This window comes from Dama dama, chromosome 30 (assembly GCF_033118175.1).
Source record: "Dama dama isolate Ldn47 chromosome 30, ASM3311817v1, whole genome shotgun sequence".
NCBI lineage: Eukaryota > Metazoa > Chordata > Mammalia > Artiodactyla > Cervidae > Dama > Dama dama.
Genome location: NC_083710.1, coordinates 77,645,753 through 77,934,110, shown reverse-complemented (window position 1 = coordinate 77,934,110; position 288,358 = coordinate 77,645,753). Strand labels below are relative to the sequence as shown.

Genomic DNA, 288,358 nt, shown 5'->3' with positions numbered 1-288,358 from the left:
GGGGGCTCAGGAACCAAACCTTCAGCCAGCAACCTGAAGACTGTGGGAACCAGTTCTTCTCCGTCCTGCTGCAAAGTGCCCCCAGGAACATCATGGAGCTTTCTACAGCCCTCACCAATTCCACCTCCACCCTCGTTCGGCACATCACCTGAGGCTCTTGGATGGGAGAGTAGGTCATTGAGCATCTTCCCACCCTCTGATAGAAGGCAGATCAGATTCTATTTCAGCTGATGCCCATGGCTTCTCTCATTGCTCAAGGCGGGTGAGACAGTGGTTAGGTGTTGCCCATAAGTCCCTGTCTCTGCACCATGCTCCTAGGAGTGGTTTGGTGAGCGAATGGATCTAATTGGCTGAATCAATTAAATTTTTGAGAAGATCATTTCTTGTGATTTTCAGTGCATTCAGAGTATGCTTCAAACTCGCGCCCTCTCCCCAGGCCCTGCTTTCTTGTGGAGCTTGGCGCCACTGGGTCGACCTTGGCAAGCATGCAGGAATATTTTCATATGTGGCCCCCTCAGCACCCAGATCAGAATACTGAAGCCCTGAGTCCTTCTGTCTGTTTGGAAGATGCCTAAGGAATGAAAGGAGTGTGAAAAGGTTCATAAGGGTTTCTGGACCCAATGAGAAGATATCTACATCAGTGTGCGTACATGCATGCTCAGTTGCTTCACTAGTGTCTGACTCTTTGCAACCCTATAGACTGTAGCCCGCCAGGCTCCTCTGTCCCTGGGATTTCCCAGGCAAGAATACTGGAGTGGGTTGCTGTGCCCTCCTCCAGGGAATCTTCCCGACCCAGGGATCGAACCCAAATCTCTTTTGTCTTCTGGATTGGCAGGCGGGTTCTTTAGCACTAGCACCACCTGGGAAACACCTACATCAGTGTGGCCAGTCTCCAACAGCCAGTATCAGTCATCTTTTGCATTCTGCTTCCTGATTTTCTGGTTAAACCAAGGTATTGCTTTCACTTCGCCCAGTCTGTTTTATCAAAGGTGCACATCACGAAGTTCAAGGTCAGGATAAACTGCCACTGTAACAGCGCTAACAATTTCAAACCCAAGCAAAGCTGAGTTTTCAGTAAATGACTTTTCCCCCTTTCACCCTGAAATGAGGATTCGCTGCTGCTGCTGCTAAGTCACTTCAGCCTGTGCGACCCCATAGACGGCAGCCCACCAGGCTCCCCCATTCCTGGGATTCTCCAGGCAAGAACACTGGAGTGGGTTGCCATTTCCTTCTCCAATGCATGAAAGTGAAAAGTGAAAGTGACGTCGCTCAGTCGTGTCTGACTCTTAGTGACACCATGGACCACAGCCTACCAGGCTCCTCCGTCCATGGGACTTTCCAGGCAAGAGTGCTGGAGTGGGGTGCCATTGCCTTCTCCGGAGGATCCGCTAGCCAGCTACTTTCCTAGTACAGTGGTGTTTCTTCTTATAGTGGTGACGTTAAGAAAGGAAAGAGCTGGGACTTCCCTGGTGGTCCAGTGGTTAAGAATCTGCCTTGAAACGCAGGGGACATGGGTTTGATCCCTAGTTGGGGAAGGAAGATCCTGCATGCCATGGAGCAACTAAACCCACAGCCGCAACTAAAGAGGCATGTGCCGCAACAAACGATCCCGCATGACACAACGTGGATAGCTTGTGCCTGCTGCAACCAAGACCCGAGGCAGCCAAGTAAAAAAGAAAAAAGAAAGGAGAGAACTCACTTACTCACCGCTACTGGCATCGGGTGGACCGATTTCAGATTATCAATAGAGATTTCAGACACACCCGAAGTAGTCTACGTGACATTTCCCCCACCCACAGCCCAGCACTCTCTACCATCTCTCCTTGCTTTACTCTGCTCCCTAAAACTTATCACCGTCTGACATCCTATATGTTTTATTGCTGCAAACAAACGTTTTTGCTTCTCTCCATCTCTCTTTCACACATGAGTGAATGAATGACTCAGAAGACAGTGTTTCCTCGGAAATGAAGCTTTTGACCTTCTTTCCCAACCTATATACTTGGAAGCTAGATCGACTGACTTGCAGTGACATCTCATCTTTCTTACGGCAAGATCCGAGAAAGACCCGGCAAATAGCCCAGGGGCACAGTCTAGCCTGAAGGTTCGAAGCGTTCAGAGACCGTTGGTCAGCTCTGGGGTCAGCCTTCATATTACTGAGTCAACATTCCAGATGTAGAACTCACCCAGAGAACAGAGACTGGATGAGAAATGAATTCACTCTACACAATTGCCCGCTGCCCCTTTTCAACTCTTCCTCCAACAGTTCCAATCAGACTTTTTACATGAAGTGAGGGAGATACAGACTTGGCTCTGCGTGATGTGACCTTCAGCCACATGGCTTAAGCTTTATGGGTCTCTGTTTCCTCATCTCTAATGTAGGGGCTGCTGGGAGAACTGCGTTGGCTAATATTTGTAAAATGTTTAGAACAGTGCCTGGTACACGTGATGTATGATGTGTGTGTGTGTGTGTGTGCACTCAGTCACGTCTGACTCTTTGCGACTCCATGGACTATAACCCACCAGGCTCCTCTGTCCATGAGATATCCTGGGCAGGAACTCTGGAGGGGGTTGTCATTTCCTTCTCCAGAGGATCTTCCCGACCCACGGATCGAACACACAACTCCTGCGTTGCAGGCAGATTCCTTACTGCTGAACCAGGGCAGAAGCCCTCATGAAATATGACAGGCATTAGCTATTATGGTTATTGGACTTCCCCGGTGGCTCAGATGGTAAAGTGTCTGCATTGGAGGAAACACTCTCCTTACTATCTTTCTTTTTGAATTCTGCTTGGTTATGTTTGTGAGACCCCTTTGCCCCAGATGCACTTTAAAAAAAAAAAAAGAAAAAAGGGACCATTACAAGGCACAATGACCTTGTATGCTTTGCGGAGATTTTTTTATATCAGGCCATAATATCTTTAGTTTAATTCAACTCCCAGTCAGTAGAATATGCCCTCTTCACTGTATGTCTTGCATCACAATAGCTATGAGAGACCAGCAGCCCTGAACAAGAAAAAACCCAGTCTCACCTTCAGGAAAGTGCTCCAGAAATCTGTAGCTCAGGCTGGGAGGCAGATGTCCTCAGAACTACATTTAATTTAAAATCAAGCCACTTGAGAAAATTCAGCTGTAAGCTTGGCCTTCTCTCAGCTCCCCAAGCACAGGACAGCAAGCTGCAGTCAAGCTGAGAGTTTCTCAGACTTTTCCATCAAGACCTTTAAGTTCTTGCAGTAGATTCCCTTGACACAAGAGTAAATAGAATATCACAGGTCCTCAGTGTCTCCACGCCGGAAGAGCCTTCTGGCCGCACGGATGGATTTTCAATGTAAAGTGTTTGAAATCAGGAGAAAAGGGCTTCTGACTACTTTTTCTGCACTGAACATATACTGTTTTTGTAAAGAGAAATGAAGATGTTTTAATTTTTAAAGAGTTTACAGTTGCAATAGAGAGTACCCTTGTGAAGCACATCATAAATTAGATACAAGTTAACACTCATATACCTTTGAATGATCTAAAACAAGTAAGGACATTCTCAAGTGTTAATACTTCTCTTGCAACTTTTAAGTTGAGAAATGGGAAGGCCAGGATGAAGGGGTAGACTGTAGAAGGCCATGTAGGCAGGTGCACAGAAGAAGTAAGATTGTCTCTAAGAAAGTTAAAGGATGTCAGTAAAAACACTTCAGCTTATAAATCAAGTCATAAGACCTGCAGAAAATATGGCTAAAATTGCATGACAATATTTCTCACTTGCTTGGTTTGGGAACACCTTGTAGAAAGTTGAAGTCAACACTTGTAATCTGACTAAACTTGATCCATTTCCCTTCCGGCCTCGTTTACTAGCAGAAGTGAAATGTCCTGCTATTCACCAAAGGGACTGATGGTGAGTCATGCTTGGCTTACCTGGAACTCTGAGACTACTCTTTTCCCTCCTGTCCAAGGTCTAGAGGCCAGAGATGGTATTCTACTCAGTCTTTATATCAAAAGAGCCTAACAAGTATGTATGTGTTCAGTTGCCTAGTCAAGTCCTACTCTTTGCTACTTTATGGACTGTGGTTTGTTAGGCTCCTCTGTCCGTGGGATTTCCCAGGCAAGAATACTGGAGTGGGTTGCCATTTCCTACTCCAGGGGATCTTCCCCACCCAGGGATTGAACTTATATCTCTTGTGTCTCCCTCATTGACAAGCAGATTCTTTACCACTCTGCCACCTGGGAAGTGCCATATCTCTACAGATGTGCTCTGTTGCTCAGGCGTGTTTGACTCTTTGTGACCCTATGGACTGTAGCCCAGCAGGCTCCTCTGTCCAGGGGGTTTTTCAAGTAAGAATACGGAGAGTGTTGAGATTTCCTCCTCCGGGAATCTTCCATCGTCAATGCCAAATAAGCATTTGAAAGATAAATAGGTGGATAGATGGATAAATGGATGAATGGATGTAGAGGATGAGATGGTTTAGATAGCATCACCAACTCAATGGATGTGAATTTGAGCAAACTCCAGAAGATAGTGGAGGAGAGAGGAGCCTGGAGTGCTACAGTCCATGAGGTCAAAAAGAGTCAGACATGACTTAGCAACTGAACAATAACAACAACAGAAAGAGCTAAGTTTACTTGAAGAATGCTTCCACTATTATTTGAAATAGAGACTATAGGAAAAGGAAGAAGTTTGCTATACCATTTTTGGCTCTTTGAAACATCTATGCACCTTGGGCTGTTGTAAAAGTTCTAGGCTTTGATATCCTCATGGATAAAACGAAGGGTTCAGAGGAGTTGTTCTCTAGGATACCTTCAAGTCCTATGATACTAAGCATAATGATTAAGGATAAAGAAAAGTAGGATTTCCCATGGTTTTACAATGGCTTAAAAGTGTGAGAGGCACTTCCCTAGTAGTTGGGTGGCTAAGACTCTGTGCTCCCAATGCAGGGGGCCTGGGCTTGATCCTTGGTCAGGGAACTAGATCCTACATGCCATAACTAAGGATCCTGCATGGCCACAACTAAGACACAACACAGCCAAATAAATAAATAATTTTTTAAAAAACGTGTGCATGCTCTATTATCAGCAAGAAGGCAACTGGTGTTGGGCTTTTAAAAAATGTTTGGTTTCTGATACATTCTGTGCTCTTCAAAGTGATATATACCACTTCTGTTTGAAGTACATTCACATTGATTTATCTTTCACAGATAATTCTTGTGATACTTGCTTAGCATGTTGCAAAAAAATTAGGCTGGAAGTAAATCTTTTAATGTTTGGAGCTGAATTCTAAGAGAGATTGGCTTCTGAGAAATCATTCAGCTAGGGCGGGAGAAAACAGGGAGTCGATTAGTAACATCTCCCACTTTTTACTGAATTGAACTGGGGTCTACTTACCTGTGCTCAGCAAAGCCAGTCTACTGACAACCGGTTATGATGAAGAAAGCCTACAATTTGTTGCAGGGTGCCAAGCAAGAAAAAGTGTGGGCTTCCCTAGTAGCTCAGCTGGTAAAGAATCCACCTGCAATGCAGAAGGCCCTGGTTCAATTCCTGGGTCAGGAAGATCTGCTGGAGAAGAGATAGGCTACCCACTCCAATATTCTTGGGCTTCCCTGGTGGCTCAGATGGTAAAGAATCTGCCTGCAATGAGGGAGACCTGGGTTCAGTTCCTGGGTTGGGAAGATCCCCTGGAGAAGGGAAAGGCTACCCACTCCAGTATTCTGGCCTGGAGAATTCCATGGCCTGTATAGTCTGTGGGGTCACAAAGAGTCGGACACGACTGAGCGACTTCCATACACAAGCAAGGAGAAGGGCAACTCATGCTCAACAGACTCGAGCTTCCTGCTGGCTTTCAGGGAAGAGGTTTTAAAGGCAAGATCAGAGGTGTGTGTTGCAGGGCACGTGATCAGCTCGTGCACAATCCTCTGACTGATTGATGGCGAGGTGACAGGATAACGTTCTGGAATGTTCTGGAATCTCAATCACCCACATTCTGGTTCCAACCTCTCTGGGGTCTACATGCTGAGAATCTCCCACCTGGTGTAGGCTTTAGTATTTACAAAATAACTCAAGGAGATGGCTTAGGATATTATATAAAGTCCTTGAGGAGGAATTAAATGTCTTTGGCGTCGTTTGACCACTAAACTATTATTTTGTCTTGCTTGACTGCTTTTCTTTGTTTCTACATTTTCTGAGTTCCCTGAGTATCTGCTCTTTGGAACTCGGGGAAGGCCCAGGAGGCTGCAGTTTATCTCCATAGCCTCTTTCCACTTCAATGATAAGCAGGGGACACTGAGGCCTCTGTCATTGGGAGAGACCCTGCTTGGCTTCACTCTCATGAGTAAACAAGGTCTCTCAAATCCCATTCAACCCTTGGATTTTTTGGCTTTCTGGTTTCCACCTTCTACCACTGAACAGCATTTTCACTGTCCAGGTCCACTATTTTGCAAACTCTACAGCTCTTTCTGCCAAAACCAAATGCTCTCTCGTCTCTTATCCCAATATGATTAACTCACACAACCTTGGACCAAAATATACATCCACACGCCAGCAGCCAATGTTTTAGCTCCTCTTCTGTCAACATTATCTCTCAGCCTGGGGCCAAAAAAGTCAGAAGGACCAGTGCCAAATAGTATTGTGCTTTTCATATTGATTCTCCTGCTTAAAATTAATTTGTTTATAGACTTTTGAATATTTTATTTGTACTAAGTATTTTTGTTTTCCTCTTGAGCTATCTCTCTAGCTGCTTTTTATTTTTCCAAATGCTTTAAAGACAATGGGGTTGGATTTAAAATATGTTCTACTATGTTCTATTTATTTGTCTGGGTCATGGAAATTTCTGACTTTCAAAAGGTCAATGTGTGCATTTAACCATACAAATAGCCAAAATAAAAATACCACAGTATTTAAATTTTTATCTGCTTTTCAAGCCAGCTCTCCAAACCTAGTCATTTTTAATATCTAAGTCCTCTATGTACAGCCACATAAAATCTTCTCCAATTTGTCTAATGCAGGAGATTCCCAGTGTATTGTGATTTATCTTTTTTCCATAGCTATAACACTTGTCACAAACTCCAGTTCAAAAAGTAACTGAAAAGCAGACAGAAAGCCATAGAGTGAAAATAATCAGGCTTTTATTTGCTGTGTATATAAATGATGTTTAAATGGACAGCCTGTAAGATCTTGCGCTAATGTTTGCATCTACAGAGATTCAGATACAATCTGTGATTCAGTCTATGATTATGCTCAGGGCAGTTTCAGGCGAAGTACTTTTTATGAAAAAAGTGTAGCTATCTGGGAATGTGTAAACTGTCTTACAGTAATTACCGTAGTATCAGTGAATCAGAATATTCGGCTTACTAGAAAATTCATTTTCTAACTCTCCTTTATATGAAGGAGAAAAGGGGAGGAGCCTGGTGGGGCCCGGTAGGACCCGCTCCCTGCCCTAGAAGCCAAACTAGCGAATCTGACTTCAAACACGCCCTGCGCTCTGTTATTCCAGGTTAGCCATTTGTTCTTCTTTACTCCGTCCTCAACTTGGTTTTCTTCTGTGCTGCTGTCAGAGTACACTCTTATCTTCTAAACACAGCACCTCTTAAAATTGCACTCTGTTTTCTGTTTTTCTATGTAAAATTTTGTCCCTTCACTTTAGTTCTCTGGGCCAGAGCCTATATTTTTAATCCTAGCCACAGGTGTGTCAGGAATCATCTCAAAAGAACTCGTAAAACTGTCCCTTAGTGTTTGGTTGCGATCACTGAAGTTGGTAGAGGTGAAATAATTTGGACAAAGTCAAGACATACAGTTAGCAAGGGAGTGAATTAGAATTTTCACCAAGATTTGACACCTCCCCAAGGCTGTGTTCATTTCCTCAGTAGAACAGAATAGAGGCGCTCTGTAATTTTCAGTATATAGAGAATCTCCGTCAACCAGAATCCAAATAACTGTGATCCTCATTTTTTAGGTTGAAATTATTTTTTAAGAGAAAGAGGAAAATTATAAGAATGGTAACTCTATTAATATTAATTAAAATATAAGCAGGTATATATACAATTCCAGGAGTATTCTGTCCTTCCCTTAAAACATATGTCGTCTAAAATTCTACTGTTTAATATTATAAGTATTATAGAATGATTAGTATTTTCAAAAAAAACTCCAAGGCTTTTAAATAAATCAATGCCAAAATATAAATGGTGAATGAATACTAATACAGGGAAGTAGACTTACATATTTTATTTCATTTAAAGAAAGTTTAAATCTTATACTTTATTGATTTACAGTAGCCTAACTGTTCTCATAGATATGCTTTTTTGGGGATTGACGTATTCACACTGCTAGAACTCTGCTCGATATTCTTTAATGACCTAAATGGGAAAAGAACTTGAAAAAGAACAGATACGTGTATATGTATGACTGAATCACTTGCTGTGTACCTGAAACTAACACAACACTGTTAATCAACTATACTCCAAAATAAAATTGTTTTAAAGTGACCTTCATTTCTAATTGCTTATTGTAGGGAAAAAAAATCATAAAGATAGTCAAAATATTATTTATTCTGCTGTGAACATTTTACCATGTCACTTATAATTCTTTACTTGCATAAATTATACATAAGTTAAAATATTCTCATGTGCATCTAGCGTATATTACTTTATATTTTCTCAGTTGAACTGTTATTCATGATGAGATAATGAATACATTTGACTTAGATTCCTAGAAGTAGAATCACTGGGTCAAAGAGTAGAAACCTGTTCAAAGTTCTTGAGAAGTATTGTTAGATTACTTTCCAGTAATTTCATACCATTTTTCACTCCAGGAGGAACCTTATCAGACAATTACCAGCAGTGAGTATTATTATAGCCATAAAGATTTATAATATGGCTTCATTCTAAATTATGTGCTTTGTCAGTTTTGAGAAATGACCCTCTTTTGGTTCATGGAACACGTTTCCCTAAAGGTTTCGTTGTCTATATAAACGAGTAAAAATGTAGCAGGTATTGTGCTAAGAGATAAAATGATCTCTTAATTATAATCACACTTCATATAATAATATATATTTATAAACAAATAACATACTGCCTGCATGCCAAGTTGCTTCAGTCATGTCCGGCTCTTTTGTGACCCTGTGGACGGAAGCCCGCCAGAGCCCACAGTCCATGGAATTCTCCAGGCAAGAATACTGGAGTGGGTTGCCATTTCCTTCTCCAGAGGATCTTCCCGACTCTGGGATCGTACCCGCGTCTCTTACATCCCCTGCATTGGCAGCCAGGTTCTTTACCACTAGCGCCATGTGGGAAGCCCAAAATAATACACTAATATGTTAAAAATATATATTTAGATAAAAATAGATTAGATATATAATGATTTTCTAGATGAAGAAATTTTCTGTCTTAGAAAAGTTTAGCCCCTTGGCTAAGATAATCCAGCTAGTAGTAATTGGTATAGCCTCAACCAGGTCTGACTCTGAAGCATCTACAAAGTTTTATTTATTTATTTTTCATCAGGAACTTTAAGCTCAGGCACTCAAGATCCACCCCACTGACATTTTTCTACATTATTATAATCTTCTGATTTCCTCCTTCCCATTTATTTTTCAGATGAACTGTTTACAATGATTTTGTCAGTTCCCTCAAAATTGGCAGTTTGACTGATGTTGCATCAAATTCAAGAAAAATAGCATCTGAATGGTTTTAGATCTTCAGCTGCATCATGTCCTTAAGGGCCTTATTTAATTCTGTGGTTCCCTCTGCTGTAGCTCCTTCACCTCTCTTGTTAAGGCATCTTTACTTGTTTGTTTGTCCCATAATAACCAGGAGCATTTCTTTACTATATTTTAATTGACTGTAGTTAGCATTGATTTGCCCTGGAGGAGGGCATGGCAACCCACTCCAGTATCCTTGCCTGGAGACTCCCCATGGACAGAGGAGCCCGGTGGGCTGCAGTGCATGGGGTCGCAAAGAGATGGACACGACTGAGTGGCTAAGAACAGCCCAGCGCTGATTTGTGTACGTTTATTTGTATTCGTTTTTAGTTATAATTTTAGTTTTCCAATTGATTTTCTAAGGTTTTCCAATAAGACAACTGTGTCTGCAATATTTTCTTCCCTTAATTCCTACTATTTCTTATCTCTATCTTTTCCATCTTTCACTGAATTAGGGAAACTCCTAGAACAGTGTTAAATTTTGATGATATGGTAATTATAAAGAATATTGCTTTTTTTCCTTTACTGTACTGAAATTATTTCTAGTATTTTGCCCTTAGGTTAGTATAGATGCATGTGTGAGGGTGTGTGTGTGAGTTTTAAAGTGTAATAAAACTCATAAAAATAATGCAGTTAGTAGAAATCCTACCTTGACTTTCCCATTTTGTCAATTTTTCCTTTTTAGTATTTTCATGAACAATGTAGTGGGGACTTGGAAACAGTACATGGGCTCCAAAACTTGCCGCTACTTTGACTCTGAAATTGAACACATAATTTTTAGGAAGATTTTCAACAAATGATGCAATACATTATTGCCTAATTAACTTTAAAATTTAATTCATTTCCCTAAGCAACTCAGTCTCCTGAGGTGAGATTGTAATCAGCTTTTCCTAATTAGATTTATCCCACACTCCATTATTTTCCATTACCCATATTCTTTCCACCTCCCACTAGAATGTATAGTGTTCCAGACCAGGACTAAAGGAAGTCAAATGTGGAATTAATAAGGAAGAAGCCTCTTGAACCCACTGATTTCTGTTGAGGACGAGAAGTGCTTGGTTCTAGCTGTTCTCATAGCCTGAGCTCTTGATAATGTCACACTCAAGTCTAGCCAAATGACTATAAAGAACTGGGGCTTCCTGAGGATAAAAATAGATGGACTTTTCCATCATGGATGAGTGCATAAAGAATATGTGATTTTATGTATATGTATGTATATATACACCCATATGTGTCTATACATAGCTTTCCTGGTAGCTCAGCTGGTAAAGAATCTGCCTGCAGTGCAGGAGACCCTGGTTGGATTCCTGGGCCGGGAAGATCTGCCGGAGAAGGGATCGGCTATATAGATAAACACAAATGAGTGCTAACTATAGTCAATTAGAATATAATTAAGAAAAGCTTTCATTCATTATGCTGTTGCAAATTTGTTATTACATGTTTGTCCAAACTCGCAGGATGTACCATACCAAGAGTGAACCCTAATGTAAATTATGAACTTCAGACAATAATGGTGGGGGATGTTGATAGTGGGGAGGTTGTGTATAGGAGGGGGCAGGGTGTGTACAGGAGGGGGCCGGGTGTGTACAGGAGGGGCAGGGTGTGTACAGGAGGGGGCAGGGTGTGTATAGGAGGGGCAGGGTGTGTACAGGAGGGGGCAGGGTGTGTACAGGAGGGGGCCGGGTGTGTACAGGAGGGGCAGGGTGTGTACAGGAGGGGGCCGGGTGTGTATAGGAGGGGCAGGGTGTGTACAGGAGGGGCAGGGTGTGTATAGGAGGGGCAGGGTGTGTACAGGAGGGGGCAGGGTGTGTACAGGAGGGGGCCGGGTGTGTACAGGAGGGGGCAGGGTGTGTACAGGAGGGGGCCGGGTGTGTACAGGAGGGGCAGGGTGTGTACAGGAGGGGGCAGGGTGTGTACAGGAGGGGCCGGGTGTGTACAGGAGGGGGCCGGGTGTGTACAGGAGGGGCAGGGTGTGTACAGGAGGGGGCAGGGTGTGTACAGGAGGGGCAGGGTGTGTACAGGAGGGGGCAGGGTGTGTACAGGGGGAGCAGGATGTGTACAGGAGGGGGCAGGGTGTGTACAGGGGGAGCAGGATGTGTACAGGAGGGGGCAGGGTGTGTACAGGAGGGGCAGGGTGTGTACAGGAGGGGGCAGGGTGTGTACAGGAGGGGGCAGGGTGTGTACAGGAGGGGGCAGGGTGTGTACAGGAGGGGCAGGGTGTGTACAGGAGGGGGCAGGGTGTGTACAGGAGGTGGCAGGGTGTGTACAGGAGGGGCAGGGTGTGTACAGGAGGGGCAGGGTGTGTACAGGAGGGGGCCGGGTGTGTATAGGAGGGGCAGGGTGTGTACAGGAGGGGGCAGGGTGTGTACAGGAGGGGCAGGGTGTGTACAGGAGGGGGCCGGGTGTGTATAGGAGGGGCAGGGTGTGTACAGGAGGGGGCAGGGTGTGTACAGGAGGGGGCCGGGTGTGTATAGGAGGGGCAGGGTGTGTACAGGAGGGGGCCGGGTGTGTACAGGAGGGGGCAGGGTGTGTACAGGAGGGGCAGGGTGTGTACAGGAGGGGGCAGGGTGTGTACAGGAGGGGGCAGGGTGTGTACAGGAGGGGCAGGGTGTGTACAGGAGGTGGCAGGGTGTGTACAGGAGGGGCAGGGTGTGTACAGGAGGGGCAGGGTGTGTACAGGAGGGGCAGGGTGTGTACAGGAGGGGGCCGGGTGTGTATAGGAGGGGCAGGGTGTGTACAGGAGGGGGCAGGGTGTGTACAGGAGGGGCAGGGTGTGTACAGGAGGGGGCAGGGTGTGTACAGGAGGTGGCAGGGTGTGTACAGGAGGTGGCAGGGTGTGTACAGGAGGGGCAGGGTGTGTATAGGAGGGGCAGGGTGTGTACAGGAGGGGGCAGGGTGTGTATAGGAGGGGCAGGGTGTGTACAGGAGGGGGCAGGGTGTGTACAGGGGGAGCAGGATGTGTACAGGAGGGGCAGGGTGTGTACAGGAGGGGCAGGGTGTGTACAGGAGGGGGCCGGGTGTGTATAGGAGGGGCAGGGTGTGTACAGGAGGGGCAGGGTGTGTATAGGAGGGGCAGGGTGTGTACAGGAGGGGGCAGGGTGTGTACAGGAGGGGCAGGGTGTGTATAGGAGGGGCAGGGTGTGTACAGGAGGGGCAGGGTGTGTACAGGAGGGGGCAGGGTGTGTACAGGAGGTGGCAGGGTGTGTACAGGAGGGGCAGGGTGTGTACAGGAGGGGGCGGGGTGTGTACAGGAGGGGCAGGGTGTGTACAGGAGGGGCAGGGTGTGTACAGGAGGGGGTAGGGTGTGTACAGGAGGGGGCAGGGTGTGTACAGGAGGGGGCAGGGTGTGTACAGGAGGTGGCAGGGTGTGTATAGGAGGGGGCAGGGTGTGTACAGGAGGGGCAGGGTGTGTACAGGAGGGGCAGGGTGTGTACAGGAGGGGCCGGCTGTGTACAGGAGGGGCAGGGTGTGTACAGGAGGGGGCAGGGTGTGTACAGGAGGGGGCAGGGTGTGTACAGGAGGGGCAGGGTGTGTACAGGAGGGGCAGGGTGTGTACAGGAGGGGCCGGCTGTGTACAGGAGGGGCAGGGTGTGTACAGGAGGGGGCAGGGTGTGTACAGGAGGGGGCAGGGTGTGTACAGGAGGGGCAGGGTGTGTACAGGAGGGGGTAGGGTGTGTATAGGAGGGGGCAGGGTGTGTACAGGAGGGGGCAGGGTGTGTATAGGAGGGGCAGGGTGTGTACAGGAGGGGCAGGGTGTGTACAGGAGGGGGCAGGGTGTGTACAGGAGGGGCAGGGTGTGTACAGGAGGGGGTAGGGTGTGTATCGGAGGGGCAGGGTGTGTATAGGAGGGGCAGGGTGTGTATAGGAGGGGGCAGGGTGTGTACAGGAGGGGGCAGGGTGTGTACAGGAGGCGGTAGGGTGTGTACAGGAGGGGCAGGGTGTGTACAGGAGGGGGCGGGGTGTGTACAGGAGGGGCAGGGTGTGTACAGGAGGGGGCGGGGTGTGTACAGGAGGGGGCGGGGCGTGTACAGGAGGGGCAGGGTGTGTATAAGAACTCTGTATACTTTCATTCCTTTTTTCTGTGGACCCAAATGTGCTCTAAAAGTTAAGTTTATTAAAAACATACCTAACTAATATAATTTTATATGTCAATTGTATATAGATAATAAGAAAGAAAGTAAACACACACACAAATATTACACACAGGCTTAATAATACTTCGATGTCATTCCCAGAGTGTCCATGCACTCCATCTTTGCTCCTACTGAATGTCTAGCATCTTTCCACCCAACGTGCCTACAAGTGTCACTGTGTAGGATGCTAAATCCAACAGGGCTAATGTCTCAGGACTGCTCTCTGCTCCCTAATCTGTCTTCTCGCCCTCTTTTCCTCCTCTTTCTTTTTTTAATTCCTGAGCTTTCACCCCACACCATTCTCCCTATCATGAAACATCTGAAGAGGGTCCTTCTGTAAAAATAATCTTGACCCCTAAACTCTGAGACACCTCATGAGTCCTTTCGTCATTCATCTTATTTAAATAGGCTCATGGTATTTTCACTGTGCCTGAAATATGAAGTAAGCAGAAACGCTTCATCTTTCTGTAATGGTCTGAGTGGAATATTTAAAACCTGCCCCTTTGCTGAAAATCCAGAAAATTATTCTATAAACAGCAATCCTTTAAGTGAATAAAGGAGTGACAGGGAATAAGACTGACCACAGAAGAGTCCCTATTATGGAGCCAATGGTGTCATTTGCTTCATCTTACAGGGAGCCCTTTATAGGGCTTCACAAGAACCCCTGGAACCTCTGCAGAGTGGGTTATCTTCATCTCAAGTACACAGTGAATTGTACAGTTTTGCTTTCCTCTTTGGCTTTTACTTTGGCTTCCAGGGAGCTCAGAATGGAACAGGAAGAGCTCAGCTTGCAGGAGTACATGCCCATCTGGCACACATGGTGAATAATAATGTCACCTCTATTTTTTTCTGATTTTTCTACTTTATATTTTGTTTTCCCTTATTTCCTCGTCAATTTTCGTGGCATGATTTTCTGCAAGTCCACAAGATATAGAAAGGAGAGAAGAGTACATTTGAAACTGACAGTCCAATTCTCAGCATGAGTGTCTCTCACTTTCCAAATTTTGGGGGGCCATTTCAATCATCTAACTGTCTTCTCTCTGCCATTTGATCTACTCTTGAATCACATAAGCTCACCGAGTGCAACATCAATGTGGATGTGAGCTTAAATCAACATAATAAGCAATCAAAATGGTCAGAAAAGCACCTCATGTAATGAATTTCCAAAGCAAGTGAAAATGACTTTAGTATTTCCTGTATTGTTATTATTAACACTGCTATTTTCTGAACTATTTTTTTCCTTTTTTTTTTTTGGCAGGTACATTGTACTTATTTTGAAAAAGAAATCTAACCAAAATTTGGTTTGAAAGAAACCCTTCCCCTTCATAACACAATATAGAAATCAGTCAGAATTGCAGCCACATTCATTCTAGCTTTATTCTTCTTGTTTTAATGTGACCATGGAAACATGGATAGTAGCTAATAAGCCCCTGATGGTACTCAGGCCTTGTATTTGATTTTAACTGTCCTCCTGTATCTATCGTTAATGCTGGGTTAATTGCAGCACATAATTTACCAGATGGCAACAGTAGGTTTGTGTAATATAATTTTTTTATTCAGATCTACAACAGTGTCTTGTGCATAATAGATGCTTTGTCTCTGCTGACTGAATGACAGTGAGAATAAAAGATTGAATGAATGGTGAATAAAACCAATCAGGCTAAAGCTTAAACATGAACTCTGGCAAGGCTGTTTAATGGAAAAGAATTCCACTGTGGGCAACTCAGAATCCTCATTATAAAACACCTGTTCAAAAGAGAACTCAATTTTCCCTTAATGTTCCAGGTGCCAGGACATAGCTGCAGGCTTTTGGCATTCTTTGGAACAGACATTATTTAAACTGAATCCCTGATGAGGGTCTCTGATGAGATGGTCTAAAGTCCTACAGGCCCTTAAATTTTATCCCATGTGCCAATTGTTTTTCCTTACTCTCTGAAGATTGTAGGAAAGGAGGTTGGAAAAGAACTGTATGCTTTCAAGTTGTGATGCTGCAGAAGAATCTTGAGAGTCCCTTGGACGGCAAGGAGATCAAACCAATCAGTCCTAAAGGAAATTAATCCTGAATATTCATCGGAAGGACTGATGCTGAAGCTGAAGCTCCAATACTTTGGTCACTTGATGCGAAGAGCCGACTCGCTGGAAAAAGACCCTGATGCTGGGAAAGACTGAGGGCAGGAGGAGAAGGGGACGACAAGAGGATGAGATGGTTGGATGGCGTCACCGACTCAATGGACATAAGTTTGAGCAAACTTCAGGAGATGGTGAAGGACAGAGAAGCCTGGCGTGCTGCAGTCCACGGGGTTTCAAAGAATCAGACACAAAAGAGCACCTTAACAACAACAAGGGAAGGAAACAAAGAACTCAGCATCCAAGCTCCATGTAATATGCTCAGGGCTGGCTACGTAATTTGAGAGAAATCTAGTACCTAAATGTGAAGTCTTTTGTTCAGAATTATTAAGAATTTCAAGATCGTGAGAACAGAGCATTAAGCCAAGCATAGGGTCCTTCTTTGGAGAAGGTAACGGCAACCCACTCCAGTACTCTTGCCTGGAGAATTCCATGGACAGAGGAGCCTGGTGGGCTGCCATCTATGGGGTCGCACAGAGTTGGACACGACTGAAGTGACTTAGCAGCAGCAGCAGCAGGGTCCTTCTTAAGTGCAAGGCCATTTATGACAACACAGGGTGCGCACCCATATAACCAGCCTCAGATATATGTTCTTAAGTCTCTTGCTGTTTCTGAGCAAAGAAAATTGAATAGGTCTGATGCAAGCAATTTTTATTCTAATGTAGTGCCATTCAATAGAACTTTCCGTGATGACTGAAATGGTCTATATCTATGCTAATATATAGCCACTAACTACCTAAGGCCATTGAGCACTTAAAATGTGGGTAGTGGGACTTGAAATTCTAGTAATGCCACTGAAGAATTATGTATGGTAGTCGCTCAGTCATGTCCAACTCTTTGCAACCCATGGACTGTAGCCCATCAGGCTCCTCCATCCATGGAGTTCTTCAGGCAAGAAGATTGGAGTGGGTTGCCATTTCCTTCTCCAGGGGATCTTCCCGACCCAGGGATTGAACCCAGGTCTCCTGCACTGCAGGTAGACGCTTTACCATCTGAACCACCTGGAAAGCCCAAAGAATTCTATTCCAATTTAACTTTACTTGACATAAATTTAAACAGCTACATGCAAACATGGCCAGTGGCTGCCATATTGGACACTTAGAAGTTTAATGAATCAACTGATCTACAGACAGCAAAGAAAACAGTTCCATAAATAATTTGTAGCAATTTTTGTAGCAGTGAAATTTGTAACAGTGAAAAGCAAACAATGCCTTTTATGTTAACTGCTTTGGCTGTTAGCCTGCTTACCTAATGGAAAGTTGCAGAATATCTTCTAAACTCATAAATAGAACAAAAAGTTTCTTTAAGATACAGAACTGTGAAATTTGGAGGAGATCCCTGCCTCCAAAATTTCCTAAGGATAGAGAGTTTCCATGGCAACAAAGAATCCATCCAAATGTAATTAAACGTGAATGACGAGGTTATCTGTATCATTCAGTTCTAGTACATTTTACCTTTAATTGTATTTTTCCAAGCTACCGATGTGCTAATACGTCAGACAATATTTGTTCAGGACGGAGGCTGACAAAATTCTGTAGGAAGAAGAAACAAGGACACAGTCATCTTGAAGGGAGCTCTGCAGATGGAGTAAAACAAGAAGAAAAGATGTGTTCGTTTGCTCCTCTTTGGAATTCCTTCAAGTCAGGATGAGAAGGCCAGCCATTATTTTAGGGTTTTTTTTTTTTCACTTCTTACTATCACATTTCTCCATTTCGGACTCTTGCCAGGATTTACTTCTGAAACGCCTCTTCCTTGAGTCCAAGAAGCATCTGTTCTGGTTCCCCAGTTGGTTCCAGTGTCCCAGCCAGTCCTGTGAATCCTTTCCGGTCCTTCCCACCTGGCCCCAGGCCATGGCCATGGGGGGCTTTGGGAGGCCCTAGAGGTCACCATCACTGTTGTCCTGCTTTAAGGTAAATGCCGAGAAATTGGTTTTGTTATACATAAAAAGTTTGCAGTTAAAAAAAAAAGCACAATAAATACTAGCGGCATGAGTGAATGAGAAGACTTTCTTGCATCTTTGCTTTGTTTCCGTTGCAAATCACAGACTGACACCACCGGAAATGGCTGAAGTGAGCTAATTTATTGCTAGAAAAAAACAACCAGAGCAACCACCAGACCAGCATCATCCTCCAAAGGAAGTAATGTGAATGCTTTAAATAGCAACTGTCTGTGTTTGGGATGTGGAGAAAACCCAGCCACACGGGGCCACGGAAGATACAGTGGCAAAAGAGACAAAAAGGAAGGGATGAAGGGAGGGAAGGTGGAGGGAGGCGTGTGATGAAACTCTGAACTGGTTCAAGGGGACCGCTGATGCCTATCCTAAACCTCCCACTCAGTCTCACAGGATGAACTCCAAAATTCCTTATTTGCTCTGGCGTTGGCCTCAGGCAACAGTATCCTGGATTTTCTTTAGTTTGTATTGTTCAACCATAAAGGTGGCTACAAACAAACAAACAGGTGGGTCTCTGGACAGCAAGTATTATGAGTATCACTTACATGAAGGGAAAAACTTTAACCCAACTCACTGATTATCAGGAGCAAGGGAGTCCAAGCCCAGCCGAGGAGGTTCTTGAATATCAAGATCAGGGGGAAGGCTGGCTTTTTCTCCCGAGATTCACACACAGATTTGGATGCATTCCGTTAGGAGTGGGATCCCATTTCCCTTCTTTGGAGATGTTTCATGTGCAATGCAACTTTGCCTGTGGGCTCACTTTGCACAATGAAAGACCAGGAGGCAGGAAAAATGCATCCTCTCTTCTTTAAAAATGTCTGTTTCTTTTCCTTAAATCTAGAACAGTGTCGTCCCCCTTCCCCCAATTTTTGTCTTTTGAGATAAACCTTTTTGCTGCATTCAAACCTATTTTTGTGGAATACCTGTGATGTGGACTTGTCTGATTGCCACTCCATAATATAATGCAGGGCTTCACAGGTGGTGCTAGCAGTAAAAAAAAAAAAAGAAAAAACAAAACCGCCTGCCAATGCAAGAAAAGTAAGAGACACAGGTTCAATCCCCGGGTCAGGAAGATTGCCTGGAGGAGGGCGATCACTCCAGTATTATTGCCTGAAGAATCCCATGGACAGAAGAGCCTGGCGGGCTGCAGTTCATGGAATCACAAAGAGCATGCAAAATCCAAATCAACTTTTACATGGGGATGCAAGAGGATGATTTTCTAATTCTGTCTTTCTACTTTCATTAACTAGTATCCTATAAAAAGTGGCTACTCCCCTTCCTCCCTTATTTTTAGAGATATTTTAAAATATCTCTATGGACTCAGATTCAGACTTTTCAACCCCTTTTTTTGTTGGACATTATATCCTTTGCCTTGAGATATATTTACTAAATTAGTCACCTGTGAAACAACACTTGGGTGAAATGCTCTGGGGGAAAAGCATTCTGTGGTCAAGTAATTTGGAGCTGGAAAGTACCTGCCATCTCTCTTGAAGTTGCCTAGTGTACATCAGAATATTGAAGACTCCAAGGAATTCTACAGGAAAGAACCTGCGTAATTTTGTTTAACCAGGTATTTCCCAAACTTACTTGACCATGGAATTCTTTTTCTTTTTTTTCACCACAGACATAGTGCTTGGTGAAATATGTTTAGGGAAACACTGGCCAAGAACCAAACTTGTTAATTAAGTGTTTCACTAATAATATGAAACAGACTTCCCTGGTGGCATAGTGGTTAAGACTGCATGCTCCCAATGCAGGGGGCCCAGGTTTGATCCCTGATCAGGGAACTAGATTCCACATGTCTCAACTAAGACCTGGTGCAGCCAAAATAAATAAAATAATGAATACTAGTAACAGTAGCTGTAGTTCCCTTTGGTCAACAATTTCTGTATGAGTAATTATTCTATAATCATTCCACGTTAAGTTCAGCCCAGCATACTATTGAGGGCCTGAAAGTCAAGAACAACCCTGAGTAAGGGAGGATTCCTTTACAAGAATACAGAAAACAACTAACTATAAAAGAAAAGATTGATACATTAACTTCATTAAAATTAAGAACTTCTGAGGAGGCTTTGGGGGAGAATGAATATATGTGTATGTATGGCTGAGCCCCTTTGCTGTTCCCCTTTAACTACCACAACATTGTTAATTGACTATTAGTTCAGTTCAGTTGGGCTTCCCTGGTAGCTCAGATGGTAAAGTGTCTGCCTACAATGTGGGAGACAGGGGTTCGATCCCTGGGTCAGGAAGATCCTCTGGAGAAAGAAATGGCAACCCACTCCAGTATTCATGCCTGGAAAATCCCATGGACTGAGGAGGCTGGTGGGCTACAGTCCATGGGGTCGCAAAGAGTCAGACATGACTGAGCGCCCTCACGTCACGTCACATTGTCAGTTCAGTTGCTCAGTTGTGTCTGACTCTTTGTAACCCCATGGACTGCAACACACCAGGCCTCCCTGTCCATCAACAACTCCCGGAGTTTACTCAAACTCATGTCCATTGAGTCGGTGATGCCATCCAACCATCTCATTTTCTGTCATCCCCTTCTCCTTCCACCCTCAATCTTTCCCAGCATCAGGGTCTTTTCCAATGAGTCAGTTCTCCACATCAGGTGGCCGAAGTATTGGAGTTTCAGCTTCAGCATCAGTCCTTCCAATGAATATTCAGGATTGATTTCCTTCAGGATGGACTGGTTGGATCTCCTTGCAGTCCAAAGGACTCTCAAGACTCTTCTACAGCACCACAGTTCAAATGCATCAATTCTTTGGCGCTCAGCTTTCTTTATAGTCCAACTTTCACATCCATACATGACTACTGGAAAAACCATAGCTTTGACTAGATGGACCTTTGTTGGCAAAGTAATGTCTCTGCTTTTTAATATGCTGTCTAGGTTGGTCATGACTTCTCTTCCAAGGAGCAAGCATTTTTAAATTTCATGGCTGCAGTCACCATCTGCAGTGATTTTGGAGCTCCCCCAAAATAAAGTCTGTCACTGTTTCCACTGTTACCCCATCTATTTGCCATGAAGTGATGGGACCAGATGCCATGATCTTAGTTTTCTGAATGTTGAGCTTTAAGCCAACTTTTTCACTCTCCTCTTTCACTTTCATCAAGAGGCTCTTTAGTTCTTCTTCGCTTTCTGCCATAAGAGTGGTGTCATCTTCTTATCTGAGGTTATTGATAATTTCTCCCAGCAATCTTGATTCCAGCTTATGCTTCATCCAGGCCAGCATTTCTCATGAGGTACTCTGCATTAAGTTAAATAAGCAGGATGACAATATACAATGTTGATGTACTCCTTTCCTGATTTGGATCCAGTCTGTTTTTCCATGTCCAGTTCTAACTGCTGCTTCTTGACCTGCATACAGATTTCTCCGGAGGCAGGTCAGGTGATCTGATATTCCCATCTCTTTCAGAATTTTCCACAGTTTGTGGTGATCCACACAGTCAAAGGTTTTGGCATAGTCAATAAAGCAAAAGTAGATGTTTTTCTGGAACTCTCTTGCTTTTTTGATGATCCAACAGATATTGGCAATTTGATCTCTGGTTCCTCTGCCTTTTCTAAATCCAGTTTGAACATCTGGAAGTTCATGGTTCACGTATTGTTGAAGCCTGACTTGGAGAATTTTGAGCATTACTTTACTAGTGTGTGAGGTGAGTGCAACTGTGCAGTAGTTTGAGCATTCTTTGGCATTGCCTTTCTTTGGGACTGGAATGAAAACTGACCTTTTCCAGTCCTGTGGCCACTGCTGAGTTTTCCAAATTTGCTGGCATATTGAGTGAAGCACTTTCACAGCATTATCTTTTAGGATTTGAAATAGCTCAACTGGAATTCCATCATTTCCACTAGCTTTGTTCATAGTGATGCTTCCTAAGGCCCACTTGACTTCACATTCTAGGATGTCTGGCTCTAGGTAAGTGATCACCCATCATGATTATCTGGGTCGTGAAGATCTTTTTTGTATAGTTCTTCTGTGTATTCTTGCCACCCCTTCTTAATATCTTCTGCTTCTGTTAGGTCCGTACCATTTCTGTCCTTTATTGAGCCCATCTTTGCATGAAATGCTCCCTTGGTATCTCTAATTTTCTTGAAGAGATGTCTAGTCTTTTCCATTCTATTGTTTCCCTCTATTTCTTTGCACTGATCACTGAGGAAGGCTTTCTTATTTCTCCTTGCTATTCTTTGGAACTCTGCATTCAAATGGGAGTATCTTTCCTTTTCACTTCTCTTCTTTTCACAGCTCTTTGTAAGGCCTCCTCAGACAAGCATTTTGCCTTTTGCATTTCTTTTTCTTGGGGATGGTCTTGATCCCTGTCTCCTGTACAATGTCATGAACCTCCATCCATAGTTCTTCAGGCTCTCTGTCTATCAGATCTAATCCCTTGAATCTATTTGTCATTTCCACTGTATAATCATAAGGGATTTGATTTAGGTCATACCTGAATGGTCTAGTGGTTTTCCCTATTTTCTTCAATTTAAGTCTGAATTTGGCAATAAGGAGTTCATAATCTGAGCCACAGTCAGCTCCTGGTCTTGTTTTTGCTGACTGTATAGAGCTTCTCCATCTTTGGCTGCAAAGAATATAATCAATCTGATTTTGGTATTGACCATCTGGTGATGTCCATGTGTAGAGTCTTCTCTTGTGTTGTTGGGAGAGGGTGTTTGCTACGACCAGTGCATTCTCTTGGCAAAACTATGTTAACCTTTGCCCTGCTTCATTCTGTACTCCAAGGCCAAATTTGCCTGTTACTCCAGGCAAAAGCAGGAAGTCAAGAAGTACCTGTGAAGTGAAGTGAAATCGCTCAGTCGTGTCTGACTCTTTGCGACCCCATGGACTGTAGCCTACCAGGCTCCTCCGTCCATGGGATTTTCCAGGCAAGAGTAGTGGAGTGGGTTGCCATTTCCTTCTCCAGAGGATCTTCCTGACCCAGGGATCGAACCCATGTCTCCTGCCTTGTAGGCAGACGCTTTACCATCTGAGCCACCAAGAAGTACCTGTGGTAACAGGCAAATTTGGCCTTGGAGTTAATCGTCTATATCCCAATACAAAATAAAAAGTTTAAAGTTTGGAGAAAAAATTAAGGACTTTTGTTTATCAAAAGACACCAACAAGAGTATGAAGAGGCAAACTTTGCACTGGGATAGTATGTTTACATATATATAGTAAAGTAATTACTAGTAAAGTAATGCTCAAAATTCTCCAAGTCAGGCTTCAACAATACGTGAACCATATATCTCCATAAAATACAAAGACCTAATATGAATATATAAGAGAAAAACAATCTGTTTAAACAATGGAGAAAAGACATGAACATCACAAAAAGGTGATGAACATCCCCAAAAGGTACATCACAAAAGAGGAAAACCAATGGCCAATAAGCATATGATTATTATTGACCTTAGAGAAATGCAAAGTAAAATCCACAGTGGCATTCCACTGCACACCCACCAGCATGACTGAAATGAAACGCCGACAGCACTAGGTATGCACGTGGGTGTGTGGAGTAGGTAGACACTGCGAGGCACTGCCTGGATCTCCTTTCAATGGAGTGATTGTTGCCCGGATGCTTGGAACACGGTCAGCCTCCATCCCTAATCCTCTGTGACTGTCTCAGCTGCATCTCATCCAAGGTCACAGTGACTGAAGGACGGAAGGCACAAAGGACCTGACATGAGTGATGTGAGTCACTTGGCCCGACTCGGGATAACTCTGCGGGGCCGTTCTAACTCTCCCAAACCCAGGTGGTTGTTGGCCCTGCATTGCAGCTCAATTTCCCTCTCCCTGTCTCCAATCTTCGTTCCTACTGCTCCCGTCTGCAGGATCCGATCCCAAGCGCATGTGTGTGTGTGTGTGTGTGTGTGTGCTAAGTCACTTCAGGCGTGTCCTACTCTTTGCGACCTTATGGACTGTAGCTCACTAGGCCTCACTGTCCATGGGATACTCCAGGCAAGAATACTGGAGTGGGTTACCATTTCCTCCTCTAGGGGATCTTCCTGACCCACAGATTGAAACATCTCTTAAGTCTCCTGCCTTGGCAGGAGGGTTCTTTACCCCTAGTGCTGCCTGGGGAGCCACCTTGGACCCCAAGGACACGCCGTAATAAACATCCTGCATACCACACTCTGTTGTAGCATCTGCTTCCCAGGGAGCCTGTCCTGTGACCTCTGAAACTTGAGTTCTCACTCACTGCTGGTTTTGGTGTGAGCTGGTACAACCTGAGAAAATTGTCAACTGTGACTTTATATTTACCTGGGAGAGGTGAGCCTTGTGTCTGTCTCCCACCAAAAGTCATCTACGGGAATGTTCATAGCAGCATTTTTTTCCATAATAGATCCAAAGTGGGAACAGTGCAAATGTCCATCAACTGTAGATTGTATAAGTAAGTTCATACATGGGAATACTGTACAGTGACAAGAAAGAAGAAGCTACTGTTACACATAGCAGCATGGCTGAATCTCACAAATACCATGCTGAGCAAAAGTGTCTAGATACAAAAGAGCATATACTGTGTGATTTAATTTATATGAAGCGCGCGAACTGGCAAAACTAACCCATGGCGATAGACGTCAGAATGATGTTGACCTGCGGGGTGTGGGTATTGACCGAGAAGGAGCATGAAGCAGCCCTTTGGAGGGACAGAAATAGTCTATATTATGATGTGGTTGGTGGTTTCATATGTAGAAGTTCCCTGAATTGTACACTTAGTTTTGGGCATTTTACTATATGCGTGTTATTGTTGTTGTTGTTCAGTCGCTAAGTTGTGTCTGACTCTTTGCAACCCCATGGACTGTAGCATGCCTGGCTCCCCCCTGTCCTTCATTGAATCCTGGAGTTTGCTCAGATTCATGTGCATTGAGTAGGTGATGCCATCCAACCATCTCATCCTCTGCTGCCCTCTTCTCCTTTTGCCTTCAATCCTTCCAGCATCAGGGTCTTTTCCAATGAGTTGGCTCTTTGCATCAGGTGGCCAAAGTATCAGAGCTTTATTTTCAGCATCAGTTCTTTCAATGAATATTTAGGGTTGATTTCCTTTGGGATTGACCGGTTTGATCTCCTTGCTGTCCAAAGAACTCTCAGCAGTCTTCTCCAGCACCACAATTTGAAAGGATCAGTTCTTTGGCACTCAGTCTTCTTTATGGTCTAACTCTCACATCCGTACATGACTACTGGAAAAACCATAGCTTTGACTATATGGACCTTTGTCAACAAAGTGATGTCTCTGCTTTTTAATACATGTCTAGGTTTGGCATAGCTTTCCTTCCAAGGAGCAAGTGTTTTGTGTGTGCTATATATATATATATGCATACATACATACATACACACACACACACACATATATATACGTGTGTTATAGGTCAGTTAAAAAAAAGCAGACAAACTAAATTCCGTATTAACCCATTGTAGATTAACTGGTTTGTGAACTAAATCTGGTTAAGGTGCTATAGTCACCTCTGATATTGTCACTTTCTAGGGAAAGTTGGTTGGAATGGGCTTAGTAAAAAGGTCATCCTGATTAATACACTGACTTGCTCCTCTGCAGCAGAAAGAACCAAGCTCTGGGGCTTGGTGATCTGATGGAGGAGGAGAGGAATGCTCTAGGGTTCATACTTCTGATTTAATCAAGACAGTTCTTCCGGCTCATATATCTACCACCAGATCTTATCAGCCAAGATTCTCTGGGAGGAAACCTCTGTGGGGAGGAGAACAATCTCTTTTCATGGGCAGTTAGAATAGTCTACAAACCAAACCAGTTTATCTGCAGTCAGGTAAATTCAGTAATTGACAGGAAATCAACCATCATTAGACATTTAAACTGCTTCATTATCAATAATTATGAACCAATTATACAAAGAAGAAAAAAGGAATCAGAGTTACTATTTTTTTAAATGAATTTCATAAATACGTTTTCATTAACCTTGACCAAGAGGGATCAAAGCTGTAACTTAAAGGCTCAACCTTTCCAACTTCCCTGGTGGTCTAGTGGTTGACTCCGCACTCCCAATGCAGGCTAGAACTTTCTCATTTTCTTACCACACAGACATGACTACGGACCAGATAAATGAGGCCCCTGGCTGCTTTGGCTCACCCTTTTTTGGTTTCCTAACTTAGAGTTTGTGACTTTCTTCACAGAAATTCTGTTGTCTCTTTACAGTATATCATTTCTTGGTGTTAGTAGTTTCCACTCAACAGTGATTTATTTCAGTTGCTGTAAGTATATATGAATCACTCATTTTGTAGAAGGGTCTTAAGAAGAACTTCCCAGTCCTGATGTTTTTAACCATAAATCTCACTAAAACCAAAAAATGTCTAATACCCAACTGCAGGCACAGACCTGGCATTTACTCCTCTGGGTACGGATACATACATGCCTCTGCCCCCCTCAGTTTTGCTGTGTCCCTAAATTGCTTCGGAGCCCCCCACGGCCCGCCCCCCAGGAGCAGGGAGGGCCCTTGCAGACCCTGCTGTCAGCCTGAAGGCTTCCTTAGGAAAGCGACACTTGCTCCAGCAGCAGAGCTCCAGAACCCTGCTGTGTGGCCATCCATCCAGACTCAAGTCCCAGGAGGAAACAGCTCAGGTTGGTTGCATTGGCTTTGGAAGGAATGGAGCCAGCTGTAGTGTCTGTGGGCTATGCCCAGGACCCTGGGTCCTCCTGGGTTGCTAGAGCCCTGGCATGTAAAAATAGGTGATGTAAAGTGAAAGTGTCAGTCATGTGCGACTCTTGGTGACCCCATGGACCATAGCCCGCCAGGCTCCTTTGTCCATGGAATTCTCCAGGCAAGAATACTGGAGTGGGCAGCCATTCCTTTTCCCAGGGGATCTTCTCGACCCAGGGTCTGAACCTGGGTCTCCTGCATTGCAGGCAGATTCTTTACCATCTGAGCTGCCACGGGAGCCCCGAAGTAGGCAAGGTAGAAGTTAATTCATCCTTGCCAGTAGGCTAGTTCTTATATGATGAGCTAAAGGGAAAGGCAAGGAGAAGACCAGTAATAGAGGCAGAATGTTTGTTCCCTCCACATTTGTGTGTTGAAACTTAATCCCCAGTGTAATGAGGAGGCTTTTGGGAGGTGACTCGGTCATGAGGGTGGACTGCTCATGAATGGGATTAGTGCCCTGATGAAGGAGACCTCAGAGGGCTGTCTTCCCCCTTCTGTCCTCTGTGTGAGGACACGGGGAAAAGTCAGCCATCCGCAACCTGGAAGAGGACCCTCTCTGGACACTGAGTCTGCCTGAGCCTTCATCCTGGACTCTGCGATCTCTGAAACTGAGAAATAGATGTTTGTTGTATAAGCTACCCAGCTGATGGTGATTTGGGCTTCCCAGGTGGCCCAGTGGTAAAGAATCCACCCGCCAATCCAGGAGACACAGAGCATGTGGTTTGACCGCTAGGTCAGGAAGATCACCTGGAGGAGGAAATAGCAACCTACTTTAGTATTCTTGCCTGGGAAATCCCATGGACACAGGAGCCGGGTGGGCTACAGTCCATGAGGTCGCAAATATTTGGACACAACTAGCATGCATGCATGATGGTATTTTGTCAGAGCAGATTGAAGGGACCAGGACAATTAAATTGTCTTTGATATCAGGGATTATGTGTACGTGCCTATCTGCATGCTTGTGCCATACTAGGTGTAGGAGTAATCCTCAGTGAAGAACAGAAGAATGAGCCTGGAATGGTGGATACCATTTAAAAAAAGAAGTAACAGTAGGGAAAAGGTGATTTAAAGTTACAAGAGTCTGGATCTCAACCCTGGCACTTTTATTAGTTCCGTGACCATGTGTGATCCATTTTTATTACTTTAGAGCCAGTTTTCTTATAAGCAACATATAATTATTTATCCTTCTTACACATGTGTGTGTATCTGTATATGCAGAGAAAGATGTCTAGAATGGTTTACATCAAATATTAACAGGGTTGTTTTGGGAATTTGGAAATTGAGTGGCTTTTCCCTTTCTGTACATTTCACTGATATTCGATCTTTTTAAAGATAAAATTGTAAAAGCATACCCCAAACACAGTCAATATAAAATTGTAATCATATGATAAAACAATGAACTCTTTCATATTTTTGAGTTTTTGAAATGGGAGGATCCTTAATAAAAATCCCCATAAACTGAATCACATTATTGCCCCTTCAGTAGTCTTCCTCTCTCATTTGTGTGTATAAATAGGTCTTCATATTGAGTATTTCCAGCAGATAGTCTTCTACTTTTTCCTCCATTAATCGTGCAGGAATCTTTAGAAAGGTAACATTAAGACTATTGTTTGAAGAAAATATGTTAAGAAATAACATATCACGTTACCCGGAAGAGCCGCAGAGAAGGCTGCGCATCAAAGAATTGATGCCTTTGAACTGTGGTGTTGGAGAAGACTCTTGAGAGTCCCTTGGACAGCAAGGTGGTCAAACCAGTCCATCCTAAAGGAAATCAACCTGGAATATTCACTGGAGTCAGGACTAATGTTGAAGCTGAAGCTCCAATACTTTGGCCACCTGATGAGAAGAGCCAGCTCACTGGAAAAGACCCTGATGCTGGGAAAGATTGAAGGCGGGAGGAGAAGGGGACAACAGAGGATGAGATGGTTGGATGGCATCACCGACTCAATGGACATGAGTTTGAGCAAACTCTGGGAGACGGAAAGACAGGGAAGTCTGGTGTGCTGCAGTCCATGGGGTTGCAAAGAGTTGGATGGGACTTAGTGACTGAACAACAACTTCAAAGGAAAAAAAAAGCAAAAAGCAGGGGAAAAAGTTAATATTGAAAATGTAAAACCAGTTAAAATTTTCCATTTAACAAATGAAGTGTCACTATGTTTTATTCCTAGTTACTTGGAAACATAGATATTCATGTTGAGATTTGACAGAAAACAAAATTCTGTAAAGCAATTATCCTTCAATTAAAAAATAAATAAATTAAAAAAAAGAAAATAAAGAACATAAAAAAACTGTGCTACACTAGAACAAATGGGTATTGCTCATGAAAGAGGACGTTTGGTTTTTTCTTCAGGGATTACATTTTCACCCTTTAAAGTAATATATTTTTCACGTAATAACATAATAAAGTTTATTTGTAGAGAAACAAATTAAGAGGTTAGCAGCTTTTTAAAGGGAGTTTGTGACAATTTTCTCTGCTTTACACGTCTCAAGAGGTCAGACCAATCGGTAGCACTTTTCTCTTCAGCTTTTTATATTTTTATTCATGGACCTCTAACAATCAATAAACAGTACAGTGTGTAAGAATTTCAAAATTTTATTTCACAGTCACAAAGAAATTCTCCCAGTTGAAAGCAGAATGTGACAGGCTTGAATACTTTACAAATGCTTCAAATGAGATTATGAAGCCAACCAGTAGGTATTTGTTTATTATACTAAAATATAGACACATTTTCCTTTAAATATTTGAGATTCTGCCTACAGTGCCTCTGTTATATTCATTCAAATTATTCTTCTATTCCAAAACAATGAGGCTTCTAAACTGGTGGAATGTTGCCAGGAAATTTCAACACAGTTTGAAGGCAACATGACCAAAAGGCACAGTTTAAATTGGCTTAGGGAATGAATGGGCTCCTTATCAGAGCAGCTGAAGGCTGTATATAATTAACAGCATCTGTCAACATTCACAGGGCCCTATATAGAACAAGCAGGCCCTATAGCCCTACTAAAGAGCAACCTCCAGCCTCTGATACCTTAAAAATGCACAAGACCTAAACAAAGAGACACCCCCCCAAGCCATCACTGGAAGGACACTGATAGGTTTTTGTGATACCAGCAGGGCCTCAAAGCAACTGCTAATTAATGTTAATTATCTAGAACAATTCTGTGAACATGAATGCCGTTGAGATTTCAAATTAGTCAGCTATCATCAAAAATATAAAATACCATTTATATCTAAAATTACTAATTTAAAAATCTTCTCATGTTTTAATTTTTAAAAGCTATGAAAATGATCTACTAATCTTCCTTTTTAATATGATGAATTCTCAATTAGCTTGACCATTTCTGTAAATAGAATTCTACAGCAGTTTTTTCGTTTTTAAATAAATACATTTCACCCATGAATATGTACAAAGCAACAACAACAAAGAATCCAGAGGCAATTTCATTAAATAAATTTATTTGTTAAAATAATTTAACTCCAAATACAACTGTTGAATTTGCATTGAGTTATAACTACAATTCATGTTTTAACTGAAAGGTCAAGGTTTAACAACTGACATTGTTACAAAACAATAAACTGTTGTTCAATTTTAAATGGTCAGTTGTATTAGAGCTCAACAATTAACTGTGAACTATATTTATCTCTGGGAAACCCCAAATCAATAAGGATAAGTCTGTTTCCAAAACCCACTGCAGTCATTCTTGAAACCCTGATCAAGATTTAAGAGATGCACAATGACACGTTAATTAAAAAAAAAAAAAAAGACCCCCATAGTCTTTAACATTTGATTGGCTAAGGAGACAATTAAAGCTTACCCAAGTGCTAACACAGGATTACTGAGAACAAAAAACTACAAAACAGACAAACAAAAACCCAATGGCAACAAGCGAAATAAGCACTTTCATATTCATACATATAGGCAATATTCCCACTGGACAATTCCTGAAAACAAACAGTAGACATCCTTAGGCAACATTTCTTTATACAGAAAAGCAAATATCAGTAGTTTGACCACAGAAAAGTGATGGCAACTGTAGCGATTAGAGTAAAAATTTCAGTCCTAATTCTACAAACCAAAGAAGAAAAATCATCAAAGCACCTTTCAATAGTTTAAGGAAGATTTTATGTAATACTTTTGATCAGATGCTGGCTTGTTTTGTATGAGTGGAACAAAAAGAAAGGCATCAGTCACCATCACTATCACAGCTTAAGAGAACCAAAAAAAAAAAAAAAAAGTTGCAACATAGAACAACAACAACAAAATGCTGCCTTTGTATAAAAGTAAAACAAGACGAAACAAAGAAAAAAAAAAAAAAAGGAAGAAAACCTTATCGTAGTAGCTAAAGAAAAAGTGGGTCTTTGGATCAAACCATAACATTTTTAAGGCATGTTAGAAAAACTTTCACTTATCTAGTTGCTATTCTGATCAGGGCATAAAATAAACAGTGACACAAGGTCACCAACTATTAATTCATGTGCCAACAAATTTCATCTTCCTGTTCTTAAGCTCTGTATTAACATCTCAACAAACACATTCATTCACACGGAGTTATTTTCATACCAGATGAAACACCGACAGTAAGAGCACACGAGGGTTTCCAAGTTTCTGGATATTATTTGATGCTTTGTCACTAAATACGCAAGGCTGGGTGGAAACACTGATCAGGCAGCCGTATCAGCTATTAACATCTTTACAGTAAAAAAAAAAAAAGCCACCTTATTGTCTCACATAAACACATCTAACTAAAACCCAAATTTTCAGATAATCTTTTCCACCTTATATCCTGCCATACCTTTCACATTATTTAACTTATTTTTCTTGTCTGCATAGCAATCCACAAGGTAAAACTGTAAAATCTTTATAGATATTTTTATATGTAATCTTACTTGCCATAAATTTCTACTAAATATGGAATTCTAAAAACCAGAATCATTCTGAGAAGTTAAGAGGCTTCAAAACTCAAACAGTGCACTAACAAATATTTCTCTTTCAGTTGATAAAAATCATACTTCTTGAATCACTGACTTGTCTACATGATTGAGTCAAATCACCTTTTACATGACCAAATTTGATGCAGTAAAATTGGTTATAACTTTCTGGCCTATAAAAGGTGCTTCATAATTGGGAATTATTCAAAAAATTATGTTGAAGAATGCAAATATTCACAATTCAAAGACTTTTGACAACCATGCCTGGTTTTACCCACACATCTGTCTTCTCATTTATGAAAAGTACTATCCACCTTTTTTCTCTCCTCCAACCTTAACATCAGTTTACTAAACACTTAGGGGGCGGGCTAGCAATGATTTCAAGAATGTATATAAAAAAAAACAAACTTAAAAAAAATGTTTTTGATACATGGTATTCTGCAGGACAGATTCTCAGTATAGGCAATTATCTCTGACTTGTGCCAAATTCTTCATAACATTAAACACACATGCACACGCAAACACACATTCTTCACTCAGTAACACACGTTAAGACCCGAGGTTACTTGCACAAGAGTGTGAAACCAACAAGAAATATGGGGCGGTATGCAGATCACAGGCTCAGTGATATTGCAGTTCTGAAGGCCAAATTCATCTCCAGAGGATCAGCTCAAAATACTCTCTTCAGCATTTTATAACTCTGAAGGTGGGTGAAAACCCTTCTGCGCTTGATTGTAAAACTTATGAATACATTTTTTCCTGTGCCATTATTCATGCAAATGATAAATACTTGGCGGCTATAAAAACCAAAAATGTCAGGACTTGAGCACCTTTTCAAGACAAAATATTCACTCTAGCTTTATTTGCCACTTCAGTAATCAGGGCAAAATTGTTGTAAGAAAATCTTTATAGAATTCTCCAGGAAAATTAAAGGGTTTTTTTTCCGTCTCTTACCTTCCACTCTAATTTCTGTTCTACTTTTAAGCCCCAATTATTTCACATGGTTATTCAATTTTTTTTTTGTAATGCCTGCAATAAAGCTCTGCTATAGAAAACTTGATTTCGAAAGCAGGTTAGCCAAGAATCACACCACAACCATAGCCCTTAAAGGCAAGAAGGAATTTGCTGCTTTAACGAACGTAAAAATGCAAGATATTTGTACTGTCCTGCGAGGTTTCTGCAAACGGGAACATGTGGATGCAACATGGCTTCATTTTCCTTACACGATGGTACTAGTTCATCTACTGGAACGCTTCTCATTAGTAAGGCTAGGCAATCTCTTTCCATCACAGTTGCTTCCTTCTTGTTCAGTAAAGTAACAAAGACCATCCCTGCTTGGTGAACAGAGGGGTGGGTCTGGGGTTTTAATTTGACTCAGACCCTTATGAGAGTCTCCACTTTCTGGGCAAAGCAGGTGATAACACATTGTAACACCAGGCTGTATTTTTACCCAACCTGTGCTGACTCTGGCTCTATCAGAGACTGGTGCGTGAGTTAGTTCCGAGTCACAAATTAGGATAACATCTACAGTTAAGCATCGACTTTGAAAAACAGGAGTGAGTCAGCTGAGCAAAGAATCTCTCCCTGGAATGCTGCCGGCAGGTCAGCTGCTATTATCTTCCTTGATGTGATATATTGGTTAGAAGCACTATCTCAGTTCCTGAAATTCAGTACTCTGGTAGGAAAATATTTCTCCTTGACTCATCTATTTTTTTTTTAAAGAAGACAAAATATTTTAATGGTTAAGCGGTCACAGGAATTCTTCCGGTTTCTCTCCCGTGATTACTTTTAACGACGACCATAGTTGCTTCTGTCAACCCAAGTGACAATACTATCATAGCTTTCGAAGGAGGTCGCCCTGCAGATTGACTGGGCCACGACGCCTGAAGTTGCAGGTGTCTGGAGGAGACTGAGGATGACGGTGAGACTGGAGTTACTGGACCCAAAGGTGACTCAGAGCTCTCAGCTGACAATCGCCGCTGGGCTCTGAAGGACGATCTGCCGCTTCACTGGAGGTTCACACCGCACACCCTGCAGGCTCCACGGTCGGGGAGGCGAGGCTGGTGTCGCCTCCGGTGGGTGGGAGGGGGGCGGGCAGCCACGTGTCAATGCTATTGTATGTTACACGCGGAACAGCACGGGTCGTCCTTGTCGGGCTGGGCGGCATAGTTCATCTGCCTGACGATCTCGGCGAAGAGTTCGTCCACCATGGTTTTACTCTTGGCTGACGTCTCCATGAAGGGGCAGCCCCACTCCTCGGCGAGCGCCCGGCCTTCGTTGGAGGACACCTCTCTCTCACTTTCCAGGTCGACTTTGTTCCCCACCAAGATGACCGGCACTTTCTCGTACCTGCGAGAGAACAGACGTGGACACACAGGGGTTGCAGACGTTAGCACAGAGGTGACAGGTAAAGTGGATTTTCTCTTTTTTCACCATATGGTACTACAGAGTCCCTTGGACAGCAAGGAGATCCAACCGGTCCATCCTAGAGGAAATCAGTCCTGAATATTCACGGGAAGGGCTGATGCTAAAGCTGAAGGAAGCTCCAATACTTTGGCCACCTGATGCAGAGAGCTGACTCACTGGAAAAGACCCTGATGCTGGGAAAGATTGAGGGCAGGAGGAGAGGGGGATGACAGAGGATGAGATGGTTGGATGGCATCACTGACTCGATGGATGTGAGTTTGGGTAAACTCTGGGAGTTGGTGATGGACAGGGAGGCCTGGCATGCTGCAGTCCATGGGGTGGCAAAGAGTCGGACACGACTGAGCCACCAAACTGAACTGGTACTACAGATATTCTCCTTAGCTGCATGAAAAATTATTGGCTCCAGTTGGTTTGACATTGACCAGAAGGCAGCTCTCATAGTAGATCACAAATGGGTTGTTCAAAATGATGTTTTAATCAATTACATATCTTTTAAAATCAATTTATTTTCCCAGATATACTTGGAAAATTATTCTCAGAATCTCAGAATATTCCCCTTAGATGGATTAATGTAAACTTTGTTCATTATAAGGGATGCTTATGCAGAATTTCAGATGATGAGGTAATACCTCTAGTGACTAAACACATAATTTGTAATTTTATAAATTTTACTATGTTCTAAAAGTATACAAGGGCTTCCCAGGTGGCTCAGTGGTAAAGAACCTGCCTGCCAATGCAGGAGACACGGGTTCAATCCCTGGGTCAGGAAGAACCCCTGGAGAAGGACATGACAACTCATTTGAGTATTCTTGCCTGAAAAGTCCCATGGACAGAGGAGCCTGGTGGGCTACAGTTCGTGGGGCGCAAAAGAGCCAGACACGACTGAGCAACTAAAAACAATGAAAGTATACAAAACTGACCACGTTCTAATCATTCCTAAATAAGAAACAAGCTAGCAGAACTCACTAGGGTGGAGCTCACCAAATACAACTATGCTCCATCCCTTTATACAAACTGTCATAGATTAGCCTGTTGAAAGATAATTACTATTCTTTTTGGCCTGACAAGGACTTAAACATTCCAATCATTAGCTCTGTTTGATGTTATCTCTTCTTTTCCTTCCTGACTAGAATCACCGTGCTATAGACTAAATGTGTATTCCCTGAAATTTGGATGTTGAAACCTAATCCCCCATGGGATGGTATTTAGGAGGTCGGGACTTTGGGAAAGGACTGGGTCATGGACAGGATTTGTGTCCTTATACAAGAGACCCCAGAGATCACCATTGCCTTTATAGCCACGTACAGACAGAGTGAAAAGATGATCCTAGGGAAGTGGGCCCTCACCAGACACTGAATCTTTCAGAGCCTTGACCTTGGACTCCCCAGCCTCAAGAAATATGAGGAATAAATTTGTTGTTTAAGCCATGCAGTTTGTGGTATTCTTGTTATAGGAGCCAGATAGACTAAGATAAGGTGTCTATAAGTCACGATGTTTGGAAAATGCTAACAGACAACAGAACTATGAAAAGAACAAAGACAAGAGGTCATAAATCATTTTGTACCTAAAGATGATTCTCTCTACAATGGTTATTCATGGTGTAAAAAATGGTGCCACTGTGCAAATTTATTTACTACTTGTGTTTATGTTTGTCCTAAGCAATGTTGCTAATACATTTTTACTTTATACATCGTTTTAAAGGCTTTTTGTGATTTCAGTATAAATCAGTATGTGTGTCTGTACTTTCTCCTCCAAGCAGAATGTATCTCTAATTTATCAAGGAAGCAAACTGCAAAACTGCACACGAGTGATAACAAATGTGACTAGACACAGCTAATCCGTTAGAGAACTACACATAGTCAGGATTTACTAAGGCAGGATTTGGGCAGCGTTTTTATCATTCAGGAAACAGAGCAACAGGCAGGCAGTTAATGCTAGCAACAATACTTTCACAGCTTCATCTTCCTGGCAAGATGGTTCTCTCTGCTCACTCTAATTTATAAAGCAAACTGTATTCCCAACAGAGTCTCATTTTTTCCACTTTGACGCAAGATCACACTGACAATGGTCTCAACAAGAGGGCACGCTCTAGGCAGTGTGTTCCTTAGCAATCTGAAACACACAACTTCAAAATAAGTGCAGCCATGAAATTAAAAGACTCTTATTCCTTGGAAGAAAAGCTATGACAAACCTAGACAGCGTATTAAAAAGCAGAGATAACACTTTGCTGACAAAGGTCCGTACAGTCAAAGCTATGGTTTTTCCAGTAGTCATGTATAGATGTGAGAGTTGGACCATAAATAAGGCTGAGCGCCAAAGAACTGATGCTTTTGAACTGTGATGCTGGAGAAGACTCTTGAAAGTCCCTTGGACAGCAAGGAGGTCAAACCAGTCCATCCTAAAGGAAATCAACCCTGAATATTCACTGGGAGGACTGATGCTGAAGCTGAAGCTCTAATACTTTCGTCACCTGATGTGAAGAACTGACTCATTGGAAAAGACCCTGATGCTGGGAAAGATTGAAGCTGGGAGAAGGGGATGACAGAGGATGAGATGGTTGGAGGGCATCACCAACTCGATGGACGTGAGTTTGAGCAAACTTTGGAAGAGGGTGATGGACAGGGAAGCCTGGTGTGCTGCAGTCCATGAGGGCACAAATAGTGGGACATGACTTTGCGACTGAACAGCAGCATTATCAAGGATAAATCTAAGATTTGGATATTACCATTTCTCAGGAAATGGATCTGGACAACTCTAATTTTTATCAAAGGACTTTACAGGCATTTACTGTATATCAGCGGTGATTTTGCTCTCTGATCATACTGAGAGTTCTGATCATAGGACCCAAGAGTTTTGCACATCTTCTAGGAGCCTCACATATAATTAAGTGTTCCTCTTGTGGCTCAGCTGGTAAAGAATCTGCCTGCAGTGCAGGAGATGCTGGGTTCGATCCCTGGGTCAGGAAGATCCCCTGGAGAAGGGAATGGCTACTCACTTCAGTATTCTTGCCTGGAGAATCCCATGGACAGAGCAACCTAGGGGGATACAGTCCATGGGGTTGCAAAGAATTGGACACAACTGAGCGACTAACACTTTCACTTTCAATGTATTATATATTTATTCATCCATTTAACAAGTGTTTATTTGATAGAGGCCTATTTTTGTGCTAGATGCTATTCAAGGCACTTAAGATACATCAGTGAACAAAGCTCTGCCATAGAATCTAGCAGATAAGATAGTGGTTGATAATAAACCCAAGTAAATAAGTAAATTATTGGTTTACTAAATGGTGTTAAGTGCGATGGAAAAAAAAAAAAATTGCAGAACAGGGAGTGGGCTGGGAGCACAGGTGCGATTTTAAACCAGATGAGCAGGGAAGGCCTTACTGGGACGGTGGCAGGTGAGCAAGACATGAAGGGAGTGAGGGAGTTTGCCAAGCAGGTGTCTGGGGGAGAGCACTCCAGGCAGGATGTGGACCAGGCAGCATAAAAGCTGGTGGGAAGAAGAGCAAAGGGCCCTCTGTATCACCTCCCCAACTCCAGCAGTCAGAAAGCCTGGTGTAGGAAACCTGTTCACTCGGAACAAATGAACTTTGGAACCTGTTGGCAAAAGTGGCCTCAGAAGACAAACGTGACCTCTATGATGAGATCGACTAGATCATTTAGGAAGACTGGGTGCTTGGTTAGCAGGTGATAATTAGTATTTTCATCTCATGCTCTTTATTTACCATAGTTTGGTGAGCTGTCTTGATTTCTGCGCCCCCTTTCTATTAATAAACATATCACTTGGGAACAAAATTGAAGATGCAAAATCCCCCAAACACTTCATTTACGTGTTACTGTTGATGCGATCGTGAGCAGGGTACCACTGTATCCACATCTCAGGCATCAGCTGGTTTCTCATCAACTTCAGCGTATCTTCCTTGGTATTTCCTTTGAGAGCGCGACCAGGGTCATACAGTGGCTTCTGCAGCTCAAATCGCTTTACTTTTGTTTATAGTCTGAGAACTAACACTGGTTTTATTAACATGAATGTCCCTGTTGCTACAGTATTCATAAGCATGGTTACATAATGTATTAATAAACAGAGCTAGTTCTTTTGAGCAGCTCTACTTAATGCATTGAATGAAACATCAGAAGCACTGGCTTGAGTATCCCTTAGCTGTAGAACACTGATGGGCTTCTCCACACGAGGCGGCTTTGTACACCTGAATGGTTCAGGAGCATCTGATGTTTATCAGTGGTCTTTATGTAACTGTCCTGATAGGGGTATACGTGTACGTGTATTTCATTCTGGTTGTGTCTAAACTCGGCTGATCACCAAGATTCCCAGGCCCAAATCCAGGGTTCCTGAATCTGAATTTGTGGGGTTGGGCCTAAGAAGCCTACTTAAAGCTGGGTCTAAGTTCTGAAGAATGATTGTGAGGTTCGGCAGGGTTTAGGAATCACTGACCTGATCTGTTACTTTGTGACCCCAAATAGCACTGGATGTGTATAGCTCATGGTTTTATACTGCGGCAAGTCCAGGATCAGTTCCTTTTCCCTTCGTTGATTCACCAACGATAAGTTGTGGACAGATGCCACCACACTCAGTTCCTTTGACGTCTTTTGGAGGGCGAAGAGGCTAGGCTCTTGCATGAATTTCAACATGCTGCTATTTCCTTAGTCACTTTTCCATTAAGCAGGCTGAAATACAATTCTCTTTGAACTCAGAAATGAGAATCAGAGAGAGTTTTACTTACAAGGTTCCCTTGTTCAACCTTCTACCCATTGTGAAAAATCTCACCTACCAAGAGAGTCTCAAGGTAAAATGTCAGAACACCTGATGCTTTAGTCATTTCCATGACAACCTCACCAAATGGGTTATATCTGAACATCTTCAGTGATGCGGAACTCACATCTCAGGCAACCCATTTTGTCCTGTCAGCCCTGTTAAATGTGAGTGTTAAAAAGTTGGTGCTAAAAAGTTTATCCCTATCTAATGACTGTAACACTTCGTCCTTCCTGTGACCGCTGAGAACACAGAAATCTTTTCTCACAGGTTTCCTTCCCCACCTCCCTGCTCAAATTAAGTAACACAAAATGATTTTTTAAAGTCCATGGCAATATTTAAATAGGTAAAGAAGAAAACAAAAAAAATTCTTCATCTCACTTCCATGAGAATGATTGCTATAACTACTTTGGTGTGTATCGTTTCAGGCTATTTTCTTATACATATCTATGTAAATATAGATTTTTCGGAAAGGCGATCATGCCCGTTATATTTAGTCGCTTCTATTTTCACTTATTACCTTGGACTCTGTATACCAATAAGTGGTATACATCATGTTAATGGTTAAAGAGTACTCCATTTTATAGCCTCTGTGTGATAATAAAAGTACCGTAACTAGTTGCCCCTTCCCCATCTGTGCGTGAAGCGTTCCCCTCCACTCATGTTTTCATTAACCCACAGCAAACTGATGAACCACACCTAGACGTGGAGCTTCTTTCTCAAAAGTGTGTATAGTCTGTGTTGTGTGCATGTGTGCACGGCATACACTTTGAACCAGGAAAAACAAAAAAAAACCACACACACATTTCTAGATTAGTTCAGACTACTGTGCTCACACACATGCAATCTTGACTGACATCCAGAAATTTATACCACAGCCAGTAGAGCTCAGGTCAAGGGTGCCTGTTTCCCCACCCTTGAGATGGGTATTTTTAATCTTTCAGGGAAGTATTATGGCAGTTCTGGACAAAGAGAATGGTTTTATGGCTGGGAGATGAAGGCCCCAACCACAGCCCAGTAGCATAAAAACATCAATACTTCTTATTAAGGTGGAAAACGTTTAAGCTAAGTAAGGCTTCCTTCTTCCTCTAAAATGACTTGTTTTGAGGTGACTAAATATTTCATCTTAAAAGGGAATTTCTGGTAACTTAGATTGAATAATAAAAGGAAACCCAAATTTCTTGCTGTGACTGTCTGTCTCTTGGTTTCAGACTGCATGCATACTGAAGAAGAACAAAGAGAAATTTGTAAATGTAATCTAAAAATTAAGTAAGGGCTGTAATGACACCAGAAAGATATACAAGGCATTCAGGGCTACTCCATGATGATACAAATGAAAATAATCTGTTTTTATAGAAATTAAGAGCTGATGCTGTATCAGAAGAACAGTGTGATGGTGAGGCATCAATTGGTCATGACAATGCAACTCAGGAACTTTGAATGTTGTGTTAAAAAGCCATTTGGGAGAGAAAATACTTGGCAAAAGGCATCTGATAAAGGGCTGTTATCCAGCATATACAAGGGAGTCTTAAAACTCAACAGGCAACAAACAACCCGATTAAAAACTGGGCCAAGGACCTTAAGATACACCTCAACAAGGAAGGTATACAGATGGGCAAATAAGCATGTAAAGAGATGCTGCACATCATATTCTGTGAGAGAAATTAAAATAGAGACACTACACACCTACTGGAATGGCCACAATCTAGAACACTGACAACACCAAATGCTAGTGAGGACATGGAGCAACAGGAACTTTCATTCATTCCTGGTGGGAATGCAAAATGGTACAGCCACCTGGAAGACAATTTAGTGATTTCTTAGAAAACAAGACATATCCTTAGCATACAAACCAGCAATCCCTGGTATTTAGCTCCCCAAACCAAGTACTTACAAATATATAAAACCTGCATATGGATGTATACAGCAGCTTTATTCATAACTGCCCAAACTTGGAAGCAACCAACATATCCTTCAGCAGGTGAATGGATAAATAAATTGTGGTATATCCAGACAGTGAAGTATCATTGGTGGTAACAAGAAATAACCTAATGACTCATGAAAAAAATAGGAAATTTAAATGCACATTATTAAGTGAAAGAAACCAATCTGCAATGGTGACATACTGCATGGTGTCAACTGCATGATATTTTGGAAAATGCAGAATTCTGGAGACAAGTTGAAAGATCAGTGGTTGCCAGGGGTTGATAGGGTGGGGAGAAAGGGCAGAATGGATGGAATACAAAGGATTTTTAAGACAGTGAAAATACTCTTCATGATACCATCATGATGAAAAATACTCTTCATGATACCATCATGATGAATACATGCTATTAGACATTTGCCCAAATTCACACAATGTACAGGGCTTCTCTGATGGCTCAGCAGGTAACGAATAGGCCTGCAATGTGGGAGACACAAGAGATGCAGGTTCAGTCCCTGGGTCAGAAAGATCCCCTGGAAGGACGAAAATGGCAACCCACTCTAGTAATCTTGCCTAGAGAATCCCATGGACAGAGGAGCCTGGCAGGCTACAGTCCATCAAGTTGCAAAGAGTTGGACACGACCGAGCAACTGACGCATGCACACAATATACAACACCAGGAGTGTACGAAGGTAAACCGCTGGGTGATTACAAGTCAGTGTAGATTCATCAATTTAACCAACGTCATAGCTCAGCTGGTAAAGAAATCTGCCTGCAATGCAGGAGATCCTGGTTCGATTCCTGGGTCAGGAAGATCCTCTGGAGAAGGGATAGGCTACCCACGCCAGCATTCTTGGGCTTCCCTTGTGGCTCTGCTGGTAAAGAATCTGCCTGCAATGTGAGACACCTGGGTTCGATCCCTGGGTTGGGAAGATCCTCTGAAGAAGGGAAAGGCTACCCACTCCAGTATTCTGGCCTGGAGAATTCCATGGACTGTATAGTCCATAGGGGTCGCAAAGAGTCAGACACGACTGAGTGACTTTCACCTTCTCTTCCCTTTCCCCAGTCCCATGGGGGATGGTGCTAATGGGAGAGGCTATACATGTGTGGGGTCAAGGACTATATAGCAAATCTTTGCATCATCTCAATTGTGCTGTGAACCTTAAACTACTCTAAAGAAATAAAGTCTTTAAAAAAGAAAGCTATACTGGAGGACTAGGGCAACCAAGGGGGCTTAAGTTCACTAAAGTCTTTATATCCCACTGATCACAAGTGAAAACTCATGACAGGATACAAAAAGTAACTACCAAACAACTCTGAAATGTAAAGAGAAAAACAGGGAGATTCGGGTGGGGGGCCAATTCCTGGAGAGAAGACCCATGAGGTTGAGTTTCCTGTTTTTTTCTCTTTGCGTGGAGTGGGTACTCAGTGGTATGCACACAGTCAGAACTCTGGGAGAAATTCATTCTACCCAGAAGGTCAAGTGAAGGGATGCCTGTGAGCTGGAAGGTGTGCGTGGGTGGGAAAGCCTCCCTTTTTCCTTGCTTGTCCTTTCAAAGCTCACCTACAACGGGTCCCCTAGCAGAGCTGGGGTGGTGGGCAATGCCAACAGCTAAGACTTCATGAGAAATTTCTGGTTAGAGGAATTGAAAACAGGGCTCTTTAAGGTCCAAAGAGGATGACAGAAAGCTCTAGTTTTTTCCCTTCTCTTTTCTCTGCCCACTTTGCTAGGAAGATGACCCAAACTGGGAGAACTACTAGTTTAGTGCAGCAGTGCAGAAGGATAGCAACCAACTTTACCTAATTAACATTTATAGAATACTCTACTTCATAAAAGTAGAATACATATTCTTGTCAAGTGCACCTGGAATGTTCACTCAAGACCATATTTTTGGCTATAAAAACTGTAACAAATGTAAAAGAGCTGAAATGATACAAAATATGTTCTCAGATCATAATGAAACTAAACTAGAAATCAGTAACGAAAGATACCTAGAAAAATCTCCAGATACTGAGAAACTGAATCATATACTTCTAAATAATCCATGGGCCAAAGAAGACATCATTAAAAAATTAGAAAAAATTTAAGTGAATGAAAATAAAACATAACAAAATCTGTGGGATGCAGTTAAAGCAATGCAGAGAGGGAAATTATAGCACTAAATGTTTATATGCCTCAAATCAGTGATCTATGCTACTACCTTAAGAAACTAAGAGAAAAAGCACAAAATAAATCCAAATTAAGCAGAAGGAAGAAATACTAAAGGACAAAAATAAAAGATGTGAGAGTTGGGCCATAAAGAAGGCTGAGTGCTGAAGAACTGATGCTCTTTAATTGTGGTGCTGGAGAAGATTCTTGAGAGTCCCTTTGACAGCAAGGAGGTCAAACCAGTCAATCCTAAAGGAAATTAGTTCTGAATATTCATTGGAAGGACTGATGCTGAAGCTGAAGCTCCAATACTTTGGCCACCTGAGGCGAAAAGCAGACTCATTGGAAAAAGACCCTGATGCTGGGAAAGACTGAGGGCAGGAGGAGAAGGGGACGACAAAGGATGAGATGGTTGGATGGCATCAGTGACTCAATGGACATAAGTTTGAGCAAACTTCAGGAGATGGTGAAGGACAGAGAAGCCTTGTGTGCTGAGGCTTGTGTCCATGAGGCTGCAAAGAGCCTGACACAACTTAAGTGACTGGACAACAACAACAAAAATACAATAGAAGAAAATAGAAAAACAGTATAGGAAAAAATCAGCAACACTAAAACTCCAGTTCTCTGAAAAAGACAATAAAATCAGTAAACTTTTATCCAGACTGATCAAGTAAAAAAGATGACACAAGTTAACAATACCAGAAAGAGGAAACTTACTACACACACTACAGACATGGAAAAGAATATGCTCCTGAAAGAGAAACTTGGATGAAATGCACCAATACCTTGGAACAATTTACTTATGTGATGTCACTCATGCCCCTCTTTTCAGAGGGCAAAGCACTGATGATATCATCTCTAAACCTCTCTGTTTCACTTCTTCAGATATCTAAACTCTAGTTCTTCATTATCTAATTCAACTTTATCTCCTACAGCTTGATAAAGAGAATCTTCCATTCTGAATTCTGTCTGCCTGTTCATGATAGTTCTCTAAAGATAATGGTCCCTACCAATCAAATTCTAAGAACCATTCAAAGCTTAGGTCAGATTTCATCTTTCAAAATCCTCCCTTACTTTTATAAATAGCTCATTAGTCTGAACTCTTATATTTACATATGCAGATGACACCACCCTTATGGCAGAAAATGAAGGAACTAAAGAGCTTCTTGATGAAAGTGAAAGAGGAGAGTGAAAAAGTTGGCTTAAAGCTCAACATTCAGAAAACTAAGATCATGGCATCTGGTCCCATCTCTTCATGGCAGATAGATGGGGAAACAGTGGGAAAAGTGGCTGACTTTATTTTTCTGGGCTCCAAAATCACTGCAGGTGGTGATTGCAGCCATGAAATTAAAAGATGCTTACTCCTTGGAAGGAAAGTTATGACGAACCTAGACAGCATATTAAAAAGCAGAGACATCACTTTGCCAACAAAGGTCCGTCTAGTCAAGGCTATAGTTTTTCCAGTGGTCATGTATGGATGTGAGAGTTGGACAATAAAGAAAGCTGAGTACCGAAGAATTGATGCTTTTGAACTGTGGTGTTGGAGAAGACTCTTCAGATTCCCTTGGACTGCAAGGAGATCCAACCAGTCCATCCTAAAGGAGATCATTCCTGGGTATTCATTGGAAGGACTGATGTGGAAGCTGAAACTCTAATACTTTGGCCACCTGATGCAAAGAGCTGACTCACTGCAAAGACCCTGATGCTGGGAAGGATTGAAGGCAGGAGGAGAAGGGGACAACAGAGGATGAGATGGTTGGATGGCATCATCAACTCGATGGACATGGGTTTGGGTTGACTCTGGGAGTTGGTGATGGACAGGGAGGCCTGGTGTGCTGTGGTTCATGGGGTCGCAAAGAATTGGACACAGCTGAGCCACTGAACTGAACTGAACTGATGTCATTAAGAATTTGGGCTTCATAGGTTTTCATTAATTTATTTCTCTGAGTATCTACTAGGCATTGCGTGAGGGACTGTGGATATAAGACAAATGAAATCCTTAGAGTTTATGCTCAAGTTGACAGAAACACTATAAACAAGCAACCAATATCACTAAAGACTGTGATTTCTGTTTCAAAGAAAGTCAATATTGATTAACATACAGTAACTTGGGTGGGCCAATATTACATGAGGGGATCAAAGAAGGCATCTCTAAGGAGATGAATTCTAAGCTGAAACCTGAAGATTCCGAGTTGAGTCAGCTGCAGGAAAAAAAACAACAACCAGGAATCAAACATTTTAACCAGAAGAAAATATAAAGGAAAGGCAGTAGAAAAGTGCCAACTTTATTCAGGGAACAAAGAGGAGACTGGCACAGTTAAAGCATAAAGAGCAAGGGGAAGAAAAGCATGAGGGATGACTGAAGAAGGACCTATGACTGCTCTTCTAAGAACATGAGAAAGTGACTGAAGGTCTTTAAGCAGGGAAGTGGGGAGGTTTATGTGTTAAGAGATCAGTGTGGCTAATACACAGAAAATGTTCTTTAGGGGCACAGAAGTAGAAGGAAGACAGGAGATGACTGCTGTGTTCAAGGCATCAGTGATGGCTTGAATTGGAATGATGGCGATGACAGTGGAAAGAAATAAAATTTAAAATATATTTTGGAGGCAGCATCAACAAAGACATGATAATAGACTGGCTGAAGAAGACAGCAGGTAATGGTTGGACGACAGAGAAATCAGTAAATGATTCATAGGTAAATTACTGCTTTTACAAGTGTAGCTTTATCTCATGATTTATGACAAAGGTCCATGTACAACTATTTGGGGAAATGGTCTTTTAAATAAATAGCATTAGGTCAACTGGATAGCCATACATGGGGGGACAAAAAGAAAAACCTTGACTCCCTGTGTCTCACACCTTTCATACAAATTAGAGATGAATCACAGAATAAAAGTCAATATACCTTCTAGAAATAAACATGGAAGAAGAATCTTCATAACCGTGGAGTGGAGAAAGATACATTAACTAGGACACAGAAAAGAACTAAGCATAAAAATGCAAGATTAATAAACTAAAATTAAGAATTTATGTTCTTTAAAAGAAACTATTAGGCAGGTGAACAGGTAAGGCAAAGGTGAGGAAAAGCTACCTGCAATACATGTATCTGAAAAAGAACTTCAATCCAAAATGTATAAAGAATTTCTACAAAATTTAAGAAAAAGACAATACAAGTTTTAAGTGGACCAAACATGTGAATAAGTTGTTTTAAAAAGAGGATATGCCAACAGTCATTAAGCATATAGAAGGGTGTTTATCATTATATACCAGAGAAATAAAAACTAAAATCAAAATGAGGTACCACTCAACTCTTATCAGATAAGCTAAAATTTTAAAAGGCTGATAATATCAAATGTTGGCCAGCAAGTGGAACAACTCTTACTGGGAGAAGAGGTAATCAGCACAGCTGTTTGGGAGAATCATTGGTTAGTACAGTTGACCCTTCAGCAACTTGGGGATAATCTACACATAGCTTACAGCTGGCCCTCTGTATCCGTGGTCACAGCTCGGGCTTCAGCAAACCATGGACTGCGCGGCAATGCAGGAGTTACCACTGAAAAATGTCTGCATGTAAGTGGACCTGCACAGTTCGCCCCACATTGTCCAAGGGTCAGCTGTATCTCCTATGCATTTATGACCCAATAATTCTGCTCTGAGCTGTTCACCAAGGGACAGTGTACATATATGCACCCAACGATACATACTAGAACGTTTGTTCACAGTAGTGTTACTCATGATAGCCCTGATCTCAAAACTGCCCAAGTGCCCGTCAGCAGAATAAACAATGAAATCATGGGATATCCACACAAGGGACTACTGTACCTCAATGAAGAATTAGCTACTGCTATAAGTGACATGGATGAATCTCACAACGAGGATGCTGAATGATGAGACCCCGGTTTGATCCCTGGGTCAGGAAGATCCCCTGGAGAAGGAAACGGCAATCCACTCCAGTATTCTTGCCTTGAGAATCCCATAGACAGAGGAGCCTGGTGGGCTACAGTCCATGTGGTCGCAGAGAGTCAGACACAACTGAGCGACTAACACTTTCACTTTCAGAAGCCTAAAAATAAACAAAACTAATCTGTGTTGGTCTTCGAGCATGGAAGTAACAGGCATGAAACATGAGGGAAAGTGCTGTGTTGTTTGAAAGGTTTGTCCCACATCTTTATGCAGGATTTGGCTACCTGGAGTATACATCTAGCTGTCTGATCTTATTTCTATGTTTTACCACATAAAACTTATACCTCAATTAAAGAAAGAAATTGAAACAAAAAACATCAACAAATAATTATCTAAATGATTTCCTCACTGAAATAGGAATAGTAAAATAACCTTCAAGGCCAACTGAGCGAGCATGCATGTTGGTAATGGGTGTAAGTTGCACAAGTGAAGTAGTGAAGTAAAGTCGCTCAGTTGTGTCTGACTCTTTGTGACCCCATGGACTGTAGCCCACCAGGCTTCTCCCATGGGATTTTCCAGGCAAGAGTACTGGAGTGGGTTGCCATTTCCTTCTCCAGAGGATCTTCCCACCCAGGGATAGAACCCGGGTCTCCCGCATTGTAGGCACAGCCACCAGGGAAGTCCAGTACATGATTAAGTGGATCAGTTAGTTTACTGCTCAGCTAAATACTGCTAATCTATTCTAAAATTCTGTCCACGCCCCATGCTATTTATCTTATATTCAAAGCTGGCTGAAGACTGAAAGCATAAGGAATACTATACCAAAGTAAATGCTTTTAGAAATAAAAACGATGAAAACTCTGAACATTTTCTTCACTATTGGATCTATAAATTGCATCCATCTGACTACAGTTCTTCTCAGGCATAGCAAGATGTCACAGTAAGCCAGAGAACTCCAAATATTCATGTTAGAAACAAAATATAACTATGACTACATTCAACCTGGCTTTTTATCTATTAGATATGAAAATACTCCACCCCAGATATATGTCTTATGTGGGGAAGTGTTTGCAACTGGAAGCCTTAAACCTTGTTACTTAGAAACTACATGTGCAAATATCTGAATAAACCATTATTATTATTTTTTTTAAAGCACAATATCCAAGATATCCAAAATAAGGCAGAGAAGAGCAGCTACTGGTTCACATTTGGTACTTTAATGTGTAACTAAATTTCAACCTGCATTTTAATGTATATTCAGTCATCAACTAATCTGTCAACAAAGTAAGCATCTTCTTAGATAATTTAAACAGCAGGGACAATTCAAGCATAGGCACATATTCGAAGAACACAGAAGTCTCATCTCAGAAACAAAGGTCTTCAGACATAAAACTTGCATTTTATCTTTAATGACAGTTGAAATCTAAAACCTCTGCATTAAAAAACAGGTCCAACTACTGTAGTCGAAAAGACTAAATTGAGTCAACTACTCAGAAATACGCAAGTTATTTGAACTGTTTTCTATATTTATGTCAAATTATAGGATATTTCTTTTCAGCATCCCCTCATTTCAGCATTCTTGGCAAAAATGTTGGTGAATGGAAATTCGTATGTTTCTGGTACACAGTTAAAGTTCAGTTACAAGTATTTTTTAAAAAGTTACCTCTGACTGAAGAACATTTAAAGATGCACCAAAGCTAGGTAGAGCTGAGACTTTTTAAGAAACTTTTAAATTATGAACAGAAGAGTGTTTTTCCCTGGGGTACTTTCCTACTGTTGTAGTAAGATCTTCAAATATTTATTTCCACATCACTAAATATAAACAGCACCAAATAAAACTAAAAAACAGAAACACACTGAATCTCTAGAAAGTTCAGGTTATCAGACCAGCAGAATGAGCTTTTCTTCTCAGCAATAAACAGCTCAGGGAATGAGTGCATCAATTATGCACGGCAGGTTGCAACTGGTTGGTTCAACTGGGCATAAGTTTTACTGGTGATGTCTATTAAAAAGGGTTTTTCATTTGAACTGGGAGAAGTAACAGGTGGCAGATGGCAGAGGCAAAACAAAACAAACGCACAGTGAAGAAAGGAACTGGAAACCCTCATTATTGGCAGAGATTATGGTGCCCAAGAGCAGTCAATGGAGGATGATGAGCTACGGGTATGCTGGCAGGGTTCAACCCAACAGCGAAGTAAAAGAAGTTAGAAATGGTTATAAGAGGTCACTGTGGGAACGAGGGAGAAAGGATGGTCAGCAAAAGTCTTCAAGAGTCTCTAAAGTAATCAAGTTTGAGATGAGAGGCTGTAACAACAGGTCTGGAACAGTACTGATTACAGGGGACAGGCAGGGTGAGAATTATTGGATGTGAGAAAACTGGTCCCTTCATTTTCATTCCTGCTACAAAACTCCTTTAATTTCCAAAACAACTCAAGCCTGAGCTATGCAAGTCTCCTAACTGATCCTACCTCCAATTTCTTGCCCTGCTATTCTATCCTCTATGCCAGGTCCACAACAGTTATCCTACAACCCTGTACATGGTCCTCTCCCCATCCCCGCAAATCACTACATTAGAAAAATAAATGGCAGCTCTACAACCACTGGGGCTTCCCCGGTGGCTCAGTGGTAAAGAACCTGCCTGCCAATGCAGGAGATGTGGGTTCAATCCCTCCATCGGGACGATCCCTTGTAGAAGGAAATGGCACCCCACTCCAGTTTGCTTGCCTGGGGAATCCCATGGACAGAGGAGCCTGGCGGGCTACAGTCCATGGGGTTGCAAAGAGTTGGATATGACTTAGCAACTAAAGAACAACAATTACAACCACTAGATAAAGGCTAACACTCAAGGTCAACCACAGCTTGGTCACTGGCTAAAATTGTGATGGAGTCCACAATGGGAAGAGAACTGGATACATATTTAGGGTACCTACAAAAAGTCCCCGCTGTGCTCCCTAAGACATGTCATGTGATCTCTCTCAGCCTTAGTTTCCCCCCCCTTTTTTCCCCTTAAAATTTGGCTGCACCATGCAGCATGTGGGATCTTAGTTCCCTGACCAGGGATTGAACCCACACCCTCCGCACGGGAAGCTCGGAGTCCAACCACTGGATTGCCAAGCGAATTCCCCTCCTGTTCCTTACTTGTGAAACAAACATTACTGATCTTTAGGTATTACAGTATGGAAGAAGACGGTGATGACTTTACTAATAACAGCTTAGCATCCGTAGAGGGCTTAGTAGGTGCCAGACACCGTGCTAAGCAGTTTACATGAATTATCCATTGAAGTATTATGGATACTGTAAAATACTACAAAATGCTAATTATTCTTTTCTAAGTTCTCTCCAACCATCTGTTAGTAAGTCAGTTTTAGAATTTTAATTGTGGTGACATAGCTGTAAAAAAGTACAAAAATTGTTCCATAGTATCTTATTTCTTATCTCCAGCTCCCATTCCCTGGCAGGATGGTCTTCTACAATAAAGGCCATTAGCTCTTGTGGGTACAATGTGAGAACAACAGGATAGATACTAATATCAAATTAGTCTACTACTACTATCAAACTGCCTCTAATATCAAAAGCTGACCGTTTACCGTCTTCTCCAAGCAGAAGTATCTTTCCTTACTCTATTCATCTTGCTTCAAACACTGCTGAGTCAAGTCACTAGATATGAACCACGGCTCTGACGAGATCGGGCGTGTTCAGGGTGGTATGGCCGTAGGCTGAACCGTGGCTCTGAAGCCTTGCAGAACAATGTGGGATAATAAAAAGAAAATGGAACAGAACTGAAGAGAAGGAAGAGAACCGAGGTCTCGTTTCTGCCTTAAACCAGCGGTGCCACCTTTGAAGTTAGATCAGGGACCTTAGGAAAGCAAGGGCCAGGAATGTTTTTATGTAGCTGTTTCTCCAGTACTGGAATCAATTCTTGACACTTACAGTCTTACAAAACAGAATGACTTAATGAAGTGATGATCTGCAAATATGACAGCTTTCACATGGAGCCCCTAGTGAAAATGTCACAGAAACCATGCAAACACATCCATGGCTGCTATTGTTTTAGTCGCTCAGTCGTGTCCGACTCCCTTGCGACCCCACGGACTGTAGCCCACCAGTCTCCTCTGTCCGTGGAATTCTCCAGGCAAGAACACTGGAGTGGGTTGCCATTTCCTTCTCCAGGGGATCTTCCTGACCAGGGATCAAACCTGCGTCTCCTGCACTGGCAGGCAGATTCTTCACCACTGAGCCACCAGGAAAGCCATATCCATGGTCCCCAGGCTGAGAGAGCATTTTGGATGTACTTTATCTAGAATGCTTTATTTTTCTTTATCCTTTATCGTGCTTTCCATTAGATGCCAAAATGCTTAAAACTGATTTGCAGCATAAAGGCTCTCCAGATATTTGGAAGAAAAATGGTCAAAATCCATAATGTAATGAACTAAAGGAACATTTACTTATAATTCAACAAATATTTACTAGATGCTTTCTTTGTACCAAGTGCTAGATATCAAAATTGAATCAGACTACCACCAAATAAATACATGGAAGAAGCTTTTATTCTTAACACAGGTTAGATGGCGTATGTCAACTACGTTTATAAACAATATACACTGCGGGCAGAGTTCAGGGGGAGGGGCCAGTAAGACTATTATTATTACAAGCAGGTGCAAAGCATATACAATAGACTTAGATTTTTCTGCTGAAACTAAACTTTAATATGTTATAATCTAATAAAATTAAGTATGATCTTCAAAGTGTAGTCAGTCACGTGTGGGTAAGAACAGTAAAATGACACAGGGCAGATAAAATGTGAAGGCAAAGGGTGAGTGCCTGCATCACTTTGCCACCTTTTAATAGCTAAAATACATTCATCCATTCACTTATCACTCATCCTAAATATTCTTTAAAGATTGTCACAGAGAAATCCAAAGGATCAATAGTGCTCTTTTATCAAAATAATTTCTAAAATATCAACATGTTCACCTAAAAATGTTTTACTGTTTCAGATAACTATTGCTGTATAAAAAACTACCCCAAAACTAATGGCTTAACATAACCATTTTACTGGATTTTCTGGTGGTGTGAGTCAGGAATTTGGGCCGAGCTCAGCTGGGTGATTCTTCTGCTCCATGAGGTACTGACTGGGCTCACTCAGTGATGCTCAGCTAGGGCTGGGCTGGGCGGACAGTCAATGCTGGCTGCACCTTAGGCTTGGCACATCAGTGGACACAGTTGGACAGGCAGCTCCTTCTCTCTCTCCACACAGTCTCAGGGCCTTTTCAGGGCAGCTGGACTTCTCACATGGCAGCTCAAGGCTCCAAAAGACCATGGTGGAAGGTGCACAGTCCTTGTAGAGACTAGGCCCCAAACTTGCTTAGCATCACTTCCGCCATCTTTCTTGGTCAAAGTAGTTACAGGCCAGCCCAGGGGGAGGGGAAATAGATCCCACCTCTTTCTGGGAGTCGGGTCCAACAATCCACAGCCATCTTTAGTCTAGCATGTTTTGTAAAGAAGATGTCATTCTTTAAACTGAATTTCCAGGTCATGAGGATCTGCTGCCCCAAGTTAAGAAATATAATACAGAAGGACAGTGGCCAAGTCAAAGAAAGAGACTGTTTATACAGACTGGGTATTTCAAAAATACATGTAAAAAACCAGGCTGCAATTGTCACGATTCTAAAAACAGGGAACTTAAGGTAAGAGTCTAGAGGGACTATATAATTTACTACCAAGAGACGCTTTTGAGATGGAAAGGGACACCGTAAACAAATGTGCCAAGGCAACAGGCATAAACCTGAACTGTCCCAGGTAAAAAGACATCAGGTCACCTTTGGAGAAAAGGGAACAGATGAAAGCGGTGGTACTCATTCAAAGGAAAATATTTATGGGATTGTTAGAAGCCAATCAGCATGGCCTACAAAAGCTTTCAGTTCAGTTCGGTTCAGTCGCTCAGTCGTGTCCGACTCTTTGCGACTCCATGGACCACGCCATGCCAGGCCTCCCTGTCCATCACCAACTCCCAGAGCCTACTCAAACTCATGTCCATTGAGTCATCCAACCATCTCATCCTCTGCTGTCCCCTTCCCCTCCAAAAACTTGAGGATTTGTGATTTCGACAGCGTGTGCTGATGGGAGCAACAGAACCACTCGCCTTCCCCAAATAGTCCTTCCTCCATAAATGTCCAACTGTTTCATTTAGTAAAACCAGATGATGTGCTCAGGATAGCCTGAGGAATAAATACCAGGAGTGGTCTTTTCAAATGGATGTAGCTCTGGGAGGCATCCTACCTACCACCCGACAGTGTTTACGTCCTTCCCCTCTGAAGACAGCAAGTATGCCAAACTGGTTAATGGCCATTTGAAAGCAAGAACAGGTAGAGTTTATGCAAGCATTACGGCTCTTTAATGTAAGGCCACTGAAAAAAGTTCTGTGTCATTAGTATTATGCGTAAACTGATATATCATCGAGATGTTATTTTCTCATCTCTAGCTCCTCTAAAATAAAACTTAAAAAATCACCTTAACTTTCTAGTTAGTGTCCATGTAGCATGCAGTTGTCTTACAGTGAGCACCGAGCCCCTCATTATGCCAACAGGACTGATGGGCAAAGTTTGTTTGGCTCACAAAGCAGAAGAGAAAGCATTCTGAGTATACGTGGGTCGTCTGGGTGAGGAGGAGATTATATCTCAGTATGGTTTTGGAGGAGGAAACGGCAACCCACTCCAGTATTCTTGCCTGGTGCCCGGGAGATCCCATGGACAGAGGATCCTGGCAGGCCACAGTTTATGGGGTCTCACCGAGTCGGACATGACTTAATTAGACACTGAACGAAAATAGTTTTATATATAGCATATTTGGAAACTTCAGTTTTACTAAATGCAAAGACCAAAAAACAAAAACCTGATATGGCGATAAAGCTTATCCTTTGTTTCTCAATCTATATTAAACTATCCCTGATAACAAACTTTTATTTTTAAATGAACTTTTATCTTTAGCTTATCTCCCAGCGATCTTCCCTGGGTACTAGCTAACCGACTCTATTTTCTCTCAATTATCCATAAATCAGTTTGCTTTCTTAATGCTTTCTAAGATAACAATTCTGCTCAAACCATTCAACAACCAAATACAGACAGAAAGTTTTAAGATTTCATTTCCAGGGAGGATTAAGATGTACTAAATAAAGCAAATACACAATTGTTGACATTAGTCTTAGAGAGAAATTTTTGAGTCAGAATGCATCTTTAGAAAAGGTGAGAGAAATAGGTGAGGGGGATTAAGATGCACAGACTTCTAGTTACAAAATGAATGATTCAGAAGTATGAAATATATAGTATACATCTGTACAGGGGAATAGCATCAATAATAATGTAAAATCTTTGTATGATGACAGATGGTAACAGGACTTATCATGGTGATCATTTTGCAATGTGTAGAAATATCAAATCACTATGTTGTGCACCAGGAACCCGCATAGCGTTGTAGGCCAATTATTTGTTGTAGGCTTCAAAAACAAAAAAACAAACTCACAGAAAAAGAGAACAGATTTGTGGTTACCAGAGGCAGGGGTGTATGGGGGTTGGGGGAGGAACTGGATGAAGGAGTCAAAATGCGCAAATTTCTAGTTCCAAGTAAATAAGTTCTAAGGATATAATGTACAACATGATTAAATATAATTAACACTGTTGTATGTTACCAATGAAAGTTGTTAAGAGAGTAAATTCTAAGAGTCTCATCACAAGGAAAAAAAATCTTTTTTTCCTATTTCTTTAATGTTGCATCTGCATGAGATTATGAATGTTCACTAAACCTCCTGTGATAATCATTTCATGATGTACATGAGTCAAATCATTATGCTGTACACTTTAAACTTATATAGTGCTGTGGGTGAGTTACAGCTCAATAAAATAGGAAGGGGGAAAAATGTTGTACCCCCCAAAAGCTTCCTTAGAAAAAGTGGTCTAGTAAAAGCAATGTCTTTGGTGGAATAATACTTTAAAACTTAGAAATAAAATTGTTCCAAAAAAAAAATGTATTCTGTCTCTCTCTCCATATATAATAAACTCAACACTGTCAAACATATATTCATTTGTAGTACATGTTGACACACCAGATGGACGAAGATAGAATCTTGTACTTATTCTGCATAACGCCCAGGGCAATGCTATGCAAATAAAATGCTTTAAACCATAGTATTTGATGTTGACAGTGATGACTTTTATGCAAAGACAAGACTTCTAGAATCAATTTATTAAAAAGCTCTGTCAACATATTTCCCTCCATTGCCCCCCTCCTTCTTTCTCTCTCTCTCTATATATACATATATACAGATGTAGTTATATATATAACTAGTCATAAACACTATTAAAATTATTTCTACCCCATGTGCAATTTTGGCTTTCACACAAAGTCTATTATCACTGTCAACTTTTTAAAAAAGAAATGTTATTTAACAAATACTTTTTATATATCTGATCATTTCCTGTGAAATATTTTTATATTTTACATATATGTACTAAAAAAAATGGAAAAGGAAATGGCAACCCACTCCAGTATTCTTGCCTGGAGAATTCCATGGACAGAGGAGCCTGGCAGGCTACAGTCCATGGGGTCGCAAAGAGTTGGACATGACTGAGTGACAAACACACATTTAAAAAAAAAAAAAAAAGAATCACAATTCTTTGTGAGCCCAAAATCATACTGTCACCATCTATAGGCAACAGAGTCTTGTGGAAGGCGAACACACAAAGCACTCAGGCCTATAAGGTCTGTAACACACACTGGATGAGCACTTCAGACATGGAGGAGAAAGCAGTGGAAAAATGGAAATGCAATACTAGATTGTGCTCTGTGCTAAGCCGCTTCAGTCATGTCCGACTTTGCGACCCCATGGACTGTAGCCCACCAGGCTCCCCTGTCCATGGGATTCTACAGGTAAGAATACTGGAGTGGGTTGCCATGCCCTTCTCCAGGCGATCTTCCTGACCCAGGGACTGAACCTGTGTCTCCTATAGTTCCTGCACTGCAGGCAGATTCTTTACCTCTGAGCCACCAGGGAAGCCCACGGAGGAGAAAGCAATGGAAAAATGGAAATGCAATACTAGATAAGCTATATAATTTATCTACATATAGGAAGGCAACTGAGTCAAAGGCCTAAGAAATCACGTGGCAGTACACTGATTTTATAAAGTCGGAAAATATTTGGCTCGCATTTCTATTTCTGTGATCTTTGGTGAAATGTTACTATTGATATTTTAGGGTTACTATGCAAAGATTTCTATAGGAAATCAGTCCTGAATATTCAATGGAAGGACTGATGCTGAAGCTGAAGCTCCAATACTTTGGCCACCTGATGCGAAGAACTGACTCAATGGAAAAGACCCTGATGCTGGGAAAGATTGAAGGCGGGAGGAGAAGGGGACGACAGAGGATGAGATGGTTAGATGGCATCACTGACTCGATGGACATGAGTCTGAGCAAGCTCTGGGAGTTGGTGATGGACAGGGAAGCCTGAAGTGCTGCAGTCCATGGGGTCGCAAAGAGTCAGACACAACTGAGCAACTGAACCAAGGCAAAGAAAATTTACATTCATTACCTCATCAATTATTATATTATACCTATATTCCAGATGAGGAAGCTGAGATGCAGAGAATGCTAACTTGCTCCTCATAACTAGTAAGTACGGAAGCTCAGCTTTAACCAGATTAACCGTTATGGGTCTTCATAGGTTAAAATCAGATCATTATGTATGATAAAATTAAAAACTGAATTAGAACAACTACAATAAATACAGTATATTTGTTACGTTCATTGGAAACCTAAGGATGCATGTATTTAGAATTAAGAAGAAAATAAAAATTTCCACCCAAAATTCGAGAAAAACACTCTAAGGCTTCATTTGCAGAAAGATGTAAAGACATCTGGTAAGAAGAAAATATTAAGATGTACTGAATTATTAACAGGATGTAGGATTTCCACATTTGAATTATTAATTTTTAAGGGCTGCTCCAAGAAAAACATGAAAAACAACACTCCTAAGTGTTTTAAGTAAAGGTCTATAATGTTTCTCTGGGGTAATTTTACAAAGTAATTTTAAGATAGCTATAATTATGGTCATCTTCATCTCTTTTTACTGTCGTAAAGGCAGAGCTGAATCAATATCATCTTGGAGAGATGCGGCAGGCCTCTTATAAAGATCAGTCTCTCCAGCAACCTGTTGTGCTAATGAACACGCACTCCGGTTGCAGTCCTACTGTAGCGTCCGTTCTCTGTTCTACACCGCACAGGGCCGGAGCTATCCCGCCTTATCAGGACGAACAAACCTACTTAAGAAACAAGTCCTCGTAATTGTAATCTGCCCAACAAACAGTAATAAATGCTTCCTCAAAAGATACACTTTCTGGATCTTTTTGATCCTTGACTAAATGGTTTCTTTTTCCGTAACAGAGGCTGCATTTACTAACTCAAGTTGGGAAATTTATTTCACTTTTAGAGCATTTATACAGCATTGTTGGAAAATGGAAAAGTGGGAAGAGAAGATAAAAGTTGTTTCAAACTATGAAAGAGATAGTTCCATTTATTTTTCTTAGAGAAAAATGTTCCACAATAGCAGTTTTCAAATTGTGTGTGATGAGATCAATTTAGTGGATCAAGAGGAACACTTATAAACAATGAAGTAAGAAAAGAATCATACAGAAACTATAATAATAGCAACACAGCAAGAGTAACTATTGTTTCATGAAATTTTGGTTTCAGTTACATGTATTTATGTCTGTATGTGCACTATAAAATGTATTTCTGACTGCCATGATTTAATAAAATGTAAAAGCCCCTCATTGCTGACTAAATACAAAGAAGTAGATAGCTTTTTAAAAAATATTCTTTTTGACAGATAATAACAATAAAAAAAAAAAAGACATTGATGAGAGAAAATGAAGGAAAATCTAAGATTGTTCTGTACTTAAGGCCTAGACGATTATTGTTAGAATGTCCATACTACCCAAAGCAGTCTACAGATTCAATTCAATCTCTATCAAAACTCCAAAGGCCTTTTCCACATAAATATAATAAACAATTCTAAAATTGTATGGAATTACAAAAGACCTCAAATAGCCAAAGGAATCTTGAGAAAGAAGAACCAAGCAGGGGCCATCACACTTCCTGATTCCAAACTATATTACAAAGCCACAGAAATAAAAACAGTATGGTACCAACATAAAAACAGATATATATTAATATATCAATGGGACAGACTAAAGAATGCCCACACATATACGATCAACTACTTCACAGCAAAGTAGCCAAGCATATACAATGGGGAACGAGTAGTTTCTTCCAGGACTGGTGCTGGGAAAATTGGACAGCTGCATGCAGAAAAATGGAACTGGAGTATTATCTCGCACCAGAAATAAAAACCAACTCAAAACGGATTTAAAGATTTAAACACGAAACCTAAAACCATAAAATTCCTAGAAGAAAACACAGGGTGGTAGGCTGTTTGACACTGGTCTTGGTAATAAGTTTTTGGATTTGACATAAAAAGCGAAGGCAACAAAACAAATAAAAAAAGAGCTAAAAAGCTTCTGCACAGCAAATGAAACCATCAACCAAATGAAAAGGCAACCTATAGAGTGGGAGAAAACATTTACAAATCACACACCTTACAAGGGGTTAATACCCAAAATATAAAGGGGACTCATACGACTCAATAGAAAAAAAATCCAATTAAAAAATGGGAAGAGGATCTGAACAGACATTTTTCTGAAGGAGACATACAGATGACCAATAAGTACACGTAAAGGTGCTCAACACTGCTAATCAGGGAAGGACATATCAAAGTCACAATGAGATCATCACCTGTTAGAGTGACTATCACTCAAAACACAAAAAACAACAAGTGTTGTTGAGACTGTGGAGAAGACAAAACCCCCGTGCACAGTGGGCAGGGATGTAAATTGGCACAGCCACCATGGAGAACAGTATGGAAGATCCTCAAAAAATTAAAAATAGAACTATCATATGATCTAGAGATGCCACATTTGGATATTTACATCTGAAGAAAACAAAATCACTATTTCAAAGAGATACATGTGCCCTCAAATTCACTGCCACATTATTTACAAGAGTCAAGACATGGAAGCAACCTAAGTATCCACCGAAGGACAGTTGATAAAGAAAATGTGGTATATACACAAAACAGAATATTACTAAACCATAAGAAAATAAAAAAACAAAAGGAAATCCTGCCATTTGAGACAATATGGGATAGAACTTAAGGGTAGCCTGTGAAGTGGAATAAGTCAGACAGAAAAACACAGATGCTGTATAATTTCACTTATATAGAGAATCTTAAGAGAAACAAATAAACCACAAAACTGAACTCAAAGATACAGAGAACAGACGGAGGGTGGTAAATGGGTGATGGTGGTTAAAAAAAAAAAAAAGGTATACGCTACCAGTTATAAAATAACTAATAAGTAAGTCCTGGGGAGGTAAGGTACAGCATAGTAACAATACTGTATTGGATATTTGAAAGTTGTTAAGAGAGTAAACCATGAAAGCTGTCAGCACACACACACAAGTTCTAACTAGGTGTGGTGACAGATGTTAACTAAACATACTGTGGTGATCATTTTGCAGTATATATGTATATCAAATCATTACATTTTATGAGAAATAACTTCTAAATATTTTAAGTTAAAGCTTTACAATGTTTTGCCCTGGGTAATTTTACTGAGTGAAAAAACCCTACAACTATCACAACGTATACATCAGTTATCTCAATAAGAATAAACTGTAAAAACCCACAAAATAATTAATCAGCATACTTCCCCATAAAATACCAATCTGACTTGTTTTCAAAACAAAAATAAATCCAACAATCTATCTAATGCGGCCAGTGAATACATTTCAGCATTTTGATTTAAAGAATGTGTAATTTACAAGTATACTTTATTCACATGCTGCAATCTGTTTTAAATAGCTTATTCAGATAGAGTTCAGCAATGTGTGATAAGTTCATTTCCAACATTAAGTAATGAAATACATCAAACTGCAAAGAATCCCAATGCTGTTCTGTTACTGGACCTTCCAAACCATGTCTTCAATATAATACGCTGCTGACATTTGATTCAGATAACCAATAACCTTATTCTGACTCACATGCTGGAAAAAAAGAATCTTATTTCATAGCGGTGACCTTTAATTTAAACTGAAATTTATTAAAAATCAGGCTAATATAGGTGTCTGTTTTTTATTAGAGTTTTCCTACAAGAATAAAAGGTGAAGTAGTTGAAATATTAGGTCAGATGTTTCCAAAGAGGTTTCAATCTTTTCTAAGTATAATTTAAACAGTATTTAGTACTGTGTGTGTGTGTGTGTGTGTGAGCTGCTCGGTCATATCTGACTCTTTGCACCCCATGGACTACAGCCCACCAGGCTCCTCTGTCCATGGAATTCTCTAGACAAGAATACTGGAGTGGGTAGCCTTTCCCTTCTCCAGGGGATCTTCCCAACCCAGGGATGGAACCCAGGTGTCCCACACTGCAGGTGGATTCTTGACCATCTGAGCCACCAGGGAAGCCCATTCAGTAGTATACACCATGTCAAAATCTTAGAAGGTTTAATCTTTAAGGTTATCAAAATATATGTTTTAATTTATTTTGATAACCTTAAATCTTATCAATATATTTTACTTATATACTTTACTGAAACGCAGATGTCTAAAATCACAGCATTGTCACTATTGATATCATTGAAAAAAGTGTTTAAGAAATTTTTCTGTCAGACTGAGAATGATTTTTAATTTAATGAATCACAGTGGTCAAAGGGCTTCCCTAATAGCTCAGTTGGTAAAGAATCACCCTGCAATGCAGGAGACCCTGGTTCAATTCCTGGGTCGGGAATATCCGCTGGAGAAGGGATAGGCTAAAGAAATGGGCTAAAGCCCAGTCTTCTTGGGCTTCCCTTGTGGCTCAGCTGGTAAAAAATCCGCCTGCAGTGCACAAGACCTGGGTTTGGTCTGTGGGTTGGGAAGATCCCCTGGAGAAGGGAAAGGCTACCCACTCTAATATTCTGGCCTGGAGAATTCCATGGACTGTATAGGCCATGGGGTCGCAAAGAGTCAGACGCAACTGAGTGAGTTTCACTTTCACAACTGTCCAAGTTACAAATAAAAAGGCAAATATATACATGGTATATTTCTGCACACCATTAATATTTCATAATACATTTCCTACAGAAATACACTCTCTTCATTTTTACTTCTGCAATTACTCCGTCTCCAACAGTTTTATCTTGGGTTAAAGTCTACTCATATTCAAACTCAAATATTTCTCCCTGCAAATGTGGGGTACATAGCATTCCTTTTATACTATAGGCCAGAAAAACATAAGTACATGAGGAAACAGTAGGAAAGAACAGATGGAGAGAAGGGGGGAAGTCCAAACAGAGCCAGAGGAAACTCTAGAATGGGAACCTCACTTCTTTCCCCAGGGGTTCAGGTTCTAAAGACGATGGCTAAGAGAGAAACCATATAAAGTAAAAATTATCCTTGGGAAAAACCTCCTTAAGTGTGGTATACCTAGTATTATATAAAGATCACTGCTTAGAAATATGTATAAATATCTAATGTATGTATCTTAATATGCCATATATAATTTCTGAAAAGATGGCATACAATTAGACCACTCAAGTGTAGTGTTATTGGAAAACTTAAAAAGATTCCAACTGTGTTGGCTTTTCTTGTTGGTTTTATCATCCAGACATATTTTATTAGTTCCTACTCCTTAACGTTTATCAATTATTGACTTTTCCCCAAAGGAGAGTTAGGTGGTCAGTGTCCTCTACCTGCCTGAATACTTCTCATTTCAGTGGCCGGTCAAATTGCCTTTTGAATCATCCATTTGTTCCATTTGCCAGAGGATTTATCCATTTGGGGAGGGTTTATATCTTTTGTTTGTATACAGTGGCATGGCTAGCTGGCTAAATTCTTTTTGCCTTATCTACCTTTAAAAAGAAACTGTAATGATTCCCTTGATTAGAGATTTTATTGATACAATGATTACAAAACCTTAACTAGATTAAGATTTGTAGGTCACAAGCTGCTGATTCTTTAAGATTCATAGCAAACTACTTTTTCCCTTATCGTGCTAACTACACAGAGGTATTCCCAGAAAGCTGAGCTGTAGGGACATCATCTACAAAGTGAACTCAAAAAATTCTAATCCTGGGATGGTAAAAAGAACCCGACTCTACTGTAATTTACTCTAATTTTACATTGCAGCGAAACCAAGTTCCCCTTTCAGGGGGAAAAAAAAAACTCTGGGCTGTAAAAAGATGACTCATAGCTATCAGGCTCTGTACCTTGGAGGAGCTCTCAATTACAATTTTGGTTTTCGGGGGGATCAAAGAGGGCAAGGTAGTGTTTGGGGAAGAAGGAGTTGGTGGCAGATTCCAGAAATCATTTATTGGGACAAACAGCACTGGATGTATTTCCTGGTTTTAGCTCTGTGCGCCAAATTACTGTGGGTCAAGATCTATACTTTAGCAATTGGCAATCCATCTCTACCTTAGAGCAGGCTTTTTGGCAACTTGTTATGAGAAGAAAAAGTGCAAACAACCAGCTGGTCACTTAAAAGTGATCGCTCAAATGATACAGAAATATAAATAAGGTTAAAAAAACATAAAAAAGTCACTCACTCACTTGGGTAGTAAACATTAACCACCCCTTTCCCCAGTCTTCTTCCCAGTCTTAAAACACGCCATTTCTTCTAACCTAACAAAGTCTCCTCTAGGTATCTTGAAATTCTCAAGTTCTATCCTTGGCCATATACATTTCTATTTTCTATTAAGGGCCATCCACTTCTGTCTCTCTATACTCTATCCAGAAGGTTTCATCTGCTCTCCAGATCTGAATTATGAAGATGATCTCGAGTCTCTGTATTCATACATAAACTGACTTTTCAGGCTTTATTCCAATATCCTAATTGCTTATTAGATGCATTTATCTGGATGATCACCATCTCCAAAGATGAAAACATCTCCCCCAGCTATTCCTCCCTAAGCCTATTGGCTCATGTTCAGAACGTCAAGGTTACTTTTGACCTTTCCCTCGTCTCTCCCACTAAGTTTGATTAATTCGTTCTTCACATCGTTTGCATCCATTCTTTCCTTTCTGTTCTGACAGACACCATGCTCACTCAGAATCTTTATATGAGATTCTGACAGTATCTCACAACTCTTCCTTCTGATTCTGGTCTATTATCACTAAGCCATCTATCATATCATCACTATATTACCATTTCAGCAACAATCCTGATCGTGCTCCTTGACTACAAGATCAAGTCCGAAAGTCTTTAACCTTCTGTAATTCAGTTTTGCATATTAATATTTAGTCTTACCTCCTCTCACACTTTATATAAATTCCTGATTTAGCTAATCTGGTCTATTTAACAGTCAACAAAGAGGAACTAAAAAACCTCTTGATTAAGGTGAAATAGGAGAGTGAAAAAGCTGTCATAAAACTCAACATTCAAAAAACTAAGATCATGGCATCTGGTCCCAGCACTACATGGCAAACAGATGGGGAAAAATGGAAACAGAGACAGACTTTATTTTCTTGGGCTCCAAAATCACTGTGGACTGTGACTATAGCCATGAAATTAAAACATGCTTGTTCCTTGGAAGGAAAGTTATGACAAACCTAGACAGCGTATTAAAAAGCAGAGATATTACTTTATCAACAAAGGTCCATCTTTATCAACAAAGGTCCATCTAGTCAAAGCTATGGTTTTTCCAGTAGACATGGATGAGTGTGAGAGCTGGACTATAAAGAAGGCTGAGCACCTAAAAATTGATGCTTTTGAACTGTGGTGCTGGAGAACTCTTGAGAGTCCCTTGAACTGCAAGGACACCAAACCAGCCAATCCTAAAGGAGATCAGTCCTGAATACTCATTGGAAGGACTGATGCTGAAGCTGAAGCTCCAACACTTTGGCCACCTGATGCAAAGAGTTGACTCACTGGAAAAAAACCCCGATGCTGGGGAAGACTGAAGGCAGGAGAAGGGGATGACAGACGATGGGATGGTTGTATGGCATTGCCGATTCAATGGACATGAGTTTGAGCAAACTATGGGGAGATATCGAAGGACAGGGAAGCCTGGCGTGCTGCAGTCCATGGAGTTGCAAAAAGTCGGACACGACTGAGCACCTGAACAAAACATCTGTTGAGCATTTCCCATGCCAAGTTCTCCATCTGGATGACGTCATGTTCCTAATTCTTTAAGGTTCTTATTAAACTACCTCTTCTCTGGTTGCCCTATGTAGATAGGAGTATTCTCCTAGAATGTTAAGAGTTGAAGGGAGACTGTCTACTCCAGCTACAAAATGGGCTTTAAAGAATCACCTCCTCTATCTGTAAAATTAAAATGCTTGGGGAAACTGAGGCCACTAAAGTAAATCTTTCTTTGAACACTGAATTTTTTCAACATATTTTTCTTGATTGTTTCCTAAGTGCCAGGGGCTGTGCTAGCCACATGGGATTAGAGTTTAATAAGAAAGACTGATTGTACTTAAGTATCACCCAAATATTTAAACTTTGATGAGCACTACCAAAAGAGGGGAAGTACAGGGTGCCACTGATGTCTGAAATACGCGTGGTTGAGGGAAGGGGCAAGGCATGAAGTCAGTATAGTGTGGGAAGATGGGAAGGGGTAAATTCAATTTGGGAAGATGAGGAAGGCTTCCCTGAGGAGGAAATCTTTTATGTGTGTGTTAGTCATTCAATCATGTCCGACTCTTTGCTACCCCATGGTCTGTAGCCTGCCAGGTTCCTCTGTCTTTGGAATCCTCCAGGCAAGAATTTTGGAGTGGGTAGCCATTTCCTCCTTCAGGGTATCTTCCTGACCCACGGATCGAACCCAGGTCTCCTGCACTGCAGGCAGACTCTTGTACTGTCTGAGCCACCAGGAGATGAAGGTTTGATCCCTAGGTCAGGAAGATCCCCTGGAGGAGGAAATGGCAACCCACTCCAGTATTTTTGCCTGGGAAATCCCATGGACAGCGGGGCCTGGAGGGCTACAGTCCATAGGGTTGCAAAGAGTCGGATATGACTCAGTGACTAAAAAACTACAGCAACCAAGAGGAGGATTTAACCCTGCAAAAGGCAGGTGATTTCTACATGTAGAAGGAATGCCCAGAAGATAGGCAATTTCACAGAACTAAAAGGAACTAAAAGGAGGTCTGGGTGCTCGAATGCAAGGGGCGAGGAAGGTTGCCAGAGGGGAAGCTGGAAAGGCCGGGAGGGACAACAGCATGCTGAGCCTGGTCATGGTGAGGATTTCTGGGCTTTATCCTACGACAGGCCTTCCACAGCATGTTCCAAGATACTTCAAGTCAGGACCACAGCTTACCCTGGGGGGAATGGGACAAGCAACCAGGACACTAGAAAGAATTCGAGTCTTATTTCAACTGAAATACATTCTCTATCCCTGTCACTCTTCCCTATGCGTTTGATCTCATTCAAAGTCAATTTCAATGAAAGCAAGCATGGGAATTTATAAAAACCACCATTTAGTTGGCCTGCTAGGCTTGGATAGAAACTTGCGCATCTACTTTCCAAATACCCTGTGCTTTTCCAAAGTTGCTTTATACCACTTTGCTTTTACAAAAGACCTCTGTTAGTATCTGTTTTTGATAACCAAAAGAAATCAGGTGATTTTTGCTTTTAAAAGTGAAAAATGAAAATGGCATTCAGCATTTGGTTTGCTGTGAGCAGCTGAGAAGTAGCACTACCCCATGGGGAGAGAGGCACCCCCAAGCTCCCTCCCCAGGAACCACGCTCAGCATCTCAGCATCAAGCTGCCACCGCTTTGAACTGTGTCTATGCGCATCTGAGCTTTACCTAGCACATTTTTTGGGTGTGCATCTGTAAGCACGATATGTCCTAAGGTAACCCCTTATTTGCTTTATGCCATTGTGGCTTAGGAAAGGTTTCATAGGAACACTCTCCTTTCAGATGGGGCGTGGGAAACCTGTGTATGGATATCCATGAACCTATGACTACTTTGTTTCCAGTAGTTGTGTATGGATGTGAGAGTTGGGACTATAAAGAAAGCTGAGCACTGAAGAACTGATGCTTTTGAACTGTGGTGTTGGAGAAGACTCTTGAGAGTCCCTTGGACTGCAAGGAGAGCCAACCAGTCCATCCTGAAGGAAATTAGTCCTGAATATTCATTGGAAGGACTGATCCTGAAGCTGAAACTCCAATACTTTGGCTACCTGATGTGAAGAACTGACTCATTGGAAAAGACCCTGATGCTGGGAAAGCTTGAAGGCAGGAGAAGGAGACGACAGAGGATGAGATGGTTGGATGGCATCACCAACGCAATGGATCTAAGTTTGAGTAGGTGGTGATGGATGGGGAAGCCCGGTGTGCTGCAGTCCATGGGGTCGCAAAGAGTTGGACACAACTGAGCGACTGAACTGAACTGACTGATAGACACTTAAGGGAGTGGGGGCCTGTTTTATATTTTCTAGAAGCAACACTCCATGCAAGAACAATCCAGCGACACGCTCCATTTCACTGTTGCCCACGCATGGATGCTACAGTAAAAGTTACATGTTCATTCTGTGGCCTTTCCCGCAAGATCCTTAATAAGCGGAAATATTTTAAAAGAATACCAACAAAATTTTTCCAAGGATTGTTTTCATCATGATTGCTTTTTTTAGTATCATCTTGGGCTTCCCTGGTGGCTCAGATGGTAAAGAATCTGTCTGCAATGGCAGGATACCTGGGTTCAATCCCTGGGTCAGGTTGATTCCCCTGGAGAAAGGAATGGCTCCCCACTCCAGTATTCTTGTCTGGGAGATCCCATGGACAGTGGAACCTGGGGGGCTACAATCTATGGGGACGGAGAGTCAGACATGACTGAGTGACTAACACTTCACTAGTCTACACTAGGTGATGAATTTCAAAATGCAGCCACAAATTTATTTCCTCTAAAATAACATTTAAGCAGACAAGGAGACAAAGTTAAATAACAGCTGCCATTTTTATGTTCAAGGTATTGTGCTGGACACCTTAAAATCTATCACCTCATTTAATATGACAAAGACTCTGAGAGGTGCACGTCCATGTGTGTTAGTCGCTTAGTTGTGTCCAACTCTTTGCGACTCCATGGGCTGTAGCCCACCAGGCTCCTCTGTCCATGGGATTCTCCAGGCAGAAATACTGGAGTGGGTTGCCATATCCTTCTCCAGGGGTTCTTCCTGACCTAGGGATTGAACCTAGGTCTCCAGCACTGCAGGCAGATTCTTTGAGAGGTGCCTGCCATACTCATAATTCACAACATGGAAGCTGGGGCTTAGAGAAGCCAGCGTATCCCCAAAACATTTACACCTTAGACCTGCATTGTCCCACATGTTAGCCTTGGAGCCACGTGTGGCTGCCGAGCAACTGAAATACAGCTATAATACTCTATAAATACTGAGATGTGCAGTAAGTATAAACAGAACCCCAAGTTTTGAAAATTTAGTATGCAAAAGAATATGATGAAAATACCTCAGTTTTTGAATACTGATTACATGTTGACATAACAGTATTTTAGAGTGGGTTAAATAAAATATATTATTAAAATTAATTTTACCTGCTTCACATTAAAAAAAAAAATTCAGCTACTAGATATTTCAAAACTACACATGTGGCCCACAATTATATTTGAATTGAATAGTACTGCCGTAGATCAAAGGCTGCATAATTGAATTTGTCAGTAAATGCCAAGTTCAAAGGCAGCCTGGTGCAGAGGAAGAGAAGAGTACATGGATTCATGCAGATTTGGTTTAAATATCCTCTCCACCAGTGACTAGTTTTTGGCAAAAAATATCAACCCTCTCTACATTTCACTTATGTCATCAGCATTATGGTGATATTAAACATCCTTAAACAACTGTTGTGTGTAATATGTAAAGCAGCTAACTGGCAGAGGGGAAAGAACAACTACAAATACCTCCTACAGCAACTGCTTAAAAACTGATCCTCAAAAAGAATAGAAAATGCACTTATTTGAAAATCACATTTTATTGTTTAAGTGGGAAAAGTTAAAGAATCAATACACTGAATGCCTGCTTTAGCATAATATATACTGTATTATAATGTACATAAAATACACAGATCCTTTCTTTCAATATTGTTTAAAATATGCTATAGGCTGGGAGGCCAGATAAAGAGGTTAGGGTGAGGTAAAAAAAATATCAGGACACAGAGGGGCCCAAGTGGTTCTTACGGACAATTATCTTGAGCTTATGAACTCCATGTCAGCTGATTTTTTTCAATCTTTTACATCAGGAACTGAGACGAGTGAGTACAATGACATCAGGGCAAGTAGAGTTTCATGTTTTTTCTTCCTGGGTCATACTGCAAACAAATAAATTGTTCAGTACACTAAGTTCAGACTAACTCATTATTGGTGATCTCAAATACACCAAAAGAAACTACAAAATAATGTGAACTATACTATCCAATGACATTTTGCCCTATTCTGTCCCCTAGGCTCCTGTCAAGAAGTTTGCACTGGGCATGTGATTTTATCGATGTATGTATTATCTGTATATAGGTAAATACAAAGAGTGGAGCAGTTGGGGCATTTACTTTAATGTGATATATCTAAGATTGACATGTGGCAATGTGTTTGATTGCCCTGTTCTACAGGGATTTTTTGTTGTTGTTGTTGTTGTTAATAGTAAGGGGGAAGTGTTAAAGATTTGAGTCACTTAAATGTAGCCTCTTAATATCACATACTTTAACACCAAAAGTATTTCTATGTTAACTATAGCAATTAACTTTAAAAAAATGATACTGAAAAAAAAAAAAAGCTACCAGATTTAGATCTTAGAACATCATCAGAGACCGTAAAAATATTCACTTTATTCTAGTTTGAAATTTAATGGAAGAAGTAATATACATAATTTTATTTTACCTATTAAAGTGCATACTCAATGAGTTAAGGAGGAGGGGCTTCAGGAGAGGGCTTCCCCTTTGATCTTATATGTGGCATCAAAAATCTACTTCTTGTAATGAATTTTTGAACAACCCCTGAGGGCACATGACTTGGTATTTGCTCTTTCAAAATGAGTTGATTCAACTTGGCTAAAAATGAGATTATGTCTACAGTACACTTACAACTAGCTTTCAGCCAATGTCTATTAATTTAAGGTTATAGGTAGAATCGGGTAAGAAAAACAAAATTACACTAGATCAAAATTATTAGCAATTATTAATAATAAGAATAAAACAGTAACGTACACTTAAACAGTAATTAGAAAAATTTGCTAAAACTAGGAACTGAGACATTGCATTTCTGATTCTTGAAATTATAGGAAAAAATTTAATCAGTTTAAGAGAATACAAATATCATAAGCCATTTAAGCTACCGGCCATATTTTCAAAATGCACACTTTAGAGAAAAAGAGTTCCTATTAGGAAAGTGCTTATTTGCATTAACTTTACATTAGCTAATATTTGAGTCACACGTTTGAAGAAACTTGCTTTATTTCCAGGAATGCCTCCCCCTCCCCCCTTTTCTTTCTGTTTTTGAGAGGAATAAGGCAGCTAGACTAAAAAAAGGGAAAAAAAGTTGTTACATTCTTTAATGTGAATGGTATATTTATGCCTCCATATACTAATATACTTTCTCGATCCTACTGAGCCAAGTCTTCAAATCTGTCTTTCAAGTTTCATCTTAATTGCAGAGTTCATTTTTGTTAAAACGCCCTGGCACCCTTCAGTCTTCTATGAAATGGGAAAGGTCTTTTTCCTTCGGACTTGACATGTTTACCACGTATGTGTCGGCAATTTTTGCTGTCAACTAACTGCAAAGGTCTTTTTGTTGTTGAATCTGAAAATGTCTCCACTATACTTGCACAGCTGCTCTTCCCAGCAGAAACCAACCCGCCCCTCTCCCCTCTGCGAGATTTAAACTTTCTTTGCTTTGGGGGTTCTGCACAAGCGCTACTAGTAACATCCAAGAGACAAAGAGCTGGGCTTGTGGGATGCCAAATTTGAGTTGTGAAACAAAGCACTCAAATTTGAGATTCAAGAGGATGAGGACGATGCTGGTAAAAAAAAAAAAAAAAATTATGATAAAGCGTTATGATTCTAAAACTGTCTCCCAAGACAGCTCCTCCAGCCCACGGCCACCTCAGAGCACGCGGGAGGGAGTTCTGATCCCCGAACAGGGGGCTGCCGGCCCCCCACCGGGGAAGCCCCTGCCCGCGCCCCCGGCCCTCTCACCGCTTTACTCGGATGATCTGGTCCCGCATGGGCTTGATGTCCTGGAAGCTCTGCTGGTTGACCAGGCTGTAGACGAGGATGAAGCCCTGGCCGTTCTTGATGTACAGGTCCCGCATGGACGCGAACTGCTCGGTGCCCGCCGTGTCCAGGATCTCCAGGACCGACGGCGACGAGTCCACCTCGATCTCCTTGCGGTAGAAGTCCTCGATGGTGGGGTCGTATTTCTCGATGAAGGTGCCGGTCACAAACTGCACGGTCAGGGCGGATTTGCCGACCCCGCCCGAGCCCAGCACCACCACTTTGTACTCGCGCATCGTCCCTCCGCGGCCGCCGCCGCCGCCGCCGCCCGCGACATAGACCTACGCCCGCCTTGCTGCGCGCCCGGACCCTGCGCCGGCGGCCGGCCCCGCCGCCTCCCGCGGCCGCCCCCACCTCACGGCCGCCGCGGCCCCCCGGGCGCCGGCGGAGGCAAGTGCAACCCTGGGCATAGGGGCCGAGCCGGGTGGCAAGGCGGCCCCGTGGGCGCCAGCAGGCACTGAAGGCGAGCGGGGAGCGGGAGCTAAGGAGACGCCCGAGCCGCCCGAACCGCGGGCCCGCAGTGCCGCCCGCCCGGCCGCCCCGCCCCGCCCCTCGCGCCTCCACGCCCAGCTCCCCGCCCGCCGCCGCCGCCGCCGCCGCTGCTGCTGCTCTTCCCGGCGGCGGAGCGCGCGCCCGAGCCCGAGCCCGAGCCCGAGCCGCAGCGCTGCCGGGGGGCGGGGCCAGGCGGCCCGGGGGGCGGGGCCCGGCGGCGAAAGCCCCGCCCCTGCGCCCACGTCGCCTAGGCGACCGGCCGCGCGCGCGCTCCCGGCAGGCTTAGATAAACAACCACCTGGGCCACTCGACAAGACCCCACCCCGTCGAACCCAGCGGGTAGGGGGCGTACTGAGCATGCGCAGTTCTCCACCCGGCGATGGGAGGTTTCTACCTGAACAGGCCACGTTCAAGACTTTGGCGGAGACAGGCTGTTGGAGGGGCCAGAGCAGGCTCCGAGATGTAACCTTAGGCGGGAGTGAGAAGAGAGACACCGGCAGGGCCCAAATGGCGACCCTGGCACGAGGGCCTGGCTGGACACCACCCGGTCCGTCAGCATTCCTGAGGGACTTGTTTTTATACAGATAAGGAGAAGGCTCTTTGTTTTTAGGGAGGAGCAGGCACACCACGAAAGGAAGCTTTTATTTTACGCCTTAGGACACTCAGGGAGACGCGAGAGGCCCCAGGGAGCTTACTGCCCGAGGCAGTGAGGCCGCGGTAGCCGGGGCTCACGCCCGGTGACGTCGCCGGGGGTCCCGCCCACCTTCCCCAGCCCCGCCCTTTTCTTGGCCTGAGAGAGAGTCGAGCTCTTCCCACGCCCTGTCACCACGGGCGCTTGGAAAACCGGGAGAGCGGAGCCCTCAGCCACAGCCCCAAAGCCCGGGGACACCTCATAGCAACAGCCAGCCGGGACAACCTAGTAGGAAGCTAGGGGTCCACCTCAGCCAACCAGCCCACCTCTGTGGACCCCGTGGTGCCACTCTCGGCCAATGGAGAGCCGCCTTATACCACGTTGCCATCCATCAGCCAGTGGGGATAAAAGTCCAGTTGCAGGCTCCGCCCTCCCATCGCCAACTGCGTGGCCAGGATGGGCCTTTGCGCCTGAGCGTGCTCTGCCAGCCAATGGTAGGTGAGCTCACGCATGACGGAGACTTGCTCTGAGCCAATCAGAAATCGCGATTCTCTTGCTAACCCAGACTGGTAGTATGGAGACAGGGGCGAGTTGGGGCTTGGGTGGGGTCATTGATTGAGGTGGAGGTTGCAGCACCCTACTCTGGCGAAGGAACGAGATAAACTGTAGGCGAGAGTGATGAATTTCGCTTTAATGTCGTCTCCGTGGCATTCTGCCTAAATGGTGCACACAGAAATAGTGCTGAGGGATGTGGGCTAAATCGTGGGGTGAATCGAGATAACAGGATCTTGTATTTAGGATGAGAAAATTTCTGGTCGTTAGGGAGACATACTGCAGCAGTTGCATGGGTTCTCCAGGCGTGCCTCCTAAAATGTTTTTAGCAACTCACTTTTGCAACTTACTCTTCTATTAATTACACATTTTCTCCCATCCATAAAGTCAAATTTAGGAGAACTTATGTAACTAAATATTCCTGGATTGTATTTTGCAATAACTGCTTATTGGGTTTACCGTTCTTAAACTATGTCCTTCTCTAACCAGTCTACACCCATCCATTTCTAGTACACGTTTCTTGGGAATTACAAATTTGTATTTTTCTAGGGTTTGATCTGGGGCTTCCAGTGGTAAAGAATCCCCTAGCAATACAGGCGACACAATTCACACAGGAGACAGAGTTCAATCCCTGGGTCGGGAAGATCCCCTGGAGAAGGAAATGGCAACCACTCCAGTATTCTTGCTTGAAAAGTCCCATGGACAAAGGAGCCTGGTGAGCTATAGTCCATGGGATTGCAAAAGGAGTCAGACACAATTTAGCGACTAAACAACAACCACAGCATGGTTTGAACATCGCATGCTTCTTCACTCTTTCTGGTCCCCACAATGTCATCTTGTAGAGAGGGTTTTGGTCTGTGTTAATCAATAAAACAGATGTTCTTTTAAAATCTTTTCTTCATCAATTATTGAACTGCTATAAAGATGTACTCAAATTTAGCAGTGTCCTAACAGCTGTATCGCTCCGTCATCTTAAAATGGATAGCCTACCTTTGCATTACCTTGGTATAGTATAACACCTCAAGTTTGTACTTACAAGAATTGCAGGGAAGTGTCCTGTCAAAATATGTAGTAATATATAAATGAGTCATTATTTCTTGATTACATATCAAAATATGAGAGTTACATTGGAGCCACCAGAATCAACAGTGAGGGTAGATTGCAAAAGAACTAATCAAGAAGAATCAAGAGGAAAGTTTTAAGAGAATTGAAACCAAAGAGGATCTATTATCCCACCTTAAACTAGTAATATGACTAGGTGAATTAAAATTAAGAGCTCACATGGGTTTGAAGTAAAGCTTCACATCTAAGCTTTTTTGGCAGGCACGTTTCAAGATGATTTTGTAGGTGCATACAGTGTACAACTAGCTTTTAGACTTTTAATATATTGTGTAAAACTTACATGCTTTTTTTAGTTTGTTTGTAAGATCTATACTTCTTTCACAGAAAAGACATACTGTCTCTTTTAATATCCAACTTGAGTATTGTGTTAATAAGTTCCTAGATATGTTGGGGTTTAAAATAGAGCCAAGAAACATCAAACTTTCTCTCTTTGTATAGTTCTTTACTTCCTGTGTAGTACCTTCTATTACAGTGGAACTGAAAAACCATTCACTTTGCAAGGAGTAAAAGTCCAGCAACTTTTTTTGTTGTTGTTGAGAAATTTTCATTGAGGGACTTGTTTGGTGGTCCTGTGGCTAAGACTCTGCACTCACAGTGCAAGAGGCCTGGCTTTAACCCTGGTGGTATGTGCTTCAGTCATGTCCGACTCTCTGCAACCCCATGGACAATGGCCTGCCAGGTTCCTCTGTGCATGGGATTCTCCAGGCAAGAATACAGGAGTAGGTTGCCATTTCCTTCTCCATTAATCCTTGGTCAGGGAACTAGATTTCCCATGCTGCCACTAAGAGTTCACATACCTCAGCTAAGAGTCCACATGTCACAGCTTAAAGATCCTACATGTTGAAATAAAGATCCTTCCTGCTGCAACTAAGACCAGGTGCAGTGAAAATAAATGAATAAATAAGCACATAAATAAGTTTGCATTGGGATTGTGGGTCCAGAATGTACCCTTAAGCTACTGTTTTCATTTCTTAGGTCCCCAGGAGTTGAGAAGCTATGACCTGGAATGCATCTGTTAGAAGTTGTCACACACAAAAAAATAGTGAATGGAGTGCCCATTTACTCCTCTTAGCCTTAGAGAGAGAGGAGAAGTTTTGGGGGACATTTCTTAGGTTATTTTCCCTGCTCTTTCATCAGTGTGGACTTTATTGATGAGAAGTGTAGAGACTGCGGCTCTTGGAGTAATCATACCTCATTTATATTTCTCACAATGACGGGCCTCAGTTTTCATTCTCAGTGTTGTCATCAAGATAGATTTTTAATCACTCAGACAAACATGTTAAGTAGGAGCATATTTTCTTACTTATTCTGTCTTGGTCATGACCTGATTTGAGGCTCAGTGTGAAATGCTGGTTGAAGAATTAGCTGCTGTAAGAAAGGATGTTGAAATGTGGAGAAAATTTTGAAGATTTGGGTGGGAATTGGATGTGTATCTTCTGATCCCTTAATCGTGTTGATTGCTATGCTAGCATGAACTATCTATTCTGAGAGTGATTTTAGAAATAAAATATCTCCATTCATTTGTTCGTGGAAAACAAAGTAAAAATGAGATAAAATGAAATTGAATTTTCCCCGAGAGTGGTAAATCTGTATGCTAGTGAAAACTTAATAGTGTACACTGACACTTTAGGATCTCTTTAGCTTCAGAAGTGCACTACTGGGAGAAAGAGAGAGAGAGAGAGAGAAACTTCATTTCTCCTCTCCTCACTGAATCTGAGAGTTATCTCACCTATGCCCATATACCCTCAACTGTCACACTTGTGTTACCATGGAAACCCAGCTCCTTTCTTTGCTTCTGTGAAAGATGTTGGAAAAGGTGGAATGAAGTGGGGAATACTCTGTGTTCTGGGACTTTCTGGCAATAGCAAGAAAGCAAATATGCAATGAATTTAATGTAAACAAGTGAGAGGGCATTTTTAAATGACCAGAGCTTCTTGGCTATAAGACCCTGATTTCTATTATTTTCTATAAAAGCCAATGTATCTCTGACTAGCCATAAAGGGGAAGGACAAATCAAATACATCTAGAACCTATGAAATGCACCCGGCAGTTATAAAGAGAGCTGAAGACATTTCTTGGCCTTCCAGGCTCCAGTATAGGTTAGAATCAAAAATATTCATTAAGAGTGAAAAGGAAGGGGCAAAATAAATGTGTGTCTCTTTTGAAAATATGTCTCAGTACTTTAGCAAAGAATTAGAATGCAGAAATGCAGAAATTGAGTATGTAAACAAATCAGTGAAAAAACCTTTTTGTTGAGAAATTTTTCAATAGGCAATTTTAAACAGAAAAAAAAAAAAAAAAAAACAGCCCTGAAGGAAAGGCTTAATGATTAAAATATAAGGGAAAGGAAAAAAAGAAAGAAAAACCTTGAAGAATCTTAAGAGCTTGAAGGTCCAGAGGAACATATGTGCCTGTGTGGTCAGTCATGTCTGACTCATTGCAGCCATGGGAACTGTAGTCCATCAGACCCTTCTGTCCATGGGATTATCCAGACAAGAATCCTGGGATGGATTGCCATTTCCTCCTCCAGGGGATCTTCCCAACCCAGGGATGAAACCCTTGTCTCATGAGTCTCCTGCATTGACAAGTGAATTCTTTACCACTGAGCCAGCAGGGAAGCCCCGAGGAACATAACTCTAGTGTAATTTATTGAGCATAGAAGACCAGGCACAATGTTGCTTGCGTACCCTGCAGTTTTCCTTTACTTTTGAAAAAACAAACAAAAAAAAAAGGTGAGGGGGATGAATCAGGATTGATCATTGAAGGTAGCACCTTCACCCCTGTATACAGTTACTAATAGTTCAGAAGTAAGCACCGCTGTTGGTCTGGGGAGAAGGATGCTGGACTGGGGGATTTATGGGATTCTGACAAGACTAGGTCAACATTCCCCATTTTTGACATCACTTGTTTTCTGCTTTGCACGTTGAAATGTGAGTATATGGCCACCATCTTTGGGCTGTGATGCTTTGGATGGCTAAGAAGAAAGATGGGAAGAGCCTAATCCTGATGACAACATCAAAATGTCAAACCTATACTGTAAATGCCCTCTTTTGGACCATAGCTAAGTAAACAGTTCTTTCATTTATGCTTTTTAGTTTGTTAGGTATTCTGTATCTTGCAGTCACATACGTCTCAACTGTAACACAAAGTGTTAGGGATTTGAGACAAAAATATGTTCAAAAAGATTAACAAACACTCATGAGCACTTTCTTTCTACTAATGTCCTGGATGGTATTTCAAAGACATTATAATATTTATTGAGCACTTATTATGCATATTATTCTAGGCTCAGAGGATATAACAATAGACAGCTGAAAGAGCTTGCATTCTAGAAGGAGGTATAGATACTATAAACAGAAGAGGCATGCATTAGGCAGCTGATTACACATTTAACTTATTACATTAATGGTTATAATTAATGCTAATAAGGAGGGGAAAATCTGAAATTACAATGGGTATAATAAATAATAAGATTAGAAAATACATAACTAAATAATTGAATAAAACTACAAAAACACTTTTTCAAGTACATGGTACTATTATGTATCATTTATACATGAATTGCCAGAGGTCAAGAGAAATGTAATAACCTGGAGGGGATTTAGTCAAGGAAAGCTGTCTGAGAAAATTAATATGAAGCCATATTTTGGAGGAAGTGACAACCTAAAGAACAAAAGAAGGAAGCAGGAATGAGGTGGAGGGAAATGAAGGGTAATACAGGATTACTTGATCCCTTACTTCTCTATAGCAACACCATTCTAGTGACAGCTCTCAAGGAAAAAAATCAGAAGCCTCCAAGCAAGATTATAACACATTCAAAAATACTATATAAAAAAAAAAGAATCCAGAAGAAAAAGTAGAAGAGTACAAAGGTACCTACCCCTTCATGGACCGCAGCCTTGTTGTGACGAAGGAGCTTGCCTTCAGTGAAGCTATGAGCCATGCTGGGCAGGGTCAGCCAACACAGATGGTTCACAGCGAAGAGTTCTGACAAAACATGGTCCACTGGAAAAAGGAATGGCAAACCACGCCAGTATTCTTGCCACGAGAACCCCGTAACAGTATGAAAAAGCAAAAAGATATGACACTGGAAAATGAGCCCCCCAGATCAGAAGGTGTCCCATATGCTACTGGGGAAGAGCAGAGGGCAATTACAATAGCTCCAGAAAGAATGAATTGGCTGGGCCAAAGTGGAAACGATGCTCAGTTGTGGATGTGTCTGGTGGTGAAAGTAAAGTCCAATGCTGTAAAGAACAGTATTTGATAGGAACCTAGAAGATTAGGTCCAGAATCACGGTAAATTGGACATGGTCAAGCAGGAGCTGACAAGAGTGAACATCGACATCTTAGAAATCAGTGAATTATCAATAAAATGGACAGGAATGGGTGAATTAAGGCATTATTCAAAATAATGAATAATTTATAATGTGGGTGCCATGAAGACATTGTCATAGGAGGTAATAATGGACTTGAGGACTTCATGAAGAAGGGATTCACACTTTCACAGTAGAAGCAAGAAAAAATGAAGTGAAGCAAAAGATGAAGATGGAAGATAGGTTGGAAAACAATTTTTACTTAGAGTTATTTTTTCATGGTAGCTGTTATGTAAAAATGAATGGAAGTTGATTGAAAAAAATTTCAACAGACCAGTAATATCTAAAGGTAAGTCTTTTTGGTAAATAATGTGATTTAAAATGTTTTCTGTACAGTACCTTTTTGCCATAGGGAGAAAAAAAAAAACTTCAATAAAAAGCTGTTAGTTCAGTTCAGTTCAGTTGCTCAGTCGTGTCCGACTCTTTGCGACCCCATGAACCGCAGCACACTAGGCCTCCCTGTCCATCATCAACTCCCAGAGTTCACCCAAACCCGTATCCATTGAGTTGGTGATGCCATCCAACCACCTCATCCTCTGTCGTACCCTTCTCTTCCTGCCCTCAATCTTTCCCAGAATTAGGGTCTTTTCAAATGAGTCAACTCTTCGTATCAGGTGGCCAAAGTATTGGAGTTTCAGCTTCAGCATCAGTCCTTCCAATGAATATTCAGGACTGATTTCCTTTAGGATGGCCTGGTTGGATCTGTTAAGGAGTAATAAATTACAGCTTAGTGATCCATTTTGGAAATTAAAAAAAGATTTGCCAAATGTAATAGTATAGTCAAGCAATAAATACCTGTATTAAAAATCAGAAATTTGTCAGCTATTATTTGTTTTTTGGTCAAATACAGTTCTTGTAATTGTTCTCATATCTTCTATACAAATCTAAGAATATTTTTAAAAATTAAGCTATAGTAGACATATGAGTATCTTGATGTTACTCATAATAATGTAACTAATATTTGTTGAGTTTTGCATTTTCAAAGGCCTGTCCCATAAATCCAAGATGTATTTTGTTTTTAATAAAAATTTTAAAACTAATTAGGAGCAACTGTGCTCATATGTAAAATGAAGATGCTAAACCATGTAAAGTGAAGATGCTCTTTCCTCCTAGATCGCTAGAGTATTGTGGAGGGTGAATTAGCATCCAGTGAAAAGACTATGGGAAAAGCCAGTCATGAGGATTTTTGTTTATTTTTCTGATTGTTTGGGACTAGACGAGGGTAGTGGTGGTATAGGCCTGGGGCAGTCAGCAGCCAGCCACCTTGTGGGAGAGTAAAATAGGAAAAGAACTGTTGTAAATCTGCCAGAGCTTCTCTGTCAGCATTGCCTTGGGGAAATCAGCGCCCGCCCTCACCTGTATTGTGACTCTGAGCTCTGGTCCAGAAGGACTCAAGAAGACAAGGCTGTGTAGAAGTCCTGTGCTTATTCTTTATTTATTAATTTTGGCTGCACTGGATCTTCATTGCTGCTCACGGGCTTTCTCTAGTTTCAGAGAGCGGGGGCTTCTCTCCAGTTGTGTGCGGGCTTCTCATTGCAGTGGCTTCTCTGATTGTGGAGCATGGACCCTGGAGTGAACGGGCTTCAGTAGTTGTGGCGCAGACTTAGTTGCTCCGTGGCTGTGTGATCTCCCCAGACCTGGGATGGAAGTCCTGTTCCCTGCAATGGCAGGAGGGTTCTTAACCTCTGGACCACCAGGGAAGTCCTGCCCCGTGCTTCTGAGGAGTTAAGAAACTCCTTAGGTCCTAACCAACTTAGGGCAATTGCCCACTAACACCTCCTTCTCTAACTCCCCTGGGCTGGTGAATTACAACCTAATGACTGCTTCTCCTGAGGTTGTTTCTCTCTGGGAAAGTAGAAGGTGAATTCCTGATCTAAGAAGCGATTGATTGGGGTCTGGGATTCTTCACCGTGGAGCCCATTTACTCTCACCCCCTGAGCAACTTGGCGTGACTCAGACTGGAGTCTAGTGAACTGATCCTTGTTTACCTTTCTGTCCTGGTTTTAATCTAGCATCCCAGAAAACCCCTTCAGGCCAGTGGGTCATCCTAGGCCTGTTTTTGCACACATTTGCAGAGGAAAATGACTGCGTGTGCAAAGAAGATATTTTGATAAGTATGGTTGTTTCAAAAGACAAAGAAAATAGTAGTCATAGTTTCCAGCAAAAGCATAAACATTAGAGTGGACCAAAAATTTAAAGTAAGCCTAAAAAACATAAGGGATAATGTTAGCTGTAGGAAAACAAAGAAACAGACAAAAAGGAACCAGTTTGGACATATTGCAAATGATATATGTAGTAGTTGAAATAAAGAACAAGAGAGATGGGATGAGATAGCAGAACAGATACAAGTATATGAATGCACTGGAAGATCAGATTGAGGTCATCTCCACAAAGAAAGAAGGGAGTATGAAGAAATAGAAAAGGGGAAAGCCAACAGATAATGGGGAGCAGATGTGGAAGTGGCAGCATGCAGATAATCCTCAAAAGAAAGAGAAGGAAAAATAAAGAGATGACTTCTTAGGTAAAGTGTTTAATTTTCAATAAATGAATGAATGGATGGATGAACAAATAAAAGACTTCAGCTAGAAGGATCCATAAAGTATCAAAGGAGAATGTCATAGAAAACCCATACTTACATAGGTTATAGGGAAATTTTAGATATCCAAGACAAAGAGAAAATTCTAAAAATTTACAGTATGAAAAATTAACATCAGATGTTTCAATAGCACAAGAAGCAAGAAGAACAACAGAATAAGATTTTCAACATATTCAAGGGAAAGAATTTAGAAACTGAAGTTTATATTCAGCCAAGGTGCATTCAGGGCTTCCCTGGTGATTCAGTCCCTGGGTTGGGAAGATCCCCTGGAGAAGGGAATGGCTACCCACTCCAGTATTCTTGCCTGGAGAATTCCATGGCCCGATGAGCCTGGAGGGCTACAGTCCATGGAGTGACTAATACTTTCATTTCAAGGTGCCATTCAGATATGAGAATAGGCTACAAATAATCTCAGGTGTAGAAGACCTCAGGAATATTGCAGCACTGAGACCCACATTGGAAACGGTGTAAGAATACTTGAGGAAAAGGTGGTGATACTGCATGAAATGTTGAAGAAAAGATGATCAAATATTTTAGTAAAATCAGTTGTCTTTAAAAATACCTAAGATGAAAGAAATATCCAAGAGAAAATACATCCATAAATTTTCAGAATTAAAAGTCTAGATAATATCAGCATGATGAGCCTATACCAAGAAGTCTGAGAATGTGCCAGAGGTGTTCTTGTTTTATTAAGGGGGATATTATATATAAAGTAATAGCAAGTATTCACAAGAAAAAAAAAAGAATAATGTTGGAAGTATTAAAAATAAAAGACTTTTAAAAAATACTGAAAAAAAGGAGAAAAGGAAAGATATACTGATTTGAATGCAGAGTTCCAAAGAATAGCGAGGAGAGATAAGAAAGCCTTCCTCAGTGATCAGTGCAAAGAAATAGAGGAAAACAATAGAATGGGAAAGACTAGAGATCTCTTCAAGAAAATTAGAGATACCAAGGGAACATTTCATGCAAAGATGGGCTCAATAAAGGACAGAAATGGTGTGGACCTAACAGAAGGAGAAGATATTAAGAAGATGTGCAAGAATACACAGAAGAACTATGCAAAAAAGATCTTCATGACCCAGATAATCACAATGGTGTGATCACTCACCTAGAGCCAGACATCCTGGAATGTGAAGTCAAGTGGGCCTTAGGAAGCATCACTACAAACAAAGATAATGGAGGTGATGGAATTCCAGTTGAGCTATTTCAAATCCTGAAAGATGATACTGTGAAAGTGCTGCACTCAATATGCCAGCAAATTTGGAAAACTCAGCAGTGGCCACAGGACTGGAAAAGGTCAGTTTTCATTCCAGTCCCAAAGAAAGGCAATGCCAAAGAATGTTCAAACTACCGCACAATTGCACTCATCTCACATGCTAGTAAAGTAATGCTCAAAATTCTCCAAGCCAGGCTTCAACAATATGTGAACCATGAACTTCCAGATGTTCAAGCTGGTTTTAGGAAAGGCAGAGGAACCAGAGATCAAATTGCCAGTATCCACTGGATCATTGAAAAAGCAAGAGAGTTCCAGGAAAACATCTATTTCTGCTTTATTGACTATGCAAAAGTCTTTGACTGTGTGGATCACCACAAACTGTGGAAAATTCTGAAAGAGATGGGAATATTGGACCACCGGAGAAATGCCTCTTGAGAAATCTGTATACAGGTCAGGAAGCAACAGTTAGAACTGGACATGGAACAACAGATTGGTTCCAAATAGGAAAAGGAGTATGTCAGGCTGTATATTGTCACCCTGTTTATTTAACTTAATGCAGAGTACCTCATGAGAAATGCTGGCCTGGATGAAGCACAAGCTGGAATCAAGATTGCTGGGAGAGATTATCAATAACCTCAGATATGCAGATAACACCACCGTTATGGTAGATAGTGAAGAAGAACTAAAGTGCCTCTTGATGAAAGTGAAAGAGGAGAGTGAAAAAGTTGGCTTAAAGCTCAACATTCAGAAAACTAAGACCATGGCATCTGGTCCCATCACTTCATGGCAAATAGATGGGGAAACAATGGAAACAGTGTCAGACTTTATTTTTTTGGACTCCAAAATCACTGCAGATGGTGACTGCAGCCATGAAATTTAAAGACGCTTGCTCCTTGGAAGGAAAGTTATGGCCAACCTAGACAGCATAGTAAAAAGCAGAGACATTACTTTGCCAACAAAGGTCCATCTAGTCAAGGCTATAGTTTTTGTAGTAGTCATTTATGGATGTGAGAGTTGTACTATAAAGACAACTGAGTGCCGAAGAATTGGTGCTTTTGAACTATGGTGTTGGGGAAGACTCTTGAGAGTCCCTTGTACTGCAAGGAGATCCAACTAGTCCATCCTGAAGGAGATCAGTCCTGAATATTCATTGGAAGGACTAATGCTGAAACTGAAGCTCTAATACTTTGGCCACCTGATGTGAAGAGCTGACTCATTGGAAAAGACCCTGATGCTGGGAAAGATTGAAGGCAGGAGGAGAAGGGGACAACAGAGGATGAGATGGTAGGATGGTATCACCAACTCAATGGAGATGAATTTGGGTAAACTCTGGGAGTTGGTGATGGACAGGGAGGCCTGGCGTGCTGCAGTCCATGAGGTCACAAAGAATCAAACACTACTGAGTGACTGAAATGAACTGAACTGAACTAAAGATATTCAGAATACAATCTAAGGTATCAGTAATTATTAAAAAAACTAAACTCACCAGTTAAAAGAAAAAAAAAAAGATCCATTTTTATGCAGTTTACAAAAGATGCACCTAAAGGAGAAGAACATATAAAAATTGAAGGAAGAGACTTTCCTTAACCTCAAATTTAAGAGGAACAATACACAAGGCCCTAAAAACGGGCTTTAGAACTGATGTCTTCAGCACCCACACTCAAGTGCCAGGATGAAGTAGTTCCATAAGACAGTATTCATTCAACAGATCTCTATTTAGTGTGAACTAGAATACAGGCACTGTTTTAGATGCTAGAGATACAGCAGTGAATAAAGTTGATTCAGTGTCTTTCTCCCATGGAGTGCAATAGTCTGATGGGGGAAGACAATGAAGCAGACTAGTCAAAAAGAAACAGGTAAAATTAGTATTTATAGCATACTTTATTTAACCAAATCTGTTAAAAATATTATCATTTCAGTGTATAATCAAGATGTGTGTTTGCATGCTCAGCTGCTTCAGTTGTGTCTGACTCTGTGAGGCCCTATGAACTGCAGCCTGCCGGGCTCCTCTGTTCACGAGATTCTCCAAGCTAGAATACTGGAGTGGGTTGCCATGCCCTCCTCCATCCAGGGATCGAACCCAAATCTCTTGTCTCCTGCATAGGCTGGTGGGTTCTTTACCACTAGCGCTACCTACATGGCTCCTGTCCATTGTACATTGCTTTTTTTTTTTTTCTTCTTTTTTAAAAAAAAATTATTTATTTTTAAATTGAAGGATGATTGCTTTACAGAATTTTGTTGTTTTCTGTCAAACCTCAACATGAATCAGCCACAGGTATACATATGGCCCCTCCCTCTTGAACCTCCCTCCCATCTCCCTCCCCATCCCACCCCTCTAGGTTGATACAGAGTCCCTGTTTGAGTTTCCTGAGACAGAATGCAAATTCCCCTTGGTATCTATTTTATGTATGGTAATGGAAGCTTCCATGTTACTCTCTCCATACAGCTCACCCTCTCCCTCCTTCACTCCCCCCGTGTCCATAATTCTGTTCTCTATGTCTGTTTCTCCACTGTTGCCCTGCAAATAAATTCATAAGTATCATCTTTCTACATTCCATATATATGTGCTAGTATACGATATTTATCTTTCTCTTTCTGACTTACTTCACTCTGTATAATAGGCTCTAGGTTCGTCCACCGCATTAGAACTGACTCAAATGAGTTACTTCTTATGGCTAATATTCCATTGTGTATATGTACCACAGCTTCCTTATCCATTCATCTGTCGATGGACATCTAGGTTGCTTCCATGTTCTAACTATTGTAAATAGTGCTGCAATGAACATTGGGATACATGTGTCTTTTTCAATTTTGGTTTCCTCATGGTGTGTGCCTAGGACTGGGATTGCCGGGTCATATGGTGGTTTTATTCCTAGTTTTTTAAGGAATCTCCATACCGTCTTCCACAGTGGCTGGATCAATTTACATTCTCACCAACAATGCAAGAGGGTTTCCTTTTCTCCACACCCTTTCCAGCATTTGTTGTTTGTAGACTTTTTGATGATGGCTGTTCTGATTGGTGTGTGGTGATATCTCATTGTAGTTTTGATGTGCATTTCCCTAGTAATGAGTGATGTTAAGCATCTTTTCATATGTTTGTTAGCCATCTGTATGTCTTCTTTGGAGAAATGTCTGCTTAGGTCTTTTTCCCACTTTTTGATTGGGATTGATTGGGATTTGATTGTTTGTTTTCCCAGTATTGAGTTGTATGAGCTGCTTGTATACTTTGGAAATTAATCCTTTGTTAGTTGTTTCATTTGCTGTTATTTTGTCCCATTCTGAGGGTTGTCCTTTCACCTTGTTTATAGTTTCCTTTGCTGTGCAAAAGCTTTTTAGCTTAATTAGTCCCACTTGTTTACTTTTGTAGAACATACTTTTAGATTACTGTTTTATTTTTTATAACTCATCATCACTACCTGACTGTTATTTTGATTATTTGCTGGTTGTTTGTTTACTCTGCTAGACTCTAAGCTCTTGTTCTCTCTCAGTCATCGTAATCCTGGGTACCTAGATCAGTGCCTAGGACAAAGCAAATGCTTCCCAGGTGGCGCTAGGAGTAAAGAACCTGCCTGTCAATGTAGAAGACATAAGAGATCCAAGTTCAATCCCTGCATTGGGAAGATCCACTGGAGAAGGGCATGGCAACCCACTCCAGTACTCTTGCCTGGAGAGTCCCATGGACAGAGGACCCTGGTGGGCTATAGTCCATAGGGTCTCAAAGTGTCAGACTTGACTGAAGCAACTTAGCATGCACACACGCTTGAATAACTGAAAGGAATTCAGATAAACAAATTACAACTTTTAAAGTTATAACTTTATAAGTTATAAATTAAATTTAGATCAAAATAGAATTTTAAAAATTCCAAAAGTCAAGAGAGTAAAGAAAATATCTGTTACAGAAAAAAACAAATTCTTATGACTTATATGATGCTGTTTGGTCTTTTTAAGATTAGCATTGAATACCATCTACTGTGTGCAACGTGCTATGCTGGGAATAAAAGGGGACTTCTTCTTTATCATATGTGTGTATCAGTTCAGTTCAGGTCAGTTCAGTCGCTCAGTTGTGTCCAACTCTTTGCAACCCCATGGACCTCCCTGTCCATCACCAACTCCCAGAGTTTACCCAAACTCATGTCTATTGAGTCAGTGATGCCATCCAAGCATCTCATCCTCTGTCATCCCCTTCTCTTACTGCCTTCAGTCTTTCCAAGCATCAGGGTCTTTTCCAATGAGTTGGTTCTTTGCATCAGGTGGCCTAAGTATTGGAGTTTCAACTTCAGCATCAGTCCTTCCAATGAATATTCAGGACTGATCTCCTTTAGGATGGACTGGTTGAATCTCCTTACAGTCCAAGGAACTCTCAATAGTCTTCTCCAACACCACAATTCAAAAGCATCAATTCTTCAGTGCTCAGCTTTCTTTATAGTCCAACTTTCACATCCATACATGACTACTGGAAAAATCATAGCCTTGACTAGACCGACCTTTGTTGGCAAAGTAATGTCTCTGCTTTTTACTATGCTGTCTAGGTTGGCCATAACTTTCCTTCCAAGGAGCAAGCGTCTTTAAATTTCGTGGCTGCAGTCACCATCTGCAGTTATTTTGGAGCCCCAAAAAATAAAGTCAGCCACTGTTTCCCCATCTATTTGCCATGAAGTGATGGGACCAGATGCCGTGATCTTAGTTTTCTGAATGTTGAGTTTTAACCCAATTTTTCACTCTCCTCTTTCACTTTCATCAAGAAGTTCTTTAGTTCTTCTTCACTTTCTGCCATAAGGGTGGTGTCATCTGCGTATCTGAGGTTATTGATATTTCTCCTGGCAATCTTGATTCCATCTTGTGCTTCCTCCAGCCCAGCGTTTCTCATGATATACTCTGCATGTAAGTTAAATAAGCAGGGTGACAATATACAGCCTTAACATACTCCTTTCCCAATTTGGAACCAGTCTGTTGTTCCATGTCCAGTTTTAACTGTTGCATCCTGACCTGCATACAGGTTTCTCAAGAGGCAGGTCAGGTGTTCTGGTATTCCCATCTCTTTTCCACAGTTTATTGTGATCCACACAATCAAAGGCTTTGGCCTTCAATAAAGCAGAAGTAGATGTTTTTGTATATAAACTAGCTATAAGGTTAAAGACTAGGCTTTGCTTTGAAAAAGTGGCTCCCAGAAGTGTAGGTATAGGATTATTTAGGATACATTTCCGTGTGTAGTCTATTTTATGACATCTTTTTTTTTTTTTTTTTGGTTTATGTTGAGTTTGTGAGTTTCACAATTCTTGTCACACTTGTGACAAATGTGTGGTTAACCTGATGACTTTTGAGTTAGAACATAATTTCCCAAAATCACTTTTTCCATTTGAAGTTAAGGACAACTGCTAGTTTCTTGCTGGGGGTTACGGTATTCTATCTTTTTATACAGTAGGTGGAATATTTGTTTGTCAGAGGTTAGTCGGTTCATGTAGAAAAGGATGCTGGAGATAGAATTTACCACTCACGGCTTGTGACCCCCAATGTAACCCTGAGCAGACTTGTGTCTTAACATCCATAACATATTACTGCAGTGTTCCCTCTGCTGGGACTGGGACAGTGTTTTTGTTCATTTGAATGTCAGCACACCACGGCTTCCCAGGTGGCCAGTGGTAAAGAATCTGCCTGCCAATGCAGGAGATGCGGGTTTGACTCCTGGGTTGGGAAGATACCCTGGAGGAGGAAATGGCAACCAACTCCAGTAATCTTGCTTGCAAAAATCCCGTGAACAGAATAGACTGGCAGTTTATAGTCCATGGGATTGCAAAGAGTCAGATACGACTGAGTGACTGAATACACACACACATTCAGTACATTGCATGACACTTGCAAATCGTAATGAACAACTGAACTCTAACTATGCTTCTGAAAATCCTGTATTTAACATACAGAGAGGATGAAAACAGAGGAAAGGAATGAAGATTTTCTCAATATCAAGGAGAGGGAAATACAAATATTTCTCTAAAGCTGGTTTTGTCCCACAAAGAAACTTCCAGCTCAAAAAGAGGAAGTCTACAACAAGCAAGGTAGGCATCAGTCTATGAGTGTGAAGGTAGAAATGCCAGGAAAGATTTGAAAAATCACCTCTTATATCAGCTGATTGTGCCCAAAATTCTCCTCTTAGGGTTTTGGTCTTTTGATGTAAAGCCTTTTTTTTTTTTTTTTTCTGTCATAATGTAAGTGGCAGATATGTAGTTAAATTGCAGTATCATCCTATAAACTTTAGGACTTTCAGCTATGCTTACTTGGCAGGAAAAGAAAACAAGGAGAATAAAATAGAAAGAAATAAGTTAAGTCAGTGCATAAATCATGGCGTGTGTGCCCAGAATGATTGTAAGCAGTTCATGGGATTTCACAGTATTTTGCATCATATGTTATTTTTTGTAAATGAGAAGATTAATCTCTTCACGTGGTTTGACATGAACAATGCCAGCTTTAACAATGACTAGATTCTCAAATTTGATTCCAATACTGTCTTATTTTCAAGCGAGTATGAGAATTTTCTGTATAGGAGTTTGCATCCTTCACCTGATTCCATCAATTTTTCTGCTGCTTCTCACTCTGTTGTGTTCAACAGTGATTTGGGGCACCTTGGGGAAAGCGGATGAGAGTCACAGTGGAAGGTCCATCCAATTCTTCTCAGCAGCCAGTCAGTTCTCATGTCAAGGAGAGTTATTCATCCCACTCTTCAGGGCTGTTGCCTCAAAATTTAGCATCGTTTTGCAGACCAGTATAGCCTCTTTTTATTATTATCCTAATTAATGCTTCTCACACAGCTCCTCAAAATATTAGCACTCAGTGAACCACATTCAAATGGCTGCACTAGTTGAAAAAGTAATCTTGTTTACTTAGTGAAAAGCCTACCTCTGTGCAATAGCACCGACTGCAAAATGGATTCCAGTCTACTTTTGAGTGAGAAAGGCTCAGAAAGACACTTCAGAGGGTGTTAAGCCATTTCATTTTCCTTGGCATACTGGGTAGGTGAACGAGGTTAAACCATCCTATAATGCAAGTTGCCCTGATTCCATCCTGTTGGAGACTGGTCTCTGCCATTTATAGTTTTTTTTTCTTTTTTTCTAATAAGATTTTGGCTGTGTCTCATGCAAACTCATGTTTCCAATGAAAAGGTTTATATATGTAAATTATTTGAGAAATATTAATCTGTGGACATTCTTAGGTCGTATGAACAACAATTAGCTCCAGGAATGAAACTGAATAAGTCAGTTCTGCACTACGCCCTGACAAGCTAAAATGAGCAGTTTGTGGTGTTGTCAGGTTCTGATGATGGAATGCGAAAGAAAGAAATCCACTTAAGATTATTGAGAAAGGAAACTGATCAATAGCGTACATTACTAAGATTTTTATACTGAAATTGCAAAATTTCAAAGAGCACAATGCCACCTGGATATTATGGCTGTAGACTGTTTTAAGCCTGGGGATTTTCTGTCTGGATACCTGAGACTGATGGGGTTGGGGTGGGGCTGAAGTTTAGTAAGATATTTAACCATGGTTTGGTGAATCACGTGTGTATGGGAGTCAGTCTTAAGTAGTGAGTACTCCTCAATTACCTTGGCTTTCCAAAAGTGGAAATAGAGAATACTCAGGTCATTCAGGTCATCTTCCTATTTTGTTTTTCCAGTTCACTCAGTTTCAGAAAAGGACTGAAGTACATTTCATAACTATACAGAAAACCTTAAATAAAAATGAACTATAGTGATAAATCTTCTAAATCCAGGAGTCAAATGAGATCTGTCCAAGAAACCTTAACATTATCTGTCCAAAAAAAGTATTTATAGAAGCTGTGTTTCACACTGGAATACGTCTCTATAAAAGCTTTCATCATGGCATTCACACTTTGTCTGCTTCCTGCGTGTGTGTACGTATCTGTGCGAGTGTGTGTTGGGAAGGAGGTGTGCACAGATCCTACTCAAATCTCACCAACTAAGAATCTAGGGGACAGAAGGGTAGGTGTGCGTGTGTCTATTGGAAATACTATATATGTTGAACAAAATTCTGTCGTGCCTTCATGATGAAAATTAATGTAACAATATTAATTTTGCATTTTCTAAAGTAACAGTCAGGACTCCCTTAGTGGTCCAGTGGTTAGGACTCTGAGCTTCCACTGCAGGGGGCCCATGTTTGATGCCTGGTAGGGGAATTAAGATCCTGCATGTCATCTGGCATGGCCAAAAAATAAAAAACAAAAAATAAGAATTTGGTAATGAAATAAAGCCTAACCTCTTTTAAAAAAAAATTAAGTAAAAATCATACTTTACATGGTGATCCTGAAAATTGCTTCTGAGGGTATTGAATAAGTAGATTACATACCCCAAATCCAGAACCTAGTCTAAATTCCTCCTGCCCAGGTGCTCCCCAAATGAGAATTAATTTCTCTTTCTAGATTTGCCAAACACTCCATGCTTTTCTTTTGATATATACTGCCAACTCTCTTGTATTGTATTTGCTTTATCTCCATCTGCCTTCTCAGCTAGTATGTGGACTCATGCATGTTTGGAGCAGGGGAGAGAAAGGCAGAGAAGCTATAATTTTTTTCTCCATCTTTCTGATCCTTATATTGCTTTGGCTGGTCAATAGTATATATTTAATAAATGCTGATTGGATTGGATTAAATATGAAATATTCAGCTCAGTTCAGTCGCTCAGTCGTGTCTGACTCTTTGCAACCCCGTGAATTGCAGCACGCCAGGCCTCTCTGTCCATCACCAACTCCCGGAGTTTACTCAAACTCATGTCCATCGAGTTGGTGATGCCATCCAGCCATCTCATCCTCTGTTGTCCCATTCTCCTCCTGCCCCCAATAATTAAAATATGATCAAGCTCCAAATTATTGAATTTTTATATTATTCTCTCTATGAAAAGATGGTGTTTTAAAATTTTGAACTTAAACCCTAACCAGATAAAATCATAACAGTCAAAATTTTTAAACAATGTAATTCTTCAAAAAGCAGTAACATAGGCTTAATTCACAAGACTCACAACTGAGCCATATCTTTTAGGTAATCGTTTGCTAATTTTCTAACTAAATCTCAGTACTAAAACACATACAATCTCTGGATCTGATAAAATAGTGGAAATTACAGAAAAGCTCCCGTTTTCTGTCTCAGTGTATGTAAATTCATTCTTAAAGGAATCACATCAAATTCTGTTTCAATAAAAAGTAGCCAGTAATGTTACTGCAAGGTAGGGGGCAGGCTGCTCGCCACTCAAAAGCCAATAAACAGGCCAGTTAGGTGGAAAGGAAAGTTTGCTTTACTTCAGATGCTGGTAACTGGGGGGTAGGATGGACAGCTGTCCAAAGGCCGACTTCCCCCCTGACAAGCAGGGGTAGAGGGAGGGGGCTACATGCAGAAACAGCACAGCCAGCTCTGACAGTGATCTTCAGATTGGTCATTGGTGGTCTGACTGGCATCATCTTGACTGTTTTAGATACAGTTAATCTTCAGTTCCAGGGTTGGTTTGTTGCCATTTCTTTGAGGCCAGGTCTCTGAATTGCGGCAGCTTATGTTGTACTGTCTGGTCATCACGTAGTTAACTTCTTCCACCTGGTTTTAGTGTCTGTAAGACACCGCATGGGATATGGCTCAGAATATTGTCTATAGCCCTTGAGAAAGAACTAAAGGTCCTCGACTACTTGTAATGACTACATTATTATTATCATTTGGTCTCCTTTGACTGTTTTCCTTTGTTTTTACATGTTCTCATTTCTCTGTGTTAAACTTATTCTGTGACTAAAGTTTTCCACAGACAAAAGGCAGGCAGAGAACATGATGGGGTGGGGGTGGAGTGGGGCAAGGGCCATAGGGTCCTGTTCCATTTCAATAACACAATTCTAATTAGGTAAGAAGAAAAATAAACAACAATTATAAAACAAATCACCAAGGCAAATGTGTTTTCAAAGATAATCATCAAGTTTAAAAAATATTAGGACCATTTATAAAAACTTAAACAGCCTTTAATATAGTCTTGTCTGCGTTCCTTAAAATTTCAGGATCTTTTCTCGTTGCTTAGAAACCAAGGACGTCTGAATAGTAGGACTTGGACAAGCTGCCTAAGGAAATATTTATTATGATTTTAATCCCCGTATTCAAGACCCCCTCTTTCTTTCCAGACCAAAGTCTGGTGTAAACAGGATAGGAGAGCTCAGAGGTGGTGGTGGGCACAGAAACTCTGTAGAGGCTCAGACTAGAATAGCCAGATGGGGAGTGCCTGGCAGTACAATGGTTAGGATTCTGGCTCTTTCACTGCTGAGGGCACTGGTTCAATCCCTGGTTGGGGAACTAAGGTCCCACAACCTTGAGGTGTATTAAAATAAAAAATTAATAGAATAGCCATATGAGAGCAGACAGGATAGAGAATAATTAACATCAGCCTCCTCATTGTGAGTCCACAGTGAGTGCCTTGGTTTGGGCCCTTGGGATAACGCTCATGAATTACACAACCTGATCCTCTGTACAGAAGTTTTCAGAGGCACTGCTGAGTGTGCTAAAAAGGCATTACTACCTACGCAGAGCATCATGTTTCTGCATGCCCATAAGCCCAACTTATTTCTGAATGTATTTGGGAAAAATCAAAAACAAGTTTCCTTGGTATTAAAGAGAGACAGTAAAAATGCAGATGACCATTTCGTATCCATTCATATGCTCCTTTGGGAATATTCATTCAAGCCAGGTTCCCAAGGACCCATGTTTATAGCACAGGAGTTCTGTGCTCGAAGCTGGTGGGCACACCACGTCTAGCTTAGTGGCAGTCGGATTTGTTTTCTCCTGGGACTTTAGAATTAGAGTCCATAGCTGGGCACTTGAACTAAGAAGGGGTGGAAAACTACACTGAGGAGGCCTTTTCTGGGCTCTATATACAAATAGCAGAGAATGCTAATCTTTGGTGAAAAGCCAAAGAATGAAGCAGATTTATAAAAAGAGAGAAAAAGTAGCAATGGCCCCGTAAGCTCCAGAGGTGACAGCTCATTCGGGTTCCTGCTTACAAGGGGACTAGTCACATTCCCTGCCATTGTCTTGTCAAATACTTTTCCCACTCCAAGCTTCTACTAAATTTCCCTTTCCTTTAAGTCAATACCATGAGTGCGTGCGTGCATACTCAGTCGTGTCTGACTCTTGGCGACCCCATGGACTGTAGCCTGCCAGGTTCCTCTGTTCATGGGATACTCCAGGCAAGAATACTGGAGTGAGTTGACATTTCTTCCTTCAGTGGATCTTTCCCACCCAGGGATCGAACCCGCGTCTCATGCATTGGCAAGGGGTTTCTATTATTTATAACCCGAAGACTGTTGACAAAGACAAGATTATTCCATTAGGATATGTTCCCTTAAGCCTCAATTAGGTTGACATTGGAAATGAACAGCATTCTGCTGTCAATTTGTCAGCATTAATTACACGTTGTGGCCCAAGCACTCCTCAGAGCCTAATTGCATACAGCTTGTGACAACGACTCTTGGAGCTGCGACATGTTGGTTAGTTGGAAGGTCAGAGTATATTCCCTGGAGAAAATAGTGTGTTCCTTCTGTAATGGAAATATTGTCTCTCGTGCATGTTATTTTTGCATTAATAATAAAACTCAGCACAAAGGCTCCAGGCAATAACCAGGTCATGCAAGTTGAAGCCTGGTTGCTGTTTATTTCCCCGACCCAGTCAGAGAGCCGGGTGCCAGCTCTCTACATGTGGATAAACCAGGAGGAGCTGAGTATTTCCTGCAACTATTCATACAGAGGAGGTGTTCTGCTTCGACTTACCATTTGTTTGTGTAGGTAATGTAACTTGTCCTTTGGAAAAACTAAAAAGTGATGTGGAATTATCCAGTTCTGCTGTCACACAGCACCTGGCTCACCCAGAACACAGCTGTAGCATCTCTTGTAGATACAGGGAATTCCTTATTTTCCAGCCAGCAGTGAAGGGCATATATGGCTTCTGGATTATAGCCTAGGTCACATTTGTCAACCTCCATCGTCTCTAAAATAGCTTCATATTTAACTTTTAGATCAGTTTGGACATGCTACTCTTAGACCATACCATTCGTCATCTAAATATAAACCCTTTCGAGGGTAAGATAGTAGTGTTGGTCACTCAGTCGTGTCCAACTCTTTGCGACCCCATGGAGTGTAGCCTGCCAGGCTTCTCTGTCCATGGAATTCTCCAGGCAAGAATACTGGAGTGGGTTGCCATTCCCTTCTTCTTTGGATCTTCCTGACCCAGGGATTGAACCCAGGTCTCCCACATTGCAGGAAGATTCTTTACCATCTTAGACAATTGTAAAAAGGAGTGCTGTTAATAATAAAGCTAGACCACCAAACATAAATTGAGACTGTCATAGGCAAACTGGATGATATAATCACCCTACACTTGGCTTTTGTATTCACAGTTTCTGAGTGACTTAATTTAAACATAGTGATGATGGTAGCAATGATAATCACCTAGCTAACATTATTACATGTTAGTGTCATTACTGAATATATATATATATATATTTAAACATAGTGATGATGGTAGCAATGATAATCACCTAGCTAACATTATTACATGTTAGTGTCATTACTGAATATATATATATATATAGTTAATGTGGACTACTAATGGACCTTTCTATTCTCAATATTGGCATTTACTGTTAGAGGCAGTATTTACAGTAGATAAAAGCACATCTATAATTATATGCATTATCAGAGTCAAACATGCCTGGGCCAAAATATCTTTTCTCACCTTCTCAATATATGACCTTGGGAAGGCTGCTTAGGCTAACACAGTCTCTATATTCTCTATGCAAACAGTGAGTGAGTAATGTATATAAATCACATGGCACAAGGCCTAGTTTATAGTCAATAATATGAACTATTGTTACTATGTTGTAGTTAAGATAATATTGGAGAATAGAAGTCAAGGTCTCCATTTAAAGTGGAGAAGAGAAAGGTTTCCATAAAAGAAATTTAATACAGTGCATGTAGACTACTGAAGTGTTTACAAGGGAAGAATGGTGTTTGAGACAAGCCCGCAGTCCCTTCATCAGCACTGCGTTGTTCCCACTCAGCAGATCTCATTCATGGTCATTGTTGAGCCATCTATCATGGACCGGCCGCAATGCCATGATTCACAGATTTTTGGTAGGGTTGCAGATAAGCTTTCCCACACAGGGCTTCTGGCAGTGAAATCAAAGGCTTGGATCAATAAACCCTGAAACAGTGTTGAATTGCTCTTAATCATTTTATTGATGAGGCAGAACAGTTTGATGAGTAATAAACTAGTTTCGCGTGAACCCTCCCTGCTCCTCTTGTAAACTCTGTTTTCGCAGGAGCCCACTCCTATAATTTATTGATAAGAAATCTAGTGTGGAGTGTTGATGATTCGCATTTAGAGAATTTTAACAGTGATATTAATGAGGACAGACAACATGGATGTTGATGGTAATTCACCTAATATGCATCAGAAACAGAACTTGACAACTTGATTTTACCCTCATTGTCTCAATTAATTCTAGTTAAACAAATACGTGACTTAGACAAGGGTCAAAAGTATCATTGCTTGGTAAAGATTCTGAATTTCCTGGCGCCAAGAAATATTTTCCTCAGATCTTTTTCAGTTGAATCTAAAGCTTGGAATACAATTATTTTGGAAAAAGATCTAGATTTAGATTTTTGGCCAACTTCTAGTTCTTAAGGTAGTTCCTTAAGGTCCTCGGCTTTATCTCAGCTCTCTTCCTGACTGAGATGGAAGCTACGGGAAACACGTGAGTGATAAAACCCCAATCTGCCTTCATTCTCAGGACCTGAACTTCTATCAGGAGCTGATGGCCCTGTGGATAGCCTAAGCCTCATTTCCTACTTTCTATTCTGGGTTTCAATTCCTTTACTGTTTCTGTAGCCAATGATTTCCAATTCCATCTTCCCATTTTGACTTTGGTGTAATTATATCTGATATAATTTATCCAAGATTTATAAGTTTTTGGAATAAGACCAAGGATCCATCAGCTTAGTTTCCAGATTTTGGTATAAAGAGGATCTGACATCTCCTGATTTTCAGATCTCCCAGCATGCCATGTCTAATGTGTAGCATCAGCAGAATTGGCAATGGAAACTAGAGCCAGGATCTAAAATCTCAGAGTCCATCACAATAGGCCAGGCTATTTGGGAAAACAAAGCAAAATGGTCTCCTACTCTTAAATATCTACTATCTGGAATAAAAGGCACAAACCTTAAACTCTGATGCCAGTGAGACTGAAATTTTTAAACTTTGGAGAATAGTTGAAATTATTTGTTTTACCAGGAATAGCACAGTAGGGCAGGTAGGATTTGTGGGAAATTCAAGGTGGTGCCTGTGGAGTGTTCACTTTTGAGTAGGACTGTGGTGGTCACCCCCAAGAAGTCACACCAACGTCAGCACCACCCTCCTGGGCCTGGAGCATAGTCAGGACGGAGATACAGGCTCCCCCTTGCCGAGTCAGGGTTCCTACCAGTGAGTCACACTCTTCTCAGTTTCTTAGGTTGTACAGAATTTAAACAACTTTTCTACTTGGTTACCTTAATTATTGTACTTAGCACCTTAATTGTGTCTTCCCACAAAAAGTAAACTGGTGTAAAAGCATTTTGTTTCCTTAAGCACACACGCTCCGCTTTGTGCAGGGTTTTCCCATCCCCCATTTCCTGCAGGTTCCATTGGCTGGTTCTCTGGGACTGGGTGACAGTGCTGGGCAGTCCAACTAGGACTGTGCTCTGATGGGGACTGATGAGGCCCAGAGCAGTGGGATGTGCAGATTAACAATATTCTTTTCTTTTTTGGAGTTCAAAAAGCATCAGCTTGCATTGTGAATGAATACATATTGGAAGGTTATCAAAGGAAGTGAGCACAGCTTTGCCCACCACGTAAGTTCATAGGCTTCCTAGAGGAAGGCAGGCTGAAGAGTGTTTCGGGATGCTGGGACTTGCATCTTAAGAGTCAGGCCTTTCCCTTTCCTGCTGCCTCTGATAGAACCGAGAGGAGGAATGAGGGCAAACCAAGGTGAGATTTTCACACACTTCCCCTGCCCTCTTCTGCCTTGTCCTCAGCACTACCTTGTCAAAAAAGGCAAGTTAGGAGACAGCCCAAGTGTTGATTGGCAGATAAATGAATAAACAGAACACAGTGGAATATTACTGAACCATGAAAAGGAATAGAATTGTGATACACATTAAAAAATGGATGGACCTTTTTTTTTCAATACCAAAAAAAAAAAAAAAAGGATGAATCTTAAAACATTAAGCTAAGTGAAATAAACCAGACACAAAAGGACAAACATGATATAGTTCCATTTACATGAAATAACCTAGAATAGGCAAATACATAGACATGGAAAGTAGGCTAGAGGTGACCAGAGTTTAGGGGAAGGAGAGAATAAAGAATTATTATTTAATGGATACAGAGGTTCTCTTTGGAGTATGAAAAAATTTTGAAGATGGGTGGTGGTGATGGTTGCACAATTTTGTGAAAGTAATTAATGTCGCTGAACCATGCACGTAAAAATGGTTAACACAGCAAATGTTATGTTATATGTATTTGAACATATATACACACAAAGACAAATTAAGGAGACCGTCATTTCTGGAAAGATGTAGTAGGTATATTTTTCTCTGTTTCTCCAAATATAGCTTATATGTGGTTATATAAGCTATAAGGACAGGATATATAAAACATAAACCTATGAAAGATAGAAAAAGGCAATTCATCAGGAGCCTTGAGGTCCAAGGACTGACACAAGTGTGAATTCCACGGGTTTCCTTTTTGTCTCGTGTGTCCCAGACTGAGTGTGGGAGAAGTCAGCAGCCTGGGAACACCAACAGTTGCGGGCAAAAAAAAAAAAAAAAAATCCCTAAGAAAAGTCAGCTTGTCCTTGAAGATGCTAGTGCCAAATTTCATGTGGAAGGGTGTAGGGCTGGAGCTGACAAAAGGGCGACTCTGTCCCTGGGCCGAGAGAAGAGCCCCTGGTATTATTGTGGCTACAAAACCTGATGAAAGTTTGTCAAAGACAGAATCAACTCCCCTAAACTCCTCCCTCATTGAGACAATACGAAGCCTCTGCTTTAATCTGAATGTATTCAAAATGTTACCTCCTCACTCATTTCTAACTTTCCCAGAAAATTTTCAAAGACTCGTTTGTTATTATATGTAGTGAGGGACTCCTTGATTATGGTAGCTCAATGCAATGCCTGGAGAGACCTGCAACCCAAGTATTATATCCAAAGTAAAAGGGGTTACTGCAGAGAATTTATACCCAGAACTGATAGTATGCCAGTACTTTTAGTTGCTCAATTGTGTCTGACTCTTTGCAACCCTATAAACTGTAGCCCACCAGGCTCCTCTCTCCATGGGATTCTCCAGGCATGAATACTGGAGTGGGTCGCCATCTCCATCTGCAAGGGATCTTCCTGACCCAGGGATCAAGCCCGTGTCTCCTGCATTGCAGGCAGATTCTTTACCACTGAGCCCTAGGGAAACCCTAGTATGCCTGTACTTTTATACAAAGCCTCAGGAATTCCTGAAATTCAAACTATCATCCTTGATGAAGATTTGCCAACTTTGGATCCTATGAGAAGAACAAAGTCAACACAAAAGAAGATTCCAGACTCCGTCTCTTTGCTTCTTAAATAGTAGGGCACAGAGTGAGCTCAAGCTGAGCCTCGTTTGTGTCCCCGCCGCCCCCCCCATCTTTATTGTCCTGGATGAACCACTGAACTCTCCTCTGTGCTTTTCTCCTATCTGTCAAATGGAAATGGTAGTAACAGTAACGATTCTTCTAAAGAGTGAAAGTCAAGTTAGTTGCTTATAACTCCCATTACAAAAAACACTTGGAAAGCAGAATCCTCTTCATCTTTAGAATATTCCAGAAAAACCTGGTCTGCTGTCTGTAGACACTTTGGAAGGACTTCACTGACAAAAGCAGTGTCCAGTATGAGCACCAGCAGTAAGTACTCTCTGAGCTACAGAGTACCCAGACGTGCTTATGTTCTCATCCCTGAAGGCTAGGGATCCACACTGCCTCGGCTCACATGCTATTTTTGACAGTTTACAAATGTAGCCACTCTCTCATCCCAGGCTGGACTATCCCAGTGGCAGAGCCTCTTCACTAAAGGCTCTGAACATCACATCATCCCTTATTTATGTATCTCTCTGGGAGGATATGAGGATTATCTTGGCTTCCTCAAATCGAATTAAGCCATGAAACCACCTTATAGAGTGGACTATTTATCCTTATCTTGCAAGTTAGGAAACCTTAGGGGTTAAGTGATTATGTTCAGCTTACCAATTTAAACATGGGCAAGTATAAACAAAATTCAACGCTCATTTCACATTTTATCTACCAGGTTCTACTCTCTTGGCACCAATGAAGAAGAATTTAGCACTCATATCCTTTTTTATACTTGCTTTTTTTTTCCTTTTGCCCTCCAATCGTTATCTGAGGGACGTAATTACCTAAATCACAAGGTGGTAGAATTCAGAGTGGGCTCAGAGGTAAAGAATCCACCTGCCATGCAGGAGATGCAGGTTTGATCCCTGGGTCAGAAAGATCCCCTGGAGGAGGGAATGGCAACCCACTCCAGTATTTTTGCCTGGGAAATCGCAGGGGCAGAGGAGACTGGTGGGCTATAGTCCATATATATTGTGCATATAGTCCATGCAAAAGAGTCAGACATGACTTAGCAGCTAAACAACAGCAAGAAACGTGTAGGCTAAGAGATTATTTTTGGAGGGGTCTAGACGTTCAATTAAGAAAGCCTCTAAATAAGGACAGATCACAGAATTTCCTTAATCTATACATGGTTTCAAGTAGGTGGTGGTTAGTTAAAATACACTTATAGGAGAACCTAAGTCAAAAGTTAATGAACTTTGTCATTAAATTTGTCATTTATTTCGCCTGCCGTGAAAGGAGGACCATACAACTTCATTCTTGGTTATCCTCTCTTGGTTATTTACATGAATTATTTATCTTATGTCTGGAAATTTAATACATGTCATAGAGCTGCAAATTACACAATCCATCTTGGGTTTTGTAGTTTGCTATCTAAATGGGTAATCAATCTCAGCTATTAGTTTTATTTATTGAACGCAGCTCAGGAAGTAGCAGCTTGACCCCATTTTACACTGTGTTAAAAACACAGATATGGTCAGTCCAAGATGTTGGATGTGGTGAAGGTAAAAAGAAAACCAATTTAAGTGAAAGGTCAATTAATAAATGCTGTGCCAATCCTATATGTCAGGATTGTGGGAGGAGATTAATGTATTGCCCCTAACAAGGCAGAAATCAGAACATGCTGGCCAGTAGGTAAAAACACTGAATTAACATATGGCTTCAAGAGTCATTCTGAATCAGTGAAACAAATTTTGGAAATTTTAAGAAATGAGCTCTTAGATGTACAAAACCAATCAGCTTCCTCTTATCTGATAATTAAAAAAAATAATAATAATGTTGGTTTCTATCCCAGGAGCTTTAAACAAAGTGCAATGGAGTTGTGCAGTTAGCTTAGTTAGTAAGTCCAGTGACTGCCCAGGAAAGGATAATGAAATCCTTTCTGAGTTGGTTTTTGTGGGACTGTCCTTCATTTGAAGGGGAAAATGCAGAATAACGGAAGGGAAAACTTGGACCCTGTGACGGTCATCTGAGCTCAGAGAGGAAGTGGAAGGAGGATGGGTCACAAAAATTAAAAAGAAACAATTCAGAAGTCTCTGGACACACTCAGGTATTCACATCTCCCCCCTCCCCCATATGATGACACGCTTTTCATTCAACTTTTTAAAACAGCCTGCAATTTTAAGCTTCCAAACTGCTACACAGTTAACTTTTATTAAACAGAACCTTTCTGTAGAATCCCATGAACTTGGGCAGTAGGTAGTATGGCAGACAGAAAGAATGATGTGATGTAGTTACCACGTTAGCTTTAGAGCTATTTTTTAAAAAATAATTTTATTTATTTGTTTATTTTTCTAACTTTTGGCGGCGCTGGGTCCTTGCTGCTGCATGCAGGCTTTCTCTAGTTGCGGAGCACAGCGAGGCTTTCTCTAGTTGCGGAGCACAGCGCAGGCTTCCCATTGCAGTGGTTTCTCTTGCAGAGTGCGGGCTTCAGTAGTTGTGGTGTCCGGGCTTAGTGACCTCGTGGCTTGTGAGACCATCTCAGATCAGGGATCGAACCTGTGTCTCCTGCATTGGCAGGCAGATTCTTTACCACTGAGCCACCAGGGAAGCTCCCTTTAAAGTTATTTTTATCTCACAAATGTCTTTTCTCAGGCAACAAGGCCTTTGTATGCCCTGCTTCACTCTGCCAAGAACATTCTCTTTTCTTCTCCTCTCTGCACTCTTCCTATTAAACGCCTATTCAACCTTCAAACTTCAGTGTAAAATCCCTTTCTAGAGAAACTGTAATTCTCCAGAGTAACTCAGATTCCTTTGTCTCATAAACGTATCACAAGGCCTTCTTTCACAGCAGTCATTTCATGGAATTATTTTATTGATATCTCTCTCCCCTAAGGGAAAGTAAGTTCCATGAGGCCATGGGTCATGCTTGCTATTTCTCATCGTTTTGCCACTAGTTTTTAGCACGGTGCTTAGAACATAGCAAGAACTTGATTAATGCTTTGAATAAATGATTGAAAAGTAAGAGCAAATGTGCTTTTGGATTTGGTGAGAAGAGGAACCCAAAGCACAGCTTCTATGCCTTTCAAAACCATTATGGGTTTTGAAGTTCTTGCGGCCAATACAAAGCGGCAAGTTCTCCATAGCCCTCTAGCTCCAGGATGACTGCAAACTTCACAGTTAAAGTGTCTGGCTAATTTGGACGTAACGATGAAAGCTGTTTGGGTGGTTGATTCATTATTGTGTAAGAAATACCTAACTGGCTTTAAAATTAGCAATGACTATATATTTGCCATTTGTTTGGAAGAAGGGAAGACGAGAAATTGATATGGATCTACTGAACATCTCGGCTACTCCTTGTCACATCATTCCTGCTTTTCCCACTATTGTAGCATCTTCAGGTCTTCCATGACATATTTTATTCTCTAGTGAGACAGGAGAGATCAGCAAACCCACCATCTTATGGAGATTAGAAAATAGGACTTCCTTTTGTTCCATGACCCCCAACCCCACCTTGTGGCCTTTAGTTCCGCTTTCCTCTGTCAGGGAATGTACCACCTTTGGGTTTCCTCTTTAACACTGTAAAGGAAATTCAAGATTTAGTTCCTTTTCAGCTTGCCGCTTGGCTTTGTGACAAATCTCAGCTATTGTTTTAAAGATCAATATAAAGTTGAGTAGCAAAAATTGAGACCTGAGTGAGAAGCTCTTTGTGAAAGTTCATTTTCATCTCATCTTCAGTTAATTCAATACATGTTTGCTGCAAAGCTATGATACGGAAGACACTATGATATATGTTAGCTGATTAAGAAAGATTCACAGTCCAATGGGAGAAGCAAAACTGAGCTAGCTGCATAAGGCAGACAGTGATAAGTATTATAATAAAGAGTACAAGGTAAGTTCTATGGGAACATAGGAGAGGGAGAGATTAATTCCAACTTAGGGATTTGGGGAAGGCTTTGTGAAGAAATTTGCACCTTGAAGATGGATTTTTAATAATGAGACAATTTCAGTGAGCTTAAAGAGAGAAGAGAGGGTCTTTTAGGCAGAAGGAAAAAGGGGAACCTAAACAAGAAGGTAGGAGAGCACTGGAAATGTTTTAGAAATCTTTGATAATACTATGGATCTGGAGTTCTCAATGTTTAGAAGTAACATAAGAATTAAGATGATAAATGTAGATTGAATCTGTAGAGTAGGCTTTAAATGTTATGCAAGCCAGTTAGAACTTTATGGATAGTGTCTGTTCAGGAAAGGTTACCTTTATCAGAGTTTCTATAAGTTTTAGTTTAGAATGATTTCAGAGAGCTGGAATTCTATTCTGATGAGACAGTGAGAGATAAGCCAGGGGTGGGGAGATCAGCCCAATTTTTTAGGTCTTACATTTGGTCTCTAGGGGTGTCTGACTCTAATCTAACTGAGATGGGTACATGGGCTTTGTTGGTTGGAAGGGGGTGTGAGTAAACAATACTCAGGTTGCTTCAAAATGTATTATCTACAAAAGAGGCTGGTTGCCTGGTGTCCTGGTTGAGAGTGACTTTGGATCCTCCAGCCTCAAGAGAGCCAATGGAGGAGGAACAATGCCTTTTTCCTCTGCCTTGCAGGTCTGCATGACCTCTTTTTCAGGACTCAAAGCATGACTCAGGGTCACCCATGGATTTTGAAGTTCATTTCAGCTTTGCAGATTTCCTCCAATGTCGTTGGCATTTCCTCCCATAGTCTTGTCAATAGGATATGTGACAGTCTTTGTCCCCTCCTGCCCCGAGTCCTTTATATATTTACTATTACTGTAAAGTTGAGAAAGGCTGACTCTTAGGCTGCAATTCAGTTGTCATCTCAGACCGGAAATGAGCACACAATATTTTGAAGATCTTTTTGGTGATTTCATGGTTCAACAATAATAAGAGAAATAAAAAGAAAATCTTGATATATTTCTTGTCTGGGATCATTTTAAAAATCTGACAGGACCAAAGTAGAGTTGGAAGATCACCTGGACCACTATAGTAGCATCCCAGAGGGAGTGATCAGGAAATGAACTCAGGTCATCATAGTAGAAATGGAGAAGAGAGTATGGACATGAGATTTGTCAAAGGGGTAGAATATGCAGAGGTTATCATTGATTTGGCTTCTTAAGTGGTTCAGTGGGTAAAGAATTTGCCCACAATGCAGGAGACCCAGGAGACAAGGGTTTGATCCCTGGGTCGGGAAGATACTCTGAGAAGGAAATGGCAAACCACTCCAGTATTCTTGCCTGGGAAATTCCGTGGACAGAGGAGCCTGGCAGGCTATGATCCACGGAGGTGCAGAGTCAGACATGACTAAGCGACTAAACATTCCATGTATTGTTGATTGGATTATAAGAGCGGAGAAAACGGGCAGATTTGCAATATTACCCAGGTTTCTGGCTTCAGTGCCTGAACAGAAAGAGGAAAGTGCCACTCAAAAGAATGAGGACTCTGTGACAACCTAGAGGGGCGGGATGGGGTGGGAGGGAGATTCAAGAGGGCAAGGACATATGTATACCTATAGCTGATTCATGTTGATGTATGGCAGAAACCAACACAATATTGTAAAGCAATTATCCTTTGGTTAAAAGTAAATAAATTAAAATGTTAAAAAACAAAAAGAATGGGGAAAGTGAAAGAAAACACAGACATTTATGAGGCCAGTCATGAGCTCATTTGGATAGGCTGAGGTTGAAGTATCTGTGAAAATTTTAGGGGCATATACAAGCACTGGGAGGAAAGCACATGAGATTTGAGCTCAAAAGATGATCTGGCCTAGATGTGATGGTCATTAGTATATTACAGCTTATAACAAGGAACTGAATGGATTTACCAAAGGTCAGCACGTAGAATATGAAAATAAGAAAGCCAAGGGCAGAAGCTTCAAGACCATGGAACAACAGACTGTGGGTGCTCCCACTTAGGAATGTTTAAAATGTTCGAAGGGGATACAAGAAGGAACAGAGTTCTCACCTCAAGAACTGGACATTTTGGGGGGGAGAAAGAGCATCCAGATTTGAAAAAAAAGAGCATGCAGACATTTTAAGCAATGAAAGACAATGTTGTTAAAATAAAAGTCAACAGATTAAACAACTGAGTAGATGCAGATGAAGAGAAAATTAATGAATTGTTAAATATTCCTGATGAAACCACACAGAATGCAGAACAGAGAAATAGATAGGAAACGTGGAAGATGAAATGAAGAGACATGGAAGATGAAATGAGAAGCTTTGATTTAAAGCTAGTAGAAATTCCAGAAGGAGGAATTTAAGAGCATGGTGGAAAAGCAATATTAAAAAGAATTTTTAAAGACATTTTAAAGTTCAAAAAGAACCCAAAGTTTGAAAAGACATGCAGAAGTTCAACTAAGACAAATGCAACAAATCTGCATCTAGAAGCATTATATTAAAAGTACAGGACATCAAAGGTAAAGAGGAAAATATATAAAGCTACAAGAGGTAAGACAGATTATGCGTAAAGAAGCAATTCATATGGACAGTTGTAGGATCTCTGTTATCATACAGAACAGAAGACAATGGGATATTTTCAAAATGTTTGGGGCAATTACACAGTATATTTACTTAAATGTCATTCAGGAAAAGGCAAATAGTTTTATGCATTTCTAAGGAAGATAACCACCTACCAACTCTTCCAACAGAAACTTCCAAGGGATTCACTTTAACTGAAAAGAACTGAGCACAGAAGGAAGAAGTAGGGAACACACACATGTAGAAAATTAATCTAGGTCTGAGTTGGCACTGCACACCAATGGGGAAAGTGTACTTGACTCAATAAACGGGGCTGGGGTCTTCCGTTCTCCTCAAGGGAAAAACATACGAAAATTAGGTCTCTGTGTACAAAAATCAATTCTCACCAGAGGAATTTGAAAGGCAAAATTATTATAGAAGAAAATATGCAAAAATATCTTTATGGCCTCAGGGTAAAGGACAAATGATTAAACCACTAAGAAAAGGCCTTAATAAATTTGGCTGTGTTAAAAATTTAAAAAACCTCCCGCTCAATAAGATAGGTATGTAGAACAATTTTCAGAAAATTAAAGTGGCGAGAAACTTACAAGAAAGAGACTTAACTGTACTAGCAGTACCAATCGGAGAAATGCAAGTTAAGTCACAAAGGATAGCAGACTGGGAGAAAAATGTAAATTGACATTACCAAAAGTTACAGAGGATTTGACACATAGAAATGGAGACAACTAATGTCCATTTGCAGTAGTAAATGAATATAGCCAGTATTCACTAAATCTGGGGGCTTCCCAGGTGGTGCTAGTGGTAAAGAACGTGCCTGCCATTGCAGGAGATGTAAGAGACTCGAGTTTGATCCCTGGGTTGGGAAGAGCTCCTAGAGTAGGAAATGGCAACCCACTCCAGTATTCTTGCCTGGAGAATCCATGGACACAGGAACCTGCCAGGCTACAGTTCCATGAGGCCACAGACTTGACACGACTGAGTGTGCACATACACGCACTAAATCAGGACTTAAACTGTGGTGTATTTATACAGTGGAACATCATATAGCAGTAAAAATGAGTGAACGTAAGCTAAGTATGTGCATAGATAATTCTCACACATAAGGGTGAATGAGTAAAGCCAGATGCATAAGAATACATACTCTATGACACTATTTACACAAAGTTAAAAAACTCAAAAAATACTCCATATGGTTTAAGGATACATACATGATAAAATTGTGGAGATGTGTGGGAATACTATAGTTCAAGTTCAGGAGGGAGACTTATGTGATGGAGCAGTGTTCATCTGTGTTGTCAATAAGGTTATTTATCAGGCTTCAAGGTAGGTATCGGGTTGGCCAAATAGTTTGTTTGGATTTTGCCTTAGCTTCTTGCAGAAAATCCGAATAAACTTTTTGGCCAACCCAATACCTGGCCACTGGTTGTTTTGCTCCAAATCCGAATAAACTTTTTGGCCAACCCAATACCTGGCCATTGGTTGTTTTGCTCCGTGTGCCTTTTTATGGCCTAAATTTTGCATAATGCTTTTCTAAAATGAAAAGAGCAAATCAGAGGTGAGGAACTGGAGATGACAAGTGAAGGCTATTCTTTCCACTTTGTTTTTTAACTGGAAGGGAAGAATGTTTTCTTCTCTTTTTTTGGAATAATTTTAAAATTGTTTATTAAATTTTTGGCTGTGCTGGGTCTTTGTTGCTGTGTGGGCTTTTCTCTAGTTGCAGAGAGCAGGTGCTACTATAGTTGTGGTGTGCAGGCTTGTCATTGCGGTGGCTTCTCTTGTTGTGGAGCTCAGACTCTAGGGGACACAGGCGTTCGGTAGTCACGGCCTGTGAGCTCGGTAGTTGCGGCTTCCAGGCTTCAGGGCCCAGGCTCAGTAGTTGTTGCACTTGGGCTTAGTTGCTCCTCAGCCCATGGAATCTTCCCGAATCAGGGATCAAATCTGTGTCTCCTGCATTAGCAGGCAGATTCTTTATGACTGAGCCACCAGGGAACCCCCCTGTTTTCTACTTATACCAAGTGATTTGGAGGCATTCAAAAATATATGTAGTTTTCTAGATAAACTGACATGGGGAACTGCAGAATTCTGAGCTCAAACTCAAAATATTTAACTCTGTGAAGTACTTTCTAGTATTTGGACAGCACCAGGTACATGGTCTGGATCCTACACAATTTGGAATTGTATTGACTTCAATCATTAAGAAGCAAAAAGCTCAAAATGATTTTTTCTTTATATTCTTCCTTATTCTCTAACTAATACAGCTTTTTGAGAAGAACCGATAGTATACATATAGGAAAATGCTCAAAATTGAACATACTGAATCCCTGAAAATATTTCTAAAGATCATTCTTCCAAAGAAGCTGAAATTTGATATGAAGGCGTCTTAAAACTTGTGTTCCGAGTGTAGCTTGTTTGTGGTCAAATTTCTTTGCTTACTGTTACAATTCCAGACACTAAACTAGGCATCTCTGTATGTTTTATTCATTTATTTATCATAAAATTTTCAAAAATGAAAGAACTCACCAACAGCATTCATATCTCTTTAGTGAGATGGGATAGATATTTTTAAATGTGTAAATGTTTGTAATGAAAAATTATATGCTTTCACGGTCTCCCCTTCAGAACTAAATCAGACATTTTCTGAGTAGGGTACAGCATGTTCTGTACCAAAGGAAAACCCCTGCTTGGAACAAAAGTGTTACTGAATAGCTCTGCCTGCCAGAGACCTTTATTTCACAGGAAATGTGAATATGGAAGTATTTTACCAGTAATTAGCTTTTAAAATAGCAGCGACTTCATTTTCTTCATTTATGCCTGGAAACTAGACATGGAATTTGTGGGGTTTTTTGTGGTTTGCATGAAATTGTTAGAAACATGCTGCATTCTAGCTGAGAAATATGAGGATTTACCAAACTTGGTCTTCACCTGAGACCGCACCTAAAGAACAGTCTTGAGGAGACAGTAAACCCCAAAGATGGATAACCAGTGTTTTCAGCAGGAACTGCCCCAGTCTGGACCACCAGCCCCATTCTCTTACACATTCATCCTTGTATCCAGGGGAACATCTAAAGGAATTAGTAATTACAATAGCATTCACTGACTCCTCAAGCTTATTGTCCCCATTTAGAGATGGTAAAACTGAGGCACAGAGAGGTTAAGGGTCTTAACAAAGGTCACAGTTAATAAGTGGCCAGAATCAAGCTTTAAACCCAGGCAATCTGATTTCAAAGCTACTCATTTAACCGCCATGCGACATCTCATACCATATTTGAAGACATTAAACTTTGACACTAGTGGGATTAATTCATATCTCATACCAGGCAAATTCTGTCAGTTTCTATCATCATCCCTGGTAGCTATTATCACTGGTAAGTTGGGGCTTAGACCTTTATGCTCAGGCCTTTACCAACTACTAGGAATACCAAATCGTTTTCTAAAATGATGACAATACCAGTTGAAATTCTCAACACTGTATGAGAATCTGCCTTGTTCTATTTTAAATTTTTTACGGACATGATAGGTGTGAAATGGCATCTTGTGTTTTTAGATTGCATTTCTCCAAATTATTGATGCAGTGGAAATTTTTTCACATGTATTTGGGCCATTTATATTTCTTCTTCTGTGAAATGTCTGTTCATGTCTTTTGCTCATTTTTGTAGTGAGTTGTTGTCTTTGTTTCATATTGAATTATAGGAATCCTTTACTGCTATTAATATTACTGCTATTAATTTTTTGTCTCTTATAATATGTATATTGGATAACTTACTTGTATCTTTCTTATTGATCCACTTGATAAATAGAAGTTCTTAATTTTAAAGAGTTAAATTTATTGATCTTTTTCCTTTATGATTTTGAGCTTTAAAATATTTAATATATCTGGTAAATATATTCTTATGCATCATCTTCTTAAAAATTTGTAGATTTTCCCTTTACATTAAGTCTTGAATTGGAATTAGTAACCTTTATGTATGGTGGGAGGTAGAGATCCAATTAAACATTTTTTTCATCCATTGGATAACCAGATATTCAAGTACCATCTATTGCATAGTTTCCCTTCTCACACTGATTTTCCAAGTCCTCTGTCATTGTCATGAGTCAAAACTTCTTATATGTGTGGACTTCCTGGCCTTTCTGTTTTATTCCATTGGTCTACCTTGTTTGACATTTCATCAGTTCCTATTTTAGTTGCTGCAGTTTTATAACTAGTTCTGATGTGGATTCTAAAAGTCCTTTCCCTTATTTCCTTATTCTCCTTTGTGAATTTTCTGCCATTTTTAGTCCTTTGTTTTTCAATATAACTTTTAGAATCAGTTTGTCAGTTACCATAAATAATGTTAGTATTTTGATTGGATGGTTTTACAGTTGTAGATTACTATAGGAAGAAGTGACAACTTATTTGTGTACATGAAATATCCCTGTTTATTAAAGTCTTTCAAAAAAAGTTGAAAATTTTTCTCAAAAAGTCTTTATCCATCTTTTGTAACTGGCATCTTGCTTAAAAATGTATTTTTGAATTGCTGTTCTGCCCAGTTATACAATTTTTATTTGTTGTGCAGCAGAGACCACTTTGGTTATCATTAAAGGTGTTTCCCTTTCTCCCTAGACCCACATCTTCTTGGCCTCCCTTCTATGTAGGTACAGCCATGTGACTGATCTCTGAAAGCTGGAATGGGGGTAACCATGCTGTATCCCACATTGAGGTCTGGCCCATAAAAACTTCCTCTGTGGCCCCCTATCCCTTCCTTCTAAGGTGCTGGATGTGGATGCCAGAAAGCCTTGGGAAACCACATGTTGAATAGGGTGGTATCTCTATCAGCCGGGTCTCCAGGTGACTAGGTAGCATGGAGCACCTTCTCTCACCTGCTCCAATTAAATTAGCTTCACATGATGAGACACAGTTTTTATTTTTTTAAGACACTGAGTTGTATCTCAGTTGTATTACAATGAATATGATTATCTTAATGAATGCATGGTAATTCTAAATCTAGCAAGTCGGTAAGCACATTTATTAATCTAAATATTTATCTGTTGATTCTTTAGTGTTTTCCACATAAAAACTGGTGGCTCAGTGGTAAAAAAAAAATCCACCTGCCAATGCAGGAGACACAGGTTCAATCCCTGGGTAGGGAAGATCCTCTGGAGAAGAGAATGGCAACCCAGTCCAGCATTCTTGCCTGGAGAATTCCATGGACAGAGGAGCCTGGTGGGGTTCAGTCCATGGGGTCTCAAAGAGTCAGTCAGACATGACTTAGCAACTGAGAATGCACGCACGCATGCTTGCTAAAATTAACATCATTTGTTAATTAAAATTATATAATGAATAATGAGCTTTGTTTCTTTCCTATTTTTAATAGGTTTTCTTCTTTTTTGTATTACAGTACTAAGACCTGTACAATTCTGAATCAAAGTAGCAAAGGTTTGCAAGCTGCCTTGCTACTGATACTCAAGGGTGTTCTCTTAATATTTTGCCATTAATTGCATGCCTGGCATAATTTTGTATGTATATCCTTTTTCAGGATATGGAAATTCCCTATTATTACTAATGTGTCAAGAGAGTTTTTAAAAATCATAAATGGAAGTTATTTTATTTAATGATATATTTACATCTTTGGGGAAATGTGTTTCTTCATTAACCTGATACTGTGCCAATGCATCTGTTTTGTGAGTGATATTCACCATAATTTTAGCTGAGGCTCAAAATTAATAAATCCACTTTAAGAAGTAGACTGTCAATATTATCTATTTAGTTTCTATTTTGAGGAAAATTTCTCTTACATTTATTATTCTTTTCTTTATACTTTCTTGGGACTTACACTACTTTTTTTAAACTAATTTCTTATTGAAGATGTTAATTTATTAGTTTTGAGCCTTTCTTTCCTAATATAAATATTCAAGTTGTACATTTTCATTCATCATTTTATTTGCATCTTTAAAGTTTGTATATATTTCATTATTGTTCAGTTCAATATTTTAAATTTCCATTGTTCTTTCATTCAGAGCACTGTTTTAAAATTACTAAACAAGTAGAGTTTCCAGTTACTTTATATTAATTTCTAACAATTGCATTTTTTAAACCAGGAAAGTGTGATTGGATATGCATTATTTGTGATTTATTATTGAGGTTTGCATTAATGGCCTGGCACAGAGTGAATTTTAAAAAATGTTTCCTATGTGCAAGAAAGTAATGCATATTCATTTTTTTTGAGTTCTATGCTTATTAGGCCAAGCATGTTGATATGATCTTTAAATATTTCAATTGTCTCCTCATGTACTTGATTTTGCTTGGTCAGTCAATTACTAAGCAGATGTATAAATTTTCTATGATGAGGATCTCAGAGTTCTATTAATTTTTGCTTATATTCAATTTTTGTTTGATGTTTTGCATTTATGTTTTATGTGTATACCCATATAGAATTGATTTTCTTTATGATCTGATCATTTGACATAGCCTTTTAGATTCTCTAGTATTGGCTCTTGGCTTCAAAATTTACTTTGTCTGGTATTAATGTAGTTATACCTGGTTTCTCTTGGTTAGTTTTTTCTAGTTTCTCCTCTTTCATACTCTGACTTTCCAACTTTCTGTGTACTTATATTTTAGAAATGCTTATTGTAAACATCACATACCTATGGTTCTTTAAAAAAAAAATCCAGCCTGGCAAAGATATAGCAGAGAGTTCAGTCTATTTATATTTATTGTCAATAATGATATTTGCATTTATTTTACTGTCTGGTTTTGTGATTTCTATTTATTTTCTTTTTTTTTCAGTTTCTTTTTATTTCCCTTTCCCCACCTTCTTTTGGATTGGTGATTTTTTTTTCTCCCCATTTGATAGTTGTACTCATTGTGGTTACCCTTAGTGGTTAACTTGGAACAGTGTCTTTCAAACTGTGAGTTGTGAAAATAATTTTGTGATTATTGACCACGACTTTAAAAAAAGTATATAGAATAGAATGGTAAATGGAGTAGTAAATGTATAATTAGGGAAAACATTGTTTTCATGACCATGTTTTTACAGATATATGTGTATTTCAGGTATATCTGAAATATACATACATATATATATGTATATATATACACACATACATATATAGCTTGGAACATGGCTTGATATTATTGTTGCCTCCATTAGCCCCACTGGTCCACTGGTTTTATTTTCAATCATTCTAACATAGCCAAATAGCAATACCCTGTAGAGCCATTTTGGAGGCTGAAGCAAAACGGAAAATGTGTACTTTTCAGAATTTGTTCTCATACATAAAATATATGCACTTTTCAAAGTATTTTCTTCTGTTGTGGACCAAGTGAAAAAAGTTAATGAAAGATCAACAGCTGAAACACCAGAATACATAGAAAGCCCCGCATGGCCTAGTCTGACGTCAGGCTGGTGTCTAACCCAGAGGCCACGTGCAAGCCGATGGGAAAAGTCAGCTCCCTCTGCACAGAGTAGCAGGTCAAGCCAACAAGGACACGCAGCCTTGTTCACAATTTTGATATGTTGTTATTGTGGACTTTTCCCCCATTAGTTTTTATTTTTAAAATATTGCACTAACAATATTCTTTATATGGATTACCGGATATTTTTTATCAGTCACCCTAGGTGAGCAAGCAAACCGGAATCAGCCCTGCTGACCATGTAGGTCTTGGGGTCCCTGCTGCAGGCCCATACTTCCTGGGATGGGTCCAGTCTAGCTTTTGATCTCCCGTGCCACTTAGAGCTGGGCATGTGCCACCAGGCAAAAAATGGATTTGGTACTTGCTCACATTAAAATATTACCATTAAAAAAAAAAATCTCTGAGCATTTTTTACTTTCTTGATATCTCCTCAGTGCATATGAAGAGAAGTTTTAAATATTTTATCCAGCTGTCTGTTTTTCCCCAGAGGCTCATTCATTGTATTTATTCTGTTTATTGCCCCCAGAAATGGAAGTCTGGGAGGTTCATTACCACAAGATGTAAAAAATATGACTTATCTGCTGAGTTCAGCCAGTGTCTGATGACTAGCCACTGCTTTACCCAATTCCACTGAGAGGCAACCAGTTCAGTTCAGTTCAGTCGCTCAGTCATGTCTGACTCTTTGCGACCCCATGGACTGCAGCACGCCTGGCTTCCCTGTCCATCACCACCTCCCAGAGCTTGCTCAAACTCATGTACATCAAGTCAGTGATGCCATCCAACTATCTCATCCTCTGTCATCCCCTTCTCCTGCGTTCAATCTTTCCCAGCATCAGGGTCTTTTCCAATGAGTCAGTTCTTCACATCAGGTATTAGAGTTTCAGCTTCAGCATCAGTTCTTCCAATGAATATTCAGGACTGATTTCCTTTAGGATGGACTGGTTGGATCTCCTTGCAGTCCAAGGGACTCTCAAGAGTCTTCTCCAACACCACAGTTCAAAAGCATCAATTCTTCATTTCTCAGCAACCCCAATTAACCTTTCCAGGAGCAGGGCTGACAGATGGTCCTCCTGGAAAAATGATTCATACAGAGTAATTCCTTTTAAATGGCAAACTTTTCAAAATTTGATTTATGTTTTCAAAGATAGTTAATGCTTTTATGTTCTAGGAACAGTTCTAAGAGTTTGGGGTATGTTAACCCAATTCTTACAACTACCTTATGTGGTAAACACTATTATTAATCAGCTCTTTTTCACAGAGAAGGAAGATGGAACTAGAGGTTCACTCACCTGCCTGTGATCACACAGAGAGCGGTAAGTCAGGATTTGAACTGGGCTTCCCAGATGGCGCAGTGGTAAAGAATCCACCTGCCAATGCAGGAGATACAAGAGATGAGGTTTGATCCCTGCATCAGGAAGATCCCCTGGAGTAGGCAAGGTAACCCACTCCAGTATTCTTGCCTGGGAAACTCCATGGACAGAGGAGCCTGGCAGGCTACAGTCCACAGGGTCACAAAGAGGGGGATACTACTGAGCACACATATGCAATGCAATGTCAGCTTGGCTACTAGTGTTGCACTCTTAACTGCCATGCTGTAGGCCCTTCACACATCACAGGGCTTGATGCGGTTAGCCCAGACCAAGGAGCACAGGGCTCCCAGACTGACTCATTTTCCTAGCTCCTGCAGTGGTGCATGTGGGTAGAAAATATGAAAATGAGTCCCAGTGTCCACAGCTAGTCACCAACTCATGCACTAACTATGTCAATTGATTTCTGTAAAGATTTCTATCAGAGCAAAGCCACCAAATATGTGGCTTTTATTCAAAACATATTGATGACTCTTGGAGGAGTTGAGATCATCTCAACATTGATTATGTGTGTGTGTTTCTTAATTACTCCCTGCTGTCTTAATGGGCACCTTGGTCAATAGTGCAGATCAATTGTATTAATTCCTGAGTGTGACCCCCTTCAACTTGTAAATGTCATGATTGATGGAGAGGAATCGCTTTGGTTATCTTGAAATGACTCTGACGGGTGGTGCTGGTCACTTTCTGGAGTTTTATACTCTTGTGTTTTACAGCCAAATCTGGCTCCAGAATCGTATTTACTGAACGCGCACTGAATATGCTTTGTTTCAACCTAATATGAAGGTCTTTGGCTTCCATAAGAACCACTTTGATCTTTTTTTCTTTTTTCCCTGGCTTCTTTTCAAGGAAATACTGACAAAGAGCTCAGGAATACAAAAGAGCAAGAGTGAAAATTTAGTTAGATCAAGTGAAACATGACGTTCTATGGTGCCTTAAAAAATAAAAGCTATGTTTCCTCTGAAAGTGTGTGAAAATTTGCCATTTTGGGAATCCACAATAAAAAATACTTCACTATTGACTTTTTCCTTCTTCTTTTTCTCAGATGATTAACTCAGTACTCTCTCAGGCGAGACACTTTCATAGGCAAATAATGGTCTTCATTTAAAAGGATCAAATTATGACATTGAATATAGTTCTTGCTTAAAAGGAACCCCAATGCTTGAATAATGGACTTAGCATTTGATAGAGGCGCCTTTCTATCAGAGCCTGGATTTTCTGAGAAGCAGACCCGGAGGCAGGGATTCCTATCCACGTGGAAGGGAAGGAGACACAAGTTGGCGAAGGGAGAGGTTGGGCTGTGACAAGGTCTCAACGAGGCCTCAGCCCACACCCCTGGGGGCCTTGGGTCCGCTTGCAGTATTTGCCCTGAGTTGGGCAAAGCTGGGGGCCTTTACACTCCTGTGTCAATCCACTGGTCAAGGGCCCTGCTTGGGGAGGGGGCGAGACTTCAGACAAGGCAGTTCTCTTTAGTCAGTGCAATTCCAGAAGAAGGCTGACAGCCGCGGCCTGAAACTAGGGTCTTTGCCAGTGGCATCAAGTCAAGATGAGGTCACTGGGGTGGTGCCCTAGTCCAAGATGATTGGTGACTTTATAAGAAGATAATGTGAAGATAGACACCCAAGGGAAAGGCCCTGGGATGATGGGGACAGCAACTGGAGTTATACAACTGTGAGCCAAGGAACACCAAGCAGAGGCCACCACCAGAAGCTGGGGGCCTCCCCGCTGGCTCAGCGGTAAAGAATCCACCTGCAATGCAGGAGATGCTGATTCGATCCCTGGGTTGGAAAGATCCCATGGAGGAGGGCATGGCAACCCACTCCAGTATTCTTGCCTGGAGAATCCCATGGACAGAGGAGCCTGACGGGCTACAGTCCATAGGGTCGCAAAGAGTTGGTCGACTGAGCTCTCCTGTATGTTGCGCCGAAAGCTGGGAGAGGCAGGGATCGAATCTCTCCAGAGCCGCCAAGGGATCTCAGCCCTGCCAGCTCCATGATTTCAGACTTCAGCCTGGAGAACTGGAGAGAATTCATCTCTGCTATTGTAAGTCACTCTCTGTGGAGGGCTTTCTTAGAGCAGACTTAGGAAAACTATAGCACTCTCTAGCCTTTCTCCATTGTATACAGGTTGATTTTTCCTCTTTTGTTCCACAGAAAGCTTCTTGAGGGTAGAAACTGGCCTTCCTCCTGTTTGTGTTCCTTGAACAGCTTAGCAGGACTTAGTCAGGGCACAGTGAGCACTCACTGAACTGAAATAATTGTAGGCTTCCCCAGAGACAGTGCGGCTCATTATTAGTTATTATAAAGCCCCTATAATTTGCCTGTCAGCTTTTGACATATTGTCATCGAGGACACAGAAGAGGTGCCTCTTAGTGGCCGAGAGGAGTTCGGATAAAATGAGGACATAAATGCTGATAGGGAAACCCAGGAGCTTACTTTAGTATTGTTCTAAGAATGGTTCCTAACATTCACTGAGAATTTGCTCTGTGTCAAACTCTGTTCTCCATGGTCAGAGCACATCTTTTCATTGAATCGTCATAATGCCTGGTTGAGGGAGATCCTGTCAGACCCAGCTTACTGATGAAAAGCATTAACGCTTAGAAGCTGTTAAAAGCAGAGTTGAGAGTCAAACTCGGGCAGTGACGCCGTCAAGTTTGCTCTCAACCACTAGACTACTGGGAAATGCAGACACGGACCACTCCTTTCTGCAGAACTGAAAAATCTTCAACCTTGTGTTTACAGATGTGAAAGTGTTAGTCGCTCAGTCCTGTCTGACTCTGAGAAACCCATGGACTGTGCCCAAGCTCCTCCGTCCATGGGATTCTCCAGGCAAGAATACTGAAGTGGGTTTTCATTCCTTTCTCCAGAGGATCTTCTTGACCCAGGCATTGAACCCAGGTGTCCTGCCCTGCAAGCAGATTCTTTATTGTCTGAGCCACCAGGAAAGTGTTAATGGATAATAATGTGTTTAGGTTGCTCCCCATAGAAATGTGTTGTGAGACTGGTGAGTATCTATTTCTTCTGTGGTATGTTTGTTACCTCCATATATATATAGCCCATCAATTTACTCAATGTATTTAGCTCAGTAGGTAAAGAATCCGCCTGCAATACAGGAGACCCTGGTTCGATTCCTGGGGCAGGAAGATCTGCTGGAGAAGGGATAGGCAACCCACTCCAGTATTCTTGGGCTTCCCTTGTGGCTCAGCTGGTAAAGAATCTGCCAACAACATGGGAGACCTGGGTTGGATCCCTGGGTTGGGAAGATCCCCTGGAGAAGGGAAATGCTACCTACTCCAGTATTCTGGCCTAGAGAATTCCATGGACCATATAGTCTATGGGGTCACAAAGAGTCTACACGACTGGCCAATTTTCACTACACCACCATTTAGAGAATATGACCCAGGTTCCTGATGCTGCCGTGCTACTTGGAGTATGCTTTTCTTCCTTCCTCTGTAAGCCACAGGTTTTATATTTAAGTGAGTTTCCACCTGTGTCTGCACTGCAGCGCTCCTGGGAGGGAGAGTCCAGCAATGAGGACACTTCGTTGCTGTTTTGTTTTTTCTTTCCTTTGAAAGAAAGTTGCTCCCAGTGGCTCAGATGCTCAAGAATCTGCCTGCAATGTAGGAGACCCAGGTTTGGATCCCTGGTTCGGGAAGATCCCCTGGAGAAAGGGAATAGACAGCCACTTCAGTATTCTTGCTTGAAGAATTCTACGGACTGAGTCCATGGAGTTGCACAGAGTCGGACATGACTGAGCGACTAACATTTTCACTTCTTTCTTTAGTAAAAGAAAAATTAGATTCCCCTAATTCAGATCGTTTATGTTTTCCCATGAGGGTTGATAAGCAAACATCTCCCTTTGTTAATCCAAACTCCTGAAAAAAATCCATCAGAGTAAAGACATCAGAGAAAGGAGCGACTCTGTGGACACAGTTGGATTTTAGGGACATGTGATCCATACGTGGTTTTTATCCAGAGAGTCATGCTACATCTTTTTTGGGGACCACTTCATCAGGAATTAATGGGACATTAATGGGACATACCCTTCTTGGGAAAAATCGGGGAAAATTCAATGGCTTTCAATATTTTTATTTCAATTTCATATTGAAGTTTAATTTAAAAAACTGAATAACACTGGAGAGATGGGACAATGTCACATCCCTTTCAGTGGCTTCTGGTCCTAATAAAGAATTAAGTTCTGTCCTAAACTTAGAATAGCACTGTGCAGCTCAGAGCGACAGAATATTTCATAAATAGTATTCTCATGATAGGGAAGAAAACCTGTTTATAAATCCTATTAAAGGATTCTGATGATGGCTTCACCTTGAACCTGGATGAAAGCTTTACTCAGTTCTTTTCTGAATTTTGGGCCTGAACATTTGCCACAAATAAAGCTAATGTCAACATGACTGTAGAGTTAGGGCAAGCCAGGGATTGAGAATTCTGCTGCTCTGTGTGACCTCAAAAGAGTCACTTAGTTTTTATGTCTTGATTTCTCATGTATGTTACAGATGTAATAGTTCCTTCTTAATGCTAAGGATTATGTCAAGTATATTTGAACACAACAAAGTTACTTTCTGATTATACCTGATTTCATGCGAATAACTACATGGTTTTCACCAAATTTGGAGGGGAGGTCTGAAATGGCTTTATTACAATATGTGCCAAGTAACACCTAAGACATAAGGGCTTCCCAGGTGGCACTAGTGGTAAAGAATCCGCGTGCAATGCAGAAGCCGCAAGAGACACGGGTTTGATCCCTGGTTTGGGAAGATCCCCTGGAGGAGAAAATGGCAACCCACTCCAGTATTCTTGCCTGGGAAATCCCTTGGACAGAGGAGCCTGGTGGGCCACAGTCCATGAGGTCGCAAAGAGTCAGATATGACTGTCCGAGCACACATCATGGGCCAACTAGCGTACACGACACTTACACTGAGCACCTAAACGACCCCTCAGATGGCTGAGCCATCATTTTTTTTTTTTTTTTCCAAAATTGCTGAAGCAGTGGGAGGAAGTGAGGTCACATGACTGTTGGTTATGCAATTGAAATCACCTGGACAGAGGTTTTCAACAAAGCTGTGGATCTAGTCATCCTGAGGGCAGACATGGAAAGGCAGTGTTGTCTAGAATCAGGTTACTTGTCACAGCAGAACCTCTATGGATCTTGATTAAGAATCTCTGCAGTCGTTAGAACTTAGATTAGTAATTCTCAATGATCAGGGTGGGTCTCTATACATTTAATAGAAATCTATGTGGACTATTTTCCATAGCGCTTGACACATAAGCTAGTCCCTGGGGAATATTCTCAGTTCCACCCCCTTCCCCATCCTGCTAACCCATCTCCCACCAAAAGCATGGAGGGAAGTTATTACTTCGTCCATCTAGTATGAATCATTCTGATTCACAATAACTCAGCCATTTCAACGGCGATAACCCAGTCCAACAGCAATGGTAATCTAATATTTCCAAGACTCTATTTGGGTGGGGGGAGAGGGAGCGGAGAGCTCATTCTTTATGCCAGAATTTCCTTCTCATGGATTTCAGAATGTTGAACTGTATCTTGGTTTGCTTGACTGCCCCCAAAAGCTTTAAAGTGTTGCAAAAGATCTGTGACTAATAATAAACAGAATATATTTGTGAGTGTGAAAGTTTTTAGTTGGGGGCTGCCCCAAATTAAGATACCGTCCAGATAATTATAGAATTAGTTTATATTTTAACATTTTCTATGCTGCAGATAGAAATTAGTTTCATCCTCTCAGGTTGAAATTTCTCTTTTGATTTTGATGTAGTACCAGAAAAAGTCAGCCTACTCATGAAAATTATACTTCATCAACCAGGTGTGAACAATTTTGGGTACAGTTCGTCTTAGATTTTTCACTTAAAATAACTTGTTCTTGAAGCTTGGCACCTTGAACTTACTATTAACAGAGAATGTTTTCTTGTCAAGTGATTGATATGATAGCAGCTTTTTAAAGTTTTTTTTTTATGTGGACCATTTTTAAAGTCTTCACTGAATTTGCTACAATATCGCTTCTGTTTTATGTTTTGGTTTTTTGGCCATGAGGCATGTGAAATCTTACCTCCCTGACTGGGGATCGAACCTGCACCCCCTGCATTGGAAGGCGAAGTCTCAGCCACTGGACCAACGGGGAAGTCCCCATCTTTTAAGTCATTGCTCATCCAAACATAGAGCCAGTTTTTTAAACATCTGCAAAAGTATGCAAATATCTTCCCCCTTGGAATTCCTGATGACACTGTTTAAAAATACAAGTGCCTTTATTTGTAATATGCCTGGTCTACTGAATGTTTGTGTTTTCTACTCATGAGGGGTCTCATAAGCACTCAGAAGGCCTGAAGCTTTAAATCTGCCCTGAAGAAAATCTTGTCTCCCCATTCCTGCCTTGGCTCATTGAGGGGTGACTTCTGCCAACCCCTGCATGACAAGGACCTTTCCCACCTTCCTGAAGAAATACCATGGGCCTCAAAGGACAGAGAAAGGAGAAGGCTGAGAAGGTGCCCAGCACCTCTTGGGAGGCGTGGCTTTGCTGAACACCTGTCCACAGGTGTGCTGCTCAGCTCCAGTGCACGCCTTGGTCTACCTGGGGCCAGGATGGCCCCGAGGAACAGGACTCATCATTCGGCCTCTCTGCAGCCTGGGGTCTAAGACATGGCGCTCAACTGGGCTCTCACCTGAAGCCTGTCTCATGGATTAATGGGCACTTTCTTGTCTGTTAATTAACTGATGTTTTGTTCCCTGTTTGGTTACTGATGTTCACATCTCTTCATATTCAGGCAGAATTCTACAGTAGGGGGCAGAGTGGTGGGATTTATTTTTATTTCTAATTTCAAAGAATACTAGAACTACTTCTCAAATGATCCTTGTAAATTGTGTTTCCTACTATTAAAAAGCCAGAAAAAAACAAACAAACAAACAAAAAAACCCCCAAAACCAAATCAAAAGTCTGCTCTTCTTTGAAGTTACCAAACATTATCTGTGTGAATGTGAAAACCATTTTGTTTGGCTAATTATCAATCTGTCTCAACAATAAAAAAAATGGAGGAAGACCAGAAATCCTTTTAAATGCTTCTTTTATTTCATTGGTTGTATATTGGGTGAGTGAACTGAATATTACAACCAAAACATAGAATTGATACAAATTAGACTCCTGTTTACACTGTAAGGTAATGAATGAGGGAATTCTTTAAGTGTTATGGAGAGGTTTAGTAGAAATGTTACCAGTGATATGGCTCAAAGAATATTTAGGTGAAGTGCTGTTACATCCTGAAAACAAAGAGTGAAATGTGGTTCCCATACAAGTGACGAGTTCAGCTCTTAACTACAGTATTTGTTGAGTTGCTATCTTCATGTCTTGGTATTGGTGATTTTGTTTTTGTAATTAAACAAAGCATTTAAGATTTATTCATCATAGTCAGACTTCTGAATATAAACAAACTTTTGGCAAATAATATTTATACAGAAAAATAGTTTTAGATCCTCTCAAATCCCAGAATTATTCTATAAAATTACATTATAAATAAATAAAAAGCAAAATCTGTTGTACATATATTTGTACATCTATGCATTTGCCTTGCCTCCTCCTTATTGTAAATGGCATATTTATGACTCTTTGCATATTATAATCACAATTCTGGAAAAGTGGATATCATAGTAAAAATACAGTCTTCTATATTTGCTTAGGGATATAGGTGATATTTTTGATGTTCCATTGTTAAAGGGTTGGAAATTGTTGTGTGCTAATAATTTTAAAAATCAAAACCATGAAACAAAAGAAAAAAAAAGAAAGACAATGTAACAACAATTAGTCTACTACAAAAATATTTCGGTGATTCCCATAATTTATGTTTAGTAATGTATACTACGTTTTCAATGAGTTTAAGTGAATTACAAAGAAAAAAAGAAAAAAGAAAATAAGTTTGAATGTTTTAGGCAAGTTGTAGCATAACTACATTGTTATAGTTGAGAAAATTACAAATATCAATAATACATAAAGATGAAACTACCAAAGAAATACAAGTTAGATAACAATACTTTTCCACAAATTAAAACAAATGCAACAATACAAGCACTATGTAAGATTACACTTAGAATGTGATTTTTTTTGATAGGGTTATCAAATCTACGATATAAGATAGTCATTAGACTCTGATCAATATTAATTAAAATGGCAGATTTCTTTTTTTTCTCAAACAAAAATGATATGCTTGGTGCATCTAGTTTTCAGAACAGGCAGTGATGCCAAAATTTAAAATATTTTACATTCAATCTCAAAAGTCAAAATACTTCAATCACTAATATGTTCACAAAGAAAATGGATGTTTTAAACAGTTACACATAATAGTCATTTATAACAGCTGTTTTGTTTTTTAAACAATAATTTAAAAACTATGTAGGTACTGTATAGGCTATGTGCAACATATAAAATGTGAAATATGAAATATTTGGTACGATAGTGCTTAAAATAAACTTTAAAACAAACTTTCTGAACAAAAGTTAATTGTATCGCTATTACCTTGAAGATCAACCAAGTATTTAAAAAAGTAAACAACATTAAAATATGTTTCATCCATATATAGTATATATATGTATGTGTATATATAATATGTATGTACTTGTATTAAAGTTTTTTATACTTTTGAGACATAAAATATGCTTTAAGGTGAAAGAATTAAAAGAACTTATTTTTTTTTCCATGCTGTAGTCAGTTACAACCCTTTAATCCAACTTTTGAAATGCAAAACAGTAATGGAGTTTTTAAAAAGTGAAACTATCTACTTGCTGTTTACGTAGTAATTTAGATTAAAGTCACAGTCAAATTTTCAGTGACTAAACTCAAACTTACTTAAATTAGAATATTATACAGATCTCCCCACCTACAGCTTCCTTGTTTGTCTAGGTTTTTAGTTTAGAAGAGTTATTCGGTAACAGGCAACCGGATGGTGAGTTGGAAAGACTGATCCCTTCGGTTAGACTTGGCATGGGCCTCTCATGCTTGTCAAGCTGGATGAAGTCTGGCAAAATCTAGGCACTTCTACAAAGTCTCTCTTATAAAACAACTTTAAAAATATACTTGTAAAATAATACCTTCAAGACTTTGTTTGGTTAGGTATGAAACTCACACCGTACAAAGTTTCTTTTTCAATCTATTAATGTTATTCTAGAATCACATGATTCAATGCGGCGTCTCCAGGCAAACCAAATACCACACTTCGATGTGTCCCCAGTACTTGTGCTTGAATTTCCATTCAAATTTTAGACCTGCAGGACAGGTAACGGTTTTACTTCACTTCTCATCTTTGCTGCAGCATTCGTGTTGTCAAGAAGTGAAACACAGCTCTGATCCAGTGGTCAAAATGAAATGACAGTAATTGAGTAATTGAAGTTAGAATTGAACCTGCCCCTGGAATAGGTTTTTTTTTTTTTTTTTTCTTTCTCTTTTTTTAAACTAATGCTAACTGCTTATTGCTAACTTTGAAATATTCTGAGTCGAAATGAATAAATTGGTTGGACTTTCTGCATCAGCTATAGTTATGGAGATAAGACAATATTCCTAGGACAGAAACTATGTTTAGAAACCCTTTAAAAGTAAACTTTATCCTTTATGTCCTTTAACATCACAGCTGGTCTCAGGTAGTTAACTATCTTAGGTTGGAATATACTAAGCATACCATATTTAATACTCATATATGATATAGCAGCACTAGCTTCTTAGAGTTGTGGTCTGTCCAGAAGAACTAAATCTTTATTTAGCATGCAGTTTGTGGCAATTCTATTGAGGAGGGAACAGGATAGTATGTACAGTAACAATGTTTAGTTATTCTCAATGCAGATTCTTGGCATTCCATTCCGTTTCTGCTGATTATTTCAGAATTATCTGTTAAAGAAAAAGACAAGTGTGATTTAGACCTCCTTCTTGAGAGAAGAGAGCTAGTTTCAGTCTTACTCTTTGAAAACAGACATTTAAAAATAGGAATTTTCTGCCATTTCTCATAATTCTGATGCAATTATAATTTTGCATAATCCCCACCCTTCATGCTGAAAATATTTAGACACTGATGCTATGCAGCCACTGTCAAGAAAGGTGATTCAAATGCACAGCATTTTCTGTAAAACTGTGACTGCGTACACATTGGCATGCAGTGTGTTTAGATCTTAATTTCCTCTTTTAGTTTTGTCTTTGTATCTCCTAATTATATATTCAATTATCATTCAATTAATATTCGTTAATATGATCAGGAAGGCTAATCAATGAATTAGTTTGTACACAAAATGTTATCTGCAAAGATTAAGTATACATATTTAAAAATGTGTAATAAATTAAGTAACATTTATCTATTAACTTGCATTTATCACTCAAACATATATTCCCATTGAAAGTAATTTTGTTCCCAAGATACAATCACAACAAGTTTCAAGTTCAGGAGCTGTTTAAATGTCCCGTATTAAAGAAACAAGAGATAATATTCTAATAAAGCAATTACAACAGTCAATAATCCCTAGAGCACAGATTAAACTAAACTAAATGCAAACCATGGTTCTTGGAGTTTGATCTGAGTTCATTTCCAACTCTAAAACTCCGCAAAGGACAGGAGGGAGCTTGTCCTGTGGGACCCACTCAATTAAGTGTCAAGCTTAAAAGCCAGGCTTCTGACACATTTTAACAAAAATATTTATTTTTTGTGCAATGCTTTGACCCAACTTTGTGCAATTAATAAACAAAAATTTATTAAAAAGCCAAGAGTCTCTGTTTATGAACTAACCAGTAAAAATTCTTCATGGTCAAGGTCAGTCACTGTTCCTACACACTGGGATCCAATTCCCAATAAAAGCCTCATTTCTACAATTTCTTACCCCATTATGTTGGAATTTATAACATGGATTTTTTTCACTTTAAGTGGGTATTTCTTCAGTTAATATAAAACAGTTTTAGTACATACACTTAAATAATTTCTCCCATGAAATAAGTAAGAGATTTATTTTACGAGAATATACTACTGCTGCTGAGAATATAAGATATGTATAAACTGATAAAAATAGAGGAAGAATTTGTGTATGTTAAATACTTATACTAAATGAAAACACAAAACTTCGGATAAGACCATTTTTTTGTTTTTCAGAAAGTTCTAGGAACTTAAAATTAATTGAGAAAAAAATATCTCATGTACTCATATATGAATAAAAATAATGATGTGATTTATATGTAAATATTATCATAGTATCTTTGAATAGTCATTGCCTATAGCCAATATTCAAATTCTTCAGATGGTTATAACTTCATTTTTAGATTTAGATATTTGAGTATTAAATAGGAATTAGTCTATTTTATCCCTTAGCTTCCATCCTGTCTGTAAGGCTTCCAAATAAGAATGTGCCCCAGGACATGAGATCATGTCCTATTTTTTTCTCTTTCATTTTACTTTAGCAAAGTCTCTCTAAAATATTTATGAAAAACAAATATTCAGTTTCTTACATTAAAATAGAATAATATATGCTTTAGAATGTATTCACATTCTTGCTTACTAACTGAAATGAAAATGCCATATAGAATGAAAATTCCTAACCACCTAGAAAGAAAAAGTATCTAACAGAGAGCCCAGGAATGGGCAAATCTATAATTATAGAAGGTAGTTACAATGATGCTTTGGACTTGAACTTGACGGATGTGTCAAACCACCCAGGTCTAACTGAACTAGAAGTCAGCCTTGAAACTGGGCTTACCCAGACTGCTTTCCCCCTCTGCCCCAGCCTACACACAATCCATTATGTGGATAAAGACACATAAATTAAATGTCTTTATCAGGCACTACTGACCTCTAAGCGGTGCCTCCTGGCATCTTCGCCAGAAAACTCTGACGATAGCCTAGTCTAAGTCTTGGGCTAGCTTGAGGACCAGATGTGTGGAATTAAAAAATGAATAATGCCCCTAGCAGTTGTGAGTTTCAAGAAGCTTAAGAGATTTGATCTTAGAAGGAAGGAAAGTTTTGGGTGTTTCATTTTTTTGGTGGTAGCCTTTTTCTAAAAAAAATACCATTGGATTATTAAATTTCTTTTCTGAGAAATAGAGCAATAGAGCTTGGTACAGTCTGAGTGAAGTGTACTCTGGGGTGAAATACATTCAGGAATCCAGATGGGGACCAGTTACCAGCTGAGAGCCTCTTATGGACTCCTGAATGTTTGATTGCTGCTTCTGATATTAGAAGGCACAGACATTACAGGTCTCAGGACCCACAGGGAGGGGAAGACAGTCTCCACCAGAAGAGACCTCTGGCGGGAAGCAGAGGGCCAAGTGGGCGTGTGTCAAGTAGGAAGGGTGTGGAGGAGCTGTTTTGAGGGCAAGAGAGCTCTTCTGTTTAGGTTTTCATACGGCTTTTCCTTAGACTGTACTTTAAATTCACACCAAAAAACCGTAATTTAAAAATAGGATGAATAGGGAATTTTGTGTGTTTTCTGCTGTCTCTCCTTGGAGAGTCTTCACACCAATTCTATACAAACATATAAACTATGTTCTATGCATGAAAACGTCAGCCTCCATTGTAATTTCAATAGCCAAGGGGACCAAAAGCTTCAGGAGGCACCTGAATATTTCAATATGTCTAGGCACAAGGCATATATTCTTAAAAGAGCAGGCTATTATATGTGGTCCTGGGAACATCAAATCCGATACTGACAAGCCCTAATCCTGAGCTGCTCCATTAGAAAAAAAAAAAGTTTAATTAAACCACAGTTCTCGAAAGTGACCTCCACAGACCGGCTCTCAGCGGCATCCTTCCTGCCCTGCACTCGTCAAACCCGAGGCTGACACCCAAAGTCCCTTCCTCAACCTCCAGACACCAAGGCTCAGGTTTTTTTTGGAAAAGGCAGTCGGAAACTCCCCTGGGGTCTACCAGCATTTGTGTAAGTCAGAGAAACAGCTACCATGCTGGGTCTCCTAAAAGTCCCCTCCCTGAAGCATCCTTATTGTCTTGGTTTTCATTTTAACAGATACTCCCCTGATTTTCCAGGAGGTCCTGAGAAATTTCTGTCAGAGTCTGAAGAGTTAAGTCACTATTTGGCAGACATGGGAAAGGCAGCATGAGCAGTGTTAGCTGGCTTGCCTGATGTACCAAGTACTTGCACAAACCCGCATGAGCTTAGAGATGTTAGCTCATCCTGCTCCCTGGCATGGGAGTCCCCTCCAGGGTATAGTGATAGTCTGCAGTGGGACCAGGAGAAGCAGTGATTCCAAGGAGCAGGTCTGCACCCCTGATGGTGCCAGGGGAGATGCTCAGAACCCCCGGGAGTTTGGGAACTAGGGAGAAGTGAGGCCATGGGGTGGGACCTGGAGTGGATGGAGCCTGGAAGGCTGGGTGGGAGGCAGCAGTGACTAGTCTGCAGGAACCAGATGCGTAGAAGTTGCTGATGGACTTGAGAGCTGCTGGACGCCCCCAACCCCACCAGGTCTTCCTTGCCTGGGTGGTCAACCATATCCTACCCTAGGCCTCCTCTGGACAGATGCTACAAACATGTCTGCTTATGTAATTGGAGCCCTTACCCAATCAGAGTTCTACTGCTCCAGCTTCCAAGGAGCCCTGGCAAGCTACATGATAGGAAAAAGGAATCGAATCAGACGTTAAAAGCATCTGCCTACAATGCGGGAGACCTGGGTTCGATCCCTGGGTCAGGAAGATCCCTGGAGAAGGAAATGGCAACCCACTCCAGTACTCTTGCCTGGAAAATCTCATGGACGGAGAAGCCTGGTAGGCTACAGTTCATAGGGTCACAAAGAATCGGACATGATGAGCGACTTCACTTCACTTCATATTGAACAAATCTGATAGACTAGACCCTCAAGTAAGTATTATTTTCTATAACAGAATCATGATGAAGAAGGAGATTATACTATTAAAATAAGATTTTAGCTAATTTTTCATGGTCAAAGTCTTGAACTGAAAGCATTATTTTCAGTTTCTTTTTTCCACTAAAAGGAGGACACACAAAAATGAGAATAGCTGATGTCCACAAAATTGGTGATTCTATTTTTTAAAACAAAGACACATGATCTCAAATCATGACTGCATTCATAAATCTTCAGTGGACCCCCTAGCTGTAACAAGACTGTCTGCAAAGTAAAACTATGAGTTGGCTGCAGCAAAGAGCATCTCCTCCAGGTGGTCAGATTTAAGAACAGAATGATTCGGCTTAATCCACATCCTTAAATATATTCCTACATGAGCCCAGTACACAATTAGTCTGTTTTATTTATTGAAGACAAAATATGAATGGACCCAAAGAACATCAGATGGGTTGTTTTCCCACCAAATGTGTTATGAGGAGCCATTTAATAATAACACTGCATCCCCAGTGAAGCGCCTATCATTGACTTGTAGTGTAATGGCTCCTCCGTCCATGGGATTCTCTAGGCAAGAACACTGGAGTGGGTTGCCCTTCCCTTTTCCAGGAGATTCTCCCAGCCCAGGGATTGAACCCGGGTCTCCTGCACTGCAGGCGGATTCTTTACCATCTGAGCCATCTGGGATGCCCCAGTGTAATGGCAGTCAAGCTCATTGCAAAGAGGACTGGGTTGGACATTGCCTGAAGACTCAGCCTATGCGGGCCGGGCAGGAAGTGTGCATAAGTGGGTAGGTCAGCTGGGAAGTGTGGCAGATGGAAGGGCGCCTGCCTAGAAGGAATGGAGCGGCAGCTACTCAGCTCCAGCCAACTGTGACCTGCAGAAACCTGAACTCTAGATGGCCTGGCCTTTCCGTTTGCCAGAAGCAGCTAGAAATTCAGCCGCCGATCCACCCTGTGGAAACAACTCTGTGTGGGTTAGCTGTATCTTTGGGCTGAATTCAGCTATGAGCTACCAGTTTGTGTTTTACTTGAGCCTTCCTTACTTTCTTTTAATTAATTAAATTTTGGCCCCACTGGGTCTTCGTTGCTGCAATGTGGGCTTTCTTTAGTTTGGGTGAGTGGGGGCTACTTTCTAGTTGCGGTGCTTGGGTTTCTTATCGCAGCGGCTTCTCTTGTTGAGGAGCACAGGCTCTAGGGCAAGAGGGCTTAGTTGCCCTGAGGCATGTGGGATCCTCCCAGACCAGGGATCGAACCTGCGTCCCTTGCATCGGCAGGCAGATTCCCAACCACTGGACCACCAGGGAAGCCTGAGCCTTACTTTTTCAGAGTATATATCTGCTAAGCCTGGATTGCTAGCTTCCTGAGCTGGACAGCAGCCAAGGCCGCAGGCATCATGCAGGGAGGCGGCAGTGGTGATGGTGGGCAGGATTGAGACTGCAGGTCTGACAGGGAGTTAATCTTGCAACTTTCAGACAGTTTTCTTTCACCCAAAGGAGCTGGGGAATTGACCAACTGGCACCCTCCACCTAAGAAGAAATGACTGCCTCTCCCTTGACTGATTCACCAGACATGAAGTACACATGTTGCTTTGTCTTTTCTCAGATGATGATGGATTCAGACTGAGTCACTCATGGGCCCCTAACTTTGGTGTGCGCTTGAAAAAGAGCTGACCAGAGTGAGAAATGCACTCAGTGGAAAGCAAAACAGTCTGTGCAGAGGCTGAAATACTGAATCTGAATGCAGGGCCAGCACGATCTCAACAGCTGAACTAAGTAGCACTTATGCAAGAGGGTTCCAAGAAGACAAACCACCATATAATCTCAGTGCTTCAGAGGCATCAAGTATTAATACATTCTGAGTTTTCTACCTTGTGGTTGATCTCCAGGAAATGTACATATAAATAATTTTGGAAATGTACATATAAATAATTTTGGAAATTGTAGGCTTCCAGAAGACTTCTAGACGTGTTCACACTTCTTATGTAAATGGGTTCATGGCAGACGTTCAGAGATGTCAGATGAGTTATCCTTTAAAATGTTAGCTCAATATTAAGTTCAGTAAGAACTCTTACTGCTTGGCTTAAATGATGGGAATAAACATTTCAATGAAAAGACCAACTGTTTCAAGGGACCCAAACCATGAAAAACATTTAGAAAAGAAGACTAATGAATGTTTTAATTAAACATTCAATACGGTCTTTGTAATGTTGAGTCTGGAGAGGCAGATAACACATACCTTATCAAATATTTGTGTGGCCTTGCTGAAATCTAAAGGAATCCTAATGGATCTGGATACCACTAGCATAAGAGCTCAAGTGGACACTCCTAACCAGGGGTGTTGCATAAACTAGGTCCACAATCAAGTGTCACAAGGTCAGGGTGAGTGTCTCATTCCTCTTCAGATTCCTAGGGGGCTGGCCACATAGCATGTACTTCTTAACTCTCGGTTGCATGGATGGCTGAATAAATAAGAATTTACTGAGGACATAATGCCACAATGTTGGCGCTGACAGAAGACCAACAGACCCCTCACAAGTGAGAGGTAACAATGGATGTAGGAAAAGAACTCCTTGGACAATCTATACCTCTTACTCTTTCAGAGAAGCTAAGAATTTAAGAATATCCAAGAAAAAGAACCATCCATCCCCATCCACTCAACCCGTGTTCTCTCTAGATAAAAGGACAGATATTCCAGGCTGGGGGCAGAATCACTCAGAGGATGGAAACATGGCAGGTTAACAAAAATGCCATCCTGAGGAAAAATTCTAGACCTGGCAGAGTTCTTAGAAGTCTTTTCCCAGGCATGACATTGTTTAGTGGCTAAGTCATGTCTGACTCTTTTGCGACCCCGTGGGCTGTAGCCCACCAGGCTCCTCTGTTCATGCAATTTCCTGGCAAGAATACTGGAGTGGGTTGCCATGTCCTTCTCCAGGGGATCTTCCTGACCCAAGGATTGAACCCACATCTCCGGCATTAGCAGCCAGATTCTTTACCATTGAGCCACCAGGGAAGCCCTTTCCCATGGTTATAAGGCCCTATTTCCTCAGAAAGTAATTAAAGAAAGGCATGTTTCACTGTCTCCTTAAACAAAACTTATTATTAAGCTAAAGACAGAAAACTGAATGGAATTTCCTAAAAATCTTGCCAAGCTAAGGAAGCCTGCTTGTTATTCACCATCCCAGTATCTTTGTCTTTATTCACAGTTTTGCTGTTTGGTCACTCATGTTCCTCCTCGCTGCTCTCCACTGGCCTCCCCCTTCCTCCAGGCCCTGAACTGTTTAATATGCTCTCCATCTTCTCCCTAGCCCTCCACATGTCTTCTCCACGGCATCCTCTACTGCCTGAAATTTCCCTGGTTTTGTCTGAGAGGTGAAACTTTTGTATTTTGGTTGAAGCAAACCATACAAAAGCAGACAGACATCTGCACATTTCTGGCTGCCAAAGAACTCTGTATCTAATTGTAGAGTGGATTACGATGGATGGCCGAACTATGAATTACTGAAGTCAAAAGCAAATGCCTTTGGTCTCTTGGTGGACCTATGTCATCAGAGTAATTCTCATGATACATGTTCATGAATGAACACTTTCAAGAACGCCGACCTATTTCATGACTATCTGTAAACTTTAAGTGTATACAATGTTCAAAGAGAATGAGTGGTAATATGAGAAGACACTTTGAAAACCTGTCAAGTTCATTATTTGAGGGGAATATTGTCCTGGGTTGGTGGATGGACAGTGTTTTCTGCCATATTTGACTTATTTTCCAAATGGATTTTTATTTATACAGAAAAGGCACAGACTGGACTTGTGGGAGAAGACTCTCAAATATGACAACCAGTTTCACTCTTGAGACGAGCAACCTGAGGTTAGTTGGAAGGCCCGCAATATTTAGCAGAACTTAAAGAACAGTTTAGTCAGGATTCTTGCTTTGTCCTCTGTCATTAATATAAAGTTTACACCCCAAACTCTAATTCCTCTCTTTTCAATGACATATTGTTTTGTTGATGACTCATGACTGTCTAGTATTTTCTACTCTATGATATTTGAACAAAAAGCTTTTTCATTTATACTTTCTAAAAAATCATTTAAAATATTACTATTTGAGTTTCTCCATAAAAGGCAGTAACACTGGCCTTATGAAGACGACTGACCAGGGTCCACACTGACAATTGGGCATTGTCAGGATACAGCACAAATATGGAAATTCTTGAATTGAGTAAGATTCTACTCCTTGCAGGAGTCCATGCTGCCTGGAAAAACCCAGGCTCTTGTTGCCTGACATACCCGATCCCCTCCTCCACCCCAGAACCAGCTGAGGGAGTTCTGAGGACCACTTCTGCTTTCATGGGGAGAGGGGAATCTACACCTCAGATCATCTGAAAAGTCCATACGCCACGCAAAGGTGACTTTTCCTCCAGAGTGATATATAGGAGTAAGAAGGGGAAAGCACCTGAGAGGAGGCTTTTGACTCCGTGTGCGTCCCCTGATGCTACAGAAGTGCTGAAAAGAAGATCACATTCAAGAGTGTTCTGTGCTCGCTCACGAAGAGAGGGGCTGTGAGACCGTGTCTGCCAGGGAAGGTCAAAATAAATAAAAATGCTAGACTGGAAGGGCCACATGAACGTCAGGAAAAAAGTAGTCATCAAACCAAATATAGCACCCAAGTCAAATAAAGAGGGTGCTCTGAATGCTTCCGGGCCCAGCCAGGACCAGGTCCCAGCTTGTATCTTCCTCTTGGTCTCCTGGAAATCTTGGCTCCACATGGTATATCCGATTCCTACTCCAGATGCCTTCCCCAGTGAACATTCCAATCACCCAACCGTTGAACCACAGATTACGGTTCTCCTATCCTCAGCTGGTGGAGAAGGTGAAGGACTTTACTATCACACACCGTTTGGAAGTTTTGGCTAAGCATATGCTTTTGGCATCTTTCCTGAATCCTAAAGACGTGGAAACATCCATAATATGGTATTTGGCCTCTTCCATGCTGTTAGCACAGTATTATCCTTGAGAAATGTCATGAGTGAAATAAACTACTGTCACCCAGCCTGGAGACTTAACTATCAAGTCCTTCACTGTCTCTACAGGAAAATTACTCGAGTTCCAAACCAGGTGGCAAAAGAAATTTTGAACAAACATTTTTACAATTAGGGGCTGTCTGCATATTAAGGAAGGCTAAATTCTTCTACTATATCAAGAAATAATATATAGTAGTTATGTCACACTATATAAAAATATTCTAAAATATTATAGAAAAAAATTGTAAGAGATAAATTTACTGTAAAATATTTATGATATAAAATATTTTTCTAAGAATACTATATTTAGAATATGTGCTTTGAGATGTGGAGCAAACAAGGCTATCTGAGACTAGTCAGGCTGCCCACATCTGAGGCTATTTCAGTGAAAGTGACCCCTGGACATGAAGGCAGAATCCAAGAAAACTTTTTTTATATCTTTAAAAACCAGTTTATGCAGCAACTGAAAAGGAATTTCAAAAGCATTCATTTAAACCTGTTCTTTTCAATATGGGGTTTTGCTCCCAGTAATACACCAAAGAACCAGGCCAAGAAAAATCACAGAAACAAGATCCCATTGGATTCAACATCGAATCCCCAGTCCTGCTCAATGCCCTGCTTTTGTATCCACTACCATTATGTTGGACTTAGAATCCTGGGCACATTTTGGCCGAAGTATTCATCTTAACAGTGTAGCAGAATGTATAATTCAGCCTGCTAAGAACTGGCTTTTAAGACATGAAAGGCAGAAAAAGAAACCAAATGCTGGGATTCAGTTAAAAAGAAGGCTAAGATGAATGTTACGTCCAGGACACAAAATCTGTTTTTGTGTGCTTAATCATCTTACACATTTCTTGAACTGGTAGGATGACACCGCCATCCAACAAAATTTCCAGAAAAATCAGTCTCGTTTTGCTTTCCTCCTTTTTAGTTCTTGGCCCGTGTGTTTGAGGATGTGTGTCAGAGAGAGAGAGAAAGATGAACAAAACCACCCAGTGAGTATAAAATAATGATGCAAAGGAAAAGTCAAAGAGGGCCCAGGAGTGGAAATTTAGGAGGCTTGTTTGTGCCATCAGCCAGCTCTGTGACCCTTCTGGGCCTGAGTTTCTCACTCTGCTTGTACCACATTGGCACCTCTGCAGTGTGGTGAGTAGTTAACCAGGTTGCCATCTGTCCTCTCTAATAACTCCTCAGATAGTGTCCCAAATATCCTCGTATAAAAGATGGCAAAATGGAAGCCAAAGAAAGAAAAGGTAGAAAGCAAGCAAGTTGCATTCTCTCTCATTTCTTTATTACTAACCATCTTCCCTCAAAGCTCAGTGGTTAGGCCCATCCTTTCAGCATCTCTACTTTTTGGGATGATTCTTATGATATGATAATTACTTTGATTGTCATTGCGTACATGTTGGTTTATTGCCTGTCTGCTTGACGGTGCTAAAAGCCATGAGAACAGAGACTTGTTTATTGCTATGTTCCCAGAGTTCTGAATTTCACACGACACATAGTAGGCTCTTTATAAACATCTGTTGAGGAAAATCATGAAGATGCATGGCACTGAGTTAACAGTGGGCTCTGTTAGAGCCTCGGAGTAGACCCAGTTTCTAACATGCACGGTTCACTGAGGAAGAACTGAGCGCATTTGCACGCAGTTACCTGTTTCATGGAAACAGAACTCTTATAGGAGAGTGCAGAACAAGAAGGAATTTTTAATATGAAAAGAGTATGGATTTAATAAAACAAAAACCTAAGTATAATTAGGTGTCTCTCTTTCCAATCCTAATTCTTTCTTCTTTGGAGAAATGTCTATTTGGATCCTTTGCCCAATTTAAAATATTACGGTAAAACAGGCAGAGCGTAAAATGTGCCACTTTAACCATTTTTAAGAGTATAGTTCAGTGGCATTAAGTTCACTCACACTATTGTGCATCTCACCACCATCTATCTCCAGAATTTACCATCATTCCAAACCGAAACTCGGTACCCATCAAACACTAACACCCCATTCCCCTTTCTTGCCAATACTTAACCCGCTCTTCCTTCTTTCCCTCCCACCTTTCTTTTTATCCTCCCCATTTTGAGTTTCAAAAATGGAATCTGAATCATCATAAATTCCTTGGTTCACTTTGAAATTTAGCTCTATGACTTTACCTACAACTAAACTAACCTCTGGGCTTCCTTGGTGGCTCAGTGGTAAAGAATCTGCCTGCCAATGCAGGTTCGACCCCTGAGTCAGGAAGATTCCCTGGAGGAAATGACAACCCACCCCAGTATTCCTGCGTGGGAAATTCCATGAACAGAGGAGCCTGGCGGGCTACAGTCCACGGGGTTGGAAAGAGTTGGACATGACTTAGTGACTAAACAAGAAACAACAACAAATTAACCTCAAGTCACTCCTTTCATAGTTGCCCCTCGAGGCTGCCCAAAACATTCATTCTTAGGTAGTGATGTTTGTTTAATCTGAGATCTATGTGAAGGTAAGGCTTCATGGAAACAGTGGAGAAAAGCAGTATCTCTTTTAAAATTATTGTTGTTTTAAAAAAAGACAGAGAGAGAGAAAGTCTTAGATGAAAGGACTCCTCCTGGCTGACTCTTTACAGAAGTTTCTTGCCAGTTCACCACATGGAGAACAGTGAGTTGTCTTCATTCATCTGCTTTCTAAGCTGTGTTTACTGGACTGAAATGTGAATTTCCTTGTTGATCTCATCAACTAACAATATTTTCAAACCATATCTTGAACTGAGATTTAAAAGGCTTGCTTCCACTGGAACTTTCTTCTTAAATGGTTAAAACTTTGTAAACCAGTAGTTAAACTAAGTACAGACAGTGCATGCTCAGTTGTGTCCGGCTGTTGGCGACGTTATGGACTGTAGCCCGCCAGGCTCCTCTGTCCACGGGATTTCCCAGGCAAGGATAGTAGAGTGGGTTGCCATTTCCTTGTCCAGAGGATCTTCCCAGCTCAGGGATTGAACACACGTCTCCTGCATTGGCAGGTGGATTCTTTAGTTAGCAGTTTTTAAGGGAACCATATAAAGAACATCATCCCAGTTCTACATTGACCATAAGCTCCCATCTAATTCAAATATAGTGCAGACACAAGAGAACAGGATTTGGAGGCTGGTGAACCTGAGTTCTCAAATTGTCCAGCCACTGCCAACCTGCTTGAATCTTCAGCAAATTATTCTTCAAAGTTTTCTCCCCTCTGAGAAATGGATAAGACACTTCACAGAGTTCTACTGAATACTAAATTAAATAATGTATATAAAGTGTCTGATATGTAATAGTGATTGTTGATATACCCTGGCTTCCTTCCATTGGTCTACTTAAGATTCATAATCTGAAACAAAATTTGGTCTCAGCTTCTATTTAAATAGGCCTTCAAATAATAATTTTGTGCATTTAAACATTACATGGTCTATATGACACTCCATATGTGTTGATAATAAACTTGATTTTGATGAGATTAGGGTTTTCTAAATGTCAAATACACATCCCTTATTGTGTATGTATATCTTGACTTGTCACTGACAACTAAATATAGGCTGAATTTCTTTATTGTTCATGAAAGTCTCGACTGTCATTCATATTAATCATTTTTCAAACTAAAACCTTTTATTATAAAAGCATCAATATCCAGTGCATACAATGATCAATGTCTACTGCAACAGAAAGTTACATCCCATGACAGGCACTCTTTAAACTCTCTAAATTTAAATCCAGTTCAAACCCAGTTTCTAGACCTGATATGTGTATTACCACGGGTAAGTGATTCCACATCTTTTATTCTTAGCACTCCTCATCTCTGTAATGGGAATCAAATGTTGTCCCTAACAGAAATTGCTGTGAGCCTCATATAATTAACAAGTGCTTGGTGGTAGTAAGCACATAATGCTCTGTTATCATTTGGTAATATTTCACCTATTTTAGTTTCTTAATAATAAATAATGCAGTCACTCAGTCATGTCTGACTCTTTGTGACCCCATGGACTATTATAGCCCACCAGGCTCCTCTGTCCATGGGGATTCTCCAGGCAAGAATACTGGAGTAGGTTGCCATTTTCTTCTCCAGGGGATCTTCCTGACCCAGGGATTGGACCCAGGGATTGAGCCCAGGTTTCCTGCATTGCAGGCAGACTCTTTACCCTCTGAGCCACCAGGTAGTTTCTTAGGCTAAGCCAAAAAACACAGATATGACTCTTTAGACAAGGTATGGCACTTAATAATATTTCTTAGATCACTGTGTTTAGAGCAGACCACTATTTATGGATACTTCTGCACACCCAGTCTTATCTAATAAACATCATTCTTCAATTTTTAAACCTTCACCTGTTCTGATACAGGTCCACATACATGGTAGTAAAAATAAGAGAACTCAGGTTATGAGCTTATGTGAAATAAAAAAAGAAAGCAATTCTTTACACAGTTTTCCAAGGCAAAGGAGTACAATGGAGTATTCTTCTCATTCTTCACAAACTACTTAGATTACCCTATTTTAACTTCTTTCCTTGTTCAAGAACAACCTTAATATTACAGGGGTCAGAGAAGAGCAAATAAAAGAAAAGAAAAAGATGAACAATTGGAACTGACTCAAGCAATTCCTTTTCTCTTGAATCTTCATAACTAAAGTGGTTCTCTGGTCCTTTCCAATATTTTGGGATAACAATGACAAATACTGAAAAGGACGACTAATGGAAAAGTTATGAAATTATTACTGGAGACGACATTTGGAGAAAAAGAAGGAATCGAGTTTAACCTTTTTGATTCATCCAAAACCTTTCTAAATTTTAAGGAGGAAGTAAATCTATTGATTGTTCAAAAAAAGGTCCAGGTGGCACATTCATGCTGGATTGTGGTTTGAGGGACAGAGAGAGGACCAAGTCTGGGCTTCTCAGCTTCTAATCCCTTATGTGACCTTGAATAAGTTGTCTAACCATTCCAGGTCCTTTTCCTCATTTTAAAATGGAAGGTTAGGAGCTTATGGAAGGCTGCATATCTGGTTTTGCCACTTAAGAGATGATCTTGAACATGCTTCTCAGCTTCTCAAAACTGCAGTTTTGTTTTTTTTTATCTATACACTGGGGATAAGAATATTCCCTTCCAGGGCCATGTGGGGGTTTTAATGAGACTACTTCATACAGAAGCTTAGCGCAGTGTCTGGCACTCGGTAGGCACTTACTAACAGATGCCTGGGTCAGCTCTGGGCTGTGTGCATGCTCCAGAGTACTCTGGGGCCCCTCTGTGCGTGCTCCGTCCCTCAGCTGCATCCAATCCTTTGCGACCCCATGGACTGTAGCCTGCTAGGCCCCTCTCTCCGTGGAATTTTTCAGGCGAGAATACTGGAGTGAGTTGCCATTTCCTTCTCCAGGGATCTTCCTGACCCAGGTATCGAACCCTCATCTCCTGTGTCTACTGCACTGCAGGCAGATTCTTTTTACCCACTGAGCCATCAGGGAAACCCATTGGGGCCCCTTTAATGATCATTTAAAGCACTTTCTCAAGAAGACAGTGTGGCAAATGGGAAAAAATACTACCCTAAGCAGGACAGGGACAGTCGAGTCCCAGTCATGCTTCTCTTATTATTTATGGGACTTGGATAAGCCACCTTGCTGATCTGGGGACTTGCTCCGAATTACAGTGTAACTTGCATCATCATTCCCTTTTTCTATTACTGTAGAAGGATGGCCTGGTTGTGGTCAGGTTGCTCATAGGACTTAACGCCTTTCATTGCTTTGATATAGTTGATGTGGGTCTTAGGTCAGACCTGCAATGCCTGAGGTGACAGTGACTTTGGGAAAACGGGTGACATTTTACAACGTTCAGCTTAATGATGCTGCTTCCAGAAATGTACTGCAGTAAACAGTGAAGAGCCTCTGTGCTTGATTACAGGAAGCTCATTGACACAAACTCTGAGCAAGGGGAGGGTGATGATAATATCATTTCACCACCTGGTGTTAAAACAGACCCAAAGTTCCAGCATATTATACATGATGTTGAGGCATGATGGAGTCTAAATGTTAGATGAGCTATAGTTTCTCATAAACCAATGGCAGAAAATACCAGTCAGCACATTTGTGCTGCTTTATAGCACAAATCAACCCTGGAGAAGGGAATGGCAACCCACTCCAGCATTCTTGCTTGCAGAACCCCATGGACAGAGGAGCCTGGCAGGCTACAGTCCATGTGGTCGCAAAGAGTTGGACACAACTGAGCGACCAACACTGCTACACTAGCACAAATAAAAGTGAGCAAGTGTCAACAGGAACCACTCTTTATGTGAATCTTGGGGAGAGATGCCTTTTGGAAGGTTGATGTGGCAGGGGCCAGAAAGTTGATGAATCCAGAGATACTCGGAAGCTGGAAAGAGCCACTGGGAGAAGAAAGGATCAAAATGCCTCCCTGAATGTTCCTGACTTTCTTAGTTACAGTCTGTCCTCCTCCATGGACTTCCCAGGTGGCACAGTGGTAAAGAATCCACCTGTGATGCAGGAGACCTGGGTTCGATCCCTGGGTTGGGAAGATCCCCTGGAGGAGGGCATGGCAACTCACTCCAGTATTCTTGCCTGGAGAATCCCATGGACAGGGGAGCCTGGTGGGCAACAGGCCATGGGGTCACAAAGAGTGGGGCATGACTGGGCAGTGAGCACGTGTACTCCTTCATATCCATGGACTCTGCGCTCACAGAGTCAACCAACCATGGATAGAAAATATTTGAAAAAAAAAAAAAAGAAATCATAAAGTTCCAAAAGGCAAAACTTGAATTTGTTGTGCAGTGGCATCTACTTACATAGCATTTACGTTGCATTAGGTAATGCAGAGATGATTTAAAGTCTAACAGAGGATGATAGGTTATATGCAAATGCACCATTTTATACAAGACTTGGGCATCTGTAGATTTTGGTATCATTTGGGGTCCTGGAACCAATGCCCCACAAATACGAAGGGATGATTGTATTCATCCTTCCCCACACATGAGAAAAGGATCTTTCTCTCCATCCCAGTTCATCACTTCATCAATGGAGTAGCTTTCTCACCAGTTAACCTGGAGTCTACCCCAGCTCACACCTCCCCACTCACGTCCAGTAGATGGGGGTTTGCAAAGCCCCCTTTAGCATTTTGCTGCCCTGCTCTCAGCCTGCCATTCAATGCCCTCAGTGCCCTAACCCCTCCTCATTGCTCCATGGTATTTGCCAGTCCTGCCCGTGTGTGCTACCTCTCCACCCCCTCACTCACTGCACGCAGGGCCTTGGCCACACCATCCCCTGCTTTAGACCTGACACAGTAAGAGCTGCTCTGTCTGCGTCTACTGTGGGGAAAGACTGAGACTGCTTCTGAAACTCCAGGCTTGGGGAAGAAGACAGGATGAGGGAAAGCGCTGACCTCAGAGAGACCAGTGCTCTCTAAGCACTGACCTTAGAGAGTCTTGAGGTCAAAGGGAGGCCCTTCTACTGATTATAGAGCCACAGCAAAATCTGAGCCTTGATGTCTTCCCACGTTAAAGAGGAAGAACAGAACCCATCTGGTAGCGCTAAATATGAAGACACACGTAAAGCATGAAGCTGGTACGTTTATAATGCTAGCCCTCCTTGCCCCTTAGCTCACCCCTAGCTCTACCCCTTACATTTCACTCTGGCAGGGACAGTTCATCTGCTCCTTATCTAATTCCTACACATCCTTTAAGACCCACCTCCCTACTTTAGGAGTAAAGTTCTGCCATGCAGTTTATTTTTTTTTTTCTATTCGAGGACTTGACACTTTCCCTTTATGACACTGTCTGATTGCTTCACATCTGACTAGGCAGTAAATTCCTAGGTACCATTAGCACTTCACCACACTGGTGTCTCCAGCGTGTTCAGCAGACTCAGACAGGTCTGACCCTGGGAAACACTGCCTCCAGCAATGTGGCCCAGAGGGAACGCTAGAAGGGTCTAAGAGGCCGCACCTAATGCCAGTTTGTCCCTGACTCGTGGAGGCGTGACAACCAGGAAGTGGAGTGACACTCAGGCTAGCTCTGTATCGGGAGACTGGAAGGATCTCTCCTCTCCATCCACCCACACAGCAAGGCTGACAACTTCCCCAGACATGCAGGTAGAAGTGTGGGCGGGCAGGCAGGCAGCAGTGGCAGAACTTGGGAAGAGAAATACCTATAAATCAAAAAACGGACTCTGTCCACAGCAACTTGTATTAAGGACGAGACCCCATTCATCTTTCAACCCTTGGCAATGGATCCAAATTCCTGCACTGCACCTCGCCTCTCTTCCCTTACACAGCTACAGCTGGGAGGAAACACACCTCTGGGATGAACTGTATATTTATCTCAAAAGAGAAAACCTACAGTTAGAAAAATGAGCATACTTTTAGGACGGTCAACAAAAGCCGAAGTACTACTGAGAATATGACTTTTCAATCTGAAAAGATTGCCTCCCAAATTCCATCAAAATGCAAAAGAGGATGGGATTTGAGGTAGAATAAAAGTAGGATGATCCACCATGCAGTCAAGTTCCACATAAGAACCCTTGACATTTTTCTCTTCAGCTGCACGAAATTGGAACTGATATGATGTCTTTAGGTGCTATATACAAAAGAATCCTGCCCAAGTTTCTCACCATGAGGTGTAAATTATTCATGAAAAATGAAAATGTACTAGATCACAACACTTATATAACTTAGCCTTTCCTTAGAGAATCTGCAAATACATATATTAATTAAATCTCATGGTAGTTCTGCAAAGCGGCTGCAGGAAAAAAAAGGTCTTTTTTTCCCCTTATTTTCTGATTTCTTAAACAAAATCTGCCTCTCTATGGCTCTCATAGACCCAGCTCCCCCTAAGACACACGGAGCAGCCTTCCCACCTCTCCTTCCCTGAACCTCAAGCATTTCTTTTTTTTTTTTGGACCAGACTAGCAAGTTTGGAGGGCTTTCCAGGTGGTGTTAGTGTAAAGAATCTGCCTGCCAATGCAGGAGATGTGGGTTCGATCCCTGGGTCAGGAAGTTCCCTGGAGAAGGGAATGGCAACCCACTCCAGAATTCTTGCCTGGAGAATCCCACGGAAAGAGGAGCCTGATGGGCTACAGACCATGGGGTTGCAAAGAGTCAGACACAACTGGGCGACTTAGCACGCATACACGGCAAGTCTGGATTCCAGTGCCCCAGGCACACTGTGGCATGGAATTCAGACTCTGTCAAGCAGCTTTAACTAGTGGCGTTAAATGAATGCAAAATGCCGCCATTTTTATTGCTTTGCTCTTTGACTTGAAGAGATACACAGCAATCAGTCTCCCTCTCTCTCCTCCTCTCTCCCCCCCTACCCTGTTGTCTTCACACACACACACACACACACACACACACAATCACTCCCTCTCCCTGCAAATTATCTAATATGGCAATTCTTCTTCATTTGAGGCATCCCAATCCATTACTGAAACTGAGCCGTCCTCCATAGTTAGAACATCAGCAAAAAGTTAGAGAAGGTGCAACACACACCTTTAGCAGCATCGCGATGCTGAGATAGGTCTTTCGGTCCCAGCATTATTTCACAAGGGCTGGGTCTAGACAGTTGCTGTCCAGGCCTTTTGGGGGCACAACATACTTGGGGCCCAGGGGCTTTCTGTCATCTGGTTCTCGGGACCCAGCAAATGGCGAGAGAGGAGTGAGTCACAGTTGGACCATCTGGACAGGGAGGCTGGTGACTCTGTGTGTGGCTCAGGGGAGGGGGCTGATGGGGGTCTACTTCACCCACACTGGGGCCTTGCAGAACCCGGATTTTTCTTGTGAAAAAAACACAGGCTCCAAATGGGTCAAGTGGGGAACAGTGGGGAATGTTTGGTGCCTCCTACATTTGTCTGAATATAGTCCTAACAGATGGCTTTGAATAATAGATGTTTTATAAAACTTTCTGAGACGAGAGATTAACTAAAACATGACCTGACCTTTCTAGATTTCTTAGTTAGGATAGGGTGATTTATTATAACTCTGTATATCAATATTCAAGACTCTGTACTCAAATAGCTTAGAAGTTGTGTTCACATTTATATGTGAGATGTAAGTAAACTCTGATGCTCTTAAACTTTTCTCATCTCTCTTTAGTACTTTGTAGCATGCCTGATAAAGCATAATATAAAACATAATATATGCATGTAATTATTTTGTCTGGTAAGATATGGTTGAAATTGATTATTATATATACTAAACATTATCAGGCATGTTTGCACAATGGGGATTTTCTGACATACAAAATATCCTAACAAATGAAGGGATAGGAATGTATGTATCATTTTATTATTATTATTTTAAAATTGGAGTATAATTTCTTTACAATGTTCTGTTAGTTTCTGCTGTAGGAATGCATAATATGTTATTAACTAATTTTCAACAAACTCTTCCTAAGGCCAGCTTCCAGCTGAATGGATTTAATCTTTGGAGGAGAATTCAGAAGATGCGATGAGACCTCAAGGTCCTAATTTTAAACACCAACCAGCACTTTTTGGAGATTTGATTAGTGTTATTAACATCTTGCCAGAAATATAATTTGATTTCACCAGCTTTAAAAGCAGTGCATGGGGTGCTCCATTAAAATATTCCTATTATCCAATATGTAAGAATTCATCTTCCTAGCATGGACCCATGACTAGAATGAATTAGATGAATCATTTCCCTACATGTCTGTACAACTCTAACTGTGGACACACAGACAATACATATTCACTCCAGATCTGAAGGGACTCTTTCTTTTGAATAAGGCCTGGGAGGTCTCACGCAGGTTAGGGGTGGGGAACCACAGGTTAGGAGCCAGCACCCTAGAGGCATTTGACCAGGGAATCCACCCAACTGGCTGTCCTTGAATTCAGGTCCTACAGAAAAGCCACTTCCTGCAGGTAACCTTTCATGTCAGCCCCAATCTCTTTTTCTGCCGTGTGACATTTATTTGACCAGGTTTTGCCATAGCTTGAGATTGTTCTTACATTTCTCTGTGGCTGACTCTTTGTGACCCCGTGGACTGTAGCCCACCAGGCTCCCCTGTCCATGGGATTCTCCAAGCAAGAGTACTGGAGTGGGTTGCCATTTCCCTTTCCAGGGGATCTTCCCAATCCAAGGATCGAACCCACATCTCCTGCAAGTCTCCTGCATTGCAGGCAGATTCTTTACTACTGAGCCACTGGGTTTCCACGTAACAGGCAGAGGCAGGACAAAGTCGGCCCCTTGCCAGCTGCCACTGTCCCAGTGTAGATCTTGTGGAAGCCTCTCCCTGGCCTCCACAGACTCTCCTGCCTCGAATCCATCTACTTGCTCTTCTTAAGAGTTGCATCCTCTCACTTTCCTGCTTAAAAACTTTCAATGGCCAAGTAAAGGCCGGGCCCTTTACCTCGGAATCGGCATTTAAAGTCTTGCACACTCCACGTCAAACCTATGCTGTTACCGCTCCCAGACACCGGTGCTCTAACCAATTGGATTGTTAGTTTTTCTCCACGAAGCTTTATACTTCCCCACTTTGCACATTTGTGCTGTCATTCCATCTATCTAATGATGATGCTTTAAGGGACATGCCGATCAAGTCCTTGTGGAATTCAGAGGGTAGGAAAAGAAATTCTAGCTGCAGGGGTTCAGGGAAAGACTCAGAATATAATTGGGCCTTCAAGGATGTCATTAGGTAAGCTGAATAATCTCCATATATAAATGAAGAAACTAAGATTTAAAATATATTTACTTGGAAATTATTTTCTCCCCTTTTGAAACAGAATGTATTTTTGAAGTAGAAAAATATTAATAATAAAGCAATGACAGGATGATGTTGTTGTCATTCAGCCACTCAGTCGGGTCTGACTCTTTGCAACCCCGTGGACTGCAGCATGCCAGGCTCCTCTGTCCTCCACTCTCTCCCAGAGTTTGCTCAAACTCACATCCATTGAGCAGGTGATGCTATCTAATCATCTCATCCTCTGCCGCCCCCTTCTTTTGCCTTCAGTCTTTGGTAGCATCAGGGTCTTTTGTAATGACACAATAGAATACCACAATAATTCCAGGGAGGGATATCAATCTCTACTCTCATTTTATTAATAAAATTTCTTATAATATGAAAAAAATGAGATAATCCGTCTACTACACTGTGGACCTTGCCTCTTTTACTGGACACTCTGAGATTAAATTGGCGTTAATATAGGCGTCTATAGATTTATACATTCTGACCTTCTGTTAGTGGACTGAAACTGAATGGCTTATACAGTACCTTCATTTTCATTTTTGATTTCCCTTGTCACCATGCTACTTATGAGATGAGCGGCAGAGGCTGCGGTTAAAGACCAGGGCTGTGATTCACACAAATTCACACAAATGCCCCTGAATCTGCTTCACCAGGACTAATGACTAATTCCTTTCCACTTCTCATCTTAGTTCTCATCTTACTTGCACAGAAATTATTCATAATTTTCAGTCTAGTCACTGGGTATAATATTACATAGTCTATTAATAAATAGTTCTATATCATAATTAATATACATCAACTTGTATATAGTTTCTAAATGTGACCTGGCTATTACATAATTAACTTGAAGCTCTGCTCAGATTCAGCCCGTCTCCCCAACTTGGAATTCACCTCGGTTTGAGCTGCATTAGCAGCACTCCTTCATTTTTCCCTAAAGCAACAGAGCTTGTTGTTATTGAGTTTCACTTTAGAGATAGTTTTATCTGTGGAGTAAGTGACTTTCATTCATTTGTAATTATAGAGAGAGGCAGTATAGCAAGGTGCTTAAGAGCACATTCTAGCAAGACAATCTATTAGATGTTTAACTTTGACTAAGGTAGTTAACCTTGGTTTCAGGTCTACCATCTATAAAATGAGGACAACGATAATCATAACACTATAGTAAGACTGAGCAACTGAACTGAACTGATCTGATAGTAAGGCTGTGTGTATCCTATACATAGGTATTCTTTCTCACATGATATAAAATATATGATATAATATTAAATGTATTATATGAGAAATCATTTAGAATAGTATCTTGGACATCTGCATAATTTGTAAATAATATTATTATTAGGTATAACTTGTATATTAAGGCCCAAAGAACTTAACTGAAACAGGAGATAGCTATTGGTAAATTTGCTTATTGTACTTTTGTTCTTATATCTACTCCCAGAGCTAAATAACCAAAACAGTATTCTTTGTTTCCCCAAAGTATTTGGGTTTTGTTGTCATTTAATTTGAAACTGCAAGTCTAAGTTCAGTTAAAACTTTCACTGCTGGCATCCTGATTAAGCCCTGAGGGTAGAATTTATAAATCTGTTGGTTCTTCTTGACTAGCCATGGGGTGACATATAAAGGAACTCTGGGCTGGAGGAGCCGTCATGGGGTGTTCTGGTCTCTCTTCTTCTATGAATGACTTGTATCTAATTACACATACCTATGAGAGTTAAACTATTTGAACTGACAGTTGGTCCAATGAACTAGAATACTGTGAAAATGCTACCACATCTTTACATTGCTCAGTTGTGTCTGAGTCTTTGCAACCCCATGGACTGTAGCCCACCAGGGTTCTCTGTCCATGGGATTCTCCAGGCAAGAATACTGGAGTGGGTTGCCATTTCCTTTTCTAGGGGATCTTCCCAACCCAAGGACAGAACCTGGGTCTCCTGCATTGCAAGCAGATTCTTTACCATCTGAGCCACCAGGTAAGCCCACATTTTTTGTGTTAAGAACAGATGACTCAGTGAAGAGAAGGAAGAATCCTTCCTGACACAGAGATTCCCCTGGAGAATGGAATGGTTACCTCTATCATCTCATGCTTTGGGCCTAGCATGGCAGCTAAGGAACCACAGATGTGCTGAAGCTCAAGAGCTGGAAGGGACCTCAGCGGCCATCCAGTTCTCATCTTCCTTTCACAAGTGAGGAAACAAGGTTCATTTTGTTTAAATGACACACAATTCACATCCATATGATTCAATGTAAGCCTAAAGGGTGAAATCTTAATAAGATGAAAACTTGCCATTTCATAGTCATTAGAAATCTCTCTGAATTCTGAATTCCTAGGCACTAAAAGAATTTTCAAGTTCTTTTGTAGTGGCTCTGCTCCTTGAAACTTGTTGAAAATACTTTAAGAGTATGATATCTGAGAATTTATGTTTACTACTAGTTCTTTTTCTGTTATGTTCTTATGAAAGAAGAACTTCATCGAGAGCCACTAAAGGATTTCTCTTCGTCATCACCGAAGTGAAGTCCGGCAATGATTATACCTGATAAATTGCAAAGCACAGAATCTAGGATTCTTGAAGCTACTGTAAAGTACTCCTGTAATTTTAGTTTTTTGGACTTAATTGAAGTTAACTTATTAGTTCCTTTACCAGTCATACTGTGCTGAAAGGTGATATATTTTAGTTTCTGAACAGCTTACGCCTCCTCCTTACACAAATACATAAGCTTACACATAGGCACGTGATCTCTCAATACTTTTCTACCAAACGGGGCCAAAAAAATCACTAGGTTGCAAAAATATTTATGATACAGGATCAAGAATTTATCATAATAAAGGGACGTAACCTAAAACTCCAAAGTATTTCTTTATCTTGATTTCTTTTCCATTCCCAAGAAAGAGCTCTCTGTATGAAAAGTGCTTAACTTGCCATAAAAATATAATGTTATATTCCACTATAACCAAAACTATATTCCACTTGAAACTTGTTTTCTTATGAACGGATCTTACAGCAAAACTTCTGTCAAAAATCACAAAAACATAGCTCAAGAAGGCTAGACTTAGACTTAAAAGAAACATCCCCTACTAAGAAGGACCAAGTGAAAAGAGGAGCTTTGAACCTAAAAATGGAAGGACGCACACTGTCTCTCCCTTCTCCTAGCCTATCATTTGAAAAAAAATCCTCCAGCTAAGAAACGGATGTGATGTTCTTTGTTACATCTGTTTGGAAGCCGAGCTGGCTCTCCTGAGAGGGAAGCTGGCCTGTCGAGGTGGTGAGTGAGGAGCTGAAGCGCTGTCACTAGCTGGCATTGCCTGGGTGCCCGCCTGGCCTCTCTCCCCTCCCGCCTTTGTTCTCTTCTGCTCTATCACCGTTCAAAGGACACGGGGGGAGCTCACAGATTTTGCCTTCGTTTCTTCATTCAAGGGCACTCACACCTATCTTTCCAGTGATGAGACCTACAGCTCAGGCAACACTTATTAACTTGAACAAGGAAGGAAGTGTGAATCAGCCCTTCCCGCCTGCAGAATAGAGTTTGGAATCTGCCATTTATACCCAGACATCATTTTTCCCAATTTCTTCCATTCCCTGGGACCTTCCCTCCCCTTCCTCCTATAATTCTTGTCGTCTTTTATCAGTACAGTCGATTTTGTTAAAAACAAAACAAAACAAAAAACCAAAACACTATACTAAGAACAAAATCAAAACAGCTCGTCTGTGAAGGGAGCGCATGCGCAATCAAGTGTGTGTGTGTGTGTGTGTGTGTGTGTGTGTGTTTTCCGGGCAAGCGAGAGTTGACACTCATACTTCTCTCCTGGGACCCTGAGCGCACACGTTTGCAAGTTGGTTGGCTGGGGTTAGGGTTACAGTCAGCCCGTGACGACAGGGAACAGCCAACTGGCCCTCACTGAGAAATAGTCCATCCATGGTCTCACTGGCACATGCATGAGACCAAAAGAATTAAACGCCCCTTTATCGGTTATATCCAGCCTTTGTGAACTCGGTGGGTAGGTACTCTGCTTCCAGTACCGCTTGGCTCTCACTTGGGAACCAAGTGAGTGTGAGGAGCACATAAGACCAAGGTGAAATGTTAACCAGGATCATTCAGACCTCAAATTTGACACTAAGGAAAAAAGGGAGGCTTTCCTGAGAGGAGAATGTTTCTTTTCCTCCACAACAAATAACAGGGTCTGAATGAACTGAATCCAAATACAGCCAGTTTTGAAGCACCCCCAGGCATGCTTTTCTCTCTCTCTTTTTTTTTTTTTTTTCTGCAACAATTCACAAACCACTGGATACATGATGCTGTACTAAAAGGAACGTAAGCCTGTCAGGTTAATTACACAATATTAGGTACGAAAACAAACAGTGCAACACAAAACATAGCTACATCATTATTTGCAGTAAATGTTAACTCTAAATAAGTGCAACCTGTCCATAAATGCTGGCTATAAACTAATCAAAAAAATAAAATTTGATGGATAAACATGAAAAAAAAATTCTCACCGAGAATTTTTTTTTTAAATATCAGCACTCATTTAGAGTTCGGGATTTGTGAAAGAAAGCTTTAAAAGGAGCAAACCTGATTGGCTGTGGCTGTTGCTGCGAAGGGGACACTTGTTGCAGGAGTTGTTGCTGCAGAGACAGTGGCTGACGTAGCGCTGTGCATCATGGGTACTTTCAGGAGGGGAACCATGGGAGCAATGAACAGGAGGGTGTAGCATTATGGTAATAGAAGTGGTATTTTGGCATGGTGAATATCAGAGCAGCAAGCCATCATGGGTTAAACCAGCAGATGGCATGCAATCACAATGCAAAGCAAGGAAGCATGGGAGAGAAATAAAAAAGGGAAAATAGCTTATTACAAGTACAATTAAAGGAAGTTTTAAAACATAATCAGTGATTCCCAGAAAGGCCAAAGCAGATTACTTTGGTTGATGTATTTACAAACATTTTTACTTCTAGCAATAGATCATTCCCAATTCACAGCCTATGGTGCCTATAATGAAGGGTGCTTCTAAAAATGCAAAATGTAATGTCAAAATGAAGTAAGAGTATATGATATTCATTTTTTAATTGTCATTCTAAAACATCAAAACCTCAATATGTAGGCCTAATTTGGCAAGTCAGAATTTTCTTGGAATGAATTGCAGTTAAATTGAAATCTGGGGGTCAATTTGGGGCCGCCTGTTTGAACTGGAAATCCTGGGGATTGTGGTTTATTTGGGTCCATAAACAGTGAAGCAAAAATTATGGCCTTGATGTAAAATCTAACACAGTCACTGTGAAATAGACAGGCAAATTTTACCAATGTTTATTTTTCTTTACTGTAAATGGAACTAATCCATGTGTCCTTAAGACAGATTTCTGAACAAAGGCTTTGGGAAGTGTGGGGATAACTTATGTATGTATTATTAAAAGTTAACATCTACGGGAATAGTAAGGTACAAATACTCATTACAAATAAATCAACACAAAATCAGAAAGTATAGTAAAGCAAGGCAGTTGTGACATTTGTTTTCAAAATACATCCATTTATAATCTTTTAAAATAAGTACTTCTGGGAAACTCTGATAACTCTAACACACAGCAAAGAGGAGATAAAGGCACACCACATGAAACTTTAAAACATTGATGAAATTAGCCTGCCTCTCTGATAAAGTAAGCTTTTTCTCCCCCTTACACTAAAACCATATAAACTCTAAATAGAAACAAAATACAGATCATTAAAAAGCAGACTCGTACTTGTGGTTTCATGTCTTGTAGTGGTTGCTCTAGTCACATTAAAACGGTCATTTTCTTAAGTCTATGAGTACATTTTAAAACCTACACGTTAACTCTAAAGCCAAATAAGCCTTCAGATCTACCAGTTCCTACAGCATCTCTACCATCTCTGAAATCAATCTCGGTCACGTGCAGGTATTGTACAAACTACAAAAGACAAATAAAAAAGGTTGGAACCTACCAATACTGGGAGCGGGAGTCATGCACAAAACTGACCCTGCGTGTCATGCAATGGTAGGTGGGGAAAAAGTGAATAAAGGGAAAGAAACAGGTTAGCGGTTTAGAGTTAACATTCAAAGTGAGATCGAAGCACAACCAGAAATAAGTAGGGTTAGTTAACACAGTCCTGTAGAGTCATTCACATTTTCAGTGCGGACACAGATATATCTGACTTATTTTAAGCCGACAGTCTTCACTGCTTTTCACACTATGGATTCATCTCCATCGACATGATTCTAATAAGAATGACATGTGATCATGCGGCGGTCTCCTTTCTCTAAGACCTCACGGTATCTTAACAGGCATTCTCCAGTTCCTCCTCCGAGGCAGGAAGTGGGTATTTTACAGATGAAAAATCTGAGGCATAGTAACTACTCCAAGGTCATGCATCGTGGGAGTCAAGGGTAAGGCTAGAAATAGAAATCTATTCCTAAAATCCAGGTCAGGTTGGGTATTCACTAGATCACGCTGACCTTATTGCATCAAGAGTTTGCTTGTGTGATTGTAAAATGTTTTGTGTCAATGACAATATGAAAATAAAAACAGTAATTAAGATTCTATACCCTCCAAATCAAAGGGTTGTGGGTCAGGTGAATTTTAGATTGCTGCTTGAAAGCCCTCAATGTAGGAAGAGGTTCCCCTGACAGGCTGACCAGGATATGTGTCACCTATTTTCTGTTATGAGATTCATTATGATAAAGGAGCAGTGGCTTCCAATAAAACTAAGCACTGCTTAGGCAGAGGCAAGTTTTGCCTTCTGCAGAGGCAAAACTGCAGAACTGGGGCTGGGACAGGACTGGGGTTAGGGGGGTTGTTATGGTTGCCACTACATGATCCCTGAGGGGTACCTTTGACGAAACTCCTAGGAAACCTCAAGTTGGTGTCTAGGTGGGTAGAAAGGAGGGAGGAGGGGGTAGATTTCAATCCTTCCCTGGGAATAGCTGTCTTAACCTGTGGATGGTCTTATTAATACACTTGAATCAGAAAACTGACCATGAATATAACGCATGTTGTGGAATACCAATAAAAGAATGGTATTGAAAAGAATCATCTACTTCTGGTTCAGCTCCTTGAAAATCAAGGTAATGTAAGGATTTAGATAACTGAAGATTGGGTGTCATGTGGCCAGAGAAGTAGTTTTTAATCAAAGTAGGTATACCCACTTAGGGTTTTACAACTGCCTTCTGAGACACTAGATGAAGACTCTGAGATGTGTAGGTCTTTATTCTCTCTGCTGAACTGATCACACCTGAGGGAGACTTTTGGCCTGATCTGTATTTTGATCAGGCCAATATTAATAACTAGTCAGAAGAAGAGGCTATTTAACTGGGCTCCTCCTGGATTCTTCAGCAAACATGTGCTAATATATCCAAATGGAAACATACATACAAGCATCTCCAAATCCTGTTCATGACACCCTAGCTTTCTCCAGCCCTACCTTTCTAACCTTCTTCACAATCAAACTTCTGGAAAGTTACCTACACATCCACTTTCACTTCCTTGACCCCATCTATTCTTCAGTCCTCTCCAGTTTGACTTTCATTTTCGCCTCTCCACTCAAACTGCTGAGTCATCAAAGAACTCTGTATTTCTGCAGTCAGTTGGAGCACTTCCATCTTCATCTAACTTCCTGAGTTACAGTAACATTTAGCACTTGGCTGCTCTGTAATAAACCACTCTTTTCTCTTTCTCTTGATTTTCTGAAGACACAGACACACACACAAACACACACACATACAGACACACACACACTCTGTCTTTACACTAGAGTTTTTAGGGTTCAGACTGATTCCTTTTCATCTACTCTACACTTTTCTTCTAGTATATCATTCATTCCATGGTATCATTCAATGTAGGATTTAAATATAATCTACAAGTTCAAGGTTTCCAAATGTATGTATCCCTCCCAGATTGTTCCTCTGAGCTCCAGGTCATTCCACCTAACTGCTTATCCAGCCTTTTTACTTGGGAGATCTCACAAGCATCTCAAATTTAATACACTCAAGCATTTCCAAAACAACCGTTTCTGCACCTCCAGACATGCTAGATGGGACATATCACCGTCCATGTAGCAGCTGTAGCCTAAACTGAAAGCTCTTTTGGATATCACTTTCCCTTGTGAAATTCCCTGGTCCAACTCACCAATCAGACAGTGCAATTCTGCTTCTAAAATGCACCTTCTGTTTGTCTGCTGGTCCATCTCCACTGCCACTTCTCAGCCTGATCACCATGACATCTGGGCTCGGATATGCAGTAACATCCTAGCTGGTCCTCCTGCATCCATTCTCACCCCCATTTAGTCCAGGCTCCATTCTGCTGGTGGAGTAAACCTTCCCCAGTAGAGGTCTGTTCACATCTCTGCTGCACATGATTCACTGCCTTCTCATTGCTTTTAGGATAAAGGTTCCCATGGTCTAGTCTTTGTCTGTCTCCTCAGCTCATCTTATACGCCTCTCCCCCTGGCACCAAGCTCCAGACAGATTAGCCTCTCATTTCTCTGAACCAAATTCATCACATGTTTGGCCTGCCTTTGAGCTTCTCCTAAGCCCTCTGCCTAAAATCATCTTTATCCCATTTTCAAGTCTTAAGGTATATGTTGCCTCTTCCAAAAACTGTTCACTTGTTCTTTTACCTATCTTCACATGCCACTGAAATCAGTTTCCATTTTAAACCTTATTCAACTCTTTACTTTTTCATTCATTATACTCATAAAATTTCTGATTATACGTTTATATGGCTACTCATTGAAATCCACCTCTCCTCTTCCACTGTAAACTCTGGAGGGCAGGGTTTGTGTCTGTCTGCATCTATGGGGTACATAGTAGGTAGTCAGTTAACTGAGTGAATGTTCTCATCTACCGTGAGTGTGTTGGGAGCAACTTGTTCCTAAAATTCAGTTTGTGAATGATTTCAAAGTCAACTAAGTCAACTATGGCTGGATTCAAAGTTACTCTTTTAGAAATTTCAGGTTATTCTTTCGCATTCCAACATGGATGGGCTTCCCTGGAACACACACAAATGTCACAGGGTTGCAAACCATCAAAGGCAGCTCCTGCAGCCACACTGGGCTGGGCTAGGGAGGGGGCGGGGGTGGCGGCTATCTTTTGGCCTCAGTTCAGGATGTGGCTGAAACGCTCAACCAAATTAATGTGATGAGCATCTCTATGGGGCCAAAAGTGATGCAAACATTGTGAAAGTCGCTCAGTCATATCCGACTCTTTGTGACCCCATGGACTATACAGTCCATGGAATTATCCAGGCCAGAATACTTGAGTGGGTAGCCGTTCCCTTCTCCAGGGGATCTTCCCAACCCAGGGATCAAACCCAGGTCTCCCACATTGCAGGCAGATTCTTTACCAGCTGAGCCACCAGGGAAGCCTGATATGAATATCTGAAACACATAATTTTTGCAGTGTGTGGCTATCTTACTCAATGTCAGATTCTTCTCCTGATGTTCTTTCTAAGCCCCATCTCTGCCTTTTCAGCCCACTGTCACCCTCCCCCCACCAACACAGCCTCTTCAGTACGTCACACTAGAAATACAATGGACAATTTGTTATTCCTCAAATGCACTCTTCCCAATCCATGCTCTTCCCCCTGGCTGGGATGCTCTTCCCCTACTAGTAGAATTTTCCTCTCAAAGTCCTAAGGAAAATTTTCCTCCTTCGGAAAGTCTTTCTTTCCAAAGTGAGTCTTTCTTGCTCCACGTCGTTCGTCACCACCACCTACTGCAGATCTGATAGCCAAATATATTGTCTCTTTCTTCTTCACTCTCAAATCCCCTAAGGTGCTTTGCATGATATTTGACTTTTGGCTTGTTTTGAACTCCTCTGTATGCTCCTATTCCTTTGGAACCCAGAACAGACCATGTGTTCAAGAACAGCTTGCTGAATTAAATAGGATAAATACATTCTGCTGTGGTTATATACAGAGCGCTTCCACTAAACACTGACCGATCTTTCATCAAGATGTGTGATAAGCTTATGTAAGAGGATGGTTTCTGATCATTAGAGAATATCTGCGCTAGCACCTCCCTGTTCTACTTACTCTGTATTTCCAACTTAATGAAATAAGTCAATGAGGGAGTCAGTGGGCCACCTCTGTTCCGACTGGTAGAAGCATTTCACTAAGGCATTAATTCTATCAACAAAGACTTCTCAAACATCTTCTGCTTCAGTTGCACAAGTATTTCAAGTCTAGAATCTCTGAGTAGGATTATCGGGACACTTCCATGAATCATATATCCCACTTGGCAGCATACGCACAGCCTCAGTTTTCCCATCTGCAAAATGCAAATAATTAATGCCTGCCACTGGCAGAACTATCCTGAAGAGTCATGTGATAAGAACACTTACAGGAACTCAGAATAAACCTGTCAGAGAAATGCCAAGAATTATCATGCTGCTATTTTTGTAAGTGTGTGTGGTTTTTGTCACTTTCCTAACAGCAAAGAAAAAAGTATAACCACTAGATTAAAATAATTCCTATCAAAAAGGAAAAATCCCACCCACTGCAAATGTGCTAGGGCATCAACCAGGGTGATAATTATATTAGCATGGGTTTGGGGAAGAATCCCATATTTTGCATAATATTTTATATTAGTATCTCCCCAGCCTGAAGGCAGAGTTCCTAAAATTCAAAGTCGTATTGTATTAATGGGAGAATTTTAGCAGTATATTAAAAACTTCATTGCGAATGACCTTTCAATAAAGCCTAACTTCCAGGAGAACATAAACAGTTTTTGTTTCATCTTTATGATAATTGTTAATGTATTTATAGAAAAATCAGTTAGTTAAAAAGTAATGAGCCCTTCATTTACCAAGTTTAAAAAAAATTTTTGAGCATCATCAAAAAAAAGTTTTGAGCATCATCATTTAATTTGCAGGATTTAAAACAACAATGATTAACAAAGACTGATTATCATCATTATCATCTTAAATTAGGCTACAAACATGGCCTATGAGAAAGAAAGCTGAAATAAAAACTAGAGGAAAATAAACACTAATTTTCTGTTATGGAATTAACTGGGGGACGGACTATGCTTGTGTGTGTGTGTGTGTGTGTGTGTGTGTGTGTGTGTGTGTGTGTGTGTGTTTGCACGTGCACTCAGTCGTATCTGACTCTTTGAGACCCCATGGACTATAAACCGCCAGGCTTCTCTGTCCATGAAATTTTCCAGGCAAGAATACTGGAGTGGGTTGCCATTTCCTCCTCCAGAGGATCTTCCCAACCCAGAGCTCTAACCCGAGTTTCCTGCCTCTCTTGCACCGGGAGGCGAATTCTTTACCACTGAGCCACCTGGGAAGCCCAGGACTATGCTAAAATCCTTTTAATAAAATTATTCTTTCATCATTTAAAAGGAACATGTGAAAACTTCACAGAAGTTGAAATACACTTCAGAGCATGAGATCCACATGTCTGTTCACTATATTTATATCATGTTACAGTTGTAAATACTTCTAAAGCACAGAATCAAGTGGGCTAGGACCCACTGTTCGGCTCCCAAAGCTCTCTCAATGGAGGGCTGCTGGACATGCTTGAACAGCTCTTAAAGAGTCCAGCAGAGGGCAGAAGGGCACAACCACACAACCACACAGCCCGCGCAGCCTCTGGGCCCTCTCCGCAAGGCTCTCACCAACTCTAATCAGGCCACGGCAAAAAGGGGATGTTATCTGTTCTTGCTTTGGTGGTCTTTACGTGGTTTCCAGGTGAAATATTTTTAAGTGAGAATTCTCCCAGTGATTTGACAAAAAGAGGAAGAGTTAAGTATGGGTTCGAGGCCTTCAGCCTTTTGCACGGCTTACTCCATGGTTTCAGAGGCATTCCCAGAAAATGGTGGTGGTATCACGAACCAGTCTTCAGAAACAGACTTGCCTTTTTCTGTTTTCCCCCTCAGTATATTCTTCCACATTTTTTTTCTCCCTTAAAACATCTAGTGATGAGGTCTATAAAATAAGACCCTTGGAGAAACCACACAGAACCTCAAGAAAAGTTCACCTTCTCGTAATTATTTTATAAACATGTTACATCCCGTGGATTAAAAGTACTATCACTGCAGTGCTACAACTGTACTGAAACGTCACCAATTAAGGCTGTAATCGGACAAGAGTGAAGCCCTGATAATAACTGATTTAGAGACTCACTCTATAGGTCTGTGAGTCTATTTATGTTAAGAGAACTAAACTAAGAAAACTGTACGCTAAGAACTACTTTACTCACACAGTTGATATTTTTACTACAATCTAAATATTCTTAAAAATAATTCATTTCAAAGTACAGATTTTATATGCAGAAAAGGATAGAAATATTTATTCAACTCCCTCCTATGTTAATTCCAGATATGCTACAGTATTTGAGAAAATGGGTAAGAAACCTGAAAAGTCCACCCAAGTGGATTGGGATCAGTATGCTTCTTTATGATAAAATTGTTATTCATCTATATTGACCTTTACGTCACTATCATGGGATGAAAATTTTGACTTCAAATTAAGAATTCAATGGACAGTCTACTCACTAAAGCTTAAGTGACACCTGGTTCTTTTAAAAAAAATTTTTTTTTTTTGATCCTCTAGCAAAGTTTATTTTGCAAATATTACCCCTGCGTTTAGCTCAGATTAAAAGGTCAAAACCCCAGCCATTTATGGTGACTGTGTTTGTATATGTATATAGGTCTGTGGTCAGGGAGGTGGGTAAAAATATGGAGGAGGGTTGGCATGTATTGTATTTTTGCTTCTTCACTTTTATCTGATGTTTTACTCCAGACTCCAAAAGAGGACTCTGGCCTCCACATATGGAGGCTGGCTGGTGTCATGTCATGTAAATCAAACTGGTCTCAGGGTAACTGGGTTCTAGGTCTTTTTCTTATTAGTCCTGCCACCTTGGGAAGTCACTTCACATTTAGGGGGCCTCAGCTTTCTCATCTGTAAAACAATCAATTGGATGTGGAGATCACTAAGAATCCTTTAACCTTCAAGAGTCTATGATTAATGGAATTCATTTCTTAGTAGAATGACAGTTAAAGCACCTTAGCACCTACTATTATCAGGCATTGGCTTAGAACCTGAGGATAAGAGGTCTCTCTATTTGTGAACTTGGAGGAAGTTGAGAAGGATGGCAAAAGAGATAGAATGGATGTAAAAATATGAGTAGAGGGTTGCTTTAATTTGAATAGCCTCATTTTGTTTTTTGTTTTTTGATTTTTTAGTGCTCTGAATAGGAATAGAAAAAAAAAAAGGTTAGTATTTACTGGAATTGCTATTTTTAGGTCATTCAGGGTTAATGACAAATTTCAATTGTCACACATAAGAGGTCTTCTTTACATAAACAGTTTTACACAGTTTGTGTAAATACGAGAAACCCAAAGCCCTACGTGCTATTTGCTTCTCATGGGTTCAGTCGGTCACTTAACTCTACAGAATATTTGGCTTTAGAATCCTAACCGTCTTTAGCTATCGTCCCAAGCAAGGTAAGTTATCTAGATAGCTAGGACAAGGACAAGTCTCAGGCTGTATTGATCGTACCTCTGAAAAAGCAAACTAGATGCCACCAAACAGCTTAAAGGAATGAGAGAGAAAGCACATGACCGAGGGCACACGGACACAGGACTCGGGCGGTCAGGGCACGTACCTGTGGGGATGAAGGCGGCGTGCGGCTGCAGCTGGGCGCTGCTGAGGGCCTGCTGGTAGTGCAAGACGCTGGGGCTGAACACGCTGCTAGTGCCGCTGCTCTTCTCAAGCGCTTGTCTCTTTGGTAAAGGGTGGAGAGCACCAGGAGGGAAGGCCTGCGAGTGAAGGATCGGACAAGACATGTATAACTCGACGCAAACACACCTTCCGTGTCCACAGAGACCATCAACCGCCACACACGTTTAAAAAAGGACAGCTAAGGAGATGCCTCTGCCATGCACCTTAATGTAAACAGCGGCAATGTCGGATGAGTGAGAACTTGTTATTGAGAGCGAAAGCATGACTTCGGTAACCCCAAAACGGTAGCATCTTAACTAAGGAAAAGAAAAACTATCAAGCAACAACAGCGAAAAATGACTTCAGCTTTTAAAATGAGTTAAACTATTCTAAGGGGGAGGAGGGGGAGGAAGCATTTGTGTTATTAATATTAATACCTATTCTTTTCTTTAACTAAAAATGGCAATTTCTTGAATTTCAAGGTTAATTAGGATTATCGTGAGAATTTTTTTACGAGCCAAGTAATTTAAACTTGCTTCACTCTTTTGGAAAAGGTATTAAAATTTGTTAGGATTAATTTATTCCACATATTACATATGAAAATGAGATGGCTAAACACCTTATTGGATTTTTCTCATTAATTAAACATAATGATTCTTCGCAACCGATATTTTACAAGTAATACAAATCTCGATGGTTCTCTGAAAAGCTACATGCAAAGCGAAAGGTGAAAGGTCAAAGTACCAGGTCTACAGATGCTTCGAGAGGTCGCTTCATTGCTTTGGCAGTCGACTGAGTCTTTTAATAACAGGCAGCGAGCACATGATGGCAGTGGGCCAATGGGATTCAAGCGAATTAACATACAGGTAAACAGCAAGCAGAGGTGCATCATGGGAACGGCATTGCATTGTGGATAGGTGAGAAGGAAAAAAATATTCTGAATGCAATATACAACGTACAAAACACTAGGCATGCACAACAACAAAAATGTTCTCTAAAGAAATGAATATTACACCTTAAATTAGTATTGAAGCAAAAATGCATCTACTATACCTTAGTTAAAAGCATATAAGAGAGTAAAATATAGATGTTTGAAATTCAGGAAAGTTAATTAAAACAGCAGCTTGCATACACACCATAAGCATTTTTATATTGCTTCAGAAAAAAATGCAAAACTTTCAAGGGCCACAGGATTGAAGAACTTCTGATAAGTTAGTTTTCAAATATAAAATAATGAATGTACTATGTATAAGATCCAAGTTGAAAAAAAAATATGTCTTTAACTTTTATAAAAGTAAGTTGTAATGATGATCTAGCCTAACAAAATGAAGTGGCAAACTGAGACAAACAATTCAGGCAAAAAAATATTCAAACACAAGATTATTTAGGCAAAACAGTTTGGGTTTGGATCTTAATTTTTTGTCTGAATTATGCGGATAATTGTCTCAATTTTTCTCTTCACTCTGCTAGTGTGGATCTGGCAATATGCAATAAACTTCCAAACTTAACAAGTTGTGAATTTGAAGAGTAGGTTTCTAAAATTTCCATTTCATTCCACCGTATGGTTTCTAATGACTAACTTATCTTCCATTCTGTTTTCTACCACATTTGAAATTTTTATTCAATTTATAGTAAACAACTTACCGGGATTACACTAAGAAAATACCCTTTGAAGGGTATTTGGTGTCCTCGGATATCAAGATAATTTTATCAAATAATTCTATTCGTACTTTTAACTATAATCAGTGACCAACCCACTTAATGAGAGGTGCAACTCTTGGCTAGAACAGGTACAATAGCTAAAAATAGCAAAAACAGCTAAAAAATAGCAATGAACTGCTTGGAGTATAAGTAAGATAATATCTTTATAACTTATAACCATCCTTTGGGCAGATAGTTTCATTTAAACAGCTGAAATAATAATAAATAGTGACTGATTTAGACCATGATGAGAAAATCTTCCTGCTCCTTGATAATTGTTGTAAGAAATCTAAAAATTTTATGATGGAATTCTATGAAAATAAAGTCAAAGGGATAGCTCCAATGCAAAAAAAAAAAAAATAAAAGAAATGAAATACCCCTTTTCTATGTTTAGCACAATAGGTAAATCCCCAAGGTTTATATAACAAATACAAAATGTTTTATTCTAAAGCTCTGAGTTGCAACTATGGCATTTGGAAGAAAAGGGGATAGTATTTAACCCTTAAAATGGGAACAATGAATGACATTTTTCTTGGCCAATAAAGAGCTGTTCTTCATCATTTTGATGTTTCAGGATTAAAAGTATGAAAGTGACAGGAGATAAAGGGCTAAGGGTGAGTTGGGGGAAAAACTAGAAATAAAGCGGAAAGAACTGTAGGGAGAACAGAGGTTTAGAATGGCCAGTGGAAAAGATGTTTTGGAAGGCAGTCTGGATAGAGGCCATCACAGAGAAAATCACCGTTCTACAGACAGAACTGTGAACATTTGAAAAAACCAACAAGATTCAGAACAAGAAAGCTTTGAGTATTCTTTCCTCCAATGTCAGTTTGCCATGATGTAACTTTCATGACACCACTTGTATTTAAAATTTTTTATTCCAATATATTTTTACATTGCTAGATAATGAAATTTTTTTTTTGCTTACATTAGCCTATATTAACTACATAAGGCTACAGAGCCTGTTCTCATAGAGTGCGCTAACAACATGAACTGGATGAAACAAAGTGAAAGTGTCAATCACTCAGTTGTGTTGGGACTCTGCGGCCCCATGGGCTGAGGCCACCAGGTTCCTCTGTCCATGGGGTTCTCTGGGCAAGAATATTGGAGTGGGTTGCCATTCCCTTCTCCAGGGGGTCTTCCCAATGCAGGGATCGAACCTGGGTCTCCCACAATGCAGGCAGATTCTTTACTGTCTGAGCCACAGGGAAGCCTATTAACTGGATGGTTACACTCAAAATCATTTTGGCCTGGACCTTCTGGATTCCATTCTTGCTTCACTTTTTCAGTCCTTGGGAATGTACCTACTCTTGGGTTGATCTTTTCTGATATGCTAATGGGAGAGTGATTATGTCTCCAAAGGCTGGTGCTTATGAACAAAATTTTGAACAAAAGATCATTTAACGAAGTCTCCAGGTAGAAAAAAGAGATATTAAGTATTTCTCCCTAGGATAATCACCCGAAAGGTTAATATTCTCTTTTTTCCAATCCTCATTTGATGAAATGTAATTTCCACAGAAATTATAATAAACTAGGAATTTAAAGAAGCTGAGAGCTCTGAAGTGAGCTGGACACTGACAGCATCTCTTTCTACCACTCGCTTGAGTTTATCTTCACTAGATGCAAATATCTTTTCAAGGAAGCACGCAGCTCCTGGAGTGGACATATAAATATCTTGCACGTCTCATGCTTTGAGGGATGTGTGTGGAATGTATTTTAAAAACTGTATGGGTGAATAATCATGTTATAATGTGCCTTTGTAGCACACAGATGTTGTGTTTTAGAGCATAATATGTGACTGCAGCCATATGTTTACCTATATTGAAAGATCTTCAGGCTTAGAGCAGACCTTAGAGATCCCCAAGGCCAGTGCACCCTGGGAGCTTCCTTAGACACCTATGCAGAGAACCAGATTCTCTTTAATTGAGCCCCTACTATGGGCCAGTTATTGAACATCCATTCTAGCTGGCTTCACCAACATTTCTGATCCTCTGTCCCCTCTCCAAGCCTTCTCTATAGCGTGTGTGCATGCAGCGAGGTGTTTGATTTTCCGGATCAAGGAGCAAGCCAACTTCAAGGCAAGGCAAGCAAACCAAGCGCCAGGCCCTCAAGGTAAATATCAAACCTGAGGAGTCAAGAAACGTGGACGACAGTAACCAGAGCTGCCACTTCAATGCAGAAGAAAGGGATATGGACAAGTAGGATGGAATGCAAAGTTCCTGAACATGTTTTCCCGACTAGCTGATGGCAGCTGGTCTTGTTTCCTTTTACAAAATAAGTGTCTCCTGGTGCAGCCCCATTTTGAGGTGTGTGTGTGTGTGTGTGTGTGTGTGTGTGTGTGTGTAGAAAGACTGCTGTCTTGAAGACCAGATACCCTTTGTGTTAAAATTACCAAAGAGAAGCTCTGACTTATTTTCACATTTGAAAAATTCTGGTGAGGATGATGCCCATGTTTTAAGAGGTATTGTACAAGTATGAGGCTCTAAAGGAAAGAGATGCCTCTTTTGCTGGACTCAAAGCTTTGAATTCATTTTCAGGGTCCAATTAATCAAAATAAGCAGAAATTCCTGGACAACAATAAAAACTACACTACAGAAATTCTTGGAGCTCAGACATGGAACCCAGGTGAATGGAATACTAATTTCTGGCTGCAATCATCACTCCCATTCATTCTCTTAAAAGAAATAAAATAATTGTTTTTCCTTCATAGTGCTGAGTAATCTTGTTACTAGAGTAAGAAGACTTTGACTTCATCCAACTGCAACTGGTTTCAAATGAGCCTCTGACTTTCAAAAGACACTGCAGATTCAGTAATTTTCACGTCATTGTCAGAAAGAACCTGATGCTTTTGTTCTGAATCTACATTCCTTTGGGTTGTCTTTGACGATGCTGCAAGACCACCTGCAATATCAGAACTCCAAATCTGGCACAGTGTAACAATCGAGGAAACTATGGCAACTAAACATACTGACATCCACTCTAACAACCTTTGTGCATCTTGATGAGAAGGATGGGAAACTGCACCAAAGAAGGGCACACAGCGTCGTAATTTAAAGAAATCGGGCTGTGTGCATAAACGTAACAGCCATTTCTTCTCTCATCTCCACCAACCCAGGTCATCTACCATTGACTTATTCTAGGTACACTGCTCCTTCCATGATTCAAGAACATGCTGATTGTACATGTTAAGACTGCTACTTCCAGGTAGTGTGTGTTGTGTTAGTCACTCACTCTTATCTGACTCTTTGCAACCCCACAGACTGTAGCCCGCCAGGCTCCTCTGTCTATGGAATTCTCCAGGCAAGAATACTGGAATGGGTTACCACTCCCTTCTCCAGGGGATCTTCCCCACCCAGGGATCAACCCAGGCCTCCTGCATTGCAGGCAGATTCTTTACCCTCTGAGCCACCAGGGAAACCCACTTCGAGGTAACAGGTAGATAAATCAAGGCTCAGATAACTCAGATAAATTCAGGGCTCCGCGCTAAAGGTCACTATTAGTACCAAGGAATAAGGACTGATTTTTTCGTAGTTCCAGAAGCAGGACCCCATGATGCATTTCTATCCCGTCATGGAGGACCGTTATCCCTGTCACTAACTGAACGTCAAGCTCCCTGAGGGCAAGGAAAACTGCCTAATTTATTTACTCCATCCAGCAAGTGCCCGATGAACGCCCGGTCTCATGGGTGATCCAGTGTCTATCATACATTAAAACACAGACGTCAAGCCAGAGAGCTCACACCACAACAGATGAATTCTAGAAGTCAGTGTGGTGGCGCTCAAAAGGCCCTTGCCCAGGCCACACCCAAACCAATAAAATAAGAAATCTGGGGGAAGTGATTGCCCTTGGAAACTTTCACGTGCCCTCAGGTAACCCCAGACTACAGAAGCCCGGCTAGTGCAGTCCACGGGGTTGCAAAGAGTCGGACATGACTTAGCTACCGAGCAACAACAACAACGTGTTCTAGGCAGGTGCTTCTCAAACGTTACTATGTATACAATCCACCTGGGGATGTTTGAAAATTCAAATCCTGATCCCAAAGGTCTGGGGCGGGGCCTGAGTCGAGCTGTAACAAGCTCCCAGGGGTGCTGGGGAGGCCTGTGTCTAAGAGACAGGACAGTGACTCAGGAACTTGGGGCTAGCTTCCAGGCCTTTTATTATTCTTATTTTTCAAAGCACCATCCATTCAGCTCCATCTTCATGTTTCATGACTTGATGTTGTGCATAAATTTATAGGGAGAGAGTGAGTTTGCAGCATGGCCTTGGTAATAAGTAACAAGAAGTGGGGAGCAAAAAAATAGGGGCAGGGGCTCCTGGCCCGGGTCCATCCTCCGCCTGGTTCTCCTCTCTCCCCGGCTCGGCTCCGGGCCGCCTCGCTGGTCCTTCCAGCCGGGTCCCGCCCGCGTCCGCGCTCAGAGAGGCGCGCTGGGTTTGGGGAAGGGGCCCTCGCACCCGCCCCCGGCTTCCCTGCGCCCGCCTGAGGGATTTACTTATTGTGCTGCGAAGGGAAGGAGGGAGGAACGGAACAGAACGAAAACGAAACGGGCGGGGCGGGGCACCACGACAGGACGGAGGCAGCGGAGCAGCGGGGGCGCCAGCCGGCCCCGCTCCCGGCGGCGAGGCGCGCGTGCGCGTGCCCGCGCGGAAGGCGCGGCTCCGGGCGCGCGGGCGCGCGGGCTTCGGGGAAGGTGCGCGGCGCGCGCGCCCCACTTACCATGACTGTGGCCGCGGCCGCGGCTGCCTGGGCGGCCACCGCGGCCTGGTTGGCTTGGTGCTGCGCAGCTTTGATTTTGGCCTGCAAGTGTGCAGGAGGGTGAAAATATTTGCATTTCTCCCTCATGCAACGCCCCTTTATGTAATCCATACAAACGGTTACGGTGTTGTCGTTTGTGTCGACCATGGTGCTGTCGGCGGGGTGTGCAAAGCGGCAGTCGGTCTCTCCCCGGGCACAGTTCCCTCGCTGGAACTCCCTGCAGACCTAGGGCACGGGGGAGAGCGCACGATTCGGTAACACAAAAAGACAAGGAGCAGATGCGTTCCCTTTCTTTGAATGCTGGCTTTTGTGCCATTTCCAACCAACATTCGATTATCCGGAACCCAAGTCACTGGAATCCCGGGCAAACTGTGATCACTCGAGTTTTGCTTCGCCCTGTTTTCTGGGGTGAGAATCTGTATTGAGCAAGTAAGTCAAAATCTACACTTTAGCTAAGTTAACAGAGAAAAATCAACAAGGCCCCCATTGTTCTTGGGTTTTATTTATTTATGTTTGTTTATTTTATAGAGAACGGAAGGAAGGAAAGAAAACATGTTATATACTAATTCGGAGATTATATATACACACACATATATATTTACACACACACACATATGTATGTGTAAAATGTGGTCTTCTGTATGTAACTACATCTTCTTCTACCATGACAACTCTGGGAAGTTGTAGGGTTTTTGGCATGGAGGGATTATTTCACCAAAGATCATGCCACAAGGTCATGGCTACACAATTCCAAAAAGAATTAAGGAGATCTGACAAACTTGTTTCTCCTCCCTGAGGATGGGAAGTGGGGGCAGGGTGAATGTGAATACTCCCATTTTCCCCTAAATCTCTCCTGCTCTACAAAGATAAGGTGGGCTTCTAATCATAGATTACAAGATCTACGATACCCAAGACACCCAAACTTTCATTTAAGTCACAATATTATTTCTGACAATAAAGAAAAGATGAAAAGGAGAGAAATATGGGAAGAGATAAAGCGGCGGGGCGGGGCGGGGGGTGGGGGAAGTAAGTAGAATAGATTTTGAAGTGTTGATGTATTGTTTCTTTTTCTTATTCTTCAGTCCTTGATTATCCTGAAATCTCTAGTAACTAAAATGCTCCATCCTTTGAGGATTCCCATGGATCAAGAGTTAACTGTATGAAGAAAATTTTCCTTGGGATTTAAAGAGTATTCTTAATCTTGCCCTAAATATCAATAACATGAAATAACACAAGAAAGAAACATATAACAGTTATATTTATAAATATCTGTACCAGATCAAAATTATTTGTGAAGTGGTAACTTCTTTTCTTCTCAGGCTCTACATCTAGTGTTGATGTGCTTACGTGGTGGTTCTCATCTTGATCACTAGTGACTTATAGGAAGGGTCTACTGACATGACACCGGAAGCCTTGTGAGAGTCAAAGGTACTTGGGAAATATAGTTTCACTGACCAGTGGCCAGGCAAGTTTGAAGGCCAAGCAGATAAATCACAAAATTATTAATTGTTTCCTTCTACTTTGGATATTATCCAACATTCCATCTTTAGCTCATAAAATGTACAAAGGAAAAATTACTAAGCTGTTCCCACAGATTGTGAGTAAGCATCCCCATGTAACTGGAATAATTCGAGGCCGAGACTGCATTGGGTGTCGAGCATTTATTTACCTAGGGCTCTGTGTGCAGCCGACCTCATTCCTGCTTTGAAATGAATTGCAAGCTGCTTTGCTAAAGTCCTCGTGAATCATTTTTACATATGTCTTTGTCTGCCAATCCTGTTGGGAAGGACAACTTGTTCCCAGCTCTACTGATTTAATTTGTTTTCTAAACCACAGAGTCACGTACTGAACAGGAAAGCTTCACAGGTCCACCAGGTGGCGCCCCAAACACTTTTCCAGTCCTGTGAAAGGTCTGTTCAAAATTCACAGGGGTAGGCTGGATCAAAACAGTAGCACGGGAGTTTATAGTCTTTTCATTTAGGGATCCATATACTTCAGATGGAAGCTGATATTAGGTAACATTTTTATCACTTTCAAGATTTATTGAGTAAATATTTAAACAAATGCACATTGAAAGAACATTCTCAAACGATCCCAAGATAAAGCACACTATATATCCTAATTTTACATATGTATCACCTAACTATAATGGGTGATTGAATTAAAGGAGCCCTTTGAAAAATCTATCAGATTCTTTATACTCCATATAAAATGCTCTATTAAATATCAGAGCATACAGTAGTTAAGATAAATGGATGCCCTGATTAAAAAGAAATTTAACCCAGTCAAGTTAAACCCAGGTGAGCTGGTTTGACTCCGGACTTAAGAACTACGTTTTATAAATATGTTTTCTTGACTTTTCTAGAAGACTTGAATATCAGTGAAAGAAAATAACTCAAATCAATAATTAGACTCTCCCAGGCTCTAGTTCCCCTTGCTTACCTACATACAACCGGCTGGAGCATGCTGGAACAGCCATACTAGTTCTTAAAGTACTGAAATATGATCCTACCAGTTGGTCTGTAGTCATTGCCCTACTTCCTCCCACCTCTGTCCTGAGTGTCCCCTTTGTCCTGGCTGCTGGCTTCCTAACCTGCTCATTCCCAGACCTCTCCAGGATCCAGCAACGATTTATGCCTGACACAGTTGGAACCCTTGGGAGCCATTTCCATGACCTACATAGTGATTGATTCAGCCTTCCATTGGTTGTTGCATATTTTGCCTCTGAATATACATTCCACACAATCGATTTTTATTTGTATTGAACTTATTCTTTTCCCACAGACTAATTTCCTTTATACTCGGCCTTCAATTCAAACAGTAGAATTATGAAATGCGTGACTTTTAGGTGAATCTGTGTGTGTGGCTGTTTTGCAAGACTGAATTGGTACCTTACAAGCATTCACGTCCATAGAAGTACACTGCTACCCCCAAAGGCATCTCAAAACACAAATATAATTGAAGTACCTCCAGTTTGTCAGTCCTGAGAAGTTTCTGAGTTGCAGTTGAGCCCGGGACAGTGACGGGTGGACTTCCGGGAACAATAACAGGTGTGGTGGGTAGGATTTCCGTTGGGACTAACCCAACTCCAGGGGTTACAGGTGCTAAGTAAGGAGCAAAGCTAATCGCCGTATTTGTCCCTATTGCGGGACCTACAGGAAAAGTGGGCTGTTAAAGGAAGATAACACAGGACAGAGATGTCTTTAGAATAAAACTTTAAAAAATCACCAGCAACATTTACTCACTGCATATAAGACTCTTTGTGTTAGTTGCAAAAATCAGTGCTGAACTGTGAAAATTCATTAAGCCTCTCTGTTTCGTGCTTAATAAAAATGAAACCATATAGACCCTCTCTTTCCCAAACCATATAAACACAAAGGAGAATGTCATAGAAACCTAACTATAGGAACCGGGTTAAACTTTTATTCCCATGAAAGTGTTCTCAAGAAAAGAAAATGGTTATTCCATTCCAGTGGCTCATCATTCCACACTAGTGAGTGTTACAACATGAGGGCAGTAAAATTTACGGAATGCTAACTCATGATCTTTGATGTGTTATACATGTCTCTCAAAGGGAGAAGAAAAAACAAACACCATGAATATAGACTGATTTTCAGACTGATCAAGTTTGTACACTCTCAAGAACTGGGGATTATTTGGTATTTTATTTTGCTCAGACTTACCAGTATGCCTCCATATTCTATCACTAGCATGTAAAATCCCCAAATTCATAGGCAGTTTTCACATAGACCTGCTATTTCTTGCTCTAGCTCAACTATGTCTAGATCTGGTCTTCTTTTCCCGAGAGGATGCATGGAAAAGCTTGAACTTTTCTGTTGGCCATTAAAAGTTGCTTTGGTTTCCTAGGTCACAAAGTCAACGAGGCAGTGATAAAGGCATAGAGTACCCTATTAAAACCTCTTTATCACTGTCCTCTTTGTCCAGGGATAAGACGAAATATACTAGAGGGTGGATGGGATGATGGTTTTCAAAATCTTCACCTGAAAGTACGCCTTTCAGAAAGGAGATAACGCACGTTTAAGAGAAGAACAAATTTGGCTTCACTTTAAAGGAGCTGATGTTAAAAATTCAAGATGCTAGATAAAGATTTTTCTTTGAATAAATTTTGCACTGATTTGGGACCGTATCGTTCTGTTGGTTTGTTTTTGTTATTGGATGACTTTTAACCTATTCATTTCTGGACCAGTTTTCAGACATTTGCAATTACACGTTAACGCAGTTTTCTAATATTGAACAATGCCGTTGGCCATGTCATGCTCCTTCTCTATTTGTACATTGTGGGTAACATTCTTGTTGTCTATTTATAGCTCTGAGTTGTGGAACATATGGGGAAAATAATAATCTGTGCGTATTAAACAGGTTTTTTGTTGACAGCAGTAACAGAAAAATATCTCTTACAAATGATCATGTCAGAAAACAGTGAATTATTGATAGTTTGTGCGGGGAGCTCTTAGAGAGGCTGAAAGTCTTTACTCAAGTGGCTGGGGGTGGGGAGGGATGGAAGAGGTGATTCTAATGGCCTGTGAGAGCTGCTGCCAGCATTCCCAGGAGGGGCTCTTAGATCTTTATGGCTCCGACATAAAATTCACTTTGGGAGAAAGTTGCAACATGAGGTCTCAACATGGGAAATTGATGGCAGCTAGGATTTTTTTCCTCCTTGACTTTCTACAAAATTTTATATGTGTATGTTTTCCATTTTCAACCCATTTGAGTCATAATTATAGAACGCTGTGGTTTTCAGTAACTGTAGCTTTTATAATTCAGTACCGTTGAAAAGAAGCCAAGTGATTTAAATGGTATAAGGACAAAATAATGTTAAGATTTAAGAGAATCAATTCTGAAAGGTCATAAATCACAAAAAAGACCAGTGATTCAAAGAACCAGCTAGATCAGAAATGCCTGGGGGGAATTTCATAGATAGAGATATCACAAATTCTGACTTAACAGATCTGGGTTGAGGGGGGGGGTCTTGATATTTGCATTAAAAATTTTATTACATGATTTGATGTGCGGCCCAGTTTGAGGACCACTGTCATAAATGAGTGAAAATAAACATTAAGAAAACCTAGTACTAGTTGTGTAATTAACTCAAAGACTAATGATCAAAATAAACATTAAGAAAAAAGCCCTCCCCCACATCTCCATTTTTTACTTTCTATTGAATCAAATTCCCAATATCCCTCCCTTGTAGATCATTTGAAGCCCAGATGAGCATGGTGACAGAAATTCCTGTTGTATCTTGACTGTCCATGGGCTGTCAGAACCTCAAAACTCATTTCCCCAAACTTTTTTGGATATCAACAAATCTCTTGCAATTAGCTAAATTTTGCTTTCTCAAATATGTTACTTTTTCATCTAATTTAATGATCAAAAAGGAATGTTGCAGTTTGTTCTACTGATGCACAGCTGTAATAGAGTTCACGGAGAGTATTATTTAAAAGTAAAAACACAAATATGAGACAAAGGGAGACATTAATTCAAAATCCTGAGGTTGGCCAGTTATTCATTTTTACCCTAGGCAGGAAAGTTTTACCCTGAGCTTTTCTGCAGAAGGGAAGTAAAACTACTTAGCTTAAAGAGTTGGGCTGAGCAAGATGTTATTTCTCTCTTACTTCCCATAGTTGGACTTCAAAAATAGCACCTATCATTAGTAGTGTAAAAATTAGTATTAATAAAGTCCCCCCCCCCAAATTATCCATTGATTCTATAATAGGAATGTAATTAGCATAGCAATATAACAATAGAGGTATAAAATCTTATTAAGTGAAGGCACACATTGTCTCTATTTTGAATATAGACTGGGAAAGTATGTTTTCTTTCATGTGAGAGTTAAAAGTTCATAGACTTTATGAAGATAGAGTCAATGAAATATTTTCTCATCAAGAGTGTTTTTCATTGAAGTTGAAAAGTAAAAAAAAAATAGTTACAGTGCTTTTCAGAGATGGGCACTATATTATTATTGTTGTTGTTATTATTAGTGACAGTAATACCTTACATCTGTTAAGGTTGGGCTGTTCTCAAAAGCGTCTGCACACACCGTGTCTGCTTTAATCTCCTCAACACCTGCGAGAAGCGAGCCTGGCAGGGAGAACCGCACAGTCTTACAGGTGAAAGCAATTTAGACCAGAGGCTGCATGGATTACCCAAGGTCAGTGCTGCCAAGGTGGAGTCAAGGCAAAGCGCCCCGGACTCCTGGCTCCCAGTCTGGGGCTGTTCTGACTCCTCTGCCCTTACTAGATTTTGTTGGTAATTTCATCAAACAGAAGAAGGGGAAAAAAAGAAAAAAACAAACCACCACGAGCTGTCCTTAAGACATAAGCATACAGAGTGAGCCTTGGTGGGGAGCCACGTCCCACGGTCAGCCCAGGGCCTCCTGCAGACAGGAGGTTGGAGCTGCTCTGAACAGCCGCCTGCCTGGGAAAGTGGGTCTCAGATCCTGGACTCGAGCGAAAGTCTCGAGGTAGAGTGGAGGCTGATGTCCGGATTCGGGTCTGAGTTGGTAGCTAGTAAGGCAGCATCTTCAGGGGACTCTTGGGAGCCCACCCTCCAGGGCCGGGAGAGCTGGCTCCGTGGTTCCTGGAGAGGGGCTGTTGCCAGGTGGTCTGAGATCCATTTGGTCCTTGTCACCTCCCAGCACCAACTGCAGCGAGGCCAGAGGACAAGAGATGCAGGAAGTCTTCTAGAAGAAAATCATGTCCGAAATGCAGGTTTTGCCATCTTCCCTCTGGACTTCACCCCGACAGCCTGTGTTTCTCTCCCTGGCTTCTCACTCTCCACTCTTCTTTCTCTGTAACTTACAGTAGTAGATGTGGCCTCAGAGATCTCTCTCTCTCTCTCTCTCTCTCTCACACACACACACACACACACACACACGCACTTGGATATTTTGTAGTGGCTTGAAAGGATCAGGGCTGGGGAGGACTGACTAAGAGGCCTGACATAGCTCATGGCTCTAAAATGTGGTCGATCGCCTTTTTAAAACAAGAACATGAGAGCTCATGCATTTAGAAAGCTCTGACTTCAAAGGATAGGTATTTGGTACTTAAATTGAAAGGCCTAAAACATGGCATCTCTTAAGCTTCTCCCTTTCCTCCCAGAAGCATCTCTGGAGGGCAGGATGCTCAGTGCAGATCTTGCCACTAAGGACTGGATTGCACAGGTTCTTAACCTCTGTCCTACTAAAGGCCACCCACTTGCCACTTTATTGTGAGTGTACATGTGATGTTTGTGTGGGAGTCGAGGGGTGGGGCCGTATGGTTGGAAGGAAAGGAGAGGAAGAACTGCTGTCATACCCCTTTAGAAACTGGAGAAGGAAAAACTGCTTGGAGGAAAGGTGAATGAGACTTTGCAGACATAACGAATTTGAGACAGAAGAGTTATAAGAGGAAAGAACCGTTTGCATTGTCATTCATTCAATAAATATTCATTGCCGGTACAGACAGGGTGCTAGAACACGGTGTCTCCATTTACTGAACTTAAACCCTAATGGAGAGGAACAAAGAGAGAAAATGTTATGGAGAAGCAGAAATGAAGAGGCCTCATTTCTGAGACGGACAGAAGATAGAGGCTAGAGATAGAGAGTGGCGGTGGGTTGCAGCCGATAGAGTTGTAGTCATTATGAATATGATGACGTTAAAATGTGAAGATCAGTAGGAAGCTTCCAGCAAAAGTAAGGGCCTTTAAGCAAACAGGAACTCCGTGTGTTCAGAGAGCTGAAAGTGTGGTTTGGTCTCAGTGGACACAGCAAGAGTGGCCTCTGATGAGGTGAGCTGGGTAGGGACTTGACCGCAGATGACACTGTCCATAAAATCAAGGCTACACGTTTAGACTTTGTCTCCAGTGAAACGGGAAAGCGTTGAAGGGTTTTAAGTAAGGGAGTGACGTTATACCATTTATGTGTTTAAAAGATTCCCCTGGTTGCTGTGCACATTGGAATAAAGCAAGAGTAGTGGCCCAGCAGTAAAGAATCCACCTGCAATGCAGGAGACACGGGTTCGATCCCTGGGTTGGGAAGATCCCCTGGAGAAGGAAATGGCAACCCACTCCAGTATTCTGGCCTGGGAAATTCCATGGACAGAGGAGCCAGGTGGGTTATAGTCTATGGGATCGCAAAGAGCTGGACACGACTGAGCGACTGAACAAACACCACAAGGAGGGTAAAGCCTACAAAGTATTTTGAAAGAAAGGTTGATGGCAGCTAAGATGAGGGTGCTGGCAGAAGGAGAAGTAGGTGGGCTTGAGGGCATATGAAAGGACTTGCTGATGAACCGGATGTGAGAGAACCTGTTTGGTTTCGGTTTGAAACTGCTGGCTACACTTACTGAGGTGAGAAGGTAGTAGAATGAAAAATTGGTCTTAAGCGTGTCAAGTTCCTGTGAAAAATCTGAAGGGGAGTCCGGTAGGAGGTTGGGTAGCTAAACCTGGAGCTCAGAGGAGACGTCTCGATTGGGAACATGCCTTTGGTAGTTCTCAGCCTGGAGATGACCCACAGTCACAGGAATCGATGAGACCATGAAGGAGCAGGTAAGTGATAGAGGCGGCCAGCACTGGGAACATCAGTGTATAGCAGCCTCAACATAGAATAGAGGAAAATGAAAGTCACTCAGTCGTGTCCTACTCTTTAGGACCCCAAGGGGATAGTCCATGGAATTCTCCAGGCCAGAATACTGGAGTGGGTAGCCTTTCCCTTCTCCAGGGGATCTTCCCAACCCAGGGATACAACCCAGGTCTCCCGCATTGCGGGCAGATTCTTTACCAGCTGAGCCACAAGAGAAGCCCAAGAATACTGGAGTGGGTAGCCTATCCCTTCTCCAGCGGATCTTCCTGACCCCGGAAATCAAACCGGGGTCTCCTGCGTTGCAGGCAGATTCTTTACCAACTTAGCTATCAGGGAAGCCCAAATAGAACAGAGGAAAAGAATGGGCAAAGGAGACAGTGTAGGAAGGCGTGATCAGAGAGGAAGGGGTGCGTCCCAGAGAGGAATGGGTGCTCTGCAAAGGAGATGGGTCACATGCTACTAAGGAGAGACTGATTGCCTGTTACCAAGAGGTTGAAAGAACAATGAAAGCATCAGTGACTACCTGTTTAGCAATATGGAGGTCACTGGTGAGAGATTTTAGCAGATGAGAGATTTCAGGGCAGATGGAAGATAAAGGGTGTGAAAAAACCATCCAGAGCTCTTTAGAGAAGCTTACCCTAGAAGGAAACCTAAAATAGGCACTTGTGACTCTGTTTAGCAATTTCTTTGTCTTGAGCAATTTCTGCATGTTTTAGTTTCCCGAGCCTGGTCTAACAGATTCCCACCAACCTGGTGGCTTACACAACACGCAATTCTTACACAATTCTTTCAGAGTTCTGGAGGCCGTAAGTCTGAAACCAGTTGTACTGGGACAAAATCAAGGTTCTGGCAAGACTGTGTTCCCTCTGGAGGCTCCAGGGAAGAGGAATCAGCCCCTTGACTCTTCCGGCTTCTGGTGGCTGCTGGCGTTCCTTGGTTTGTGGCTCCATCACTCCAGTCTTGGCCTCCATGAGCACATTGCTTTTCTCCTCTTCTGTGTGTGAGTTAACTCTCCCTCTGCCTCTCTTATAAGGATGCCTGTGATTGCATTTAATCCTGGAGAATGTCCCCATCTCAAGACACCCAACTCAACCATCAGCAAAGACACTATTTCCTTGGAAGTTTCCAGGACCTATTCTACTGTCACTAATTCATTCCTGTGACTCTGAAATTACTTGTTTGTAGAGTCAATGACTTTTAAGCTTATTACATTTTTGCGTCCTAATTTTTCTTGTGATTTAAAAACCTCTCTTAAAATATTTAAACGCAATACTTCTTTCTCAGAGAGTAATCGTGATTATTGTCCTCTAATTAATATATGAGACTGTATGGAAACATAACTTTCAAAGAAAATTCAATTAACAGTTTAGAACAGGGATGGAATTTCTTATTAACAGGCCATTATTGAGTACCAGGGTCAATCCTTACAGATTCTAAATAAATAAGAAGTGAATGATTAAAATGAGTGAGCTATAATGCACTGTTACTGTTGTTGACCTAGGTGGTTCTCAATTTATTCCCATAGACATTAGTTAATATGTATAACTAAATTATTTTAGCATTTAGGTAATTTAATAAAATAATTTATATGTGTGTATCAACAAAGAAACCATAAAATATACTTGTGAGTGGTTTTAAATAGATCCACTTAAATGCCTATGTGTATGCTCAGTTGCTTAGTCGTGTCTGACTCTTTGCAACCCCCTGGGCTGTAGCCCGCCAGGTTCCTCTGTCCATGGGCTTTCTCCAGGCAAGAATACAGGAGTAGGTTCCCATTTTCTTCTCCACGGGATCTTCCCAACCCAGGGATGGAACCTGCATCTCCCGCATCGGCAGAGAGATTCTTTACTGCTGGGCCACCAGGGAAGCCCTAAGATGTTCTTATTCGGGATTTCCTCCAACCAGCCTTTCCTGACTCATCTGAAATCTAGTTCCTGGGGCCTGAACCTTGCTTTGCCTTTCCCCTGAGTCTGCCTACCCCTCCAGGACTGTAGCTTATTTATCTGAGGGTCCTTCACACCTGCACCTGCACTTTTTTCACTCTGGGCAGAGCTGGTTCCTGGCCACTTGCTGCCACTCACTACTCTTGGGTAGAAGCCTGGAGACAAGCAGGATTGCCAACCACCTACCCAGCTCCTCTCCCCTCTTCCTGGACCGCCCCCACCTTCCTGTCTCATCTCACAGACACACAATAAGAAAATACAACTCCCTGGTAGCTATCCTTTTTGCATTTAGCAGCTTTCAGTAACAATAGAATTTTCATACAATAAAGACTGATTTTTAAACAATTGTCTTTTGTGTATGTACTTTTTTTTTACAAAAAGAGCAAATTTCACTCACTTTACTGGCTTTGGTTTTTTTTTTTAATATTAGCTTGTTTTTGACAAATAATTTACAAATGTGAATGAACTTCACTAAAGGCAAAAAAAATGCACTCCTTTCCCTCAGGGCCTCATTCCTAAAGCAATTTCCAGACCTTTAAGGAAATACTTTCAAACACTGTGAAATCAGGGAGAAAATATTACACAATACATATTTATAGACTGAACTCCCTTGGCATTTAATCTTGCAGTCCTCACCACGGCTGCCACACCCTCTGCAGGCCTCTGAGACAGGAGGTGTGGGTGGCTGAGGCATCCTGGTTCAGGCTTCTTTCAGGCCCGGGATGGAGGGGGAAGCAGACAGCAGAAAGCATCCTGGTCAAGATGTCTGAGGTCTAGGCCCAGCTCCACAACTGATTAACTGCAGGACATTGGGTAAATCCATTAACTTCTCTGGTTTCATTTTTCCCCTTCCTTCAAATGACACCATTGAAACGAAATAATCTGTTGCCTTGCTAAACATGTTTTAGGCATCAAAATCTCCTCTTTGCATAGATCATCGATTCATACTCTCAATGGAGAACTATTTTCCTTCTAAGATAGCTCAAATATGGAGGTGACTGGTGAGAAAGAGCTGGAGTGACACAGATTTTTCCGGGTATCGATTAGAAATTGCCTTGGCCTACGGTTTCCTCATGCATTTTTTTTCCCATTTGGATAATCTAAAAAACCCTCTTTTCAGCATCTATTTAGCTTCAAAGCTATTTGCTTTAATTGTAGCCAAAGAGACAAAGTAGACAGAGGCCATTTTAGGTCAGTGGTTGGTACATTGCCCGTACTGACGCTTGCATCAGCAAGCCCATCCTCGTTAGCCTCAGTGTACTCACCACGGGATGGAGTGGGGTTCCTGGAAACATAAATTGCATCTGTTGGGCAAGCATGGCTGCTGCAGTTTTTTGCTGGATCAAATTGTTCCTCCCATTAATTTCTAGTTGAGTTTTTAAGTGTGTGGGAGGGTGAAGATACTTGCAGTTCTCTCTTGAACAACGGCCCTGGGGGAGAAAAAAAGAGTCTTAGTTTTAGCACGGTTAGAAGTAGCTTTCAACTTGTTGTCAACCATTTCACAATCACTTAATCTATGCGAAGGTGTGTATCTATGTGTGTGCGAGCGCAGATGTGTTGGAACATACATCAGAGTTGGAACACACAGGAGTGGATCGGGCGTTAGCCGATCGTCAACCTTGCTCAAACCTGTTGAACAGAGAAGCTTCCCGAGATGTTACTGTTGTTTTGAATGGATGCTAACTCTGACAAAAGACCCTAAGGAAACGTGACTGGAGAGAGTCAAGTCAGGCCCTTCTAAGCAGTGTGGAGGGTGATCAGAGGAGCACATTTATTGTGACTTATCAAAAGGAAGCTTTGAACTTGCTAAATATGCATGCTGGCATGATGACAATATGTGAATAATTATGGGCCACATTTATGCTGTGGGGATAGTAATCAGCACATCTGATTACTTGAAATGTGTGCTCCAGGTTGGCTGAAGACATCCCTGATTTGAGTGATGGAAGGAGTATTAGTCTAGGAGTGGACATTTCTTAACTGATGCACAGGTGAACTCAGATGATCACCTGCAACAGATCAGCTTGCTACATGAATGCTGCTGCCCATGTCCCTGCCCAGCTCCTGTGACAGTTACATAACATTTAATGTCATGTTTTAACGTAGCGAAGTGTGTACAATGAAAGTAACACTGGGACGTTAAAGTTGGCAAAGTGAAAAATAAAATTAATTAGGTGACAGGTGTGCCTAAAGCCGGTCTTTGAAGAGTGACTGCAAATGGTAATTAATGTTTATACTGAATTCCCACCTTTTCCAAACTACCGATTGAATCATGTTGATGCGTGAATGATGCAATTTCTGGAGAAAGAATAATGAACTGTGTTAACCAGTATGAGAATTGTCATTCCTCGAAGAATTAGTCTATTTGCAACCAAGAAAAGAGAATATGAGTTTGTTTACCAGATATAAAAGTAATTTTAAAAAGCGAGCTGGGTGGATCTGGAGAAACAAATTTGTTTATAGTCATCCTAATTCTAAACATCTGGAGTTCTCCCTCTGCCTCCCGCTTGTTTTAGCTGTGCGTTTGGCAGCGCGGGTTCCTTCCCAAGTGTGAACCTCCCAGCGCTGCCGTGGAGAAGGGCAGACGAGATCCTGGTCTAGTCCTGGTGGTCTGAGCTCATCAGTCCGTGCTGTCCTGAGGCCCTAGTGTTCGCAGCATGAGAACCTGTGCCTCCCTCTGCAGAGAGGACACTGAGGCAGATCCTGGGACACCAGAAGGAATAGGTCACATTTCTGCTAAAGGAATTCTATACCCATGGGCAAGGTTGGCGTGTCTCCTTAGGCTCAAGTTCATATTGTGGATGCTTCAAGGGCTTCCTAATGTATGCAATAGACACACTTTTTTGTTTGTTTGTTTTGGCTGTGCTGGGTTGCAGCTCATAGGCTAGGTTACCCCCGAGGCATGGGGGAATCTTAGTTACCAGACTAGGGATTGAACCCATGTCCCGTGCATTGGAAGGTAGATTCTTATCTACTGGACCAACAGGGAAGTTTCTGAAATAGACAACTTGGGTCCAGTATTGGAAGGTTTAATGTAAAAATACAGGCAAACTGGACCCACAACTTAAAATAATCCAAATCAAAGCAGTCTTGGCATCTCTCCATCTACTTCTCTCCCCAGAATTTTAAGATGAAGATTTAATCATAACTCTGCTCTGCTCATTGTTTTGTGATGTCCTGGGGTCCCTCCAGCCCTGCCAATTTGCCTCAGGCATCTCTTATTTTACTTCTCTTTCTGTCCTCCCTTGACAATGGCCTTAGTCTCAGGGTTTGCTACAATCAAATCTCCAAGAACACATTCAGATTAGGCCAGCTCCGTCAACAGAGGTGTGTGACCAGCCTTTGGATTGGCTGCCTCCTGTCAGGTATCCAAATACATTCACACCATCTATGGTGGGAGGTGGTCATGGGATAGAGGATGTAGCCACTGCCCATTAGTAGAGGTTGGGGAGAACTAGAGTGACGTTTCTTGTATAGAGGGTAAGTTGCCCCCAGACAACCTCAATTCAAACTCTCTTTAAACACAGTCAGTTCACTAGAGAGATGACACCCAGAAAGGTTCAGGTATACAAGATGTACGTATGGGTTTGCACGCACAAACATACAATGGGCTTCATGAGGGGATTTGGGAAAGCAGAGTTCCATAGAACAGAGTTAGAATTTGTGAAACATTCTGACGTCTACCAGTCTGGCTATTTTATTTTCCTAGTTCATATAATGGTCGATTTGATCACTAGTCTTCTAATGTAAGGGGCTTCCCCGATGGTTTAGCGGTAAAGAATCCACCTTCAATGCAGGAGACGTGCAGGAGATGTGGGTTTGACTTCTGGATTGGAAAGATCCCCTGGAGAAGGAAATGGCAACCCACTCCAGTATTCTTGCCTGGGAAATTCCACGGAGAGAGGAGCCTGGAGGACTACAGTCCACGGGGTTGCAAAGAGCTGGCCATGATTTAGCGACTAAACCACCACATCACTTCTAATGTAATGCTTTGCAGTTGCAGGCAAAAATTTTGATTAGCCTGGAAAAGAACTATTTTCTTGTAAATGTTCTTATCTCTTGATACAACTGGGACTCTTAAGGAACTGTATAAACTATTTCCAGGGAATGGAACATGATTTACAACAGTGAATTAGTAATTTATTGATGGAACCTTCTTTTCCATGATAATTAATACAATTTCCTACTGTTCTTACTTATACGCTTGGAGTGAGGAATATTACTGATTACCCATGTGCCAGACAGTTTATACAGGGTTATCTCATTTTCTCCTTATAATAGCTGTAATGATCGCTATGTTACAAAATAGCTAATGGGCTCAGAAAGATCAGGAAACTTTCCAAGGGTAGTATAATTAGTGGGTGGTAGGGCCGGATTCTAAATCGACATTTACCTGACTCAGTTACGTCACAAAGTCAACCCATTTATTAGCAATAGGTAACATCCAGGGAGGGTAAAAATCTAGCATTATCCTTTGCAGAATGAGAGGCTACTTAACACGATTTAAAATATAATAGAATATAGGAAGATTTGGGAGTGGAAAAAGCTGATGTGCTTTGTCCATTGGAAGGGGGCGAGAGGAGTGGCTAAGCCCCCAGGCTCTGAAGGCAGAAGCCTGGGCACATAAGTTGGCTCTGCTTTTTGCTACCTTTGCAGCTTTGAGCAAGTTACTTGAACTTCTTGTGTATCATGTTTTCATCTGTACAATGAAAATAATTACCGTATTTTCCTCTAAGGGCTGTTGTAGGATTAGATGAGTTATTAATAGTACAGCTATAAGGTGCTGAGAAATGCTTGTCAGGTAGTAAGCACTGAGGAAGTGTTGTCAGTATTGCCAAAGAAAGAAAAAACACTTGTCTATCATTTTCTTTCCAGTCCCTGGTGGCTCATATGGTAAAGAATCTGCCTGCAATGCTAGAGACTTGGGTTTGATCCCTGGGTCGGGAAGATCCCCTGGAGAAGGGGATGGCAACCCACTCCAGTATTCTTGTCTGGAGAATTCCATGGATAGAGAAGTCTGGCGGGCTACAGTCCACAGGGTCGCAAAGAGTCAGACACAACTGAGTGACTAAAACTTTTTCACGTCTTTACATTAAGTGTAAAACTACTCTAGTTATATTTTGATTGGCTTTTTGGTTCTTCTATAGACTAACTTTTCATTTGAAAACATGATAAAGGTTACTTAATTGTACTTATTTAAGTATCTTATATTTAAAATATCCAATTCTATAGGATATTTCTGCAAGAACCCGTATTTGAAGAGAGGGCCCTGAATAAGAGTCTGATCTAATATTAATATCAATATTTTGAAGGGTATCATAGCATGGATGTCTGAGGCATACAAATTCAAGATCAGGAAAACTCCAGGCAGCAAAATTTTAGTAAGGGATCCTACAGGATTCTGTAAGTCCTAAAGGAAAAGCTACTGTCAAAATATAACAAGCTATTTGACACAGTAAACAACTTGTAAGGAAGTTTTTGTTAAGGAGTAAGATTTGTCAGGATACGCATCATTGCACAAAAACTGCTGATTATCAAAGCAAGTTGTCATACCCGAGTGCGAGAGGGGGCAGTGAGCAGAAATGTAAAGCATCTTTGTATATCATCGTGAAACAAAACAAAACTGTCAAAAATAGTGTCTCTCAATGTTGGTCCAAGAAATGAAGATGAAAAATGTCTTGAAAAAGTCTTCCTGTGACTGCCAGGATTGTTTCTTGTTTTATTTTAACTCTTCCTCTCCTGGTTAAACACCGTTTGCAGAGAGATAAGAGAGGTAAGACCCAGTCCCTGCAGACGAGGACGAGCGCAGCTTCTGTGGGATGGAGTAGGAGAGTGCCATCCCGGATTCCTTGTGAAGAACCTTCTAGAACTGGAAAACAGGAGCCCTGGAGGAGTCCAGGCCTATGGCCCCACGTCAGGGTCTAATGTGGAGATGGTATCCCCAGAGGACTCCACTCGCTCCAGGTGGGACCCACCAACTATAGAAACACAGGTGGTCTGGAATCACATTCACGTTTGTTCGTGGTATATTTCCAGGCTAGTGTCTCATTCCTTCCTTCATTCCACAAATATTTATTGCTCTGTGTCAGGCACTGAGCGAAGGGCTAGTTAATTAAAAGGTGAGAAAAACATAGGATCTCCTGCCTCCCTTCTGGAAGCCTGCAATCCAGTGGTGGAGACAGATACTAGCTAAACAGTGACACAGACAAATGTTTAATTACAAATTATGGACCAGGTTCTGGAGTAGGCTGAGAGAAGATGGAGGGAGAGCATTAGAATGAAGACAGTGGCAAGCGAGGGCTCTGAAGAAGTGACGTATTTAAACTGAGACCTGAAGGATGAGAAGGAGCTTGGCAAGGGAGTGAATGGGGGCTGGTGTGTGTGTGTGTGTGTGTGTGTGTGTGTGTGTGTGTAGGGGGAGAATACAAAATGAGAGAAAGAGGAAGAGGACGTGCTAGGGGGATGAACCATCTGGGACCTTCATGAAGTTTCTCAAGGCTGTATCACAGAACAGGGTGTGGGCTGCAGTGGAAAGGATGTTAAGAGAGAAAACAGGAAGAATTCCACTAGAACCAGATAACAACGAACTCTGGGAGTCAAGTTAAGGGCTATGAACTTGATTGCCACTGAAATTCTGAAACAGGAGAAGACCCAGATCAGATTTACATTTTATGCTATGTATAAAATCTTGGGCTTCCCTGGTGGTTCAGCAGTAAGGAATTTGCCTGCCAATCAAGGCAGGAGATGCAGGTTTGATCCCTGGGTCGGGAAGATCCCCTAGAGAAGGAAATGGTTACCCATTTCAGTATTCTTGCCTGGTAAATCCCATGGACAGAGGAGCCTGGAGGGATATGGGGTCACAAAAGAGTCAGATACGACTTAGCAACTGAACAACAACAGCAATAAAATCTTATCCTGATTATTAGATTTCTATATCTAATATAATGGTTTACATTGTTTGGAATCCACTTATTTAAAAACAATAACAAAATTTGGACATAGTTTACATAGGATTTTTGTACACTTCATTCTACCTCCAAAAATACTCTCTACTCCAGGAAAATTTAGTTTAGGGAGAATGGCTAGAAGCAAGTAAGAATTTCAAGCTGAATTAAGTTTATTAAAATAAGCGACCATGAAAGATTCTAATACAGAATACCCATGTTGACTCTCAACAGGACGAGGAAAAATGCTAAATAACTATAACATGTACTTGGCAGAACAACAGATCTGAGCTCTCAGAATTACACGGTCATTATATGACACGAGGTGGGAGAGAATAAATGCGGCTTTGGCTGAGAAAAGATTTCAGAGTCAGGTTGGTGTGAGAAAGAAAAAGCATAATTGGAAAAGGAGGTTTTCTAATTGCTTATTTAAAAACAAGTTTCAGAATCTTTTCCTCGTATGCTCTTAATTGAAAAAGTCAGTTAAAATATGGAAGCAAAAAAGAAAACAGATTAATTAGGAGATTGTTACAGGGATTAACAGTAGGAGTTTTGCCCATAGGGATTGCTAACAGAAAACTATATCCCATTAGTTTTCCATGGGAAAAGCAATGGATTTTATATGATCTACAATTCACACTGACAATAGGCCCCTGCTGTATCACTCAGGATAATTTGAAATTGTTTCTTAGTGTAAGCCATGCTGTTGATCAGCAGACTCTAAAAGGGCCCCTTTGGGAGATAATGCCAGTTGAGGGCCAGGGTCACAGCCTGATCCACTGAATTTCACCTTTTCCAGTTGAGTTTTGGCTGCTCACTGCTTTCAGCACGTGATGTTTTCAAGGGACCCGGCCAGGCTGTGGAAGGAAAATCTGACGCTCAGATCGGGGGCTTCCCTGGTGGCTCAGACAGTAAAGCGTCTGCCTGCAGTGCGGGAGACCCAGGTTCGATCCCTGGGTTGGGCAGAAGCCCTAGAGAAGCAAATGGCAACCCACTTCAGTACTCTTGCCTGAAAAACTCCATGGATGGAGGAGCCTGGTAGGCTACAGTCCATGGGGTTACAAAGAGTCAGACACGACTGAGCCACTTCACTTCACGTCACTTCAAGATTGGGGGCAGACGGCGCGCGCTCCCAAAGTGGCCTGCGGGGACATTTGGAGTCCAGGGGCCTGCTTGGGATCCCGTGGAAGCCAGGGAAGAACTTCTCAGATTCCCTCACCTTCCACATGAGGGAAACCAATTTAGCGAAATCCTGAGGCGGCGGCAGATCCTCTTGTCCTGGAGCCACGTTCCTGAAGCCGGCTCTGGCTTGGGCTCGTTCTTGGAGAAGCAGTTTGCACCAGGGGTGAAGGGAACAGTCCCTGGGCCTGAAGTTTTTGTGTGCTCAGTCGCTCAGTTGTGTCCGACTCTTTGCAACCCCTTGGACTGTAGCCTGCCAGGCTCCTCTGTCCATGGGATTTTCCAGGCAAGAATACTGGAGTGGGTTGCCATGCCCTCCTCCAGGGGATCTTCCCAACCCAGGGATTGAACCTGGATCTCCTGCAGTGGCGGGCAAATTCTTTACCATTAAGCCACCTGTGAAATATTGGACCTGGACTATGTGAGCTCAAAATCCAGCTCTGCTGTTCTTTCCATGGAAACCTGGGGTCTCCATTTACATCTGTAAAATGGGGATAACAATAGCTCCCACTTCCTAGACTTGGGTAAAGATTAACATTTAATGCATATACAGTGTCTGAACAGTTCCTAGCACATAGTAAGCCCTCTGTTAAGTTTTTTTTATCATCCTCCACCTCATTATTACTAACACCTTCTCTGCAGAGCAGATGAAATACCTGGTATTAAAAAATAACCTTTCTGATACTAGTTCAGTCTATCATGGTGCTTCCCTCTGGCCTGTCTACCAAGCTATTTAACACTTTTATTATTCTTATTCTCACAATTAGTGCCAATTCTTCTTCTCTCTCTCTTTAGAAGAACCTCAGATCTGATTTTCTTTAATATCTTTCCTGCTGAAACTTGTCAGGGCTGATTAACATGACATGACTAATCTAGTTTAAAGTGGCTATGCATCATAGTGGGAATATCCGCAGTTCTGGTTGTGGCTTCATCCCAAGATGGTTAAACTGAATTTTACGCACAATATATAATAGTCTGTGCCTCAGTTTTCTCATCTGTCAAATGGGGGTGTGATCATGTTCCCACATCTGAACCCGTTCTGACGTTTGTGAGAGCTTGAGAGACAGCCACAGTTGCTCTGCAAAAAACCATAATTTGCTACTTGTTGTCAACTCTGTATCTATTTCCCTGTGGAATGTTCCTAATCTGGTAAAAGGAGAAAGCCACATAAAGAACAGTTACAGTAAAAAGGGATACCAGAGACTTCTGTTGGCAACAGTCCCAATAAGTTCTGAGAATTGTGAGAAGTCTATACGACAGACCAGGCATGAAATGCATCAGCAGAAGTGGTAAACTGAGTCAAAATCAATTGGAGGACTGATTAAGTACCTACAGTGTACACAGCTTGGAAGTGGAAACTTCAATCCAAGAGACCACTGCTTAGGTCCCTGTGATGTAAGCTGCTTCGCTGTGCTCAGTCGTGTCTGACTCTTTGTGACCCCCGTGGGCTGGAGCCCACCAGGCTCCTCTGTTCATGGGATTCCCAGGCAAGAATACTGGAGTGGGTTGCCATTTCCTTCTCCAGGGGATCTTTTCAACCTAGGGATTGAACCCACGTCTCCTGTACTGGCAAGCAGATTTTTTTACTGGTGAATCAAACTGGGAAACCCAAGTTGCTTAGCAGATATTTTCTCAGTGACTAAACTGGCTGGGTGTATCAGATGCTCACAGACTCAGTTTCTCTAGTTTCAAAATCTCTCAAAGTTTTTAAAAGTGAAAAAATACAAAGGCTTTGGTTCGAGAAGATTTCTATAGGTTCATCGTTTTTCTGGGTCTAAGTCAGGAGCAAAGGTTGAGTTTAACATTTGGCCTGAACCTTCTCTTCCTTCTCCAGCACATTTCCAGAAAGATATGGGCAAGACAAAGCATAGAGGAATAAAATGGTTATTTACTACGGGGCTTAATTCCTAACATTAACTATGAGACTGAAATTGCTCTGCTCTAAGGCAAGTGACAGATTATGCTTTCAGGCTTCTTTTGAATTTAAATAAACTAATTGAACTACATGAGCTCCTTGTATCATTAGCTCCAACTACATAATACAGCAAATAAAATACAAGCCACATAAGGTCATCAGAATTAGAGGAAATTATAGATTCAGGGAATGACTACAAGCAAATGATAACCAGAAGTCTCATCAAAATGAACAATTGCCCATCTCATCAATATTATGGGTGAATTTATAATAAGAACTTTCTGCCTATTAGGAATTTAGTCCAATTTATATTATAATTCATCTTTTATAGTCTATGTATGCTATACTCTTTTGGCAAATAGCATAAAATATTATACTGATTGAAAGTGAAAGTCACTCCATTGTGTCTGACTCTTTGCAACCCCACGGACGTAGTCCCTGGAATTCTCCAGGCCAGAATACTGGAGTGGGTAGCTTTTCTCTTCTCCAGGGGATCTTCCCAACCCAGGGATCGAACCCAGGTCTCTCACATTGCAGGCGGATTCTTTACCAGCTGAGCTATCAGGGAGGCCCTATTATTAAAGACAGATATAAAGGGGATGTTTACAAATTTTTCTAGGGTGTGTTCCTTTTTCTCTTTTGCTTCCAAGGGATGGAGAAAACATAGGATGTTATAAAAGAAGACTGGAGAGGCAGTCGGATGCGCAAACTAAGGAAAATCAGGGATGCTGACGGGCAGTTAGCAATGCCTTAGATTTCACCCACCACCAATCGCTACACAACTGTGAGTTTGTGTGCTGTTTTCTTGAATGCTAAGTCACTTCAGTCATGTCCATCTCTTTGTGATCCTATGGACAGGAGCCCACCAGGCTCCTCCGTCCATGGGATTCTCCAGGCAAGAATACTGGAGCGGGTTGGCATTTCCTTCTCCAGGGGATCTTCCTTACCCAGGGATTGAACCTGCATCTCCTGCATTGGCTGGCGGATTCTTTACCACTGAGCCACCAGGGAAGCTGGTGAGTTTAGGAGAGGATAAGGAAAAGCATGAATCAGGTTGTGTAGATGGATGGCACAGCTCACACGGGAACTGTGGTTTCGTTTGCATTTCTCCCCAGAAAACCATATGAGAGGGCACAGCGTATCATTCCCCTGCCTCCCCCGGACTGTGGAGCGGAGGCCGAGGGCTCTTCCCCAAGGCCGGTGCCTTCTCTTCCTTACAGGGAGCTGCAAATGCTCGGAGGCGGCCCTCTCTCCATCTCCATTTAGGGCAGCCAGTACTCCGGGAGCAGACCTGTGATTCCTTATAGTCACGCCAAGGTGACTGCCCTGTTCCTTCAAGCACTGCTGTGTGGTTAAGACCTAATCTGTAGGGACTTCCTGTGGTCCAGGGGCTAAGACTCCACGCTCCGCATGCAGGGGGCTGGGTTCTATGCCTGGTCAGGGAACTAGATCCCACATGCCGCAACTAAGATCCAGCCCAGCCAAATAAATTAAGTAAATAAATGATTAAAAAAAAAAAAGACCTAATTTGTGACCATTTAAAATAGATGAAACATAAAAATTCATTAAGTGGGGAGGAGAGGCAAAGAGGGTGAATTGTTTGTAGTTTTCCATTTCAAAGCATGCTTCAATCTTTTTCTAAAAATGAATCTGGCTGCCTGAGAAATTTAATTAATTAATCAATTAATTTATTAATGTTAAGCCTCAAGATAATTTTTTTATATATGCTTTAAAACGTACTGAGCGTGTCTCCTTCCCTTGATTCTCCAATAATGTAAAGAAGCCTTTTTCACTGTTTTTCTTCTAGATTTCTATCCTTTTCTCTGCCCTTGAGCCTGGGCAGTTTAAATTTTCATACTCTTGTGTCTTAGAATTGGAAAGAGCTGTTTGTCAGTTTGATGCTGGGGCCAAGCTCGGTCTTAACTGGTAAGGATTCTCTGTCTTGTTAACTTTAAATGTTAACTGAAAATGTGCCAGGTAAGAGAAATCAGTGAGATCAAAAACAGTCCCTCCATTTTTCCAGTTATGTAAGGAAACTAATTTCCAGGCATCAGATGCTTCATTCGAAAACTATTTTATTTAGCTAGAAGATCGATGTCTTCTGAGTCACAGAGGAACATTAGTCAGCGTGGATGGTGATGATGTATGAACATAATACAGAACTAGTCTAGTTACTGTTTGACTTCATAGCGTCTAGTTTTCTGACATCACATTCATCCATGCGTGCATGGCCACGGCTGTGGGAGAAACAGAAGCTCTGTGAAATTGTTAATATCACAACATTAGGATGTTTCCTGCGGGAGAGGACAGGCCTTCCTCATCTATGTCTTTTTTATTTTTGTGGACCATTTTTAAAGTCTTCATTGAATTTGTTACAATATTGCTTCTCTTTCATGTTTTGTTTTTTTGGCCACAGGCATATGGAGTCTTAAGCTCCCAAACCAGGGCTTGAACTGCACCCCCTGCATTGGAAGGCCAAGTCTTAACCACTGGCCTCCAGGGACCCTCCAGGGAAGTCCCCTGGTCTATGTGTTATACCTCTCAATACAGGGACCCTCACATGGTAGGCACTCGATGCATCTTATCAGATGACTTGTCTTGTCTTTCAGCCAGCAAATCTTATTCAGCCCCATCACCTGCCGAGCCCTGTAAATATTAAATGGGCAGTCGGAACACAGAGTGAGCAATGCCATGATGGGGGGCGGGGGGCGGGATTCAAGGTGCTGTAAACAGATTGTGGGAAACTCTGCCTACTTCAGGGGCCGGGATGACCCTAGAGGAATAGACAGATCATGTTTAGACTAAGATCTTTATCAGATTATCTAGTTGATATATGTGGAGGGAGGTGGGGGAGAGGAGTAAGGGTTGGCAATTTGGAAAATTAAAACAAGCCAGACTAACTCACAGGGACTTCCCTGTAGCTCAGTTGGTAAAGAATCTGCCTGCAATGCAGGAGACCCAGGTTCGATCCCTGGGTGGGGAAGATCCCCTGGAGAAGGAAATGGCAACCCACTCCAGTAGTTTTGCCTGGAGAATCCCATGGACAGAGGAGCCTGGAAGGCTACAACCATGGGGTCACAAGAGTCAGACATGACTTAGGGACTAAACCACCACCACCAGACTAACTCACAACCGCTCTGCGGAGGTCAAATTCCCGAAGGCTGATAAAGGCTTTCACACAGCACCCAAAGCAAAGAAAATGCTTAGGCAACACAGGCTATGATTTTTATTATTGTCAGTTGAAAAGTATGATCAGAAACTGGTCATTTTCCAAATAAGTGAAATCTAGCCAAAGATGCAAACTTCATTATACCCCTTCTGTTACTGCAGATTCTCTCTGTCTGACTGAAAACCATGTGGGGAATCTCCTGGAATTTGGACACAGGTAGACAAACAGCCTTAAAGGTTGGCATTTGGTGGATATACTTCTGTCTCTCTGCAAAAAGAGCCACGGTCCCAAGCCTGTTGAGTGTTAGGTGTTTTCCCCACTTCTCTGGTCATTCTAGTCCCTTCCTGCAGATCCTACCAGCTCCCCTCCTGAATCTCAGGAATCAAAGAGTTAAATCTGACACAGCAGGGTCACACAGCAGGGAGGGGGCCTCCCTGACCCAGCTCTGGGGCATTCTGATGGGTCACTGTCCTGGGAGGTGTTTATGTTAAAATACTTTGCATATCATGCCTGATCATAAATATATTTGTGACAAGCCAGAGTAATGGACTGTTGGTGTCAAGCTGGGAAGGCTTCCAGGAGGAGGTGGGAGAAGGGAGGGTTAAGGTATGGATGGAGCATTGGGAAGGAGTGGGCAGGAAAGGGAGGACGACGGGGCAAACGACCAGGAAAAGAGGGCCAATCAGCTGAAGAAGCACTGGAAGGAGAGGGAAGGGCAGAGTGTCCTTTTCAGGGTGCATTCATTTTTAGTAACACAGAGAAGCACATTCCTCTTCAGGCTGGTGTGGATTACCTGCTGCCTGGGGACTGACCTGCAAACTGAGAGGCTGCAGGAGGAAACCCAGGATGGGGGTGGGGGGTGGGCCTGGCCACTTGGGGGAGGGTCAGCTGAGACACATGAAAGGGCGGAGGTGAGGGTCTCCTGAAGGCAGGAGCCGAGGGTCTCCGTTCCTTCATTCATTCAGCAAATGCTGCGGCGCCTCTGCTCACGGCCAGAAACGGGGATGGAACCGCACACAGGGTACTGAGATGTGATCCTCCCCTCCATAAAAATAGCTAAGCCTTATATAATAGTACACGTATCATGTACCGGCAGTTTCTGAGTGCTTTTGGTAAATCACACTCGAACCTCCAATACAAGCGCTTAGCAGAGGGACTGTTAATAGGCTCACTTTATGGGAAAAAAGGGAGGCCCAGAGAGGTGGAAACCACATCCCAGAGTCTTGCAAGGAGTCAGCGGCAGAGTGGGCACCTGACCCAGGCCACCCTGCAATCTGTGCTGTGGCCCCTCTGAAGAGCCATTTTTAAGAAACTTGAAATCCGGCACAACATTCCTATTACACCTTAAAAAGCATTCTTCACACACAATGGCTTATTACAGCTTCACAACATTCTCGTAATATATTATTCCAATTTAAAGGGAAGGAAAATGAGGCTCCCAGAGGTTTGAAGACATTTTCCAAGGCCATGTTGTTAAAGTCAACCAGGCTAAATTCTAGGCCCTCATTACTGAAACACGTGCCCTCTCCTGCCCCTTGCTGTCCGTGGGGGAAGCTATGGGGTAACAAGGAAAAGATTCATTCAGAACAGTGTGGGCACCTGGTATGATAAAGGATGTTAGGGAGATGACATTGGATGGCTGTTACAGGTTGAACTGGGTCTTCCTGGAGAGAGAGATTGATGTCTTAAGCTTCAGTGCCTTGGAATGTGACCTTACTTGGAGACAATCTTTACAGAAGTGATTAGACAAAGACGAGGTCATTGAGGTGGGCTTTAATCCAACATGACTGGTGTCCTTATAAAAAGGGGAAATTCAGACACAGGGACAGACAGTGTAAAGAGACACAGGGAAAAGATGGCCATCTCTAACCCAAGGAACTTCAGAGGCTGTCAGAAGCTGGAAGAGCTTCTGCAACAGCTCCTTCCCTTGACCTTTAAAGGAAGCATGGCCCTGCTGACACCTCATTTCAGACTTCCAGCTTCCCGAACTGTGAGAGAATGAATTCCTATTATTCTAAGTCACCTGGCTTGTGGCGATTGTTGCCGCAGCCCTTGAAGCAAATACAGTCACCCATAAGAAATGCCAGATGATGGTTTTTTCCCGATGAGATTGGAGACTATACAAGGGAAAACACTGTGCTATCTTCTGACACAAGGCTTTGGTCTGTGAACAGGCATTCTGATTTTTTTCATGAACTGTGGTAACCAGATCCCTTTGTCTGACCAAAAACAAAGTACAACAACTCCCAAATCCTGAACAAGTACAATGATTTTCTGCAAATGAAACTCGTCGGCTTAAATGCTGTCAGATTTTTCACATGGAAGATTTAAGAGGAGAGATTTATTTTAGTAAAAGACAAAATGTTTCACTGAAGAACTTATTAGTCATGCATAAAGGCCTACTGAGTCTCTGAAGATCCATTTTCAAAGAGAAATGTTGGGATCATTTTTATATCCTGATTACAGAGAAAGACTTGATAAAAATTGTCCTTGATATTAAAATTGCACGAAGGTGGCAGATGGAGGAGGGGAGGATAGCACAGTCAAGCAGGAGGGAAGTCAAAGAAAATGTGTAAATTTGGCCAGCATTTTGAAGTTGCTTTTGAAAAGGTTGATATGTGTTCCTGCGAAGCAGGGCCACCTCCACAGGCACTTTGACGCACCAGGCGATTTTGGAAGAGGACGGGGTGCAGGGACAAGGTCTGCCCAGCTCTGCCCCACTAGGGGACAGCTGCTGCCCACCTACAGACCCACCAAGAGTCAACAACCTGGACTTGTCCTCTCTGTCACCCACCCTCATTGAACAGTCTGCCCATTTTTCTCAGATGTCCTGCTGCTGAATATTTCCCCAGGATGTACCAAGGAGGGCAGACTGCGCCCTGGGGCTCACAGTCAGCATCTCTTTGGTCCAGGGGGCAGAACTAACCCCAGACTCTGGAGGCCCTCTGATCAGATCATCCAGCCAAACACTGAAATATGACATTGCTCCCTCTCCTCCTTAAGACTGTGAGTGTTGTCCCTCAGCAAACCCCAGCGCTCCCTGTTTGTGGGTTCTTGAGCTGGTTGGACACTTTGCTGTTGTTCAGTCGCTCAGTTGTGTCCAGCTCTTTGCCACCCCATGGACTGCAGCACGCCAGGCTTCCTTCTGCTTCACTATCTCCAGAGTTTGCTCAAACTCATGTCCATTGAGTCAGTGATGCCATCCAACCATCTCATCCTCTGTCACCCCCTTCTCCTCCTGCCCTCAATCACTCCCAGCATCGGAGTCTTTTCTAATGAGTCAGCTCTCTGCATCAGGTGGCCAAAGCTTCAGCATCAGCTCTTCGAATGAATATTCAGGGATGATTTCCTTTAGGATTGACTGGTTTGATCCCTTACTGTCCAATGGACTCTTAAGAATCTTCTCCAGCACCACATTCAAAAGCCTCAATTCTTCAGCACTCAGACTTCTTAATGAGTCCAACTCTCACATTCATACACAACTATTGGTTAGACACTTAAGCTCATCACAGTGCAGCAATTGCTGGTCAGGTTTATTTGTAAACTGAATCCATCCATTATTAGAGTCCAGTATTTTTTTTTTTTTAAGACAACTATATATAGGGTAGCAATACTTGGTAACATTTATTGAGTACAAGTAAATACTGATATTATTATTATTGACTACTTATTATTAAATTCACGCTAGTACTGTGCTAAGGGTTACACCAGCACTGTCTCAGGCAAACCTATCAGAAAGGGAGGTACTATTAATATCTCCATCTGATGCATGAGAGAACTGAGACCTGGTAAGGTTAACTGTCTTGTCCCAGGTCATAAAAGGAGCCAGAGGAAGAAACAAGATTTAAACAATATGATTCCTGAGCCACTGTGCTTAATCACTGTGCTTCTTTCACATGTTCACATGTTCGTCTACTTACACAAGTGACATCTACTGAATGTTCACAATGCACCAGGCATGGTGCTAAGTGCTTCACAGGAACATCCTGTTAGTGTTTATTATAAGCCGCTAGGGGTAAATCTTATTTTTAATTCCCATTTTTCAGATGTGGAAACCAAGGCTCAGAGAAGTTAAGCAACCTTTCCAAGGCCACACAGCGAGTAAGGGGACAATCCAAAGTTTGAACCAATCCAAACCTGGCTCTGCCAAAACTCCCTATGCTCTGAGAAGATAAACGATTAATTCCCATGCTATGCACGGTACTGTATTAGGCCCAAGTGGATATAAAAGATGAAAAATAAATTGCTTCTAACTTTAAGAAACTCTAAACACATGAAGAGAAGAAAGGGAAGAAACTGTAGTAATGAATAATATTTGATTGTAATAGTAGCTGAAAGGATCCATGTAGTGTTTCATAAATCATGCATTCTTACAAATCCAATTAAGGTGATTGAATACATTTAAAAAAATATAGTTGAATTTTAATACATTAATAATTGAGGGGAGCAACCCAAGTCAGCTGCTGCCAGCACATCTCCGGGTCTTAGGGTAGAAGGAGGAAGCGCTAACAGCCTCAGGGACCCCCATGTTTGGGGAACGCACAAGCCTGCAAAATCTGCAGGTGAGGCACCTGGATGTCCGGGAGATACATGGGTTACGCATACATCAATCTATGTGCGCGTGGTGCTAAGTCACTTCAGCTGTGTCCGACTCTTTGCAACCCCTTGGACTGTAGCCTGTCAGCCTCCTCTGTCTATGCGACTGTCTAGGCAAGAACACTGGAGTCGTTGCCATGCCCTCTTCCATGGGATCTTTGTGACCCAGGAATCAAACTTGCATCTCTTAGGTCTCCTGCATTGGCAGGCGGGATTCTTTACCACTAGCGCCAGAGAGGAAGCCCATATCAATCTATAGTTTCAGACTAATGTGTGTGTCACGTTCCTAGACAGAATTCACTACCATTTCCAGACATTCATTCACTCACTGTGTATTTCATGAGCATCTCCTCTGTTCTCGGGCTTCCCTTGTGGCTCAGCTGGCAAAGAATCCGCCTGCAGTGTGGGAGACCCGGGTTCAATCCCTGGGTTGGGAAGATCCCCTGGAGAAGGGAATGGCTGCCCACTCCAGTATTCTGGCCTGGAGAATTCCATGGACTGCAGAGTCCATGGGGTCGCAAAGAGTTGGACAGGACTGAGCAACTTTTACTTTCCTCTGTTCTCAGCACTGGACAGAGAATAAGGAAAAAAACAGGCAAAAGTTCCTACCCTCATGGAGCTTACGTTTAACGGGGCGGGGAAGACAGGCACTAAAGAAGACAAAGAAGTAAAACATTGGGCAGGCCAAAAACTTAAACGCAGAAGAACTTTTTGGCCAATACCGTATATAGTGAGTGTGATGGGGTTAAGTGCCATGGAGAAAAGTCAGTCTAAGGGAGACAGGAAGTGCGTGGCTGCGGAACTCGGCAGTTTTTATTAAGAGGGACGGAAGGAGGTCTCAGCGAACAGAGTCCAGCTGAGGCCTGACAGAGGCAGGGGAAGAAGCCTGGTGGACTTTGGGAAGAAGAGACAGGAAGTGCAGCGGCCCACAGGCGGAAGTGCGCCAGAGTATTCTAGAACGGCAACCGAGGCAGTGTGGCTGGAGCAGAGAGCGCCGCCGGAAGAGCCGTCCCTGAGACGGGAGAGGTGGGGAGGGCGGGGTGACCAGAGCCGGGGGACCAGGCGCCTCAGCGGGGCTTTGGCTCTTACTCTGACTGAGGTGCAGAATCAATGGAGGGTTAATGCACTGGACGATATTACCCAGAGGTTTTCCATGTTCTTCACAGATTTTTCAAATGTATTAGCAACTTTAATAAATTATGAGAAAGTGCATTATGTCAGACTTCCAATCGCTAAATACTGCTGATCTCATACAGAGCTCCATTTAGCACTGCCCTTGTGACCAGGGAGCAGGCCAGAGGCTGGGAGAAGGAGGAAGGCGAAAGTACCATAGGGCTGAGGGGGTGTGTGTGTGGGGTTGGGGGTGGAGACCCTCTTTGCAGCATGCCAGCCCCTGAACCTTTCCCACTCTGTTCCTCGAAAGGAGATGGGTGGCAATCTCTGCACCCTCCCTCTCAGTCTTAAAATCCAGACAGCTGGGAGCGGATCAGGCGGTCTCCTGTCTCTTGGAGCTGTGCTGAGGGGATAAAACCATCCACCAGCAACTTCAGATGCACCTCAAAGAACAGCAAAGGGAGAAGGGTCTTCAGGACAGAGCCTGGCAAAGTCCTGGTCAGACTTACACCTGACAATATAAAGGAATCCTTGTCTTATTTCCCCAGTTTCATCCTACTGGTCAATTGTTGTTGTCCAGGCTCTCAGTCATGTCCGACCCTTTGCAACCCCATGGACTGCAGCGTCAGGTTTCCCTGCCCTTCACCATCTCCCGGAGTTTGTTCAAACTCGTATCCATTGAGTTTGATGATGCCATCCAACCATCTCATCCTCTGTCTCCCCCCTCTCCTCCTGCCCTCAATCCTTCCGAGCGTCAGGGTCTTTTCTAATGAGTCGGCTCTTTGCATCAGGTGGCCAAAGTATTGCAGCCACAGCTCAATCAGATTTAAAAAATTTTTACTTTGAGGAGTATCTCACAAAGAGGATGCTGGCCGAGATTCTCCTGCTTTGCTTTCTGTGAGGGCGCCGGACCTAATAACGTGTGGTGAGAGGGCAGGAGTGCACCTAGATGAATGGAAAAGAAGGAAAGCAGGGAAAATCGGTCTCAGAATAATCAAATTGACAGCTAAGTTTCTATTTTGGGGATTTAAAGTGAACACATTGGACCTTCCTTTACCCTAGCAAATGTTAGGATGCTAAGAGTCATTGGAGCTTTAGAACTTCGAGTGCACCACTGGGAGCCCGAGGTATGGGAGAATTTACTTCTTTTTGGCATATATACATGCGATTCCTTCTAAGAATTTTCCGAAATGAACTTTACTCTGAAATTATCTGTGCCTCTCTCTGGAGAGCATGGGTATTCCCCTGGGGAGTGGGAGGAATTTGGGCCAGGGGAACATGGATGCATGTGTTACCAAACACTGCCTGTAGAAAATGTGAACAGTGGCTTGTAAATATGGTATTACAGTCTCCAGGGTCATACAGTGCTGTTGTCAGCAACAAAATACAGATTGAAACATACAATAGTTCATTGAGTTCATAGTAACTTTTGTAAGGTGTGTTCTCCCTCATTAGATAATAGAAACATTATGAGCCCAGAGGCTCAGATAAAATTTTTCAGTGTTAACAAAGGAATTTTAATTCTTCAAAAACCTAGAAGTAGTAAATGATAAGTAATAAATGAATGTAAATTGCGGGCTACTGACATTTTAGTTCTTAACTCAGTGGTGTTAGAGTGAACAAGACCAATGCAAACAAGCTTCCGTGGGCCTTCTGAATCTCTAAGCCTTGTTACTACAGACTCATTTCTTAGAGGTATTTCCTGTTCTTTCTGGCCCAGGTCTTTTACAATGAGAATAACCTTAAAATCATTTAAACTTCAGTGTGAAATGATCTGCTTGAGTAAAAGAAAACAGCAGACAGAAACCAGTGAGAAAAACATAAATTAGGAAAAGAACCTAGAAAAGAGACTTAAAGTGTGGGAGGAGTGTTGCAAGTAGAAGAGAAACTTACTTATCATGAGAGGGTGTTGGACTTTATCAAATGCTTTTTTGCATTAGCTGAAGTGATGCATCTTTTCCCTTTTCATTCTATTAATGCGATTTATTACATTCAATTGCTTTCTTTTTTCGTCTGTGTTTGGAAGTGCTTTAACAAAGGCTGGACTGTCGGGTGACATATACACCTATATTTTCTTCTGTGAATCAATTTTTCAGGTTATTGCCAGCGATGACTTATTTCTAGATTGTTTTCACATGTCGTAGGGTTTTGAAAATTTAAAACTTCTCAGGGTTTCAATTCAACACTAAGAACTAGTTTTTGATCATAATTAGTTGTTTTCATTCGATTCGGTACCAGGTAGAAGCTCCTTTCCTTATTTTGAGGAAATAATAACAAGATCAAGACTAGCACAGAGAAGAATGATTTGTAATGAATAATGGGGCAGGCTATGCAAAATAAGTAATATTGGTGCCTGGGAACTCACTGGAAGGGACTTCACCAAGGTGTGGGGGCCTAGAAGGTGCTATAGGTGGAGGATTGTTAGATTTTAATCCATCACTCGCTCCCTACCAGCATCTCAGCACGTGCTTAATTCCACCATCTTTCCAGTAACCTCAGAAACCAACAAGGAGAGCTTCTGTGTGACCTTTAACATCCACACCTGTTAAAAAAAGAATCATTTCTAAAAAAAAAAAAAAAAGATATTTCAAGAAATCGATTAGCAGCTTTTTGCAAGCAAGACAATTTCAGTTGGCTATTTTTGCATTTCTGAAAACTTTTCCTTTCTTTTGAGCTAAAAAACTAAAATCCCTTACAGAACATCTAGAAAGCAAAGCTTAAGTTAGTGAGTTGGCTTGTTCTTCTAAATTTAGTTGTAAACATTATTAAAAATTTGGGAAATGGTGGGGGGGGGAATAACTATTAAGAGCACCATTCTATCATAATTGTTCCCATTTGAGGACTACTTTTTGATGTTTTCCATATTGTAATACAGTTATAAGCTTGGTGAACAAATAGTTTCATCTCCTGATTGTTCTCACTGAGCCTGTCATCAGCCTGTTTGTTCCTTTCTGCTGCTGGGGAGTCTTGTTTCCGGTGCCTGCATTATAATACCCTGAAAGGAGGTATGATTAAATTAACTATTTCTCTCATTTTGATTCCTTACAGTCTTGCACTTTCATAAATAATTTTGTGACAAGCATTTTCACACAGTCATCCTCTTTGCCCTGTTTTTATTTCTTCAGGTTAAGTGAAATTATTGGATTAAAGAGTATGGATTTTTGCAAGGCTTAATGTATCTTCAATCAGCAGTATTTAAAAGTGTAATCATAGCTGAGCACTCAGCATCATCTAGATCTTTTCCTCAAGAACTAATCACATTACACTGATTTTTATCAGACAATGAGCAGATGTTTTTTCTTGTTGCCTCAACTGCCAGGAAACTCGGAGCTTAAGTCCAAATCCAGTAATGAGTTCATCTCAGGTGACCTGTGATCGTTTCCTTTGAATCGATATTCTATTTTGTTGCCCCTTTTAAAAACAATGACGTTGAATTCTGAAAGATTCCTCCAGTTCCTTGTAGAAACAGGTTGGTTATAAAGCTCACTCACATATACACACAAATGTGTCTTTATTGTATCTGAACATAAAACTTTGTGTAATTAGCATCATAAAATACAAATTCTTGGGATCTGGAATCTGTGAGATGATCTAGTGTGATCCCCTCCTTTTACAGTAGAGAGCCTGGGCTAGAGAGAGAACGTGACTGGTCTGGGGTCACAGAGGTCACTGGTGCTGAAGCCAGGACTAATTGGAACCCAGGCCTTCTCCTGCTCAATGTGAACCCTTGAAAAAAGCGCGAGGAGCCGCCTATTGGCCGTAGCTTACACCTTGACATTCCTGCCAGGGGCTCAGTCAAAAGCATCTCTCTCCATGACATTTTCCATTGCTCTCTCTTCCTTCTGCCACCAGTCCCCATGCCACCAGGCCCTGTGAGGCACATGTATTTCATTCTGAGAGCCCAGATTCTGCCTGCTCCAGCCCATTGCACCCACCATTGCCATGCTAGTTTGCTGAAAGTGAAAGTCGCTCAGTCATGTCTGACTCTTTGCCCATGGAATTCTCCAGGCCAGAATACTGGAGTGGGTAGCCTTTCCCTTCTCCAGGGGATCTTCCCAACCCAGGGATTGAACCCAGGTCTCCCCAGTTGCAGGCAGATTCTTTACCAGCTGAGCCACAGGGAAGCCCAAGAAGATTGGAGTGGGTAACCTTTCCCTTCTCCAGCAGATCTTCCCAACCCAGGAATCGAACTGGGGTCTCCTGCATCACAGGTGGATTCTTTACCAACTGAGCTACGAGGGAAGCCCAGTTTGCTAGGCGCTGCATTAACAAAGTGCTGTTGGGGAAGCTCACACCACAGACATTGATTGTCTCAGTTCCAGAGGCCAGAAGTCCGAAGCCAAGGTATCAGCAGGGCCATGCTTCTCCAAAAGGTTCAAGGGGAGGATCTGTTCCAGGCCTCCCTCCTTGGTTTGTAGATGGCATCTTCTCCCTGTGTCTCTTGCACTGACTTCCCTGTAGGTACATTTCTGTGTCCAAATTTCCCCTTTCAATAAGAACACTAGTTGTATTGGATTAGAGCCCCACCCTAATGACCTAATGAAGAAGAAGAGGGTGACAGAGAATAAGATGGTTTGATGGTTTCACTGATTCAATGGACATGAATGTGGGCAAACTCTGGGAGATGGTAAGGGACAGGGAGGCCTGGCGTGCTGAAGTCCAAAGAATCAGACATGACTTGGCAACTGAACAACAATGACCTTGCTTTCACCAGATCACAGCTATAACGACCCTCTCTCTAAACAAGGCCACATTCAGAGACAAGGGGGGGTTGGACATCAACACAGGACTTGGGCAGGGGTGGGAGGTGGGACGGGGTAGAGGCAGTGAAGCGATGATGCAATTCAACCTGGAACATTCGCAAAGGTCATCTTTCTAAGTTTTTGTCTCTGTACTCAAAATCCTTCATGGTCCTGATGTGCCAAATTAATTCTGAATTCCTCACTGTGGTGTTCCACCTCTCTTTGGACCCCATTTGGACATATCATTGTTATTTCATCTCCTGACATGGCCCATATTCCTCTACGAAGCAGTCCAACTAGCAGGACCCTCAGATTCCAAATACTCCACTCTCTCCTCCCTCTAAACTTGCTCCTGCAGTTATTTCTGCCTCAAAAGCCCTCTTCCCCCCACCTCCCGGGCCCATCTCAGGTGCCCTCTTCTCCACTGAGCCTACTTACTGTTGTTGTTCAGTCGCTAAGTCGTGTCCAACTCTACAGCCTCATGGACTGCAGCATACCAGGCTCCTCTGTCCTCCACTATCTCCCAGAGTTTGCTCAGATTCATGTCCACTGAGTCAGTGATGCTATCTAACCATCTCATCCGCTGCTGCCCCCTTCTCCTTTTGCCTTCAATCCTTCCCAGCGTCAGGATCTTTTCCAATGAGCACCCCCTCAGACATGTCTTCTACTCCTGCAGGGATTCATTTCATGTATCTTTCTGGCAGTTAAGGATTATGACCCTTGTTATTACAGTCACTTGTGTGTTCCCTCCTGCTAACCCGTATCTCTCTTAATGGCAGGACTTATCTATCCTTGCATTCCTCCCAGTGTCTTTTCTTTCCCAACTTTCCCCAAAGTGGTTGCTGGTACACGTGGATGGTAAAAGAGATATGTACTATGCTACAGAGACCAATAGTAACATGTCAAGGTCATCAAAGACAGCTCTTCCGTAGCAGCGTGCAGACTAAAGCATGGTGCATGCTAATAGCGGGATAAGTAAGGGTTGGATGTAAAATCTAAGATTGCTAGTATGTGGGCATGGCCAGTGTTGAATGCGAGATTATTTTTACTAGGAAATTCCCATTCGTCCTCATCATTTTGCCCTCCCAACAGAAAATTCCATGAAGTTCATTTCTAAAGAAAAGTAAATATCCAGATGGCCAGAGCAATGACCTTTCTCTAACGGAGGGGATGGATTTGTTATGTGGCCAAATGTTTGAAATTCTTCTACCAGCATGCATAATTGTAGAGGGATGTGTTAATTACCCTGCGTGACAGCTGGCGGGGCTTCCTAGACAACTCTGGGAGGAGTACTGGTGTGGAGTCGTTGTCAGTGTCAGCACCGCGGTGATCCAAAGGTAAGACCCGAGCAACAGTTTCTGAATGGACAGGTCCATGGGCTAGGTTCTCTGTGAAGTGCGGGCCTGCAGGCTGTTAGGGCAGCTGGTCATGGCCCACCAGGCAACAAAAGCACCAGGCTAGCTCTTCGAATGACATCTGAATGAGTGGCACAGGCAAAAATCCCAGAGACGTGATCCCTATTATTATAATAGCTCTGTGGCTCAAAACGGGCCGTTGTCAAAGAGAAAGACGAATCCAGAAAGCAAAGATGAGACTGTTCTCTTCACCCCCCACAGCTGTGATTCAGCAGTACCCACATCATCGCCTGTTATTTAAGGGAACGGAGCGCACAGCTCTTGACTCAGCACTGTGGACATTTTTGAAGAGGAAGCAGAAAACGTGATCCTTGACCTCAAGGAGTCACTGCCTTGGCACTGTGTGGAAAATAATTTAATTCCCCAAAGTCCTTTACAGATCCAAGATGTGGTGAGTCTGTGATCGAGAAAGAGAGCTGTTTTATCTTTAAACAGCAAAAATCCATGAATATTCTTTTGTCTAAAGGCAATTCATATTCCCTAATATAATTTGCCGTATTTCTTTTGAATCCAATTTTTTCAGTTTCTGCACCACAAATCTGCACAAAAGAGCTTTAGGATTTATTTTCCCCTTTCCTGCTGCCAGCTAAGTTTTTTTTTTTTTTCTTTTACCTGGAGTCATGTGAAATATGGAATTACTTGAGTTCTCCTGAAATCCTATATAACGGCATGTCTGCTTCCAAAGTAACCACTTTGTTGTTCATTCATACGTTCCTGGAAAAACTATCTGATTTTGGTTTAGTCTAGGAAAAACACACTCAAATGTTTTTTTCCTTAAAACGTGTAGAAGAAAAATATACATCTTTTTTGAGCAACTGGAATCAATTTAAGGTTTTGGCACACTCCATGGAAAAATCAATGGAAGTTAAAAGTTGACAGGCAAAGTTCGCCTCTACAAGTGTCATTAACTTGTGTCCACTAAGAAAAATGAAAGAAGGATCTTTGACAACCAACTAGGATGGTAGGTTGAATAATCACCCAATATAGTTTTATAGAAGATAATTCACACTAGATGCTGGAAGGTGAGACCATAGGATTTAGGCTTCCTTTCTATCCCTCAAAAGAGTTTTTCAATTTAACTAGGGAGATAAAAGGAGCATGCATAGCAAAATAAATGAGTAAGATGTTATGTTGAGAACAAGAATCAAGCATATGAAGGACTAGGCATGCTGGAGGACCTCATGAACACTGAGGAGCTAACCAAGGCTGAGCCTCCCTACAAATTCCAGACATCCTGTTGAGAATCCATCCAAATATGTTTCCCACCTTGCCGAGAACTCAAAGTCCTTGATCCTTGTTCTTGTTGCTTGGCAACCGACATCAGACTCCACTGAGCCCCAGGAGACCAATGTCCAAAGGCTCTCTACTTCCCATGTATGTTTTTTTTTTTTTTTTTTTCCCTTTTCAATGTGGAAAATGAGCTACTAAGTAGGACATTTATTTTTCCCCCTTCCTTTCTGGTGCTGGGAATCCCTTCAGGTTTTTCTAGAAGCATTTGCTGTTTTGTTCCTTGTTCAGAGGGAACAAGTTAAATAAGGATCATCAAGGACGTGTTTCCAATTTATGTGCCAAGGTAGTCACACTGGTGGCCTAGGGCCAGCCTCTCAATAGTGTCAGCAAATCATCACAGTGTAATATAATATGTGTCATTGAAGTTACAGAGCTGACAGGAAGAGACCATCATCAGTATGGTCTCAGATGGGAATTAAAGAGTCCACAAATATGGGCCTTCGGGAAATGGAAGAAGGGAGTGGTACTGGGAGAGAAAGTAGAGTGCATGGCAATGTCACGTACTAAGGAGAGGCCAGGTAAAATCAAAAGTTGAAAAGTGGGACTTCCTTGCTGGTCCAGTGGGCTAAGACTCCGAGTTCCCAATGCAGGGGGCCCGGGTTGAATCCCTGGTCAGGGAACTAGATCCCACATTGCCACAACTAAGAGTTTGCATGCCACAAAGAAGCTTGAAGATCCTGTGTGCCACAACTCAGACCCGGCACAGTTAAAATGAATAAATGAATAAAAATATTTAATAAAAAAAATTTTTTAAAAGAGTTGCAAAAGTGATCACTGAATATGGCAATTCTATAGTTATTGGTGATCAATAACCAACTGTGGTGGAGCTTTGGGAACACAAATCAGATTGCAATGCAGTGAACAAGGGTTGGGAAGTGGTAAGAAGTCAAGTTGGACGATTCTTTCATCTGAAACATCCTAGAAGATTAGTAGGTCAGAAGTGCTGGGGAAAGAGGAGATAAACGATGTTTAATGTCATGGAAAAATCTCTCTTTTCCCACCTTCTTCTGTGTACAATGACAAAAGGGACCATGTGCAGACTAGCAGTGGAAGCTGCCCACGTAGGGTACGGGCAATGCCCTCCACGCTCGGGGCAGAGAAAGTCCCACTGGAATCCTGTTTTGGTTTTGGTTTGTTTTCCCTTAACCAGTGTATGTATGTATGTGTGTGTGAATGCATTTGTTCTATTCCTTTTCTGTCCCTTCTCCTCATTCTGGCTTGTTCGGTTCCTCTTAGAAAGGTTAATTACTTTGGAGTAACTTCCTGTCAAATGTCTTGAACTTTTCCTGAGACATCCACCATAAGAATCTGATAAAAATATATAGAAAGCCTGAAAATACATGATTTGGGATTTCTGAGGTACTGATTTAGGCTTCTAAGAGGTTATGATTCATGAGTCACTAACATATCCGACTCTTAGCAAAACCACGGACTGCAGCCCACCAGGCTCCTCTGTCCATGGGGTTCTCCAGACAAGAATACTGGAGTGGGGTGCCATCTTCCTCCTCAGGGTGGTCTCCTGCACTGGCAGAATTCTTTACCGCTGAATTCTCGGGTTAAGCTAAAATTATATCCACCAAATATCAACTGAGCCCTGGGGACTGATCAGTTTTCTGATTTGCTCACGTTGCCTTATACCTGGTTAAGCCTCTGAATTCACTCTTACTTCCAAGTAGTAGACTGTAATTAGTTAAGAAGGAGTTCTCCTATTATAGTAATTTTGTAATTATGCACAGGGACGGTAGAAACAAAATTTGGGAATAATAGTAATTCATCTAAAAACCCGAATTTAACCATTCAACTCAATTCAAGAATTTAAACAAAACTACTGAGAAGAAGTCAAGGAAGAAACCTAACTGGAATTTTACCTTTCAAAAATGTCTGTGAAGGTGATAATAATCAGTTACTTGCTTAAGGGTAGGCTCACAATTAAAGAAGGAAGAATATGGGCAGAAAGCCCAATAGACCACAGAACAGTGACTTTCAACCCCTCCTTTTTAAGCAGCAGATTTCCAATGAAGTCTAGACCCAAATCCCACCTCCTGCACTTTCTAGCTCCAGGATCCTGAATCATTAATATAAGATCTCTTTGGAGAAGGGCGTGGCAACCCACTCCAGTATCCTTGCCTGGAGAATCCCATGGACAGAGGAGCCTGGTGGGCTATGGTCCACAGGGTCACAAAGAGTCAGACATGACTTAGCCACCAAACAACAACAACTCTTTGCTTCAGTTTTCTTATCTGTAAAATTAGAGTTCTGGGATCCAAAACCACATCTTCAGAGCTCTTCTGCTTTGTTGGTTTGTTTTGGCTGTGCTGGGTCTTTGCTGTGGCTCACGGGCTTAGTTGTCCCACAGTATGTAGGATCCTAGTTCCTGGGCCAGGGATTGAACCGACGTGCCCTGCATTGGCAGGTGGATCCTTAACCAATGGACCACCAGGGAAGTCCCAGAGGTCTACTCTGATACACTGTGAAATCCGTCACTTGTCAGCTCATGACACTCCTGCTCCACGTCAGAGTATATTTGAGAATCTGGATAACATAAAGGACAATAGCAAATATTATTAAATTCAAAATTAAACAGCATGGTCCTTTCCTTGTGGTGCAGTGGTTAAGACTCCCTGCTTCCTCTGCAGGGGTCTCAGGTTCGATCCCTGGTCTGGGAAGTTCTGCATGCCACGAGGTGTGGCCAAAAGAAAAAAAAAAAGTTTAAGATCAATCAAAGAGTATTAAACGCAGAAATTGGAAGCCACAGAACAAGAAAAAAAACTTAAAAGTACATCTGTTTTTATATGTTTGTTAGTCGCTCAGTTGTGTCCGACTCTTTGGAAACTCAGGTACTGTAGCCTGATAGCCTCCTCTGTCATGGGATTTTCCAGACAAGAATACTGGAGTAGGTTGCCTTTTCCTTCTCTAGGGGATCTTCCCAATCCAGGGATCGAACCTGGGTTTCCTACATTGCAAGCAGAATCTTTACCATCTGAGCCACCAGGGAAGCCCATATGTTATATATGTTAATATGTTTGGACCTATATAAAATGATATGTACATTTTTTTAATATAAATTTAAAATCACAGTTGGTACAGGCAATGAGTAAATAAACACCTCTCTACTTAGCATTCTAGGTCAACCCCTACATAGATTAGGCAAATAAAATATGTGACAAACCTTTCCTCTCTGAGTAACAGAGCAGCGTTTTCTAAATATGACTTTCCAACAGAACTAATCAGAGAACTTTTTCACTTTATAAAAAAAAAAATATTATTTTATTTTGGCCTCACAGTGCAGCATGTGGGATCTTAGTTCCCCGAGTAGGGATCGAACTTGTGACCCCGGCAGTGGAAGCACAAAGTCTTAACCACTGGACTGCCTAAGAAGTCCCAGAGAACTTTTCAGAAATGCAAACTCCTGCCTCCTCAATTGAAAACATGGGTTTCCCAGGTGGCGCTAGTTGTAAAGAACCAGCCTGCCAACACGAGAGGCGCATTTAATCCCTGAATCAAGAGGATCCCCGGAGGAGGGCATGGCAACCCACTCCAGTATTCTTGCTTGGAGAATCCCATGGACAGAGGAGCCTGACAGGCTACAGTCCATAGGGTTGCACAGAGTCTGAAGCGACAGCACGGCAGTTGAAAATGTAATAGGTCTGAATTGAAGCCATTCTTCAGATGTGGGGCTAGGTTTTTAAAACACAGATAAAGTCACACAGTGGATTCAGCTTCCTCAGCTGATTCCAGAGAGTGGGCTAGAAGTTTTGGGAGAGGGCTTTTCAGGTCACAACAGTATCATTTATTCAATTATAGCATTAAATTCTATCCCAGTGACCTGAAAGAATCGGTGCATATCCAATTATGTCTAATTTATACCCTGGGACGTGCTGGTTCTGGCTAGATGTAAAATCCTGGTAGAATCGCAATTTAACAAGCTTGACAGGACATCGAAATTGCTGTCGTTTCCAAACCTCATAAGTGGGAGCCTAGCCGTTCCTATAATGTTCCGAGGGAGTATACACTATTATTATTTTTCTACCTGTTTATGTAAGGCAAGTGTTCAGCAAATACTTTATCAGAAAACAAGAACCGGTTAGATGGAGCCACTGTACAAACAGGGCGCTTTGCCACCCAAAGCAGTGGTGCCTGAGAGAGTAAATACCTCACCGTCCTTTGCGGTTACGGGATCTAATGGAATTAAATATATTCTTAATAAATCTGACGTGATTCAAAATATCCTGGCAGCAGCCTGGGCAGGTTGGAGTGGGCTGGCTGGCTGTGGTGCCCTTGGACTGGAACTTTCTCTGCACGTCCTCCATGCTGAGTCTCTGACCACAGCACCCTTTTATTTTCCTTCCCCTGTTAACTGTCCCTCTTCCACCTCTTTTGGTGATGCCTAGGGTCTCTCCTGGGCTTCCTTGGTGGTTCAGGCGGTAAAGAATCTGCCTGCGATGCTGGAGACTTGGGTTCGATCCCAGGTTTGGGAACAGCCTCTGGAGAAGGAAATGGCAACCCACTCCAGTATTCTTGCCTGGAGAATCCCATGCACAGGGGAGCCTGGCGGGCTACCGTCCATGGGGTTGGACACAACTGAGGGACTAACACTCACTCTCAGGGTCTCTCCTGGCCCCTCCTCTTCTCACTCTGCTTCCAGCTTGAGGAGCTGGCATCAGCCACGTGACTTCTGCCACCTAATTGGCTTCACCAGCTCCAGTCTCCAGATGCTCAAGACAATGCTAACCCAGCAGACTCCTGCCACCTCGCCCGCAGCAAACCTGGTCACCCTGTGCCCTCTCGCATGTTCTTTTTCCCAACAATTCCCTGTTTCTGGGAGTCGTCTGGCCCTTTTTCCCCAAGCCCAGGCCTCCAGCTTGAAAGCACATTTGAGACAGTGCAATGAGTTGCAGGACTGTGATCCCAAAGGTCCTGGTTCAAATCCCTCCTCTGCCACTCAGGGGGCTGTTATCGCAAACCTCTGAACCCGTCTCCTCAGCCACAAGAGGGATGAAATAAGATCTCCTTCATAGAGTGATTGTGGAGCTGGCTGACATAACCTCCTGCATGTGCTGGGCACTCAGGGTGCTCACTCAGGGTCCCCTCTCCCCAGACCTCATTCCGAGTTTACTCTCAGCCTGCCAGCCTGTTCTGTGATGCCCTCCAGCTTCCTTTCCAGTCTATCCCTCAAGCCAACAGAGTCCCAGCCGTGAGAAATTAAGGACTCATGCCAGCCTCCTGGGGGCACCCTGTCTTCGCTCTGGTGACATTTCTGCACCTGTTGTATTTGGACTAAAGTTCTAAGCATCAGACTCGGCTCTGCCACATACCGGCCACGGGAAAAATGAAACTCTCGAAGCTTCGGTTGCCACACCCACGAAATGGGCAAAAGTCAATTGGGTTGGTAGTGAGGATTAAGTGAAATAGTGGTTTTAAAGAGCTTGGCATGGTGCTGGACGTATAGAAATCCTCTGTACTCATAGGAAGCTCAGCTCGGTGCTCTGTGATGACCTAGGGGGTGGGATGGGGAGGGTGGGAGGGAGGGTGGGAGGGAGGGGATCTATGTCTACTTACAGCTGATTCACTCTGTTCTACAGCAGAAACTGTACACAAGATTGGAAAGCAATTATTGTCCAATTTATAAAAATACAGTCTCTTTTTCACTTGAAATTAGTCTTACATGCTATCACCTGATCACACATCGCAAACTTTAACTTTATCTGATTCTCTCATCTCCAGCTTAAGGAACTCCAAAGCTGTCCCCACCTGATCTCAACCCACAACCAAAATGCTCTGTTTAACATTTAGAAAAAAGTATGCACTGCTCCTAAAACGTTGACGTTCATTCTTGCCATCATTACTTTGCCAACAGAGGTCCGTCTCGTCAAAGCTGTGGTTTTTCCAGTGGTCATGTATGGATTGACAGCTGGACTATAACGAGAGCTGAGCGCTAAAGAATTGATGCTTTTGAACTGTGGTGTTGCAGAAGAGTCTTGAGAGTCCCTTGGACTGCAAGGAGATCCAACCAGTTTATCCTAAAGGAAATCAGTCCTGAATATTCATTGGAAGGACTCATGTTGAAGCTGAAGCTCGAATACTTTGGCCATCTGATGTGAAGAACTGACTCATTTGAAAAGACCCTGATGCTGGGAAAGATTGAAGGCAGGAGGAGAAGGGGATGACAGAGGATGAGATGGCTGGATGGCATCACTGACTCAATAGACATGAGTTTGAGTAAATTCTGGGAGTTGGTGATGGACAGCGAGGCCTGGCGTGCTGCAGTCCATGGGGTTGCAAAGAGTTGGACACGACTGAGCAACTGAACTGACCTGAACTAATGCACTGCTCTGTTGGGCATTCAGACCCTCCAGAGTACAGGACCCCTGGCCTTATCCAATTCATAGAGATTCTTTTCCTCCCATTTGACTGACAAGAATAAAGAGGTATTCCTGGAGGCAAGCTCTTTAAGCAACCTTTAGGAGTTGTCCATGGCTACCCACTCCAGTATTCTGGCCTGGAGAATCCCAGGGACAGGGGGGCCTGGCGGGCTGCAGAGTTGGACACAACTGAGTGACTCACACACACACACACGACTTGGGTGAGAGGATGAAAGATGGGGGAATGGCCCAGAGAGGGGACTTTTGCTTAGGCTTTCCAGCTGAGATGGGTGTCGGGAGGAAGGAGCCAGTGGAGATGGGTGTGGTACCTGGGAGAGACAGGTCGAGGTTGGGCTGAGGAACTGCGGCAGAGATCTGGCGGCATCTCAAGGGCATGGCCTCTGAGAAAACACAGCACTGTAGTCACCTCCTGAAGAGTTGGGGAAGGTCCAACAGAAGAAATCAGAGAGGAGCGGGTGCAGCTTAGCGCCCTTGAGCCCTTGAAGAGGCGGGAAAACCCCGCCCAGCCTCACTTCTAGGGACAAGCGACCTGGAGCAACACAGAGCTCATCACCGTTTGCTGTTGACGAACTCACACAGGCTGGGGGTGTTTTCTGCCAATGGAGCCCCCTTTCTAACCTGGTGAAGTTGTTGAACTGGCCAGTGATGCTGGGTCGACTTTTAGAGCTTCCTTCCCCGGGCTGGGGGAGAACTCGATGCCAAGTGAAGCGAGATCCAGCGCTTCCCACAAGTAACTCGATCCTCCCCCACCGCGCAGAGGGCTCAGACCCAGGGTGACTTCAGCCCCCAGAGCATCTGAGCTGACATCGTGCCCCTCAGCCTGCACCCCTCCAGTACCTCCACAGACCACACTCAGCGCCATTCCAGGCCATCGCCTCTGCTTTTCCTCCTAAGGGCCTCCCTGGTGGATCAGAAGGTAAAGAATCTGCCTGCAAATGCAGGAGACAGGGTTCAATCCCTGGATCAGGGAGATCTCCTGGAGAAGGAAACGGCAACCCACTCCAGTATTCTTGCCTGAGAAATCCCATGGACAGAGGAGCCTGGTGGGCTACAGTCCAAGAGGTGGTGAAGAGTCTGACACATTTGAGTGACTAACACACTGTCCTCCTGAAATGCCTGAAATGCTCACACAGTGAGGTAATTAGAAACCATAGAAAGACCTAGATCTACCCAGAAAACAGAGGTGTCTAGACCCAAATCCCACCTCCTGCACTTACTAGCTCCAGGATCCTGAATCATTAATATAAGATCTCTTTGGAGAAGGGCGTGGCAACCCACTCCAGTATCCTTGCCTGGAGAATCCCATGGACAGAGGAGCCTGGTGGGCTATGGTCCACAGGGTCATAAAGAGTCAGACATGACTTAGCCACCAAACAACAACAACTCTTTGCTTCAGTTTTCTTATCTGTAAAATCAGAGTGTCTACGGACTGCAAGGAGATCCAACCAGTCCATCCTAAAGGAGATGAGTCCTGGGTGTTCACTGGAAGGACTGATGATGAAGCTGAAACTCCAGTACATTGGCCACCTCATGTGAAGAGCTGACTCATTTGGAAAAGACCCTGATGCTGGCAGGGATTGGGGGCAGGAGGAGAAGGGGACGACAGAGGATGAGATGGCTGGATGGCATCACCGACTCGATGGGCATGAGTCTGAGTAAACTCCGGGAGTTGGTGATGGACACGGAGGCCTGGAGTGTTGCGATTCATGGGGTCGCAAAGAGTCAGACACGACTGAGCGACTGAACTGAACTGAACCTTAATGATATAACGTTAAGGTAGGATAAATGCAATAATGAATGCAAAATGCCTGCACTGTACACAGCATGTTGTAGGTGTCAATAAACTTTCACTCTATTCGCCCAATATATGTGAATGGTTTTATGTCTAGACAAACATCACATGTGCCTGGGGCCTGATTCCAGTCTCATCTCATTGAGGAATCGTCACTTAAACTTCCTTTCCCAGTCATCATTCTGAAGTCCTTCTTACTTTAATGGCTGCACCACTAACTCAGGCACATCAACTGCCACTGGTACTCATCTGCCCAGACACTGATGTCTTGTTTAGTCAGCTAGACGGACTTTCCTGAAGGGGAGGGCCAGTGTCAGTGAAAATTCTGTCCCATCACTTCAACTTTCTACTGGATTGTTAAAAATGCTCAATATATCTGTGAGAGTTACAGAGCAAAGGAGAAAATCCCAGTGCAAGGATGAAGGTCAGTGGTGACCTGTCTTTTTAACAAATGATAATCCAGTAGGTGTTGAACATCCATAATTTGGAAGCATTTCAGTGGTGGTTAGCATGGAGGGACAGTGGGGTCAAGTTACCGTAAGATGGAGAGAAAGGCAAGTTGGCCAGAGTTATGAAAGTGGCTGGTGGCGCTAGTGGTAAAGAACCCACCTGCGATGCAGGAGACATGAGACCTGGGTTCCACCCCTGGGTTGGGAAGATCCCCTGGAGAAGAAAATGGCAACCCACTCCAGTATTCTTGCCTGGAAAACCCCAAGGACAGAGGAGCCTGGTGGGCTACACTCCATAGGATCACACAGAGTTGGACAGGACTGAAATGACTTAGCACACGAGAGGTCAGGCAAGAGGTCAAGGGAGCTGCGTGGAGCCATAACCCACTCAGGGTTAGACAGGAAATTAGCCAACGGACCTTGTTCCCAGCTCCCAGGCAGTCATAATCTCTTCTACTCACATTAAACAATTCAAAGAATGTCAACAAAGCAGACATTTCCCTTGAAACGCTGCCCCATGCTCACTTGAGAGCAAAACTCCATATTCCTCTTTGTTTTCTATCTGTATTATGCGCTCTACATGGTGGAGGCGACAGCTAGCTGGCGGCCAAAATCTATTTCCTCCTACTTCCACTGTAATAATCTGTGGTTGTGTGTGGTCTTCTAGCCAGGGCTGCACATCCAACCTCCTTTGCTGTAAGAGGTATTTGTCTGGCCAAGTTTTCACCAGTAGATGGTGAGTGGAAGCAATGGGTGTTACCTCCAAGTTGGGATCCTTGAGACAGTATGTAGGCTTCTTTCATATTTCCTCCCTTCCCTTAAGACTGGTTGAAACTTGGATGTTGTAGTGATCCATTCCTGCTTATGCAGATGCTAAGACTCTAAGGCTTGAAAATGGCAGAGCCATGACGTGGAAGGACCCCTAGCTCTGATGACTGTGGAACACTCATTACATTCTGTATGAGAGAGAAATGTTTCTTGTCCATTGGTCTATGCCATGTGGTTAAAAGCCACATGATTGTTGGGTCTCTTATTATAGCTTAACTGAAGCAACCCAACTGCAGCATGTGTATATATATATATATATATATATATAAAACACTATAACATATTGTGTATAGATATTACATATTATAACATGAATATCACATATAAATATAATGTGATATAATACATAATATTATATATAATAGGTGCCTTATATATGCACTTTTAGAAATATATCTCTTGGAATGCATTTTAAGTACAACTAGATAATAGCATATAAAATATTGCAGTTATAGCCTTTTTTCCTACTAAATAATATGTTTTGGAGATTTTTCCAATTCAGATATGTATGTGTTTGATACTGATGATAGACAAAGTAATTTCACCTTATTTTTGAAATGTCAGATGTAGGAGAAAGAAATGGCAACCCACTCCAGTATTCTTGCCTGGAGAATCCTGTAAATGGAGGAGCCTAGTGGGCTGCTGTCCATAGGGTCGCACAGAGTCAGACACGACTGAGGCGACTTAGCATGCATGCATGCACTGGAGTAGGAAATGGCAACCCACTCCAGTGTTCTTGCCTGGAGAATCCCAGGGACGGAGGAGCCTGGTGGGCTGCCGTCTATGGGGTCGCATAGAGTCAGACACGACTGAAATGACTTAGCAGCAGCAGCAGCAGAGATCCACAGTCTGTTTAACCAGCTTCCTTCCTAGATTACCCTATTGGCTAGTTTTGTGGTTGTTTTTACTTTTCACTATTTTTAATACTACTAACATGAATACTCTTAAACATGCTTCTCTGTTCACATACATAAATATTTCTCTAGTATAAATCTAGAAATGGGATTCTTGAGTTGAATGCTATGAACATTTAAGAATACAATTTATATTTCCAAGTTGTACTCTTAAAAGTCTAAGCTAATTTATACTTCCATAGCATATGAAATTTATACTTCCATATGAAATTCCATAATTCCATATAAATTTATACTTTCATATGAAATTTATACTTCCATAGCATATGAGAGTGCGTAATTCTCTATAACACTGTCAGTACTGGCAATCTTCAATTTTGCCCAGCTAATGGGGAAAAAAATTGGGAGAAAGATTATTACAGAAAGAAGAAAAAGATGTCTAGAACAAACAAAGATGAAAGTAGCTGGAATCTAGTATGATAAGCTATCAAGAAAACCCATCAGTGATCACACTTGGTGAAATTCTGAGCCACTTGTACTGTTCCCACCATCACAGTGGTTGTCAGTCCTAATCCCATAATTTTTAACATCCCATTGCTTTCCTGCTTGTGTGTGCTAAGTCCCTTTCAGTCATGTTGGATTCTTTGCGACCCCACGCACCATAGTCCACCAGGCTCCTCTGTCCATGGGATTTTCCAGGCAAGAATACCGGAGTGGGTTGTCATTTCCTCCTCCAGGGGATCTTCCTGACCTGGGGATCTTCCTGACCCAGGGATCCAACCCGTGTCTGAACATCCCATTGCTTTCCTGCTGCCTTTGTCCCACACCAGTCGGGTTCACCACGACAAGTTACACACACACTTCACTCTGCTCTCATGCTATATGCTAGGTTACCATAATGACCGTAGGGAATTATGAGGATGAACTTCAGTGCATCTGTCTTCGCATTTTAATAACATAAATAAGTGCTGATGAGGACCTTAAGCTGCACGATCGCAATAGCTGAAGGCCAACTGCAAGCTGTTCTCCTCTAGGGCTTTTTCGGCACCAGCAGAAGGAATAAAACTTTATTTCTCTTCCCTCAAAAATTATTTTAAGGAAAATTGATTATTGCCACTATAATAGGCAGTGTGATGCTGTGCTGCACTTAGTCACTCGGTCATGTCCTACTGCTTGTGACCCCATGGACCGTAGCCCACCAGGCTCCTCTGTCCACGGGGCTTCTCCAGGCAAGAATACTGGAGTGGGTTGCCATGTCCTCCTCCAGGGGATCTTCCCAACCAAGGGGTTGAACCCAGGTCTCCCGCATTGCAGGCAGATTCTTTACTGACTGAAGCACCAGGGAAGCCCATAACAGGTATAATGCTAAATATTCACCCATATATGCTATTGTGCTCAGTCCTTTCAACAAGGCCTTCCTGGTGAATTGTAGACAGAAAACTACCTCTGGGATATAAGCAGACTTGAGAGAATTAGAGAATTAACTGTGCAGGAGGAAAGGCCAGATTGGCGTGACATGGAGGGAAGAAAAGCATGGGTTGACTTGCGAGCAAGTCCCAAATCGTCCCATTTTGGTGTGTGGTTTTGCATAAAATACAGAATCGTGCTAAATCTGAGTTTCCTCGTGCTTTAGAGGAGGCATATTTATTGAGTAACTACCAAATGCCAGCCTCCATTCTAGGAGCTTAGGGTAAAGAAGAAGGCAAAAGGAGGTTCCTGCTCTCAAGGAGCTTACCTTCTGGAGGTGGGGGAGGGGAGAGAGACAGACACCAAGCAAAGAGAAATACTGCTCTATTCATTTATTTAATGGTTACTAAGCTCATACTTTGGCAAAAGACTATTCTAGGACTTGCTTTAAGAATCTGCCTTCTAGCAAGGGTGGGATGATTTGAGAGAATAGCACTGAAACGTGCATATTACCATATGTGAAACAGATCACCAGTCCAGGTTGGATGCATGAGACAAGTGCTCGGGGCTGGTGCACTGGGATGACCCCGAGGGATGGGATGGGGAGGGAGGTTGGGAGGGGGATTCAGGATGGGGAACACATGTAAATCCATGGCTGATTCATGTCAGTGTATGGCAAAAACCACTACAATATTGTAAAGTAATTAGCCTCCAATTAAAAGAAATTAATTGAAAAAAAGAATCTGCATTCTAGATTTACATATAGTAAATTTAAGAATTACATATATTGAAAGTGGCTAGTACAGTCAACGATGTATAGCGTACGCTCAGCAAATGACAGCTATGATTGTTACTATTTTCTTTCATGAGTCTGCCTTTTCCCTTTCAAGAAACATTCGGTTTATTTTTCTATCCATTTATTTACTTTGAGTGCCCGTATATATTTATTGCTGCTCTCTCTCTAGTCTAGTATTTTGTCTTTACATCTTGTTTTTTGGCAGTTATCTCTTCTTGGGAATGGCAAGCCCAGCCAGTTATAACTTCATTTGCACCAGACCTTTTGTAGTTGGGAGGCAAGGCATTGAAGGAGAATTCTCAGCCTGCAGCCTTCTCCGTGCAGCAGGGCCTTCGGGTAGTGGTTTTACTCTCTGTTGTTGCATTATGGCTTGATGGATGGTTCTCATAGGGTCTACTCTTTAAGCAGACAAGGATCCAATAGGGAGACGTGGAAGATGGAGACATGAAAACCAGGCAGATGGGGGCAGGAGTGAGGAAACATTGAGTTAGAGAAGGAAGATTCAGAGTTGGTGTGTTCTGCCTTCTCACCCACCACCACCAGCTCCACGCTCCTGGTCAGGTCTGATCTCTCCCAATCTCCAGTCTCAGTTGGCTAGCCCAGTGTGCTTCCAGAGCACACACCCTGTCACGTATTATGAGCATCTTTGCTGCCGGATCCTCCATGCCAAAGAGTAGACTTTCACAAATACATCTGATGAATGCATTAAGGCAGAGACAGAGAGTGTAGAAAAGTCAACAAGGCGAAAGTCAACAAGAGGTAAGGCACAGGTACAAAACAAATCTGCAGAAGAAGTGAAAAGCAACTTTGACCTTCAAATAGCAGCAGTCACTGAACAGTGCTAGATAGACAGGAAGGCCACACAGAAGCTCCAAGAAAGCAGGTCTACAGAAAAAATGATCTCTCCCATCATATTAGATGAAATGGGACTCTTGCCTTCGAGGTCCACTTACTTGTCTCTTCATCTAGTTTATGTTTATTTCAATAGACCTACCGTTTAAACGACAATGAGATAAGTTCATACCACGTCTTATCTAAAAGCCTAATTTGGCTTCACGAAGTCAGGCTTGATGTTTGGGGCAAAAGACCTGGGGAAATCTTCTGTAGGTCTGGTCTTCCTCATTTTTCAGTATGTATATATATATATATATATATATATATATATATGGAAATATTCAAATAGACCATTTCAACTAATAATAGTATTTTTCCACTTTCCAGCACCTTTTGCAACCACCTCCAAATTTAAATGATAAAGGAAAACTGATGGCATCGTTTTTACTATCTTATTAAACCACGCATCTATTAATGATGATTCACTGAAGTGTCACGAATAGATACACTGAAAACTTCTCTAGCATATTCATGTATTTTTAAGCGTCATACCACACTTAGCTCCTGATATAATTTTGAGTTTCCTCTGGGGGAAAAAAACAGTTCTTTTGAATTCTTTTTATAAAAAGCACCTTGAAAAAAAGCTTTCAGATACTCAAAGACATGAATCTTGCTCTTCTCCCTTGTGTATATCTGATTTAAAGGTTAATAAGTAATTAGGAAGCACAGTCATCCAAAAATTGCCAATTAATATGCCATCATTTTCATTAAAAATGCTATTAATTATATTGTTGTAAAAATGTCCTGGACTGGCTAATAAAAAGTTACCTAAAGCAATTCTGAATCTTTCAGGGAGAAAGTGAAATTAATGCATATCAATCACTTTTTAAAATTATGATTTGGGCTTGAGAGATCAAACAAAGGAGGGAAAATGAGCATCTCAGTTATTTAGTACGGATAGAATCTGACAAGCTTCCATGGTTTATTTTGTACTGAGACATTATTGCTCAGAAAACCTAATAAGATATCTTGGCAGATGTTTAATGTGCAAGTTTGACAAATAACAGTTCTTGGGTTCTTATAATGTAAAGCAGCCCTTTATAAACGAGATCAAACTTTTAAACTATCCAGATATATTTTGTTGGTTTCCTAGGAGACTGGATGGATGGAAAGCTATGATTAAATAATTAAATCATGTTATGTATCAATATTTAAAATGTATTCTATACCTTAAACGGTGGCATTAGTCAGTTATGAAAAATCCGCAGAATTCCAACGATGAAGAGTTCATGATTAAACTTCTACCATCACACTAGAGACACTACTAGCTTTGACTTCATGTAACAGTTTCACAGATCCCTAAATTATTCTGTTCTCACCACTCCTGTCAACTCCTACCTGAATGCAACATCTATTTCTATTGTGTACATTATGGTTAAGTTGGGGAGTTGGCTCATGTTTGATAAAAATTAGAACAGAGCAGGTTGCAGTTCTATGCCATTTTGATACATAGCAAATTGTAATGGGAGTACTTATCATCAATGAGATGAACCAAGTGTGGTGTTAGGAACTATACAATCAATTCAGACACACTAACTATTGATTTTCCACTGCATCATAGATATTTACTGGTTGTTAGGCAACCAAATAATCTAACACTGACACTGGGGAAAATTTCTCTTGCTAAGCGTGGCCATTTTAATAATTAGTTCAGCATGGGACTCTCTCAGAGTAACTCGGGCATAGAAAGAACTTTTTAAAGGACACAGTACAAAACCCATGTGCTTCCCTGTGGCTCAGTGGTAAAGAATCCACCTGCCAATGCAGGAGACATGAGTTCGATCCCTGGGTTGGGAAGATCCCCTGCAAAAGGAAACGGCAACCCACTCAAGTATTCTTATCTGGGAAATCCCATGGACAGAGGAGCCTGGTGGGCTACAGTCCTTGTGGTTGCAAAGAGTTGTGTGGACATGGCAGAGTGATTAAATACAAACAACAATACAAATCCCAGGCTTGCGTTATTTGAGAAGTTCTGGAGCTGGGAACTTTTATCCTACCAGGTGTGTTTATTAATTTTTTCCTCATATTGAACAAAGACCTTTTTTCCACAGACCTCACACATTGGTTCTACTCCTTACATCCTCACACATTAGTACCACTCCTTACATACATAGAGCAAGTATACTTCCTCTTCAACATGCTAACTCTGCTATTTGAAGAAGGCTAGCATGTCTCTGCGGAGAAGGCAATGGCACCCCACTCCAGTACTCTTGCCTGGAAAATCCCATGGATGGAGGAGCCTGGTAGGCTGCAGTCCATGGGGTTGCTAAGAGTCGGACGCAACTGAGTGACTTCACTTTCACTTTTCACTTTCATGCATTGGAGAAGGAAATGGCAACCCACTCCAGTGTTCTTGCCTGGAGAATCCCAGGGACGGGGGAGCCTGATGGGCAGCCATCTATGGGGGTCGCACGAATGAAGAGACTTAGCAGCAGCAGCATGTCTTTGAATCTTTCTTCTGCACAGTTAATGTATCCAAATTCATTCCCTTATTCATCCCCATTATTTCTCATCCTGGCTGCTCTCACCTCTCAATAGCACCATAATGTGTTAAACTGGGACTAACTAGGATTGGCTGCAGTTGTTTTATAGTTTACAGTTATGACTAATGATTTACAGGCCATTGTGTTGCTGAACACAGCAATTAAAATTGGCACAAGAATAAGAGTATTCATCAAGGGTATGAAAAAGTGCCTGATTTTTTTTTTTTTTTTAATCCTGACCTGGAAAATGCTACCGCTGAGAAATCATGGCATTTGTACCTTATCGGAACCTTGCAAGACTAATGGGAACTTTAAGACCTTCAGGGATGCTTAACAGATTCAAGCAGCAGCAGAACAAACAGTTTGAGTGTGGGATGAGCTCATTTAAAGTAATATTTTCTAAATTTTGCCATGCATATGAATCACTGGAGAGCTTCCAAAAATAGATTCTTGGGATCCATACCCAGACCTACTGAACAGGTGCCTCTGAAAGTTCCCAGGGGAAAAGCAGTTGGGAGCCATGGTGTGGGGTACACACATGAGGATCAGTCATCCCTTTGAGCTAATTCTGCCTAGACTATAAAGAGCTCTTCCTTATTTCATACCCTGGCTGCTCTACCCTCTCAATGGTACCATCATGTTTTAAACAGGGACTAACTAGGATTGGCTGTTGACACATTTTGGCCACCTGAAATGAAAGTGTTAGTCACTCAGTTGTGTCCAACTCTTTGCGACCCCACAGACTGTAGCATGCCAGGCTCCTCTGTCCATGGAAATCTTCAGAATACTGGAGTGGGTAGCCATTCTCCCCTCCAGGGGATCTTCCTGACCCAGGGATCAAACACAGGTCGATTCTTTTCCATCTGAGCCACCAGGGCAGCCTATTACTGCCAATGACTCTCTCTCTTTTTCAAAGAAGCCTCTTCCTCTAATAATCAGTACTAAATAGTTTGACACTTAATTGTTATTTCTACATGCCTTTTTGTCTCAGGTATTTTATAAAATCTCTCAGGGCAAGAACTCCCAAGGATTATGGCACAATATTAAACAGGGTCATGGATTGATTGATGAGGGGTTTTGGAGGTAACTGAGGCAGATAAAGAGTAGACAGACATTGTACGAGTCTAGGTGGGAAAGTTTAAGATTAGGGAGATTAAAGTCTTCTTCTTTTGAAAGAAGCTTCCTCCATACTGTGCTATGGCTGCTACCAGGTGCAAGTGATAGAGTTCACGGCCCATGCTGGGCTTCTCCACCTTCATCAAACTTGATCCTTGGAGATGTTAAATGGTAATCCACAAGATGACATTACAGAAATACGGCCAGGAGGTCTATCATTTCCTGTGTTTCCAGCCCATCTGAAACACCAGACATAAATGAGTTCTATCTCTCTTGGTACAACTCTATGATCTGACAAAGTCCAAAGTGAGGACACTATAGGTCCTGATAAGGATTTCAGAATAAGAATGAAGGGGTTCCTTAGATAGCTACATAGGCTTTCAAAGTTTTATTTTTAAATGATTTTTAAATACATTTTTTGGCCATATGCCACAGCATGTGGCTTAGTTCCCTGACCTGGGATTGAACCCATGTCCCCTGTAATGGAACTGCAGAGTCTTAACCACTGGATCACCAAGAAAGTTCCTAGGCTTCTTTTTTAATATTAAAGACAGGTACAATTTCAAAATTTATTCAAATTAAAATCAAATTAAAGAAATGATGCTTACATCAGATATGATATAATAAAAATAAGAGTGACAAGTTATACTTGGAAAGTATGAAAGAAAAAAGCAAGATTTGAACACAAAATAAATTTGACAACTGCATATTGATACAAGTAGAAACATAAAAAAGCCACGAGTCACGAAACACTAGGCACAAAATAACACAGTGTCAGTCCATGAAAAGCAAAAGTTCTTAGAAATATAAGGAATCACATGAGTCATATTAAAATTTCAAAACTGCATAACTCCCTGGTAGGTCCCAGGGACAAAAATAAGCAATTAAGGACACAAGGAATTATTTAATGTTTCTATAATTATCTATGACTTTATATAACTTTGCACCTAAGAACAGGAAATGCATCTTATAAAACACTGATCATGATCTGGACAATAAGATATTTCAGCACGTTTTTAAAGTAAAACTTGCACAACTCCATTATTTTAATAATAAAATATTATAAGAAATTCATATTGGAACTTTAAAGGAAAAAAAAAACCCAAACTACTTGGACATTTTGGAAACAGTCACATAAAAAATACCTGAGTTAATAAGCAAACTAGAAAATAACAAATGTGAGAACATTATTGACCAAAAACCTATAAGATTCAGCCAAAGCTATTTTATGTAGTAGATACACAGCTCTAAATGCTTTTTAAAGAAAAGAACTGAGAGACAAGAACAAAACATTCAACATGGGAATTCAGAGAAAAAAAATTAAGGAAAGCTAGTGAGAAGGAAAGGTCTTCCCAGGTGGTGCTAGTGGTAAAGAACCTGCCTGCCAATGCAGGAGAATTAAGAGATGTGGGTTCGATCTCTGGGTTGGGAAGATCCCCTGGAGAAGGGCAAGGCAACCCACTCCACTATTCTTGCCTGGAGAATCCCATGGACAGAAGAGCCTGGTAGGCTACAGTCCATAGGGTCACAAAGAGTCGGACACAACTGAATTGAGTTGGCATGCATGCGTGAGAAGGAAAACAATGAAGCAGAAAGAAAAAAAATAAAGCATATCTTTTGTAGAATTGATAGCTTAAACCAAGAGCATGATACAGATAAATTTCTGGAAAATCTGGCAAATTTAATTAAAGAAAAAACTAGAAGGAAAAAATATAACATTTATAAATAAACTTAAATTATTTAATAATAAAACATTAAGATTTATAACAGTAACATGAATTAATGATTAAGTTGAAAATGAGTAAAATTAATAATTATCTGAGAAAAATATAAATTAAAGTAATTAATGAGAAGAAAACCTATAAGTAAATAAAGATGAAAATGAGCCATTTATCAAAAACTTACATTTACTTCAATTAGAGATTTCAGAAACTTGAGAGACATAAGGCACTCTGAAAAAGGAAATTTGGATCTTGGGAACACTTTCTGCAATGTAGTTAAAGAACTGGGCTTAAACCCCACAGTCCTGAATATTCACTAGAAGGACTGATGCTGAAGCTGAAGCTCCAATACTTTGGCCATCACTTCTTCCACTGATGCAAAGAACTGACCCATTGGAAAAGACCCTGATGCTGGGAAAGACTGAAGGCAGGAGGAGTAGGGGATGACAGAGGATGAGATGCTTGGATGGCATCACCGACTCTATGGATATGAGTTTAAATAAGCTCCAGGAGTTGGTGATGGACAGGGAGGCCTGGTGTGCTGCAGTCCATGGGATCGCAAAGAGTCCGACATGACTGAGCAACTGAACTGAACTGAAAGAAAAATCTAGGTTTTTAAAATTAGGATTGAAATGGGAAATAAAAACTAACGCTGAAAAAAAAAAATGATCCAATAGAACTTTCTGTGTAAAACAGCTAAGGAAAAGTTCATGAGATTCAAGCCAATCGCAAGATTTGACCCTAAGAAAACCAAAAGTAATAGGAACTTCAATTATACAAGACACATTTAGAAGGGTTTTTGAGATAAGCAGTCTGATTCTGCAAAGCAGTGCATTTGCTCAGATAAGAAACCAACTTCTCCCTGGAGGTCTGGATCCCACCCAGCTCCCGACTGACCACACAGAGAGAAAACATTAAGAATGAAACGGCCAACAGGGCGAACAGGACCAGGAGAAATGCACTCTCAAGAGAAAAGGCTAACATCCCACTCCAAACCACTAGGCCCAGGAACCATAAAGGCAGGAACAAATGAAGCAAGGATGCATATTAATTGACCCTTTCAATAAGCTGTCCTGGGGCTTCCCTGGGCTTCCCTGGGCTTCCCTTGTAGCTCAGTCTGTAAAGAATCTGCCTGCAATGCAGGAGACCTGGGTTTGATTCCTGGGTCAGGAAGAGGCCTTGGAGAAAGAAATGGCAACCCACTCCAGCATTCTCCCTGGTGGCTCAGTGGTAAAGAATCTGCCTCCCAGTGTGGGAGACACAGGTTCGATCCCTGGTCTGGGAAGATCCCACATGCCTTGGAGCAACTTAGCTCGTGTGCCACTTCTACTGAACATGTGCCCTGCAACAAGAGAAGCCACTGCTAGGAGAAGCCCGCACACAACTAGAGAGAAGCCCCAGATAGCCACAACTAGAAAAAAGTCCATGCAACCATGAAGACCCAGCACAGCCCCCAATAAATAAACAATTGTTAAAGAATAAACTGTCAAGATGCAACTTTCCCAGTAATACCTACCTCCAAAACACACTTTAAATCTATACACTCTTCTCCGTCTCCACTGCTCCCATCCACCCCGGGCGGCACTGGCGGCGATCTCTGGACAGTATTAAGATGCAAAACTTCGCTCTCGAGCTCCTAGCCCAGCCCCTTCCAGCAACTCCTTCTCCAGGCAGCGGGCCTTCCCATGAGGCAAGACGTCCTCTCGCTCAAGTCTTAGCACCGAGCATCAAATCCAGTCCCACACAGTGGCTCTCCTATTCCTTGTCTCAGTCACCCTGGCCTCTGGTTTCCAGGAGCCGGCCAAGTGCTTTTCTTTCCAGGCTTTAGGACTACTCTTTTTCTCTGCGCTGGGGAAGCTCTTCTCACCTTTCAGGTCTCTGCTCAGAAAGCCCCTCCTGGGGAAAATATCCCAGGCCATCTTTTCTGTTTAAATTCTTCTTCCGACACAGGACTTCCTTGGTGGCTCAGATGGTAAAGCGTCTGCCTACAGTGTGGGAGACCTGGATTTAACCCCTGGATTGGGAAGATCTCCTGGAGAAAGAAATGGCAAACCACTCCAGTGTTCTTGCCCGGAAAAATCCCATGGACGGAGGGAGGAACCTAGTAAGCTACAGTCCATGGGGTCGCAAAGAGTCGGACACAACTGAGCAACTTCACTTTCTTTCAGACACATTGCTTTCTATCCTCATTCCTTGTATTTCCTTTTTAGGACTTTATACAACTTGAAAATAGCTATCTTTTTTTTAGGGGGGGGAGGTGTTTCTACTCCCATCTGGTCACTTGCTTAGACTGAAAACCCCATGGGGTCAAGGCAGCTGTCTGTTTTTATGAAGTGCTGTATGCCAACGCCTGGCCCAATGGCTGCATTCTCTGGGCATTCAGCTTTTCATGAATGAATAACAGTCCTGATAAACTGTGAAGATGTGATGAGTTTGTTTACTTTCCACTGGCTACCGTTTCCTCCACTTGACTGTAAGTTCCACTGGAACAAGGTTCTTGTGTCTTTTTTTGGTACCAAACATAGTGTCTGGTGCTTAGGAGTGGCTCAGTGACTATTCGTAGAAGAAATAAATGAATAAAGATATTGAAGTTCTTTAGGACGTGAAATTTCCTTCGCCTCACCTCTCTATACCACTCAGAATGTCTGGGTCTACTGGAATCCTTCATTAACAATTTGGCTATCCAAAATTTTCCAGTATCACTGTTTCCATTAACAACCCAGCGCCCAATGGGAATGGAAGAGAAGCAATGTGAATTAAATTACTCAAATGAAGCTGCTACTGATTAATTTTAGATCCTGAGCATCTGGGTCAGTGCTTAGTTTCATAGCAGGTGTGGAAATGATATCTTCAGTGTCATTATTAATGATTTCACTAAGGGCTGAGAGCGCTTGAAAATTCTTCCAAATGAGATTTGAGATGTGGACCAGATGGGCATTTTTAAGAAGCCTATATCAACTGCTTTCTACTTTTCAGCAAATAAGTTTTCATATTAAGACTGATTACTGATGGACCTTAGTGTCCATATCACGTTCAATCAAAAATGATAAGCAATGACTTTCAAAAGAATATGAAATGCTCCAGTACGATAATAGCAATCTAAATGAAATACATAAACATGCCTGAAGTAGATTGACTCTAGTCGTTTTGTTTTGCTTTAACCAGGTTAAAGCTCTGAGTCATTTTCTCTTCCTCTTTCTCCTGGCAGTATCTCATCTTCTTACAGGGCTTAATATTCATTATGGGTATATGACCTCAGTCTCAAGAAGACGGTCTCATCAGTCAAATCCCCAGGATGCTGGCTGGTCAGGCAGGATGGCTGGGCAAGGTTGATCACAAATAAACATGTCAGCATCCACTTACTCCCTGAATCCCAAGGGCGGGTGCTCAGCGAGAATCTGTCCTCTATCAGTTTTATCCTCGTTGGTCATAGCAGTGCCACGAAAGAGTAATACATGCTAGACTGTAATCTTTGAGCCAGAGGAAATTGAACCAAACCAAGTGGAAAGAATACGCTATTTAGTATTAGCAGATAAGTTCATGGGGACATTGTAAAACAGGTGAAGTTCATTATTGGTGAAGCTCCCCCGGAGTAACCCTGGTCTCCCCAGCCCCCTGGGGTGAGCCCCCCACCCCCACCCCGCTGTGGATTAGACCTTGACGCTGAATGCTAGCTGTTTTTGACTTCCTGGGGACTTGCTCTTGTACAATGAAGCAAATATGTCTTAGGTCTCAAAGTCTCTGGGTCAGGCTCTTTTCCTCCCCCAGAATGAAAATGAGCTTACTTGATAGATCAAGCTGGCTTCATTTGCTAACAGAAAAGTTCCAGGAAGTTCCAGGGTCCTCTCAGGGAACGTGGACTCAATGGAAACTTTCTAATGACAAAGCCTTTGTGTGTGACTCAAAGGAGTGAGTCTAATGGTGGGAATTTCAGACCAAATAATATAGATTTTTATGAATTTTGTTGGGCAGTAATATGTCATAAGAAGAGAGGGAAACTGACATAGAGCTGCCCAGTTTTTTTTTTTTTTTGCTGAGTAAGGCCATTAAGGAAAAAAGGAAAACAACATGCATCTATTGACAATCATTTTAGAAAAGAAAGGGATACTATGATAATCAGAAAAAAAAAAGAAGCAAACAATCAGAATAAAAAGCAACCTTTAAATTTAAAGAATTTATCTTCATGAAAAAAATGTATTTATACAGTTTCAGTATGTTAGATGAATAAATTCTAGAGATCTGCATTACAACATCGTACCTGTAAACAGCAATACCGCATTATGCATTTTAAAATGTGGTAATGGATTTCCCTGGCGGACCAGTGGTTAAGACACCATGCTTCTAATGCAGGGGTTGAAGGTTCAATCCCTAGTCAGGGAAGTAAAATCCCACAAGTCATATGGCACAGTCCCCCCCAAAATGTGTTAAGAGGGTAGATCTCCTGTCATATTCTCATCACAATAAAAACAAAACAATACATAAGTGTATTTCAATGTCCTGACTTTATAGCAGACTAGGGAAAATGTTGTCTAGTACCAGCATCGTTCTACAGCCAGGCTTTGGGGAACTGATGAGTTAGCTGCTCACAGGGGCCAAACAGGCCACTCCGGGAATTTAAATAGCTCTTAACGGACACTTGTGGGCACGTCTCCATGTGACCTGCCTATCAAGGCAGTCAAAACTATGCACAGGGTCCAGAAACACCTCTTGGGTTGTAAATCAAAGAACTTGTTTGTACAAAACCTTTAACCATGAAGGGTTTTCTGTCTGTAGATTAATGGGAAAAAATGAGCAATAGGTAGCCAAAAGAGTTATCGGAATTTTGTGGGAAAAACAGTGGTATTTCAAAGTGTTTTTTTAAAAACACTTTAAAGAGTTTTTAAGTATTTTTAAGTGGTATTTTAAAGATTTAAGGATGTATTTGTTGTTTAGCCACTAAATCATGTTTGACTCTTTTGTGACCCCATGGACTGTAGACCACCAGGCTCCTGTGTCCATGGGATTTCCCAGGCAAGAATACTGGAGTGGGTTGCCATGTCCTTCTCCAGGGAATCTTTCTGACCCAGGGATCAAACCTACGCCTCCTGCATTGGCAAGTGGGTTCTTTATCACTGAGCCACCAGGGAAGCCCAAAGATATACTTAATTCTTTTGTAAATATGAATGAGCACCCAGACGCTGCCAGGTACAATGATAGAGCAATGAAGACCCCAGTCTTACAGCATTACCTTCCAGCAGTGGAGACGGTTAAGAAGAGATACATAGGCAGATAACATCCCTTAAGGACAAGTTCTGAGGTTGCTTTTGTGGAGGGATGTGTGCTATTTAAGCAAAGTCTAAACCAAAGTGAAGAACTGAGGCTTGTAGTTACCTGGGGGGAGAGCATTCCAGATAGAGGGAACAGCCAGTGGAAAGTGGGGGAAAGTGGGGCCAGGAATGCAGCTGGGGGCCAGACCACATGGGGCTTTAGGGAAAGCCCTTTGGGTTTCATCAATGAAATGGACAGCTACTGAAAAGTTTTAAGCAAGAGAGTGACATGACTGTTGAGTCACGAGAGTAAGGAATGGCAAAAGTGAAGGCTACGGATGACTATTATAACAATCCATTTGAAACATAATGGTAGTTTGGGCCAAGGCCGTCATCACAGAAGTGCTGAAAAGTGCTCAGATCTAGGATGTCTTTTGAGGGCAGAGAGACTAGGACTTGCCGATAGAACAGAGAGAAAGATTGGACATGGTGGTAATGGTAACAGAAGATTCCAGCCGAGTTTTAAGATGTTTACTTTGATCAACTGAATAAATGGTACCATCTACTGAGAACAGGTATCATGGGAACAGTAGACTGAAGGGGGACTCAAGACTTACTAGTGGATATATTAAACTTGAGAAGTCACTTGAATATCCAGGTAGAAATGGCAGGTTGGCAATCGGATGCGTGAGCCTAGACAGAGGAGAAATCAAGGCTAGAGACAGAAATTTTAAAATTTCAGCATATAGGAAATGTTGAAAGCCTTTGGGTAGGATGAGGTCATTGAGGGAAGTCCAGTTTTGGGGTAGATGGGGAGAAAGCCCAAAGTCCCCGAGGCAAGAATGCGTTCGGTAAGTCATCAGAAGATTAAGGTGCCCACCATGGATGTGAGCAAACGTCGAGAAGACGCCTGAGGACGAAGCCTGGAGAGATGCCAGCACTTCAAGGTCCGGAGGAGGAGGGTGATTTAGGAAGAGACAGAGGAGTGGCCAGTGAGGTAAGGGGAAAACCAGAGAGTGAATCACCAAAGCAGTGTGAAAACAGTCTTTCAAGGATGATGGAGAGCAGTTTATAAATTCACTCCACCCTCAATTAGCTCTATCGATGGAAAAATCTGCATATGCTGTTCTACTCCCAGTGTTGAGCGGAGCCTGTCACAGGATCAATACTTGTTTATTTCAGAGGCTAAATGTGGCAGACTTTAGGCTGAATCCATCCGGTAGGTGTGTTCTATTTGAACTTCAGGGTTTAAAGATATTTTCATTGGTTGCCACGATTTAGAAATTGGGAAACTTCACATCAAAACTTGTATCCCTGCTTCTTTTGTTTGTTTTTTTAAATCCCCAGGATTCTCAAAAGGCAGGCAACAGCTGTCTGTGGCTGGGTGGCTGCTGGCATCTTTAGAGGGGTGATGCGCTCTTCGGCTAATTTCCTGCTGTCTCCAGTGAGCCCTAGGTCTCCCCAACAGTGAGGGCTGAATCACTCATTCATATTACTTGCTGATTCCTACAGATCTTGACTTTGTACCTTTTGTTTAGTTAGAGGGAATGAATGAACAAATGAATGAATTAGTGAATGTTCACTGATGAATCACCTGAAACCCAGGGAGGTGAAATGATGTAAGCTTGCATGCAGCAATGTTGTAATTCAGAACCAATACAGGTTCTCAGGCCAGGACTTTTACCTAAGCTCTTTGCTTCCTAGTTTGTCATTGTATTAAAACATCGGAAAATAAAAGCAGGAGCTTGCACGGAAGAAGGGTACTGACAAAATGCTATTTCCATCTTCAGAAAAACAGAATATGAAACAAATTATTTATTATCATAAATGTAGAGAAATGGTTTCCCAAGAACTGCCTGCCACACGGACTAACAGAAGTTACCATCACTGCCCAAGGCAAAGTGAGTAAATAAACAAATGTAATTATTAAGCAATATAATTAAGGTTACAATTGGTATTTTATTTCATTAGTTTTATTTTTAGAGAAGTAAGTTTTGCCATTTTTCTCTGTGAATTATTTTTATCTATTCTTTCATGCTTAAACACAGAACGTTATAATCACAGAATGACAGTTTATCATCAGGCCTCCTCTTACTCAATATCAAAAACTGGAGTTTTTTTTAAGCCTCCTCTCTTGCTAGCTCCGATGCTGGCTAGTGGCCATCCAGGGCAGTGTGTGGAGATGGACTCCGAAATCCAGTTTGGACTCATTGAATTAGACCGCGGTGCTTGATTTCTGATGTTTAGATGTTATTATTATGGATTGCCCCATGTTGTCCCCCTCCACCCCTAGCCAAAAGATATATTGAAATCTTAAATCCCTGTCCCTCAGACTGTGACTCGATTTGAAAACAGTCACTGCAGAAGTAATTAGATAAGATGAGGTCATACTGGAGGAGGGGAGTGGCCCTACCTTAATATAACTCATGCCCTTGTAAGAAGGGGAAATTTGGACACAGACTCAGAGGGAAGATGATACAAAGAGAGACACACAGGAAGACAAACACCTGCAGGCGAGGGCAGAGATCAGAGTTACACAGTCATAAGGCAAGGGAGGCACACACTATAAGAAACCAGAAGAGGCAAGGAAGGCTGCTTTTGTAGGAGTTTCAGAAGGAACGTGGTCCAACAAACACCTTGATCAAACTTCCAGCCCCTAGAACTAGGAGATGATGGATGCATTTCTGTGGTTTTAAGCCACCCAGTTGGTGGTATTTCATAATCACAACCCTAGGAAACTAACACAGAGGTGATCTTATCTGATTCATCACTGTAAACTGTGTTAGGTAGCAGCTGTGTCCCAGGAAAGTGGCATCATCCATAAAATAAATGCCGCAGGTGTGCAGGCCCTAAGTAAGACATTTAGGCAGATGCTGCAGAGCTTGAGAATCCTCATTCCCTTGCTCACTGAAGGCACCAAACCTCATTCCATCTGCTCTTAGACAGGAAGTAATGGTCCTCCTCTTGTCCTGGAAAGCTGAAAGTATATCCATCCTGAGCAGAGAACATCTTGCGCATTAGGAAGAATTTGTTGCTAATCTTGGCTCTAGGAAAATTTGGGAAACAATTAAAAAGTATCTTTAATGGTCCTCTGGTCTTCTTGTGCCCACTTTAATGTGTCAGACTTCTCTGTGAATGAGAGACTTCCTTAACTCACAGTCCACAGAAAGTTTTTAGAGGTAAACATGAAACCTTTGCGATCCCGAGATTGTGTGCCAATAGTCTCAGGGTATGACCACTTTTCTGGGTAAAGATTCCATAGTCTTGATTACTTATGAAAGATGCACACTTCCCACTATCAGGACAAGGAGGGAAAAAAAGCCAACACTAAGGGTGCTTAGCATGATGGTGAGGATCAAACTAAGATTTTGCATCTGGGGAACAAGGCATGGGGATGGAGTGGATGATGGCTCAGGGTGGGGACAGGATGAAGAATGTGGATTTAAATATCCTGAACTGCAGGAGACAATGAACCATTCATGTGAAGTGTTCAGTAGGAATTTGGAGCCTCACAGTTGGCAAGGAAAGAGCACACACCCAGAATTGGGACTGATCAGCACAGAGGTGGGAACTAAATATTTGAGAGCAGGTCCCCTTTCAGAGAGTTTCCCTAGTAGCTCAGAAGATAAAGAATCTGCCTGAATGCAGGAGACCCAGGTTCGATCCCTGGGTGGGGAAGGTCCCCTGGAGGAAGGCATGGCGTCCCATACCAGTATCCTTGCCTGGAGAATTCCATGGACAGAAGAGCCTGGCGGACTACAGTCAATAGGGTCGCAAAGAGTCGGACTCAGTCGGACTGAGCAACTAACACTTTCATTTGCACCTCCCCTTTCAGAACTGATCATTGGACTTGACCTAGGAAGGACCAACACTGGGTCTTGGAGAGCATCTACCTTAGGGAGCAAGAGGAGGACGAGGTGGAATTAAAGGCAAAATAGACAGGCAGGTTAGAGTGGCGAAAGAACGAGGAGTATACCGTGGGGGAAAGAGCAGGAGAGAATTCCAAGGAGAGGCTGATCAGGCTCGCAAAACGAAATATTTAAAGAAAAGGGTGAACGCTCATGCAGAGAGCAGTGCTGGATCCGAAATGCACTGATGATCATCGATAAATCCCTTTTGAAAAGCTGTGAGGACTCTTTGTTGGTTTATGCATTCTTTGAGTGGTCATGATTGGATCTCTGCTGTGACGCCACGTTAGGTGCTGGGGCACAGAGATGAGACACAGTCTTGCCTTTAGGAAGCTTACCGCGTGTACTGGGATACATACTCAGAGGGGTAAACTATGTATGGAGGTCTGAATGGTGTCGAGCGAGGACACAAACGGGAAGTGGTTGATTTACAGGGACAGTGGAAGTCATGGTCGGGAAACCGATCTCTCAAAAGAGAGAAGTTTCATCAGCAGATCCAAGAATTCTTAAAGTGCAAAGCTGTCCCACACCTTCTCACATCATATATCTGAAACCATGTACTTCAGAATCACGGGGGCACACACACACTCCAACACCTTGAATCCAAACCATTTTTGTTACTGAGACCTCGTAAGTGATGATATAATATTTGTGTGCAGATGCAAAAACAAATACAACATGTGCCTTGCATTCTCTCGCAGTTTCTCACTTTTAAAATATATTTAATATTCAAGAACCTAAATAGGTTCATTCCTGGGGGCTTCTATTTTGGAATGTTTTTTTTACACTTCAATATGCTAGACTTGTTAAACATAAATATTACTAAGCTATGGAGCTTTAGAATTAATTACATCGATGATTATTCTTACAGAATAATAATTCTGTCCTTACAGTGGAATTAGGAAGAGGGAAGAGATGACACTAGTTCTGGAGTCACACCTGGAATCAGATCCCTGCTCCAACATTTATAAGGTATAGGAGAGCAACTTATATTTTTGAATCTGTATCCACATTTGTAATGGTTACCTGAGTAATACTTACCTTACAGAGTTGTTGGAAAGAATAGATAATTGCATGAAAAATGCCTGGCTGACAGGCTCTATAGGACTACAGTGATTTCCATTGATAATGAAATAATTACCTGAGATTATATTTCTAAATCAGGCCAAAATGAGGCATATAATTTAGAAAATACTCAAGCAATTTCTTCAAAGAATTAGCCTCTGTTAAGAGCCCAGTTGTAAAGGAAATCGTACTGAATCATAGAGGAAATCAGTCCTGAATAATCATTGGAAGGACTGATGCTGAAGCTGAAGCTCTAATACTGTGGCCACCTGATATGAAAAACTGACTCACTGGAAAAGACCCTGATGCTGGGAAAGATTAAAGGCAGGAGGAGAAGGGGACGACAGAGGATTAGATGGTTGGATGTCCATCCACCTACTCAATGGACATGAGTTTGAGCAAGCTCCGGGTGTTGGTGATGGACAGGGAGGCCTGGCATGCTGTAGTCCGTGCGGTTGCAAAGAGTTGGACATGACTGAGTAACTGAACTGAAGAGCCCAGTGGTAATTCAAAAATGTGAGGTTAAGGTTGAGGCCAGTGACATATTTTGATACCTTTGGGGGGATATTTTTAAAAAATTGTCCAAGATTGTCCCATATCTACCACTTCTAATTTTTTAATTTTTCATCCATAACTCTAGAGACTAAAATTTTACTTGTCATCAGCCAACTTATAGCCAACATCCCATAGAATGGGAGAGTAAAAACAAGTAGTTTTTGTATCACATGCAGTTTCAGAGAAAGTGAAATAACTGTCCTGTCAATTTTCCAGTGTTGTATTGTACTTCCAGAGTCAGTCTGTGTCTTCAATCCTTGCACAGAGCCCGCTGAGTTTGAAATCTATTGGGATGTGAAGAAGAGAGCCATAGCGCATGGCTGCACAGGTTGTGCACTGCACAACTTCCGAGGGTGCCCATCTCACTATGATGAGAAATGGACCCTAACTGTATAGTGTGCCCTATGCAACCACATGCAGCCGCCCTATCTGAGAGGCTTGAGAAGTTTCCTGATGAATGTACTCTACCATTAGTGAGCATTTACAGTGCATGAGGGGGCTTCCCTTGTGGCTCAGCTGGTAAAGAATCCACCTGCAATGTGGGAGACCTGGGTTCGATCCCTGGGTTGGCAAGATCCCCTGGAGAAGGGAAAGGCTACCCGTTCCAGTACTCTGGTCTGGAGAATTCCATGGACTTTGTAGTCCATGGGGTTGCAAAGAGTCGGACATGACTGAGAGACTCTCACTTCACTTTCACAGGGTATGAGACACCGTTCTAGGCTCCAGGGATACAAGGGTCTTCTGGAATGTTCTGGCCTTCTGTAAAAGATTTAAGCAGTTCCATTGTTCACAATAACACTGTAACTTTAAAAAATCACAAATGCTTGCATGTCCAGTGGTTTCACATAAAACACAGCGTGGTAACAGTCGTGAATAAATTACAAATGTCACTGTGAGAACTCTGTACGTTTTACAAAATCTCTGTTATAATAGCATCTATATACGTACACCTCTCTTGACAAAGACCTCAGCAAATCTCTTTTCCAAACACCCAAAAATTTGTCTCATGTGTATTTATGGAAGTTTGGTCACATATACAAATTTAACTCACAACAAAACCAAAAAAGGAGTATCTAAGGCTCACAAATTAACTTGTACCTATATAAGCCAACACAGATTCTTTTTTTTCCTACTTTTATGAATAAAAGTACCCTACAGTGTTTGCAGAAGATATCTTGCAATAAATAACAACAACAAAAATGATGTCTGCCTCAAACTTGATTTCTTTTAACCTCATGACTAATTTGCAACACTGAGGTATTATTACAATAGATTAAGAGTTTGGACACATTAAGAACTGGATGCTTTAAGAGTTGGCCACATTTTGCTTGTAAAGCCAGGCATTAAACTCAAGGTCCATACTATATGATACTTTATTAGGAAGGGAAAGACACTAATATCACTAGTCCTTACCACATCCGGCTTGTGCTGGGCAACAGGTATATTTTAGGCCAGTCGGTCTTTTCAGTAGCCTTATGAAGTAGGAATTATCGTAGCAATTTAAAATAGGATGACACTGAAGTCAAGGAGGTAAAATAACTTGTCTCAAATGATATAGTTAGCCCGTGTCCCTTCCAGGGTTTCTTCAAGTCCTGGCCTGTCCTGACTTCAAAGCTCTGCCCTTCTTTCTACCCTAGGCTGGTTCTACTGCTGCAGAGTTCCCTTTTTTAATACATGAAATAAAATTAAATTAGCTTCATTATGACCATCATCATCTGTCATTTTAGCCTGTATCTTTGAGTGTCTCTTTTATTTACCCGTTCCTGTTGTAAGGACTTGTACTCCTTACAGCCGCCTTTCAAGGTGAACAGGCCAGCGTGGTGTTGGGCACTGTAAATTCTTCAGCCAATGTCCCTGGTGAATTTTCTCATTTTACTGATGAGACAACAAAGCTAAGAAGTGATAAATGACCCACTGAAGGCTGGGAAGTGGTTGAGCAGGTAGACTCGGGTCCGTCTTACTCCTGTGCCTGTGGGGTCTTTCCACATTGTTTACAGTTGGACAATGTCACAAATCTATAACACTGCACTCAAATTAAATAAACTAAAAATTTACAATTCTGAAAGGAAACTAATAACTTGAGGCAATATACAAGCAGAGGAAACTCTGCTTCCACACTTGGAAACGGTTTTACTAGACACTTCTGAAAATGATCTTCAAAGTTTCTTTCTGAATAGTATTCAACATTCTCACAGCTTGGTCTACATTTTTATTCTAAACATAACTGTTCTCGATTCTTTCTCATGGGTGGGAATTCTCAAACAATTGTGATCTTGGGGGATCTCCAGTAAGATATTGATGTATAAGCATCTGGGAGTTGTGCAGTTGATAGTCAAAAAAATACTGAGCCTTAATAGGTCAGGCATACTTCCCTAACTAGTTAAAAGAATTAAAAGTTTTAAGAAATTACTAAAACCTCAGTTTAATAGTAAATATCCAACCAAAAAAGGGTTGGCTTAATAAAACTTGGGGATGACCTGGAAAATGAATTTCTCATTTCTGACCTGATTCCATATCTTAAAGTTCTTACATTCTAGTTTTTACTCTACACTGATTTTTACAGAGAATGCTGTCATTTGTGGTAATCACAGAAGTGAATACATACTTTACTTACTTTTTTGACTACAAGCAAAATACATACTAATATAAAAATGTGCTCGTGCTGTTGCAGTCTATATGAATTGTGATTTATCGCCCATCTATTCAATTCTATGTAGACAAAATGAGTTATAATTTTAACGTCTAAACTAATAAGCTTTGAGAGATAAAAAAGGAAGAAAAGAGGGGTAGTTATTGAGGTAAACTGCATATCTAATTTTTTCAAATTTTAATTTTATTCTATTGATCTATAAATTCTGCTTTTAGTATAGACAAATTTTCCCATTAAAATGTGATTTGAAGTCTTATATTTCAATTTTTATCTGTAAGTCAAACAAGACATAGTTTCTTTTTTTACTTCAAGAAGAAATTTTCGCAAGAAACATACCCAGTCCCTTCAATACCCCAAAATAGGCTAAGGTCACTATTTCGTAAACTCATAGCACTATGATTTCCCAAATTATGTATCAAGAGCGTGAATCAACTTTTTTTTTTTATTGTTTGGAAAGCTTATTTATATGAAGTTCTTCAGAGATGTAAAACTTAAGCTCTATTTTTTTTTAGCTATGTATCTTACCTATATCATTGAAAACAATATCACGATTATGTTAGAACTATCCTAGACAGTCAGGGATTGATAGGATCCATAATTTTAGGGAAAAAATCCACCTCAAAGAATTACGGGTTAAGTCATCCCCATTTTCTTCAGTGAGATCTTTCACTATAATTCTCCCATTTCTTCAAGTCTAATCTCCACCCAACTTGGTATACAACTCAGGTGCCACAGCCTCCAAAAATATTTCTCAGACAATCAGGTGGAAGCCAGCTGTCCCTTCTAGGAATCTGCTTTCTATCACAGAAGTCTGCTTTCTATCCTTCTCTTGGGGCACATGGCCCTTTCTATCTTGGGCTTCCCTAGTGGCTCAAATGTTAAAGAATCCACCTACAATGCAGGAGACCTGAGTTTGATCCCTGGGTTGGGGAGATGCCCTGGAAGAGGGCATGGCAACCCACTCCAGTATTCTTGCCTGGAGAATCCCTTGGACAAAGGAGCCTGGCGGGCTACAGTCCACGGGGTCACAAAGAGTTGGACACGACTGAGAGACTAAGCATATACCCTTTCTGTCTTGCATTATAGCCATTTGTTGTATTTTCCCCACCAGACAGAGGGCTCAAGGATACCAACTTGAAGCACATTCATTTCTTCTCTGATGCACTATGTGTTAACCTACACATGGTAGGTTCTCAAGGAGTACTGACTATGTATTTAATAATTCCTGTTAGCCATGGCAAATTTCCAAAGAGAGTGAAAAACCTCTTAAGAAGTATTTTAGGAAGCCCTTGGTCAAGAAAGAAAGCCACAAGAGTAGAAATTCTTCAAGAGGTGAATCAGAGTAACTGGCACATAAAAGTGACACATTCAATTTCTTCACCTTTATATAACCTCCAGAAGATCAAACGTTAATAAAATATTTATCTTCAGTTGTCACAAGCCAGACTTTGATTTAAAACTCTTGAGTACATGAATGTCATGCCAGACCAAAAATACACCATCATGTATTTTTAATTTAAACATGGACCTGTAAAAAATTTATATATGCCTGACATGAAAAAAATCTGAGTGCAAATCTCCCAATAATCACCACAAATAAGAAAAACAGGATTGAAAATCGATTGTTAGACTTCGGTAGAAGTACAATGAAAAGTGTTCCTTTTGACAGTCCAATGTGGCATTGATGTGGCTACCTAAAACGTATTCTCTTACCTTTAGGGAATCAAAGCAGGCAATTACTCTTCCATTTTCAACCTGGCAGCTTTTGGGGGGGTGGGCGAATTTGCATTCCTCATCAGAGCGGGAGCAGGTTCCTCTCTGGAACTGTCTGCAGACCTCTAACGTCAGCCATTTTGTATCTCTGACGGGGGCAACATTCAAAGCCATGATGAGGAAATAACTGGGATCCTGTTCCTCCCTGTTAAATGACGAAATCAATCCAAGTTCCAATGATTCCAAAACTATTGTTGTGAAAAATTCCACATGTAAGTCTGAAGGTAAGTGATAAATTGCTTAATGAAGTCCAATCCAGGAAACAGAGTGCAGAGAGAATTTATCGGCAGGCAGTCACTCATCAATCAATATGCCCCACTCGAAGACTGCGGGCCGCAATAAAAGCGTGCTCACTGTCATCTCTGACTGCAAACGTCCGAATCTCCTGATCGTTTCGCAGACAAAACTGTTTTTAATAAAGTGACCTCAATATCATGGCACTCCTTGGGAGAATATTTAGTCCTGACACTCACAGCTATTGACGATGCTGGAAAATAAGCCACTGAGATGTTCAGATCTTAGCAGGATTTCTTTTTCCTTCCACCGTTTAAAATTCTGAAATCAAGCAATTGGCAAAGTCAGACAGTTGAGGTATCTTCATCCACTCGTAAGGTCAGGGTAATGTATATTTGACAGAAAAACAAGATTTGAACAAAAAGCTCCCGGACTTGGTTTCCAGCAAAAGTGACTTCACACAGGCACTTTTAAATCTTGAAGCTGCAAAACATAAATAAGTGGTGAATCAACTATCCTATACTATAAAACATTTCTCAATTAAAAAATAAAATCAACTTACACCCTAACTCAATGGACTCAACACTTGAACAAACTATTTAGCTCTTATCTCGAATTTGCAAAAGTGCAGTTTAGAGCTTTGAGCTTTGAATATAGCAAGAGAAGTTATGCATTAAAAGAGAGAGAGAGAAGAATACGAAACTGCAACCGTATTGCAGAAATGATCCAGGCAGCAGTCCAAAAGTTAGGGATGACTCAAACAGATGAGTGTGGCAGACACAATAATTAGACATTCTGAGACAATTCAATCTAATGTGCTTAATCGCCAAAACAGTGTATTAGAACCGTGGCTTCCAATTAATTTCACATTTAGGCCATTGATTTTATTGTTGAAAATGCTATAAACAATTATTTGGGATGTGTCTCTTCTATATAATAAGGATATTGTCATTCTGGGTGAAGTGTGCACTCCTCACCCTATATGTCCTTTCCAGTTTACAGAGGTTTGAGCTTAGAGAGGGATAGGTAGACCACTCCTGATATTATTCTCAGATCTCTCATACTTTCCCTCTACTTTTAATACTTGGTTGATGGTAATGTTGCTTTCTTCCCTGTTCGTGTTTTTCATTTCCGTTTCCCTAGTGCCTTAGATCAGGGCTATTAGGTCCTCAAAAAATATTTATCGAGCAATTTAGCTGACGACTGACTCACTGACTAAGTGAATGAATGCAAGTTCATTTTACTTTAGTGCAGTTTAGTTTTTAGCAGAGTCACAACTTAAAAATGTTTGGTTCTGCAGAATGCTGGAGTTGAATCACAGACCTACAACAAAAATATGACTGGTCAATTCAGATTTCTAAAATCAACCCATTTAGTTTCTTTTAATATCTCTAAGGATTATGAAATTATAAAAACATTAAAAAATTTAATATTGAGTGCAGCATGAATGAAAGACTAAATGACAGAAGTTGGTCATTTTCATATATTGAATATGCCACAGGCTACCTTACTTATTCCCTTAGTCTTGATGTCCTTTTAAAAAATTTATAACTAAAAACTTAATGGAGGCTGGAAGTAGGTTATTTAAAATCATCATTCACCAAATAAGTTCAGAGAGCAATAATCCTTGAGTGGTTCACAAGTGTTCCCTGAAAAAGTAGGTCTGACCGTCAATCAGGTTTAGTTAACTCCAGGTAAACCAAGCTGAACAAGGCTTACCTGCAATAGGGCTTTTTTCAGCCTTGAATGAGTCTCTGATGGGGGGAGGGCCTGCAATGGCATCTGCCAAGCTTATCTGATTGTGGATCGTTTATTAATATTTAGTGGGACATCTCCTGGGATGGGGAGGGAATGCTTCTTCATCACAATCCTTCTCTTACTTGTCAGCAGAAAATAACTGTATGTGCATTGAAGGACATTGGCAACCTGGGAAGCTGTGACACATTCCTAACTTCCAATTGTGAAATATTTGAGGGGCCTGACAGGCTCCTGCTTGTCTGTTTGGCAGCACTGCGTTCCCAGAAGCTAACATTCAACCATCTTAACTTCAAGAGTTTAAGAATATGAGTTTAATAACCAAGCTGACTCTAGGTCAGGTTTCACCGACCAGCCTGGACCTGCACTCTTAACTCAACCCCCACCTCTAACCCCCACGAGAACAAAGGACGAGTGAAGTGAGGGACAAGGAAACATTTCTGCCGGTGTGTTCAGTGGAGCTGAGGCACCAATAATGCTGGAGACACAGTGAGGGGCTGGATAGATAGAGTTTATACTTGCAAAATATTTTACAGCGTCCCTGAGTCCTAAGGACCTGGGTTTACTGGGGTCACAGAACAACAAAGATGCAGGAGATAGATTCTCTTCCTCAAAGCCATACAGTCTTGGCCAACCCTTCACATGTAGGAAAAGAAACAGGCAAATATGTACTCAAGTACCAATGAATAATTACTCAAGTATTCCTGAAAACCACACTGGAACAACGCTCTTAATCCAGTCCAGTGAATGGGGTACACTTTTGTTACTTTTAGATAAGAAGACAGTTCCCTGCTCCCACCCCCCACCCTGGGAGAACCAGAGTGCCATTTCTTCTACTGTGAAAATCCAATCAGAATTTAGACCATCAGACTCTATCAAGATGAACTTGCTTTTAAAAACAGAGGAGCCAAGTTTCTGATGGCCAGTCCAGTGTAAGTCAAAGATGTACCAGAAAGTGCATCAGATTGCAACTAAATATACTGCTATCCTAACTGCTGGTGAATCCACTCTTTCTCCCAGCTTGTTCTGTTGCAATCCTAAAAGTTCCGCAACTACTATTATCAAAGATACCGCCTCCCTCTGGCCAGCGCAACCTCCCTCTTCAGGAATGGGTACAGCTAGCAACTCTGGGAAATGAGGAACTGACAGCAGATTTAAATCAGGTCAGGGGAGCCCACTGAAGGAGATGGGCAATGATGGGCGAGGATGATACATGGTGGCCAAGGGGCAAGACTAAACTATACGAACACACAGAACAAATTACATCCCGAGTGTACCAGACTGGAGGCTCCAGCGAGGCAGGGTTACTTGTTAGGGCTTCGCTCTTCAATACAGAAGCCACTAGCTACATAGATGGTTATGGAACACTTGAGATGTGGCTAGTGCCACTGAGGAACTAAATTTAAATTTTTTATTTCTTCTTAATGTAAGTTTAACTTAAAAACTGATCCTCAGTAATACTTATTAGAAAACTTTTCAGTATGCTCGGACCAACTATGAATCTACTTTTCAGTTGTAAATCTCACAGAATCTAAATACAGATCAAGTATTAATCTTTCCAATAAAAATCCAGCATCCTAATTGAGATGTGCTCTAAGTATAAAATTGCCCATGGGATTTCTCAGGCAAGAATATTGGAGAGGGCTGCCATTTCTTCCTCCAGGGGATTTTCCCCACCCAGGGATTGAATCTGGAGCTCCTGCATTGCAGGCAGATTCTTTACCGCTGAGCCACCTGGAAACCTCAGGTATAAAATACACACCAATTTCAAGCACTTTTAGTATAAAAAAAAAGAACATGAAAAATCTCAACATTGTTTCATATTTACTACATGGTAAATTGATATTATTAACAAATTAGGTTAAATATTATTATTAAAATTAAACTCACGTGCTTCCTTTCAACTCCTCTCCAAAAAAATTCAGAATTACATATGTAGTTTGCATTATAGTTCTACTCATGTTGTAAGGGTTTTTTCACTTCTTCTATTAGCCAGAGAACTTTCTGGAATGGTGAAAATACCCTGCCCTAAGAGCCAGTTCCTAGTCCTTATATCGCCAAGGCTCCTTCATCTGACCTTGGGTAAGTCAATTTTCTCTGTGATCCAGTTTCTTCCTCTGTAAAATGTTGGTAGTTCCTACTTACTTTACATGGTTGCTGTCATGAAGGACTGATTACAAAAGAAACATAGAGACACTTTGTGAATAGTAAAGTGCTGACCCAACGCAAGGTGATGAAAAGAGAAGCTGCTCTATCAATATTTATTGAAGAAAGCCACTCCCAAGCTTCCTCTCTGCAGTGGTTCTCTTATCAATGACCTGGGTCCTGCCTGGGGTGGATCCGCTCCAGGTGTAGCTTCTGAGAGCAAGGCGGTGCCGTGGAGATCACAGAACTGCCTGCAGGGGGCGCTCGCCCAGGGCCGCGTACCCAGAGCGCCCCTTCAGTCTGCAGCAGAAGGGAACCCCCCGAGACGGTTCCCCCAAGCACAGATCCCACGGTGTCACTACAAAGGCCTGGGCCTGCTGTCTTCCTCCAGCTGCTGCTAACCCAGAACGGAAGGAGACACTTTCAGGGCCCAGCAGTCACCCTGGGTGTGACGAGGGCCCCCCCACCCCACCCCCGGGGTCGCAGTGACGGGAAGCTAGGTGGCCTGAGGGCTTGGTGAGAACACAGCTTCGGACTGAGCTCCCAGCGCCCTGGGTGAGGGGAAACTTGGGGGGGGGGGGGGGGGGGGGGCTGGCATCTTCCAGTTCATCTGCCCAGAGGGGCCCCTGTTAAAATGTGTCTGTGGAGAAGCTGCGCATGTGTGCTGGGTCACTTCGGTTCTGTCTCTTTGTGACCCCATGGACTGTAGCCCGCCAGGCTCCTCTGTCCATGGGATTCTCCAGGCAAGAACATGGAGTGGGCTGCCATGCCCTTCTCCAGGGGATCTTCCTGACCCAGGGATCAGACCCAGGGCTCCTGCATTACCATCTGAGACAACAGACTACTATTTTCAAATCCCCAGAGTTCAGTTCCCTGCCTGATATATAGAACACGCTCAACAAATCATTGTCAGATAAACTCCTGGTCCTCCTCCTGTTCATTTGCACTTTAATATGGACCAAAGTTGGGCTCCCCAGTTGGCTGACAGTAAGGAGTCTGCCCTCAATGCAGGAGACCTGGGTCTGATCCCTGGGTCTGGAAGACTGCTTGGAGAAGGGCATAGCAACCCACTCCAGTATTCTTGCCTGGAGAATTCCATGGACTGAGGAGCCTGGAGGGCTACAGTCCACGGGGTCACAAAGAATCAGACACGACTGAGTGAGTAACACATGGACCAAATTCTAACCTAAAGGAATAAGGCTCTGAATAGAGAATGCCAGTATTATCCTGTAGGAAAATTCCAGCAAGTGCCACGGGCTTACCCTGCTGCTGCCAAGTAAGTTGAGGGTGAAGGTGAGAAGATGCCCCAGGGATAAATTATTTGAGCTTCAAAACCCTGAATCCTTAGGCCAAAGGTTTTCAAAGTGTAGTACATGGGCCAGCAGTCCCAGCAGCCTCTGGGAACTTGCTAGAAATGTAGATCCTTGGGTCTCAGCCCAGAGGCCCTGAATCAGAAGTCCTGGGTGTGGGGCCCACCAATCTGTGTTTTAAGCAGCCTTCCAGGACTAACTCTGAAGCGCTCTCAAGTTGGAGAACCACCGGGGTAAGCATTTCTTGCCATCTTCCTGGGTGCCTGGCATCCTCTGGGTTCTGAGGGAACCCAGATGTCTGCCCTGAGTTAATGGCCAGGTCCTGGGGTCACTGATTCCCACACAGACAATTTCAGGAGGGCTGGCTGAGGGCTTCTCCCAGTGGCTGTGTTTCTGATCAGTCAAAACAAAATAAAACTAGATGACACAGCAAACACTTGGGAGATCTGCCCCAGATACGATGTGATTCTATGAGAATTTGAAAAATAGACTATCTCATAGCTTGCGGGTTTTGTTCAGGATGAAACAGGCCTTTGGTGGGGATAAACAAAGCTTTGTTTCCAGGACCCTTGTCTGAGAGAGGGCCGTCTTAGGGCGCTGGCGGTCCTTGGTGACCAACAGCTGGGTCCCAAGTCCCATAAGGCCAGAACTCTTTACAGAGGGGCCACCTTCTCTAGAGAGCACCAGACATTATGAACATGGACCATCACTGCTGGACTCATCTTCAAAGAAAAGGCAAGACTGAAGTTCAAAAACACTGCAAGAAGTTTCTGTAGTATTTCCTGAAATGCCAGTGGACTTGCTGTTCAATGGCACCGAAGAATCCCAAGCTCTTTTTAGGGTCTTCACTTACACGACACTTCATTTTTCAAAACATATTGAAAACTCTTGTAGGTGTTAGATTTTTCAGAAAGCTGTGACTTTTGACTGTAGGCAAGAATTCGCTGCTCACGTTGGCTTGTTACAGCCGCTCTGTGATGTCAGTGATGTCACCGGGAGAGTTTAGGTCCTTTCCTCCCCGACCCTGGCGAACTCCCCCCAGGCCACATCCCTCAGACAAGCCCAGGCTGAGGACCCCAGGTGTCCTCGCCTCACCAACACTTTATAGCCAGTTTGTACGTTTCTGAAGGGAAACACATTCATCATGTCCAATCTTGAGCCTGAGATTGATCAAAATGTAAGACTGCCTCAAGGAAAATAGTTGTGTGGCATACAACCCCTCCAGCCGGCTCTTGGTCATCTAAGGTATTTCAGCTGTCTGCCAGACAATGGCCTCCTAGGGAGCTGATTAAAGGATCCTTGCAAAACAAACCGATTTCTGAGTCAGACAGTCAAGGACTCATTATCCATTAAGTAATTTATGGGATGCCTTTAATTTCATTTTGCATAAATCTAATTACAATAAAGAAACCATGTCTCCCAGAGTTTCCTAAATTTTAATGTGGAGAAAATCTTGAGGATTTCCTATTTTTAATCTTTAAATTCTTAAAATACATCATTTAAAAGAATGATTTTTTTTTTTTTCCTTCCTGTGAGTGGCTTGAAATCTGAACATCCCCACCTCTATTTCTGGAGCTTAATTTAAAATAGCTCTCCACGTGGGCACTCCCTTGGTCCTTGACTCAGCGCATCCTGAGTGGCAGATGAAGACGCCCGGGCTGGAGAGGGACCCAGGGCAGCGCCATCCGAAGCACTGGGCTAAGAGCCACTTGACCTCCAGGAGTGGTGTAATCCCACCCTAATCACAGGCCCTGAGAAGAGATCCCTTCCCACGGCAACCACAGACGACCAATAAAAATACAGAAACCATCGCGGTCCCAACTGCCAAAGCCGTATAGAACCTCGCTGACTTTTTCAAGAAAAAGAGTGAAGCCAGCAGCCAAAGTGATTGTCCTTAAAAAGACTGTTGTTTCTAGACACCTTTAAGATTTTTAAAAAATATATTGGAAGTGTAAATGAAACGTGCTTTGAAACTCTGGCACGGATTATGGGTAAGAACCAGTCAATCCTAAAGGGAAGCAACCCTGACTGTTCCCTGGAGGGACTGATGCTGAAGCTGAAGCTCTAATATTTTGGCCACCTGATGTGAAGAGCTGACTCACTGGAAAAGACTCTGATGCTGGGAAAGATTGAAGGCAGGAAGAGAAGGGGACGACAGAGAATGAGATGGTTGTATAGCATCACTGACTCAGTGGACATAAGGCTGAGCAAACTCCAGGAGACAGTGAAGGACAGGGCAGCCTGGCATGCTGCAATCCATGAAGTCACAGTCGGGGACGACTTAGTGGGTAAGAATGGAATTTTCTACCCTGGATTCCAGTCAGTTGCTCCTCTGCTTCCCTGAATAGCTGTGAAATGTCACCTAAGCTCTCTGAGCTTTGGTTTCCTTGTTTGGAATCATGAAGATTGAAAACACTGGACTGGCCAAAAAGTTCATTTGGGTTTTCCCATTAACATCAAATGAACTCTTTGGCCAACCAATATGTAAACCATAAATGGATGTACTGTAACCAAAATATAATTAGCAGTATATATGTGGCTTCCCAGGTGGCTCAACGGTAAACCATAAATGGATGTACTGCAACCAAAGTATAATTACTAGTATATTTTAACGACTCTCTGTTTGGTGTCTAACGCTTATCAGCGCTAGATAAGATATATCAACTTACCTTACATCTGTGTTCCTACATACACACATACACACACACTGGTGGAAATGACTCCTATTCACTGTTATACATTTTTGCAAAGCAAATGAACTGTAGCTTAAAGAATGTAGAGCCTCTTTCCATGACGGTGGTGTAAAGTACGAAGTCCTTCAGAGAATGTTAGACAACCCTTTGATGGATGGTCTTCAAAAACTAACCCCAAACCCTCGTTCATTCTAAGCAGGGCTACCAGTGATGTCTTCATTTCACATGTTACTTGTTCTTTTGAACATACTTTCAAATCCACTTCTATGGGGGAAATTAAACACTGGGGCACCCAAGGTCATGCAGTAAGTCAGATAAGCCAACGTTTCATGATAACAGAAATAAAAGGAGAAATTCCCCACTAAAAAGTTTCCCCTTGGACCTGGTATCTTACAGTACAAGTGAAAACTTCATAAAATCCAGAGTTCCTTTTCCTGCACAAACATTTCCAGCCCATTTTCACTGTCATTTCCAGGAATGGGCAGAGAAAAAAATCCCCTCTTCAGTTAGAAAATGAGAGACTTCTAAATATACTCCTGAAACTACAGCTAGATAGAACAGATTCAACACATATTTGTATTCAAATTATGGTTTGGTTTTTTTTTTTTGCTGTGCCTGTGTGTTCTATCTAAACATTTATAATTCAGTTAGGAGCTACTCTTATTAGAATAAAAGCAATTGTATTAGATACCAGTTAAGACTGACAGTATTTACCGGTTTCCTGGAAGTCCAGGACCCCGTGGGTGCAGTCAGTTTAATTACCCAGCCATCTAGGCCTGAAAGCCACGGAATCCTTTGTCAGAACTTCCATTTCCTGCCTCTGGTGGCCCGGACTGCTTTTCACTTGACCCTTTTCCTTTTCTCTCTCTGTAATTACCAGCCGAAAGCCTCGTTCATCTGCCTGTACATGTACAATGCCTTTTGAACAAAATTTTCGTAACATAACTTTTGTTACCAACAGATGAAAATCATACACAATCTAACCAACATACACACATTTAAGAAAAATCAATATATTGTCATAACTGAAATACAACTAAATATCAAAAAAAGTAGAGAAGATTTCTTGAGAGTCCCCTGGACTGCAAGAAGATCAAACCAGTCAATCCTAAAGGAAATCAACTCTGAACATTCATTGGAAAGACTGTTGCTGAAGCTGAAGCTCCAGTACTTTGGCCACCTGATTGGAGGAGCTGACTCACTGGAAAAGACTCTGATGCTGGGAAAGATTGAAGGCAAAAGGAGAAGAGGGCCATGGAGGATGAGATGGTTAGATAGCATCACTGACTCAATGGACACGAATTTGAGCAGACTCCAAGAGACAGTGGAGGACAGAGGAGCTTGGCGTGCTGCAGTCCACGGAATCTCAAAGAGTCGGACACGACTTAGTGACTGAACAGCAACAAAGCTATTTGTAAAATAAATGTGTGTTTTAGAATGTCCAAGCTTAGACACAAGTATATTAGAAAATAGAACGAAGTGGTGGATATCCACGACTTATCTTGTGTGATGGGCACACAAATGCAAACTGACATAGGTGTGACAGGTGATGTGGCTTTTCAGAATGCCAAACAATTCCTGTCAAAGTTCCTAACAAGTTCAAGAACAATCTTGCCTCAATTTACATAGTTGCATTCTCGAAAAATTCAGTTCTATCGACTGTCCAAAAAATAAAAAATCAATTAGAAAAAAACACTCGTGCAAATATGTGAAACAGAGTTAAGATCTTGACCCAGATTGCCCAGAATAGCATTTTTACTTATGTGAATGTCTAGCTGTACACTCAGCACTCACTAGATACAGACTAGCTTTTCAATCCCATAGAGTCATATCCATTGCAAGATGTCAAAATCCATTACTTCCACACATTACATTCCGGAGATGTTGCCTGGTCATTAGGACGATGAGGGAATAATGCTCCTTTAAATTTCCAAGGTTCTCTATAGAGGGCAGTGCTATCTCCACTGATGATAGGCTGAGTAGGTCTGACTAAGTAGACTCCATTAAAAATATCAGGATCATTAGTAATGTAGATATTGGGGAGCGCTTGAGATCTAGACAAATCCCCAGCTGGAGGATCACTTAGGATGCATTAGAATTAGAAGAGCTCACAGGTGGTGAAGTTGGTTGGTGATTCAAGCAAGGGTCTAGGAGAAAAGGAACAATTCAGGCCCCAAGTTATACCAGTGGGAGAGAATCTGCCTGCCAATACCGGAGACACAGGAAAATCACTGGGTCGGGAAGATCCCCTGCAGGAGGGAATGGCTGCAGTATTCTTGTCCGGAGAATTCCATGGACAGAGGAGCCTGCGGGATTGGGAGTGAGCAATGCAGGGAAGGGAATTGTCAAAGAGGACTTCAAAATGCGGGTCCCAGGACTTCAAAATGCCCTGCCCAGGAGGAAGGATGTCAGGGAGAGGAGGCAGATTGGAAACCGAGGCAGAGAGGTCGTGGTCATGTGTATATAGCTGGAATTACTATTCATAGAAATGATAGCTAACGCCACAGAATGGCTAAAATGAGAGAGAAAACAGAAACACTTATAACGATATTTACATCTGTGTGCATAATCTAGGAGGGGCTTCCCAGGTGGCGCTAGTGGTAAAGAACCCATCTGCCAATGCAGGAAATGTAAAAGACACAGGTTCAATCTCTGGGTCAGGAAGATCCCCTGGAGAAGAAAATGGCAACCCACTCCAGTATTCTTGCCTGGAGACCCCCACAGACAGAGAAGCCTGGCGGGTTACAGTCCATGAGGTCTCAAAGAGTCGGACATGACTGAACCGACTTAGCACACGCATATATGTAGGAGAGAAAAAGGAAAGATTTGGACAGGGTCAAAGACACTTTGTTCAGTTATTTAAAGATGACAGAAAGAAGAGGAGCAGGTGAAACCAGAAGAAAAGAGTAACAAAAAGACAAAGGGTTTTCTGAATAGTGTTACATCCAGGTGCCGGGAGAGACATGCAGTTTCAGGGTGGACTGAGCAGTCAAAAATATTAAGTGCCATGAGATCAAGGGTGTGTGGACAACTGGCGGTGGTGGATGTCACCGCTGACTCTGCAGGTAGCAGTTTAGCACGGGAGGAGGGGGTGCTGGGAAGTGAGGTGCTCAGTGTCTGGGGCTCCCCAGAGTACCTGGGGCTGCAAGAACATCATGGAGCAGCCAGGAGAGCTCTGGACTCTGGTGCACAGTGGGCAGATGGCCCTTGATCACCTGTGGGCTCCTGGGGAAGCGACCTTTGTGAATCTGAGATCTGCTCACAGCATCGTAAGGCCCTCCTCTGTGGAGACCCAGCAGAGAGGCAAGAACCTGCTTCTCCATCACTCTCCCCCGTTTCCTTACTCTTCTGAGTGGAAAGAGAAGAAACACAACGGGAACATGGGAAAATGGCAGGATGGGGGTGTGGGCCAGAAGAGGCACCCAAAGGAGGAGCAGAGACTTGGGCACTGGCCAGGGTGGAGTGGGGGGCTCTGAGACTGGGGCAAAGGGAAGCAGGGAGCAAGGGCAGCAGGCTGGTCTCCGGTTGGAGGGCAGGCAGATGGAGTGCGGTAGTTCTTGCTGTGGCCCCTGTATCTCAGTCCGTGAAGAGATGTGGTACAGGCTGAGACAGGCGGAGGTAGGGCTTGAGATGTCCCCCAAGGCAGAGAGATAAAGCCCAGGAAGCACCACTTCAGTGCAACAGTGTGAACTTGTTCTGAAATACATGATTTCTCCACCTGCCCTCGGCAACCTGAGAGCAGGAGCAGAGACAGGATGCTGCCAAGTTCCTGATGTGATACTGCATCGGTCCTACCCCCTCACTCCAGCTCACCCTGCTTTATTCCCTTCCAAAGTCCTGTTCCTTGTCTGACACTCAACATATTTACTTACCTATCTGCTCAAGCTCTCCCCCAAGCACAATGTGAGGTCTCTGAGGGCAGGGTCTGTCTGTATCAACATCAAAACTTCAAGACAGGGCAAGTACACAATAAATATTTGCTGAATAAGTGAAAGGCTGAATAGACAAATAAGTAAGAACATACTATGCAGCTCACAGTTTGTACCGCCTGTATGGCTTGCTTTGTTCCGTCTTCATGTTGTGATTTGAAACATCCCTCAGCCACTGTTGTTCTTGTTGTTAGCTCTCTGGGACTCTGATTTCTTAGCTTTAAAAACGAGAGGGCGCAACAATTTCTCAGGCCACTTCTGCCCTTAACGTTCTGTGATTGCACAGTGATTGGCAAGGCTGATTTAAGGAGAAATGTATTTTTAGGAACTCTTCTGGAAACCTTATCAGCCCGGCTGGGTTTGGCCTAGATTTGTTAGCTGGCCGTTTGAGCCCAGGGATCTAACAGGAGCAATGGCGTGTGTGTGTGTTGGTGGAGGGGTGGGGAAGGGTGGGGAGGGGAGAATAGAGGGGAAGGGGGGGTCTTTGGGGAGCTCATTGTGTTCCTGCACCAGAGTTCAGATTCAAGGGGGCTCTGTGCAGGCTCTGTACTCAGCACCCAGGAAGGAGCAGGTGTTAAACACTGCAGCCCCAGGCTGCAGAAAGCACACAGATCTAGGTCTCGGGATCCCAGAGGTTTAGGTCTTCTTCTTCATGTCTTCTCTTCCACAAGAACAGCACGTAGAGTGCTACCATGCACCGGGAACTCAGCAACACTCCCAGGCCTGCCTTCATGGTGTGTTGGTGGGAGCTGCTCTGCTCTCAGACCTCAAGGAGGGATCTGGAACTTTCTGAATGGAACCAGGAGCACTACTGGTTCCTGAAGGCTCTCAGCATAAAAAAAAAAAAAAAAGATTGCTACAAGTGGAAGTGAATTTATTTCTTGGTAAGACTGGGCTCCAAGAGACCCTGGTATTTCCAGCAGGTGAAGGCCCAGTTTTCGAGCCACATGGTGCTTCCCAGGTAGTGTTTGTGGAAAAGAACTTGCCTAAAAGTGAAGGAGACGCTTAAGGGACACAGGTTCATTCCCTGGGTTTGGAAGATCCCCTGGAGGAGGGCACAGCAACCCACTCCAGTACTCTTGCCTGGAGAATCCCATGGACAGAGGAGCCTAGCAGGCTACAATCCATGGAGTTGCAAAGAGTTGGACACGACTGATGCAACTTAGCATACATGCAGGGACCATCAACACAGGATACCCTGGGGGTAAACGCATCTCTGAAGGCAAACTAGAGACAGCAGATTTTCCTCTGCCCTGGTCCCCTTAAGTAATGGCCATTGCTAGGTGCCCATTCTTCATGATATTTGCAAGCCGGTGTTGGATATATCCCAGAGGTTCTGCTGGGAAGATCCTCCCAGCCCACCAACTTCTTTTCACTTCCAATCACATCCCACTAACTTCGGGGAATACAATCACAGAACTAGACACAGGGGTTATCTGGATTGGATGTTCCTAGGGTTCAGAAGGCCCCAGAAGGATGCAGAATGGTACTCATTTTTTTTTTTTTTTGAGCCCTGTGGGAAAGATACCAGCAGGGTTAGGCATGCAGGTGATGGTATCTCATCACTATTTAACCCCCCAAAACTTTTCCCTGCAGAGCACCATTTGATTTCAGCTGAACAACCAAACCCAGGAATTCAGGATCAGGGAGAGATCAATATATTCAAATAAGGTTTTAATTTTATTGTCATTTTACTCACCCCAGAAGTTAAAAAAAAAAAAAAAAATCAATTTCCTGCCACACTTTTCAAAGTCGCCATTGATAAGGCATGACTCAAGTCCCAAGTACAAAGCAGGCGACAAAAGACGGTGGGAGTGAACAGCTCCTCTTATCTTTCAGGAAATTGAGCTAACTGTTAGAATCGAAATGGACAACAAATACTTACTGCGCTTACAACCTGGGGTACTGAGTAATACAAAAAAATGGACAAATCTGGCAACCAAAGGGATATTCTATAAAAATGTCTGGCACGCTGAGGCCAGGCATTATCGGGGGTGACAACTGCTAATTGCTGGAGGGAGGTGGCATCGCTTATCCTTCCTCCTTCTGCTGCGCTCCGCCCAGACAGGGCACTCCTTGGAGGCTAATCACCACTGTGGCTCTGCTTCCCCGCTGCCGCCAGTTGTCATTATTTCTAAGCAACGTCACCCTGTTCTGCGTCACCATGGCAACAGCGGGCCACCACTCGGAGGAGTGCCACGGGGAAACGGGGAGAGGAAAAAACGGGTCACGTGCCGAACCACTCCCAGTCACGGGCAACTTCTGGGGTGGCAAACGTGCTTCTTCCCATTTTATGGAAGGGGAGACTGAGGAGCAGACAAAGGCTCTCCTGCCTTCCTGGGAATGGAGGAGCAAACCGCCAAACCTCAGGACCACACCTTGCAAGGCTCTATGCTCCCTTGTCAACGTGGCGGTCGCTCAGTCATTCGACAAACGAGCAAGCAAACACCAGACAGGGTGGGTGCTTTGGTATTTTGTAGGTGAACCAAGAACTCCTTAGGCATCTGTTTCAATGTATGAACACTAATCATTGCTCTCTTAACTACATATTTTGCACATTATTTTCCAGACATACAGGTTTTATTTAAATGTAAGTAGTTTTGCTTTTGGAGAAGGCAATGGCACCCCACTCCAGTACTCTTGCCTGGAAAATCCCATGGAGGGAGGAGCCATGACTGAGCGACTTCACTTTCACTTTTCACTTTCATGCATTGGAGAAGGAAATGGCAACCCACGCCAGTGTCCTTGCCTGGAGAATCCCAGGGACGGTGGAGCCTGGTGGGCTGCCGTCTGTGGGGTCGCACAGAGTCGGACACGACTGAAGTGACTTAGCAGCAGCAGCAGTTTTGCTTTCCCAGCTCTACCCAAGCTGTGGACTTCCCTCAGTTCCTCAGTTCTTTTCTGCCCCTGCATTTCTTTCCAAAACAGATCCATTTCCCTTTAGGTGTTTTTTTAAGAGGTGTACTGCTGAGTCGGAAAATTAATAACCTGGTATAACCTGTGATACCACCCTCACGACAAGCTCTCAAGTTACCTGTTCATTATTTTTCAAAATGATTTTATCACCTGCGTTCCCATGTGCATGCTTCAATTGCTCTTCTAACGCTGGTTATTCCTGAAACCAGTCTGACCTCCTTCTCAAAGAGAACCAATGGCTTTGAATCAAACCAAACGTGACAAGATAAAATAAGAGAGAGGGAAAAAAACAAAAAGGTGGAGTCTGAATAATACCTTCTGATATGCAGATCATCCCATGACTACCCACTTAACAGTCTTTGCCTATTCCAGTACCCAAAATCTTTTTTTTTTGGTCATTAACACTATGTATAAAAAAGCAACTTGACCACGAAGTAAAGCTTTTACAATTAAAATAATATTTTCCTAATGCGGTCTCTTTCTAACAGAGATGAAATTGGAAATAATTTTTATGATGACAATAAAACTTTATGTGTAGACGTTAATGGGGTTTTGCTTATTGCAATGGGTCTTCCTGGCAGCAATCAGAATGTCTTTCTCAGGACTGAACATCAGTGTGCATCTAAGGGAGACATGGATGGTTTACCCAAATCCACGATGCTGAGAGTCAAAGACACTGCAGCTTACACAACCACGTGCCCTTGAGCCAGTCTTTAAAATGCAGACTTCCTTTGCCCCATTCCTTTGTTGCCAAGACTCTACTGATCAGCTGTCCATGAAAGCATTTGGAAGACTGAATGCAGGACACCAGTGTCAGGATTTCATTCCCAGGGTCCTTCCTGAGCGATGGTGGGAAGATGACCACTGATGCTGGAAACTTTGGTGAAGGCCAGTGGCAATCCTGCAGCACTGGCCAGAGATGAGTCTGTCTGCACCGCTTTTCCCAGGAAGAATGACTCAGCAGCACAAACATTTATTAAGCCTGGCTCCAGGCTCTTCCCTGGGCCCGGCGCTATAACTCCTCGTCAGTTCTAACAGCTATTCCCAGGTCTCATCTAGCTTCTCAAACGGTAGTTCCGATATGTCCAAAGAAAGCTGATAAAAAAGATCCCTGGCCCCAGGCCAGCAGTTTGAAGGGTTCCCTCTAGCTTGTCTTGCTGCTACTGCTGCTGCTAAGTCGCTCCGGTTCTGTCCGACTCTTTGCAACCCCATGGACTGCATGTAGCCCATCAGGCTCCTCAGTCCATGGAATTCTCCAGGCAAGAATACTGAAGTGGGTTGCCATGCCCTGCTCCACGGGATCTTCCCGACCCAGGAATCGAACCTGCATCTCCTGAGGCTCCTGCATTGGCAGGTGGCTTCTTTACGGCTAGCACCACCTGGGAAGCCCTCTTACTTAAGTGGATGCTTTAGGTTACCCAAAGGTGACCTTCAGAAAGAGAAGCACTCTGCTTACCATGTGTCAGAAAGAAGATGGAATGATTGAATGCACAAGTCCCTGGGTAGAGTATGGACCAACTATGGATAATTAGCTCAGCTCTCCTCATTACCTACCCAAAACACAGCTAGTTCATCAGGTTCCAGGCAGTTTCTAGAAGGAAAGGGCAACCAGCATCTCTTTTTCCAAAGTGGAAAAGTATAAAAAGAGTCTCTGAAATGTACTTGCCTGCCCTTTGGGAGTAGCCTAATTGCCTAATTGTTAGAAAATGGGTAGGGCTGGGAGTCAGAAGAGCTTTTGCACAGTGACATGTGAGCCAGGAGATTTGGGGGTGAGTTTACTCAGTCATAAAAAAAAGACCAAGCAGTGCTTTGCAAACTGGGGTGTGAGCAGCTACGAGGCCAAAGGTAAACATGTAGTATAGTTTATGGAAACATCGATTTTACTTTAAAAATTTGGGGGTAAAAGGGGTGAGTCATGTAAAGTTACTTTTAAATATTAGAACATACATATACAGGCTTCCCTGGTGGCTCAGATGGTAAAGAATCTGCCTGCAAGAGACTCGGGTTCAATCCCTGGGTTGGGAAGATCCCCTGGAGAAGGGAATGGCTATCAACTCCAGTATTCTTGCCTGGAAAATCCAACAGACAGAGGAGCCTGGTGGGCTACAGGCAATGGGGTTGCAAAGAGTTGACATGACTGAGCAATTAACACATACACACAGAGAAGACAAGATTTCGAAGACTTCAAATAAATAAGGAGACTTGTTCTGTCAGTCCTTCTAAGCCTCAGGAGACCAACTCCTCTCTCCTCTGCTATCATGATGCCTCAATGGAAAAACTTGAGAAATACTGAAGGACAGGGTCTCCTGGGCTGATGCTTCTACTTTTAACATCTAGGGACTGTGTTTCTTGCCTAGTAGTGAGAGCAATCTTTAGGGACCTGTGATCCAGTGGGGTTTGGTTTGTTAACTGCAGCAGGAACACAAAGTTCATTGCAGCTAAAGATTTCATCTGAATCACTAACACTCCTCAAATAAAATAATGCTTCTTCAGGCCATTCACCTGCCTAAAATGATCATGGGGGTGTACTCTGGACTTAGTGATACCTTTGGGGCTGGGCAATCTAATGTACCAATGAATATACTACATCAGAGCTGGTCAAAAGCACTTGGACTGTTCATGTCACTGAAAAGTGGTGTCCATTGCATTTCCATTGCAATTTGCTCACTTGGACAAGAGACAATCTTGCTTTAAGAAATCCATCAAATTAACTATTTTTCTTAGGAATTTACATTATGACTAAGGATAATATGGTAATGAAAAAGCAGATTTGGAATTGCAGATCATTTTATATCCCCACACGTATAAGAATTAAACATGATAGAATGGGGGACTAGGTTTAAGGTCAAAAGAAGTCAAAATGCAAGTTTAAATCAAATGTTTAGACTGAAAAAGTATTTTCAAAATAGAGGCATATGTTTTTCAGAGGCTATTATAGAGATAAGTTAGAGTAAGTTAATAATGTTAGTTTTTATCTTAAACTTTTATAACCAAAATTTTCATCAGCTACTTACTCCTGATATTTGCTAAATGCCTTCCTTTCCAATCATAATGTAACAAAATCCTCCATCATGCTTCAAAAATTGGAATTTTCTTTTCAGATTTCTAGGTGTGAATTGTGATTTATTTTTCAAAGGGAAATCATAAATGTTAACAAATTTAGAAATGATTCAGTGTTACATTTTAATCTAGATATCTAAATGCTTCTTTCTCAGCAACATTTATCAACCAAAATTCTATATGCTTGAAAAAATTGTATTGGAAAACCCCTAAGAAAAAAATCTAGCACATTTTCTAGAATGTAAACTTCTTAAAAAAAACACTATCTGATAATTTCTGTAATAAGTATAAAAAGAAGTACAATGTAATTGTAAAAAGAAAATTTTTGTGCATCATTATTCCTTAAAGGGATGGTTAGCTTAAGGATTTTTTCTAATGAGAGTGAAAATTAGTAAACTTGGAATACATTTAATTTCCTTGGTAACAAAGGAACAAGATCCACAAGTGATGGTAGCTTTTACTCAGGTGTCAGAGGTGTTTCTATCTCAAAAACATGAGGTTTTAACTCATAAGGAATCTTTAGAATATAACATGAACTTATTGTTTCCACTTGATATCATTTAATCAAGTCATAAACTTTTGAGGGTACACTACTATGAACAGAACTATATATCCCTAATAAGTCTAAGCTGAGATTCCCTATGGTTGGGATGAGTAGTTTTCATTTCTTCTCTTTAATTACAAGATTCAATAAATATCTGTTGAGTAGATAAATGAATAGATGGATAAATGAGACAAAACAAAAAAACATGATTCTCTTTATTTTAAATGCATATATCAGTTATATTTTCTATAAAGCAGGAAACTTTTGTGCACTCTAAATGTACTAGCCTGAACTGTGTTTTTAATACATCAAAACTAATATTTATGAGATGTGTAAGGGTCTGAACTTTCAGTTAGCAAGATGAAATATCTACTGCTGGTCGCATTATTAGTTGAAAATTCTCTGGGGAAGCCTGCATTCATAGCAGGATATAAAATAAAGAGAAACATCTGTCACTAACTATTTGCTTTTAAGAAGTTTCAGAAGATCAGTTGTTCAAAATTTTCAAACAGTCAGGAAACAGTGCAGCCGATACCCTAATATGTAACAGGAATATATGGCATAACTATTGGAAAAGAAGAGAAAATGTCATCATTATCTTCAGATGATATAATTATATACCTAGAAAATCCAAGAGAATTAAATTTAATTCTCACTAGGAAAAAGTGAGTTCTGTTGAGCTGCCAGAAATGAGATAACTAAATAGTTAAATGGAACCAATAGTCTTCTTGTTCTCCAGCACAGCAATAATCACGTAGAATACATAAAAGAAAAATATATCATTTATAATAGCTACATAAAACAAATGGGAATAATGCTAACTGAAAATGTTTTAGACAGATATAAAAATTAACAAACTATCTGGAGATATAAAGTAATAAGTGAATAAAACTGAGAGAGATTTCTAGATTAGTGTTCTTATCATTTAAGAATATTAGATCTTACAAAATAATAGATTCAACATGATTTTAATAAAATATTAAAAGAATTTTTTGTTGCTGGAAGAGGTTATTATGATTATGGGAAAGAACTTAAAAATGATTCTGAAATTTATCTGAAGAAGAAATAGATGACAGAAGAGAAATTTCTGAAAAAGAATCACAGTATATGGAATTGGCACTAGGAGATAGATACATATGCTATTTATCTAAAACAATCAGAACAGTTTGTTACTAATGAAGGAATAGATAGCTAAATCAATGAAATTGACTAAAAGTATCTTAAGAGAGACCCCAGTTCACCAAGAACTCAAGATTCAAGCTAAGTACTGCACATGGGAAAAGATGCCTTACTCGTATTGAAAAAGGTTTAGAAAAATTGAAGAGAAAAAATTAATTTGTAAACTCGTACCATCCCTCAAAATAAATTTTATGTTGATTTGATTAAAAAGGGTAATCCACAAAACGGCAAAAGAAAATATAGGTGAATCATTCAGCAATAACAGGCAGGCATATCTTTTGAAGAATTAAAAAAACAATGTATACAAAGAAAACAAAACAGAACAACAAAAAGCTCGATCTTTTATGGTTTCAATCGGTGACGACGTGAAGCTTCTGGTTCAGTGTCAACTTGAGCACAAGTAGTTATCTAACGTCCCCCACAAAATCCTTAGTAAAATAACTAAAGGTTGATTTAAGAAATGGGGAAAGAGAAAACTTTCAGCAGGGTTAGAAACAAGGAAAGTGTATCAGCCACATGTTTTGAAGTCTGTGCTACCACTAGTTATACTGAAAACACCCAGCTTCTGCCCAGGAGTTACATTAAACCAAAAAACAACAGGTCAATGATCTGACTTCCTTGAGCTAAAGAAATAGCAACAGCAGTGAGGCCTGGCCAGGTTGGATACTTCGCATACAGGCTGAGTATTCGGCAAAGTTGGGTAGACAGAAGTCACCCCCATAACAAGAAACTGAGCAGAGATGACATATCCCTACCCGGCACCCTCTGACCAAGCCGGAGCAGACTTCATTCAAGATGAATAAATGAATTAGAAAAAAAACAAGCAAAAAAACTAGACTTGTAAGGAAGATCCAACATGAGACCAATGGAAAGATTTTTCACACTAAAAAGAAGACCAAGATGGAACGCTCAAAGTTTATCATAAAAAAGTGAGAAATATTAAGATACCATCTTGCTTTGTGTTTTCAGTAAAGCTGAGTAAAATTCATGCTTTCTTCATGGACATATGAACTAAAAAAGGAAAGAGGAGAAGAAAAGACAACAGACTGAACTTAAGAGGGACTGGGAGCTATCCAGAAATAAAAATAGTAGTTGGATGACGTAAGAAAGGAATCTGAGTAAACCAACATTTCAATAGCAGATTAAAAAAAACCCAAAAAACCTAATTTTATGTACTGAAGAGTTCTGTCAGTGTACAAAATGGGTCAATGAATGAGGTGGAGGATACACCAGACGTATTCATACAACATGCTGAAAGAGGAAAACGAAAATGATCAGAAAGCTAGTGACAGCTATGGAGGTTGGAAAACAAAGATCCAACCTAAGAACTACTAATGCCTTAGAGAGAGAGAGGAAGAAACGAAATAGGAGCGATACTTAAAAGGTACAGGAAACAAAGCCTTGGGAGGTTCAGAAAGGAACTGAGAAAGAAGATCCAAAGAGAATTTGGTGCTCGAGGCAAAGCAACAAAAAGCCTGTGAACATCCTAGCAATTATGGAGATAAAGGGAGATTTCTAAAATTATTAGCCTTTCTGCACCCACCCCCCCCAAAAGAGTTAGCTACAAATGAACTCATTGGCTTCTGACTTCTCTTGGGCAGTACAAAACACTAATAAAAGTCAATACAAACATCTCTACTGAATTTTCAGTGAAAAATGTATTACTCCAAATAAATACACTCAATCATATCCTAGTTCCTGCCAGAAAGTGAAAAATATTCTCAAATATATACTGGATCAAAAACTACAGCAGTTCCCAGGAATACCACTAGAGCTAGATTCTGAAGGAAGAAAATCAGGCACTGGGATTAAATATTTATGTATTAGGATGTTAATCACTGCATGATTTATGAGAACAATTAGTTTGCTTAAACAACGCAAATGTTAAGTGAGAGGAAATGCTAAATAAATGATGGTATCGTCATATCATCGGACATTAAGCAGCTCTTAATAACCATGTTTTCTAACCATGTAGAATATCAGATCCAAACACTTCTCGTGTGATATAAATGTTTTATATTTTTTCTTTAGGAAGCAAATGTTCTATTACCAGAAAACAAAACAAAAAATATTTCAAGACAAAAATTCTAAAAATGCCCCGTGGGCTTTTATGCTTGCAAACATCTCACTTCCTGAACAATAGGTCAAATGTTATGAAAATCTAGGGACAATCATGTATAAACGCAGCTACACTTCCCAGCCTGAACAGCCTCAAATGCTAGAAAGTAGCAAGATCGAGAAATTACATTCTTTTGCTAAGTCTGGACATACTTTCATGATTGTGAACTTTGCTCAGTTAGATGAGATAATAAGCATATCATATATCGTAGTCTGTTGTCCAAGTTGATGAAATTATAATAATCAGTGTTACTGAAAAATAAGTCACAAGGTAAAATACAGTTTAGTATTTCAACAACTTGATGTTAATTTGAATAATTCAAACTCACAGGGAGTGGGTGGTGGTAGAGGGGCTGGCCAACTTTAAAGAAAAGAGACTAAAGGAAAGAATGAACAGAGTGACAATGGCTTGCAAATTGCAGCTTTCCAATAATAGTAAAATTTGCATAGCACTTTTCATAGAACTTGGGAATAAAAATGTTACATTATAAAACTGCTGGTTATTACTTCTAATAATAAGACATAACTAATGGAAAATTAACCACTAAGGCACCAAATGAGACAGTTTAAGCATGACATTTAGGCTATGGCTCCACTGTCTCATTACCTCCTTTGATTCGATAGTATTTTAGATAAAAAGAGAGGGGTTTCTAAGGAAAAAAAGGTATCTGAATTTTACTTTTCTTAATAGCAGCAGTGAACGTAGAGATTGTTTTTGTGTTTCAAATGGCTAAAGACATTGGGCTACGGTTTGGTCTCTTTGGGGACTTGGAGCATGCATTTTTAGAAGGACTAGCTAAGGTTTGGAATGAAACATGAGTCTGCGGTATCAGGGACCCATAATCACTGTCTCACGCTTTAATCAACTAAGCTATTCAACCATGTACACGAGCGTCAAACATGACTATGAAATGTTATGGGGAGTAAACTGTTATGCAAAGAATAAATAATTACACGTTAAATCCAGGAGTAATAAATATGGGAAGAAATATTTGCCAAGAAACATTGTTTCCAGTGCAACATTAAAAGTAGAACAAGACTGTCTGATGATAGAATATTTTAGGTTGAGAAAGTGTGAAGAAGGATTTGCGATATATGTTTTGATTGAAACTAAATGTGTTCTAGGTATTGGTCCACCTAGGTTTGGGGGTAAAAGTTACAAGCAGAGCAATCGGTCAGCAGATCCAAAATATTAAACTGCTTATAAACTATTTAAAACAAAAATAATGCCACTAAATCAAAACATGATTAAAATATAGGGGGGCATTGTTAATTGCTTTTTAAAGCTATCTGACTTTATGAATGAACTGAAGGAAACATCTAGAGTTCTAAACATTTTTCGTATAAGCAACACCACTGCCTCAAAATCCACGATAGTTTATATTTGAACTCACAGATGCAAATCCCAAAATGTATCATTAACTTTAACTGATTAACGAGAAACAGATACAAGAGAAATGATGCCTTCCTTAAGAGCTCTGAGAATAACCATAGTCACGTTCTTCTAGAATGAAAAGCTAGAGGTTTTCTGTCCTAGACCTTAGAATGAATCTATTTTCCTGGACCCTCTTTCAAAAGACAATCCAATCAAAAGACAATCTGGAATTTTAAAAATCAGGGCAGCGAACTATTTTAAAGGAAAAACAAATAGCATGTTCTCTGAGGGCTTCTGTATTAACATATAGCCAGGATTCAGGTTCCTGTTCCTCCTAATATTGGTGAACATGAAAAACAGAATAAAGCAGACGGCACTCTTTAATGAATCATCTTTTTAAAAAAGACGTGGTGGGCAATCTTAAAGCTCTCTTCATGTCTTAGTGAAAAGCCTCAATATAATTATTCTCATTAATATCATCAGCTGTCATTTACATAGAATTTTATCTAGTGAATAAAGTGCTTCCAGCATGCACTATCTCATTAAATTTCAGACGTGGACAATAGGTACTCAAAGGGTTGGTTTGGAGACTGTCAGCCTGCACAAAAAGAAAGATTTCCAATTACGAGTTTCATTATTTAGGCTACTCAACACTGTCTTCCCCAGATTATCAAATATCAGTCTCATTGTGACCCCATAAGTATTCAGATTCACGACTGCCCCCATGCTATTTACAGAACAGCAATAAGTATATTAAGAAAATCTACTGGCTTTGCGATAAAGCTGACTGTAACCAGCTCATAAAGCTGGTATCTGTGTCCTTCAGCAGGAAGGAAAAAATCCCGTCTGGGGGAGAGCCTGTCCTGTGGTGTGGTTCAGTACAATAGCTCTCTTTTTCTTTACAGGGTCAAAAATTCAGCAAAAGAAATTAATAAAAAGCCTTCTCAGATTAAAAAAAAAAAAAAAAAAACCTCTCTCTACCGCCAACCCCACTACCCCCTCCCACCAGAAGATAGAGACAGAGAATTTTAGAACAGGAGTTTATTCAGAGTGCTTAACTCAAAGCAGACTTCCCCTGGATTAGAAGTGCAATTTACATACTGTATAAAATGTCAGGATGATATTCTGGTTCCTTATACACACTGCTGATTTTATTGTATACTTTACAGTCTTTTCCTCCTATAAAAATTTCCCCTTTCGAGGTTTAGATCATTTTCTAACATAAAGAGTAGGCATTCACATTTTTCTTTTTGAAATAATGAGGCAAAGTGGTTCGCCATAAACATTTGAAGTTCAACAGGCATTGGCCCATGAATATATATGTATATATATGAATATGTGTATGTATAGGCAGATAAAGAGAAATAATAGTAACCAACATTGATTGAGGGCTCTCAAAATGCTAAAGCTCTAAAATTCTTATTAGTCAATGCCTGAAATATCACTGCTAAAGTCCTGTTTGAAAGTTGGGATAAGTGGTTATGTTTAAACTTTGAACTCCAAACAGAAATTTCAGCCAGTTTTAGAGGCTGGTTGCAATTTAAGTTCCATACTGAACAGTCTAAATGCTCTAAACCTCAGGTTTTTTTTTTTTTTTTAATCTGTAAAATGAGGCAGTATTATACATCTCTCTCAGGGCACATTAAATTAGAAAAAAAAATTAATGTTTTGAAAGTAATTGTCAAAGTGCCTAGAACATAGCAAGAGCTTTAAAAGAGTTAGTTCCCTTCTTCTGCTCTATTCATTATCTGTTATTTAACCTAGAAATCAAAGAAAATTGTGCTGCTCTGTGGATCTGGCCCTGAATTCCCAATTTGTTTTAGTGGAGGGACATAAGCACTTGTTCACTTTCTTTCAAAAACAGAGAGAGAAATGACTACAAATTAAACTATAACAAAACATCAGAATCCCATCTCACAGGGCTTATTCCTATTAACAGCCCCCACCCCCATCACCTTGGCTCACCTAATATCACTTTCAGGAGCAAGGAGAGAAAAGGAGAGTTGTAAAATCATTTTGTTTCCTCAAGCTTAGAAAAAACAAAAGTGCATTTTATATAGCTACCTTTAGTCAAGGCAACTTAATTTTTCCCTTAGGGTTTGATTGAGTTAGGACGGTTCCATGGATACCACCCTTGTAGAAAGAACTTTCAAGTGCTGGATTTTGGAGACACCCAGAAATTTAGTGTTACCTGTGGCATGCAAGTTATGATCTTCTTGCGGTCTAATCTGGAGAGGATGGTTGTGAGGATTCCAACTTTGCAACACCTTGGAAGGGCCTATGCCAGACTAGCAAATGGATGTCACTCACATCTCCTCTCCCCACCTTCCTCATCCATGGCAGGCATGACCAATTGATACCAGTGCTTTTCCCCTGTGAGCCTACACTTGGCACTCGAAAATTTCTCAAAACAAGTTTCCAGGCAGGCAGCCACCACCGGCCGATCAGAGTTCCCTTGTGAGCTGAAGCCACCCCCAGACTAGGCTAAAGGTTACCTTTGAACTACTTGTGAAAAACAAGGGCAGAGGGTGCGTGCTTGCTGAATAAATGAACCGTCTTCATGTAATTCTAATGGGAATATTTACCCTACTTGCGAGCACAAACTTCTCAGGCATTTCATTACCATTCATTTATTCATTTAGATGTAAATACCCATAATACTACTTATAAATCACTCTTATCTCTTCATTAATAAGCACTTCTTAAGAGTCATTATGAGATAAAATAGTCTTGGCCGGTTCACACTGCTGTTATGTCGTTATAATTAAGAAAAGTGTACATCTTTATGAGTAGTCTCTAATTCGGGCTCTTCAGTCATTAGATTGAAATGAATTTTTATTATGTTTCAATTTCATTTTCTATAGTAGTGGATAAATGGAAGGCTACCTGGGGTGCCTGTCACCCAGATAAGCTTCTGTTTTTACGGGCAGTGGGAAGATGTACCGAGAGCTGATTTCTTCAAAACAAGCACTGCAAAACAAATGTCTGATTCTTTGGCCAGTGTGCATCAGTGGCAAAACAAACAGGCCATTATATCTGTGGCAAAGAATGAGATTGCAAAGTCAGTGAGGAGCAAGGCACATTATCAGCTGGTCTACATGGTAAAACAAAGGCACAAAAGCGCTGTTAATACACGAAAAAGCCAAAGTTTCACGGTTCTCAGTGAACTTCAATGGCTGGTGGGATCAACCTGAATTTAAGTTGACTTCTCTCTGTTTAGTTTCCATATTTTCCTTACCAGACGGCATGTTTCCCTTTCTGATCAGGATCTACTCAGCAGTATTACTGGGTTCTGGCCTCTTTTTCTCTCTGTCTCTCTCAATTTGTTGCTCTTAAAATGATAGCCTGTGTTTATTCAGGATTAAAAAAGAAAAAAATCAGCCTGCTTGAAGCACGAGTAAACTTAAATTTGCTGCATCTATTTTCACGAGTGCGGTTTTTCTTGGGGCATGTGGTAATATTTGAAAGAAAGCAAACGCAACTGAAGAATCGCATTGGAATTTTACAAGCATTTCTAGGACCTAACCCTGTAACGCTAAGGCCTTTAAACTATGAGGAATTTTGAAACCAGCGTTATCCAATGTCATGTGAGATGAACTGTGTTTTTTTTTATTTTGTCATTTTGGGCCAGCTGGGAGGGCAGGAGACAGTCTACACTGCGATGGAGCAGAAGGGTGCAGTTTCTTTTCTTGCATTTTTGACGGTGTGTGGAGAACAAGTAGGCATCTGTAGAGAAGCTTCACTTTGACTCTTTCCCCTGCTGCTTCTGATGAATGATAACAAAATAAGATCTAGGCTGCAAGACAAAAATTTCCCTAAATATTTAGCCCTATCCATGCTGAATAAAACAGCCTCATTTCGGGGCATCCATATTATACTATTTGCTGGCAAAATAACTGTTTAATTCATGTGTTTTTCCCCTTGGAAGGTAGGAGGAAAGAGGCAAAATGAAACAAAAACCTCACTGCCTATTAGTTTTAGTTTCTAGATGAGCCTTGATAAGCCTCAGAAGCCACTAATTAGAAGGAGCTCATAATGAGGAGATGGTGACAGCCTTCTCCCCCTTCTTTACTGGCTGTCATTGGATGCTTCCTACAAGGCCCCCATTCAAATGTCTCTTCTTGGGAAGTCCTTCCCGGCCCTGTTCCCCCACCCCCACTGCCCCAGAAAGACACTCTTCCTGCCCACTGTTCCCCCCCCGCTAACTTGAGTCCTCTTGTCCTTGATGTTGACCTTTATGATGTTGAGTCTGGTTAGAACATAAGCCAACTGAGCCCAGGTGCCAGGCTAACACCTCTTTCTAGCCCAGTACCCAGAACAGCATCTGGGTACTCACCTGGGGTCTGCTGATTGATGGACGGACCGAAGAAATAAAGGACCCGAGGGGTAGAGAGCAATTGCTAAGGAAATTTAAGGGCCTTAATTTTCCGTTCTCCACAGTGAACTGGAAATCCATCTGCCTAAGGTGCAGTGAAACCTGATGTATTCAAGGAGCACTGGCCTGTGATCCACTTTCTCTCCCACATCCACTGTCCGCACCTGCTTCCTGGCCACGGCTGCAGACAGTCACGTGGGGGAAGATGGAGGAGAGGCTGCCTGAGCTTGTGCTAAAGCTATGGGGGTTGAGGCGGAGGCCAATGGCGACCCCTCCAGAGGAGCGCATCCTCTCAGCCAGGGGGAGGGGGACTGGCCGGGCGCTGGGCATGGAGCCCTACTTAAGTCTTCTGTCATTTCTCATTCCACCAGCACCACTTTCAGAGGATGACCGCGTAATACATGCCACTTACAGTAGCATCTCACGGACTCGAGCTTGACTGTACTCAAAGTGTCAATCAAATAACACAAAGGTGAAAAAAAACAACAAGTCCTGCTCATTCCATGCCTCTTTAACAACCCTTAGGTGCCCCACTCCACCCCTACTTCAGGGTCTCCAGGGACCAGGGAAATTCCTATTTCCTATTGTTTACTGGAATGACTGATCCTCTTCTGGACACCAAAGCCCTTGAGTACTGGGAATGCCATATATACATCTATGTTCCCCATGGGGCCCAGGACAAGCACCAGAGAAGACCAAGCTGTATCCTGCGAAATCAAAAGCTCATGGTCAGGACTATAGTTCAGATGGATGACAGCAGGCTGCAAGACTGCTGATGCTACTATTGTCTAACAGAGGGGCCTGAACTGATCAAGGGACCTCATCCCAGTTGGCCTGATCCACCTCAGGGAGCCAACAGCGGCCTTGTGGAGTGGAGGTGGCCCTGCAAGGCACAGGCTATGTCTCAGACGGCTGATGGACCCCGAAGAATGAATGAGCTTTACCCATGTGCCTTCTCCCTAGGTTCTCTTATCTACAAACACCCAAGAGCATCACGAGAAGCATAGGAAAATACCGTCTAGGCTTCCAAGGATACATTTTGTAATCGAAAGTCCTACTCATTTTTCACTGTGGCCAGCCCTGGGTTGAGAAAGACACCTTCTCTGGGTTGTGGGAACACACATCTTTCCTCGCAGCTTCAGGAGGCGTCGGAAGTGTCCTGAATCAGGCAATTTCCTTTCTGTGGAGCCCCATGTGTGCACACAATGAGAGCTCATTTCCTCCTATTGGCTTTTGTTTGAACCATTTCCTTTGATATGGGACGTCTTCCGCTCTCCTTCGAAGTTATCTAAATCCAGGCATCCTTCTCAACCCGGGGCCCCTCCAATTGGAGTCAGGCCCAGTTGGTCTAACTCTGATGGCTTTTCCCTCCACAGATTAAGCAGTAAGTGCCTGGGGCCCTTAATCCAAACAGAGTTACAGTCAGATTCTCCATTGTGCGCTCGTGTGTGTGTGTTCAAGATGTGTATGCATGTGTGTGTCTTAACACCTCAGTGCGACTGCTGGCTATCAATCATCTTTGTTTTGCTTGCTTTCTGAAGCATCTGTGGACAGGCACACAGTTGGCTTTTAATCAGTACGTTCTAAGTAGAGAGAATGAGCCTCTTGAAAATGATTCACAATGAACTGGAAGATTTGTAGATATCCTGAGCTGAAACTGAGACTTTCTATCCCAGAGTATCATAAATTTCTCTCTGCATTCCACCCCCACTTTTTAAATTTCTTTTTCACTTTTCTGTTATTGCTCCCTGTGTATAGATCAAATGGACTCAGCTCCACACTTCTCTCCTCCTGTCTGTGTGTGACCCAGATCTCATGACCTGGAGCGCCAGCAAGCACCTAACTTGTGAAAATACTTCTGCTGTTGATGTCTTCTCAGTGGGAAAAAAACTGGACATGTGACACTGAGCCTTCCGACACAGGCAACTGGGTCACTACATCCAGGAAGGAAGGAGTGTGTGGTTGCAGGAAACACCTTGGAGAAATCTCTGCTTATTTATTCTCCAAGCAACAAAGGACCATCCTTTCCTCAGGGACCAGAGGACCAAAATGGACTGGCAGCTATTGGGTGTATATCTGGGTCTCAGAGGAAATTCATTTGCTCATTCATTCATTCCAAAAGTGTGAGATCAGGAGTTTGGTCCCCATGTGAGCCAGTTACCTTCTGTCTGAATGACCTAACAGCAGCCTGAGTGGGGATGGAATCACCTTTATCTTTGCCGAAACATCTCAAGGCACAGGCGATCAGGGAGCTGGGCTAAGAGCTTCACAGTATGAAAGTTCTCGAAAGTGGCCCAGTCCTCCCATTTTCAAAGCAAAAACATTCCTTTAGTCCACGGTAACATGCTCCAATGTCTTATCATCCCTACCAAATATAAGTCTTCCCCAAAAGTCTGGTATAGTATTATTTTGTAGAATATAAAGCCTTCTTGCATTTTGCTGAGAAAACAGTGAACTCCTGGTGAGTGATAGCAAGACTTGGAGAAACTGCAGAAAAAATCATGGTGAAGCCCTACTCTTTCCGGAATTGTATAGAGGGTCTGTAGCATTCACTGGAGATTAGTCCCCTCTAGCTTTATGTTCACCCAGAGAAATATACCCAAATATTCTGTACTGAGTGTTTATTCTGTGCAGTAGAGAATAAACCCAGTTCTCTATGTGTGTAATCTATAACTCTATCCATCATCCCGAGAAGTGAAAATGACTACCCTCATTTCAAAGACGAGAAAACAGAATCAAACACATTTTTTAATATGCCTGAAATTGTGCATTTAGTCTGTGGTCTAGCCAGAATATGAACGCAGGGCTTGAATTCTCTCTTAAACCTTTGGGCCAGGAGGTCTCTCTCTCATTTGTGTACAAATCACTCTGTGGTCTTGCAACAAATGCTGATTCCTGGGTCCCAACCCAGACGTCTCAAGTTGGAATCTCAGAGGCTGAGGCCTAGGAATCTGTTATCTGTTCTTTTAACAAGCTTCCCAAGAGTCTGTGCAGCCGGTGAAACCAGGGTTGGGAGTAACCAGTAAGGGATTTTGAGATGCGCTCGGAAAGAACAACCTCTTTCTTCTCCTATGGACAGAGCGGGGTGGGGCAGTTCATGTGGTCACAGAAATATGACCTTGTCCCAACGGCTACAAGAGCTCATTCTGGCCTGGACTGTGGGCATGTTTATCTTTGACTTAGTTTTCAAGTGGCCCTCAAGGGCGAATAAATAGGCCAATCCATTTTGTGAGACGTGCTGTACATTCCGTGCAGCTGAATGTAATCAGAAGGCTCTGTCCTACAGCAATTAAGCAACTGAGACTTATTTTAAAAGTTAGGGCGCTCCAGATAACTCCCTGGTTGATGCATCTCACCCTTGATATCTCTCTGTTGCCTTCATCAGCAGTACCTCTTCTCTGATGTTTAAATGAAAAAAAAAAAAAAAGAGAGCTCTGGCTGAAGGGGTCGAGGTTTAGCTGGCCCCTCTTCAGTACTAAAAGACAATTTCATACAAATGTACACAAGCTCTGGTGGTGGGGGGCGGGGGATGAATTCTCTCTGCGTCTGTGATAGAAACTTCTGGGTATATTTGGGTGGATGATGGACTATGCATTTTTTTAAGTACAACTCACGGTTAATAATCATCTCTAGAAAGGGCTGTCTCAGTTAAAAAATATTTCACTGAATCATGTCCCACAAACATTTATTGAACACCTACTTCTTACCAGACATGGGTTTCAACTGCATGGAGGTTGCTCAAATAAGGAGGCTTTAAAAATACTCCACATGTGAACATCTCTACTGACAGACCGTGATCTTGAAAAAGAATGCTAGGCCCATGAATTATCTATTTGCTGAACCCAGTGAGATAAAGGGAACAGCTAAGAAGAACGACTAAATAACAAAGGAACAACAAATAACATTGGCGGGGCACTTTAGAAAGCAGTGGCCGACACTGTATTTTAGTTAAGCTTTCAATGATGCAAGGCTCATCTTTAATTAATAATTGGGGATCGATGCAGTGTGTTGGCATCACCCCATGATGGTTGCTTTGAATAGAGAAAGATTCATTTCAAGGCAAAGGTCTCTCAGAGTCTCCCTGGAGAAGCATTTAAACCTCAGCTTATACCTACCTTCCTTCAAACATAGCTGATGATTTTCCCCTTTCCTGTTACAGCAGGATCAGACCTGTTTCTACACATTTTCAAACACTATTACTCCCTGGTGGGCTCAGCCTGTCTATCCACTGCAGCCTCCTCTGGCTTCAAGGCACACCAGGTGCCATCTGCCTGCCCAGCCCACTTTCCCGCGAACAGACACCCTCTTATCTTAACCCTGTTTCCCCTCTGCTTACTTCATCTCTCCTTTGGCTGCTCTAAATCCCCCACACCCACTCCCTGGATGTTTTAACTTTCCGCTCTTCTGGTTCCTTGCTGATCAGCTGCCCGGTCACCACGCTCCAAAAATGCCTCTTGTGGCATCTGCCTCAGTTCTCATCTTTCCTGAACTTTGTTTAGGATCTGGCATTATCTTCCATTATCATCTGGTCTCAGGATGATGAACAGTGATACACATTCATACATCTGGTCTCAGGATGATGAACAGTGATACACATTCATACTGTTATCATTGTGTTGAGTTAGTCACTCAGTCATGTCTGACTTTGTGACCCCATGGACTGGAGCCTGCCAGGCTCCTCTGTCCATGGGATTCTTCAGGCAAGAATACTGGAGTGGGTAGCTATCCCATTTTCCAGGGGATCTTCCCAACCCAGGGAACAAACCAGGGTCTCCTGCACTGCAGGCAGATTCTTTACTGTCTGAGCCACCAAGGAAGCCTTGCTATCACTGTTATCACTGATCAGTGTTATTTTTGGGCCGAGTGAACATCCCAATCTCTTCTCACAGACCTAAAGGCAGCTGGAGATGTCCAGAGGCCCACACACCTGTCCCAAGGAGCACCTGTCCTCTGAAATGCTCTTCACGTTGGATTTCTTTGCCGATGGGAGTGTGTCTAGGAAATCCCCTCAACTGTAAGCATTCCCCAAGCCTGTGCTGTCACCCACGCTCTAGATCACACTTGCTTCCTTATGGGATCTCAACTCCTTTTATGAGCCCAGCTACGGCTCCTCTGTGGATGAGTCCCAAATGACACGGAGCTCTGCACTCCATGACCTACGCTTCCACGAGGACACTGCAGCTTCACTTCAATCTTCCGATGATCCAGAACCATCTCCTTCCCTCCCCACTCCTGCGGGGTTCTCACTGGCATCTCGAAGGTTCCTGCGACCTCAGTTCATGGAGTCCTTGCTTCTCCCTCGGCTTCCGTGAGTCCTTTCCACCATCTTAGGATGCCGCCCCTGTACCTGGACATCACCTCCCACCAAGTCTCACTGCCACCATTCCAGCTCGTGCCTCCATGATGCTTGGGTGCCCGTAGTGCTGGCTCTAAGCTGTGCTCACAGAATGACCCCCTCAAGCAGGGTCTCACCCCATCACTCACCTGCTCACAAACAGTTCACACTCTGAATAAAGTTCAGAATCCATAGCGTGGCATTCAGGGTCCTTCAAACATTTCAGCTGTGCTCCCATGAGTACTTCCTGGACTCTGCCCCCTGCTCCGTGGACACCAGCCTGGGTGCTCCTCGAATGCAGCACCCGCGGTCTGGCCCTCCCTTCATACGCCCACCAGAGGCTGTCTCCTCCAGGAAGCCTTCCCTGACTCACGTGGGCAACAGCTAATCCCCTGGAAAGGCACCTTATACCTCCCATGTGGCACGGATTACCTTCACCGTGAAGATTTACTTATATATCTTATCTGTTACTCTAGAGCATAAATTCCATGAGAAAAAAGGAAATGAGGAACACCAAAGACCTTGACCTTACACACAGCATTCTTTTTCTCTGCAAATTTTTCTGTCACCAAGAAAATTTCACTCAATAGAATACATGTGCCCTGGCCAAACAGGTGAAGACTAAATTAACAGCGATCCGCTCTCTCCCCCTGACACTGGGGCTTTCACGCCGTGCGGGGTACTTCCGGTTACCGTGTTTCACCAGGTCGTCACAAAAGCCCTGAGATGTGGCATGGTGATCTTGATTTATGCCAACCAGGAGATCAAAGTTCCAAGTGACCTGGTAACTCCTGTTCATCCTAACTAAGTAAGGGAACCCAGGATTCTGACTCATGTTAACAATCTGCAAGCTCTGGATCCTGGCTACCCTCAGCCACCCTTATTTATCTTTTGAGACCTGCAATCCCTTGAAAGGGCAAAAGGCACTGTCATCTGTGGTCCCCAGCGTGTCCCTTTCTTCCACTAATCTTGACTAACAAATAAGATTTTTCAAAAAGTTCTTGAAGCAAAACTTTCATGTGTTTGTAAAAAAAGCAAAAACAGGGAGAGAAAAGTGTACATAACAATGTGCACCATGACAAAGTGGCCTTATGATTACGATTTCCATCATGATTATCATCGTTATTATTCACTGATGATTTCAAGTTTGCATTTGAAGCATTAACTTCCACTGGCCAAGGAGTAAGACATTATATGGCTTCACGGTTCTTGTTATTGGTGGAGACAGAGCCCCATCTCGGAAGTTCAGAAGTTTAGGAGAGAAAGAGGTAAGGTGGGGAGTGTGTGTTAGTTGCTCAGTCATGTCCGACTCTTTGCGACCCTACGGACTGTAGCCTGCCAGGCTCCTCTGTCCATGGGATTCTCCAGGCAAGAATACTGGAGTGGGTTGCCATTTCCTTCTCCAGGGGATCTTCCCGACCCAGGGATCAAACCCGGATCTCCTGCATTGCAGGCAGATTCTTTACCATCTGAGCCACCAGGGAAGCCCAAGGTGGGGAGATGTTGAGTGGAAATAAAAGAAGGAAATAGGGGGACCTTCCGACTAGTTCTCCCTTTAGAACAGTGCCAGACAACCAGCTACATTTAAAACTTTCTTCCTAAAGGCAGGAAAGACCAAAAGGCCTCACCCCTTATCCTAAGTGTCCAGCTCGCTGGATTTCCATCAGCTGAGCACATTGGATAATGCACACCCAGATTGGGCAATAACTCCTAGCAGGACCCTGGATACACCTTTGGCTTCTCCTTCCGTCATATCTTGCTTTCCACAAAGGGTGAGCCTTCTCCCTCGCTAGTCATGTCTAACTAGCTGGCTACAGCTGAAGTCATCCTTTCAACTGTTCTGGCCAGGAAAGCATGTGTTTTTTGAGAAACCTTTTTCTGGGAACTTCGCTAGCGATGCAGTGGCTAAGACTCCACTCTCCCAGTGCAGGGGGACCAGGTCCGTTTCCTGGTCAGGGAACTAGATTCCACATGCCGCAACTAAAAAGGTCCCACGTGCTGCAATGAAGATTAAAGAACCCACGTGTTGCAATTAAGACCTGGTTCAGCCAAATAAATAAATACTTTAAAAGGGGGAGAGAGAGAGAGAGAGAGAGAGAGAGACCTTTTCTGGCAGCAATTGCCATTTCAAAGCAGAAAAAAAAAAGTGTGTGTGAGGGAGTAATTTTGTGTGTAGGAGAAAAGTGTTTCTAATTTTCAATCCTGAAAATGTGAGGGGAAGAAGGAAGATGTGAAGGAGGGAAATAAGTCAGTAGATGAAGCCTCTCTGCTTTCCCCATTAGAGGCTGGACGCCTTCCAGCGACGTGCCATTTTGAGAGAGGAAGCACACAGCATCGCCCGTCCCTACCTGCTGGGGCAGGTCGGCTCCCCCTTCCCAAGCCTTCGGATTCATGGCTAGGTCTCCGATCATTATTTCTTAGCACAATGTTCACTGGAAGCCTGATACTGTATTGCACATATGGTTTTGATTTTTTTTTTTTCTGGTTTTGAACCAGAGAACAAGATGGAGAGTGTCACAAACCTAACTCCAGGATTTGCTGGTTCTGCCAAACTGTGTGAGGGGAGACTAACTCCAGGCTGATGCCCGTCCTGTGCTGGAAGCTTTGGGGGGCCTGGGTGGACCCACTGACCTTGGACTGCTGACCTGATATGGCACGTGGGCCATGTCAGAGCTTCTCGGTGACTTTCTGCGCTAAAGGAAAGGATCAGAACTTCAAATAAAAATCCACAGCAGCAGAACAATTAACTCAAGACCCAACACGTATCTGGCTAAGGGGACGGATATTAACTCGCGGATCCCCGATGTTTGAATCGCAACCTTCCCCAGCCTCCCATCTTGAGCGGTTGGCCCATCGGTGTTGCCAAAAACCACTCCTCCCCTCAATGAATTTCTCTGATCAATTATTTAGTGTGGTCTGGGTTATACAACATCAGCCTCACCCTGAGGGGGAACAAATTTCATGCTCCCTCGTGGTCAGCTGGAAAATTTGCAGTTTCAATTAAAAAGGCAAATTTTCAGTGCAGCAAAGACGGTTGGCTGAGTTTAAAGGACATTAGTGAAACTAGTAGTTTAAAAAAAAAAAAGCAGTGCTGTGATGGAGTAGGAACCCAGGGACCTTCAGGTTAAATATCAACCTGGGAATTTTCCTAAGAAAAACTGGCGGGCTTATCTCCCCTCAAGTTTTAAAGTCTTAGAACAGGCCCTCTCTGGGCTTTCTCTAGATGAAGCCTGGTCAGCTCATTGGGAAAATGGTTTACCAACCTCCCTCCTTGTCTTTATTTGCTCAGGGCGGCCCTGAGTAGGCCTGGGCAGAACGGAGGGAGTAAATCCTTCCCGCTTTCTCCTGCTCGAGGAAGGAGGGCGGGTTAGTGCAGCCTGCTGTCGACGGGAGCTGGGATTAATTAGTTCCTTCGGTGACCTTGGCATCTACCGAAGGCTGAGTGTGTGTCTAAGCCGCTAAGGACTGTGCTGAGAGCTGCAGAGAAACTTGGGAGGGCTCGGAGCTACTGCTAAAATGATCACCTTTCTGTTGTGCCAAAGACAAACACAGCAAAACACAATCCCAAACCAGGTACTTTACCTCTGAAAAGTGCCTAAGTGTGGTGTTCAAACTGTGTATCTATCATTCTATCATCTATCCATCAATCTAGACCTATCTATCTATATATATATACATTAATCTCTATCTATAGCTATTTGTATATACATTTATCTATATTTTTATCTACCTATCTCTTCTGTGTATATAATTATTAATCTATATCTATAATCATCGATCTACATTTATTACCCTAAATCTATATCTATCTGTATCTGTATCGTTATTAATCTATATCTAGATCAATGTGTGTGTCGCGCGCGCTTAATCGCTCAGTTGTGTCCTACTCTTTGCGACCCCATGGACTGTAGCCCACCAGACACCTTTGTTCATGGGATTCTCCAGGCAAGAAAACTGGAGTGGGTTGTCATTTCCTCTTCCAGGAGATCTTCCCGACCCAGTGATCAAACCTCAGTCTCCAGCACTGCAGGCGAATTCTTTACCATCTGAGCCACCAGGGAAGCCCCATCTAGATTAACAGATGTGATGTATTATATAGATAATATGAGTGTGTTATCTATATATTAATCTAAATCTATCATCTATCTCTTATCTATATTTATCAATCATTCTATGGGTAGTTTTGCAGGTCAATGCCCAGGAACTCGCCTGCTATTTCAGGAGGTGCCTAAAGCCCCCCATCGGAACGGAAATCAATTTTCAATCATTCCATGCCATCGGGGAAGCTGACTGTCCCTCCCCCATCCTGCCCCTATCCATCAGTTTTTCCCCACTGCACTCAGGCCTGAACAGAGCTGAGGGAACATGGAGAACCTCACCCCTTTCTCCCCTACAGCTGGTTCAAGGTTCAAGTACAGCAGCGATAAGGCTCACCAATACGACAGAGCTGCCAGAAACACTGCGGGTCTTAGGCCGCATAAATAAAAGTATCACTTCCTGAAAATAACCAGCGGCGCTAACCGCTCCTATCGGAGGAAGCTTACTTGTCTTTAACTACATGAAGGGGCTCACCCGCTGACGGGGTATTTGACTCTCGGGGGGCATCCCAAAGGCCTGAACACGGGCTGAGCAGTGGAGGGCTTGGGGAGTCACATCGCATCTCAGCACAGGGAAGGATTTTATACTGAAAGGTTGTGGTCTGCACGCATCATGGGGTCGTGATCGCCGAGACGGGTGAGCCGCAGTTAGAAACTGCTGGGTAGCACCGCGGTGGAGGGTAGACAGGAACCCCACCAACTCCTTCCAACGGGGCACCCCACTGCTTTTCATCTGACGTTTGTGGGTTCTGTCAGCTGTGTGGCCCTCAGAATCGGGGAAGGTGTGCAAAGCTGCTCCACCGACTCTCACCCGTCTCCCTTCGGCTCCCCCTTCTGATACCTGAACACCCAGGGGAACAAAGACGCGGTGGAAGGAGCAGGTCACAGAAAGCAAAGAGTTAAAAAAGGGCAAAGCTCTGCGTGGGTCCCACAGCCCCAGAGGCCGCCAGTCCCTTTGATCCTGCCTCTTAATTGCAGCTTAGTTGCAACAGGGGACTTTGAAGAAAAGAAACAAGGAAACTCTGGAGATAGGGTTTGTTTCGTTTCCTGAGGGAATGGTCTTTGTGGTGGCTGCCAGGAAGCTGATACTGCAGGGTTCAAATGATGGGCTTCCTGAGGCGGTAAATAAACCATCCTTTCCCCCAGGTGAGAGCCAGGTGTGACCAGAACCCTAGAGACGTGGGGCCTCCGTATGCCATTTAGTAGGGATGCCAGGTACAACCCTGGCAGAGAGAAGAGGCCACAGGTCAGCTTAGGAGCCTGCAGAGCAAGACAGGAGAGCCTGTTACATGAGGATGGTCAGGGGATGCAGCCAGAGAGGAGGACCATGCATCCTTTTGGAGACGGGTGACCGCGTGAATGGAACAGCCCTGCCTGGAAACGGAGACACTGACGGAAAGGCAAAGGGTCTCCCAGGTCCTCAGAGCATCACTGATTCAAGGGACGTGAACTTGGGTGAACTCCGGGAGATGGTGAGGAACGTCCATGGGGTCGCAAAGAGTCGGACGTGACTTGGCGACTCAACAACAGCAAAGTCCGGGTGGTGAAACCACAACAACACAAATCACCTCACTTTTGTACAGACCTCACCACTGCACATTATCCACTGACAGCGTCTGGAGGACACCTCGGCCACGGTCTTTCCTTAAGCTTCTTCCTCTGCACGTGCGCACACAGACATGGCAGAAACTCGGGGTGAGGAAGAGGTCCACTCTTCACAGCGTGTCACGGAGACGATGCTCCAGCGTCCTGGGTGATTTCCCAGGTCCTCTGTGAGGACTTGATTCACGGCTAATGCTAAACTCAAGCAGGAGCAGCCTGCCAGGACTTGCCTGTTTGCGTGTTACTTAACCGTTTAGTGAATTCTGCTAACAGTTCATGCAAACGTGAGAGAAGTTTTTCTAAAGCAAATCCCTTTTTTGTTGATACCCCCCGAGGAAGCGCTGTTGGAAAAGGTCTGGATGTTTGGAGACGTGCCAACTGGACTCTCGGCCTTGCTCTGTCGCTTGTTCATGTGTGACCTTGGCAAAGAACGCAGCCTCCTGGGACTTCGTTCTCTTCATAAAAAGGTTTAACTGACTTGATGCACATAAAGCTCTCAGCAGAGAGCTTGGCATATAGTAGGCACTCAATAAACTCAATAAAAACTTGGTGCCTTTTGGCCCTCAAAGGTTATTGGGTAAATTAAAAATGCATAAAAGTACTGGCCATCTGTGTGTGAACTAAATGGGCAGTTGGGCAGGGCAGACTTCCTCTAAATCAGGTTAGCAGGACTCCTGGCCCAGGAAAGAGGAGGCCCCAGGCTGAACAAACAGAAAAATGAAGCCCTCAAGGGCAGGAAAGAAAGACAGACATGAAACAAGACCTCAGACTATCCACGGTCAGGCCTGGATGTTCACTGAAGCCACCATCTAAGACAGCTGCCATCTCACTTAATGTCTTTACTCATTGCACACAACTTCAGAACCAGCATTTTTTAAATGTTAACTGCACATAACACTTCCTCTATACTCTTCCTGTTCTTTGGAGGGAGAACCAGCATTATCTTAAGGGAAATGCTGAGTTGGTCAGGGGTCCCCAGACTGATCCACTGAGGCCGTTGGGCCTGCAGGCTCTGGCTCTGACCACCATCAAGAGGAAAAAGTCTATGGCTGATTTTGAACACGGATATTTGGTAGGAAAAAAAAATATCTCTAGAGCAGACGTGTAAACAGACACACCAGCCTTCCCTGGAGGCGGTGAGTAAGTCTCCTAGGGAACTGGTCAGAGTCTGTGTCCACAAAGAAGAGACAGCCATTGCGGGCACGGGGGCCATCCACAGACATCGGCTGCTGTGACCACAAAGATGCTGGAAAGGCCGAAGGGCCACCTTCACAGCCTGGACCATAGCAGCGTCGTGGCCAGCCTCGTGGGACAGGCTCAACCTTACCTCCAGTCTGAGCCCGGGCAGCCTGGAAAGGCCTCCTGTGCGGAGGAAGCAAGTCCTGGCCCTCAGCCCTGCAGAGGCTCCACAAAAACCATCTCAGACTCAGAAATCCACCACCATCGATGTTCATGCCAGCAAAGTGCTGTAGAGCCTTCTGGATGAGCCATGAGGGTCATCTTCCTCACCTGGGAGTTTGTTAGGCAGGCAGGACCTCAAACCCCACTCTGGATCGACTGGATCAGACTCTATACCGTTTCACTTAGATCCCCAGGAAAGTGGTGTGCACTTGACGGTCTGAGGAGGGCTGCTCTGGCTTTCTCATGGTAGGCACGTGGGTCCCTTCTCATTTCTTTAAAGGCAGTCCTTACGGCTGATTCAACTTAGACCTTGGAGCCAGGAATGAATGGACCCTGGGTCTTCAACAACAGGGAGCCTAGTGTCCAGCGGTATCTCCAATCACTCTGGAATGACTGTCCTAACCAATTAGACCCTCAAAATGTATATTTTGAGGTACAGATGCATGCATGTTGATAATTGTCAGTTTTAAATAATTTCTTTTGATTATTAGTGAAGACTCACTCTAAACATCTAAGTGTATGTGCGTGTGTGTGCGTGTGCGTGCATGTGTGTGTGTGTTGTTCTTGTTGCTTAGTTGTTAACTCGTGTATGACTCTTTGCAATCCCATGGACTGCAGCACGCTAGGCTTCCCTGTCCTTCACTCTCTCCCTGAGTTTGCTCAAATTCATGTCCATTGAGTCGCTGATGCTATCTAACCATCTCATCCCAATGTGAAGAGCTGAGTCATTGGAAAAGACCCTGATGCTGGGAAAGATTGAAGGCAAGGGTGAGAAGAGGGTGGCAGAGGATGATATATATAAGATATACATGATATATATGCGATATGATATATATGAGATATGAGATATATACGTGTGTGTGTGTGTGTGTGTATTTTATATATATATATATATATACATATATATAGCAGGAGATTCTCTTTACCTGTCTGGTGTTCTGTTGCTCTCACCATGGCAGTGAGCTGATGTTTGCCTCCAGGAGGGCCATGGCCTGAGCACTCACGTCAGAGAGGGAAGCCACGGCAGGACAATGTGCCGGGAGCCGTGGAGGCTGTGCTTACCAGGTATGTGCTTAACCGTCTCAGTTACTCATTTCTGATAGACAGTTTTGCTCCTTTGTGGGTACTTGTTTTCGTGGTTCTTTGCTACCTCTTGCTCTCTTCTGGGCCCTGGCAGTCTCCCCAAGGCTCATCCTTGGTCATCGGCCTGCCTCCACTGATGCTCCCTTCTTCTTGGACGTGGTGAGCACTCCTGGCCTCCACGATGGCTTCCATACGGGTGTGTCTTAGTTTACATTTGCAGCCTGGTGCCTAAGCTTTTCTCCATTTGACGTTGTCAGATGTCTATGGATGACCCACTTGGGTGACCCATCATTAGCTAAAACACCATGACCAGGACTCAAAACTCATTCTCTCTTCCTCTCCTGACCCCATTCCCACTGACTGGCCCTCTTTCCCCCCATCCCCATTTTCTGTTAGGATCCCACAGACATTTCTCCTGCCAGAAACTCCAACGTCGTTTTGGCTCTTCTAAGCTCTCACCAGTCTCTGCTATTTTTCCTTCAAGACACCTTTCAGATTTGCCCTTTCTCCTCCATTCTCCCACTGCTGTTCTAATCCAACTCCTTTCCCACATGACGTCTGAAATATTGCAGAAGTTTTCTGGCCGGTGGCATCACTTGTTACAAATTTTCTAACCTCTGACCTGATCTCACAAGCTCAATCCTTATAAAGCATAAGATGTGATGTTAACAAAAATGAAACTCCTCCACGTGGCTCTTTGAAAAGTGAAAGTGAAAATGTTAGCCACTCAGTTGTGTCCAACTCTCTTGTGACCCCATGGACTGCAGCCCACCAGGCTCCTATGTCCATGGAATTCTCCAGGCAAGAATACTGGAAGTGGGTTGCCATTCCCTTTCCAGGTCTCCTGCATTGCAGGTAAATTCTTTACTGTCTGAGTCACCACAGGGCTCTTTAGTTCTTCCATATTCTGATTTTCTCTGACTCCATCTAAACTAATTTCTGGGTGGGAGGAATTGTAAGATTGGGATTGACATATACATACTGTTGATACTACGTACAAAGCAGACAGCTAATGAGAACCTACAGCATAGCACAGGGAACTCTATCAATGCTCTGCGTTGACCCCAGTGGAAAGGAAATCTAAAAAAGAGTGCATATGTGCATACAGACAGCGGATTCACTTTGCTGCACAGCAGAAATACAACATTGTAAAGCAGCTACACTCCAATAAAAATCAGTCAAAAAATAAACTTATTTCTCCTACTCCCCAATATTTAATCCCTGTTCTTCAAAGTTCAGTTCTACACTGGCCCTCACATCAAGCTGTTCCTCCTTGAGATAATCTTCCTTTCTCTAATTCTGACTACTGCCCTCCCCAAACTTTTTGGATCTCATCCCTGGTGGTGCTAGTGGTAAAGAACCCACCTGCCAGTGCAGGAGACATAGAGACGTGGGTTATGATCCCCCCTGGGTTGGGAAGATCCCCTGCAGGAAGGCATGGCAACCCATTCCAGTATTCTTGCCTGCAGAATTCCATGGACAGAGGAGCCTGGCGGGCTACAGTCCATGGGGGTCACAAAGAGTCGGACATGACCGAAACGACTTAGCACCCAAGTATGCCACCCCATCAGAAAAATACTTCTTTCTGTGCAGGAACAACCTTTATAAGGTTATCTACTTATTTTAAAATGTTATACTTGCATAATAATACTAATATGTTACATACATTATGAAACATACATGGAAATTGACATTTTAAAAGGATGAGCTAAATAATATATAAGATGTCAAGTTCAACTGTTTCCTTTCCTCACCGAGGGAATGATCTGACCCTAAGCTTGGGGTGTAGACATCCCATTTTAGAAACACTGATCTAGACAAAGCATATCTATTCAGAGCCAGAGGAAATATCTCTTCTCCTTGAAGTCTCATCTACTTCTCCAGCCCAAAAGCAGTTCTACCTTCCTGAACTCCCAGAAAATTTTAAATTGTAAGTAGTAAATCACTGATAATAATATACACTTCACCAATATTTTTTAGTTGATTAATTGGAGCTTGCATCTGAGATGCCAGAAATTTATAGATTTTTGAAAACAATTCCATATCTTAATTAAAAACATACTATCTTCCCCAAAATTGCTTGGGTTGGGCTCTAGTCCACATCACAACATCCACTGCAAGAAAACTCCAAGTCAGACTGCAGTGTAATTTCATTTAAAGACTATTTTATCTCATTAAATATCATTTGCACAGATCCCCATAGTTTTGAGGATCAACTTTTCCATTTTTTGGTTAGTGAGATTTTTAACACATGGCTTACCCTCAATCAATTAACTGAAAACGCAAGTTCGGTTTTGAATTTATAAGATGGGGACAAAAGGCCATTAAAAGATATATGATAAGCATAAAAGCAGAAATGACATATGACGTAAGATACTGCTAGTGTTATCATACCCATTTATTTAGGTATCATAATGTAAACTATGTAAAGTATACCTGAGATTTCTAAAATAATAAACCTCCTCCTTTCACCTTGAGCTTTCATTTCTTTCTGCAGATTATTTTTATCTTCTCAGTCTTAACTGCTCAGATGAAAAAACATAGTGCTGTCTCTCTATAGGACTCGGAGGTATGATCAGGTCTGAGTTTAAGTCTTGGCTCCACCAAATGCTAGCTGTGGGATCACCGGCATGTTACAGAACCTTTCGGGACTTCTACTGGTCAGCGTTAACTTTGCGGTTTGTGCGTGCGTGCCAAATCACTTCAGCTGTGTCTGACTCTGCGACCCCGTGGACTGTAGCCCGCCAGGCTCCTCTGCCCACGGGGGTTCTCCAGGCAAGAATACTGGGTGGGTTGCCATTTTCTCCTCCAGGGGATCTTCCCGGCCCAGGGACCAAATACACAACTCTTACATCTCCTGCCTTGGCAGGTGGGTTCCTACCAGCGCCACCAGTTAGGGAAGCCCTAACTTGGTGGGGATAACATTAATTCATGGATGTCCTTTAAGGTTCAAAATACACAAGATACGTGTGTAAAACAGCTTATAACACTTGCCACTAAAATATTAATTTCTGCCCCCACCCCTTTAACAGGCTGAAGAGAACTCAATGAGATGCTCTCACAGGAAAATGGAGTACTTTGAATTTTGCTTTCATGGCTGACTTTGGTTCTTCTCTGACCTGTAAGCCACTGACAATGATTTTGTGAATTTTATGTCCTAGAACACCTTCCTGCCAGTCACAGCCAGGCTCACGCTGTGACTGTGTGGCTGGGTTGGGGCATGCAGCCAGGGTACGGTTTTGTTCCCTAATGCCTTCTGAGCAGCCAGAGCTGGGAAAGCGAAGCCAACCATCCGCCCCTCCTGTTCCGTGGCCGCACCTGGCTGCCTACTGTACTAGTTATAAACGCCCTTGTCCATGAAAGCATCTGAGGACACGAGAGAGAGACGTGCACACATGTTCCAGGGGCACTTGTAAGTTTTTCCTGTTCTTCAAAATTCAAATCAATTAAGCACTGAAAAAAAAAATATTAGTGAATAAAAGTTTTAAAAATCCGGTTTATAACTCATCTCTGCCAGGAGCTTTACCTAGCATGTCCCCACAGGAGTGCTCTAATTTTAGGCTCCCAGTTTCTAAACCTAGATTTGAACTGTCAATTGAGATAAAGTCTGTGAAAGACCTTCGTAGAAGGTACGGACAGGTACATAGGCTAACCATTCTTCTGAAGGTATCTGTGTGCTGATCTGTGTGGCTCGATGCTAAAAAATCCAATGCAGGAGAGGCAGGAGATGCGGGTTTGATCCCTGGGTTGGGAAGATTCCCCTAGAGAAGAAAATGGCAACCCACTTCAATCCTCTTGCCTGGGAAATCCCATGGACAGAGGAGCCTGGTGGGCTACAGTCTATGGGGTTGCAAGGAGTCAGATATGACTAAGCGACTGAGAACTATTTTTATCTTGTTTGTAAATGTCTTGTTTCCCAGTGAGAACAGGCTGCACGCTGCTCAGGCCCGGGAACCTGTACTCTCTTTGGTGTCTCCTGATTCTTCCTGCTGTCCTCTGAGGTGGCTGAGTTGGTAAAGAATCCACCTGCAATGCAGGAGACCCTGGTTCGATTCCTAGGGTCGGGAAGATCCGCTGAAGAAAGGACAGGCTACCCACTCCAGGGTTCTTGGACCTTCCTTGTGGCTCAGCTGGTAAAGAATCCGCTGCAATGCGGGAGACCTGGGTTCGATCCCTGGGCTAGGAAGGTCCCCTGGAGAAGGGAAAGGCTACCCACTTCAGTATTCTGGTATAGATAATTCCATGGGGTCACAAAGAGTCGGACATGACTGAGCAACTTTCACTTTCACTTGCGCTGCCCCTAAGTTTTTCTGTGGCATCCAGTTGCCTCGATGCTCCTAGATCTTAGAACCTGCCTATGTGCCTGCCAGGACCCATTGCTAAAAAGAATTCTTGAGGCTCACTTACACTCTCTTCTCTGAGCTCTTCCCAAACTGGGATCCTTCCCTCGCAGCTTGTCAGTGCCCAGAGAATTTACATTAATTTTGATGTTAGGGTGAAAAACAAAACAAAACCAAAATTTTGTGTTTAAAAAAAGAAATTGATTTTTTTTTTTTTTAAAGTACCTGTGCTTTTAAAAAAGGACAGGGTGGGGGATGTGGAATTTTAACTCTCCAGGATCAGGAATCAGGTTTCCTGGCTGGTATGGGGACAGTGAGATCTCAGCCACCCTGAGGCTCAGGAGTGTGGGAGAGGGGCTAGGATTTCCTCTGGCTGATTGATGGTTGAGGCTTTCAGATGATGAGCCCATGTTCCCCAGTCGTTTCGGGGCTGACTCTCAGCTTGCTGAGACTTGGGCGATTGTTCTCAGTGGCCTACTATTTCGGATTTGGATGGCAGCATTCTTGTATGCCTGTTCCTCATCTCACATCATTATGTATTATTTAAACAATATTATGCTGAGAAATACAGCAGAAGTGAAGAAATTACAGATAGATATTTAAAACTCAAAATTCCTTCTCTTAATCCTCCCCCAAACACCAAAACTGTCTCAAAACCTACAATTAACGTCTAATGGTTAACAATGTGAAATTAACATTACCCAATAAAGTTATTATTAAAGTCTTTGAAACTTACAATTTTGCATCGCTTCTTTCTGTCCTGTATTTTGCACATACTCAGAGGCAGGTATTAGGTAGTTGACTTGTTCTAACCAAACAGCAAAAGCCAAAAGAGCCAAGAGGTGTTTAACAAACACTTGTTGACTGATTGATGGAACACACCGACCCAGGATCTCGGAGACAATGCATTCTTTGTGCGCTAAGGTAACATCGGTGGGTCCATTTTTATTATCAAGCATTTCTGCCATATTGAAGGAAGGAAGCCAGCCCAAAACTTAACCATCAGCAATGTGGCTCCTGCTCACAGAAGACACCCTCTGTTTCTTTCACACCTGTGTTCACTCTCAGCAACAGAGCCGGGCCCAGCTTCCACTGAACAATGCTGAGCTATGGAGGCACACGCCTGACGCAGACCAGCCATGACGCCACCCTGGGCTCCTCACCATGAATATCATCACAGCTACAAGTAACCGTTTGTGCATATTAAAAAAAAAATCCAACAAAAAACAAACATAAGAAACAACTATGTTTAACACTATTGGAGAAAAAAAAAAAACAGTACTGCAACTAATTTACAAAGCCCCACCAAGTCTTCCTGCCTGGTTCTTCTGCAAGAAAGCAGAGCATGGACTACCAAGTTTCCTGTTTCGCACATGCACATCTGTGCCCACCTGGTTCATTTCAGAAAGGATGGTCAGGCACATGACATCTTTACGTCTCTTCACAGCCACTTCTCTTTCTTTGCTGGGCCTTCAGGTTGGGGCTCAGGCAGGTTTTACAAGAGGTCAGTCTCCGGGCCCCTGTGTGTGCTGCTCTGCCCTCCAGCTTCTGCCCTGGACATCCAGCTTTCTGGGGACTTGGCTACAGGCTGACATTGGTTGGTGCCTCCCACCTCCCACCTTTCCACAACACCCCTCACCCACCCAACCCCGCCCACCTGCTCCCCAAAGAAGGCGGCTTTCTCTGCCTGATACGGCAACCGCAATGGCTTGTGACCCACCGGCTCTTCTGCGCTGTACCTGGAGCTGCTCAAGACCCCAAACTCTGTTTTCACAACCAACATGCCCTGCAGGTGTCCCACCTCCTCAGCAATCAGCATGCTTTACCACTTCCCACGGGAGCCACCTCCTTCTATATTGATGACATGTTTTGTCATTTTGGAAAATGTAAACAAACCAGTATGCCTTTCCTTTTTTTTTTTTTAGTCTAGTTGACATACAATACCCATCTTTTCTTGTTATCGGCAGGAAGAAAGGAAGAGAACACACGCAAGCATGAGCCTCATCGGTCCCCCATAAGGAATTCTCTTCAACCCAGTACCTAAAACCTCTCCTCCCAGTTCTTGCTTGGAATCGTGAGTACCTGATCTCCAGTCTCTATGGCACGCCCCGAGCGGGACTGGCTGGTAGCCATGTGATATTGATTTGTTTTTACCATAGCAACAGCAAATTAAAACAACTAGCAGGCAGAAGGCAGGCTGTTAACCAGGGACGCTGCACAACCAGTAGATTTCACAAGCGTATTTTTCTCCCCTCCTCTCATTTTCTCTTACTTCACTTGCACACATTTCCTACCCAAGTCAAAGCAAAAAGAGCACTAAATGCTTTGGGTACTACAAGGCCTGTGTCTGAAAGGATCTGGTCTGCACAGCTTCTAGTAATATTGCACAAGATCAAAGGAGAACACGCACACAAGCGCTGCTCTGATTTTCTTGGAAATTATGTCGTGGTCTGAGGATGAATATCCCTAGAAAATTTTACGTGAACGTGAAGTACAGTGAAGGGCTCTGTATCCATGACTCTGTATCTTAACACCGTAAGGCATTTTCCACAGTTTCATTCATAGGGTGGTTTTATCCCTTTTAACTAGCTCACTGTGTCAAGAGACAAACAACTTTTTTTTTTTTGGATGCAAGGTCAAGGTCTCTCAAAATGGTAGAAGCACAAAGGGAAGTGTAGCAAGTATTAATCAATTCTATTAAGGGAGAGAAAAAAATTGAGATGGGTGCTTGTTAGAGGCTATACAACCCAAGCCGTCCTAAAGAGGGTGCAAACTAGGGCTGGGAACTCCCCAGAACTCCAGGCTGTTCTAATGGAAATTCTTTCCCTGAAAGGCTCCCTATTAGAAACGAACCGTCCCTGGATCGCTGTAACCAAGGCTGCCACTTGTGACATGGGGCGAAGCGCCTGCCTTACCGGACCGCCCTTCCCTGGGTCCATCAACACTACGGCATGGTGATCTTTCTACCAGAGGAGCTGATCCCACCATCACTGCCAGCCGTGAATTTGGTGGCATAGCCTGGGTCCTAAAGAGAGGCCCCGGGGGAAGCTGGCAACGGGGCCCCTGGGTGGTGATGTCCGCCCAGGTGCCAAGAGACAGGCTGAGCTGAGGGGACCGAGGCCTGAAGCAGAGCCGGTCCACTCCCCGCCACAGCCGGAGCCCTGCCGACAAACGACCCGCCCGACGTGAGCAGGCAGGTAGGAGGAGATGCCCTATTTCTGCTGGAGAATCGGTTCAGGATTTCAGAAAGGACGGGAAAATGAAGACATAACTCAAGACCTGCCAAGGAAGAGTCCGAACGTTCCTAGCCAGGACATGAAGAAATATTCCTCTCCACGAGCTTGAATAAAAGAGCACACAGCAGAAAATAGTTGGGAGATGACGTCAGAAGTTCTGGGCGAGTGTCCTGCACTTCTCCTTGAAAGTAAAAACAGTGGGTCTAGAAGAATCTACGTGGCATTGCCCTTATTTAAATGAGGACTTCCACTGCTCCTTACAAAACAGACAAGCTGGCTGAAGAAACTTCATCTTATTTAGAGGCTCTAAGAACCTCTTTATTATTATTATTATTATTACTACTTTATTATCCTCACAATGCACATATTATTCAGTCAACAAATATCTTTCCACTTAACCTTTGTCTTTTTCAAAGGCCAGCGGTGTTTCTTGAAGAACATTCACCATGGTAGTGGTTAGCCAAGTCAAATTTTTTTTTTTTCTTCGCTTCAGTGCTTGCTAACTATTCTAAAAATGTTACACATTTATTGTAAACATATGCTTCCGAGGCCTAACAAAAAAGCACAGTTTCCTCATGCCTGGCAGAAATTTAAAACGGAAAAGGGCAGAAAGAATTCTTTAACAAATATATCCTTTCCTTCTCTTGGGCCAAGTGTGTTAAAAATAAATCTTCTCCATCATTTCTCACTGCTGCTTCTCGGCAAGAAAGTTGATATGGTTCGGCACAGTGAAAACACAGCTTTAAAAAGCTAGCCTGCCCTCATTAAATTATTCTGCTGGCTGTGTGTTCTCATTAAAAATGCATAAAGATCAGATAATTGCAGTAAGCATTATTAACCCAGCTTTACTTTTGAATATAATGGTTCCACTTTTAAGCTGGAAACAAAGGCTCAGACATGCCAGAAAAAGAAATGTAAACATTGAACTACAGTATCGAAAACTTGTCAGAAAGCTACCTCTAGCTGGCTTGTTAAAAATGTGCTTTTGAAACTCAATTAAAAGCCATGGCATTGGAGAGCTAGGTAGGTCCCTAATATCCCATAAGTCGATGTATTTTTTCTTTAAAAAACATTTCATCGATAATTCTTTACCAGGAAGTATTCCCGCCCCCCCCCCACCCCCTTAATCACGAGCCTGGTTTCAAATCGTAGGATCAACGTAAACTTTATTTATTCGGGAGCTAACTATGGCAGTCTGAAAAAAATTTTTTCTAGAACCAGAAAATAAGAATGCCCCCAAGAATTCAAATGGTTTCTGTTGAGTAATCAATGGTCCTATTCTTTGAAATAAAAACTCATTTTATGCTTCACCCCAAACAGGCGGCAGAGATTCACGCTTGGCCATTTCTTTTTTTTTTTTTTTCCCCAAATCAAAACGTTACGTAAAACTCCAGGGTCCCCCCCTGCAAGTATTTCGTTTGAATTAGTGGAACCCGGTTTCCCTGGCTTCCTGAAGCAACACACACGGAATGCAGCATACTGCAGCAAACTCTTCAAACATTCAGGGGGGGGAAAAAAAGGAGAGGCGGGGGGACGATTTCCCTACCTTGTTTAGCTCTGTCTCTCCTTCCCTGTTACAGTAACCCCAGGAACATCTGGTAGAATCAAGCGGCCGCGGTTTCTTCGCTGCATCCTGAGGAAGAAATTTCCATGTAAATAGTTCTCATTCCCTGCTTATTGTACTCTGGGAGCCGTCTGCCGTGTCTGGAAAATTTTGCCTTCAGATGATGAAGCAAAGACAGTCTAAACTCTTGCTGTAAGCTGCAGCCCTTCCTTCCGACAAATCCCCTCCCCGCCGCGGGCAGCCAATCGCCAGCCAGCTCGTCAGCGCTGCTCGTCTGAACCGGGCGCTCATAGGACGACGGACACAGCAACACTGCACTTGCGGTGTGTGAAAACAGTGCATCCATACTGATGAAAGAGGAATTTCCCTCTCGGAGGAAAGCAGTCAGAGCCCCGAGGCAAAGTGGCACATCATTGGCAGAGCGAGAGAGGGGGCAGCTCCCCGAGAACACCCGTTAAGCCTAGCCAGCCCAGAGCCCGCGGTGGCACTGCGAAGACTTTGGAAAACACAAAACTCGGGCAGATTCAGGAGACCTCCAGGTTGTGCATGAAACTGAAGTCGTTATCCCATTGGACAAAGCATCTATCTATCTATTTTTTTAAAGGCAAACAATTCCGTGTCTGCCGTGGAAATGAATACACCTTGCAAAACATTTGCATCTGATTTTCACTAGTGGGGAGGAACGTGTTAACCCAAGTGCATGGTCAAAATTCAAAACAGGCTTGTGTCCCGCACACAGTTTTCCTGTATAACATCTGTTAGGGCAGTGCTTAATTACTGGAGCCCATATACCTTTTCTCTTAAGTTTTCAGACTCCTGGGGGCCTTCAATTGAGGAATTCTGAACAAAAGAATTGATATCTCTGCTTCACCCTTGGCAGGCCCCCCTGAGAGGATTAGGTGTGCCGTCACCTGACTCTTAAGTTTCCTCACGTACCACTTGATAAACACCGTGCATTGGTCCATGTTGTCATTAATGAAGCAACCATTAACCAGAGGCTGTTTGCTGTTGAACACACTTGTCCCGTGATCCTAGGGTCACCATCAGGTGCAACCCCACAAAGGATAATGTGGAGGTGCTGAAGTTCCCTGAGATAAAGCAAGAAAGGAACAGAAAGGTTGGTAAACGTTATTTATTTTCCCCAGTCAATGTTACTGTTTTGATATATACACACACATATATATATGTATGGTGTTTAGAAAACACGAAAAGTATACATTTTCCTTCCACTAAACACAACATTTTGAATTTTTTGGAAAATCTGTGTTATGATTAAAAAGCTAGTCCAAGGCAGGAACAAAGCCCCATTCGTCTGAAAGGTTGAATCCTTGGTACTATTGTTTATAAGTGATTGTTCGCTGCATCTGTGATGAAGTGACAGTTGGAGTGGAATGTAATGGTTTCTTTCGATTTTACCAATTTCATTTAAAAATCACAATATTTCCTAATGGCTTGTAGGTTGTTTCTTTTAATAGAATACCATACTTTATTCCCCTCGAATCTTATATTTATCGTTTCATCCCAGTGTAAATCCATCATATACATAACTTGCAGGCTATCATCTACTATAATTTTTCTGAAAATTTAAATGATCTCTGTGGCTGAACAGCTAAACCACTACTTTTAAATATCCTTAGTATCATGCTTCATGTAAATGGAATATCTCAGGTTTATGGATATCCGCCTCCTGACCCCCCCTCTGATTATGCCTGTAAAACCACCTTTACCTTGATTCCAATCCTGAAATTTTAGTCTTCTTTGACTCATATTCTATTTGCATGCAGTGAAACTAAATCTGGATGATTTTTTCCTTCTAGCTAGTTCACAACTCTGACCTATTACCCAGCTAATACAAATGCTAATAAGCTGGCTTCTGAGATTCAAGCCTACCCATGTTCACACTCCCCAGTTGCCAGACAGGTTTTCCAAAGTCATGTAGTGTCATGTTCCTTTCCTAGTCAAGTCTTCTCTCTATAAAATCCAAATGACTGACTTTCAAGGTCCTCCATAATCTGGGCCCTCTTTTCTACCCACATTTTTCTGAGCTGTTTTTCTAAGTACTTTCTGGTGGAGTCATGCCTGAGTCTCCATGGCTCCTAGAACCATCTACAGACCTGACTCCCCAGAGCTTCACTCAACAAAATCTCCCCCAACCTTTAGATCTCTGCTTGAATCCTCTTTCTTTTCTGATGGCTTCCTTGCTCACATTGTCTTCTCTGATGCTCTCCTGTAAAAGCTGGCTGCGCTGTTTGCTGTACCAGACCATTTACCCCTTAGTGAAGAGCTGACGTTCCCATCTCAGAAGGCTTGGCTTGATAGTGTATTAATTAAGTTACTGTATGTAAAGTGTCTATACCATGGCTGACACATGATAAACACTAACCGATGGTTCTTTTTATCTTAATTTCTATATTGTTCATTGCATGTAGCAAGATGCCATGCACAAACTTGCTGAATTCATAATTTGTATCTCAAGAATTGATATGTCCATCCAACTGTACCAGCCAAGAATCTGGCAGTCATTCTTGACCCTCCTCTCCCCAGCCATTATATGAAATCTATCATCAAAGCTTGTCGAGTTTCAGTCAGTCAGTTCTGTTGCTCAGTCGTGTCCGACTCTTTGCGATCCCATGGACTGCAGCACTCCAGGCTTCCCTGTCCATCATCAACTCCCGGAGCTTGCTCAAACTCATGTCCACTGAGTTGGTGATGCCATCCAACTATCTTATCCTCTGTCGTCCCCTTCTCCTCCTGCCTTCAATCTTTCCCAGCATCAGGATCTTTTCCAATGAGTCAGTTCTTCACATCAGGTGGCCAAAATATTGGAGCTTCAGCCTAATGGTCAAGTTTAGCACCTAAATATTTTGAAATGTTTCACTCTGCTCCATCTCCACCTGTGCAACTTTGTCCCAATTCTCAGTGTTCTTCATCATGACTACTGAAATAGCCTCTTAGCAGGTGTTCTGCATATATTCTTAATCCCTTCAATCCCTTTTCTGCACATCAGCTAGAATAATAATTTAAAAATTAAATTCTGACTACTCCATATTCCTTTGCTTAAAAACCTTTACTACAGGCTGAACTGTGTCCCCACCCCCAAAATTCATATATTGAAGCCCTAAGCCCCAGTGTGATGGCATTTGCTCATGAGGCCTTTGGGTGGTAATTTGGTCATGGGGCTTCCTTGGTGGCTCAGATGGTAAAGAATTTTCCTGCAATGCAGGAGACCCAGGCTCAATCCCTGGGTCTGGAAGAGCCCCTGGAGAAGGGAATGGCAAACCACTCTAGTATTCTTGCCTGGAGAATTCCATGGGCAGAGGAGCATGGCTGGCTGCAGTCCATGGGATCTCAAAGAGTTGGACACAACTGAGCAACTAACACTTTCTTTCACTTAGGTCATGAGGGTGGGGCCTACATGATGGGATTAGTGTCCTCATAAGAAAAGACATCAAGGAGAGAGATCTTTCTGCTTTCTCTCTCTCTCAGCCAACTGAGGATACAACAAAAAGGCTGTCAGAAAGAGAGCTCTCACCAAAACCTAACCATGCTGGCATGCTGACTTCAGACTTCCAGCCTTTAGTACTGTGAGAAAATTAATTTATGTTGTTTAAGCTACCAGCCTGCATGGTATTTGGTTACGACTGCTTGGACTGACTAATCTAACCTTTGAACCCTTTTGAGTTACCCTTAGGAAGAGGTGACAGTTCTCAAAATGGCCCAC

General features: G+C 42.1%; 2 protein-coding genes across 6 annotated transcripts; both read right to left on the bottom strand.

Moving 5' to 3' along the window:
- Positions 1 to 29,117: 29,117 nt before the first annotated feature.
- RAP2A (RAP2A, member of RAS oncogene family) lies at positions 29,118 to 70,303 on the bottom strand. 2 transcript variants are annotated; one of them, XM_061133030.1, is made up of 2 exons: positions 69,913 to 70,303; positions 29,118 to 33,812 (listed from the first exon to the last, which is right to left on the bottom strand). In XM_061133030.1, the coding sequence occupies exons 1-2, from the start codon at positions 70,224 to 70,226 to the stop codon at positions 33,575 to 33,577; spliced, it is 552 nt and encodes a 183-aa protein (XP_060989013.1). In that variant the 5' UTR covers positions 70,227 to 70,303; the 3' UTR covers positions 29,118 to 33,574. The 2 variants fall into 2 exon arrangements, with proteins under 2 accessions (XP_060989013.1, XP_060989014.1); XM_061133031.1 differs by lacking the exon at positions 29,118 to 33,812 and adding an exon at positions 68,044 to 69,734.
- Positions 70,304 to 119,933: 49,630 nt separating this feature from the next.
- Positions 119,934 to 284,836, bottom strand: MBNL2 (muscleblind like splicing regulator 2). 4 transcript variants are annotated; one of them, XM_061133892.1, is made up of 9 exons: positions 284,620 to 284,836; positions 234,287 to 235,063; positions 175,329 to 175,493; positions 166,510 to 166,710; positions 163,504 to 163,767; positions 157,836 to 157,889; positions 157,036 to 157,189; positions 147,989 to 148,083; positions 119,934 to 122,754 (listed from the first exon to the last, which is right to left on the bottom strand). In XM_061133892.1, the coding sequence occupies exons 2-9, from the start codon at positions 234,458 to 234,460 to the stop codon at positions 122,740 to 122,742; spliced, it is 1,122 nt and encodes a 373-aa protein (XP_060989875.1). In that variant the 5' UTR covers positions 234,461 to 235,063; positions 284,620 to 284,836; the 3' UTR covers positions 119,934 to 122,739. The 4 variants fall into 4 exon arrangements, with proteins under 4 accessions (XP_060989875.1, XP_060989874.1, XP_060989878.1 ...); XM_061133891.1 differs by lacking the exon at positions 147,989 to 148,083; XM_061133895.1 differs by lacking the exon at positions 157,836 to 157,889 and having other exon boundaries at positions 284,620 to 284,835.
- Positions 284,837 to 288,358: the final 3,522 nt, after the last annotated feature.

Excerpts from the sequence above, each read along its gene's own strand:
- RAP2A (XM_061133030.1), bottom strand. The coding sequence starts at position 70,226 with ATGCGCGAGTACAAAGTGGTGGTGCTGGGCTCGGGCGGGGTCGGCAAA. Across the intron at positions 33,813-69,912 it reads CAGATCATCCGAGTAAAGCG|GTACGAGAAAGTGCCGGTCA; the intron begins GTGAGAGGGCCG and ends GTTCTCTCGCAG.
- MBNL2 (XM_061133891.1), bottom strand. The coding sequence starts at position 234,460 with ATGGCTTTGAATGTTGCCCCCGTCAGAGATACAAAATGGCTGACGTTA. Across the intron at positions 157,890-163,503 it reads CGGCCGCGGCCACAGTCATG|ACTCAGTCGACTGCCAAAGC; the intron begins GTAAGTGGGGCG and ends TGTTATTAAAAG. Across the intron at positions 122,755-157,035 it reads CGCCGCCTTCATCCCCACAG|ATAATTCTGAAATAATCAGC; the intron begins GTACGTGCCCTG and ends TTTCTTTAACAG.